Source organism: Copadichromis virginalis, linkage group LG10 (genome assembly GCF_057382275.1).
Source record: "Copadichromis virginalis isolate Kocher_CV1m ecotype Utaka linkage group LG10, C_Virginalis_male_GT1.1, whole genome shotgun sequence".
NCBI classification, from domain to species: Eukaryota; Metazoa; Chordata; class Actinopteri; order Cichliformes; family Cichlidae; genus Copadichromis; species Copadichromis virginalis.
This window is the reverse complement of record NC_140627.1, coordinates 24,456,212-24,744,569: the sequence shown is the minus strand read 5'-3', so window position 1 is coordinate 24,744,569 and position 288,358 is coordinate 24,456,212. Positions and strand designations below refer to the sequence as shown.

Genomic DNA, 288,358 nt, shown 5'->3' with positions numbered 1-288,358 from the left:
CAGGTGACACTGATAATCATAACGAGACAGGGCGGGGTGAACTGAACACTGACGGGAGAGGTGAAACAGGAAGTACAGGAGGAGAGAGAGCACGAGTAGAACACCAACGTAACAGGCAGGGGAGACATGGAATAAACACGAAAGGGGACGAGGGCTCATAAATACATAGAGGGCACACAGGGGGAAGAGAGAGCACGGGGAGAACTTAGACATAATGGGCAGACACAATAACACCATGGACAGACAGAGGGAACACAGAGAAGTGGGAGCAGGCAGGCAAAGAACAGAAACCTAACAAATGGCAAAATCACAACAGAATACACACTCGGAATGAACAAAAGCATAAGGAAACACAAAACACTGAGTCCTCAGACTCAGGACCATGACAGTACCCCCCCCTCAAGGGCTGGCTCCAGACAGCCCAAACACAGAAAAACAAAACCAAACAGAAAACAACCCAGGGTGGGCGGCGGGGGCCCAGGACGGAGGGCTCGGAACAGAAAACAAAGAGCACAGAAAACACCGGAGCCCAAGAAAACAACCCAAAACACAGAGCAGTTCAGGGGGCCGACCGCGCGGAAGGCAACGGCGGCGACGCGGAAACAGTTCAGGAGGCCGGCCGCGCGCAAGGCAACGGCGGCGACGCGGAAACAGTTCAGGAGGCCGGCCGCGCGCAAGGCAACGGCGGCGACGCGGAAACAGTTCAGGAGGCCGGCCGCGCGCAAGGCAACGGCGGCGACGCGGAAACAGTTCAGGAGGCCGGCCGCGCGCAAGGCAACGGCGGCGACGCGGAAACAGTTCAGGAGGCCGGCCGCGCGCAAGGCAACGGCGGCGACGCGGAAACAGTTCAGGAGGCCGGCCGCGCGCAAGGCAACGGCGGCGACGCGGAAACAGTTCAGGAGGCCGGCCGCGCGCAAGGCAACGGCGGCGGCGAAGGAGACGACGGAGCAGTTCAGGAGGCCGACCGCGCGGACGGCAGCGGCGGCCCTCCAGTCCCAGGCGTGCCGGCCATGGCCCGGTGGGCGCAGGGCCAGACGAGGCAGCTGATGAGGAGGCTGCGGCAGACGGAGGCAGCTGATGAGGAGGCTGCGGCAGACGGAGGCTCTGAAGAGGAGGCTGCGGCAGACGAAGGCTCTGAAGAGGAGGCTGCGGCAGACGAAGGCTCTGAAGAGGAGGCTGCGGCAGACGAAGGCTCTGAAGAGGAGGCTGCGGCAGACGAAGGCTCTGAAGAGGAGGCTGCGGCAGACGAAGGCTCTGAAGAGGAGGCTGCGGCAGACGAAGGCTCTGAAGAGGAGGCTGCGGCAGACGAAGGCTCTGAAGAGGAGGCTGCGGCAGACGAAGGCTCTGAAGAGGAGGCTGCGGCAGACGAAGGCTCTGAAGAGGAGGCTGCGGCAGACGAAGGCTCTGAAGAGGAGGCTGCGGCAGACGAAGGCTCTGAAGAGGAGGCTGCGGCAGACGAAGGCTCTGAAGAGGAGGCTGCGGCAGACGAAGGCTCTGAAGAGGAGGCTGCGGCAGACGAAGGCTCTGAAGAGGAGGCTGCGGCAGACGAAGGCTCTGAAGAGGAGGCTGCGGCAGACGAAGGCTCTGAAGAGGAGGCTGCGGCAGACGAAGGCTCTGAAGAGGAGGCTGCGGCAGACGAAGGCTCTGAAGAGGAGGCTGCGGCAGACGAAGGCTCTGAAGAGGAGGCTGCGGCAGACGAAGGCTCTGAAGAGGAGGCTGCGGCAGACGAAGGCTCTGAAGAGGAGGCTGCGGCAGACGAAGGCTCTGAAGAGGAGGCTGCGGCAGACGAAGGCTCTGAAGAGGAGGCTGCGGCAGACGAAGGCTCTGAAGAGGAGGCTGCGGCAGACGAAGGCTCTGAAGAGGAGGCTGCGGCAGACGAAGGCTCTGAAGAGGAGGCTGCGGCAGACGAAGGCTCTGAAGAGGAGGCTGCGGCAGACGAAGGCTCTGAAGAGGAGGCTGCGGCAGACGAAGGCTCTGAAGAGGAGGCTGCGGCAGACGAAGGCTCTGAAGAGGAGGCTGCGGCAGACGAAGGCTCGGAGGCCGGGCCAGGCGAGGTTGCAGAGGCTGAGGCCGGGCCAGGTGATGACGAGGCGGTCGCAGATGGCGGCTGGACAGGCTCCTCGGGCCCTCCAGCTGATGCGGCGTGAGGCTGAACGGGCCCCTCGGACCCTCCAGCGGAGACAGGAGGCTGAACGGGCCCCTCGGACCCTCCAGCGGAGACAGGAGGCTGAACGGGCCCCTCGGACCCTCCAGCGGAGACAGGAGGCTGAACGGGCCCCTCGGACCCTCCAGCGGAGACAGGAGGCTGAACGGGCCCCTCGGACCCTCCAGCGGAGACAGGAGGCTGAACGGGCCCCTCGGACCCTCCAGCGGAGACAGGAGGCTGAACGGGCCCCTCGGACCCTCCAGCGGAGACAGGGAGGTGCTGGCCGGGCTCACTGGAACCCCCAGCGGACGAGGTAGATGGCGGCGTGGGAGCCGCGGAGTCCTGGATGAGCTCATCCGAGCTTCCAGCAGGAGCTGAAGTAGAGCCAGAGAGGATTGGGACCCCGGGCTCAATGTTAAGCTGGCTAGAAAACCGCACTGCTACGGGGAACTGGGCCAAAGGTTCAGGTGCGAGCTGAGCTGCTGGACACACGGGGACCTGAGCTGCTGGACACACGGGGACCTGAGCTGCTGGACACACGGGGACCTGAGCTGCTGGACACACGGGGACCTGAGCTGCTGGACACACGGGGACCTGAGCTGCTGGACACACGGGGACCTGAGCTGCTGGACACACGGGGACCTGAGCTGCTGGACACACGGGGACCTGAGCTGCTAACGGTGGAGAAGTAAGTGACTGCACAGGGGACTGAACTGATGTCTGTAGTAACGGTGGTGGTGAGAGTGGAGTAGGTGGTGGAGTTACTGACTTCACAGGGGAATGAACTAGAGGTAGTGACGGTTGTGGTGCTGGTGGTTGAGTGGGTGACTGTGCTAAAGGAGGCTGCACTGGGGACAGCAGGGCTGCAGGAGACTGCACTGGGGACACTGGAGACTGCACTGGGGACACTGGAGACTGCACTGGGGACACTGGAGACTGCACTGGGGACACTGGAGACTGCACTGGGGACACTGGAGACTGCACTGGGGACACTGGAGACTGCACTGGGGACACTGGAGACTGAGCTGCGGGTGGCGGCGAGGGAGCTAACTGAGCTGCGGGTGGCGGCGAGGGAGCTAACTGAGCTGCGGGTGGCGGCGAGGGAGCTAACTGAGCTGCGGGTGGCGGCGAGGGAGCTAACTGAGCTGCGGGTGGCGGCGAGGGAGCTAACTGAGCTGCGGGTGGCGGCGAGGGAGCTAACTGAGCTGCGGGTGGCGGCGAGGGAGCTAACTGAGCTGCGGGTGGCGGCGAGGGAGCTAACTGAGCTGCGGGTGGCGGCGAGGGAGCTAACTGAGCTGTCGATAAGGCTGATGATTCCTCTACCAACTGAGCTATTGATTGGGCTAAGGATTGAAATAAGGTTTGTAGTAAGTCAGGCTGTGGATGTGACTGTGCTATGGGAAGCGAGGCTGAATGTGGTGGAGGTGGCGACTGAGCTTCGGGCCGGGCGGCTGACAGAGCTTCGGGCCGGGCGGCTGACAGAGCTTCGGGCCGGGCGGCTGACAGAGCTTCGGGCCGGGCGGCTGACAGAGCTTCGGGCCGGGCGGCTGACAGAGCTTCGGGCCGGGCGGCTGACAGAGCTTCGGGCGAAAATGGTGGTGGTGGAGTTGGTGTCTGGGCTACAGGCGGCTTCTGAAAAACAGCGGACTCAGGAGCAGAATATTGTCCGAGTTGGTCCGACTTGGAAGTGGCATGGAAGAAACAGTTAGTGTCACTCACCACCGGAGTTTGCTCAGAAACGTTAGGGCGGCGGCGGCGTGAGCGCCGTTTTCGCCGAGAGGGGGGAGGAGATGAGCCGGGCCGCGAATCCTCCAGCGGACCGGGCTGAACGTCCTCCGACCCCTCACGCTGGAGAGGCAGCTCCGGGCGGACGCCTACGGTGGAAACAAGGAAGTCCCGGATGTGGGGGTGCAGCGCGCCGAACAGCCACGGGAGTCCGGACACCATCCGCTGTAGACGGGCGGCTACGACCTCCCGGTGTTCGTCTCCTGGCAGCGCCTCCCACTCCTGACAGTGGTACTCCACCGTATAGATCAAATCCTCCCGGAGCTCAGCGGAGGGGTTGTGAGTTGCTGGGTCCATTACTGGTGACGTCGTACTGTCAAGGCTCGGCTGTGTGGCAGGCAGGAGGAGGACCCAAAATGCAGGACTCACAGGCACGAGGGAATAAACTCAAAAGGCAGCTTTATTGCGGAACAGAAGATGATAGGCGATACAAAACTAGACTGGGAAAAACTAACATAAGGCTCACTAGGAAACACGGGGGAATCACACACAGCATGAGGGACGACGTCACACTGAACAGAGGGAGACGCAGACAGAAATACACAGAGGGTTAACGAGGGAAGTGGGAACACACGGGGAACACAGGTGACACTGATAATCATAACGAGACAGGGCGGGGTGAACTGAACACTGACGGGAGAGGTGAAACAGGAAGTACAGGAGGAGAGAGAGCACGAGTAGAACACCAACGTAACAGGCAGGGGAGACATGGAATAAACACGAAAGGGGACGAGGGCTCATAAATACATAGAGGGCACACAGGGGGAAGAGAGAGCACGGGGAGAACTTAGACATAATGGGCAGACACAATAACACCATGGACAGACAGAGGGAACACAGAGAAGTGGGAGCAGGCAGGCAAAGAACAGAAACCTAACAAATGGCAAAATCACAACAGAATACACACTCGGAATGAACAAAAGCATAAGGAAACACAAAACACTGAGTCCTCAGACTCAGGACCATGACAAAGGATGCATTATAATTCACCTACTTTTCTGCCTGCTGTGGATGAAGCAGGAGCTAAGACCAAACCAAAACTGTGAAGCTACAGATCAGAAACCCCAAAAAGTGAGCCACAAACATCTGTACCAGCTGAGACACAAAAACAACTAAGAAAGAAAAGAATGACTGCAGGTATTAAATATGTCAAATATCCAGATTAAAAGTAAAATTGTTCACTTACTGCTTAAATAAGCAGTAAGTAAATGCAAACCACATCCTTCTCCCCCCCCCCAGCCGCTTTCTCGAGTAGACTTTAGAGCAAAACAAATAAAACAAAATGCTACATTACAGCTGTCTAATTACTCATTTTAAAAAACACAGCTTCTCAGAATTTACAGGCCACATACAAATAAAATGCAAGTCAAAAATTATTCAGCCAAAAAGGTCAACATCATAGCTATTTTTTAGCCCTATAAAGCCTGTGTGTGTGTGTGTGTGTGTGTGTGTGTGTGTGTGTGTGTGTGTGTGAGAGAGTAGTATAACTAATGCCTGCTGGCACAGGGTAAATCTATGTGGCGGTGATGTTGGTGGTGAGATTGGGGTGTGAGGGATGTAAAGCCACATTTACATCACTTGTAAATGTGGCTGTAAAAATGCACACATTACTTCAGCTCTCTCTTTCTACCACACACACATACACAGTTGAATTTCTATTTTTGTGAGGTCCCTGATCCAAGCCTAATTACTATAGTAAAGGGGAAAAACATTACCGCACATGGAAAAACTTTGAGGCAGTGGTTCTCCAGGGAACACTGTACACAAAATGTCGGTTGGGGAAATTTATTATGAGTGAGTCTGAAAAGCCTGAAATAAGTTAATAAATTAATAAATATGGAGTTGAAAAGAAGTGAGATTATCCAATCTTTCTATCGTGTTCCTCATCCCTGCTTGACTCTAGTGTCTCGAGAGCATAAACACTTCTCAAAGACACCTAAACACATGTTTCTTATTTACCCATTCATGCGTACATACTAGTGGCAGTGAAACTGGTGTGCAACCACTGGGAGGTTCATGGTCTTGCCCAAAGATGCTTCACCACATGCGCTAGCTGAGTATCAGACTGTGATTAGTGGACAACTTTTTGTAACGCTTGAGCTAAGAATTAGAAAGTCATTTGCTGAACTTTGTTGAATTGTACTTTAATCCTTGAAATGGCTGTTACAAAAACCAAAATGATAAGTGGCTAAAAAAATGACTCTTGATAAGATCTTATGGTTGTCATGAAAATGGAAGAGCATAAGCACTCACAGGAAAATGCATAAAGTACACACGCGCACACACAGACACACACACCGTACAGATGGCATTCACTACAAAGGAGTCACATGTGAATCACACACACACACACACACACACACACACACACACACACACACACACACACTGACTGTAGTCTATCCTGTTACTCATTCTAATAGCTTTTCTCTGTTCATTATTCATTATGCTGTCTGCTCAACTGTCTTCAGGCTGCTACCTCTTTCCAAACTCGATGTCACGGCTCCCCTGAGCCTGTTTAAGGATGGACTTTTTATCTAGTGTGCCCAATCAATGCTACTTTCAAGTGATTTGAAATAGGTTATGTAAGGCATTCCAAACTGGCTGATGTTTTGGATGTGGGTGGAATTAAAGCAGAACTGTGAAGAAGAGGCCTCAGTCTTTTTACTGGATGACCCGTGCATGATTTGTCATAAAGATAATGAGCACTGACACATATTTTTACATAATCGCATACTGTAATAACAGTTGTTGTCCTAATTTGTAAATTGATTCATTATTTTTTTATTGCAACTTCGGAGGATTTCATTTTAAAAAACTTTGCACATTTTTAAATTATTTTTTAGAAATAGAGGAAAAAGATACAGGGATAGAAATTGGTGAAAAAGTTTAATTCAAAATCCTATGTAAATACAAAAATTGGGCAAAGGAATAAACAGGAAGCAGCTGCCTGTTATTAGAAAAGTGAGGAGTAAGAGACTGGGGCACATGACAGGAAAGGAAAGAAACTCATCTTTGCCACTGGGTGGCTGCAGCTCAGGTGGTAGAGCCGGTCACCTACTGATTGGAAGGTTAGTGGTTCGATTTCTGGCTCCTCCAGTCTGCAAGAGTGTGGGTGTGAATGTGTATGAATGTAGTTAGGAAGAACTCAGTCTAGAGAAAGTGTGTAAATGTGGAATGTTGTATAGAGTACTTTGTGTAATCCAAGAGAGTAGAAAAGTGCTATATAAGAATCAGTCCATTCACTGTGAACAGAGTTTCGTCATGTTACTTTTGCACTGTTTGTTCCGGCACATGATGTTATTACATGGCTTGATTAAGGTACACATTAGGCTGACATCTGGGCCAGCAGTGTGTCTGCAGCTGCCCCATGGCTGCACACACTTTACATATGGCCCACATACCGCTAGGGATGGGTATCGTTTAGGTTTTATCCGATACCAGTACCAAACCGGTACTTTTGAAACGGTGCCGGTGCTTAAATGGTACTCAAACCGGTGCTTAAAGAATGGAGAACACAAAATTGGTCCAAAAACCTCTCATGTTCAGCTGTTTTTTTGTAAAAAGATAACAATGTTAGCCTTTTCTGCAGCTATAGGGCATATATGGTATCACTCTTGGCTGGAAGCAGTGCTTAAACAATGGAAAAAACACAAAAACCTCTCATGTTTAACTGTTTTCCACTTTTTCTTTGGTTATTTTAGCCTTTTTGGCCAGGGTGAAGGGAGTATCTGCCATCAAACAAGAAGACAGCCGCATGTAACTACAACGGTGTTTGCTAGTTCACCTTACATGCGTTAATCCACTGACCCCCTGGATTGAAACAGGGGTCAAGTGTTTCCTGGTCTTCCTGAAGGAACTGATCATGGACTTCAGGAAGACCAGGAAACACTTGACCCCTGTTTCAATCCAGGGGATCAGTGTTGACATTGTGGAGGACTATAAATACCTTGGAGTACACATTGACAATAAACTGGACTGGGCTAAAAACACCACAGCACTTTACAGGAAGGGCCAGAGTCGTCTCTATTTTTTGAGGCGACTGAGGTCCTTCAACATCTGCCAGAAAATGCTGAGGATTTTCTATGAGTCTGTTGTGGCCAGTGCGATCCTCTATGCTGTTGCATGCTGGGGGAGCAGGCTGAGGGTCGCAGATGCCAACAGACTCAATAAACTGATCCGTAAGGCCAGCAATGTTGTGGGGATGGAGCTGGACTCCCTCAAGGTGGTGTCGGAGAGGCGGATGCTGTCCAAGATAAAGACAATGTTGGATAACACCTCCCACCCACTCCATGACATGTTGGTCAGTCACAGGAGCTCGTTCAGTGAGAGACTGAGATTACCGAAAAGCACCACTGAACGACACAGGAAATCATTCCTGCCTGTGGCCATCTCCCTGTACAACGCATCCACTTAACACACTGTTTGCTGCTACAGCTACACATGTTTCTTTTCCAAATATTTATTTATAAGTGACTTATGTATGTATGTATGTATGTATGTATGTATGTATGTATATATATGTATATATTGTACTATTCTTAGTTAGCGTATTGTCTGTCTTGTCTTAATGTTGGTTTAAAATGGAGCACTGTAACAAAAAATAATTTCCCCCAGGGATCAATAAAGTATTCTGATTCTGATTCTGATTAATTTAATAACGTGGTTAGCCTACTCAACGTAAATTACACACGAACAACATTAAGCTACTCACGCAGAGAAGAACGGGTGCTGCTGCCATCATCATCCGTCATCATTTCTGCTACACTGTGTAACAGCAGTCTGGCGAGGAAGGAGCGGCTAGCAGGTCCAGCGTGCATGTGGTGTGGAGGTTAGCCGGACAACTCGAAGCCAGTCAGTTAAATTAAACAACAGACCTTTATTCATTGTCAGCAACATAAGACCATACAAGCCAGGTCTCCACGGCTCCACTCTGTCCGTACATACATGTGTGGGGATCGGTAGTCGCCGGCGCCAGGCCGTTACAATGGTGAGGTCTGTCCTGAGAACAGAACACGAGCAGCATGTAATGGCTGCCACGCTATACTCACACACCCCCTAGGAGACTTCCCCAACTACTACAAAACTACTACAATAGTAGGGCAACCCCCCTAGTGGTACATAACACAATAAGTGTTGTTACAACTGGCAGGGCAACGGGCCAGGACTCTCCTCTTCGGGTTTTTGGGGGATGTTGCAAACTCCGGGTCCGATAACAGGCACCACACCCGCTTGTAGATGTGCACGGTGTGAGGGCTCGCAGCAAGCTATCAAATACGGCGCATTTCTCAGCTTTTAAAAAAAACGCTATGCGTCGCCAGGTGTTTCATCGGATTCGAGGTGTTACCTCCTTTGACAGTATCACAGTATCAGCTTAAAGCACTTGTTGCAGGCTGCTGAGTTTGCATCTTTTGCTGTGAAGTACAGCCAGACTTTTGACCGCTTTGCCTTGGGCATTTTTAATCTGTAGCTCTGCCCTAAAAGATTGTACGTACCTGGAACCGCCTACTATCCTCAGAAACGTAAAATGATCGGCTAGAATCTAAAGTGTGTCACAGCTCAGGAAAAAAAGCACTGAAATAAAGCACCGAAATGTGCGCTGCTTGTCGGTCTGGTTACTGCCATCATGGCACCGGATACCAGTACCCATCCCTACATACCGCAAAGAATAACAGCCCTTTAGTGGCCTAGATCAGGTTTGCCAGAGGTGGCCCACACAGGACCACCAGTGTGTCTGCCATTTGCCCATGTGTGGGCCACCTCTGGCAAACCTAATTTGGCCACCAAAGGGTCGTCATTCCTTGCGGTATGTGGCCCAGACTGGGGCCATACCAATTTTGCTATGTGGGTGTGTGTTAACTTCCCCTGTGTATTCCCAGTGCTCTTTAGTTTCTTGCTTTGTTACTCTTTGGACTTTTGGATTTTTTTGTTACTATTTATCAGCCACAACAGATTATTTCTGTTTTTTTTTTCAGTGAAAACTGAATAAAAGCTTGAATCTCTTTAATACATTCACAGAATATTGGTAATTTTGGAGAGCACTTACACTGGGTAATACGGATAATGTTGGCCATTACAGTGTGGGGGTTTTTGGATCATAAATGGGAAAAAAGCATTGTGTTTGTACTTTCTTCTTATCTTTTGTTGTAATGTCTTTTTCTCTGCTCTTTTCCTCATAAATGTAGACATGTTCTTACGTGGAATAAATTAATAAACTGAAAATGAACAAACTTCTGCCCTTGTTTGAAATATTCAAAATGAACTGAGCTCACGTTCTCTCTCTTCCTTAACTTTTTCCTGAATATCTTCTTCTCAAACCTTTGCAGTCTTCTAATTTTCTTCTATTATCATTAAGAAATTAGAACATGCAAAGGAGCGTGGTGGCAGCAGAGTAACGATGTGCCACAACTGCACACAGTAGGAATGTTATTCCTCACTGGCATGCTCTGGCTAATTAGCCTGATTTGATTGTTAATGCACTGCCAATTAGAGGTGGCAGGCGTCACTATATGGCTCCGCTTGACAGCCCTCATTTAGAGGTGAACGAACAGCTCGGGCGAAATGAGCTCTGGCTGAGAGCAGGCAGCCTGTTACATAGACTGTCTGAATCAGTTATCACCTAGAGGGTGCCTGTGTATATGTGTGTTTGTGTAGTTTGATTAAATCTCTGACTGTCTTTCCTTTTCTGAACATATATACACTTGTGTCCTGTAATGTGTGTGTGAGATATGGTTTATCCTGCCTATCTGTCACCGTGATTATATTTTGTGTGTGTGTGTGTGTGTGTGTGTGCGCGCAGGAGTTAAAGACATTAGATGCATGTCATTCTCGACTATAATGCACTTACTGTATATGAGACATTCCTCTCCCTCCTCAAGAAACTTTTAGATGCATTTTTGTTTTGCTTGTCCGTCTCGCCCTAAACCAGTGGTACCAAAACTTTTTTCGCTGGGCCCCCCTTTGTTTTACAAGAAAAATATTTCCCCCCCCCCCTCGCGCGCGCGCGCGCACGCACACACACACAAATACATCCTCCAACCACACACACCCATATTTTGCTCCATTGCGGTTTATTTCACACCTCAAACATTTAGTAAACAATTAAGCAAATACAAGTAATCTGCAATAAATTACAGGTAATAAGGGAATAAACTACTAACTCTTTTACGCTACGTCCACACCTACATGGGTGATTTTGAAAACGCAGCTGTTTCGTCCACACGTAAACGGCGTTTCGAATCACCGAAAACAGAGATTTTTTTTAAAACTCCTTTTTTGAGTTTATGTGTGGACGAGGAATACAGAGTTCCTCACGCAACATTAAAGGCATGTGCCTTTTTCCACGTCACGCTATGCGCCACGTTATTGTTTACCTGAGATGAATTGCAGAATGGCAGATAGAGACAAAATACTGTTAATCTGACTATCTTCCGGTTTTACATGCTTACATATACACACAGTTACTGTCCCTCCATTAGAAAGGCAGAGGCGTCACAGTGTAATTATTTTACGTGTAATTGTTTTTTTTTCCTGTGTAATAATATTCAACATTGCTATCAATACATTTTTCAAAAAATGCCTCTCTGTGCAAAATGGAATCAAAAACATAAACAGCTGTGGGAACTTTACTGTATATATTTTTTATTTTTTATTCCTATTTATTCTATTTATCCCCTTTGTATATTTTATTTATATTTGTCTCTGTATTTATATGTGTGTGTGTGTGTGTGTGTGTGTGTGTGTGTGTGTGTGTGTGTGTGTGTGTAGTTTCATGTAATATGCATCAGTGGTATACTTTTAGATTGTGACATTTTAGGGCAGCTTCTCTAAAATATGAGCGCAGATGTGTTAAAGTTCCTCCCTGTGGTTCAATATTATATCATCAGTCTGTGAAACATGACTTCTGGGATTTGTCTGGCTACTCCCTGAAATATTGCACCCCACTTTGCATTGCAGGCATCTTCTGATTTGCATTGTGATTTGCTATACAAGTGATTTTCAGCAACCGTGATTAAAGATGTAGATGTCAATAAACATGCCAGCACACAGCTGAAAACTGGTTTCTGGTGAGTCACCTGCCACTGTGATAATTTTAAACTCCACTGTAGATATACTTCATACCGTACATTTTAAAATACTTTTAATAGAGCCCAACCTAAAAACAAAATCTATCTGCAGAGTAATAGAAAATGATCAAAGACTGAAACTTTTTTTCATGCACAGAAAAACATGCATCATAACTTTAAGTATATTACAGGTTTGCCACCCAGGAGACGGCAGTGTTTTCACTTGCAAATTAATTTCATTTGCTCTCACTTTCACTTGGTGGTTACGCCTAGAAACCCCAAATTACTTGATTAGAGTGATGTAAAAAATTTGTTGTGTGGTTAAAATTATGATCTATTTACAACATTAGGTAACAACTGTTACCCAATGTGTTTAATTCTGACACTAAGGGGTGTTTTACAAGCGAAGAGCTCGGAGTGGGAGATCCTGTCACTACTGGTTTACCCACTGCATTACAGCACTGACACTAAAGGACACCTTGTGCATATCTGTGAGATGCTAGCAGCTTTGTCAGAATTGAAGTGTTTGAAGCTCTGCGAGTAAGAACCAGCTGATGTTTCTACTGTGAGTGCATTGTGCATGCTAATGAGAACTTATTAGTGTGATGTTGGAAAATGTTTTTATTTCCATTTGTCAATGACAAATACCAGTATCTAGATTAGGACACACACCCTACCAGGCACCCATAGCGTAACAAAGCATTTTCATAGTGTGAGCTTGGTATGTGTAAAATGTAACAGGTCGCCTCAATGTGTTTGCATATATGCATATTGGGTTTTTTTTAGCACCAGCTGTTTCATAGAGGAAACAAGGGAAAAGATACACACCATTTCAACCTGTGATTCATGGTGCACAGAAGGCACCACATTTGCATTCTCTTGAGATGGCAGGAAATGGCTTATGGAAGCTTTCAGTGTATATGTTATAATGCTGCCTACATGAATTTGAAAGCTTATGTTGCATGATCTCTTTACAGTGGCTAGATGCCATAATGTAAATATCTCCTGGGAAAGAAGGAAGTCTGAAAAACCTTCAGGAAAAAATACTAACCCTCTCACAAAAGGTGAAAGCCATTTAATGCACTCCTCTCTGGATGTGATGGTTTTCTAGTGTCTAGAGTGTGATAAAGCAAACAAAGAGGCATTTCAGAACTTCATTTTTCACAGACCTTGCAAATTTTAAATGTGAACAGTTTTGGTATTTACATTTGTGTAAAATAAACATTGCGTTTGCACTCCGTGGTTGTTACAAAGAGAGACTTTCTGCACTATTATTACCCTTTGTTCTTTGTGTTAGAGAAAAAAAAGAAAGAAATCCACCTCCTTTTTTATAATATAGTAGTCTCCTTTTCGAGGAATGCTGGCTATAAAAATATTTGGCACATGCAGACATTTCATTTCCTTCTGATGAATATCTGAAACTCTTTCTTTTCATCTTTTTTTCCAGATAACATCACCAAATGCACCCTAATCACAAAATCCACATCTTTTTTTGTCCCTGGAAATATGTTCTATTGTAAAAAGCCATGTAGTGATAAATGATGGAAGTTAGAGAATGCCTGAAGATGCGGTTATATGCACTGCAGAAACCTCCATCTTCACTAAATCGAATATAACCACTTTAAATATACCATTTATTCACGTGAATTATGGCAAAGGCCTCCATGGCTCGTATAACATGGCGGCAAAGCCTCTGTGAATTACAGGTGTCTGCCAAGCTGTCTGTATCTGAACAAAACACAGCTAATCAGAACAAACCTGACTCTGCTTGAAGCCTCACCTTCAGGAGGACACTCACGGAGGTTATATGAGCATGTCAGTTGTGTTCTCGGTCCTTCTTTCTCCTCATTACATGTATCACAAGCCCCATGTTATGCAGTATGGATCACAGCCTGTATTTATTGATATTAACTTGGGTAGAGAACTTAACAAAGATACTGAAGTCTTTTTATAATCAAGGATGACTCAAAAAGTGTGGAGCGAGGGACAGATCTAGGAATTTTTGAAGAACCTGCATCTCTTCCTGAAAAAAATTGTAAAAGTAATGTTAAAAAATAAAGTGATTCAAACTATAATAGACGAGGGGCATTGTGTAATAGTATATGGCTCAAAAGCTTTGAAATATGATCATCTTAGGATTAATTTTAGTGTAACACAATTTGATAAAACATACTTTAATTTACTTGAAACAGAGAATATTGTAGGTGCCGTCAAAAGATGTATAACACTAAATTTTCCAGCCCATTCAGTGCAAACAGTGAGAATTGATGGAGGTATTACACAGCAATTATTTATTACGCTAAGTGTATAATGTGTGCCTCAGTTATATTAAAATGTTAGCATTTTGGCAGACATTATAGCTGACGGGTGACATTTTTCCTCTTATCCCTCATTACTATCTCACCTTTACAATCACCTTGGAAACAGACAGAGGCTAACACGTAGCCTTTCCATCAAATGCTCTGTCTTTGATGACAATTTCTGAATGTTTTCTCATTTTTGCAGCTTTCATTTTTCAATTAGAAGTTTCAAAAAGTTCAAACACTCTGCAGCTACAGCTGCTGTTGCTCTGAATAAACTCTGCCGTTCACTGTGTTTGTATTTTAAGCTAAGGGCTACTGAAAACTGATTTTTTTTCCCCACTTGCAATATGGAAATAAAATTCCATCAAAAAAATTGAGCATTTACAAAACTGTGTACTTTTCAAAGATAGTAATCGTCTTTATCAACTCATTAATATGCACAGAGGTGCAGTGTTGCAGTGTTTATACTACCTTACCATTAACTCATTCACTGCCAGCCATTGGCAGTGAATGAGTTAAACCCATTGACTCATTCACTGCAATTGATGGCTATAGACGTCAATGGCAGTGAATGAGTTAACACTGGAAAGAAGTTCCTAAATATGATATATATCCACACTGTGGGAATCTGTATTTCCGCACTGGTTGGTGTGTGAATACACCAAGTGGTTGCTGGAGGTTGGTGGCTGGTGGTGAATGAGTGTTTGTTAACTACAGGCGACTGTGGCAAACTGTTAGTGATGACAGCAGTTTTAAAGAGGGTTTCATTTTCACTGCATACAACTTTGTGACAAAATTTATCTAACAGCTGCTAGCAACTACTACCCAACCAATGACCAGAGGTTGCCAGGGGCTCATTTACACTGGTGTTACTGAGGTAACTTACTTTTTAAATTCATATGCACAGTAATGTAAAGAACATGAACTTTGACACTGACATTAACTGTCTTTTTTTTCTAATCAGTTCATTCTGTACTTTATTCAGAACCCCAAGCTATAGTGCATACTGGTTTGGTTTCTGTACAGGAACCAAGCTCACTGTGATGCTTTAAAGCTTCTGTGAACAATCTTCTGATGTTTACCAAGAGTTGTGTTTACCTCCTTCTCAGTCCTGAAATGATAAATAGTTTCTCTACATCTCATTTTTCTACAAGTTTTAACTTTATTCCTTTTAAGTATTAGAAAGTGTTGACCACAAATTAGTCTAAGAGTAAAAAAGATGATGCCTCTAACAATATAGACAGAACCCCAGGAACTCTGCCAAAGACAGTGATGTAATATATATAGTAAACTGTCTTTGATAAACCCACAGTGGGGAATATGATTGTAAAGTATGAGAATCGTTTATCCTGCATACCAACTTTTCCTCTGTGTGTGTGTGTGTGTGTGTGTGTGTGTGTGTGTGTGTGTGTGTGTGTGCGTGCGTGCGTGCGTGCTACTGGGTGGCTGTGTAAGCATTAGTCAGACTTGTGTGCACACCTCTGACTAAATTTTGGGTTTGTTCTGCTTGGAGTGGAATCTTTGTTTAACACTGTGTTTGGAGAGGCACTCTAAGAAAGATGAGAAAGAAACTAACAGAGAGAGATAAAAAGAGGCTGGGAGAGAGATAGAATTTAAGAAATATACAAGAGGGGTAGTGAAGCTGGCATCTAATGAGAGTGAGTCAGGGAAGATTCATTTTGCGACGCAGTGGGGGTGGGGGGCAGCCATGGAGAGACAGAGCATGTTGAACAACAGGGGGGCAGAAATAATTAGCTGACACTGGTGGTTGAATGAAACAGTCTCCTCTGTTCCTCTCACCAAGAGACAAGCACAAGGGAAGTTATCATAACACATGTTTACCACTGTGGCTAGAGGCCCTGCATAAGAAGACTACACAGACAGCATCAGGACAACACTAATTGTCATTTAGGCTAACATTTACCAACATGAGTTCAAATCCCTGGTCGGCATCTTTACCAACGCAACAGCAGGAGGATGGCAGTGACAGTAGCAGAGAGACCTGAGGGAGCCGGAAGAGAAGAGCCAGCCAGGGGTTTCCAGCTAAATTAATAATGATCAGATTTGGTTGTAATCACAGGAAGTGATAAAAAGGATTTGACCTCAAGCAAGTGAAGCTGTGCATGTCAATTACCCCACGTGGAGAGATCAATGTAGGCGGGCGAAAAAAGTGAAGATTTTTGAAGCATGTGTGCATATTTATTTTATAAAACTCTAAATCTTTCTTCTCGGCACACCCAGAAAAGCAACAACAACAAAAAAGAAAGTGGCATAAAAAACACACATGGACAAAAAAAAAGAGCTTTCTGAAAGAAGAACCTGTTTTGAGAGATTTATTTTATTGGCATGTGTATGACTGATTTTATGGAGCCATGCATCAAAAAGATGTTCCTAGTTTTTTTCCCTTTCCACTTGAAATCTATAAATTCAAAATACTGTCAGCTAAATGTTTCTGCTCCTTTGTCAAGGTAGGCACAGAATCCCTTTGTGCAAAGCACTGCAAGACATGTAAGAGTTTTCTGTGCATAAAAAAAAGACAACACCACAGAAAAACAAGTCATTCTAATCATTACCCAACATGTCAGAGAGGATAGTGTGTATCCTCTGATAACTGAGAAACTGAGAGAGTCTGGTGTTGTAGGAGGCTCTTAATGATTTACAATGAGACTGTTGAGCTCCGGTTACACAACATAAAATAAGTTATTTTATTTTTAAATGATTATGTTACCTTTGTGGACATATTCACAGCTGCAAGTGTGAAAACGTTTAACTATTTGTGGTCTGGACAGGCAACAGTATAGTTGTGTATTATAGACAGTATAGCAGGTGGGGCTACTCTCTCTTTTTCCTCTAATGCTCAATAATAAGCTGAGTGCTGTTGGGTGTGTGGGCTACTTGGGCCATTATGCAGCACATCAGCAGAGGATGAAAAGAGTTGGCATGTGGCTATGATGGCAGTCGGATGCATCTCAAAGAACGGGAAAAGTAGCAGTGAGGCTGCCATATGTTTTGATGGTGGAGGCGTGACCACCTGCAAATATCAACTATGCATAGTTGACACAGTACATTGCTTCTACTGTGTTAAGAGTAGTATTAAAACTGTGAATGAGAGATGTCCTGAATGGATGACATGTGTACGGTGAGATAATTAAGGCGGGATTAAATCAAAAGTCAAATTGAATACAAACTCCCAAAGCTGATTTTTTTTTTTTTTTTTTTTACAAAAATAAGCAGATTTTTGAATATGGAACAGAAAAAAATCAAGACTGAACAGAAAAATTTGCCTCTCACTTCAAAAGAAGGCACAATATGTGTAAATAAGCCTCAGTCTATAATATAAAAATCTGTAGCAAGGTGTGTGTTTATCACAGCTGGAACCAATTCCTGTCATTTCAGCCTTGCTGTTATCTACAGAGGAATTTGAATGTGCTCTGCCAGACGAAATAATGATCAGCCTGTGATATTTTAAACATCCTTATTTTAGAGGGTGACAAACAGGATACTGCGAAGATTTACAAGTGAGAGAGCTTTAAACTGAGCGTAAATAGCACTTTTCCGAAATAAAGTCATCTCTGACAAATGAATAAGTGAGGGGATTTTCGATTTCGGCATTAATAGCATCAAAATACACAGCCTGAAATGCCAAGAGGGCTAAAGAAGCAAGTTCACACCAGTGACTGATACTCACAGAAGTGCACACACTTGACAGATAATCAAGCACACATATACTGAGATGCTGGTAGTGCAGGTCTTTTTAAGTTAAATTTGTGAGTAACGAATGTCCCACAATGTGTCAAGTATTTACATCCTGCTTATTCTGATGACATGATCTGATGTGAACAAAATAGACACCTCGGAGAAACATGAGATGATATATGTTAAAAAACACTCTATAAACCAGAGATCCACTGAAATTCTTTCCTTAATTTCCATCAACTTAACTGAAGAAGCCATATGATAACTTGTGGTAGGATAGTGCTATTCACCTGGATTGGTACTTATGGTTGCTTCCTTTGTGTGTGTGTGTGTGTCTGACGATGAAACAAACAAGATATTACATGTTAAATTTATAAAATCTTTGGTTAAACCAGCCAATCTAATAACCTAGTGGCTGTAGCCTCATATTTAGCATTCATGCAAACTCCAAATTCTGATTATTTTCAGAGACATTATGGAGGCGATTTTAATCTCAGTGTAACTCTTTTGGAGAATCTGCAACTTTTTTGACAACCCAAAATGTAGTCAATATTTTTGAAAGATGTTCCATAATTTTGTTTTTCACTGCTGCTTTTTTACTGCACTTAAGACTACACTGGGAGTCTCCCATCCTGCATGCCACAGCAGGTAATCATACTGGCTTGACCTCCGTTCATATTGTCTGCTCTCTTAAATAGCAGTAAGATAAAATGGACTAAGAGCTGATATCCATCAGGGAATGGGACCCACAGTGACTTTACTAGACACTGTGGGATCATTAGGGCCTTTAGACTTGATGGGATATTGTGTTTTTATGAGCTCTGTGCAGTAATCCATTAATAGGTCTGACACACCATTAGGCTTTATTGATGTCCAATGCGTGGGCTCACATGAAAACACCATTATTTGTCATGATCAAAGTTTAACGCTGACACACAGTGATTTAATGGCGCTACAGGCTGCTGAGACCCCTGTCTTTAACCTTCAAGGGCATCCAAGTTGATAAGACATGCAAGTTGCACCAGTATACTCATATCTACCAGCTGCTGCCATGGATTATTTAACTTTATATACAACACTTTTTTGGTTTCCTCAAGTGTGGCACTGAAAGTAAATTAGTAATTGTATTTAACAACAGCGAAAATGCATCTGTTGTAGTGAGCAGAGTTACAATGTAGTTCCTCCAGCTGAAGCATTGTCTCTACATTACAGGAGAAATAATTCTCTTCAGGTTTCTCATTGCAGAGGGCCTCATTTATTAAAATGAGCGTACATCTCTTATTTGTTTAGGGTTTTTTTTTGTAATGCTGAGTTTTAACATTTTTTACAACTGTGCAGTATTCTTGCAGAACAACTTGCGTGTGCAGACTTTCTTCACTGCCCTCTAGGGAAATCTAATATGTATTTGCATTCTCTTAGGATTTTGAAAGGGTGTTGTAACATTAATAATTTCTTAAAACATAAAAGAAGAACTGTGGCTGTTTTTGATGTATCATAAGTACTTCTGCCAGATAAGCATTTGAGTGAGTTTAGAAGTGGGTTTGCTGGAAGAGGTTGAAGAAAGGTAATGTATTTGTAGTGATGACATCGTGATGGGTAACCCAGCCAAATAAGAAACACAAAGGACATCAACTCTACATAAATTTGATTACTATTGAAATAAAACTCATCTGTTGATGATGAGGTGTGATACATTTTGGAAAGTAATTTCAAAATATCACCTGTTCCTAAAAAGCTTAAGGTGATTTTTGAGTTGAGTTTGAGAAAACTCAAAAATGCATCTTTCAATATTATATCAGGCAATATTATATTTTTTCTTCTAAGACAACTTATAAACTTCAACATGACTATTGATAAATGTCACCTAAGTGGTTAGGGTCCTTAGGTTATGTATAAAAAAAAATGTGGAACACAAAAGGTGGAAATTAGTTATCCTGGAAGGATAGCCTGGGGGTCCGGTACAGTCTTTATATCTCAGTCCTGTGACTGGCTTATCTAACTACTCAACAGATTCTACTCAGTTTACAAAGGCAAAGGAGATTCATTCATTTGCTTTTTGTTTCTCAAAGCCTTTCGTGTGTAGTCTATGAACAAATTTATAACAATACAAATCATGTATTTGAAGCGGATGTGGATCAAGGGACGGATTTCTTATGAATGTTTTAAACAAGTCTTTAAATGGAACTAATTAACTGCTGCTAATGATTATTATTGTTCTTATTGGATACAGAATATTGATTGAAAAGATTTTTGCGCTTTGCTTACTTTTGATAAACCCCTAACTCGAATTCAACGGCCAAACAGCACAGAGGACATAAAACACTGCAGACACAGAAGATAGATCTTTTTTTTAGGGCCACACTTGCTGGTTGTTATCACTGTTTCTTGTCAAAATTATGATTATGATTTCTTATTTTTTAAAAAGTGCAGTGAGCTCATTTTCTTGGGTTGACAGATCAGGTGACTCTTGTTCTCCACCTGCTACATTTTATTTTATTTTGGTCTTTGTTCAAATACTTTTCTTTTGTTAAGTTTCTGCAATAAATATATTGCAGTCTTGTGTTTTTTATTTTATTTTTTTTTTATTAAACTGTTGTTCCTACCCAAGACGCTCCTTGGACATTATTGTCTCATTTTCTTCACTCAGAAACACTCTGCACTCACGAATTTTACTTTGATGCCAGCATGCACTATTTAATGCTTGCACAATTCAACAGTATTAGTCAATGAACTGGTATCTATTTAGAACACAAACATGACTCACCAATTAATTTTTATCTAACCCTGTGCAATTTTACTCTACTCTATTCATGTCCTCCCAGGATTTTGTGAGGCACGGTTGAATGAAAGATGAGCCTGAAACTTTCAAAAATCTGTTGTCCTCTGCATTTGCAGGTATCTTATAAAGTGAGATACCCACTAACCACCCCTAATCTGTAGAGGAGAGATGTAGTTAGCAGCTTTTCCACATCCCTGTAGCACCTGGCAGCAACCCGTCGGTCTGCTCTCTCTGAGCAGCAGCCCGTGGACAAGAATCGATCAGCTTTCCATCTCCATAGGCTCAACCTCGTTTCCTCATTGTTGCTGTTTCCAGTTTTTTTCTGGAAGCAGCTTAAAAACGTCCCCATGCAGTTGGAATAAGCACACCCTTACTTATGTGTCAGCCCATACTTAAATTACCAAATTACCATTATCAGATCAAAAAAGTGTGACAGCTTATACCAAGCACATGATCACACATATAATTACCTTATAATAATGCAGCAATACTGCTCTGGTGTTGAAGTGGGCTGTTTGTCTTCTGTTAAATCTTTCATGGGTGGGCTTTCTTCTTTCCAAATGGTCTGGGGGAAGGGAAACTGATGGCAGAATCTTCGCAGTGTCTTTGACGTGCACAGTTGTGTCAGGTCGTATTACTGATTAATGCTTTTTTCAAATCAGTCCTGTTTCTTTCTGGGTGCTGAAATAACTTGTGCTCGTCCACAAGGACAAATAAAGGACAGATAAACTAGTTTTATGTAATTTCTTATGAATGACAGGTCATATTTTGCATACATCACCTGCTCGGTTTAATCAGTCACTTAAATTCAGGCAATATGTCTTTCCTATATGATTTTTTTTTCTCGTTATACTGCCCCTGATCTAATCTATTTTGTCACATAAAAAATATAATCATAGAGAAGAAGCTTGATATCAATCACCTGTCTGCAGTCCTGCCAGGTAGTTAAGGGCATCCAAATGACACTGAAGCATGCTGGGACTTGTATGCTCTGTGTGGTTAAGCCCTGTTGCTCAGGGTTAACTTCCAGACACCCCAATGATGAATGACAGTTATCTATTTTTAACGGCTTGATATAGATCCATCAGCTTCCTCTGGAGAGTCCTCCTCAGCATCACTCTCACCTTTGGAGGAGATTTTCCAGGTCGCCAAGCCAAGGTGAAAAACAAAACAATGCACATGAGTGCTCAAATGTAACAGAGAAAACACACTACCGCAGACATGCATGCCTGTGGACGAATTGTGTCATACACAGCTCTACCTCTTTTCTAGTGGACACATGGAAATGTCAGCGCCTCCCACGAGATGTTTGCTAATGTCAGGACATGTGGCTGGCATGGACCTGGGCCACGCATACACTCTGTCCAGCTGTGTTGGGGACTTCTGGCCAACCCTGCATCCCCCCCTGTGTACCCCCCTCTGCCTGCACCCCCAGGAGGGAAACTAATTGTGAGTGTTATTGATTGCCACAGCAGATCTGTGCTGTCCAGCGGGTAAATAAGATGGATGGAGTTGTCAGGTTGTCATCAGGCAAGGTTTTTTGACAGCATGCCTCAGGGCGTGTACAACACAGCCCAGGTTAACTGAGGCATACACAGAGCAGTGAGGCGGTGCAGTGCTGCAGCTTTGACTTTGGATAGAAATATGGGGAATGAAAGCTGTCCTCTTTTATTACACAGTGCAGAAATATTTCACAAATTGTGATTCAAAAACTTGCAATTGAGGACCACTGTGACTGAAGGAACCAGCTCAGATCGCAAAAGGGACAAATGCGAAATTTGCTCTGGTGGCATTTGTGCAGGGATTTCATTTCAAAGATTGAGAGATTCAAAGATTTTTCATTGTCAGTTCTTTACATGTATGGGGCATATAGGAGAATCGTAATACTGGTTTTCACTTGTCTTACTGTAAAAAGTAATGAAGAAAAATAAGAGACACTGGGGAAATATGTAAACGTCACACCTTGTATTAGTGCAAGATATAAATAAAATAAATTAATTAATAAATAGAGCAGTTTGTTAGTGGTAATTGGACAGTAGTGGAATGACCAACAACAGCATTTACGACAGTGGTACATTTTTTATAATGTATATATTGTTTTTAAAGTTTTAATGCAGCTATCTCTGATAGTCTACTTTTTAAACAGATTACATTTTTTTAATGTAGAGGAAAAACATTAATAAATCATTGGGCTTCGCTTATTCTAAAAACATATCCTTGCAGGAATAATGGATCTGTTATTTCAGAGTTCATTTCACAACATTTAACATTTGTTAAGTGTTGTGAAATGAACTTAAAAAAAAAAAAAAGAAATGTACTGTTATTTGCATATTTTGAATACATTTGTGGGTTCTATAATACCCTCACAGATGGTTAATATGTTTTAAATTTTGTCAATAACACAGAAAAGCTGTCTCAAAATCATTCTACTGAAACTTACCGTGAGGCTTCATAGACACTTTCATAGTCTATGAAACCTGTGAACTTTCCCTCTTTCTCTCTTTCTTGTTTGCTTTCTTGATACTTGTCTTTAGAGGGGAAAATGAATTCATAAACATCTGCACCTTCAGTGATTTGCTTACAGGTAAACATTCTGGGATTGAGTAACCAAGAGTAGAACCAAAGGCACGGATTTGACATTACTCGGTCTGTAATCACAGATTTAATGATAAAAGTTGGGTTCATAAACAGGTAAGCAAACAAAGTGATGAAGGTCCAATATCCAAAAACAGTCAAAAACTCCAAAAATGCGCAACCAGATATTTCTACTGTATTGCTAATGATTGAAATATAAGTATGATGACTATGCCTCACCATTTAACACGTTTTTGTGCGTCATTGCAGCAAAATTTAATCGCCTTAATTCTACACTTCAGACTGTAAACCATCAACAAATGTTTTACAGAGCTGTTAACACCATGTATACTTTATTAGCTCATGCACGAATCACCACCACATTACTGATTATACTCCAACAGAATAATGTTACGCACTTTGCATGTGCATCGAGCTTTTAGTGGTATATTAGGATTCATAAGACCTCTCAAAAAGCAAAGAGAACTGAATAAGAATCAGGGCCGTCAGTATTCTTGTGCTGCCTCTCCGCTCACCAGACTTTCCAGATTGTGTGCAAAGTAAACACCGCTCTCGGCGAGGATTGCCTCTAAATGCTGTTGAGGATTTGAGTGATTATAAAGGAAATGAATATAGAGGAAGCAGCGATGCCTTAGTTGACCCTCTCATAATGCAAGCATCCCTTTACCACAAGGCAGTTTTTCTGCTGCATTTAAGCCATTCAGTGGATAATTTTCATTTTTGAGTGATGAAGTAAAGTGGGGGGAGTGACAGAGTGGTGTAGTGGCTAGGAAGAAGGCTCTAGGGTCGAATCTACCCAACGGCCGGGGTTGTCCTACGTGGAGCTTGCATGCTTCCCCCATTCCCACCTGTTCTCCCTCCAGGCAATCCAAAGTCGTGCTTGTTAGGTTAACTGGTGATTCTAAATTGCCTGTAGGTGTGAATGTGAGTGTGAATGGTATTCTGTCTTTTTGTGTTTTCCCTGTAATGGACCAGCAAACTGTCCAGGATGTACCCTTTCACTCACTCCATGACAGCTGGGATAAGCTCCAGCCTGACTGTGACTCTGAACTGGGTAAGCAGTTAAAAAAGTGGATGGCTACATGGAGGTTAGATGGATTAAAGGTGTAGCATGACTTGATCAAGAGGCACAGCAATTAGTGTGTGGGTTTGTGTTGAGAGGCACGTCCAGAAGTTTATATTTTATGGCTCAAATACCAGTGGGAGCAAAGAATGAATGATAATTTTTTTCAAACTTGTCAGTGTACACCTGCCATTTCTCTCTGCATCAAGCTGTCGTCACAACATTTGTTCTGTGTATCAGTCACCTCACTCTTCAACTGCCTGTATACATTGCTCCTAACTACAGTGGTGCCAAAGAACTTCCCTTGCAGTGCAACCTTATTTTTCTGTCATATCATGTATTAAGTGGATGAGCAGAAAAGGATGGATGGATGGATGGATGGATTAAGCATTAAGCCTCATACACATGCTGTTGTGTGCGCCTTGGGGTGAATGTATTTGTTTTCTGGGACTTACTGACAAGGTAAACTCTGTTTTATCCTCCTGACCCTGTCTGTTCAGTCTGTTTCTTGGGGTTTTCCTTGATCTTCATGATGGTCACATAGCCTGGAAAATACCTGACAAAACCACATGACTAGTGGAACTCTGTGAGCTTCCAGCTGAATCTAATTCAACACAGAAAGCACCTGTTTTAGATTATTTTTGACTGGTATTAACATGCTATAATGATACAATAAAATTTTCTCCATTAGCTCTTTCATTACATATTTGTCTAAATACCCTGATATTAGTGTTGTTGGACTTGTTTATGGGTGGTGGCATGGTGGTTCACACCGTTGCCTAACAGAAGAGTTTCGCCATGCATGCTCTCTGCATTCTCTCTGAGTACTCCACCTTCTTCCCAGTCCAACCACATGCTTGTTAGGCTAATTGGCAATGCTGGATTTGGTTAAAATAAACCCAAATCAGACTTCCTTAAGTAGGAAGGATGGCAGGAGTCTGTTGCTCTTTCAAACAGGACTTTTAGCTCTGAGTAGGGATGGGTATTGATAAGATTTTAACGATTCCGATTCCATTTTCGATTCTGTTTAACGATTCGATTCCTTATCGATTCTCTTATCGATTCTTTTTTTTTAAAAAGGAGAACACTAAAGTCGATTAGCTCAGAGCTTTGTTTTATATCTTCTCTTTGAACAAGATAGAAATTTAGGAGTAACATGGCCTTACAAACCCAACAGTGAGATCTTAAGAGATCCAGCCTACGGCTCTTCAATGGGGTGTCACAGGGTCCCCAGGAAAAAAATGTATATGTAAAATAATAAAATAAATATTCTCCTGTAGCAATAACAAAGTTTAACATAAATTATTCTGTAGCAATTACACAAGAATATCCAGTAATGTCCCTGCCTACAATTAAACACATTCACTTACCAAAGTGAAATTGGGGGCATCTGCTGTGGCAAATGGGTGCAAGCCTTTGACCACAAACTTAGACACTGCTGGGTGACATTCGTCTATCCTGGCCTGAAAGGAGACGCTACCGGTAGACTGCAGCGAGAACTGCCAGCATCTGAGCCAGCCAGACTCTGTCTCTCTCATCATGGTTATCTAAATGCAACGCACAGTAATAGCAGGTTTTGTAATAAGGTAAATCGCGCTAACATAATATGCAATGCTAATTGATTAGTTACCTGCAGTATTAACGGGAGAGGACGTGGAAACGCTACCGCTGCTGCTGGGTTGAGCTTCGCTAGTCCGGAGCGGATCAAAAACACGACATTCGTTGAAAGCAATCGCGTGTTTTTTGAGCAAATGCTTTTGCATATTCGTAGTGTTTCCTCCCTTTGATGAAATCTCTACTTTGCAAGTATTGCACGTTGCCCTGTTGTCATCCTTTCTCATAAAGTGTAACCAAACTTTTGAGCGTTTGTGCCGCTCAGGCGCCGTGTTTCCTACTGGGTAAAAGACGCTACTCAACGTGATGACGTCATTCGGGGCGACTGGAATCGATAAGGGAATCGTTTTTAAAAGTGGCAAACGATTCCAAGGAATTGAAACAGTGGGAACCGGTTCTCAACAAGAACCGGTTTTCGATACCCATCCCTAGCTCTGAGCATTCAAAAAATGCTCTTACTAGTACATCAAGGCCCTGGGGCCAAAGGACGCTTCTTGTATATCTCTTTAATCCCAGCAACTTCTGACAAAACAAAGGTATTTGGCAGCCAGGGACGAGAACGTGTTGTGATAACACAAAAGGATATATCAGTTTCTGATATAAACTGACGTGTCCTCCAATAACTGCATTTTGGGACCTTCTTCATGAACAGTATAATGGGCTTTCTTGTTGTTTGGTACCTTTTCCAAACATGAAATTTCCGATGGCATCACAGTAATGCATCATTAATTCACAGGTGTCTGTAAATTCTAGTAAAAAAAATATCGCTGGGCCTGGCTGACGGCATTGTGAGTCACAGTAGCTCAGTGATCAGTGTTAATGGAAAGACTGTGAGACAGCAGGCATTTATGTCACACCAAATGAGAAGCAGCTGTAGACACTTGGGTGAGTTCTTCATCTCGGAAATGTTACACAAGTAAAGGTATTTACATGTTCTCGTCCACCTTCTCTTTTTTGCCTTCTAGAGGGTCTCACATTTCTTTGCTCTGCACGACAGCGGCCCATTTACAGCAGAATGCTTCATTCTGCCTCAACTATCATTGGTGGTGTGACAAAAGAATTGAAAGTCAACAGATTATGTTTACTTCCAGAACAGAGCTTATCAAAGCGTCGTTAGGCTGCTGTGATGCTCCCTTTTTATATTTGCGACTAATGATCCGTGTAATATCTGTCCTCCAACCTCCCCCCCACCCACCCGGATGTGCTGTTTTCCATCAAGGCAAGGCTATTTGGAATACTGTGTGGAGTATAAGTGTGTGTGTGATCTATTTTTCAAACTATATGAATGACCCTTTGAAAGAACTGCACAATTTGGGACACAAGGACGATATCTTTTAAAGCTCAGAAAAGAGCAAAATCCTTACAATGTTGCAGCTTTAAACATTTAGACCCCATTTATACCTACTCTTAACATATGATCTGTACCTAGATTGTCTGATCTATGACATGATAATGAAAAACCTGAAAATATACAAGTATTTACTAATTAAATTGCCTTTAATTTTAAGTTAACCTCTGCAGGTCTGTAACTTTCGACTAATGCTGGATCTGGAAAAGGAACTCTTTTAATCAGATACTCCCATAGCTAAAACATTTCGATGGTGATTTGGTTAAAGTTAAAGAAAATAAAATCACTTAGACTTAGCGCAGCCTAGGCATGCTATAGTATATTATAGCCTTGTATGTTTCTGCTAATAAAAGGGGCTCATGCATATAATAGCCTACAGAAAAATACATCTGACGCGTCTTCCCACACAAATGACACAAAGAAAGATATAAAAAGAGGTGCCAGTCAGTCATCATGAAGATAAAAGTCACATTTTTCCATCTTATACTTTGGATCTTCAGGAAGGTTTGACCTCCTATCTAAATTCTCCTTGACACACTTCCATGCTCTGCATCAACACAGGCTGCTCCTCTGACAGGAGCAGCTGGCCCATGTGAGATGCCGCGTGCTGCGCTCATGTATGTGTGGAGAGGTGGATTAACATGATGGCAGGCTGTACATATGGCAGAGATCAAACAATTAACCTGCTAGTGATTGGCCTTGCCATTAGGGTGCAGTAATTAGAGCTAAGTGGCCCTGAGACCAGACTGGAGTAACAGGAGAGCTTGCTGCAGGGAAGAGTTAGACTCTCAACGTCTGTGCAAGTCTGTGCGACCTCTGGCCTCATGCTTCTTGACACATTTCAGGTTCTGCAGCACTGTTGTTAGGTGCTGGGAATTTCATGTTTTACTCGTGTTTTTCAACACCACTGCACAACTTTTCTTTCTGGACTCATATAAATCCACTATGTAGATATGTTGAGTAAAAATATGTAGATATTGTTTTGCCTGTGATGTATGCTTTGGATCTTTGCACTTAATATCCGAATATACCCTCATACTCTGTTTGTATGTAAGTATTTATCTTACCTTGTAAGTTGTCACTGTGTTCCCGCTCTGATGTTACAGAGACAAATACAACCTGCTTCCCTGCACCGAATAAAGCGATTCTTCATCTGATTCAGGTATCGATTTTGCAGGGCGCTACAAGTGTAGCTATTTTGTTCGAAGTTCTGCATTAGAAAGTCAGTCAATGGGTTGTTTAATCTTATCTAACCCCTGGGACTATAATTGATGGAAGTGTGCTCTTAAACTTAACAGCTTAAAAAGATTTAAGCCCATCCTGTGAAAGGAGCAGGATGTACATAAGTGCAGTGTGTTGCACTGTTTTACTAAATAGATATCGCCTATTTAAAGTGAAACAAGCAGCAAAGTAAGCCTACATCTTCTCAACACACACGATAAGACACTTTGGCATACATGGTCTGGTCGTAGGCATATAACTATTTATGTAAACTCAGGGTATATGCTGTTATCTTTTATCCTCATTTCATTGTTATATCCACATATTTTGATTCGAGTATACTGACAGCTTAAATTCAGTACCAGAGAAAACATGATGTACATTGTTACTTATAATCTACTGACATAAGACAGTCCAAACCACTCATCTCGTTATAAGCAAGATAAATAAGCTATATTATTGCTCACACATTTTGATGTGATTGCTTCAGAGATAAGAAGCTTTAACTGCATCTCAAGGTTTTTACTCAGTGAAAGGAGCAGGTCCAGCTGTCGTGCTTACATCACAAAACATCAAGTGGTCACATTTGGAGATGAATTGTAACCCCCGGTCTACAGAAAAGGTTTCTGGACTTGAATCTAAATGGCCTTCTTGATATTTCTCCAGAGGTCCGCTCACTCCTGGTGGATGACCTTTGAGCTGTTCTCTGTCAATGGTATGATGGGCTTTAGCCTGGCATTCTCTGATAGCTGATTTTGAATGCTTTTAGCCTTCATTCATTCTCATTCCCACTCGTCTTTTTTACAAACACCGTTCTCATTAGAAATGCTGATATCATTTTATATCATGTTACAGAAATTACATGCACGGGTTTCATGACGACAGGGAACATCTTTACAAAACTTTATCTCAGTTTTCACATGAAAAGATTTAGCTCCATTTGTACATGTGAAGTTAGTGCACAGAGGTCCCAAAGGTCAAGAACAAATTATCGTGATCAAATTTAGAAGACATGTTTGGATTAGTTCACTTCGAATCAGCCCATCAGCATGTTAGCTGAAAGTTTCAAACTTCTGATCAAAGCGTCTTTGATGTCTTTTTCCAGCAGCAGCATTCAAAAAGACTTTTGTTATTATGTAAAGTTGGCACAGTTATATAGTCTTTGAAAATGACCCTAAAATACCCCCTCCCCAAAGAAAAATGAGGCTGCACTAAACAAATGCAATGTTTAATAAGGTAGAATGATCAAATTAATATTGACCATACTCCAAAATGCTCACTAATTATAAACATATTAGCAATTGAGGAAAACACATTATACCAAACATCTGATCCACCTACTTCATCTACTAGTAGCAATGAGATTTTTCTTTTCTTTTGAGAAACGTAATCATGGCATGAAAAGGCTCCATAATTTTCCACTTTTGGTAAGCAGATTTCATCCAGCGTGGGTACAACTTGATGAAATATGATGGATTAATCCGAGGCTTCCTCTTGTTGATATTCATATAATTCATTCATATAAAAAGTTTCCCCTTATTGTCAGTTTCATGTCAAAAAGAGAGAAAGCCTGAGGAAATGGAGATAAAATAAATATTACAGGATACATTTTGAAGTATAGCTGTGCAAAGAAGATAAAGAAATCTGAAGTGCTTTATTGCTTTTCTGGCAGATTTGATCCAGTAAGAGGCAACAGAGTTATAATGTACAGATATGACAGGCTCGGTGAAACTGACACTTTAAAGCCTGCATTAAAAAATATCCAGAAATCTGAGTTTTCATTCACTCGACCGTCATGCACGTTACATCCACATAATATTTACATAATTTAAAATTGATAGTAAACAGCTCGTCTCGCTCCCCCATCTGCCAGCACCTTGATAATCCAAGCTGCCTGCTGCCTGTTTGAGGTGTGAGATCCCTGTTTAATCCACAAAGAAAACTCTGTTTACGTTGCTCCTGCGTGTTGAAAGGACACACATTGCCTCTCTCTTTGTTGTTCAATTTTCCAACTGTGTCACTGACCAGCTCTGGAGATTGGATCTCTGTTCTGGTTGTAATTAATTTTTTTTGTGCTTTTGTATGATGTACATCATCTTTGCTAATGCAAATGACAGTGTAGAGGAATAACACATGCAATCAGTCCTCAAGCCTCAAAGTGGAGAAGTTTTGCAGAACAGGAATTGCCAATTAACAAATGCTAAAATTAATATAGTTTATTGGTAAACCCCAGCTAACAGTAGTGGTTTTAAAATTGCGGGGGAGGTGTTGCATTGAGAGCATTAATCGTGGGGGTTTTTTTTGTTTGTTTTTACAATTTTAATATTATTTTTCATCATAAAAATAGCATTCTAGCTTTTACTAATAAGCCCAAGCTGTGGCTCATGGTAAGTAAACTTGGCTATGATGTCTGTTGGTTTAAATCAAAGCAGTGGATCTGCTGCTAGCATGGCTAAAAAGGTTAAATTACGCCCACACTTCCTGTAAACCCAAAATATTCTCCCTTTAACAGGAAGAGTTCTAAAAAAGGATCGATACACATGCAATACAGAGGAAATTGATTTATTGTGTTTGGCCATATTGATGAGATTTAAGAGAAACATCAGCCTGCAGTATGAGAGTTTATTTTTTAAAACTTTTAAATTAGGGAGACAAAATCAAAGAGGAAATGCAAGACTGGGGAGGGAGTGAAATAAATTAAGCCTCTATTGTGGAAAAAATAGCAAACCATACTTTGTGTATATAGACACTGAAAAGCAAGGGGTGAGGTCAGGTGGAAGTATTTCTACGATTGTGATGATTTTCCAGCATCCAAACATATTACCACAGATGATTCCTTCAGCCACAAAATGATGGAATTATATCCTGAGATGGCCGCTGCTCGGCTCTGAAATCACGCCGCACCCCGACTCTCCATGCGACAGAGCATTTCAGATACTGGAAACTGTTTGTGGGAATCACTGTAGCATGGGATGACCTTGGGATGGAAGGTATCGCATCATTTCCTCTACAACAATGAGATGGGATGGTTGCTCACCTAAGCTCAGCTGGTGTCCTTCAGCACTCCCTCCTCTACTAGAAACTCCCCCAACCACTGGATGTTTGGCACTCGGAAGTGACCTTTCATCCTGTTTGCCAGCACAATACGGCTGCGGCCCCCAACACAATCAGTGGGCTGCAGCTGCTACACTACAAACTCCCACACCTAAATGTTAATGGTTTGGTAGTTGGAGCACTTCCTGATGGAAGGTCACAGGGCTCAACTAAATATGACCTGCATTAGTGTAGCTTTTTAAAACTATGTTTTAGCATAGCATGCTATTGTTGATATGTAAGGTTAGTGTTTGTTTTGGCTAGTGACAACACTGACAATTAAACCCCAGTGCAGGCCAAAAAAATATACTTTATATACCCCTGTAGTCTGCCGACTTTTAGAACCACCTTTAATCATCGACATGACTTTATCAGTTTCTCAAACTGGACCTTGACTGGCCATTGAAACATTATGATTCTTTGCATTTCAGCAAATCTACATTCTTTTGTAGATTGGCTGCTGTGCTTGGGATTAAGTAAGTGTTACATAACCCTATTTAATCCAAGCTTTAGCTGTCTGACAGATGGTCGGCCGTTTGACTCTATGAGTCAGCGTACAACTGTGATGGCCCAACCCGGTATCACAGGTATAAACGTGTAATAGACACACCAGTCCACAACGTTCATTTTATGCTTTGCTTCTCCAAAAACATGCAATGGACACGCATGCAGAAGTTTCATTACTGCATGCAGAAATTGCATTACCAGCAGAGGAAGATAATATATTTAAAGCTACAAAGTTGTTAGTGAGCAAAAAAACATTAAGTACATTCAATTAAGCTAGGGTTCCAATATATATGTATATATATATATACGTGTGTGTGTGTGTGTGTGTGTGTGTGTGTGTGTGTGTGTGTGTTAATAATGTCTGCTGAACACTTGTGTATCAGAAAAAATCTCCCTCTGCTGTTACTGCAACTGCAATTTCTGCATGCGTGTACGTTTTAATCTGCATGCGTGTACGTTTCCTTCTTTTCATTTCTGAGAATAATTTGAAAGCCATTGCATTCAAACAGATGATTGTAAATACAGTCAAAGTTACTTGTCAACTAATGATAGTGCAGTTACAGTGATAAACATATTAATATTTTAACTGGTTTTCTTTTTGCCAAACTTGATTTTGTCATTAAAAAAATAATGTCAGTACTTACAAAGAGTAGCAAGATTGTGTGTAAGAGCTGGGAAGTCATAGATTTTTGCAACTGACCATCTTACATCTGTATTTCTGGGAGTCCCTTTCTTAAGGTGCAAAATATAGGAAGGAGAATACACTGAAAAAGAACACATCTCAGATTGAACTGAACTGAATTAAACTTAAATATTTGTATGATTGGTTATTTGGTTGCAGTACTGCCCTCTTTCATGTGAGTACAGATAGATTTGGAAAACTTAGATAATCATTGTTGTGACACCACTTAGCTATATTTGAGCTTTCTTGTTTAATGAAGCAAGAATTCTGAGTTTGCTTTGTAGAACGGGCTTCTGTTCTCACAAGCTCTGCCTCTGTAACACTCTTCTAAAATAGAAATAGAAAAAACAAAACAACTTTTCACTTTCTTTTTTCCTCCTCTCGCTCGTTTTAACCCGCACTTCCCCTCTCACGCTTTGTCTCCCTTCTTTGCACCCACCCCTCCTCTTTTTCCCTCCTTGAGGTCATGAACAGTGGTTTTGTTATCTTTTCTCCTCTCATCCCCTGTGAGTCAGTGTTTACTGGCAGCTAAAAAAAAACTCCCCGAGGATCAGTCTCTCACTGGTAATGTTTCACCTGTTGGACTCGTCTCAGGTTCCTATTACCTCAAGGAGTGGCCACAGAGATTTATGTCGACTCTGCAGCTGACACAGGTTTAGAGCTGTGTCGAGAGCCAGCTGGCTGCTTTACTCTGCAAATAAACCCAACCACTGCGGGGAATCGGCACGAGAGGCATGAGAGCTGGCACGTGAAAGCCTTCCTGAGAGTTCTACTGTCTTGTCATTTATCACAACTAAATGGCTTTAGTTTTAATGTTATTGCTTTCTGGAGATGAGAGTTTCCTCTTTCACTCAAGTTATCCATCAGCAAAGTGACATTGATTGCTGTCATAATTTTGTTTAAAGCAATCATGATTCATGGCTGTCTAAAAGAGAGATTGGTATGAGTGATCTTTTCCCCCCTCTTTTTATATCTTTCAACAAATAGTGTCTAAATAGCAATTACACCAGCTCAGGCTCTCCTTTGAAAGCCCTTTATGTCCATGTGGTTATCTGTTTAAAGTTTTTTTGTTTTTGTTTTTTCAAGTAAAAAGTTCAGATGAATCCACTGTACACTATCTGCCCAGTACCCAATAATCAGTAGATCAAAGTTAGTCACTAGCTTTTAAAGAGTGTTCAGCATGTAAAAGCTTAAGAGCCAGATAATTCTCTCATGTTTAGAAGACCCCGACAAAGCTAAAATGAGGCTTCAATTTCGGACTCATTTGTTAGGTGGTAGAAACACTGACTCCAAACGAAAGCTAATTAGCAGTTTGACTGTGTTAGGCAACTTCTAACTACCGTGTTACATAGCTTTGCAAGTAAATAAGATGAAATTTTGCTTTGTTATGTAGATCCTTTGTCGACAGATGGTTTGAAAATTGAAGCAGATAAGCTTCAGTTCAGATTTAGTTGTGTATCATTCAATTTGCATTGTGTGCTCAAAATGTTCTTTTTAAGAGAAATCAGCAACACACATCATGTATGGGAGCCCACGTGTTGGAGCATCGTCAAGGAAATATAGCTTTATATTTAATAGCTTTTTCTCAGCAAATCAGGAAAAAAAAAAGACAGAGTACATGTGGTACCCTGTCTCCATTGGTACCAACCAAGGTACTTGGTTGGTTGGAAATAAAGTTTCACTGGCACATTATTTCTACTTTTTTTTTTTTTAAAGAATGGTTTGCACACATTTTTCTTCCTTCTCTGTCAGCAGGGAGTAATAAATAACTTTATCACAGTCTCCAAAAATTGCTAAAATTTTAGTTGCACTCAAAAAAGACCACATTTCCCTGCATTTCTCTCTCTCTCTCCAGCCTGCAACTTTATGGATGACAGTGCACAGCATTCTGCAGCATATGGTATAAACCTATAATACAGCACTGCACCGAGGGCAGGACAGGTGGTAGAAAAACCTTTCACACAGGCCTTTGTAAAATCTCCAATAAAACCCAAATAACCTGTGTTAGATTTAAGAGCCGTCTCGCTTCTGCCGCCCTTTGCTCTTCTTTACTCCCCAAAGGAGAGAACTGAGACATGTAGCTGAAAAACAGGCATTGCTGATTCTGTCTTATAAAGCTACACCCCCAAACTTGTCCTGCCCCCTACCTCTTGATAGGATTGTATCGTGTCTTTGATGGAGGAGGACACAATGAAGTGGTTGCATTCTCATCTGTCTCTGTACTATAAATGCACTGCAGTCTGTTCCTTCATGGAGTGTCCCTATGTAATGATTGGTTTCTTTATGTGACCACACATTCTTGACTATATTTAAACCTCACTGTTTTAGAGACCAATTTTATTATATAGACAAATAAAGGCAAATGAAAAAGAATTATTTAAATTCCCAAAACGAACAACATGCTCTTGATAATTGTCCTTCTAATGGAATGTGAATAAATGAGGTCCGTGTCATTTTTAAATCGAATCTCAAGTGGATTTTAATAGGTTTTTTTAATAGAAATCAAATATTATAATGCATATGAAAAAACACAAACAAGGCCACTTTGTTAGGGACACTGGTTGGCTTGCTTGTTAACGCAAACAGTAAGCCAGTAACATGGCAGCGACTTAGTGTAGTTAGGTCGTAGACATAGTATAGATGACCTGTTGCACTTCAAACTGAGCATTAGAACGGAGATTAAAGGTGATTTAAGCGACTTAGTACATGACATTGTTCTTGGTGTCAGATAGGCTGGTCTGAGTATTTCAGAAACTGCTGACTAATTGTGATTTTCCCACACGGCCATCTCTAGGGTTTACAATGAGTGCTCAGAAAAAGAAAAAATATCCAGTGAAGGGCAGTTCTCATGTTGATGCTGGAAGTCAAAGTAGAATGGCTAGTCTTTTTCAAGCTGACTAGAAGGCAACAGTTAGTCAAATTACCACTGATTACAACCGAGGTATGGAGCAGAGCATCTCTGAACTCGCAACACATCGAACCTCGATACAATTGGGCTACAACAGCAGAAAATCACATTCGATGCCACTTTTGTTGACAAAGAACAGGAAACTAAAGCTACAATTCACATGGGCTCACCAAATTTGGACAATAAAATACTAGGAAAACATTTGCTTTTGCTAATGAGTTTCAATTTTTGTTGAAACAATTACATGGCGGGGATATAATTTGGAGCAAAAGACTTGAAAGCATGGATCCATCCTGCTTTATATCAACGATACAGGCTGGTCGCAGTGGTGTATTGTGGGGGATATTTTCTTGATGCACTGCTTAATACCAATGTAAATGATGCATGATACATAATACACAGCCTACCTGAGTATTCTTAGTGCCATGTCCATTTCTTTATGGGGACAGTGTACCTGTGTAAACACTGTAATGCAGATGTCCCACGCCTGTTGGCACACATAGTAGAATACTCAATATGTGATTTGTACTCAAGGGATCTCTGCAACTACAAAGTCTGAAATCCTTCCAGGAACAAAGCCAGGCCTTCCACATAATCCATATAAGGGAATCGGTGCACCTGGTAGCATCATACTGAGCAACTTTTGTGAGTAAGAGATGAAGGTGTCATCTGCTTTTCAGTCCTTCAAAGTGACAGAAGTCTGCCCACCCAGCCATAGAGAGAGGATGGGTCATTTTTCAGGGACAAGCAATCACTGGTATTGTATGAACTCCTTCATTTATAGTATAGTGGACTGACTGCACACCTGCTCCTTCCTTGTAATGGACTGCCATTATAATCTGAGTGACAGTGCTAATCCTTTATTAAATTAACCTATTAAAAGTGATTCATTCATGGAGGGAGGAGGGAGGGAGTGAAAGGTGATTAAGGATGTTTGTTGGGCTGAGTTGACTATGAAATGGCCTTTTTATTTTTTGAAAGATGCAGATCTTGTTCATATTTGCACAAACGTCCCTGTTTTCTGTTTGAAACTGTGAAGCTCAAGGACCTTTTGACAGGACGCCTGCTGCTGAGGGATTGGAGCAGACTGATTACAGCAGGGCCTGGACATGTGATCAGAAAGTTAATAAAAGTGTATCTTAAACTGCTCATCAGTCCTTGGAAAGTATATCTAAAATACTGCATCAGGAGATTATTGCTTATCAAACAGTGGAGGGAAAGGTTATCGTTGTATTGTGGTTTTTCGGTAGTTATCAGCAATGTATCCCAGCATGCTGCAAACATGCAAAGGAGATGGGACAGACATTGTGACATTATACCTAAACATGATGGGTGAAAGCAGCGGAGGCCTTTTCAAGGGGTTTGCAAGTGAGATGGCAGAACTGTGACTAACGTAACCTTGTTCCAAAATTCAAGGCGAGAAAAGAAACAAACAGGAACATGCAAAAGTGGGGACACAAAGGCGTGTTTTATATAAGCATACACTCTCCCTCTCCTTTTTTTTTCTAGTTTTATGTCACTCCCTATTCTACCTCTTTCAAGGAGGTTTGTCTTTGTTCCTGAAATAGCGATAGAGAACAGTGTGGTGCGAAATCTGAGAAACTGACTTTAGACTTGTTTACCTGCATAAAATATGCAGATAAAAACACTTTTCTGTTAAGATGATATTCAAAATGATCTGTTTTTATGCTTTTTCACGTCCTAATCGCAAACAGCACGACTACTTAAGAAGATTATCCATTATTCAGAGTATTAAAAAGACCCCTGCGTCACAAATAAATGCTTGTAGACTTCGACCCAAATTTTACTGGCATTGTTTTACTTTTAAACAAAAAAGCTGTAAGAAATGAAGTAACTTACCTCCTGAAAACCACAAAATAAAATTAGTACTTAAGAAAGATTTGTTCTTTCATGTTCTGTCTCTGTTTCTATTTAGATACGGGCTACAACTGACACATTTCTGTGGTGTCTTTATTACTTGGCAAATATTTCATGTTTTGAAAGTTGCGATATAATATCTTGACTTTTGGGATTAATAAAGTATTTTTTTTATCTTATTGCTTTTGGTGTGTAGCCAACTGCCTTATTCTGATTTAGACGATGTTTTGATGATCCTTAGCGATCCTTACCTTCACGATGCAGACGCTCCCTGTTAGCATCAACAACAATTATGAATGCAACGCTTTTTGACACTGGCATTACAGACAAGAAATTATATTTAATTTGGCTCTTTTGACCGTATCTTATAAATGATATTTAACCTCCTAAGACCAAAACTCTTCCACGGCATGCATTTTTAATTTCTCTTTGATATTTGGGCTGATTGGGACCTGATGAACGTAAAAACAAAGAATTACCAGATTTTTGTTTTAACCTAATTATTGTTTCTAAGAAAAATCAGAGCCACATATGAGGATATTTGTTTAAAATTTCAATAGAACAGTAGCAGTATAATGTCCTCGTAAGTGGATATCAGACCCTTGTAGAGCAAAATTGAGTATTTTGGTCTAAATAACCCAAAATACGATGTCCACATATGTGGACGCCAGGTCCTAGGAGGTTAAAAGATAAGTTAAATCATAATGGCTGCTTCTCATTTTAGAATATGTACGGAGGAAGTGACAACAACTAATGAGGCCTATTGGAGAAACCTATTTCTCTGTGCCGAGCTGGCTTTCATTCAACCATAATGACTAAGATCACATCTACAATATTGATCCAGATTGAGGCTTTAGCAGGACCACCAGTCGTTTATAATCCCTCCCAGACACTGCTGCTGAACTCGCCCTCCTTTCGGTTGAGTCATTTGCCACTCTTGGGATTATATATCCATCAGTAGTATTATGTTGTGATTCTGGTAAAAGGAGTTTTGCGTTCATGTCTATTAAAAATGGTACAAAAAGTAGTGGAACTTCCCAAGTGGATTAAAAATAAAAATATTTAATTGTGTGTAGAACAAAGCATTCACTTCCCTTTTGTTATTTTCTGAGTTTGTAGTATAATGTGCAAATCAAAGCAAAATTGCAATTGGGAAAACATAGTGTACAGCCTTAGTTTTTCCTGCCTAGACAGAGAAAAACGTGTTCTACTATTATTTATCCTAAAAACACAATATTGCCAGACAATAATAACTTTTGTCCTATGACCTTTTGGGGATAACAGTAATTGAATTTTCACATAGTATATTATTTGTTTGAAGCTCTGTATTTTTCTCAGTGATTTCTCTATTGTCTTTAAACAGGATTTATATAATGTATCATTTATTATTATTCAACACCTTCATTTCTGTGCAAAGCAGAGTTCAACCTAAATATTTACTTTTTTAATTAAAGATACAATATTTTGGTTTCTCAAGAGGAAAGATGAAGTGCTGCAGTTTTCTATCCTTTAAAAATACTATTGCATATTAAGTTATTGAACACAAGTTTCTGATTTATTACATTTCTTGCACATATCCACTACTGATCTGTAATTTGTTTTTCCCATTATTAGGTGGTTACTAGGCAACATGATGATGCCGTTATATGGCAAGGTGCTTAAATACTCCAAATATGTTATTTTAGCTTTATTATGTCATAATATGTCAGGTATAATTCAGGTTTAGTGACTATAAAGATGCTGCTGTCATGAAATGAAAATGTATGAGGCTTTTCTAAGCTATCATAAATATAAAAGCTACAACTGGGTCATTTTAGCTTGTTAATGTGTGAAACTGGTCCAAATCATCAAGGACCCGACCTGCCTATGTGCCAGTTTTGGTTGGTCAAATCTTGATCGTACAGAAGTTTTCAGGTAAACAGAGATTTTGTATATCACAGTAAGATATGAAGGCGCACTTTAGTTAAATAAATAAATCACTTGACTGTCACCAAACACATGGCATTAAACAATATTTGGTAACAATGTTCTGATTTTGAATGGACCTGACATTTGTAGCACAACACTGAATAAAGTGACTGGACTTCTCCTCATCCCTTAGTGGACTCGTTGACTATTGCCCTTAATTTTAAACTCTATTATTCCCTTTATCCTTTGCTTTAGCTTGTGGCAGAGATTATCCAAATCTTTTAACGAACTGATCATAACTTTTATTTATTTTTCTAATGCTATTATACTTACACTAGTCCTTAATTTTAAGCTACTTCCCTGTGTGTAATCCACAATTTAGTCATGTCACCACTTAAAAACTCTCCAGTGGCCTCTCTCCTCCCCTTCATTACATGCTGCTGTTATGAATAAAAGCGGATTTGACAAGTGAAATAATTAGGAGATCAGAAGTCACAGTCAGTTACATGGAAAAATCAGGTATTGTGAGTATTTTGTTCCTTTCAACACTGTTTTGTGTTATGGTCAGAGCTCATTAGAGCCAATCTTGATCTCACACAAAACCTGCAAAGCCACCAAGGACAGTAAGTCTTTCATCTCTAGAGCCTTTGTAGCTCTACTGTAAGTTTAGATTTTATGTTAACTCAAAAAAGATATATCTAGAGGAAATACTATTGAAACATCTTTATCTGTGTGGATTACTGCCAAACTGTATTAAATAAATAGATTGAATGAACTGCAAACATTGGTTTTATGTGGTTTAAACCTTTTCTCTGAGCGCTTTTCAACAGTAGAGCAGAAAAGGCATCTAAATGTATATATAATACTTCATAATAACAAGTTATTACTCATATACCAAAGAAATGTGAATTAGTGTCGAGTATAAGCAAGTAATGTCCTATATCAACAATGGCTCTAGTTACATAATGTTATATAGGTATGTAATGTTATACTGAAATTTATGAAATTTATGGTAATAAGTGATCATAAACTGAAAACAAATTTGTTCCTGTAATATCATAATCTCAATAGCAATAAAATTGTAATATCCATGTATTTGTATTTTTATATATATATTTTTTAAAGTGGTAGTAACCTTTTAATAATAAAGGAATATTGGTTGATGCATAGTATTACTTGACTCTAATGCTTGAATTCATTCTACAGTATTGCCAAGTATTCTTACAATGTAAATATGATATTTAATGCTGTGCCTAATTATCTGGAAACAACTGTGCAATAACCAAGAATCATGTATAAACTGTAAAATGCAAAAATGCCTGTTTCTGTCTAATTTCATGTTAATAACCTATTACAAATATTGTCAAGTAATGTGACAACTGCCTGTAAACATTGGTTTGGTACTTTCTTTGCAAATAACCATGAATCAGGCCTGAGAAATGCAAAACTACATGTTTCCACTAAATGTTATTATCCCACAACTGAAAACCAATGACCAGAAAAACATTTCTATTGCTGAATGTAAATAAGAATAAATAATAAATAACAAGACCCATAAAGGGAAACAACAAAATAACCGCACGTTAACCATGTGACCATGTGACAGTTCAGCTTACTTACATACAAAGGCCCTATCATGTCTTAAATGTCATACCAAATTATTATTACCAAATCATTTAAATTTAAAATTTACTCAGATATAGCACTATGAAAACAAGATTGCTTGGATATTTATAATTACATTGTAATCACATTGGCTCTCATGATTAAGGGATAACAAATTGTTGTTTTCATTCCACTACTGAAACATTATTACTGAGCTTTAACAGTAAGTGCTACCCACTGAGATTTCCTATGCTTTCCAACCATCATCCTCTGCTTTTTATGCCTATTATTTGTGTTTTCATCATCTGTCATGCTCTGCCCTTGTTGTCTGGGATTACAATCTAACTTTTTTTCTGTGTGTGTACCAAATCCCATCAGGCAGATCGTCCCTATAAGGGAATTATCTTGGCAAATGACCGGAACAACAGATGCCACTTGGACTATAATCATTATAGTGACCCTGATGTGGCAGCTGCCTATAAGGACTGAAAATGGATTTGAGTGGGAAATTCATATTAATAACTAGAGTGGAGTGGTAGCTCCGCAATAAATTTGACTTTGCCCAATAATAACTGATGTAATATATTACAGGTTGTATTTCAGGGATAATATTTAAGTAAAGAGGCCTAAAATATCAGGGAATGATTTATAATTGAAAAAAAAGATTTTGGATTTTGGATGGTTGTTGATCATGTCATTGAAACACACAAAGTTGAATTTCGCAATAAGGCATCAAAAATGCAAATATATTTCATCTACAAGGATTTTGTGGTTTATTATAGGAGTTATTAGGCTCACATTAATTTTTATTAGTTAAGTAGATGAAAGTGAAAACAATCTGCTAGAGTTTAATTATGTTAATGATTTTATAAATAATACAATGTTCTTTATAATTTACAATTATATAGAAAATCATAATATCAGCTGAATGAATGTCTGATAAGTGTCAAAGGGCTGTATGCACCAAAACAGCTAAAAAGGATTATACATGTGAAATGTGATGCTAAAAAAGTTAAATTTGGTATATTTATAAATTAGGGGTGCAACGATACACAAAATTCACGGTTCGGTTCGGTTCGATACTTTGGTGTCACAGTTCGATATTTTTTCGATACAAAAAATGTTCATGCCTTTTTAATTTGTCATTTATTAAAATTATAAATATATATTTTAACTCAAAAGTACAGTTTTTAAATTTAACCCTAACCCTTGTGCGCGTTTTTTATTTTGACAGCGAATGCGCACCTGCGGACCACTTATGTGCACCCCTGGTTATTTAGCTCGTCATATTGCAGCCACAGAAATTCTTTTGTCCATGAAACCATAAAGCTGCACTTTCTTTTTGCCTTATAGTCTGATTTGTCATAACTTCTCCGTTTTGTGGTAAGCTTTTCTTTGGCTGTCACTTCTTCACCCCGACCTGTCTTATTTGGCTCAGCAGAACTAAAATATATATACTGCTACTTTTACACACGGACTCACATAAGCTCAGCGATTCTCTGCGCGATCAACCTCTCACATGTTTAAGCTTGCTGCGGGAGATTTCACTTGTCATGTTTGCATAGTAAGCTAACGATTAATAAGACGATGTCAGAGGAATTGGTGCACAAATTATCATCACTCACAGATCAGTGCTGTCATTGCAAAGTGAAAGCAAAAAAACAAGCGCAAATTCAAACGCGATTTCAATATGTCACATATTGACAGTGGCTCACCGATGCCAATGACATAATTACCCAGCTACATTTCTGAAAGAATGCAAAAGCATTGACATATATTTTTCCTACAATAGCCCGACGGGCAGGGCAGAGAGATTTTTGTAGCCCGACTGGAAAGATCGCTAGCTCCGGGACGTCGGGCTAGCGATTTTGCAAGCCCTGTATCTGATTGAGGAATCACTCATCTTTGGAAAAGAGAGTTTATTACAGAGAAATGTCTCTTTCCAAAATAAAAGCTATACTATCCGCTTCTTCTGGGCTATATTCTCAGCAGCATAAGGAGAATCACGTGCTAACAGCTGTCTAAATGACTCGGCTAAAGTTAGTAGCATGCTTGTTGTTTTTGTCTTTGCACTAGGATGATGTCGGCGTAAATGTGCAGTCATATTCGTTGTGTTCCCACTAGTGCTTTCAGGTTAATCTCGTTGAAATGACCTTAACGCCACAACACGGCAAATCTCCGTTAACGAGCTACCGCCGATCGCCCCGTGCATGGGGCTAGACAGCTAACACGTTAACGAGCTAACTGCGCTAACACACTAGTTCACACCAATGTAATTAAGCATTGCATGGCACATCCAACATACTGTTTTACTTTAGTCCATGACTCGCTTACCTTCAGGGTCATACATCACATGAAAACCAAAATAATTCCAAACGCCAGATCTGAATGAGGGTGGGGGAGGTCCATCTTGCAAGGAGAGCTTAACTTCTGTCTCGCTAGCTTGCCCTGCGCTCTTCCTCCTGACTATGCTGTCTGTGTTGAGGGCTCAGTGGATCTGCGCTCGACAGTGCAGCCTAGGCGGAGTAGTCAAACGCAGATTCACTGAGCGCTCAACACAGACAGCATCGTCAGAAGGAAAGTTGATAAAATAAATTACAAATGTTGTATTGTTCGATACATATGCGTACCGAACCGAAAGCACTGTATCGAACGGTTCAATATCGATACGAATATCGTTGCACCCCTATTATAAATACATACCCAAACACATACCCAAGAGGGCATAACCCGAAAACGTACAACCCTCAAATTCATGTTTTCAGACAGTGCTGAGGTGGCCAATTACAAGCTAGAAACACTGCAAGCTAGAAGAAAAATCCTTAAAAGAACAAAGTGACTAATGTTGACTCACAGTCACAAAACCTAGAGATAATAATGCATTTTTCATAAGTACTATGTTTATCATTTGTTACTGCAGACTTGTCCTTAAATGGAAGCTCCCATTACTTTAACAGCACAAGCAAGCAGCTTTCTTTAGAAGAGAAACTTATTGAGGAGATGGGGAGGGTGGGGGGTGGGGGGGGGGATGCTTATATTTCACTTTTTTAGAAATAAAAAAATGAGGTTCATCTATAAATAACTTCCCATGAATAACTAAAAGTGTTTATGTTGTTCCTGTCAAAAGCTTAATATATTAATAGACAAAAAAAAAGTTTCACAAAGACACCAAATGGCACAGTAAAAGGGCCAAAAAATGCATGCATATTCAAGAAAATGTGTCCCATTTACTGAAATTACAGCCACTCGGTTTTTTAAACCAAGAGCTACTAAATTAGCAGCTTTTGTCACTGCAGCTGACTAAGCGCTGTCGGCACAACACCACCCCTGTGCCTGCTGAGGTGCTCAAGCCCTGCTGTTTTTGTTGTTCCAAGCAAATATAAACTAAACTTATTTTGGACAATAACATCAGATATTGTATCACGGCCCTTTATCTTTTTGACGCCTTTCACCCTTGCACTTTGAACAGAGTCTGATTAATATCATTATCAGGTGACTGAATATAATCAGTGAAGCTGAAGGTCACTTGAATCGTTTTAAATAATATCCCTGTTACTTGTTTGCAACTTACTATATGCTAAAATCTGTATATGCAATTGCTCGCTTACTGCATGACCATGCGTCATTGCATGAACTAAAAGTACAGCAAGTACTCCAAAGGGTATTGTGGTCACATAGAATAAAATATTGTAAGGAAACGAATGAGGGTATTTGTAAAATAAATTGCTTTGCAAGTGAAAAACTTGTGCATATCTCGGTAAGGATATGTGCAAATGTGTGCTTTAAGCTTGTGTTCCTGCTGCCCTTATACTAACAAGTCTTCCAAGTAGCTCACTCCTGCAGGTGTCAGAAGGAGGCAGGGCAGCACAGCCATCAGTGAGAAATATGGGCTGTAAGCCGGAGCTCTAGCACCATTACCGCCAGCGTCTTACTGCTGCTTTCATCTGTTAGCTCTATCTCAATGGTCATCTGGGGAACCTGGCGGCCGCGCTGCCATCAAATTGGAGCAGGGCAGGAGGAGGAAACAAAGACCATTATACAAGGTGTGTGAATGTGTATGTGTGGGCACAGGCGTGGGACCAAGAGTGAGAAATGTAGTTCTGTGCAAGCGCCGGCGCGTGTTTCTGCGTATGTGGGAGCACAATGCATCTCTGAGCGTGTGCATTAGCACGCACGAGTGCGTGGCAGCATAACAAATCAAAAGCCGTGGTTTGTCCATGAGATGCCTCGTGGCTGGAGGCTACAAAGAGAAGCTAAGGCAGCACTTTGTCTGCTCTGCTTCTCTCTGTCTCTCTCCAGTGGCAAGTTGTTTCATTGAACAATGGTAGTACAGCTGATACACTACAGGTTTGTCTGACCGCTCTATTCAGTAGAATACAGGATGAAGTAAAGTTATTTATGTTTCCGTGTGTTTGTGTAAGATCAGAGGTGTTTCAGCATACACAGAGAGATGTTTTTTTCTCCTTCGGGTACATTAATGTCATTGTTGGTGGAACATGTTGAGTACACAGAGAGCCTCTTCTTGGCTACAAAATGACAACTTAGAAAACAAAATGTTGGAATTTCCTCCCAGTTTCATTTTTCAGAAACTGCAGGGTTCACTTGTTCAGTGTAATTTTTTGTTTGAAGTTGCGACTTGAGACAAGGGCATCATTCACAGTGTTAAAGCGATCTGCTTTTGACATAGTGTTTACACTGCAACGATTTTCTGTCAATGTTTTACCAAAATGTCAACTGAACTGACCAAATAAGCTGATCATATGACGTGATTCAGGCCTTAGTAGGAAATGGTAATTGTGCAGTGACTCAGACATGACAGAATAATGGCAGCCACTGATTTTAAATGGAATGTCTACCTCTCACCCTATGACAGCAGCCCTTAAGTCCAGCACTGAAGCTGTAGTCACAATGCTACTGCTTGTTTTTATTTGGCATCCACATTATCCCAACATCAAATCAAGCCACCGCATCTTTTCGGATTTTCCAGTTGTTAAAAACTGATAATACATGTATTTAGATAAGCAGGGATTACAGTTTAATGAGCAGTTGAATCTGATAGGCTGGTTGGTGCTATTAGTTAATTTTTACATTTTGAGTGATCGTGTGCTGCATGTAGCCTTATGTTGCTCCCAGTGATGGCATGGAAATGTTTCTTCATTAATACAAAAATAATGACATTTGAAGGTGTGAAGCGTTCATAGTGCAGATGTAAATAAAGTTGCGGTACTTTACTATCTATCTAGCACTATGGAAAGCAGTGAGCATTAACAGATTCTTTTTTGTTTTTGTTTTTTGGTTGATTTTTTAAAAAAAGTTGGAGACCACTTCAAAAGCAACTTTTTAAATAGCTCAACAAATATAAGCAAAAAGAAACTGTATCTTCACACAGTGCCACAATATGTGTGTTCTAACTAAATATACAGTTGCTGCTGAGAGAGTGAGAAAAGAAAATGTTAATATAGGACACAAGAAAAAGGTCAGGGGAGGCAGATGAGAGATTGTTTTCAAAGGTAAGGACTGTTCAGTATGTGATATTTGGCGAAGAGTAATTTTAAATCTTACTGTCCTAATTCATTTCAGAATTCTAAAATCAGATATGGGATCTGTACATGACGTGCTGTTTCATCAAATGTCTTTCAAAACAAACTGAAGCGTACTAATTTTGTAGCACTTTTATATAGTTTAGTGCAGACATCAGTTTATATTTAAGGTGATGATTCAGTGAGCTCGGAGATGATCCTGGATGGCCTGCATTTCTCTCCCATGTTTCCTCACTTTTCCACCCTTTGGTAGAATGTCCGTTTCCCCGGCTTTTTCCTCCACCCATGTTTTACTGTATCTCATCAGCTCATGGTATTTAAGGTGTGTTGTACTAATCTCCGCCAAATCCTTGTCACCATCATGGTGGTAATTAGGTCTCTGTTCTTGTGTTTTCCATTCTGTAACCCTGATTTTCCATTTGCTATCCAGTTAATTGCCTGAAACCTGTCGGTTTCTGCAGTGCTCCTAGATTCCTGTTGTCTTGAGAAGCTTGACGGATACTTCCATTTACCCTTAACTTGGCCCTCCAGCCAGTTGCTGAATCAACAAATAAAAGGACTTACCTGAAACACACCTGCCTGCCTCTATATCTTTATATTTAAAATCTAAATTTAAATGTATAAGTAGGTAAGTCTGTGTATTTTTACATTTAGAAATTGGAGGTCTCATCTACTCTAAATGATCTTGACATGTGCTCAGTGTATGTGTACGAATTGCATCAGTACTGGCAGTGGTGAGCTGGAGGAAAAGCACATAAAGAAGAGATATGGCTCTGTCTCCTGCTGTTTCTGTGTCTATGGGAACACCTGGGTGAGAGAGACCTTTTAGTGCTGACACATGCCTCAGTGCCTCTAAGGTTGAGGGGAGAAGATATTATGTTTCTGATGTATGACTACTAGTACAAACACTCCTGTCCTGAACAAACGATGACAGAGATAATGATGACTGCTGTAGCTGCTCAGTACCCACATGTGCATCTGAAAGTTTGTCCAGACATGGGTGTAGCTGTGGGTAAAATGCAAATGATGTTCCATTTGCGATGCCACACACGGGTTCTATATGAGCCCCTCCAGGGTTAATTCATATTTGTACCATTTAGGTGTGATTGATTTGCTGCTCAGGGTACGCTTACAGCAGCCTGAGATCGTCTCTGCAGTGCCCAGAGAGCTGTTGGTTTTATGAATAGATCTGGTGTGCATTTGTCAATAATATAGATCAAAACATTTCCACTTCAGTGGCCCAGAGATGGGTTAAGGAATGTGTGTATGTGTGTACTATATGTGTCTGTCTGTGTCCTCGTGTTTATCATAGAAATGAAGAAGAGGTCCTATATAAAAATGTGTAAACACGTTTTAAATACTTGGAAGTTTATTGTAGGGTCGTTCTTCAGCATTAGAAAGTAGGTGTTTGTGTTTGTCGTGCAGTATTTGAAAAGCAAAATACTCAGAATAGTCTGCTCTACTCTTCATCACAGTGAAGGCAGTATAGAGAGAGCAAGTTATATTTCAAAAATATTGAGATTAGAGTCAGGTTGCTTTAGTGCTCTTGGGATCTCAGCTAAAGTTTACTAATTAGTTTAAAGAAAGGAAAATATGAAAACCAAAACTTTTACAGGCTGAATGCAGTCAGGTAGTGTCTTATGAGTTGAGGCTGTTCCAAAAGATAGAAACTACCCTAAAAACTGAGATATTCAGAAGCTGCAAAGCAACAAACAAGACATCAACATGAATAATTGTTAATCTTTCTCTTTTAAGTCTATGCAGTATGTACATGATTGCTTTCACTGGATGGTGTTGTGTTGTGGATTGCGTGGATTTGAATCTGTATCCAGTTTATTTACATATGTAAGTTTTAAAATTTGAATTCATGTGGCCTGAGTAGGCTCTTTGGTGTGGCCTGACCAATAAATGTATAAAACTTGTGAATAATTATAATAACTGCATTTAAATGACTACATTGAACACCCTCACAATCTGTTAACCAGCATCATCCATCCAATAAGCAACCAGTATAACAACCAAGAAATGGCACTCTTAGTAAACAACCACACACTTAAAGTATATAGCAATGTCTTGTAGGGCAAATAGCTTTACCTTCTAAACCCAGAGCAACATCCTCCCAAAATATAATACAATATTAAGGCCTTTGCATTTGATTATATTGCTTTTCTGAGAATTTTTGTCTTGCATTTAAAAAGTTACTTCAGTGCTCTTTTTATTGCTACACATGCTAAATACTGCTTCAACTAAGACTGCATCTCCATCTCTACTTGGCCCACATAACAGACTTCCCTCTATGTGCCTCCTTGCCAGTCTTTTTCCCAAATGCCATATGAACATTAAAACACCCCTGAATAACACATGAATCCTTTTGTTTTCCACACATTTGTAAAACGTAATTGATGAGATATGTTACCAAAGAGACACCAAAAAAGACAAAAAATAAACACTTTTCAAATTATTTTGATTCATGACCATGAAAAAAGGCAGAAGGTACTTTAGGGTCATGCTGCCAATTGCAACACTGCCATTTTCCATCTTATCAGACATCATCTGTTACTGCAAGTTGGGCTGCTTTATGGACAATATCTGATAGAGTGAATTACAATTTTTCTTTCTTTCTTTCCTTCTTTGTGCACAGCAACTTGATGACTAAAGCGCCTTTCTTCACTTTCCCCCTATTCCCGCTCTCCCCCTTTTCATTTCTTTCTCTTTGATTCTTATTTTTTTCCAGCCTTCTTTTTTTTCGTTGTCTTGATAAATGTTACATTGAGCATTAATGTTTTAGTGCCACATGCAATTTTGATGGTGGTGCCACCATTCTCGTGTCTTTTTAGAATACAGTATGTAGACCTAATTGTGCCACGCGCACTTTAATATTCTTCCATTTTTTTCCATCTCAACAAGTCCTCCACTTACATGAAAATGTGTAAAGGGGACCATAGAGATGATGATTACTTTACTTACAAGTGTTTGTTATACTGTCAGCTATGGCGCCATAAGGCAGCTTTGCAAAAGATGACATTGACACTTAAGACAACATTTGATTTTTATCATGTTCTTCTATCAAGCACCAGCATTCCTATCATGTGTCACTGTATTAAAAAAAAAAAAAAAAAAACTGCAAAGAAGTAGAAGAATGTTGGTTGCTTGCATTTTTTTCTTTGTCATTTTCAACGCCTGAGTTTACACCATAAATTTTAAACAAGATATATTTTAGGTAGTATCTACTTAAGGGTCACCACGGATCGAAAAAGGTAACCGATTCAAGTCCTGTACTTTCATACAAATACAAAAAATCACGGGTATTATTGTACCTGTACACTATGTGAACTTCATAACGTTACCGACATCTTGCATCTAAGGTTGTTTCCAACCCCTGGTTAAAAAAAACAGTACGAATAAAAACTGAAAACAGTCTTTGAATATTTCACACGACGTCTTTCTCCCCTGCAAGGTATGTGGTCCTCGCGAGTGTCTTAGCACGCACGCAAACACGCACACGCATGCACACAGACACACACAGGTGTCGCTTTCCAATGCGATGGATCTGCAGATGTAGCCTCACCGCATTTGGCGTGCAGCGGCTGACGTCAGGAGGAGAGCGGAGTGAGAGGAGTTGAAATAGGGGCAGAGCTGGAGCGTAGCGCTGAGAGGAAACCAGCCAGAGGAGCCGGAGGATGGCAAGCCGCTGCTGAGAGTTGGGACGCTCTACCCGTCGCTACTAACACAGCTGCTGCTACTATTACACTAGCCCATAATTAATTTGAACCCTTTAAACCCTGTCGAGAGGTGGAGAGGAGAGGAGTGGAACTAAGGAGCGCAGACTGGACGAGTCTCTGCGAGGAAATCTGTGGCATATTTGCACGAATTTCCTTTCTTTTATAATCCGTTTGCCTCGGAATACCACAGGTAAGGTGAAAGGTTTATGTACTAAGGCGGGGTGTGGGGTATCAACTCACTAAAAGGCGCATTTATCTGCCGTTTCTTTCTTCTTTTTTACAAGTTTGGCTGTTTTGGGTGCGTGACACCGCTTTATCCGCACTATTTGCATTAGGGTGAGTGTGAATGAACGGAAACTGTAAAGAGGATGGCAGTGGCGTGCTTTAATGTTGAATTAGTTACAGCTGAGGAGAAATGCATCAATAATACAGAGCTCTAGAATTTACAGCCGGGGAGATGTGTGAGAGGTGCAGCTTTATAGCGCAGGGCGATGTCAGTGACAATCTGTGACAGTTTTTAACTACACTGCCTGCTATGTCGCCTTTTGTCTGGCGCAAAACGGCTTGTGATTAATCATTTCACATGACCACATGCCACCTTTGGTAACCCCACATAACCGTGCAGAGGCCCTACCTGCACGAAAATAACAGGGCAATGTTTGATAAATGGGTCCAGGAGGACTCCTTTGCCCGGATGCGCCAGGTTTGCTCAAGCAGCAGAGGGACTGAAATGATAACACTGTGAGACGCGCACACACACCTCACATCGCTGGGCTCTATGGTACTGATTCTTGGTCCCTGAACCCCCTCAACAAACACACACACACACACACACACACACACACACACACACACACACACACACACTCCCCCTTCTTTCGTCGGCCAATTGCTTTCTTCAGGACGCTGGCAAGACTTTATCTATTAACAACCAGGGTCTTATGGAGCACGCAAAAACTCTTATATGAGTGTAAAGGGCACAGCATCTGAAACACGGCGAGCATTTCTTGTCTGATTGCGTTAAATGAGCTGCTTCGGCGCACTCTCATGGGAAAATCCTATCAGTGTCACCAGAGAGTTGGCACGGTGGAAGCAAAGCCTCCGTGACGGCCAGCGGAGTGGGAAATGAGGATTGGTCGGCGCACACGCTGCCGTAGTATAGCGTATATTGCACCGGAGCTCTCCACGGTGCTGAAAATTCTCCCGCCACTTGCTTCCCTTCTCAGTTCCTTCCACTCGTTTTTTTGTTTCTTTTCTTTTCCTTTTTTTTGCAGTCTCTTTTCGGATTTGTTGGATTCGCTCTCTACTTGGAACCAGATATGCAGCCGACATCAAACGGGTGAATTATGCTCATTCATCACTGTGCTATGTGTACAAATAGGTTTAAAGTCCCAGCCTTTCATTCTTATGCCGGCAAACAACCCATAAAACTATAAACTGAGGCAGGTAGTCTCATACAGAAAGGCATGCAAATATATTGCTCAGAGCGACCGTCAGTCCCAACCCCCTGCTCCTAAATGAGGACATTAATAGCAATACTTCTTGCTAGATCTGTTTGCTCTAGAGGCTCCGATCTGTAATTTACTGTTACACATATCGTTTAGGCACAAACCTGTTCATTCTTTGCAGGGATACAAGCAAGCATGTCCCAATGCATACATGCTGACTCCGTGCAGACCTGCTAAAGCTGTAACATATACCACCAAGAAGGCATGAGGACCAGGACGTAACCAGTACTTATCACGGTTATATTAGAACAGCAAGAGTTGGGGGATTAAGGGAGTTAGCTCCGAACTCTGTCAGCGCAATTCTGCAGCTCACCTTGAGGTCAAGTTGAGAAATAATGATGTAGCCAGAATAGTGGCGCAGTCGGGCACATTGTAGTTTGCAATCTGCTATGAAACTTATTAGCTGTCAAACAGAGAGCCATTACAGCGTGGTGTCCAGCAGATTATGGCTGCTTGTTGTTGTTGTTCAGAGACAGCTTTAATAGTCGGATGACTCACGCAGTTACAGTACTGACACTGATGATACACTAGTATACATATGCACATGCACACACAGAATCTGCACTATAACGATTATGTCCTGTGCTCTCCTGCTAACTGCCAGAACCAGCTTAAAGCAGAATGTGTGCATATATACACGTGCTATTATGCAGTGCATGGCAATAGAGGTCAACAATGGCAACAGAGCTCCTACTATGGTTGTGTACCAAGAGCTTTCACACACTTCTACTGGTGTTTTGTATTATATGGTATACAAGGTTTATCCATCCTCTAAGAGTGCATCACAAGCATACAAAATGTAAACTGTAGTCAGCGTCCCGACTCGAAGTTCACACGGCAGGGCTGGATTTGTAGTAATTTTTGTTTTTTTTGCAGTTTCCAGCTTCCGAGCTTGATCGTGGAAAGAAAGAGTTCCAGCAGAGGGAATCCTTGTTGGCAGCAAATACTTTTAAATTGTGAAAATGACCAAAACCTCAGCTTTGTTACTCCAAATGACAATTTTAAGCTGTGCTTAAAAATTACTTTTCCAAATAGAAATCCAGCATATAAATGAGAGATTTGAGTGGTGTGTGATAGTATGCTGATTGGGGACTGTTAAACGGGAAAAAGTCAGTTGGCTTCTCAACAGATTTTGATTATTTAGGTGTGTACAACTGTCTCATAGCAGGCAGCAGCAGACCAAGTAAAAAAAAAAAACAGTTTTACTTTTTGTTTGATAAGTAACTGTGTTTTAAAATTGGACAGCATTTTGTAGATTTCATTGTTTAATTTGCTTTTTTGATTGTTTGACTGATTAACTGATTCTCTGATTTATTTGCACCTTTTTTGCAGTGAGTAGTCATTTTAATTAACACAGTCACTGCAGGCTCTAAACAATCCACAGTTAAAGAGGCCTGGATGACATTTTTGTGTAACATTTAATTAGGGCAAATTAAATTTTCTTATCACTTATAATTTCCCAGTCGTGAACAGTGATGCTTGGCATCACATCACCTGAAACCCATGCAGAGTTCATCTAATCAGGAGCAGGATTTATTATCGCTACAAAGCAGTCCCCTCAGGTAAACCATACCCACTTGACTCCCTCCATTTCTTTACACTTTGAAACTTTGGTCTGCAAATTTCCCAGAGAAATGTAATGAGCCATGCTTCAAAACAAAGGTAAAAATGCATTATATATGGCGAGTTGTACTCTCCTGGGTTGCTCCATCTGCAAAAACACTCACATTTGGATGCTTCTGACAAGATTCAACTTTTTAAACTCTTTCTTGTGGGTCTAACCAGGGCGCTCGAAGTCTCACAGAGAGCTTTAACTGATTAAAATGAGGTCTATGACAGTAAGAATTAATATGAATGACATTGAAACTGAGGTAGGGTTGTAACTTGGTCCATTAGATTCTCTACATTTTTATTTCACATTACTGTGGCCATTGACTCACCTGATAAGTCCACTGTACTCCCCGTAGAGTGCAGGAAATGTGGGCAGCATGGTTCACTTGAAATTCCGATCACTAATGTTGAACTTCTAGAAATGACCTTTACTGCTGCATCCCATATGAACACAGCAGCTGAGCTGAGAGTATCAGCAGCGCAGCTCTGAGCAAATAGTGATTGCCGCCTCCTCTGCTTGAATTGAACTGACCAAAAGAGTCAGAGGAGAGGAAGAAATGCATGGAGGGGTTACAAAAAGGTCACCTAGCATATGTTTTCTGCAGTGAATTTATTCAGCCATCTGCCTGTCCCTTTTATGAAGCCTCACCACCGCCACTATTTAAAACTGTCATATTGAATTTATTTATTTATTTATTTTTACTGAAACTTGATTTGCCATATCACATTTCAACAATGATATGATTCAAGCTGTCTAGGAATTTTACTTCGCTTACTGTAGTAGAGAACTCATTTACTGAATCATTCTGCGTGTCCAGTGGAGTCTGCAGTTTAGCATCATCAACGTCATTAACGATTAGTTATAAATAATAAAACTGCAAAGGGTTCAACATATTGAATGAAGATGTCTAGTACTACAACATGAGTTCTAGTTATTCTTCAATCAGCGATAATTACATACAGAAACCAAAGTGCCTCTAAAGTGCCATTCCTGCAACGGGATGTGCTTTTTTTCTGCTTCCACTGTTTTCTGTCACCTGTTTTTCTCCCTCTTTGCTACTGCTGTATAATTAACAGATGCAGTCCTGTTAGCCCAGCAGACCACCCAGTTATGTCACTGCAGAGCCTCCTGATATCCTTTTTGCCCTTACAGCCATGTCATACATCCTGCAAGGATTTATGGATTCAACAAGTCTCCCTCTGTTTGTGTCTTTCAGACACACATGACAAGCAGGATGTGGGCTTTAACACCCAAGGGCTGTAGATCTGTTCACGGAAACTTGTCTAATAAAAAAGCCAAAAGTCAATATTAGAAAAGCAAAGTGGGACAGGAAGAGAATAGTGTATGGCGCCAAAGAAGGAGCCACTATTCATTCTCTTTCTCTCTCCAGTGTCAAGATGGTCTTATTACTACCTAACAGCCTGAAGCTCTGTCTCTTCTATAGAGAAAGAAAGTAGCAAAGAGAGAGCGTCAGACAATAATTAATTTGGAGGCAATGCAAGAGAAGCTGAGTTGATAAGGATATCTCGCGCTAAAGCACGACAACCTGCGCCGTACTCTCTCAGTGGTCCCTGTGCCTTTTCCGGTTGGCTGAAGCATTATTTTTCTGTCTGAGTGTGCATTTTAACACAATCTGAAAAGGGACATGTGGTGCTGTTTCTCTGCAAAATGAATATATTAACTTTTCTATCACCGCTGCCATATGTTTTTGTTTACGTGTTTTAATTGCTTTAATGGCGTCCTTATTGTTGCTCGTATTATTCGCTCTGCTGTTGGCTGTTTCCACGCTTGTGTTTGTGTCATCTTGTTTGTGCTTGGTGTTAGAGTTTTATTCATCTTTATTTGCCTTCAACAAATTGCTAAGTTTTTAACTTTTACCAGTTTTTAGATTTCACCTTTTATCACACATTCAATGGTTTATACAATCTCCCAAATCGAACAAGCAGCGCTACCTGCTACAGCCTGCAGCTGAATCATAATCAGGCACTCTTGTAAGAACATTGTTTAATAACACCTTGCAATAATAATTGTTGCAATAATAAGTTATTAACTAACTAAACTTTAATCATTTTTCACTGTGTCACACTCCTCCTTCTTTTTCTAAGGTAGTCCTGGAAAACTGGATAACAAAGTAGGGTTTCCAAGTGACGCAGCTCAAACTATAAAAGCTTGCCCAGATAAACTGCTCAGTCTTTCTTGTTCTTTCCACCTGGCAGCAATTGTTTTCTTGACATTATTATTATTTTTGTTGCATTATGTTGAATAATGTCAGATTTTATTCCACTTGCACCCTTTGTTGCATACCTTGAGCTAGTCAATTTGTCACAAATGGGGGGCTTGTCTGCGATATTCAACCCCGTTGGTTAAGGTAGAGAGATGTCATGGTTGGTCAGAGAGGCTGCAATCAAATGATACTTCATCAGTTTCAACTGATTCTTAGAAAGCTTGGTTTGGATTTAGCTGTACAGGGTGGGCCATTTATATGGATACACCGTAATAACATGGGAATGGTTGGTGATATTAATGTCCTGTTTGTGGCACATTAGTATATGTGAGGGGGCAAACTCCTCAAGATGGGTGGTGACTGTGGTGGCCATTTAGAAGTCAGCCATCTTGGATACAGCTTTTGTTTTTTCAATAGGAAGAGGGCCATGTGACACATCAAACGTATTTGTAATGTCACAAGAAAAACAATGGTGTGCTTGGTTTCAACGTAACTTTATTCTTTCATGAGTTATTTACAAGTTTCTCTTTGTTCACAGCCATTGACATGTCGAAGAGGTTAACACGTGAGGAGCGGATCGAAATTGTGTTGATATCTGGTGAACGCAGTAACCGGGTCATTGCAGCAGATTTCAATGCAAGACACCCTAGGTTCTCCAGAGGCCTGGTAATGAACTAATCATTTGATTCAAGTGTATTGACAAAGGGTGATATCTAAAACCTGAAAAATAATCCCTATTAGTGCCACCTACTCCAATCAGAGACATTATCAGATGATGATAAAAATCTATAAAGAACAAGAGCTTAATGCTGCGGAAAATCATTAATCTTGGGATTTAGCACACTGTGGCAAAATAAGCATTTGAATTTGAGTTAATTATTTTAGCTCTCAGTGCACTCTTGGTGCCTGTTTTTTTTCTAGCGTGACAGCCACACAAACTTTAAAATGGATACAAAGAACATTAAATGTTACAGTCTAATAGTCTTAAAAAACATGGAAATCACTTTAGTTTGTCAGCAGATCAAAGTCAAATTCATTTTATTGATTCAATGGGTTTTCTTGGTCTGTATTTTGTGTTCTAGTAGCTGCAATTTCATCAGTGTGAAAGTGACTTAGCAGCAGATTAGAATCAAGTACAAAGACATTTATAGATTTTATGCATCACCGGCTGAATACATGTAAATTCCAGTGAAATCGCAATGCACAGTTTGCGCTATTGCAACTTAATTAATTGGTAACTGGTATTATTGGTAAGTTATGGGTCAATAGTTTGCACATAAACCATGTATTTGCCCTGCAGATAATCTGTATTGCACTTAAACCATGCTGCAAATACAGATAATTAGTAAAAAAAAAAAAAGAAAAAAAATATGGTGCTTTCAGTCAATTTCAGTCAAATCCCTGAACATAACCTGCTCTTGTCCAGGTAATGTGTTCAGCGTATGTTGTGATTTATTCAGGTAAAATGGAAAACTAATTATAAAACAACAACAAAAAATTGTTTAAGTAATAACACTCAAAAATAGTACATGAAATCAAACAGACTGTTACAAAACTATTGAAAATCAACACTTTCAACACAAACCCAAACAGAAACCCAAACGGAAGAGTTTATCACTAACAATCTTACACTCAGATACAGAAAAACCTGGGAGTACAACCATTTGAGCCAATGTAAGTGTAAATAAAAAATATTAATGCATTTTAAAGAGTAGAAGAGTTCAAAGCTGGCAGCATATTTTATAAAGATTTAAATGAGATCAAATTGAGGCAGTTTGATGCAGCTGTAAATTTAGCAGTATGGGCTTGTGACAGAGCCAAAACCTATGGGCCAGCTGTAAGCAGGGAACACCATCATTGCTAAAATAAGCTGAATATTATCAAACAAATAAAAGATTTAATGTTCAAATGTTCCCTTTAGGCCTCCAACTGCTACACTATTAATTAGACCCTTTCTTTCTTAATTAGTTTCACCTTGACTACTGGAGAAGAATTCGTTTTAATTGTGAATCATATGAGCGGATACGACCTGTCAGCTTTTATCTGGTGTGCTGACAACCTCCCATCTTCCTTCCAAAGGGTAGTGTTTCTAACATATTTACATCACAGTCAGTGACTGACCTTACTTTGCATGGCTAGGCTTCTGTATGAATCCATTTTGGGAAACACCACTCAGAGCACCCTGACAGTTATCATATTTCTCATCATCATAAAAAAAGGTGGGGGTGGGGGAGGCTGAAAGTAAGTGTCCCCTGTTCATCTGGAGCGTCTGAAAGATAACTAAGGTTAGAGCGTGTGTGATCCTGATGCATGGCTGCCTGACAGATTGACACGTCTGGTCTCTTCAGAATCTTTTCCAACCGCACAGGAACAAGAATGAAATCTTGACGAGTGAGTCATGTAAACATTTTGGGCAAAGGCGAGTCTCTTGGTAGCTCTATTTCATGCTACATAGACATCTTTCTGAAGAATGGGTTGTTTGAAACCTGAGTGCAGGCAGACAGGCCGGCAGACGCAGGATGATAGCAGAGATTTTACAGAAGAGGAGCTTCAGAGTGAGGCAGCACTCAGAGCATCAGCCTGTGGAGAGGTTTGTTCCAAAATGGGGCATGCATCATGTGGGGGAAAAAATGATTTGTGCTTTCATAACATGATTGACAGGCGATCTTTTTTTTAACATTCTACTTTTGGAGGATAGGCTAGTAGGTTAACCAATATAACTCTTTTCATTAATAATTTCTAAAACTGTATAAATAGAATATCTCAAAATTAAAGCTGTTTAGTGACATGAAACACAAAGAAAGCCAATCCGTCATATGCAAAACATTTTACACGAGGGTGGTGAACTACAGTTTCAGCATGTGCTGTTCAGCATTCGCAGATGTTAATTTTTGTGCCCCTCCCACCCTTTCTTTGTAATCTTTTTTAAATACTCAGCAACTTGCAGGGAGGACTCACGCTGAGTGGGGAATGATTGTCGTTCTGGAACTGCATGTGTCATTTGTAACTGTGACAGCAGACCTACCTGGAGTGGTGCAGAGCTGGGACTGAGAGCAGGAAGGAGAGCTCAGTCTGATCACTTGAATTTGTCTCAGAGCTCAGCTAGGGGCCTTTCCCTGCTGCCATTACAAAGAGCACCAGAGAGACTGCAGGGCTGCATACAATGCTCATTTACATGCCAGTTCTGAATTTGGCTGTGTCTTGGTCTCCTGACAAACATGCCACTTAAGTCATGCTAATTTAGTCAGATTCTAGGGGCATAATAAACCTTTAGCATTGTAAATTTAACTGTACTGAGTACAAAAAAGAGTTTTAAGTTATATCTTTGAATCAGTTTAAATGTCACGGTGAGTTGCTTCTTTTTTCCCGTCATAATAACTAAAGTGGGGTTTGTTATTGCAGCTCATGGAGCAGATCTTTCTGGGAGGATGGTGCTATTGTAGAATATTATAGATTCAAAATCACAAACTCATTGATTGTGCTCAGCAAGTCAGGAGTGTTTGAATGTTCAAATGTGATCAGTTACAGCTGCTGTAGATGACCGAACAATAAAGCCAGCGTTATGAAGATGGTTTCATGTTAGCTACTCTCATTTTTGTCAATACACATATTTTTTTATAGTTTACAATGTCAAATGGATACGAGTGAATTTGATTTTACTGGCTAAGTGGGTAGGAACATACAGCCAATGTGACTGGTTGCCAATATTCGTGCTCAAAATTATTAGTGGGAGTAAAATTAAACATAGTAAAGCACATTGAAATATGAACTGCTGTTAAACAACAATTTTCAAAAATCTAGTAAGAATGAACCACATCTTATTCTTATAAACATTTCTTTTTCTGTCAACACAGATAACTATGATGAGTTTAACTGACTGAATTATTACTTTTTTCTTTGTCTGGCCAAATTCCAAATACATAAATAGGTTATGATGCATTTAGTCAATAGATAATTTGATCCACCGAAAAAAGCTATAAATGACACAAAAGAAACAAGATGCATGATTCAGAACCAGTCTGATAGAACATTATGCTCTCAAAGATTTATACACGATATTGCTGAAAATATCACCATTAGGCCCAGCCTGACAGTTTAGTTGTGCTCCTAGGAGTAAATGTTTTTGTATTTTCTTACACAGAGACAGAGAGAGAAGTGCTTTTCTGTTATATTTTTAGAAGACTAAAAAACAGTCATTTTGCAACAAAATTTGGACCCAGCTCAATTTCAAAGTTATAATCTTTTGATGTCTGTTCTTGACAAGAGAACAGCTTTAAGATTACTTAAGTGTTTATATTCAAATAAATAGACATCATCTCTCAATATCACTGAAAGAAAAACTGCTGGATGGAGATCCTTCTTGTCCGATATAAGTAGAGTGAGTTCAAAAATCAAAAGTTTGATATTTTTTATGTATGTTTTTTTATCATTTACATGAGATTTTTTCCGTATTTAAGTTGTTAAACAAGTGAGTTCTGAGCTTGAAGTGTTGTATTTAGTCACTTGCAAAATTGTAGTAAAACCTACCGAACAAGACCAAAATATTATTTTTTTAAATTTTATGGCACGGCATTTCATTTCTTCATGACCCCGGAGTACTGAGCCTTTCATACTGTAAGCTTGTGTTTGGGCGTCCACACATACATTAAAAAAAATCTTTGCTGCCTCTCAAACATTTTAAAGCTTTGGGTGAAAATGAATATTTGGCCTTAAAATTTGAGTTCCTGACTTGTTGAACTGGCTTTACACTTTACTACACAAAAGTCATATACTTACAAGTAATATACTTTGCTTATGTTTAAATGTGCATTCATTTTAGCTTCATAAACGTTATTAAACTAAACGCATTATAGCAGCATCACGAAGAAGGCATTAACTACCTGACCACAGGTGTTGTTGATGAAGACTGGAACCAAGATGCAATCAAATAATTATGTTTTCATGATTTCAAGAATAGGTCTTACTTTCTAAAGCAAGTAGTAAAGTAAAAGAGCCACTTGTTTGTAGACTTGATCTTGACTGTGATGAAAAATGTCCAGAAAGTAAAGCAGTTTTAATTGTAGAAACCACAGCAACAGGTAGGTCTGCGAGACTCTTTGTGCTATAAACAATATCCCTCTGTCACATAAGTTTAGGAAATCCACAAAAGGAAACAGGAATAATGAGATGGGGAAACACTACAGCTGAGATGTGAATAGATGCATTTAACTTTCAGCACCTTAGGTCTGTTTTTGTTGCAAGTCCCTCAGTAAACCAGTCTGATCTGTGCAAAGCTGCCAAAGGCTGCAGCGACTCTAAAGAATGTGTTCCTCTAAGCTTTTTAATATTCTGGTCAAATAATAGCTTCCGCACAGAGTTTCTCCCTCCTGATGAATTTCAAAATGGACCATTCAGTCCATGAGACCGGGGCTCTGTTTGCGTTTGTGTGTATGTGCCCGTGTGTGCTCATGTATGAATGTGTGTAGCTGTGTGTGGGCCAATGCCAGGGGGAAAGGCAGCACATTAAGACAGTGACTGGCAGATCTCATTTGGTGTTTAATTTCACAAGGGTGAGCTCTCATCCATGTGGGCCCATTAGCCCCCGGCTAGCTAGCTGAATAATGTTGATGGTCCCTTCATGAGTTGTTTACACTGACAGGACTTGTGTGATTTTGTGTCTATGAGGCAGTGAAAAGTAACAGAGTATCTTTACTCAACTGTCACATAAGAAACTGCGGCAAAGTAATCACAAAACCCCAACATTTGCAACATATTTCACAATGTATAAATTCTTCAAGCTCCAGCCATTGAAAGCGATAATGAAATAAACAACATATTGTTGTTATGCGGCAAATTAAATATATCATGATGTGCTGGTGGTTTTAGTGTTTTATTGAAGTTATGCAGGTTTTCTTCTTGCTGTTATATATTGGTAGTTACATGTCTTGTGTGTCTTAGCCGGTTTTACTACCTGTCTATGTCTTGTTTCAGTGATTGTTTCCACCTGTTTCCCATTACCTCCTCATGTGTCTCCCATGTCAGTTACTGTGTTGTCAATTGACTCTCCTTCTTTGAGCTTATTTGAGTTCTCCCAGTTGTTCTGAGAGTATTTGGTGTCTTCATAATCTTCTTTTACATTCTTTTTATTTTGCCTCATCACTGTTGGACTCTTGCTTTGGTTCCTGCTTTCCTTTTGCTGTGCATTCTGTAATTCCCCGTAAATTCTCATTTTTACATTTTCTTACTGCATGTCTACAGTCTGTTTTTTAAAAAATGATATCTATCTTTGCAATACATCAGAGTAAGTTATTTTTGAATAAACTATGCTGTTACTTAAAGTGCACTTTGCAAGTATATTTCCTTAAAGCTCTATTAATCAATTTTTATATTATCAAGGGATCAAATGAATGTGAAAAGCATAACCCATAGCGACAATGTCAAGCCCTGGAAGATTAATTATCTGATGTTACAGGTCCTGTAATTCTGCAGACCCATTTTATCAGTGTGTTATTTTTTTCCTCATAACCTTCCTTTCATTAACTTATTTAAAGACACAAGTCACTCTTATTGGTGCAAAGAAAGACCCATCAGTCTCGACTTATAGCACACCCCTCTTATCAGTTTCATTATATAATACATTAACCATTTTGTGTACACTTTGTTTTGCTGCTTGCAAATAGTAAAAAAAAGAAAAAAAGAAAAGAAAGCAAAAATTAAATGGCCATAAAATTATTACTTTAAAAAGTAAAAGTTAGCTTGGATAAACTTTCAGCCACCATCTCCAGGGCATAACAGGTCAAGGTGAATCACGACTCTCTTCTAAAATTCTGCATTCAAGTCAAGCATCACTGCAGACATTTGACACCATAAACTATTGTACTGCTTGAGATGCATCATGGGTTTTTGTGCCCTTGTTACAGTACAACTGCAAACTTTATGGCCCCCTAAGGGAAATTTGTTTTCACGCTGGTTCAGCAGTAAAACATACAATAAAGCCATATTCTAAAGCATAAGTCCACAATAAAAACAATAAACCTATTACCTAAAAGCACAATTACACACGTAACAAACTGCCATGTCGCACAGTGGAACTATAAAGACACACATCAGCTGATAAGATCCGATGAGAAGTCAATATTTCCCCTCAGGGCAAACGCTACAGGAGGCTGGCACAATACTAAAAACATCAGTGCAGTGCAAGATAAACTCAGTACAATATCTTTGCAATAAATACTCATTGATGAGATAAAAAAGCAGACAGAAAGTCTTTATAAAGCCTGCATTATATTCTATTGTGACTGTGTTGACGATTAGTGTTGTTTATTGAGTCTGGGGTTCACTTTAAGCCAATTGCTATAATATTTTCCCCTCATCTGTAGAATACTGAGTGATTTAATTTGACCTGAAATGCTCTTTAGTTCACTTACTTTTGCAATCAGGGCTAAAGAAGAGGCATAATTTCAAACATAGTTAAATGTTTAAATTATTCAATTCAAATTTTTGTCATTTTTAGATGATTAACAAAAGGAACTACTCATTATTTGAAAGACATTTGAGGCCGTTATGTTTGAATTTGTCAGTACGTATGTGAGTGTGCGCATGTCACAGCAGTGAAACCGATCTTCTGAATTTTTATTTTAAGCTCCCACACCACTCCACCATTTCTTACTTCAGAGGGTTTTCTCTTTGTTGACATCAAAAGATTTTTTATGTACTTTGTAATACACATAATTATTCCCATCAGTGTGGTCTTTGATGTGTACATAGCAGCATTATGCTGTGTGATGTGTGTGCGTGCATGGCGAGTATAATACTTGTACCACTTGGTCTGTGAGCATACATTAACATAATTTCAGGTATTTGTCTCTGCATGTACTAAATCTATTATCAGACATCTGAAAACATTTTGGAAGCACTGCAATATCAGATAAACATTCAATAAAGACAGAGTTATTCAAATAAAAAGTAAGAATTAGGGCTCACATATTTTTTTTCTGTCTTTGTGCTTTTTGCACAGAGAGGAAAGCTGCATAATTGGTACCGTGAGTTCAACTCATGTGTCTTTATCTCCTCTGGGGCAAACAAACTGATATATTATCAAGTAAATAAAGTAATCAAAAATTATTTGCATACAAATTGGATTATGACAGATTAAAATCACAGGTAAGGTGTGAAGATTTGCAGTCAAAGCTACGTAATAAACAGCACAGTTTTGACATTGTTTATTTATTCACGCTGATTAAAGAACATGTTAAAGAGGTTATGTCTCATTTTCACAGTTTTCAACTGCATACTAGACATGTCAACTGTCACGTTCCTGATAAATACAGACACTTGTTAAGAGAACTATTAAACTGTGCTGCACTTATTTCTTGTAACTGCAGTTTGCAGAACAACAGAAAGAGTCTAAGAACTATGTGTGCATTGTACTTTTGCTTTTCACACAGAGAAACACTCATGGGCAGCATGGGTGTTTGGGCTGTGGCTGTGGCCGCTCTGCTGGGAACCTCGGGGTGCTGGCTCGCTGAAGGGCACAAGAGCAGCAGGCGAAGCAGCGGGGATACAGTCAGCGTGTCACGTACCTCCTCCCAGGAACCTCGCGCCATGGTAAATATCCCGTGCATTCTGCACGCACATACACATCAATGCACTAATGTACTGTACTGCGTCCCACTGAGGCCATTACCTTCACTGTCTGACAAGCTAGAAAAACACTTGCAGTGATGAACAGTAAATCAATCGTATCAACCTTAAATCAAATCAAGGTTGTAAAGAAAAATGAAGCGAGCCACACAGTCGAATGATAAAAAAAAAGCATGTTTGTTGTAAATCTGAACAGATTTTAAATCCTGTAAAACATTTATTTTATTGTCACTTTCTATCTCCTGCACTATGACTTGCTGATGCGGTTAACTCATTATATACATATCACTCTGCAGATAAGTATAAGAGCATAAAGGACTGATGCATGTGCATAGGATGACCATGGATGACCTTATTTTATATGTACTTATCTACACTGCTGCTATACATCTATATAATCTAGATTTCAGGTTTTTATTGATTAAAATGAATGAGTATACTCAAAGGTAGAGGAAGCTATTGACAATATGTAGGCCTGATAACAACCGATAAAAGCCATTAATGGAATGTTGACATCCAAACTGTGAGAATCTGTTCTTTGTTGTACAGTTACTATAACAGTTAGTGGTACACTAACCACCATCCTACACCTGCCTGCCATTTTCTGTCTACACTTTATATTTAAACCTAGCAATTGTTCATCTAGCCATTTACAACAAATTGGAGATGATTGCTTTAACACCCATGGGCAAGCACTTGAATGAGGTCACTTGGTTGTATCTATCAGGGCTGGTTGCAAAAGAATCATGAGTTAAAAAGGGAAATAGACACCCTTCAGAAAACTGTCTCCTGCCAGGAAGAATGATCCCTTCGATTGATTTGTTTTTTAGATAATAAACATGAAGCCCAAATAGGTTGTCAAAAAGACCTATGCACAGGCAGACAGATGGCCACCACACAGCCCTGTAGACATCCTGGTTCTTTTCAAAATGAATGATGAACACCCCCTGGTCTGTAAGTCTCACTCACTTCGGGCTATGCCAAGTTGGCACTCTGTTGTGGAATGCCATTTTGCCGTGAGGTTCTGTCTCCCAACATCACTTGATGCAAAAAACAAATTCCCAGGCACAGAATCCATCTATCTGGCCAGAACTGGAACTTAAAACGCTGTCAACTGGTGCCAGAATTGAGAGTTGACCGTGAGGTGAATCATGGAAATCCATGATTTCACAATATGCAAGTCTGCATTCTCAAAGCCTCTGGGAAAGAATAAACAGTGTCAGATTTTCACCATAACTCAAATGCCCCCAAAATAATGTAACACTTGCAATAAAGAAGGAGAAGTATGTTTGCTTTGCACCTGATCAACAAAATAATATAAACTAAAAACTTCAGATTAAGCCTTTTGATTTTTGACTCATTGTCAACTTCCTGGATCCTTACATAATAACCAAAAGACTATGCTGACATGTCCATGCCAGGGTCATAGCAGCTTTGGGACATTTACAGTATATTAGCTGTCACAAATGTGTAAGCATATGGAACTTGAGGCTTCTGCAGGTTTCCTTGGGGAACCTTTCCCTGCCATCAAAACATGCTTGGTTAACTCTCCTGTCATTATGCCCAGATGTAATCCAGTGATAGGCACTGACTGGAGTTGGTCTCCAGGTACTGAACAACAGCTGCCCACTGCTTCTTATATTTGCAATGGTTTAAATGAGGAGAATGAATTTGTCTGTCAGGATCTGACAGACAAACACTACAATGGTTAAAAAAAAACAAAGAACATGTTAGTCTAACTTGTCCATATTGGGGCTCAGATGTGAGGTACTATAGAACAGTCTGACTTTGCAAGCACATTATGTACTGTATATGTTATTTATTATTATAAACAGACTTAAATGTGCTGTTTGTGGGTGAATGTTGCCTTTATTTTGCCGTGTGGCTGAGGCTACATCAGTCTTGGTTCTGGATTCTTGTGTTACTACATACTGAAAGACAACACTCGCCAACATGCAATTTTGTAAGCGCAACACTTAACAGGACGGTTATGATTTGGTTTGGGACTGGCCTCTGTATAAAGACCATAGCTGTTAAGTGATTTTACAGCTACCGCAGAAAAAGAGAACCGTGCTCACTGGATTAAGGTTTAGGAGTAAGAAGGTTAGGCTTTGTATGAACAGGAGAAAGGCTGCAGGAAAAAGCAAAAAAAAAAAGAGAATAAAAATACTCTTCTGCTCACAATGTCAGATTCTCTTTTTGTGTTTTAATTTCCAGTTTTCATTTACATTTTGATGATGAATTGAACCCGTAGAGCTTTACTTTTTATTTTGTTGCGGTCCCCAGAGGGTTAGCTCACATTCTGCTCAGGCTGGTTCCTCATAATTTGTACTCAAAGCTGAAGAAAACCTTTCAGGCAGGCACAACATATGCAATGCTTGCCTTTATATGAAGCAATAATAGTATTCTCTACTACAATTACAGTGGTAGGGGATACTGAATGAGCTCGTGAAGCTCAGCACAACCATCTGGTAAAGAACATCAGTCAGTTTGAATGTGTCTGCCTTCTTTAAGACAGATGTCTAACTTGGAAGTCCATCAAAAAGCATAATTCCAGCTTCAGCTTTTTGAGGTTGTTTCCAGTTTCTTCAATTGAAGTGTGCAGCTGCAAATAATTGGATAAAAAAAAAAAAGCAAATGCTTGCAACTATTAAAATATTTTAGGTCTAAAACTGTGCAATCTAGGTATTGATTGTGTTGGAGCCTACCTGGCCTGCCGTAGCATAGCATGAGAAAAAGTGATTACTTGTTACATATGTACAGTAAAAATTAGTTTCAATATATATCAGCCTACATATACTACAGTCAAATAGGATAAACCACAAGAAATTTATGTTTCAGTCTCTAAATCAGCAGCTACATTTAAAGATCACTTGTGTTAGTTACATGCACTCAGCACCAGTTGCGTTTTCAGCATTGATTTATCGGTTTTAGTTTGGAGGTTATTTGTGAAAGAAATTGTGGTATATGGCAGTGGAAAATCAATTACTGCACCTATTCTCGTGCACCTTCTATAAGGACTTGATTAGCAACCCTTGATTAGCATATTGATTAATGAGTCCTCCCCATAGGGTTTTTCTTGATATATAAAGAAAATCCAACTTCTAGGAAAGCAGTTGTTTATAATTGCTACTTGAAGCTTGGGGAAATTGTAATAAATGGAAGGGTTGAGAGAGTTGTTCTTGCCAGTGAGTATTGCTGGAACATAAAGCTGCTCCATCTCCATCTGATACTGAGACATGTTGGAATTTGTCAGGCTTTTTTTTCCATTTGAAAATAATCAAAGTTATACCTGTGAACGTATCACCGCTTCATAACGTGTATTGCCAGAGTCTGATTCTTTTTTTCCTTTTTCCTTTGGCTGCACTTCATTAAGCCCGTTAAGTGGCTTGTTGCTGCACTGATGAATTGCTGTTAGATAAGACAAGTCTCTTCTTTCCAAGCAACAAACATCAGGGATCATCTATTGAATGTGGATAGATGAACTCTTGTAGGAGAACAGACAGCGATTCAGCTCTCCTTTCCTGCTCCTCTCCTGGTTCTCTTTGTGTCCTCAGGCAGTATCATCGAAATGTCTTCTCATCAAACTGTCTCTGTATATTGAAACCACGATGCTGAGCTGGTCTTCAATAATCACATTCCAGCAAAAAGTTTTGTTGTTGTTTAAAATTAGGAGTTTGAGAGAGATGTATAGAATGAAAGTGGGCGCATTCGTGAAAGATGCCTGGATAGCAACACATTTAAGAGATTGAGGAGAAAGCATATTCAAGTAGACTTCATAACGGGCACTGCTTGGCTTGAATTGCCCTGTTGTTCAAATTGCATTCCCACAAAATGTCAGTTTCTGTGGCGGCAGTGTCAGGTTCTTGTTTCGTGTGGGTGTTTAAATGGCATCCAAGGTGGAAGCATGTGTTTGCACAGGCAAAATCCTTCTTATTCAGTTTGTACATTTAAACTTTGCAACAAAAAGTACTGAGAAATGCAAATATGAAGCCAACTGTGATACCAATACCATAATATTAGAAGCACAGTTTTTATTTTCAGTCTGCTCACAGTGTCGTGACTGCTCATTTAGTACGAAAAGCTATTGCACAGATAAAAATCCAGCCAGGTGATGCTTTATTTATTCAGGTTTGTCAGAGACTCAACACGCCCCCTATTTACTGTAATGTAAATTGAATTCAATTTTATTTATTCACGTCCAAATCACAACATCGGTTTCCTCTTGGTGAATTATACTGTAAAGAGAATAATACAGAGAAAGCAGAGAAACACCAATAATCAGATGACCCTATGAGTAAGCACTTTGGCGACAATAGGAAGGGAAAAATGCCTTTTAACAAGAAGAATGTCCTCCAAGTTTAAATGAGCTTATTTCTGTGTAGCAGAGAGCTGCTGTTAAAAGCATATTAAACGTTCTTTTACATCGCTGGAAAGCAGTTTGTGGAGAAAAGACTGTGTAATTGTGAAAGTGACCGGTGTTATTATTCTTTTTCTAAGTAAACTAGTGCTAGTTTTGTTTTGTTTTCTTAATGAAGAAATCTGTCTCACAGTAAAAGTTTCTGGCCTTTGTGAACAAAGGAGTTGTGTAACATAAAGAAATAAACTTAATCAGTCTTTCTGCACACATACAGCATTTGTTGTTAGAATAATACCCCCTGCTTTTTATTCCTATGGTAGGTTACAATATAAGCTAAGAAGTACTTGAGCTTATATTTTCTCTCACATCAATGCAGCTTGCGTGCTCTCTTTTCCATGGATATGACTTGCTGCTTGGAGGTAGAGATATTAAATCCTCCTCCACCCTCTTCAGATTGTAACAGTGGTGTTTATCATACAGCCATCATTACTGTAACTCTTTTCTCCAGAAAAATGATACTTAGAAAATAATTTGTGTGGCAGTTGCATACTCTGACTCTTTTCTTTCGGGCACTTGGAATTGGTTGAAATTATTTTCTCCAATGGCTAGCATTTATTTAACTAACTGTTTGAGTTCATCACCTGTGAAAACTGCTTTTCTTGGTTATTTGGCTGAGTTTCTTCCCTGGTTTTTCTGCAGTAAACATTTTAGAGGATGCTGCGAACGTGTTACAGAATCCTTTTCTTCATAACAGCACAATGCGTCACTTTTATGAACTTTATCAAGTTACATGGGACTAGCCTAATGAAACATTTTTAGGGGAATGTTGTCTCAAAAGTATCTATAAACTGACCTGGAAGCATATGACAGCAAAGAACTGCTAATGCAAGACTCTACGTGGAATACTCTTAATAATCCCATACTCTAATATTGTCTTATATATGAAAATATTATTTATAGTACATCTTATATAATGCCAGAGACATCTGCGCTATAAGCCATAGGGAATGCAAGTCAAGCAAACAGCCTCAGGCTCGAGATGCTGAAATGTGTTGAATCCTCTGTCTCCCCTATTGTGTGTGTCTTGTGGCATTTTCATAGTCTTATCACATAATCTGCAGGAGCTTCCAGTAAAAATACAGCCATCTAATCAGCCTCTATAACCAAAGGAAAAATGGCAGAGAAAAGCATCAGATCCTCCCTAATTGAAACCCAGTGGGTTTGCCCTATTTGCTCAAATGAAATTCTGGTGGTAGTTATTTACATTTCTCCACCCACTAAAAGCATGCAGTACTCACTATTTATGGCTTTTACTTGGTTTTTACTTTGCACGATCAAATCACAGTAAACGTCATTATCACTAAATTAATTTCCCCCGAAGCTGAATGTATAAAATATGGTGGCAAGCAAGAAGAACCCCGGTGAGCCACTGTAACAAGCGGACAGTATTTTTAGAAAGAAAGACGTAGCCTTTCTTTCACCTCTATGCTTGGTTTGATTCTCTAATCAATTGATCAAACAGCAGCACTCGAGATGATGGAAGGCGGTGCTGATGAGCACACTCAATTTTATCCTGCCATGATGAGGAAGCACGTCTGCAATTAAGATGGACAGATGGCAGAGGGAGGGAAGAGAGAGGGATAGAGATGTAGAGACAGAGGCAGAGGCAATGACAGGAGCTACTAAAACTGCTGCGTTTCTCGTGAGGCTCTCGGTCTCCTGGGAAGCCAAGAAGGCCTCGCAGTTGCACGCAAGTTTTATCACTGAGCCTCATTACCAGTGACATCCACACTGAGGGACGAGAATGCAGAATGTCACAACAATTCAATTGCTGCCTCGTATTGGCTTCTTCAGAAGGGGTTTTTGCATTGGAAGACGTGTTTCCGTTCTATTTTTAAAGCAGCGTGTCGATCTTTTTTTGTTTTACCCACGTACGTGAAATTGCATCTCGAGCCGAGGTACAATTCATGCACCTTGCGCTGTAAACACCAGCGATCGGTTATTAAAAAGCACGAAGCGCACACTATAATGCTGACAACTAAAAGCACGCCCATAGTTTGCACGTACGGGTCAGCTCGATTGCATCTAAAAGCAAAATTTGAAAAAAAGTATGATGTTTTTGAGCTCGACCATTTCACACGCCAAATGGTTTCCATTTATGCCATCATTAATTCATGGTTACCCGCTTTTCTTTTTACTTTTACATATTTCTGTTCTCATTTGTGTTGCATGGCACCTAATGCTTTCATTGCTTTTGACATCCGTTTAAATATTAGGCCGTAATATTGTCACAGATGTTCTTATCTACCACTGCCATTGCTCAGTTATGCTACAGGATAATTTTCCTCTCCTCCAACATGTTCAGCACCTGGTTTGCTTAACTTTGAAATTTGATTTTTATGTACCTCAAAGCTGAACATAATTGCTCCTAATTTCATCATCCAAACGCTAGTTTAGCATATTTGGAATGCCATCAATGAAGGTGATGAGACTAACTTAAAAGTGCATCTAAATATCAGATTCACTGATAGAACTGGGAAATAAATCACAGTTTATCCTGCTGGTATCGACTGTTCAACATCCGGATAAACATTCCACTACAATATGGTGACACCTGCCTTCTAACAGCCTGCTGGCAAGTCTGTTTCCAATTAGGGTGATTAAATTGACTCTGGTACCCAGTTTAGTGAAAGTCCTCTCGTCTTTCTGTTGTCATCTTTCAAGCATTTTCTCTCATTCCCACTCTGACTCTCCTTTCATTCTCTTTCCATCTGTTCACCTTTGTTTTCTGCCCTCATCTTTCACTTAGCCTAGAAAAGAAAAGAAGGCATGGTAACGAATGGTCTGCAAAAAGCTGCAGAAAGGGCTGTTTTTGTCTCACTCCTCCAAGCCTGTAATAACCAGTTTTGTGTGTGTTCTCTGTTTGCAGGAGAAGGGGAAAGCAGACGGGAACATCTATCAATGTGAGTACACTTACTGTGTTCAAACCAAACAGCATTTTTCAAAATATGCCATGTTGTGCTCCATTACAAAATCTTTTTTTTCTTCTTCTTCTGTTATTCTGACATACACTTTAGTTTTCTGATTACTAGGAAATGCTGCTGGAAAGTAATTCAAATCTAAATGCCTCCCATAAAATGAACCATGCAGTCAGTTTTGGGCAAAGCTATGATAATGATGTAACTGTGACATATATTGCTCCACTGTACTATACTGAAGTGTTTGAAAGCATGGCAGATTTGCATTTTTGAAAGCGTTTCAGTTGTTGTGTTTATCAAGAGATTATTTAGCAACTAGCTGAGGGCCTGACAAGCATTAGCTTACAGAATTTGGGGAAAGAAAAGCATAGTTCAAATAAAGGAAGACTTTTAATAATCATAATAATAAACCTGACTGCACTGTGTATTGCCTTCCTTCGTGAACTCTAACAAATAGAAAGTAGAAGCACCTGAAGTCACTCATTCAAAATGACACCCTGTCAGTAAGCTAAAAAATATAGTTGTCAGGTTAATAATTATGGCTGCCAACCCACTTTATTCTCCTGTCAGAAATGAGTAAGTAATGTTTTGTGACTTGTGTGCTGCTTTACAATGAAGTAATTGCTCAGTTAGCCATACAAAGATCATTTACATTTTTGACCTTCCCTGTAAGCTTGGCTGTTGAGTTTTAGTAGAAGTACGGTTGAGATTTTTTCATGGGCATCAGGTCTGGCTAATCTGTTAATCTGCCAAAACCATTATTTTGATCCTAAATCAATATTTGATAGTACTAGTTATCAGCCTGTATGTTTGTGATTAGTGAAGCTTGTCTTTAAGTAACCCTTCGCGTTTACCCGGCAGCAGTTTTTGTTTTTTAACCAGTGGACTAGTTCTGCACAGCTGATCTATCAAACTAATTAAACACAATCAATACATTTTTATGTTTGCAATGCTACTGATGATTAAAGAGTGCCACGAGATAGTTTCATCCCTCGGTACAGGTAGTGAACAAGTTGTTGCAGAGACCTCAGATTTATTTTCTGGCAGTCTGCAGTGTTTATTTTACATTGCCTTTTTTCAGTGCTTTACTCTCTGTTTACTCAGTCCATTTGAGTTGCTGGCTGAGTTGTTGTGAAAGGTGTTGTTTGACACGTAGCTGCAATGCTCATGAAGATGAAGTCTTTTTGTGTGCGTGCGTGCATGCGTGTGTGTGTGTTACAAATGGCCCAAGCATTCACACATGATATTCTGTGCTATTGGAGTCATGGCAGTGAGATTGAGCAGTTTGTATGGAAGTTACTGTAAAGGCAATATTTCCTGGCTGACTGCTTCCTATCTGACAAGCGACTTCATCTGTAAGCATTAGGCCCATTATGATATGCAGTCTGGTTGCTGTCTCAGTTATCTGTGCCTGCTTCTATTCAACCTAAACGTGACCCAGAGGATTTTCTTCGTATTTATCTTCCACCAAAGATGTTTATTAGCTGATTTCTTTTTTTCCCCCTTGAACACTATATTATGTGGCTAAAAATGACAGGCGATTCCATATGCTGTACCTCTCATCACAGATGTTCATGTTGACATATAGAAAGCACATATTGAAAAGCAGAGGCCCACGCTGATGGCTCATTAAAAAACAAACAGTAAGGTGGTTCTAGACAAAGTTAAACATATTTCAAGCTTTAGAAGTTTAGCGTTAATTGAATGAATGTGCAGAATAGTGTATAAACCCATCCATACGTCCATCCATTTCCTTAACTGCTTATCCAGTTCAGGGTCCAAGGGGCGGTGGAGCCTATCCCAGCAGTCATAGGGTAAACAGTGGGGTGTACCCTGGACAGTTGGTTGCAGGGCACATATAAACCCATATTGGCAGAAAACGTATTTGGTATGCAGTGGCAGGAAATTGATGGGAGCACCGGAGGATGAAAGTAATTGATTGAAGATTGTGATAATTTGTTACCAGTGCCCAGTGGTTGACTGCGGTCGCTCTCTCTCCTGAATCAACTAAATTAAATATTTACTCCTCAACAAGGTCACTTTTTAATGCTTCTAAATGAAAAACATACAAATAATTAGGATTGCATTGCATGTATTTGCTCTTGTACATTTGTACATTCAGTTATATTCACTTTTATGTGACTTATCAAAATAAAAATGGAGTTGGAGGGATTAGGGGCCTGTTTTTGACATATGTGATTGAATTAAATAGTGCCGAGAGTCAATTGGAACATTTGTAGTAGAGTGTTAGTTGTGCTCATTGATCTGATGAAGACATTATGCAAATGTATGCATTTTCTTTTCTGGATTGGCCACATCCTAGAACTGCTACTAGGTTTTGAATTAGTATGAGTGCAAGAGGCAAGCTTAAAGACATTCAGTCAGTCAGTCATGATGTACGAAACATCGGTGCCAGTTTTCTGAATGAAAGGGATGAACAGATGTTTTTGCTACAGGCAATATTGCATATGTATTTGTAGGAGTGTGCCTAACACAGTGTCAAATTTTGGGAGGAAAGTATTTAAAAAAATCATACAAGCATGATTTACTAAGGCTTGCAGTAGGTAATTTACTTGCATCATTCATTCAAAGCTGAAAAAAAAGATGTTTTATTTTGCACCTGATGATAGTTGCTGCTGCAAGTGTAAATTTAGTTAGAATGCAGGGAAAGGTGTTGTCACTGTTGGGGATGGATTGCTCAAATCTATGAGCATGATGTGAAAATTTTAGCTCAGTCCAAGCCCTGGGTATATTTCTGGTCCTCTGGAATACTGGTATTTTGATGAAACAGAGCAGAACTCACTTTAACTGAGCGGAGTCGGAATTAGCAAGAGAAAGACGTGCCTTGCGCTGGGTATTACATCCAGCCAAGTTATGTTTTCCTACAACAAGCTGGTGGCTTTGCTGTGTTTTAGTCACATTTCTACACAGAGCTCATTAAACAATGGTAAAAGTCTGCATATCTTCCACAGTCTTGCATGCGGAAAGAATACCATTCATGTTCATTTTCACTTCTCAGAGGTATTGGATCTGTTACATACCATATTGAAATGTCAAAATACAGCAACTAATGGTACTCATAAGAAGTGGGTTAGATTTTTATCTGAATGTTGCAATGTGCAATAAACTTTAATGAATCCCTTCAACATCACATGGAATGCAGGAAAAAAAAATCAAGAATACTGAGTAGATTTACACACGAGGCACAGTAACTTCACTAATATTCATATGGGTCAGCCTTTGAAGGTGAATAATGTGTATTTTCTTCTTCTGCACAGTTCAGATGTCACATAAAGACTTAGTTTGTAATATTTTGTTACCTACCTATCATACCTTCTCTGGATCCATAATGAGGTGTTATATTTATGCAGACACTGACTCTCAGACCCCACACAGTCCTCAGCCTCTTCTTAGTTTGCCTCTTTATAAAAATTTCTCCTTTGGCTGCCTCAGGTTGTTCTAAAAGCACAAACAGAGGGTAATGTTTATTTTTTTTATTTTTTTTGTAGTGCTCTTGTTAGATTGCATTGGTCGTTACTGAAATCAACTGCTGGGTTTTGTTTATAAATTAGTGCACTGTTAGTAGATTACCGGAAAACTTTAAATGCATTAGCAGATTTCTGCATTTATGGCCTCGTGTTAGTTTGCCCATCTTTGTAAATTAGGCCTATGTTGCTTAATTGGAGTTTTTGTGGGCAGGAGATTAGATTTTAGCTCTTTTCTGGTTGGTCAGTTTTTACTTTTTGGCTCATTGTAGTAGGAATACTCCCTTGTAGGACAAAATTGTTGTCTTCTGATACATTCTAATTCTTCTTCAGTTTGTTTGCAAGATAACCAGTTATTTAGCTGAATACATTAACATCCAGACACTTAATTTGTTATACCAACTTTTCACAATGACACAGGTTGTCAACCCTCTGTGTATAAACCTACCTGATACTGTAAATACTGTAAACTTTTATTATATCTGTTTTAAGATGTTGTGGTAACCTTAACAAAACATTACTGGCTTGTCACTACTGGTCTGACTAAAGTGACCCTATCCATGACTCACACTAGCTAGGTAGTTAGCTCACAGTAGCTACAGTAGTTAGCAAAACCCTTTGCTTGATGATAAAGAATTGGTAAATTAATGTCCGCCAGAGCAGATTATACTTAGTGACTAGGGGCAGTGTTTACTTTAAATTGATTTATTGTCGAGGCCCAACACAGTCAGCACTGGCCACCACCATCAGATTGATTGTTTGTTTTCAATGTAGCTCAGTAATTCCTGGTCTTTCCTTTCTATATCTCACTCTGTTTCTCTCCCCCCCTGCAAAGAAAAAAAAAACATGCCAAATTCTTAAGAATCGCTCTAAAGTTCACTAATTGTTAGTAGGGATAAATTGGTCTTTGTACCTAACACAATGTTGTCAAGGTTAGAGATTCTTCAAATAAGCTGACAATAGGAGTAGGGATGGGTATCGTTTAGGTTTTATCCGATACTGGTGCCAAAACGGTACTTTTGAAATGGTGCCGGTGCTTAAACGGTGCTCGAGCCGGTGCTTAAAGAATAAAAAACACAAACTTCGTGGAAAAACCTCTTGTGTTTTTATTTTTCCCAGTAATTTATTTTAAGCAAAATTATAACAAAGTTAGCCTTTTCTGTCAATAAAACATAACATCTTTGGTTGGAACCAGTGCTTAAACAATTGAAAACACAAACTTTGTCATGAAACCTGTGATGTTTAGCAGTTTGTTTTGCAAGAAGATAATCATATTAGCCTTTTATGGAGCTATACGGCATCGCGCTTGGCTGATGGCATGCCCAGCACAAGAGAAAACTCTTTCAGAAGGCGTTGATGAGGCTGGGACACAAGTATTTTTCTGATAGGGCAGATAAATTGGGGAGTGTATCCCTCTTACCCCACTACCAGGCCACAGGGTCTTGTCCAGAGGTAATTCCTGGCAGTCTTTTGTATATTTGAAACTCCTTCTGTACCTGCTCTGTGACTGAGGGGACTCTACCCGCTTGAGAAGCAGCCTGTTGAAGCTCTGTCTTCATCCTCAAACAGCTTTTCTAAGGGTGACTTCTGGACTTTACTTAGCTGAAAAACAACAAAAAAAGATGTGTGAGGTTTGCAAAATAAATAAAGATCACTTTTAGAATGTAGTGGTTGTGTTAGAAAAAAATCTGAAATTACATATTTTTCTGGTTTGTCCATGTCAGCATCATCCACCTCGCTGTGTGCTTTGGGGTCCTCAGTGGGAGGCTATGGACACACAGATAGTAAAAGAGCATTCCTTCAACATAGAAACTACATCATGATGCAGAAGGACAAGATTGTACACACACAATGAAAATACCTGCGCAACTGCTGCTGTGGCATTTGCAACTGCTGCCTTCTCCAACCTGTCCCAGATGTCAGTAGCTGCCTCACCACCTAGCCTGCCTTTAAAACGTGGGTCCATCATTGTGGCCTCCTTCAGAAATTTCTGAAGGTTTTCATCCTTTAAGTAAAACAAGATATAACATAGGAGCTGATAATGAAAAAAGGTAACCCTATTTTTCATGCGCATTGACGTTGTCTGCAAATACAGTATATGATATCTTTTCTGCAGACTACCCCAGAATTTCTTTTATTGAAGAGGTGAAAACACTGTCTTCATCACATCGTCTGAAATGTGCCTCCAGCTTGGCCAGGATGGGGATGATTTGGCTGCATGTGGGTGACTTGTCACTTGAGACACACATGGTTGACGTGTACAGGACTTGCATGCACTTAATAAACTCCTCTGCCTTGATTAAATCAGTGTGCGTGAACCTTTCTAGCCTGTTGAAAAATATTCACAATGTTAAAGGTAACTGACGTAATTTAGCTCTTGCAAGTGATGCTCATGTCATTCACTTACTTGTCCTTCTCAATAGGCTTCCTCAGCTGTTGATCCAGAGCAGCTGCCTGGATTGCATCAAACTGCTCCATAAATCTCTCCACCATTAGGAAAAGAGAATTCCAGCGCGTCTTAACGTCAAGAATTACATTATGTTCTGGCAAATCTAAAGCACAGATAGACACAAACATATTTTAAATTACTATAACAAAGGTAATATGAATAACAATACTTCTTAATATGTAACTTCATGTGCTACTTACTCAGGATTCGCTGCTTTTCTCTGAGCACAGTTTTGCTCAAGAATGAACGTTTGAGCCACACCACAACTGAACGGATTTTGGCACACCAGGTGGAAACTGCAGGAATGTCATACACCTTTTGTGCGGCCAGGTTGAGGGCATGAGCAAAGCATCTCACTTTTAAAAAGTCCAATTTTTTTCAAAGCAACATCCATGTTGCAGGCATTGTCTACAGTGGCAGCAATTATTTTCCCTCCCAAGTGAAATTGCTCCACAACGCTTGATATTTCTTTAGCGACAACTGGACCAGTTTGTGACTCATAAACTGCTTCAGTGCTAAGCACATTCTGCTTCATTTTGCCTTTGTAGATGTAGTGAACAGTCACTGTGAGGAAATGGTAAAATAAAATAAAATAAATAAAACATATAAACCAGCTCCCAGAATAAACAGAAAATGCATTTGAATTTTCGTTAATTTTTTTTCTTCCAGATAAAAAATAAAAACATATAGCTCACCTTTTTATTCAAATATAGTTTACTTATAATATTTAGAGAAGACTTACAAAGCTAAGCAGCTATGAACATATTAACCTTTACAGTATTATAAAGTCTATTTTTTATGTCAGAGTAATACATCATTTTTCACCTGAATGATGGTGACTCCACCGTTGAAAATGGATGGAGATCTTTGACTATAAATTTTGTCACTGCCCTATGAATTTTGTCCACTTTTTCTTTCGTCATTTTAGCCTTTTTGGCCAGGGTGAAGGGAGTATCTGCCATCAAACAAGAAGACAGCCACATGTAACTATGAGGCTAAGATACTCACCCAGAGAAGAACAGGCGCTGCTGCCATCATCAGTTATCATTTCTGCTACACTGGCAGGGCTAGGGGCCAGACTCTCTTCGGGTTCTTGGATGTTACTAACTCAGAGAACAGGCACAAAACCCGCAGTAGATGTGCTCGGTGTGATGTCTTGCTGCAAGTTATCAAATTCGGGGCATTTCTCGGCTTTTAAAAAAACGCTATGCGACGCCATGTGTTTCATTAGATTTGAGATGTTACCTCCTTTGCACATTATTACCTTTAAGCACTTGTTGCAGGCTGCTGAGTTTATATCTTTTGCTGTGAAGTACAGCCACACTCTCGAGCACTTCGCCTTCGCCATTTTAGCTCTGCTCTAAAAAAAACCCGTACGTACCTGGGCCCGCCTACTATCCTTGGAAAGGAAGTGATTGGCTAGATTTTTCAGGGGAAAAAAGCACCGAAATGAAGCACCGAATTGTGCGCTGCTTTTCGGTCTGGTTACTACCGCTTATGTCAGAACCGGTTCCACAATGGCACCGGACACCGGTACCAATCCCTAAATAGGAGGCATTCAAGGAACCTGCGCAGTAAGGACAATGATAAGTTAATGCTATGATATTGCTGGGTTAACAAAGCTGCAAGTTAATATTGAGTGTTTGGGTGATCCTCATTCATTTTAATTGTCACTGAAAGTTTGTTCAGTTAGTCCAGATTAGTACTGGAATACACTAAATTACACAAGTTATTAAGACTATGGATGTATGGACAGCAGAATTTCAAGCAAGGAATAAAAAGCCAAACAAATAAACTACATTATCAGCTTAGTTTTGGGGAAAATGCAATGCAATTTAACATTTAGTAAAATTGCATTTTTCAGTTTAGTTGTGCGGGAACATAATTTTCGAGGTGTAAAAAGTCATAAAATAGTCACCTGAGGAAGCAGTAAAAAACTCAAAGAAGTCAGCAGACATATTGTGGCTTTTTTCTGCACAGGGTGTGCTGATTTTCCTCTTGAGACTAATTATCTTCTGCACTTCTGTTTGCTAAACTAGATCAGCTGTCGAAATCAGGCAATTACATTTAATTTTCTTTTTTTGCTCTCCTTTTCTTTGGATGATGATCAACAGAGCTCCTTGGGATTGCCTTCTTTTCACTATTGACAGGTTGTTTCTTTCATTTTTGATTTTTCATTATATAAGTTTACCCCCACCCCCAACACTACTACCTGCCCCCCCTTGTCTACTTCACATCATTTGATGTAATCTTCGGCCCTCTTTTTCCATCCATATACCCCTACACTTGCAAACCTGTTTGTTTGGAGTCTACATACCTCATGTTCAGACAGTGGCATTAATCAAATTGGCCCAGTTGTACAGCTGAAACACAGATGTTACTAGCTTTTGTGCAAAGCTTTTGTATGTGAAGAATTTCACAAAGTTTAGACACAAATTCTCAGTAAATTCCATTTTTACTGGTTGGTGATGCAGAAACCATCCCTGGTCAAAATGTCACTGCCTGGGAAATATGTTATTCTGTGTTCTTTTCACCGAATGTTGTTTTTGCCAGTGGGATCCATATGGGGGAAAAATTGAATATTGCCCATTTATCTTCCCAGGGAATGGTGATTAATTTGGTCTTGAGTGCTTAATTTATGAACCTTTCCAAAGGCCTAATCAGAGTTTGTTACCGTCACAAATTAAACAATGGGAAGAGGCAAAGTAAGTTAAGCAGTCCTGTGGTTCATTTAGATTGTAATTGGGTGAGAATTAGATGGGACAAGGTTGACAGAGAGACTCCCTAATAAGCAGCAAATGACTGGGGAGGAAGTTGGGAGGAGAAAAAGTGAAAAGGGAGTGGAGGAAGCCCAGAGAAGGAGAAATGTGGGAGGGGTGGTAAAGCAAAATATGTGTTCAAAGTCATCTTCTACGTTAACAGAGTCAAGTAATCTGTAGCTTTTGGTTTAATACAACAAAACGACATGAGAGGATTTTAGCTTTGTGTTATAATTAAAACAACAGATGTGCCATTAATTCCTTGAATACCTTGAAACAATAAGATGATCAGATTTTGAGTCTGTGTTGGTGAGAGGAAAAAAAGAGTGGTTTAAAAAAAAAAGGCCTAGGAGATTTTTTTTTTTCTTACTGTTAAAAAAATTGTTGGAATGTCTGATTTAAAATTTAAGCAAATTCTTTCATCATTGTGGTCTCAAAAAGCTGTAATAGAAGTTTTTTTTTTTTCGTATACGTCATACACACATTGCTTGAGACTTGTTCACCAATCACCAGTCGTAGGGGAAAAATGTGTATTTCCTTATTCCCTGGCTGGTTGGTGCGGTTCCTAGAGGTTTCTGGCTGTCTCTTGTTAAAATGGGTTGCAAAGAAGGTGCTGTACCCAAAACCTCTTTATTATTGCTTTAGTTGCTAGCAGAGCAGTAGTAAGACATAAAAGACATAAAGGTGCCAGATATTCACCTTCAAAGTAAACACTGTACTTCAGCACTGCAGCCAACACTTTTCAAAAGGTGTAACTTTCATTTTGAACCCAAAGCGTCTCCATTTCAGGGCTGTTTTCACAGTCTTAATATACCACTAAGAGAGTAGCTGCTTGCTTGCGGATAAGTCTGGTTGCTAATTAAATGCTCTTTAGTAGAGGTTCCCTAGTGCATTACTAAAGATGTATTTATGAGGACATGAGCTTAAGCACTTGTTAACAGACATGTTTGATATTTAATATATAGAGTCAGCAATCAATTAGTGCCTATGTCTTGTGAAGAAGGTAAATCTAACTGATGTAATTAAAGACTGCTGTTGATGAGGTTAGATATGACTGTTGTCCAGTTATTAACAGAATATCTAGTATATTTAAAAGCAGAATGGACGATATAAGCCTTATTGTCATGTGTTTTGCACTGTTGAACTAATTAATAGAAGTTACAGGTGGCAATACCCGGCAAAGTGAGTAGGAGTAGTGATAGAATTTGGTTAGCCATGAAGTATAATGCATGAGGAGGGCAGAATAAATGACAACGTTATATTCAAAGTTGACAAGAAAACCATTAAATCGCTGGAAAAACAAACCCTGCCCTCACAGAGTCTATGTAAAACTCAGAGCATTATTTTCACACAAACCTTCACATGATAACTAATATGAAACAAATAGTAATTTAACCTGTGATTGTACTGGGAAATTGTATGTGTGATGAGTTGGGTATGCAGGTGGTCAGTGCTAACAAAGATAGGACACGCAAACCAATACCAGCATGTATACAGAAACCAGTTTGGTTTAAGCTTTAAAAAAAAAAATTTATATGTCTAATATTTAAAAGTTTTAAAAAATGTTGTGTCACACCAAAAATGGTTTTATATTTTTCAGGCCTTGTTGGACATTAAGAAAGTATTTACTTCTTTAATATTGTCTTTTCTATGAATTAACCCTAAGAAAAATATTGCCCTACCATATGTTGTTTGACACAAGAAATCATTTAAAATGCATTGAAATGCTATCCTCAGGTAGACTACACTCAGTGAGCGTTCCTACCTAATGAGAATATCCAAAAAGAATAATTTAATGTTGTAAGTTCACTGAGTTACATCGTAAATCTCTGTGAAATATGATTTCATTAAGCTGTAGAAGCAATAAAGATTACCGTGCGAAGAGTTCACTTTGTCATTGAAGGCTTAATCAAATCAATCAAACGAAACAGGCTTTGCTAAAATCACACCCACCTTTATAGACTTCGATACAAATTTAGAATATCTTCAAGTAACGTTATGAGTCATAAATCTCACAATTTTTGAATGGTCATGAGTTTAAATTTGATTGGTTAGGAATCTACTTTCCGATACGATTAGCAGCTGACCAAAGTTTCACACTGTGATAATTTTTACCAAAAAGATTTAAAGCCAAAGACAAAAGGTGGATTGTAGTGCCATGTTGAGCGCCTGCAGATACTGCTGAAGGGCTTACGGAGGGCACACAGCCTCTCCAGAGGCTAAGACGGACTGACAGTGGCACTCTGAATAACACTTACTATGACTAGGGCATGCAGGCTGCTTGGATACATGCATGCACACATACACAAGCCAGATTGCAGACAGAGCCTAAAAACTGTCATGTGGAAAAAGATGTACCAGGAGAATTGGCAGGCATAGGTTTTTGTTTAGGGGCTTTTCTCTGACTTCCTTTAATCTTAAATGAGCTTGAGTTGTATTATTGTAATGTTTTCCTATTTAGTAAAATACACATCCAGCTTGATACCTTTTTGCTTGCTCTAACGTTAGAATAAACAGCTATTTATTTATTATTTCAGCAGAAATTTGGTTTTACTCATTCAATTTTTGTGTAACACTAAAGTGTCCCAGCATAGTTACTGTTTTTTTTTTTTTCTCCAGTTGCTTGTTTTATCCTATGCATTAATTATCAGTTGATCAATCACTAATTGTTTGTGGACAACACATTTCACTTGCAAAAGTATCTGTTAAACAAATAGTTTATTTCTTCTGGTTAAGAGTTATCCTCACTGGGTCCACAATTAGTGCATTTAGTATTATGTGTAATCGAATACTGTCTTTCTCATACTGTTTGTGCTCTACATTTTTCTCAGTGGAGGTCTACTCCTGGATGATACTTGCTGCTGCTGTGTGATTGTAAGCATCACTGCAAAAACTTCACATCTATTCTTTACCTTCATCCGTCTGATTTTTACTGCCTTACACATCAACCACGGACGGCTTTATGAGCTGAGAACAAAAATGATTGCTTTTGAATTCAGATTATATGCCTCTGTGAGTAGCTCTCTTTTCCTGTCTTTCTCCTTCTGTCTTCCTTACCTCCAAAGCACGCACACACACACATTTGTGTTATAATACTGTTTGTTTTTTTTTTATATTTTTAATGTAAAAACTATACACACATCTGCATATATTCTCTTAACTTGGATCTCAATGAGCAAGCTATTCAGAAAGACTTTGGTGAGGACAAGGTGTATTTGCATACCCCTAGGGAAGTAGAAATATTAATAAGACTCTGTCAGGTCACATTTCTCTGACTGAGTAAACACATTAATGCTTAAATAGTTTCATATCCCAACATCATTCCCAGATGTACACTGTGTGTCAATTAGAGATTATTCATTTGTGAGAGATACTATTGATTTGTTAGAATCTACCTTATGAAGTTGTTTCAGACTGGTAATTTTAGGGATAATTAGTCAAGTCAGTCTTATTTATATAGCAAATTTAAAGCAACAACCAAAAGTAGCTGAAATAAATACAGTAGAGACGAAAAGCAAAGCAAAAATTACAGTAATGATTAAAAAATGTGATAAATGAATAAAATAGTGTAAAACCCTGGGATAAAATTACAAAGAGAATCAAATAAAGTAAGTACATAAATAAAATGTAGCAATAGAAACAACACTCAAAATAAAAGAGTGGTAAGAAAATCTGTCCTTGACAAAACCACGAGGCATCACAGACTTCACTAAAAGTCAATGAAAAATATGCAGGTCTTTAAAATTGATTTGAAATTGTCAGTTGTTGGGCAGGTTTTTATGTGGCATGGCAGACTATTCCAGAGTCGAACATGGTAACAGCAAAGGCCCAGTCACCTTTCGTTTGTAGGTGAGAAGTTGGCTTTGAGAGAAGTTGTTGGGAGGATTAACTCGGTGACCTGGAGGCAAAAAATTGAGTTACATTTTGGAGTTTATTCACAGAGGGCTTTGAAAACAAATAATACATTTTTAAACTCAGTTCTGTATTGCACAGGTGGACTGTGCGCTTGATCTAAAACAGGAATGATGTGTTGCTTTTTCTTCTTTGTTAGACGTCTTGCTTCTGGGTTTTGAACCATCTGCAATCGAAAATCAAAGAAGTATAATTGGATTTAATGTCATTATTTTCTAGCACGAGTCCAATTCTCACTGCACCAAAACTGTAGAATCAAATCTCTACTAAGGTATCATAAAGACTTTAAGGAAATCTTTTCAAAACAATACTATGATTACTGCAGGACAATGTTATTACTGCCAGTAACCTTGGCATTTCAAAAGATACAAAGTTGTTCAAGTTGGACTTACATCTGGTGACAAAGAGGGTATTTACTCATTTTGTGTGGTTGTTTCTGACACAACAGAGTTTGCACGAATCCCTCAGTGGAAAAAGTAACACTGAGTTCATTACCCCACTGCTGCATTACTGTCAGATTGGTGAATATGAGTCAGGATGATAAATGAGTGCTATGATAGCTCCAGCAAAGACTGCATGTCATTGTGGTGACCATGTTGTTGACAGTAAAATGTGCAGTCAATGAGTCATGAGGACAGTTGCTACTAGGGAGAAAGTATCATTTGTTCAATCAACAGGCTCAGGGGAAGGCCAACACCACCTTGAAAACCTTCTGCTCTCTGTGAAGTCATAGATTTCAATAAGTTTTCTGTAAATAATCTGCAGATGCTTTTTTTTATAAGTATTTGGTTCTGCAACTTGCTTGCATAAAGGCACTTTCCATGGTGAAGGGGGATGGAGTTGGGGAGGGTGCCACAAAAAACAAAATTAGGTGCCAGGTATCAACACCACTGGGATACAATAGTTTTCTAATGATGATGAGCATCTGATATGCACTATAGCGTTGTTACTACAACATAGCATAAGAAAGACAGTACACATTTTCAAAGCGCTGGTGAAATCCTTAGAAAAGTCTATGATCTGAGACTTTTGGCATTTTGGGTTGTCTATAGAAAGTCTCCACACAATTCAGGCCATTTGCTGCACCGATCGTTGTCGCCACTATTTGTCACGGCGGGGTGCGCCGATGTGTATGGAAACAGGACCCAAAAGCAGATGATGATGAGGAGTAGTAAGTTTAAACAGAAAAGTGATCCTTTATTGAGATGACGGCAGGGAAAACCAAGAAACCAAAGCAAACTGTCAAAACACTACGAAACAAAACACTAAGAGGTACTAAGACCAAAAACTATAACTATAACTGTGGAGAACATAAACAGGCAAAGACGAAAACTAAGGCTAAGGTCAAAATAACAGACGACCCGACAATAGCATGCAGAAAACAAAGGGCTTAAATACATACAAGAGGTGATCAGGGGAAGTGGAGACACATGGGGGAACAGCTGACTGACATAAACCTAAATGACAGGACCAGGAGAGGAAAGCTAAATACAATGAACAAAGAACACATGACACTGTCAGAATAAAACAGGAAACACTAAAACTAAACATGACAACACAAACTTAACAGACCTAATACGTGATGAATAATACAAAACCCCAAAACATCGAAAACCCAGGAACAATAACCAATAACTGCCCAAACTAAAGGCAAATAGGAAATAACACAAAACCTAATCACATATCAAAAATGAGAAAAATACAAAAAGAACTCAGAGCGCTGGGTCGGAGACCCAGCCTGTGACACTATTTCACATCTGAGAGATCATTATTTGAGAACTCTTATATATCCTTAAACGAACAACATATCTATTTTTTTCCCTCTGCTGTCTCGATTAATATACCTTCAAACTCACTGACTGTCTGGAAAACTGGCATAAGGCATGTGGTATGATTCACTTCACTGTGTTCATGCTTATGCAGTTAACTGCTCTCAAGTGTGCCAGCAGAGGACAACCTCATCTGATGAGGAAGGCCACAAGATGTGACTGAAAACTTTCAAACTGCTAAGTGGATCTTGTGACTATGTCAAACTGCTATTTCAAGGTCTAGAATGAATCTTCAAGCTCAGAGAAAATGACAGCGTGAAGTGGCGACATTTCCTGGCCACCTTTCAAGCCTACGCTAAAGGACAGAAATGCCACTCCAACACTGGATGGTGTGTTACTACCCTCCTGGCAGATTTGTCTCTACAAGACTGCTTTAACACATATAGGCATATGTTGTACAGAGGCTACAGGAGCAGCCAAAAGAGCTAAATGTACCTGAAAAACCTGGGCTTGGCAGATTTATCTAATAACTTATTGTCGTACAGTATCATAGCACCCTTTATGCCTCATTTGCAAGCTTGAATCCCATCTGTGAGATGTATTTTCACACTCAGTTTTCAGAAGTCTCCTACCTTTGGTTTCATTGTTGTTGTTAAAAGATGATTTGTCACTTTGGAAGAAAGCTCTTCAAATTACAGAAAAACAAATTTCAGGCAAAGGTTGGAAAGCTCGGGGCACAGATGAAATAAATGAGACAACATTAAAATACTGAGTCTATAAGGAATCAAGGTGGCAATCACATCAGTGCACTTTGCCAGGGTACAATGAGATGAAAATGAATCAAATTGGCTTGAATCGAATTTAGAAAACGTTTTAATAAGGCATTTGTATTTCCTACATAATTTTCTAGATATGACAAGCAATTACCATTGTCCGGGTTTTGGCAGCGTGAGCGAGTGGGCTCTGCCAGGATTCTGCCTTTGAGGGTGTGCTTTTAGAATTCAATATGCAATTTGAGATTTCTCTGAAGCTCTTTGTCCACATCCACTCCTTTTTTGTTAGCGACAAGAAAGCACATAAAAGCGCTGCAGCTGCTGTGACAGACATTGTGATCTCAACAAACTGCTATATAGCCATGTCCCAGTGAGAAAAGTCTCCAGAAATAACCTCATAGACTCACCAAATCATCTGATCATTGTCATAGTGACTGTATATATACAGAAATCTATTTTTAAAACTTGTTGTGATCTCAGGAGCCTTTGGAAATGCATGAAGATTAATACGAATCCTGTCATCGATGTGATTTTAAAAAAACAAGTCAGCGAGGGGAATGGCACCCATGGCTCGGCAGGTGGGTTGTTCTCAGGAATATTTGCTCCTTACTTTGAAGTTAAGTCAGTGAATAATTTATTATTCAACAAATTTAAATGTAAAACGGTTTGGCAAGCCAGTTATCAAGAGAGAGCAGTACAACAGCTGCAATAATGGTAAACCTAACAATCGGTTTCCTTTTTTTCTATTTATAAGACCTGAAGGTTAAGGTGGGGTCAAAGGGGGACTAGAATCATGCATATGTAATGCAATAAGGTCATGGGTTCTGATAGAATGGCAGAGAGAGGTCATTTTTTGGTATATTGTTAGCATTGATTAATTACTTGAGATACTATCAAGGTTTCCTTCATAATTACAACTCTCGGCCTATCAGGTGGGTAGACTCGAATCATTAGTCTTCCAGGGAATCCTCATTTCAACTTTTATACCAAAGTTCAGATTTATCATTCACAGTCATGTTTTGAAGGCTGGACATTAATAACAGTCCGTGTACAGCTGCTTCTTCCTCCATCTCACATGCCCCATTAAAGTTATATAAATTTACATTTTCTGCCATCACAATAATTTCCTGCAGATTTTCCCTGTAGCTGCTGTGCAAGACAGCCAGTTTCTTTGTTGGTGAGTGCAGTCCAGGTATTGCGTGTAATTAACACATTTAGGTTTTGCTTCCCTTGCTCTGTATCCATAATCCTATAGCTGCAGATGCTGCACTCTTATCTATTTTTTCTGCCACCATTGTGACAGGGGCTTGCTGTAATACCTTGCAATACCATGAGTGATTGTTAATCTGGCTGAATTTCTTTTATGTTTTGTGTTGCAGTGCACTTTTTGATAGATTGAGGAGCCCCATCTTTTGCATATTATGTATTTTCCCCTACAAGTTTCAGTGCTATAACAACACCCTGGAAATATAAGCATGTCTACTGCGGCTCCAAAAGTAAGCTCAAAACATACTCAAAAATATAGGAATTTAATAGCTTTAATAAAAGGAAAAAAGGGGTTTATATTCTGAGGAAATGCAAACAAAATCAAACTTGGAAACAGTATATTTAAAAAAAAAAATAAAAAAAACACATGAAGAAAGACTGTTTGGACACCCAGCAGTGGCTTCACTAAATATCACATTCACATGTTTATTATTTAGCTTGCTGAACTGGGAAATGTCTGGGCGTGAAATCAATCAGTTACTGTAATAGCTGTGGTGAAGGTTCCCTCCATGTTTCAGCCAGCAAAGCTTTTAATTCATCCACAGAACAGTCTGACATTTTTTTTTCCCCTCCATGGCATCCCATATGTGCACTTTGGGATTTAGGTCAGAGCTCTGGGACGACACTTTTGATTTTCTATGATAAAAATATTCTTTCAGTGGGCATCTGGCAATCTTTTTTTTTTTTTCGTTGATTACTTTAATTTCCTATGTCCACTTGACATTAACAAATTTTACCATTTTACCAAGTTTACCATCATTACTGTAAGAAAAATTCCAAACATTCCTATGTAGTGTAGGTCGTCCTGCTGTCTGGTTGAAATTCTCTCCCTTTTCTTTTTTTCTTTGACTTTCACAAACTTTCTATCATCAGAGTCATGTAGGTTTATTTTGGCCTCATCTGAAAAAAAGCTCTTCTCCTGTGCATGTTCTTTTGCAAATTTAATCGCATCTGCCTCTTTGAGCTTGTAAATGTTTTCTGCTGTATCATTCCCCCTCCCTGCCCATACGAGCTGTTCCTATTTCAAATGGTTTGAACTCATTTGTATATTTTAGTCTTTGCTGAACTTAGGAGGGAACTCTGCAGCTGTGTTTTGTTTTTTCCAGGAGTTTACTTATGGACTTCACTTTGATGGATGATCTTCCTGGTCTGTGTGCTGTTTCCATGTTTGAACGGCAGACATGTTTTTGAAAGTATGCTCAGCTGCAGTAGATGAAGAATTTATTTTCTAGTGAGAAAAAAGCTGATATATTGCATAGTTGCTTTGTGTCATTATCAGAGTTATATGGATGTCGCTTGAGATTAATATTGTCACATTGATGATCCAGCTAATATTATTGACTGACTAGTGGTACACAAATGTGCAAAGTGTTCATTAGTAAGAATAATGTCATTAGTGCTTGTATCCTGGGATTGAGCATTGACTGAGGCATTTTGTTTTTGTATGTACATACTATATTTCTGTGTGTGTGTGGGGGGGCAGACAAAGGTTTTAGTCTCATTGCCACAGTGTATAAAATCAAGCTGCTATGCAGTCTCTCCTGCTGTCATTTCAAACTTCATACTTTCCCACTGCTGTAGGACAGGTTTGTCAGCCCCTAGCATTCCCCCGCTGGCCTGGGGCCCCACTTGGCCTTTCTTGCCTGGTGGCAGGGGGCGCCTCTGGTTACTGATGCTATGCTATTTCTGATCTACTGTAAATACACATTATATTGTTAATATAACAAAAATCACATAACGACTGTAACTGGTGTTACAGTAAGTGCATGACCTGGGTTCCACATATAAAAGGCACGGAGTTTCACTTAACTCATTCATCGTTGCGAATTGATAACAAGGTAAGATCACATAATCGGTACATTTGTCTTCTAATCTGTAAACCTAAAATTACCCTGTCCCATATTTTAGCAATTCAGAGAACGTTTTTGTCTAATTTGGAATAAGGAAACATTATAAATAAATGTGAAAAGTTAAAATTAATGATCGTTTTCATCTGCTTTCTCAAGATTATAGACAAGAGCCATTTCTATTCAAGACAAAAAAATATAAAGAGGACTGATTCATCTGTTTTGTTTTCAAAAGGAGTTTAGGATTATTCCAGTAGCCAGTCACATATTGGTGTGCTGTTGCTCATTCATGGCATTTAGGGATTTTTTTTTTTTTTTTTTTTTTTTTTTTTTTTTTAACTTGAGTAAGAACAAGGGAATTCAACTGAGAAATAACAATCTGGCACCACCGTGTGTGTGTGTGTGTGTGTGTGTATGACCTGTAAAATTCTTACAATTTTCTTTACAGCTATCAACAAGAGGGAGAGAAAGAAGCAATCTCACTTAAGAATAAGATATCTCTCACATCTCAGATGTTCTCTCAGGGAATAGGTATGGTCTCCACTCATATTCAGGAAAGGCATTTCATATTCAAACACAAATGGAGCAATTTGTGCAAATAGCATGCGTAATACTGGGGCAGACTCCAAGGTATGTGAGCGATGGCTCGGCCCTGGAGAAGAGGCTCTTCACCCTAAATGCATCAGTGACGAAACCCCGGGCCCATGGAAATAGGGCAGAGAATGAATTAGGGTGTCATTGGTTAAGGACATCAGTGAGAAGAAAGAGATAAAGACAGAGCGAGAGCTTCGTAATGAAATTGCTACTTGCCATACTAAGTAGGAGCACCAAGTATACTGTGAAATCAGATCGAGCCGGCTGCGGCTAACATGGTTGTTTTGACGTGTTGGAATGAGCTGTCTCTCAGTGAGCGAAGTGATAATTCAGCTGTCATTCTGAGGGGGAAGCAATGATAAATTTCTCAGATGGTTGAAAGAGGGCAGGGATCAGAGTAATCGACTAACTATGCTTTCTTCTTACGCTAATTAAAGAGGAATTAATGACAGACTCACACCTTCCAGCCATCTACCCGCAGTTTATGTTAACTTTTTTTCTTTTTTAAAGGAGCAGTGGCTTATTAAAAATCTTTTGTTGGCTTGAAAGGTTTTGTTTAAAATAAAGATTTTTTTTTAAATTAATTAATTCAGTAAATGTTCAAACTGTGTCCAGGAAATTTCTTTAAAGTTACACTGTAAACTAGTGCAAATCGCACACTTACATTTTCCAAGTCTCTGAAGATATACCCAGTCAGATATTTCAGCCGCACTGTTTTCTGATTATTAATGGACAAAAGATTCTTCATTCGCATAATGTTTGAATAATTGACTTTCGCATGCATTTATGGTATTCAAATTAATGGTAATCAAAGTGGGGATTTTCTTCTGGCACTTAATGTTGTGAGAACCTCCGATTTATCAGATTCTAGCAGAACATTTTTAACGATGTTCCTTGATGATTGTGTAGTTCAGCTCTTGTGTGTTGCATCAGTAATGTAATGAAAACCGGCAAGGGTACAGAGGCATAGTGTAATTTGCACCTACAAGAAATGGACAGTGTAATGACGACTGTGGAAATCAAACTCATACAAGGTTTTGCCCACGCAAGAAAATCCTGATTATATAAACTTTCATTATTCAGAGTAAGTTTTGCAGAACTCTGACCTTAATCAAAGTTTATCATCATTTTCAATTACCTTCAATGATAAGATATGCATTCATGGTAGTGTCAGCAAATGTAGAAAATCAACTTCTCGCGTTGCTATTGCAGCCTTTTTTTTTTTTTTCTACTTTCAGCTCTTTCCCTATGATTTGCCTTTCTCTCTCCATCTTTTGAACTGTCAGGGTTTTTAAAATGATTTTTTTAGGGACTTATTGTGAAGATCTGTGCTGATATCACTTCCAGATTGTCTGGTTGCTGATATTTCTTTTGTTGATTGTGCTGGTTTCATTTTGTGCCACTGGAAACAAAGAGGTCTTTTTTTTATGAAACAAAATTAAAAATAGCAGTTTTAGCTTTCAGCTCTGTAGCAAACAGGACAGAAATTATGTGGCACAACAGAAAAACACTGGCTACTTCCATTAATTAGATTTTATTGGCTGGATATGCACTCACCAAACACTTTATTAGCTACACTTTGCTCATATCGGGTTGGACCTTCAGAACTGCTTTCGTTATTTGTAACACTGATTTAATGAGGTGCCAAAAACCTATCTCAGTGATTTTGGTCCATATTGACATGATGGTGTCACAAAGTTGCTGCAGATTTCCTCACTGCATATCTGTGACGTGAGTCTCCCATTCCATCACCCTCCAAAGGCGCTCTTTTGGACCGAGATTTGGTGACTATGGAGGCCATTTGAGTCATGTTCAAGGCAATTATCTGATGTTGTTTGATATGATTTGAGGTTTGTGACATGATAAATTATCCTGCAGCCATCAGAGGATTGTTACACTTTGGTTATAAAAGGATGGCTATGACAGCACCAATACTCAGATAAGCTATGGCTTTGAAATTATACTTACTCAGTACTAAGAGGTCCAAAGTGTCCCAAGAAAATATCCCTCACATCATTAAACCACAATCACTATTGTGAAACAGTGCTACAAGGTCAGAAATAGCCATGCTTTCATGTTGTTTACCCAAAATCAGGTTTTTTCCAATCCTCTGTTGGCCAATTTTGGTGAATCCTTGTAAATAGTAGCCTCAGTTTCCTGTTCTTTGCTGACAGGAGTGGAAAACTGTGATGCTGCTATTGTAACCCATCTACTACTTGTTTTAATGTGTTATGTGTTCAGAGATGTTCTTCTGCAGACCTTGACTTTTAATTAATTCTTATTTGAATTACTGTCACCTTTCTATAAGCTCGAAGCAGTTTGGCCATTCTTGACTGACCTCTGGCATCAACAAGGCATTTTCAGAGACCTGCTGCTCACTGGATTTTTCCCACCCCATTCTTTACAAACCGTAGAAATGGAAAATCCCGGTAGCAGCCCCACAGTCGCACATTCAGAGTCACTTGAATTACCTTTCCTCCTCCTTCCTTGACTTTTTGTTTCTTTTTCAGATGCTCAGTTTGACCTTTAACATTTCACCTTGACCATGTTTACATGCCTAAACATTAGGTTCCTGTTATCTGACTGGATGACTTGCGTTAACAAGTGATGAACAGCTGTACATAATAAAGTGACCATATCGAGGTATCCTGAGTGTGTACATACATTACAACTAGATGATCATTCTGAAGGTATTTAATTCAAAATGACTACCCCTGTTTTTTTTCCTAACATCAACAGTAACAGCTCAGCTTTACACATAGTTTAGCATGAAATCCTTTATGTACTCAGCATGTGTCGGCCTTGTTATTTCACTCTTTATTTTATGGTATTTGATAATTGCGAATGCCCCCATTGAGAAATTGAAGCGATCTTTGGGGAAGCGCTGATGACACTTTTTGTCAATCAAAAGTACAAATTTTTAAATTTGGGTACCTGTCGATAATACTGATTAGTGAAGAAAATACATTCCCAGAAAACTCTGAAAATGTCATCTCATTTTTTGTCAAATGTAGTTCACTTGGGGACAGTGACAAAATAACAGTATAACAATATTTGTTGCTGCTCCTGATCTGTTATGCAGCTTAGGTGGATGAGGTTTCATTAGTTTTGGTGGCGTGGCTCTGGTATGCTGAGGAGATGCAGGCAAAAGCTTCCCTGCTTCTGTAATTTTACAATCCATGTTTTGTCTCTGGACATTTACTCTTGTTTCTTCAATGCTGGCTGCAAACTTGATCCATTATATTTCTTGTTGCCAGCATTAGTGAACTTCTTTTAAAAGTTTAGCAGACCATAGTTTTTATTATTAATTCTCTAATAAGAGAAGTATACTGCAGACATTGCTTGTTATTCACCTATCAGCTGAAACAGTAGGAGGTAGGCTTAAGGCAAATACTGGTGTTGGTAGTCATGCATCCCTAATAACCCTTTTTTTTTTTTAACATCTGGAATTGACACTTCCACAAATAAAATATAAAAATAAAACTATAATGGTGATGAAAACAACATGAAACATTAAAAATTGTTACCTAAAATCTATTGTCGAATACCTCCCACTCAAAGTCTGACACATTTGATGCAGTTGTTTGTTCCCCCTCAGTCATTTTCAAGCTTACAAAGGTTCATCTCAAAAGACTACTGTAACTGACTGTTTGCAATGATTTTTAAAATACGCTGATATGAAACACCGAGACTACAAATCCATGCTTTAAATGTGAGTATAACAGATATTCAAAACACTCAGCATTTATTCACAGATATCAAAGAATGAGAGAGAGGGTTTGCAGGGTCAGGTCACACACCTGGCATGCTTCCTCATCCTGATAACGTTCAGCCTTTTTAATCCTGATTAGCGCTCCCTTTGAGGATCACAACGGCTGTTTGGCTTCTATACGTGTCATGTCTCTGCCTTTAGGTGCTTGAAACACCTTTTATTTTATTTTTATTTTTTTTACTTATCAAAATTTGAACAACAGCAGGAAAAAGACACACCAGGACTTTGTTACAGCTCTTATTAGATAAAAGCAAAAGATTATAAAATGTCCTGTATGCCTGAACTTTGCTTAGATGCTTTAGATGAAGACTTTCTCACACTCAAAAAACACTTTGTCTTAAACTGTTTACCCTCTTTTTGTCTCAGACTTTGACTAATGTTTTGTTTCATTATTTAGCCTGTTTTTAGAAATGTTAACCTGTATAAAGCTACGATGTTTAGCCTCATGACAATAAATTACTTTTAGGAAATATGAAATATTTAAACTCCTGACTGATTAGACTTTGGGTTGCAGTCTTTTTGCTCTTTGTAAAAGGTTTAAGGATCCTGGAAAATTTGATTTCTTTTTACCATCCGCATGTGTACGCGAGTGTGCATGCTTGTGTACGTGTCTGTGTGTGTCCTTTGCCCAGCTGTTTGGAAAATGATGTCAACAGACATTACTGATGAATGGAAAACCATGCTGGAGAACTGCAATGTGTCTCTTACTTAGTTTTATAGACTACTGGTTTCTGTTTTATTTGTCTTTAACAGGCTTGTGCAGTCATCACTAGTAGTCAAAGTAGAAACTAGAAACAAATATAATTTATCCTCTGCTGTACTGCAGTTAAGGAGGTAACCACACTCACTTAAGCCATAGATCATTGCTCTAATTTCTGATCCATGTGCACTATGGCGTCTTTCTTCAGGAAATGAAGATTTTATTGGCAGCCTTTCACTAAGTGTGGCAGCTAAGTGAAAAGCACATCAAATACAACAATTTATAAAAGATCTTAAATGCAAAAAGGCAAAAACAAAAAACTGGAATTATTTCAACCCTAGAATCTAAGTAATTTGTCAATGTGCTTTGGTCGCAGCAGATGGCCATGGTAGCCCATAGTTTGCATATAACTGCGGACTTGTCTAAAAACCCTCACTTACTCTATATCTTACTTACTCTGAATCAAATGATTAGTTCATTTCCAGGCCTCTGGAGAGCTTCAAGACAAGGTGAGGAGGTAATTTAGCCATTTAAATCAGCTGTGTTTAAGGATGCATCTAAAACCTTCAGGAAACTGGTCGTTGAGGCCTGGAGTTCCCCCACACCTGATTTACATCATCCGCACAAACTGGTGACACCGACCAAAGCAATCACAAAGAGTTTTATTGCAGTGTATATACCTTTTTTTTCTCTTTTTTTTCTTCTTAGCTACTTCAGCAACCTCAAGCAACCAGTGGTCCACTGCAATTGTCCCTCATGATCAGTGGTTGCCAGACATATGCTGATAAATCTCCAAGCCTGTGTAACTTGGGCCTAATTATTTGGAATTTTGATATATTTTTTTCAACTCATGTAGATCTTATCAGGGCTGGTGATGAGATCAGATCATGAAAGCAGTCAGCAGTTTCAGCATCTTATGTTGGGACTCGGGGCACAAATGCACTGATTGTATATTGATAGACTATTTACACGTTCCTTTCAGAGCAAGTGTGCCTTTCTGGTTATTGTCCAGCCTTTGTAGAACAATCTCCACAACTTAACAGGATTAGTTTGTTTTTTGACATTCATTGATGATGGCTTTCTGTCACCACAGACTCACAAAAACCCTTCAGTTCAAAAGAAATACTGGTTTCTACAGGCTATGTTCCATCCAACGTGTGAGAGAGTCAAATTACTTAATAATCCCTCCTTTTTCCTGCACTGGGAAAACACATTAAATTTTGTCCTATTAAATCAGACAGCCAAAATGCATTTGAAGTAATTCATTTGCATCAATCTGAACTTGTATCAACTTGAAGCAATAACACTGCCGCTCTGCAAAATAGAAGCTCTTTTGCTCATGGATGAGACTAATTAATGCCTGCTGTGTTCTCATCATTCTCCTTCCCCATTCATTTGGCATATTAGGCAAAATGCTCTGAGAAATGTAATTACATTCATGTATCATTAATAGCGTATCTCAGTGTTATTTCGGAGAACAGAGAATTATGGAGTTGTGCCCCACTGCATGTTTCACAAAAAGGATTGCAGAAAAGTAACATTATCTTTCAATAAAGTTATAAATACTTCAAATATTTGCCTATAGAAATACGATAGTAGTGTACTAAGCCCTGGAAGATTATGGAATAAAATTTGTCATCTTCTATTATTTGCATTTAGTAAAAAGAAAACCTTTTTTATTATAGGAAAGCCATTCTTATCAAGGATTACCGGATATGTCTACATTCAGATCTGTGCTGTCGTCATACTTGGTATTCATGAGGCTTTTTAGCCTCACTATACAAACAGTAACCTGTGGTCGCTAGTATGGAATTGCATGTCTTCCATCTGAGTCGTGGCAATTCATTATTTTTGAAAGGAATACCAATGTAGAAACACATTTGAATACAGTTCTTTCTTTCTCTTTGCAACAGCACACTTTTTAAGTGTGAGGTTTTCTCAAGGTGGATCTTGAAATTAAATAATTACCAAGTTTTGAATAAAGAACAGCATATCTAACCCTGAAAAATAAATAAATAAAGGATTATAAGGCTGCCAGAGAAAACTATATCAAGTTGACTTTTCTAACAGCTACTTAAATCACATAAGTCGCAAACTACAGCAAACAAATTCAACTTATTGTTTGAGTGCCTTCAAACAGCTTGGTTCTCCTTCTAGCATAAGTTAAGGGAGTTCCAGTGAAATGCTGATGCGTGATGTTATGTGATCTGTCCGGTGGATACATCAGAAATGTCAATACAAAACTTCAATATGTAAATATTGTGCCAGCTGAAAATCTCCAGTTTCACACACAATTGTAAAAATGCTATTGAAACAGAAGAACAGAGCAGTAATGGGGACATATAGTGATGCACGTTCCAAGTTATTCCAAAGGTGTTACACTGATGTTTAGAAATCAATGTGGTTTGCCTTCTTCTTTTGAAATGCATTAAACTAATCTATTTATATAAAGATCTGGGATTCCACTGTTAAACTCTCTTACTAAAGTTAAAGGCCTGCACTTGCTGTTGTTCAAAGGTGAACGTACACTCAAAATCTCCCTCAAGAACAATTAAGGCTATCAACACTTGGTTAAAAAAATCTGTTAATGACTCTTTTAATTTAGTTAAATTATGTAATTAAAAAACACAGAGGGTCAGCACATTTGAATCCATGACATGACTCCATTAGCTTAAGTGCACTTTTAAAAACCCGTTGCTTGGTTTAGTGTTGATTGTGGCGGCCTGGCTGCAGATGAGAAAAAAGAATAGCTCACTGCTTGCTTCAGCTCTATCGCTAAGCTGTATTGATCTCTATTGGATTTGGTCCATAACATACTCTCACCTAACTCTGAGGTTAACCCCCAAAGGCGCCTTAAAGACTCTCTAAAGTTTATAGTGACTCTTCCAGGCGAGGAGAATGAATGAAGTATGGTTCCTTCAGCGCCCAAAGGTAACTTCAGCCTAGCTCGATCACAGTGCACTACTTCCAAAGCACTGACTCCCATTTTTTTTCATTACTCTTCATAAGGCTTATGTGGGGGGTTTAGAGGTAATCAAACTGATAGAGGAGAGATAGGGGATAAGTGTAATTTTTAAAATTTTAATATATTTTTTTCCCCCCCGTCAGCCGTACACACACTCACTGTCGCCATACACACTCTATACCCCCTGGCCCAGACAACAATAACCCCAGATGGGCAATCAGCCCCCAGACCCAACTAAATGAAGTTGTGGAGAGAAAATGGTAACAAACGGCCTAAAATCTTGGAAGAAAGTTTTGTGTGTGTGTGTGTGTGTGTGTGTGTGTGTGTGTGTGTGTGTGTGACTAATTCTGAATGAAGCTACGTCAGACTAGGAACAGGTCCTTGCATCACTCTACGATCTCTTTGGGGAACTGCTGCATGATTTTCTACTATGGGGCGACCGTGGCTCAGGGGGTTGGGAAGCGTATCTGTAACCAGAAGGTGGCCGGTTTGATCCCCGGGCTCTCTGTCCTGGTCGTTGTGTCCTTGGGCAAGACACTTTACCCTACCGCCTACTGGCATTGGCCAGAGGGGCCGATGGCGCGATATGGCAGCCTCGCTTCTGTCAGTCTGCCCCAGGGCAGCTGTGGCTACAACCGTAGCTTGCCTCCACCAGTGTGTGAATGCGAGAGTGAATGAATAGTGGCATTGTAAAGCGCTTTGGGTGCCTTGAAAAGCGCTATATAAATCCAATCCATTATTATTATTATTATTATTATTATTATTATTATTATTACTATATTTGAGCATTGAACGCATTTTCTTACTATAGGTCTTATTCTGTAGTGCCGTGTAGCCCTTGTGTGACAAGATTCACACAAGGGCTTTTTCTGTCACTAACATTCATGCACACTCAGTCAGAAAGGTGTCAGGGGCGATGTTGGTTTCAGCATCTTGCCCAAGGATACTTTGACATGCAGACCAGGAGAGCCAGGGATTAAACCTTCAAGCTTTGGATTCATAGACAATCCGATTAATACTACTAAAACCCACTCTATCTCCAACTTCAACAACTCCCTACCATAGTAGTGGAAGAAAGGTGGCACTCCTTGCGGTACTTACAGAAGTCTGTTTATTCAAACATATATATATACAAATGGGAGCCAGTCCAGACCAAGGCAAAAATCTGTTACAATGCCCTTTTATGAGGTTTGTGAACCATTACAGCTCCCAGACAGATATACCTGACACCCCACTGCTCTTAATTCATTCCTTCATCCCTTAAGAATTTAGTGTGTAGAGAATACAAGCATAATTTCCATTCCTTCAATTCCCTCCCAGTGTTTGTTTTTCCCTCTTCATGATCAGAATGGTAGTTCCTGATTAAGCCATAAAAACTGGCAACCACTTTGATAACCAGGTGGAAGTGGGGTCCTTGCTAAATTTCTGGTATCTATGCACCTTACTTGTGCTTCTTTATAGAAATGTTACTGTGGCTTTCACATGAACTTTGGTAGGTGACCTAAATTAAATTTATATGCATTCATACAAAGACAATCTCGTTTTTTGCCCATTTCCTTACTGGGATCAGTGCCCTGAGAGCTCAGTCATCACAGGGACCACTGTTGCTGTCACCCTCAACATCTTCACTCACCCTTCTCTTGAGCTTGTGTTCCTTCTTCCTGATGTTGCTATCACTCTATATAGTTAGATGTATCTATGCAGCCATTTTGCTCTGGTCGATCACCACTACTATAACCAGTTGATTGGCCAACACCAGTTTGTTTATCTGTATCTGGATGTTGCACATATATGCCCATATAAAGACAGAGAGAAAGAGACAGCTACAAAAGGTCAACCATGGGCACCGATGATTTAGAGGCTGAAGCCAGACTTGCAGCTGGATTTCTCGCTGGATTCTTGCACAAGTATGCTTACCTTTGAGGCCCTGCAGTGTTGCTAAGTCCTGCTGTGCCATGCTGAGCTATGATGGGTAGAGCAGGGAGATGCCTGTGCAGTCAGACTACTCACGCCTGGAGAGGAGCCAGAGACCAGTCACTGCTCTGCAGCTACAGTTAATGGAGTGGCACGCAGCACAGAAAGAGACGTATGCCGCAAAGTGTTTGTTTGCACGCTCATGCTGCCTCCATGTGCCTGTTGTAACACACATACCTATGCACACACACGCTATGCCTCAGGCTCTCACCACTGGCATTGATCAGCGCAGCAAGAGTTCTGTTAGACTGCGGAGTCATCAATGTTAATTTAACTTTTGAGTGTGTTAAAATCAAGAGCCTGCTAGTGTTTATATAATTCCACATCTGTCAGAGATATGCAAATGCTCCAATAAAGGTTCCAATAAAAATAACAGCTTCAGAACCAAATGAGCTTCATGAACAAAAAGACAAACTTCCACTGAATCTGCAACAATTATGAGTGATTGCGACAATAGAATCAGCACTGAATAATGTGCAAAATACAATGTTTTATATTATCACAGATGGTGGATGGAGGAGAACACATGACAACAAGCGCAGCTATCGTCTCCCTTTCCTCCTCTGTATATGCATGGCTGGAATCCAACTGTGAATGAACACTGAACTCAGCTAGAGTTGATAGATGCCATTTTTCTTGGCAAGCAATCGTACCTGTGCCAGTATTTCTTGTCCCTTTTATTCTTGCTCTCTCTCACTACCTCTCGAGAGAAATCAGTTAGCTTGATAAGTGATATATATTTAGCCTTGATAGCAGCTGGAGAGCGCATGCACAGCATAGAAATGCAGGTAAGTATCAGGAGAGTGGACAATTTAAGCGTATCAGGGAATTCAGGCATTGTTTTCATTAATTGCTTTTGTTGTCACTGTCACTGTCCCTCGCCCACTCTTTCAGAGTTACTCTTATTCTGTCTGCCACTAACTCACTCTCATCCAAGTTCCTCTCCTCAGTTCTGGCATGAAGGACATATATGAGGCTGACTGCTGTTACCACTTCTCTGAAACATCCCCTGTGTGGAAAATATGAGTGGAAACGTGTTTTCACTCCCAGTATGTTTCCCCCCCCCCCCTTCCTGCGTTAAGAGGGAGAATATGTTTGAGGTCAAGGAAGGCATCTCGGCTACCTTGATTTCTGAGTGGAGCTGATTGGCTAGCTTCACCTCTAATCAGCGGCAATCATAAGGTTTGATTAAAGATGTTGGATTGCCTGTAATGACGGTAAAATCTTGATGACAGAGGGTCTGATAATAATAATAACCAGGGTACTGGTGATGATGCACAACTGGTGGCTCACCTCTGATCATCTGAAATGCTTGGTGGTACCAAACTGTTGCAGAAGGTTTTTATTTGCTTCAGTGCAGCCAATTGAACTTGAAGCCACAGTGAATCACCATTTTCCAAAGAAAGCGGTACTTTACAATAGCATCAAGTCCCTGAATCAAAAGTAAAAGAATGAGAGAAATTGAAGGGGTTTGTGTGAACTACTTGCAGTGTAATGCACTGGATTCACATTGAATGATTCAAATTCAATCTGTTGTCATATCATGTATTGATGTTTTCACAAAAATATGCATAAGAATGTTCTCACTTTGCAAAGAAAATAAGTTTGCAAGAAAAATTACTGTCAGATTTATGAAATGTGCAATTTGGGCAATTTTGCTCTTGCCATGTAGCTGGCAGTAAATCACACATTCTAAATTGATAGGTGTATACCAAGTATTTGCAATCAGCATATTGTAGCTCTCTTGCTTCCACTTGTACAGAATAATGTTTTCCTTCAGGAGTATCAAGAAAAAACACTGAAGTTGTCATAAGAGAAAGAGAGAGGGAGGAAAATGCTGAACATTAACAATAAAATGTCCAGTAAACTCTCAGAAAGTAAAAAGTAAAAAAGCAGCCAAACAATATCCTTTCCCTTGTTTGTATCAGTAAGGCCTAACAATTTTCAGTTTGATCAACAGTACAAGGACTGATATGTTGCATGCAGAACTGCCTATCAACACTGCTTATATATAAAAAAAAAAAAACACCCAGCACGCCCCTGCGGGCGGTTTATCCTTCAAGCTCGGGTCCTCTACCAGAGGCCTGGGAGCTTGAGGGTCCTGCGCAGTATCTTAGCTGTTCCCAGGACTGCGCTCTTCTGGACAGAGATCTCCGGTGTTGTTCCCGGGATCTGCTGGAGCCACTCGCCTAGCTTGGGAGTCACCGCACCTAGTGCTCCGATTACCACGGGGACCACCGTTACCTTCACCCTCCACATCCTCTCGAGCTCTTCTCTGAGCCCTTGGTATTTCTCCAGCTTCTCGTGTTCCTTCTTCCTGATATTGCTGTCATTCGGAACTGCTACATCGATCACTACGGCCGTCTTCTTCTGTTTGTCTACCACCACTATGTCCGGTTGGTTAGCCACCACCATTTTGTCCGTCTGTATCTGGAAGTCCCACAGGATCTTAGCTCGGTCATTCTCCACCACCCTTGGGGGCATCTCCCATTTTGACCTCGGGACTTCCAGGTTGTACTCAGCACAGATGTTCCTGTACACTATGCCGGCCACTTGGTTATGGCGTTCCATGTATGCCTTGCCTGCTAGCATCTTGCACCCTGCTGTTATGTGCTGGATTGTCTCTGGGGCATCTTTACACAGCCTGCACCTGGGGTCTTGCCTGGTGTGATAGACCCCAGCCTCTATGGATCTTGTGCTCAGAGCTTGTTCTTGTGCTGCCATGATTAGTGCCTCTGTGCTGTCTTTCAGTCCAGCTTTGTCCAGCCACTGGTAGGATTTCTGGATATCAGCCACCTCCTCTATCTGCCGGTGGTACATACCGTGCAGGGGCCTGTCCTTCCATGATGGTTCCTCGTCTCCATCCTCTTTCTTGGGTTTCTGCTGCCTGAGGTATTCACTGAGCACTCGGTCAGTTGGGGCCATCTTCCCAATGTATTCTTGGATGTTCCTTGTCTCATCCTGGACTGTGGTGCTGACACTCACCAGTCCCCGGCCCCCTTCCTTCCGCTTAGCGTACAGCCTCAGGGTGCTGGACTTGGGGTGAAACCCTCCATGCATGGTAAGGAGCTTTCTTGTCTTTATGTCAGTGGCTTCTATCTCCTCCTTTGGCCAGCTTATTACCCCAGCAGGGTACCTGATCACGGGCAGGGCGTACGTGTTGATGGCCCGGATCTTGTTCTTACCATTCAGCTGACTCCTCAGGACTTGCCTGACCCTCTGCAGGTACTTGGTGGTTGCAGCCTTTCTAGCGGCCTCTTCATGGTTCCCATTTGCCTGCGGGATCCCCAAGTACTTGTAACTGTCCTCTATGTCTGCAATGTTGCCTTCTGGTAGTTCAATCCCCTCAGTTCTGACTACCTTCCCTCTCTTTGTTACCATCCGACTACACTTCTCCAGTCCAAACGACATTCCAATGTCATTGCTGTATAGCCTGGTAGTGTGGATCAGTGAATCGATGTCTCGTTCACTCTTGGCATACAGCTTGATGTCATCCATGTACAGGAGGTGGCTGACAACTGCTCCGTTCCGTAGTCGGTATCCGTAGCCAGTCTTGTTAATGATCTCACTGAGGGGGTTCAGGCCTATGCAGAACAGCAGTGGGGACAGAGCATCTCCTTGGTAGATCCCGCACTTGATGGTAACTTGTGCTATGGGCTTGGAGTTGGCCTCTAGTGTTGTACGCCACATCCCCATTGAGTTCCTGATGAAGGCTCTTAGGGTCCCATTGATCTTGTACAATTCTAGGCATTCCAGTATCCAGCTGTGGGGCATTGAGTCATAGGCCTTCTTGTAATCAATCCAGGCAGTGCACAGGTTGGTCAGTCTGGTCTTGCAGTCTCGGCTGATTGTTCTGTCTACCAGTAGCTGGTGTTTTGCACCTCTGGTATTCTTGCCAATTCCTTTCTGTGTCCCGCTCATGTATTGACCCATGTGCCTGTTCATCTTAGCCGATATGATGCCTGACAGGAGCTTCCATGTAGTACTGAGGCAGGTTATTGGTCGGTAGTTGGAGGGGACCGGTCCCTTCTTGGGGTCCTTGGGGATCAGGACCGTCCGGCCTTCAGTTAGCCATTCCGGGTGTCTCTCGTTAACTAGCAGCTGGTTCATTTGTGCTGCCAGACGCTCGTGGAGTGCGGTCAGCTTCTTTAGCCAGTAGGCGTGAACCATGTCGGGCCCTGGTGCTGTCCAACTCTTCATACTGGAGACCCTTTCTTGGATATCTGCCACTGTGATGGTTACTGGAACCCTGTTCAGGGAGGTCGCTGAGCTACTGTCATTGTGGATGCTGGGTATCGAAGAATCCATAGGTCCGTCATCCTATTCATGTAGCCCCTTCCGCCGGGGTTACTTGCGGACCTTGGTGATCCGGGCGACGTCCGAGCCGGCATGCCTTCATATTTATCTGTCTCGCTCATGTCTGCGGTAGGCTCGCTTAGCATAGGGGGTCTAGCCTTAGGACCCTTACTGGATACAGACGCCAGGCAGGAATCGAACTTTTAGGGGGGATATCTGTGTGTGCAGGTGACTATTACTGTGCATAATTATTAGGCAACTTAACAAAAAACAAATATATACCCAATTATTTATTTTTACCAGTGAAACCAATATAACATCTCCACATTCACAAATATACATTTCTGACATTCAAAAACAAAACAAAAACAAATCAGCGACCAATATAGCCACCTTTCTTTGCAAGGACACTCAAAAGCCTGCCATCCATGGATTCTGTCAGTGTTTTGATCTGTTCACCATCAACATTGCGTGCAGCAGCAACCACAGCCTCCCAGACACTGTTCAGAGAGGTGTACTGTTTTCCCTCCTTGTAAATCTCACATTTGATGATGGACCACAGGTTCTCAATGGGGTTCAGATCAGGTGAACAAGGTGGCCATGTCATTAGTTTTTCTTCATTTATACCCTTTCTTGCCAGCCATGCTGTGGAGTACTTGGACGCGTGTGATGGAGCATTGTCCTGCATGAAAATCATGTTTTTCTTGAAGGATGCAGACTTCTTCCTGTACCACTGCTTGAAGAAGGTGTCTTCCAGAAACTGGCAGTAGGACTGGGAGTTGAGCTTGACTCCATCCTCAACCCGAAAAGGCCCCACAAGCTCATCTTTGATGATACCAGCCCAAACCAGTACTCCACCTCCACCTTGCTGGCGTCTGAGTCGGACTGGAGCTCTCTGCCCTTTACCAATCCAGCCACGGGCCCATCCATCTGGCCCACCAAGACTCACTCTCATTTCATCAGTCCATAAAACCTTAGAAAAACCAGTCTTGAGATATTTCTTGGCCCAGTCTTGACGTTTCAGCTTGTGTGTCTTGTTCAGTGGTGGTCGTCTTTCAGCCTTTCTTACCTTGGCCATGTCTCTGAGTATTGCACACCTTGTGCTTTTGGGCACTCCAGTGATGTTGCAGCTCTGAAATATGGCCAAACTGGTGGCAAGTGGCATCTTGGCAGCTGCACGCTTGACTTTTCTCAGTTCATGGGCAGTTATTTTGCGCCTTGGTTTTTCAGAATCAGAATCAGAATCAGAAAGGGTTTTATTGCCAAATGTTGAGCAGGTTTACAACATTAGGAAATTGCTGCGGTGCTTCAGTGCAAACATAGTGTCATAAAAATATAAAAATAAGAATAAGAATTAAAAGTGCTAAGTGGATAGATATATACATGATATATACATGAGTGCAGGTGGTGATCAGTGCCAAACATGGAATGATGCAGTGACACAGCGTAGGGTCATGTGTTAGTGATGGGAACAGTCATATGGTTATTGTTCATGTGTCCGACAGCAGAGGGGAAGAAACTGTTCTTATGGCGAGAGGTTCTGGTGCGAATGGACCGGAGCCTCCTGCCTGAGGGGAGCAGGTCAAACAGACTGTATCCAGGGTGAGAAGGGTCAGCTGAGATCCGAGCTGCACGCCCCAGTGTCCTGGAGGTGTACAGGTCCTGCAGAGATGGGAGTCTGCAACCAATCACCTTCTCAGCAGAGCGCACGACACGCTGCAGTCTCTGTTTGTCCCTGATAGTGGCTCCAGCGTACCACACGGTGATGGAGGAGGTGAGGATGGACTCGATGATTGCAGTGTAAAATTGCATCATCGTCCGTGTTGGCAGGTTGAATTTCTTCAGCTGCCTCAGGAAGTACATCCTCTGCTGGGCTTTCTTAATGACGGAGGTGATGGTGGGCTCCCACTTCAGGTCCTGGGTGATGGTGGTACCCAGGAAGCGGAACGAGTCCACAGAGGTGATGGGGGTGTCAGACAGGATGATGGGGGGGAGTGGAGCTGTGTGCTTCCTGAAGTCCACAATAATCTCCACTGTCTTCTGGGCATTCAGCACCAGGTTGTTGTGGCTGCACCACACGCTTCTTGCGACCCTGTTGACTATTTTGAATGAAACGCTTGATTGTTCAATGATCACGCTTCAGAAGCTTTGCAATTTTGAGACTGCTGCATCCCTCTGTAAGATATCTCACTATTTTTGACTTTTCTGAGCCAGTCAAGTCCTTCTTTTGACCCATTTTGCCAAAGGAAAGGACGTTGCCTAATAATTCTGCACACCTGATATAGGGTGTTGATGTCATTAGACCACACCCCTTCTCATTACAGAGATGCACATCACCTAATATGCTTAATTGGTAGTAGGCTTTCGAGCCTATACAGCTTGGAGTAAGACAACATGCATGAAGAGGATGATGTGGACAAAATACTCATTTGCCTAATAATTCTGCACTCCGTGTGTGTGTGTGTGTGTGTGTGTGTGTGTGTGTGTGTGTGTGTGTGTGTGTGTGTGTGTGTGTGTGTGTGTGTGTGTGTGTGTGTGTGTGTACAGTGGGGCAAAAAAGTATTTAGTCAGCCACCGATTGTGCAAGTTCCCCCACCTAAAATGATGACAGAGGTCAGTAATTTGCACCAGAGGTACACTTCAACTGTGAGCGACAGAATGTGAAAAAAAAAATCCATGAATCCACATGGTAGGATTTGTAAAGAATTTATTCGTAAATCAGGGTGGAAAATAAGTATTTGGTCAATAACAAAAATACAACTCAATACTTTGTAACATAACCTTTGTTGGCAATAACAGAGGTCAAACGTTTACTATAGGTCTTTACCAGGTTTCCACACACAGTAGCTGGTATTTTGGCCCATTCCTCCATGCAGATCTTCTCGAGAGCAGTGATGTTTTGGGGCTGTCGCCGAGCAACACGGACTTTCAACTCCCGCCACAGATTTTCTATGGGGTTGAGGTCTGGAGACTGGCTAGGCCACTCCAGGACTTTCAAATGCTTCTTACGGAGCCACTCTTTTGTTGCCCGGGCGGTGTGTTTTGGATCATTGTCATGTTGGAAGACCCAGCCTCGTTTCATCTTCAAAGTTCTCACTGATGGAAGGAGGTTTTGGCTCAAAATCTCACGATACATGGCCCCATTCTAGAGATGGCACGATACCACTTTTTTATGTCCGATACCGATACCGATATCATAAATTTGGATATCTGCCGATACCGATATGAATCCGATATAGTGTTTTTTAATCAACAAAACTGTTTTTTAAAATATCTTGCTGCATTTTGCAAGTCTGCAAGTTCATACTCAAGTTTAAAACAACAACTACACTAAAGCTATTCTGTTATACCTGTATACAAAAAAAATATTTCATAGTTCAGCAATACTGATCAATCTAATAAACTTAGACCTACACCATCCTCCCTATTCTGGTATTTTAAAGAGTACTTAGCGTAAATATTAAACAACCTAACTAATAGGGTTCCAACTCCCAGCAACAACAAAAAGAAATAAATAAAAAATAAGGAACCACCCCTCACGCGCCACCTCATGATGCTTAATCGACGTAATCAACCTTAATTTGATGCAGTGTGAAAAAAAATGCACAGAAATCAATTATTTTTCAAGAAATATTAAATAGATTCAACATCTTTCTTCAACAAAATTGCAGACTGCACAGATGGTACCTTCCCAAAGGAAAAAGTACTATAGCTTACTAGGGTATATATATTAGACTTAATAGTCACTATATACAGTAATTGACTTCTATTCATTTTACATCAAATTAAAACTTTGGGTGTCAGATAATTATTTATTAAAAGCTCGACATTTTAAATGAGAATAAGAAAGAAAAGTATGTCTTTGTGCCCCCTTTTCCCTGTTAATGCCCTATCGGCCCCCCTGGCTAAACTTTGCTAGATCCGCCCCTGCACAGTTACCAGCCGTCAGCTACATAAAAAAAGATCCTGGTGTAGAAAGTAATATTAAATAAATTCTAACAACAGCTTATCAAGCTTAAACGTTCTGCTGTTGTTCAGCCGCTGGTTTCCTCTTTCTGGTGCAAAGTGGGCCAAAAACAAACAAGAGAGACGGACTCGCGACAGAAAAGCCGATCAGCTGATCATTTAAGCAGTTTCATGATTGAAGTAGCAGCCGGAGAGCGAGAGGCAGTCGCTTGTTAAGCTTAACGTGGGAATGCTTTACAAACATTCAGAGATGGACTTACACACTTGCTTTACTTCTCTCGGGGATAACTTTGTCGGAGATGAAATGCCAGGTTGCTAGCGAAGCTCCACATGCTATCCAGACCACCGACAGGTCCCGCATGCCACAGCCGCTCTATCACGTGACGCATACTGCTCCGACTGCTAACGTTCTGAGGTGAGTTACGGCGTGTTGCAAGTTTTGTGAGGTGCTTTCGTGATATTTAATGGATCGGATTACATTTTTTATTTTTCTCCGATATCCGATCCAGTAATTTAGGTCAGTATCGGACCGATACCGATACGTAATATCGGATCGGTCCATCTCTACCCCATTCATTCTGTCCTTAACACGGATCAGTCGTCCTGTCCCCTTGGCAGAAAAACAGCCCCATAGCATGATGTTTCCACCCCCATGCTTCACAGTAGGTATGGTGTTCTTGGGATGCAACTCAGTATTCTTCTTCCTCCAAACACGACGAGTTGAGTTTATACCAAAAAGTTCTACTTTGGCTTCATCTGACCACATGACATTCTCCCAATCCTCTGCTGTATCATCCATGTGCTCTCTGGCAAACTTCAGACGGGCCTGGACATGCACTGGCTTCAGCAGCGGAACACGTCTGGCACTGCGGGATTTGATTCCCTGCCGTTGTAGTGTGTTACTGATGGTGACCTTTGTTACTTTGGTCCCAGCTCTCTGCAGGTCATTCACCAGGTCCCCCCGTGTGGTTCTGGGATCTTTGCTCACCGTTCTCATGATCATTTTGACCCCACGGGATGAGATCTTGCGTGGAGCCCCAGATCGAGGGAGATTATCAGTGGTCCTGTATGTCTTCCATTTTCTGATGATTGCTCCCACAGTTGATTTTTTCACACCAAGCTGCTTGCCTATTGTAGATTCACTCTTCCCAGTCTGATGCAGGTCTACAATACTTTTCCTGGTGTCCTTCGAAAGCTCTTTGGTCTTGGCCATGGCGGAGTTTGGAGTCTGACTGTTTGAGGCTGTGGACAGGTGTCTTTTATACAGATGATGAGTTCAAACAAGTGCCATTCATACAGGTAACGAGTAGGGGACAGAAAAGCTTCTTACAGAAGACGTTACAGGTCTGTGAGAGCCAGAGATTTTCCTTGTTTGAGGTGACCAAATACTTATTTTCCACCCTAATTTACGAATAAATTCTTTACAAATCCTACCATGAGAATTCATGGATTTTTTTTTCCACATTCTGTCTCTCACAGTTGAAGTGTACCTCTGGTGCAAATTACTGACCTCTGTCATCATTTTAGGTGGGGGAACTTGCACAATCGGTGGCTGACTAAATACTTTTTTGCCCCACTGTATATATGTGTGTGTGTGTGTGTGTATGTGTGTGTATATATATATATATATATATATATATATATATATATATATATATATATATATATATATATATATATATATATATATATATATATATATATATATATATATATATAATGAAAAGTTTACTGTAAGTCAATCAGTGTTTTCTTTGCCTCGGCTGCAGTATTTCTTGTGCTTTACACTACTAAACTTCTTTTTACACAGCCCCAGTGTGGTTCAGTCAGTAATTTAAATTGATAATGTTGACAATGTTTGGCTTCACTGGTGCTTCAGACTGGCCTGTTTCTTTGTCTATAATCAATTATACTGCTGATCATACTTGTATTTCCAGCTCTTCTGTATGTGTTTGCACAGCATTTTTTTACTATTGGGTTTCAGATCAGGTGTGCAGCTAGCCATGGCGTGTAATGAAAAAAGAATTTGCTAAAACAAGCACTCGAAATGAACACTCCGAATACTGACTATACCCGACCATATAATGTATCAGTTGTTGAATAAAATGTCATTCCATATTGGTACATTAAAATATCAAGGAAAAGGGAGATGCGCTGTATTCATTTCCCTTGTATTGTGTTACAGTCGGCTACCTCATACCTAGTTATCAGTTGGATGCTCTTTCATATTTCACACAGTTTAGGAATGCCAAACATCCCATTTTTCAGAGATGTGGTTGTAATAACAGAGCACACTTCATTGTTTTAATATGTTGCTCACTATTAAATGCACTATATGTTAGGAGTAAAAGGGTTAAAACAGCTGAGCTCAAAGAGTCGAGGAAGCAAACATACTCCCTACTGTGTTGTGCTGTGCAGTTTAATTGGCTACATCAATAGATATGGAAAGATGTGCTTTCACTCTATGGGGCCAAACCTGGCCTTGGTTTTTGAAGTCAGTGCACAAGAGACATTGGCTGTAATGCCACCTCATAGGATAACACAAAGTGAATTTGTTTGTTTTCTAACAACAGTGAATTGCAAAGATCTAATGTACATATGACTGTATATTCAAGTACATATTGCAAGTACATATTGCAATATTTATGGATTGCAATTGTTTTATAAACACAAGAGGGTCTCATCTTTACATCCCTGCCACTCCTGGAACTAGCTTGCTAATAGAGGTGTCAATAGGAGATTTTAGAGAACAGACATGCAGCAAATGTAAACACGAGTACACAAGGGCGATTATATGAAGGAGACACATAATGAGAGCCGTGAAATCGAAGGATTGCATCATCACTTTATCTGAAAGCAGCGACACCACTGGTATGTGAGCCACAGTTACAAGTTCTGTGGTGAAATACAGTTTGACTCTGTAGGCATTGTGCAAACAGAGGCAGAGAGGGCATGAACAGAAACTAAGAATAACCTTTACTGGGAAAACTAGCAAAACAGACCTGAGACCTGAAGACAGGAAGGGAGAAACACAGGGCTTATATACACAGTGGAGTAATCGAATAGGAGACGGGAGGGAAACACAGCTGGGAGAAATCAGGGCTAACGAGACTAGGGAAGCAAAACTAGACACATTCACATAAGACATGGACCTTCAAAGTAAAACTGGAAATACACGACAGAGACTCGGACTAGACACTGAACTTAACAGACAGACACTATGACATCATGGACAGACAGAGGGAACACAGAGAAGTGAGACCAGGGCAGGCAGAGAACAGAAACCTAACAAATGGCAGATCTTAACGAAAGACATAACCAGAATAAACCAGAACATAGAATATTACAAGGAAATACAAAACACTGAGTCATCAGACTCAGGACCATGACAGTTTCAGTTGATAAGTTTATATTTAAAATGGGAACAAAAAAAAAATACCCAGCAACAAAATATCATAATCAAATATAATCAAACTGTCTATAGTAGTTTGTCTTTAATCTGCCTCTAACTCTTTCTTGCAGGATGTGAAAATGGCTATTCAAAGCATGTCATCACTCACAGGTGTCCTTGAGCAACACATTGCAGTCTGCCGGCCTCAGGCTTACTGCTCCCAGATGCCCTTGCTATCTTTTACTCCTGCAGTAAGAAATGTGAATTTAACCTTCCCACGGGGGTAAAAATCACATATCCCTCTGAAAATCTGATTACATAGAGTTTAATATGGTAATTTATGTGCAACGCCAATACTCCAGCACCGACCTTATTCGTTAGTGTTTATCTCACATATGGCACCAAATGGACCACTCGTCTACAAAGTATAAGACTGATTTAAAAGAGAAATTGGGCTTAAAGCAATCCAAGTGTAGTATGTTAAATAGGTGTGCGGTGATCAGACTGATTAGACACATCAAGACACACTCACTGATCTTTCCCCCTGGTGGTTTTAAAGAATAATCACAGCTAATCAGTACAAGTGATTATTCCTCCTAATTAAAAAGTAATCTCGATGTTCTTCTTAGGCTATTTGATCAAATTTTGTAAAGGGACTCTTTTACTGGGCCTATGAGCCATGTACACCATTTTTCATTACTACACAGTCACACCGAACGAACCATTTCCACAGTTTCAACTTTACTCCTTAAAAACTGTTTGCTGGTACTAGTAAATAAAATAGGTATACTTACCTAGAATTACAAAGCAGAATTGATATATAGAAGCAAACAATACTTAAATAGAATATACAAAAACTTAAAAATAACATTTGTAAATTCCAGAAAATATAGAAGGCAAAATATAATATGGAGCTATGGCTCTACTGTCTTGTTGTTATTCATAAGCCAGTCCTCACAATATTACAGGCAAGTGCAAATATTGCTTCAGGAAAGTGCAACTCTGTTTTTCAGATTCATGTGAATGCATGTTCATGCAAGACATGGTTACCTTTTTTGCACTTCACTGATAAATTCATTTGTCCATTAGTGTTTATGAAATCTTAATTACTAGATAAGCAAGCAATGCATTTCAAGACACTAAATTACCTGAACATTGCTATCATGTAAAATCCTGTGTTTACAGCATCAATGTATCTGAGCTGTGTTTTGAGGATTTAAAAGGTGTAAAAACCCAAATCAATGTGATGTATGTGTGTCAGTTTCTTCAGTGTGTGGTTCAACGGACTGCTTTACCTGGCATTTAGAAATTGACAAACACCCTTTGACATTTTGCCCCTGTCATCATCATCAAGACAAAGTTTATGGGTAGAGGGTTGTTTTTGTTTTTTACAGAGTATATGAGGTGCAAAAGCATATTGAGGTGGTCTTAGATGTGAAAAGGCAGCAGCACTGCAAAGCTTCACCCAGGGGAAAAAGCCCTGAGGGTGATAACATCGACTTTTATCACTAGTTGTATGGTTGACTGCATCTTATATTGTTCAGGGACAAGCAGACCCATCCATCTCCATTGGCTTTCATACAGTAGGCAGCTCTATGGATCAGGGAAAGAGTATCAGCGTGAAATGTCAGGGTGATTTGGTTGGCCATTTACCTTTTTTGAGAACTGCTGTTGTTATTGTAGGCTCTCTCTTGCTGCCCCCTTTCTCTATAATTATATTGTTAAAATACCTCGGGCGAGAATGTTGTATTCTACAGACAGAAAAACACATGGTGGAGAGGAAGAAAAACTGCATTGAAAAGATCATTTATGAGCTTCTTTGGTTGATATTTTTGGGTAATACTGTTCTTAAGGTGTACACTTATAAGCAACTTAAAGATTTCTGTGTTCCTCACCTTTGCTATTTTTGAGAAGTTTTTGAAGGTCCACTGTTAGTTTTGATAAGACGTAGTGTCAATCACTAATATTAGGTGTTAATGTTAATAATATTAATCAGTAATAAAAAGACAAAAGGCATATTTTGTAGTCCACTCCAGCTTCTAATTTTCTGATCGACTTCTGTCTTACTAATGTATAGATAAATATGCAAATTAATAAGTGGTAAATAAAACTTTCTTTAAGGAAGCACTGCCATTTCACTGCTGTCCTTATATATTTCCTACACATACCATCATTTTTAAATTAGTTCAACTTGACTTGGAGTCACACACTAGACAACACAAAACTGGTTATTTCCCTGGAACAAGACACTGTATAAATTAAATTTGTTTAGGCGATGCTCAACGCTAAATTGGCAGTGGGAAACGAGAGCACAAATATCTGTTATTTTTATGCTACTTAACATACCTCTTTTATTCAAATCAGCATTTGGCAGCTCCACATAATTCTCACAGAACAATGAAGTCTTAATAATCATAGCATGTGCTATAATGAGTAATGGAACAGTCATGTTTGTCACATAGCTACAACTGCAGAGAATAACAGTGTGATATTTGAAAGGCTTCCTATTCCTGCCAGTTACTTTGATACACTACACACAACACGAAAAAATCTTTGGCACATATTTCAGAAACATTTTAAATGGATTGTCAAAAAGTGGAACGGAATAGGTCGGTGAAGAAATTTAGTGATGGAAACGTGTAGCACAGAGGGCACAATTTAAACATTTTTAGGGGCGATTAATGTTTCCAAAAGGTAGCATGTTCAGCCAGCTGTAGGAACCTGCCCCCACCGTGGCAAAGAAAAGTTGTTTTTACCTTATTGCAATTGAAAGTCAATTTTGATGTTTCGTAATTAGCCGGTGACTTCAGCATTAAAGCAATTTCATCCGCGAGTAAGATCCTTGACTGGTGGAAATCGCACATGCATTAGTTAACAGCGAGCCTGCTTGGACACATGCATGCATGGAGGCCCTATTGCATCAATCACATTCTAGCCAAAGTTTTTAATAGGAAGCAGAATGGCTTAATAAATAACACAAGTCAAGCGTATACTGTTACTAATGATCTTTAGATTAGCCATTATGAGGTGCAGAAGTGCTGGCAGTCACATAATTATTCTCTGTGGATGTCTGCACCATTGTACCACAAAGAAACAAGTCAGTTAGCAAAAGAAATGATACTGTTGGAGAGAGGAGTTATCAGCATGTGTGTGTGTGTGTGTGTGTGTGTGTGTGTGTGTGTGTGTGTGTACACTCCATGTTCAGTAATCAAACATGTTCAGTTATATGTTCCTGCATGTGCATGGCGTTGTAGGTTAATATAAAGCTGCAGAGAAAGATTTATGTGTAGGTGTTTTGATGCAATTAGGTAATAGAATTTTGTGTATCTGCAAGGGGCTCCTTTAAATAAAACAGGCATAATTATGCATGTGTAGTTTATGAATTTTCTGCAGTGTTACAATAACATTGTGTAGCTTTGCTGAGGAGAATGACACAGGAGCAAACAGTAGCTATGGATCTGTTTATGGTCTGTTTCTTTTGTGTATAGCAAACTGCTCCCTGTGTGGTCCCACAGCACAGGCTTACAGCGGAGTGGGTGATTCATTAATTTAACAACATGAAATATGCTTAAATTACAAGTCAATACTTGCGCTTCCTTTATCGCTTTATGTCTAAAACAACACAAGCACTATCAGTATGAAACACTTCTTTCTGATGATGATGAAATAAGAGAGATAAAAGGTAGTCTGCAGTGATATGGAAATAGTTTGGGTTTTACAAAGTCTTGGATTAAAGAGACTGCTGGGCTGTGTATAATTCATGAAAAATTTGTTCCAACTAAAAACCAGAGACGCATGTGTTTAGTGCAGGGAGCTCAGATGCTACCTCCAAGCTCACTGAGCAAAGTCACAATAAATAAGCAGCTGTGTTATTTATTAGTGGTGTCACTGTTCATGTCCTTTTCAATAAGACAAGGTATTTTTAAGTAAGCCTACAAGCTCATACAGGTGAGCTTGAAGAAAATACTATAAATGTCTGTGAAGGTTCTCAGTCATTCAGGTCATCGTAGTCAAAGGAGCTTGCAAAGAAAAGCGTCTGGACTTCTTTAAGTTACTTGAAGACGTTTCACCTCTCATCCGAGAAGCTTCTTCAGTTCTAAGGTCAAATGGTGGAGAGTCCCAGATATAAACCTAGTGGGAGTATCCCACTAGGTTAAGAAGTGGGATACTAGCTGAAGAAGCTTCTCGGATGAGAGGTGAAACGTCTTCAAGTAACTTAAAGAAGTCCAGACGCTTTTCTTTGCAAGCTCCTTTAAAATACTATAAAGACATTTGCTTAAGTCTTCATTTTGGTCACTAATATGACTTCAGAAGATGCCATTTTTAACATTTGAATTGCCATTACTGTGCACTTAGCTTTACCAATGTAGAACAGTGAAAATGGTCCTGCACCTCTACCACAGATCCTGCTACCTTTAGAACTCCCAGGAAAAAATTCTCTAATACATAGTTTCCCAACCTTTTGGCGCCACAGCACATATTTCACATTAGAAAAATCAGCACACCACCAAACAAAAACGTTACAAAAAGCATATAGATAATTTTTTTCCTGCACATCAGGTATAGTGGAATTGGCTCAGTTTGTCCCCATTGTACCATTTTTGCTTTCTTCTGACCACTACTCATGCTAGGGCCTTCATCTGGGTCAGAATTTTCTCCAGGACCCAGGTGACATTGACTACTTTTTCTTTTTAAATATTTATCTATTGCTATTATGCATTGCGTTCTCGCAATGCACTGTGATGACTGTGTAATGACTCTGTGTTTTCTTCTTTGTCTTTTTCTGTTTTACTTGGAGTTGGCAACCGATTTAAATGGAGCAAGAAGTTGTACTTCCCTCTAGTGGAAGAGAATGTAAATATTCTGCCCGTTACTCACGCCGGTCACTTAGAGTACTAATCAGGTTGAACCAAATAATCTTCCATGGCACACCTGATCATTTCTCATAGCACATACAGTGATTGGGAAACACTGCTCTAATATACCTAAAGTATATTTATGGCAAACACTGAAATGTTAAAAACAGGTACCGCTTTGGAGGTCTGAAACTGTAAATGAATTTTCATGTGAACTGTGCACACCATTAGCAGTTTCATTCTGATTAAACTGATCGGACAGAAGAATGACCGCTTCTAGTAGCAGCTAGCACAACATATTTGTTGATTGATTGAAAAATACATAGACTAAAGGGACATATCACAAAAATAATGATATAATTGGAAGTTGAACATGATTTCTGCTGCCATTGTGGGTAATCCCCCAAAAATCTATGCTCAGTTTAGCTCCACAGTAAGATGGATGATACTGAACAAACTGTTTTTATGTTTACATAGTTCAACACATTTTTCTTCTTCTTCTTCTTCTTCTTCTTCTTCTTCTTCTTCTTCTTCTTCTTCTTCTTCTTCTTCCATCATAGAGGATATAATAACATTAACAATATTGCTCACCTTTCTGAAGTTCTTGTGGTCTGATAAGTTAAAACAAAATTACAGTAACTATTTTTCCTTTTAGTCTTGCTGCAGTAGATTGTTTTAATTGTCAGCTCCACCCGCTTTAAAATGAAAACTGTAACAATCAATTAACAGCTATAATTCTTTTAACTCCGCATTTCAATTGATTATCTTGTCGCTGATTTTATTTAAAGCACTGAGTCATTTCTCATCTCCAGGAGTGATCTCTCTATCATGCTGCTAGTGTTGTCAAGTGATGATGAAGAGAGAGAAAATAATTAAAGTCTTTTTGCATGCACATGTGCATTTCAGTGCATTTTTGTTGGAGTAGAGAAAGGTGGAAAATGAATGGGGGAAAACAGTGACAATTGTTTGTTTGTTTGTTTGTTGACAAGAAAGGAGACGTTGTGTAAAGCTGCAGAAATAATAGCAAAGGGTCATATGAATTGCGAATGAGACTCTAGACAGTGAAGGGGAGGAATAGAGAAAAAGGACATTATTAAACATGAGATTGTTTTGTTTATTCCAGTTTTCCATTTCTTTAACCCGTCTACTCTCCTCTGAGAGTCCTGTCCCAGAGACTCGTGCTATCTTTCTGTGTGTTTCTGCATTCCTTTTGTTTATCAGTACCTGTGTATCTGGCTACATCTATGTTTTTGGGCAGATTGTATACTGTCAGCAGGCTGCTAACAAAAACCGACGGTTACATATTACACTTATCCTTGTATCACTTCACTAGCTTCCAGTGAATTTTAGCATCCACTTTAAAATTCTGTTAACATATAAACCTGTACATAAACAGACCCCTACTTATACAGTAGAGCTTCCAAGACCTTATCAATGGAGCCAGCTTCCCTGATCGGCCAACCAGGGTTTCCTAACACTCCCTCGCTCTGATTTTAAAACCATAGGTCATCGTGCTTTTGAAGTTTTTGCACCCAAACTGAGGAGCAGCATTCCTCTGTGAATTAATTGTTAATAATTTTTATATGTTAGGGTTTCCTTAATCTTTTCTCCTTCATTTTTGGCCATACTGTAGTTTGTAACCATTTGCATGTACATGTGTATGTTGCAATGAATGTCTGAATGTATTAACATGTACTCTTAACTCTGTGTTTGAAAGAAGTGCTATACAAATAAAGTTAGTATTTGTAGCAGTATTATTATCATTATTATTATTATTTCTTTATATTTGATTTGTAAGAGAATTCCAAAATTCATATCATCTGACTTTCAGTTAAACTTCGTTTCCCAGATATCCTTTGATCACCAAAAAGAAGACCTCTTAAGCTGAAAGCATTGAAAGAAACACAAGTAGGGAAATTCATCTACTGCTTTCAGTTGTAAATGGTTTCTAAAAGTTCCATCAGTGTTGAGTTTTTGCAACATTATTTAATATGACTAAATAGTTAAAGTTAAGCTAATAGAATATTTTTTTGTTTGTTTATAATGTTGTTTTTAGAGCCACTTTCTAACGTTGGACTGCATTTCGCTCATGATTTGAGATTGCATTATGATGCTAAGAAATACTGATAACCTTGAATACTGGAAACCCAATTGTATCCCGCTGAGAAACCAACTGCACATGAATCAGACTAGATTGCAGTGTTCTGAACAGAAAGTGGACTTTTCATTAATATAACTGATTGGGTAAATTAGATTTATTTTTTTCGTGTTCAGCATTCCCCTCCACTCCAGTTCCCACCATCATGTTCCATAATTCAATTAAAAACCTGTCTGGGATAACACAATAAAACCATTGAGATCATTCCCATTGTGGTCCTTGTGGTCCATAATTAACATCCCTATCTCCTGCCTGGTCTGTTCAAAGGGAGTTAAGGGCAAAAGAAGGCCACGGGAACTCCATAAAAATGCAAATCTCAGTCACCTGCTTAATGCAAATCACTACATGGGGAACTTAAATCTGCTTTGATTTAAACGTCCTCATGCAAAATCATATTCTTTATTACAAGTGATATAGTTTGGCTTATTAAGAGAAAAAAATGCCCTTTTTTGTTACAGAGATGACACGTCTTCTGTTATTGAAGGTGTATTTCATTTCCAGTACTGATGCTTTCTTTTTAATGCAGACAAGACCAAAGAAGGCTGGCTGTAATGAACAGATAAGCACTGTACCAAATACCATCACCACAACAAGAAGATTTGTTAGTTTTGTTTATTCAAATGATACCAGAAATAATGGAAACAATCTCAGTTTCCCTTAAAAGTTTGGATTTGGATTCAAGGATTGCATTTAACCCTTGTGTGGTGTTCATGTTCTTGTGATTCTGTCATTGTTTAATTTTAAATGTTTCAAGCGTTAAAAATTCATGCAAAAGGACTTAATATTTGTTTGCTTTCCTGATTCAAAACAATTCAGCCCACATGCATTGGTGGTATTTGGTATTTACCTTCATGTGTGTGTGTGTGTGTGTGTGTGTTTCTCATTGAATTGATGTTAAACTTCGCTAAACTTCATTAGAAACTGAACAGATTCATGTATTGTTCAGCCCTGTTGAAAAAATGCAGGGCAGCACAGCAAGAAGGTCCTAGGTTATTTGCATTAAATTTAATGGTATTTCTAAACTGACTTTAGGTCTGAATGACTGTCTGTATCGGTGTAGCACCCCTTGCACAAATATAGGCGGGTCTATATTTGTCCCCACACGTGAAGGGAGAGTTTTACTGTATGTGCTGCGTATACGTGTATACTGTATACTGTAACTTTGTGCCTGAATTTGAATCCGTCCCAGACTTTTTCCCGTGTCATTTCCCTGTACTCTCTTCCCACCTTCCCGTCTGCACTGTCCGATCAAATAAAGAAAGAAAGACTCATATTCTGAAAATTCTTCCTTTTCATCATCTTCCAAATCTTCTCTCTCATCTAAAGTCAGTATGTTTCTCTGAGCAGTGAATATTCTTGCCATCTTAATCGATAAGCAGCCACAAAGGCAAAGCTATTTATTTGCTGTGTCCCACCCTGTAATTGCAGCTGGGACAGAATGTGTGTAAAGTCGTTGAAAAGATATGTTATGTGTTCTTCACAAAAAATGAGACAAACTAAAAGAGTGAGGTTGCTGGGGGTTTTTTTCTTTGTTTAAACTCATTTGGAAAACATGATTTAGCATTTCAATATTTGTCTGGTGACAGTTTTGTAGAGTCGAAGATGTCTTGGGTGTAAATAAAGTCCTTGTAGTGGATTGTGTTGGTCTGCGAACTCAAAGCACATACATATAGAGGATTTCCTTCTTTTTATTCTGCACCATAGTCTTTATCGGCCTCGTACACTTCTTACACACTTATTACTCTCAGACTCATCTGCCAAGTTTGGCTCTATACTATGATGGCTGACTGTATTCCCAGTAGGCTAGTCACCCAGCTGGGCTGCCAATATACACTATGGCAGCATCCAGCTGTCCAGCTTTTCTCCATGCCAGTTGGGTCTCAGTTGAGACCTAGAATGGTTGATGACTCACCACCACTTTCTTTCCGATTTTCCACCCGTCAATCCTTTTTTTCAGCGTAATGGAGCTAATGTCCAACCTCCCAGACAGCCAGCGGAGAGACTCGGGCCTTATGCAAACTTTATGATTGCGGAGACTGTTGTCTCCTCTGCACGTTGTAGAAATGATGCGTCGTTTGGCGCTGCACTTATTCTAACCCTGATTTCTACTGAATTATTGATAACCAACAAGGTCAGGGTTGGCTTTTAGTGCTCCCCTGTGGGGCAGCGTTGGGCTTAACACTGCATCTGCCCTCATCACCAACCCAGACGGTCTGGAGCACACTCTCAAAAGCAGTTAGACCTCCACGTTACATAGTACTAGGATTCCAAATAAATTATTTCAGTAATTTTAACAAAAATTTAGTTCTTGAGATCTTTCGGTAGTGATGAGAAAGTCTTCAGCTCATGTGTTTCAGAAAATGTAGAAAAAGGACACAATCGAGAGGATAAATAGAGGGACAGATTAGAACCCAACCAAATGCAAAGATGCAAGCATGAAGTCGAACTGATCAGATGATTCCCAACTGCATGAAACTTTTGTTTAAGCCATAAGACATCCTTACAAGCGCATCTTTGTTTTTCCTGTGCGATTGCTTATATTATTGCCACTTTAGCTGATACAAAGCATTAATTTAAATAGACTTTTTTTTTTAAACTGAATTTGACTTATAGCATCTTTACCACTTTGGATTTTACCTTGATGCTTCATTTGAGGTTTCCAGTAGGTGCGGGTTTTTTTTTTTTTTACTTCACAGTTTAGAATCACTGTTTTGTCAAGTATGAAGGAATGATTTGTTGACTTGAGAGATTAACGAGAGTATTTGTGTGGGCGTACATTTGTGAATTCATCTATTTGCGCTAACATTCTGTTAAGTTCCAGCTTTATTGCAAAAATATTTTCTTTTTCTTGCCTTGTACTTTTTAATACTGAAGTATGAGCCGAGTAACATTTGTTATATGTGCATTTTTTAAGTGGAAATTCACATTCAGAAGCATACACAGGTCTTTTACAGCCCAATTTGTGTTATGCATGCACTCAGACAACAGCACAAACAAGAAAGCATTCGCACAAAAGATCCATTAAGATTGTGCATGAATTTTAAATAAACACACTCTATTACACTTTTTGCATGACTGTACAGGATGTCTTTGTGGTTCTTTTGTCTGAACTTGCGTTTTTCTGAGTGTGTGTGTGTGTGTTCCTGCATACGAGTCATTTTCTCCATTGCTCTCCTCATAAGATATTTACATGGCCATCTATTATGGATTGTGATCTGATTGAAGCTGAGTGTTCCCATCTTGGCCTCTCTGTGAACTCACCAGCAAGCGCCGGGTTTTATTTATTTTATTTTTTTAAACTGTGTTCATTCTAATTTTGGTCTCCAAAGAATAACAAAGCACGAGTTAAGGACATTTGGTTTTATAATTATTTCAGATGTAAACTTTCAGGGCTACTTTGTTCATCTTGTGGTGAACTTGACACACACTGTGCAGTGCTCTGGTGAGAAGACCTTGGGTCTTGGCAATCATGTAAGTGCTACTTCAGTACTAACCAATTTGAGGGCGGTTGAGGGATATCAAGCGCAGGACAATCACCCAGCTCCTTAATACTTCAGATCCCAATCCAGCTGAGCGACAAGCCACAACACGTCTGGTTCATGGAAGCTCCTTCCAGCAACCACCGGGACCCAAAGGATCTACTGCTAGTGTCCCACAACCAGGGCTCATGTTCATGTACCAACAAGTTAGATTTGCTTTGGCAGACAGAAGGGGACCTACATAATATTAGGCAACTGGTTTTAATTTTCTTGTCTGCACAATTTGGCACAAGCACAACTGAAAACAACTGCTATATTTTTAATTTTATAGTGCACAATGCATGAACTCAGTTCCACTCTTGAGAGCAGATGTTTAAATCGGCACAAACAATGCCTACAGCATTCTTACTAAGAACAAGTGACAGGGAGCGTTCTTCTTGTTTTAACGGTGTTCTCTGTTTCAAATTTAACATCTAAATCTAAATGCAACTTGGAACCGAATATCCACATCTCCAGGTTAGAGACACATTTGTGGCCTCGTGTAAACACGCTGGCAGCTCCAACAAGCACTAAATCACTAATCCTGTCCACACTGGTCTAGATCCACCTCTCTTCCTTTTCAAAATTTCTGTCTCTCTTACTCTTAATTCTGCTGTCCCCACTCGCTGTTTCTTTTTGTCACCGCATTGTGCCTCATAAATCTCACACAGAAACACACGCTGACTGCTCAGTGGTGGTCCCTCAGATGCTTGGACTCCATTCATTTTACCAGCTGCCCTCCAGCCACCCCTCCCCTATGCCGCTTTCTCCTTGTCCGATTTCCTCAGCTCTCGCTATGCTTTCTCCGTATTTACTTCGCCCTCTCCTCTGTTCCTCCCACCTTCACACCTCGCCTGCTCATGTCTGTCACCCTCTTGCATTATCTTTCGTTCCTCCTACTCTCAACTTTTGGGTCTATTTAATGATTTGTAATTCACCTCAGCCTCACTCTTCTCCGGTTTCCTTCCACTTTTCATTATCTTTTATCTGCGCTGCAGATTGTTCCAAAAATATGTCTTCTCTCTCTGTCCTCATCATTTTGCTCCACCCAATTTACTTCTTCTCAGTTATATGTATATGCAGAATGCTGTTGTGTTTTTAATACATCAAATAAAGTTTACAGTAAAGTATCTGGAACGAGAGACCATTGTGATACTGCTGAACCAATTGTTCCTTATAAATATATATTAGTGCTGTCAGCGTTAATCTCGTTAAAATGACGTTAACGCCATAACCGCATTAACACGGCGCATCTCAGTTAGCGAGATCTGCCCATGTGTGGGGCTAATGCATTAATGAGCTACGCACGGTGCGATCCGCGCTAACTCGTAATGGAGATTTGCCGCACCATAATATTTTTTTTCTAGGGCTCATAATCCATGTAGGTACAGTTGTGCCAAAGATGTGTAGTTAAGAAGTAAAATGAATACATAATAATAACTTAAGCAATGAGCTGTCGAGCAGTTTGTGAAAGGTGAGTAAAAAATATTCTTCTTCTTTTAAATTCCAGTCCAGTAATGATGAGAAAATTAAGATTGCATGTAAAATACCATATCAGACAATGTTCTGATCTGATCTGCACCTCCAAAAGTTAATTTGATTAAATTCTGTCAAGTTTTGAGATAACCAAGTGAACTCATAATGGAACAAAGTATTAATTCCTAAATTAGGAACAGTAATAACCAAAGCATACATCACATATTTTAATTTAGAAAGAAGTAAAAAGGTCTGCTGAGAATATGAAGCTAACTTGATTCAAGTTGCAGGTAACTGGTCCAAATCAATGAGTCTAGGAGTCACTTTACATCTCTCGGTAATCAACCGTTTTCCCTTTTTTTTCCGTTCCATTTCTCAGCGTACTCTTTCTCTGGCCCTTGCTCTCCTCCCACCTCCCGGCTCACCTTCTTTGTTCACTGCTCCTTTTTTTTTTTTTTTGTTCTCCTGTCCTGCTGTCTACCTTCCATTTTGGAGTGATGACAGCCAGCTGTCACTACCACACCAGCTCTTCTGACCACAGAGCAAACCCGACAGCAGCACTGATGACATTGCCCACTGAACGTCTCTCTCTGGGCAGTGCTTGGACCTATTTTAGATGCCAATTTCTTTTTGTTTTCTTTTATTTATTCATTAGATTCCTGTTCTTGCTTTTTTTTTTCTGTTTATTCATCTCAGTGCCAGACTTGTCCTTTGCTTCTTTTTTTTCTTACATATATTTTTTATTCCCTCTTGATTCAATCCCAAATATCAGACTGTTTTCTCCATGATGCCTCTTGGGTACCTTGAGGCAAACCATCATTTAAACATTAGACCTGTCAGTTGTATAAGAAGGAATAAGTGTTGATGTATTATTCAATACTTCTAATTCTGGTCTGTTCCGTTTGTGGTTCTGTTTTTACCTGCATGGCTCAGCAGTTATTTCAGCAGGTGTGTACTGAGGTTACTGGTGGTCATGAATGCGAATGCACTCCTCAAAAACATCACCTGTGAATATCACTGTAATCGCGCATTTTAATGTTTAGACTCTAATGGCATAATAGTTCTCAAAATTCTCTGAAAAAAATCAATTACATTATTTTTTTAACAAATGGAAAACATCCAAAAATGTCCAACTGGCTCTAATTACTGTATATTTATATAATATAAAACATTCACATGATACATTTATGCTTTGAAATCCATTTCATTGTTTATATATTCCAATGTTAAAAAATGTTCTAGTCTATCCTTACATGCTGAAGAAGAAGAAAAGAAGAAGAGTCCACACAAGCACAGAAAACATTACACATGGCACAAAGGAAGAAGATCGCAGCTCGTGTAGCTGTTGCGATAGCTCAGCCCCGATAAGAAAGGCAGTACATGTCAGGTGATAACCAATTCACAAAAGGCTGTACACAAAAGATGCTATCGTGCTTTTCAAACCACGGGAGGAAATGCTTCCAATTTAGCAAAGCACCTAAAAGACTGGCATCCAGATCTGTTCAAAGAACTGAAGGTGAACAACATACAAGAAATTATACATGTTAGGTTATCCTAAACTCCACATTGCCAATTTGTTTAACCTCCTAGGACCTGGCGTCCACATATGTGGACATCACATTTTGGGTTATTTATTCTAAAATAATAAATTTTGCTCTACAAGGGCCTGATATCCACTTACGAGGACATTATACTGCTACTCTTCTATCGAAATTTTAAACAAATATCCTCATATGTGGCTCTCATTTTTCTTAAAAAAAAATCAGGTAAAAAAAAAAAATCAGGTGATTCTTTGTTTTTACATTCGTCGGGTCCCAATATGCCCAAATATCAAAGAGAAATTAAAAATGCATGTCGTGGAAGAGTGTTCGGAGGTTAAGACAGCTGGCAATCTTCATTTAGCTGCTCCTTATAGGGGTCACCACAGCCGATCACCCGCTTCCATCTCCCTATCCCCATTACTGTACGTCCTGCTTCACTACTATGAATCTACCCTGAGGTCTTCCTCTTTGTCTCCTGCCTGGCATTTCCATATTCTGCATCCTTTGTCCAGCATAAACACTGTCTATCCTGCATATGTCCAACTCTTTCAGCCTTGCCTCTCTAACTTTGGTTTCAAACCACTCAACCTGAGCTGTCTCTCTGATGTAGTCATTTCAGATGCTGTCCTAGCTTTTTGCTAGTGTCACCATCTCCACGCTATACATCATAGCAGGTCTCGCTACCATCTTGTAAACCCTCCCTTTCACTCTTGCTGCTATACTTCAGTCACACATCACGCCTGACACTCCACCCACTCCAATCTGCCTGCACTCTCTTTTTCACGCACTTTCAGTTGCTTTGGATGTATTTGAGGTATTTCAACTTATCTACCTTCACTATCTCTACTCCTTGCATCTTTGTTTGAGGCAGTAGGTACCTTCACACCCACCTTCAATTTATAAAAGAATACAGATACATTTCTTTGTAGTTCTCTGTGTTCTTCACTTTCCACAATGCTCACATTATTATTGGACTTTTTTTTTTTGTTACTTCGCAAATGCTGTTTCATAGTTTTACTTTAAGTGAATGGCTTTTTGACATACTCGGCTTTTTTTCTTCTGTTTTTTAGCTTTTGGTGGTAATTTACCTTAAATCTACTTGCCCAGCAAGAGCTGCTTTTATAAAGTGAGTTTTTTCCATAACAAACACCATGACTCAGTTGGCAGAAGCAAGTGCCCTCGCATGGCCCTTACTGTCGAAAGGCTTTGAGAGCTCTGCTTTTAAAACTTTAGCTTTCCACTCTGACGTTGCAGTGCACTTTTTAAACCATATTTTATGTTTCATAGTGAGACTTTAAAGCCTGTATACCGTTACAGATCCCCCGAGCATTTGGAAAGGCTTTTATCTTTATGTTGATTCCTCGATTTTAGTCTTGTAGGTTTGTCTTTAGCATCTTCCAACTTCTGTATCTCTCCCTCTCTTCTCGTTCTCATTCTTCTCCATTTGTGTATCAACTTCATTGTTGGAACTACAAAAACACATCTCTGTGATTTTTGTTTTATTCACATTTGAAGAAACCTTCTCTGTGAGCTCTTTTATAATCTAACAACATTAAATTATATATATATATATATATATATATGACTAGTTGAATAAATTCTTGAAAAGCAAATGGATCGCTCTCTCTCTCTGACAGTTAAACATTCATACATACGTATCATATTAGTGTATACACAATGCAATCACAACACATTCTTGAAGAGTGTTTAAGAGTGTAAAGCTGCAGGTAATTGAATGTTCATTGTGTCAATTCAGTAAACATATTTTCAACGAATTACAATTGCAAGGTAACTGCAAACAAGCAAGCCCTGCTTGTTCATATGCTGTCAGGTATATTGTAACTACAGCCCAATACCATTAACATCAGATTAATGCTGCCTCTGTAAATGTGTGGGAAAGCCTGCCACGCTTCCCAGCCACTAGTTTCCTCTTGTCATTTTTATTATGTTGCCTTTACTCGTCAGTGCACTCTAGCTGCATCTGCACTATGGTAACTTTGATGTAAACTGCAATTTCTTCATTGCATTACAATCTTGTTGTCAGGAGTACAACTGTATCTCCAGCCTCAGTGATAAACACTTCAACTTTTTTGTGCGTTTGAGTGAGAAACACATTTGGAAATAAATGAAAAAGAAACACCGGAGCCAGTTGGTAGTGTTAGCTGAAAATAATTTTTTTATTCTATTTATGTAAATAAAAAGGCTTGAGAAAGTCAATAGAGAACATATTGGATCTGTACCTGCACATATGTTTTACACTGATTCTACATGCGTATATCCTGCACTCCATCTGTAGCCATATTTAAGTGCAGAGCTTGAGATAACGTGAAGAGAAAGCTCCTGTCAAGCAGGACTTTCATTACCTGGGGGACGCTCGGTGATTTGTAATAATATTGTAGCCCTTTTGAGTCTTTCTTGTATGCCAAGCCAAAAGTCCCCTTGATAAGATTAATTTTATTCAAATGCTGGTTGTGCATTGCACAGTTTCTGTAGCGTAGTGGTTATCGCATTTGAATCACATGTGAAAGGTCCCTGGTTTGAAACACATGGCTTTTGTCTGGGGAAAAAACACATGGTTTTATCTATATCCTTTGTATTCTTTTGTACATATTATATTTTGTATCATTTCTTAAGATGCTTTTTTAAAATATATACACAAATCAACAGCGTAATTTCCCAGCCCAATGTTCATGTGAAAAATATTTTAGTTGGCACTTCTAAAGTTGAGTTGCATTTGAAATGCTTCGAGCTTGTTAAGCGTCACATAAGTAAAGCTGCTGCGTACTACTTCAAATTCAAAGAATTTTGCATTATTAAATGGTAAATGGCCTGTATTTATATAGCGCTTTACTAGTCCCTAAGGACCCCAAAGCGCTTTACATATCCAGTCATCCACCCATTCACACACACATTCACACACTGGTGATGGCAAGCTACATTGTAGCCACAGCCACCCTGGGGCGCACTGACAGAGGCGAGGCTGCCGGACACTGGCGCCACCGGGCCCTCTGACCACCACCAGTAGGCAACGGGTGAAGTGTCTTGCCCAAGGACACAACGACCGAGACTGTCCAAGCCGGGGCTCGAACCGGCAACCTTCCGATTACAAGGTGAACTCCTAACTCTTGAGCCACGATCGCCCCAATTATTAGTATTTCACTTATTTATGACTCAAATAACTTGAAATCTAGAAATGCTTTTGAATGCTGATACATTTCTACTGCTGTGCAGTAATGCTTGCAGGAATATCACTGACTTTTATTAAAAAAGTATAATTATTAATGACTTCGCTACAATTTCAACATAAGGAAAGCCACCCAGGGGCCAGACTGGAGCCTTTGGCGAAACAGTTCTGTCCCGTATGCTTAAAAACAATAATAGTTTTAATCTCCAAGCATCATCTATGTACCCACAATGTCACTCATTTTATTCCTCTGTGCTTTGAATTGTTTTCAGAAATTTTCTGTTAAAAATAGATCTGTCGCCCTGGCTCTTTTCTTCAGTATAATCAACACAAATATATTACTTTTATATTACTTCCATCCCACATAGACTGTAAATGCACAATAGGGCACAGGATTTGTATTATAAACTACAGGCTCTATATAAATGCTTTGGTAAATACTTTCTTTAAAGAGATATACAGTATGTGACTGTAAACATCAGATATTATTGTTGGTACATTGTTGGTTAGATTTGGAGTTTTTGTTTGATGTGGTCTTAAATGAAAGCCATGTTTAACATCCATCCATCCATCCATCCTGCCTTCCTTCCTTCCTTCCTTCCTTCCTCTGTCACTTATTCAGGTCTGGGTCACAGGGATAGTAGTCTAAGCAGCAAGCTGAGACTCAGTCACACCCCCCCTAGCTACCTCTTTCAAGGGACACTGAGCCATATCCAGTGTGTCCTAGGGCTGCCCTGGGGTCTCCCTGCAGGACATACCTGAAACCCTTCACTAGGTTGAACAAAGTCAGCATCCTAGTAAGATGCCCTAACCACCTCACCTGGTTCTTTTTTCCCTTTTACACTTTAAAGAATTTTGCAATAAATTACTTCTTTGCAATGTGGTTTTATGCCTTTTTACCTGTGGAAAGCCAGGGTGAAATACCAAATTTAAAGACGGTAATTACAAACCTCATTAGTACATCTTTAATGCTCAACTGAATTATCTACTGAACTATGCTGCAGTGCTTTATAACACCGAATAAAAAGAATGAATTCTTTATAAGCCCAGCCCGCTGATATTTCATTGTTCTTCGTTAAGAATCTTGCTCTGGCCAGAAATGTTCTACCTTCAACACAGCGGATTTAATGACAACAGTGTAACTGTATAAAAAGAGCATTAAGCAGGGAAAGCCCAATACACAGTGCACCTTTGTGCCTCAACTTTGCTACTATAGCCAAGATGACTAATAACCCCTGCAGGGCAAGAGGCTGCAAAGCCGTCGTGGGTGCTGGGTCTCTGTGCTCCCGGAGCCCTGCAGTGAGGGAGGTGCAGGTGTGGTGTCAGCAGAAAATACAGTATTTATTGTAGAGAGATGTATAAATAGAGAGATAAATGCTGAGAGGTGAGAGTGAGATGAGGCTGAAGATGGATCAAAGGGATTAAGATGCTGATGATGATAAAAGGATGGAGTGTACATGGGAAAGCTATACAGCTATAACTAACTGTATTTTTAATAATGGACATATATTTAAATACAATGTGAGGGCACAGCAAATTTCACACATACGTGTACATGTGCTGGCACACAAACTCTGCCTTTTTTTTACTAGAAGACTGAGATTATTCTCCCCACACTTACATGCCTGCTCAGACCAACTGCAGAAAAAAAACCTGCATTTGAGAGCTTATTTCATCCTTGGCCATGTTGGCATTAATGTGGAAATATAAGTGTGGCAGCTGAAGAGGACTGATGCGCAAGACCTATATTGCTGTAGTTGTAGGTGCAGCAGTGGGAGTGCTGCTGTAAATAATATAGCAGACTGTGTGAATCTGCTTCACTGAGTCTCAGATCAATCAATGAGAACTCTTTGGACCTTTTGGTGTACTTTTTTTTTTAACAACAGACACATGCAGACATGTAAAACACTCACATATCCTTATATCAGCCCTCGGGATGTTGGAACAGATGGTGTGCAGGTAGTAGTTGTTGTCAGTTGTTTTCATGAACAAAGCGTGACACTCGGCTAGTTTGTATTCAATGTAGATTGCTGCTGTGTGAATTTTTTAAAACTATATGAATATGGATGCAAAACCAGATTTTTACATACAACCTAACACATAATTTAATGAGGTTCTGAATTCAGTTAAGGCATTTCATTACAACAGGGCAATATTTGTCAGTAGAATTGGAAAAAGATATAGTCGCTCTCATTGTAAGTGTAATTAGCGTTTATAACCCAGTATGTAGAATTGTAGTGATGCTGAATATATGAATTAAAATAAATTGATATCCCAAACAATCATTCTAATTGGTATTTTCTAGATATCTTTAGAATTAATTATTAAGGGATGGCCACTGGGTGCATCAGAAACTTATCCCTTCACAAAAAAGTCTTTCCTCACTCATAAAAGTTTTTTTTATATCCCATGGGAAGGCAGCCCACAGGGTGGGAAAGAGATACCTGCCATACCATAACGAATGTGACAATGAGATTGACGGCTACCTAGCGTGAATTCCTGCTCACTCTGGTCTCACAGTAGTTTTCCTGTGCTGTAAGACATTCTCTCACATGGCTCACTAGCTATTTATGTCCTTATGCATTTGTCAGTTACTTTGTGTTTATTTTTCTGCATTCATTTTCATGCACTGTGGGTAGTCACTATCCATTTCTCCCAGACAAAACATGTGCCGGCCTTAGTTGAAAACTGGCTATTTTATCATATATGCGCTGTTTGATGAATTTGTTTAAGAGTATGTGTGGAAACTGTGGCTTCAGCCCCCACTGTGATGCTGAAAATGGCTCAATGAATACAAAAAAACCCCCATGAATTATCCAGGAGTAAAAGAAAAAAAAGTTTCAGACAGAAGAGCAGAAAAGCTAATCAAGTTTTAACATCAGCTGCATAAGAATGCAAGCAAATTGTCACTCAAATGGGTAATTTTTTCACCTGCCCCCCAAACTACCCACAATTATCTAAAAAAGAAGAATATTTCTCAACTACCTGATATGTTGAGGATCATGTACGACCAAATGTACAAGCAGCAGCAGGCGCCTGGCTCTTGAAGGTCTCTCTTTCAAGAGATCTGAGGTCCTTAATGGAGCAGGTGCACGTACAAGGGAATTACAAGATCAATAAAGACCTATCAGCTGAACTAGCCACACAAGTCTTGTGACATTTCCTCCCAGGATCATATTGAATATACTTGTCTGTGGAGGGCAAGTCAGCCTGCTCCCTGTGCTGTTATTGTCTGTCATAAAAACATATCACTCAATTATAATATCACTTTGCTTTATTTCCCTGAAACATACCTATGCAGTCTACTAATATGAGAGACAGACAATTATTGGAGCTTATTTCCATCACTGAAAAAAAATGTTGTTGTTGTTTTTGTTTTGTTTTTTTTAATTCAATTAATATCAACAGTTGCCTCAAAGTGCTCTCTATTGCAGCGGTCCCCAACCTTTTTTGTGCCACGGACTGGTTTATTTCCGACAATATTTTCACGGACCGGCCTTTAAGGTGTCGCGGATAAATATAACAAAATAAAACTATTACCGGTACCGAGAAAAATAAAATTTATTCATAACACACATGAAAAGACCAAGGAAAACAGAGTTAACGATAAAAACGATAACAAAATAACGCTGAAAACCGATAAAAACCCTGAAAACCATACATTTCACACCTGAGCCTCAACTCTCGCGGCCCGGTACCAAACGACTCACAGGCCGGTACCGGTCCGAGGCCCGGGGGTTGGGGACCGCTGCTCTATTGTAAAGTAAAGACCCTAAAATAATATAGAGAGTGGGAAGGAAAAACTCCCTTTTAACAGGAAGAAAATCTCCAAATTCCGAGAAAATAACTTGAAATTTAAAGTTAGCACTGCCAATCATTAAACTCTGTGAAGGTATGTAATTTCTGGTAGCATCAGCATCAGCTGCTGGTTTTAGAAATGATGAAATCCTTGTGTCACTAGCTGAAAATAACTCAAAATTGTGACATAATAACTTTTTTCTCCCAGTGGTATAAATAAGCTCAAATACAAGAAATGTAGTCCTGTACTGCTGAAGTAATAGCCCACTAGCAGTTTCTCATCTATGTTGTCACTGTAGAAATGTCTTCTATATGCTTAGCCACCTTATACATGTAGTATATTTCAATTTTCCAAAAAGAAATGTCATTCGGCAGAGGAGGATGTCCACACTCTCCACAAGATAGCAACTTGTCAATCACACGGTAGCCACGTCCTAAAGTATACCATGCATTATTCAGTGTTACTCTAATTAGGACCATCATTTTTTTTAACTGTAATAACTGGCTAATTAGAAAAGTGATTAATTAGGTATTAAATTAAGTGAGAGTCAGTCCCATTTTCTGCAGTCAATGGAACTGCCCCCTGCTGGAAAACAAAACAAAACACAGGTTTAAGACATATCTAGGCTCGTTTCAGTTTTCTACCCCTCCGGTTATGGTCATCTTTTATATTCTGTCTATGACTAAAGAAGCTACTTACATGTCTCCCAGCATATCATAAGCGACCTCAAAAGAATTGACCAGAACATCTTTTTGCGTAATTAGTTTTAAATCTTGCAGCAATCTCTAAAAATAAACTAAAAATAGGGGACGAACAAGAGAAACACTGAGTCGGGGTGTGATAAGTAAGCACCCTTAATCACGGCATCCTTTAGTTTCATCATCAGCCATGCCTCTTCAGAAATCACAGGAAGTTTCTCCTCCATTAGTGTTTTGGGATGCCACAGATGTATTCAGGGTTCATTTTTTAATCTTGGATGACCTTGTCTAAGGAGCTTGGAAAGAAAAGTGTCTGGACTTCTTTGAGTTGCTTGAAGACGTTTAACCTCTCATCCAAGAAGCTTCTTCAGTTCTAAGGTCAAAAGGTGGAGAGTCTTTTGAGAGTTTTAGACTACGATGACGTGGATGACTGAGAACCTTCACAGACATCTTGGATGACCTTGTAAAAAAATATGCTATCAAAGTTTCCTGATACAAGTTTATGAACACGGAAAAGCCTATAACTCTTAGCCTCTACTTTTATGTAACTGCAGTTTAAAGCAGGCTGCTGTGCGCTGCATCATGGATAGCAGATTTGATTTATGCTGAGGGTTGTTAACTCCTCTTAAAAGTTTGTTGGAAAAGGTCTTTATGCTTACGTTTGTTGGAACCGGTCTTTAAAGAAGCCTTTTAATGAACGTCCACTTCTAGCTTCATAGATTTAGATTTATAGTTTTAGCACTCAAATAGCAACCACATGATATTGTTTAACTGGCACATTAGTCATAATTGTAGCCTCTAGTTTTCTTTGTGTTCATATGGTGATGCTGTCTTTGCGTTTGGGAGGTGGCTACATGCATTTAAGCCTCATTTTGTTGCTGTGTAACATTTAAGTTCAAGTGCCATACCTCTCTTTCAAATGTGGAGATCGCCAAGGTAATGACTAACCTGCCATTTAGAAAGAGGTCATGGAGGTAATGGAAGATTTGTACCATTTAATAGAGAACAATGGCTTTGACAGTGAGTGTAAATTAACTGTAATTATTATCGAAAGTTACTTCGATTAGAGGTTTTTACTGCAGTTGTTTCATTGTCAGTCTCAGACACGAGGGTTTTTCAGTCTGTGTCAGTCTTTGGTCCTTTCTGAATTATCTCAACAGCTTTTAGAAGGATTACCATGAAAATGATCCATGTTTGCCTAACGTGAAATGGAATTACAACATTAATAACAACATAGATTTAAACGATTCCCATCACTAGGGCAAATTTGTCCTTTGTCTATTCTTCTTCTCTGTGAGAAAGATAGAGAAGCAAAAGCTGATATTCAGCCTAGACAGGAAGGCTTGATCCTTTAATTAGCTTGTCGCATGTGAATTGAAACTGGGTTATTTGAACTTTTAGTTATATGAAACGAGACAATATGAAATAAAATGTCAAAAGATTAATCAATACTGAAGTCAGTCGCTTGTTGCAACCATGTAATGTCATTCTTGTAGTAAAACAAACCAAAAAAAAAAGCTTTTATCTAAAAATATGTCTCAAGATTTAGACATTTGCAGTTAGATAAAAAATATCTGCCATATTGTTTACAAACTACAGCAATAATTATTGGTAATAATCTGTCTTTGAATTTACATAGTTGTTACTGTTTAATGTCAGCATTTGTTAGAGTTTTATCGAGATTTAGTCCTGATTGTCTGAAGAGATGATTAACATGTTATATCATTACCTGAGAGCAAGTCTGCCAATTTCTGTGCTATTAAAGGCTGTTTCCTCAAAACATGTTTGGGAAAATGGGGCTTAGTCTAATTTTGGATGCTCTCTTGCTGCTGAGTTTTGGGGGCAATATTTAAATCCAGCCTGAATATTGAGGCATCAAAGTGCTGTTGCTGACATTTGGTGTCATTAACAGTTTTGTTCCTGGATGACTTTATGCTTATTATAAATAAATAAGACATAATAATACAATATGGATTACTTAAAGCAGACAGTGGTCATTTAGATTAATTATTCTTTTTAGACATTTGTCCTTGTTATTCTGTTTATTTATTTGATTTTCAGTGTATTTATTTATATATTTTTTTTCTTGACCTCATTGTTTGTTGATGTCTCCTTTTGATATGAAACAGTTTTTGTTCTGATAAAAACACCACAAGGTTTAAATGAAACTGTCGATCAACCTCATCTACACTGTGTTGCTGCCACAGGCTAAAGACGGACGAGTCGCTAACATATCTAAGGGGACAAATTTCCCTGGCTGATCGACCAGATCTCAACCCCAGGCTTGTGTGGCTGTGCAGAGTGGAGGCGAAATTTATTTTCAGTTAATGCGCAAGAACCTGTTCAAAAACTACACTTTTCAGACACAGTTCTGGGAGATGCTTCACCTGAGATTCTCAGTCTGTGTCTGTGGTTGGTTTTTCATGTGCTGTGTCTAATATTTAAAATTATCAATACTGAAGGTGGGACAGTAAAGACAACACCCAATCGCAGGAAACACTTCATATCTTAAAAATAGGTTGTTTTTAACCTTTTGACAGTCTATTTTTTTTTTTTTTTCATTTCTGTTTTACCATAAGATTTGTGATCTTGTAGAATTTTATGGAGTCTGATGTGGAAGCTGGATGAATCAGTCCTCTTGTCAAGTGTAGTATTACCCCTAGGCCAAAGGACAAATTTAGAGCTTAATGGGGGAGGAAGGCAACAAAAGATGCGCCTTGAATATCCATGTAATCTAAACAAAATTTCCCTCTGCTTGTTTGCATTCTACTTTCTGTACTAAAACAAGAAACATCATTTTTGGTACAGTGCAGTTAAACTGACAGGTTTGTGCTTATCTGTGAGTATCTCACCTAACACCGAGGGCCGCTGCTGTCCATTGATATTCCAGCTTGGTGTGCATGTCAGAATAGCTTTGTCCAACTGTGCAGAACAGGGGAGACAGTGTTTGACGGCGCGTCTCAATATTTAATTATCTACAGCTGCTTCAGAGCAAACAGATTGATCTGTAGGATCAGCAGATGTGACTGTACATTTCCTGGACGGCACAACTCAAATAAACAAGTGCTCCATCCACATGCCCTTTACATGCTACACTCATGTAACACTTGAATTAAAAAGACGGCGGCACTTTAGTGGCTCGATCACAAAACGGAAGCTGTCTGCTGGCAGGGAAAAAAGAGAAAACTCTTTGTGTCTGTATGGGTTTGTGACTGCAGCATATTTCCATGGATCAAGGTGGTTTATGACATTGTAGTGCTGCAGGCAGTGAGTCCCACATCAGCAGGGCAAATATTCTTCTAGTCTAATTACTAAGAAGCTCTTACAGTGTCCCTCTGTCTCTCCAAGGAGAAAGTATCAAAAAACAACAAACTAGCCTCTGTGGAGCTGGATTAAATACAAAATAAAGTTTGTTGTGATTGCCTTTAAATGTTAAAGGAATTTAAAGAGCTTGAGAGTCTAGCCTCAGGTATAAATAAATTGAGGCATATTTTAGTTGCTAAATAGAGCGAGGGCTTAGACAGAAGTACTTTGCTTCCAGAGTGAAGTGACATATTCTGACTTTCTCTGTGTGTGTGTGTGTGTGTGTGTGTGTGTGTGTGTGTGTGTGTGTGCGCACTCGCTGTGTTCTTTATGCTAGTGCGCTCTGCACACACATTATATACCTCACTGTGGATTCAAATTACCAATAGCTTTTTCAAAATGATTCAGTAAGGGCTGAGACTGACAAGATTGTAGCTTTTCCCGACAAATGAAAAGGCAGTCAGTCATGCTGTGCTTCCAGTTATGCTCTCATCCACTTAGGCTTGCATAAAAGGGGAATAAAGGAGGAAACTTATGTTGGATTATCATAAAATGTCAGGGAGATAAGCCAAAATAGTCTTACCACCGCATCCCAGTCGCTTATGTTCCTATGTAATTATCAGCAGTGCTTCTCGTAAAACATGCACAGGAAATCTGTAATTATAGTGGACAATGTCTGGTTTCAGTTTCTCTGAGGCCCAGTTTAGAAAGATATTGACAAAGAGAAAGTGAGGAAACAAAGACAGAGACACATACACATGCAGTGAAATAGAGGGGGGGAGGGAAAGGAGGATGAAGAATAATCAACAAAAAACTGCAGTGACAGGATAGAAAGGCTTGACGCAGTATGGTCAGCATGGTATTGTCTTGGCACCATAAAAAAGCTTCGTCTTGTAAGAGCCATTTATATGTACTGTGCCAGCGGCTTAAACAGGAAGGATTATCAAATGACATTTTTAGCCTCTTAAGCAAGCCACAATTGCAACCAGCGTGGTCCAAAAGAGAGTGAGACAAAAGAACTTATGGTGAGGATGAATGCGAGTGCTACGAATTAGCTAAATGTCAGACAGCTTGCGTATTGTAAATGTAACTTTTGGGCACTATTGTTTCTGTTGTTTGAACGGCAGCTGTTCATGTACTCTGTTCTCTGAACAAAATGGGAAAAGAAGAAAGAGGACGGAAGGGGAGAGAGCTAGGGGAAGATGAAGAAGGAAGAACCAGCGCCAGTGGATAACAGCCACTGGATGTTTGTTGCTAAGCATTTAATCTCTCATGCTTGGAGAATACAAACGATCTTGTAATCGTCCCCGACCTTGATATGAACAGCAAGGTCGCAGGGGAGCTGGGATATTTTGCATTTCCCACAGATGCTTTGCCGAGACACGCAGAACAATTAGTAAACTGGATATTGAGTCTCTCTTCACTCTCTCCATCCCCCTCACACTCCCATCGGGGTAGTTACCTGGCACGCCCCCAAGCCGCGACTTAGTTTGATTCCCAATACTTAATTATGATAAAGAAGTAGTCAAAGTAATGTCAGGTCAGGCTGCACCTACCTGTGGGCTGTGCTTAACTGCCAATATCGAATATGCTTATTACTGATTACTCCACCAGTTATTTTCTATTAATTGATTCCAGGTTTAGACAAGAATATGTCAAATGGACAGAAAAAGGTGGTCACACATTTCAAAATCCTAAACTGCTACTATCACAGTAGTTACTGTGATTTATTTGTTCTGTTAATCATTATTTTTGTTCACATAAGGTTTAGTAATTTCAGCAGCATTTGTGTGTGTTCGTATTTGACCATGTTCCAGTGTTTGCAAGCACAGAAGCTGGATATTAGACAGTGACTATAGAGTGTATGTTTGTTTACATACTAACACCTAAAAGTGAGTAGGAGGGTGCCGGTGTGTTAATGTATGTGTTTGTGTGTGTGTGTGAGCTTGTGTTCCTCTGTGCATTGGCCCCCAAATCTCCTTAATGCAATTAAGGGACTTTTGTCCTCCGACAACAGCGTATTACCTCTATTATTGAATATGCTGAGAGTTGAGATATGATTATACTGGAGGCAAATTCAATTTCTCTTTTCAGCAGTTTGAATATAAGAGCGTGGACTGGGTTCTTTTAAGTTAAGCCAGTATGGTTTTTAGCCTTATTCAAGAGAGGGATAATAAAGTTGACCCCTTCTCAGCATCCCTGACTCAACCTCAAAACTGCATGAACACATGTCGTTTATTGTTTGCCCTGGTTTCCATGGCAAATAAGAGAGCTTGTTGACTTCAAAGGTAAACAAGAGGCACAAAATACTTGCAATTTTAATAGGAGAAACAGCAGGATCAATTAGGGCTTTTAAAGCTTTGCTTTAATGCCAAAACTTCATTTTTGTGAGCGCTTAGAACAGTGATTTAACTGATAAAAACGCCCGCCGTAGGCCTGTAATGGCTGCGGGACTCCTCAATCTCTGTCTTTTGATGCTCATATCAAGTCTCTGACCCGCTCCTGCTTTTTTCATTTAAGAAATATTGCTAAACTTAGGACTATTGTCACCAAAGGTGAAATGGAGATGCTTGTCCATGCCTTCATCTCCTCCTAGTTATTGTAACACACTCTTTTCCTGTCTGTCTAAGGCTTCCTTAAATTGCTTTCAAGCGGTCCAAGTAATAAATTCTCCCATATCTCTCTCATGTTAAAATCCTTGCAGTGGCTTCCGGTTGGGTACAGATATCAGTTTAAAATCCTCACTTTTACATTTATGTCTTTACGAGGAGAGGCCCCCACCTATATCACTGAGCTTCTTCAGCCCTACTCTCCAAACCGAATCCTTAGATCCACTGATAGTGGTCTTCTGACTATTCCACGGACCCATTTGAAAATGAAAGGGGATCACGCTTTTCAAACCCTAGCTCCAATACGGTGGAACAGTTTACTTCCCCCGCTACACACCATTGACTCTGTGGCTTCTTTTAAAACATGGCTTAAAACACATCTGTTTAGAAAGGCATTTGGGTAATGTTCATGTGTAATATGTTGTTTTGTTTGTTTTATATTCCCATGTGAAGCACTTTTTAATAGCTTCTTGTTTTAAAAAGTGGTTTATAAATAAATTTTATTTATTTACTTAATTACTCAAAAAATCAAGTCTCATCTATATCAAATGTTTTACTCATTTTTGTTGTAAAATGCTTTTATTTTCAAATAAAACTACAGAATGAATTTTTATCATCTTGCAGATAAACCCTAAAGTTAAGCCTCTGCCAATGAATTCAACACTGTGGGTGCTTGCGTAGGAGAGTTTCATGTTTGCCTATAATTGGGCGCTCTCACGACCGCATGAAAAAACATGTAAACTCTAGGAGGGATCTGGCATTTTTATGTTTAATATATTCCCCTGGCATTTACCAGATGAGGTTGTGAGGCAGCAAATTCCTTGCTTGTACCTTTTAGAGAATCTCGTTTTCACTGTAATAACCCCACGGAGCATGGGCCAGAGGTCAGGCTCACAGAGTCAGGAAACATCAATCCAAGGTGGAGCATCTGGCTGAATCAGCAGCTTTTTGACTTCCTTTAAGTGCAGATAGATTAAATCAGTGAGAAGAAGAAGAAGCAAGGTGCCCTGAGTGGTTACAGTGGTGATGGCTGTGTGCATTTGTCCCTGCACATGTGTGTAGGTCAGGAGATGACACAAGGAGTTGTTATAATGAAGAGGGTGAGTAGTGAGTGCATTTGTGTTAATAGGCAACAAAATAGCTAAGGCAGAATGTGGAAACTCTACTTACATTTTCAGTGCCCTTATATGCTCAAACACACCTTGGTATGTTTGTATGCACATGTGCTCGTGTATGTGCAAATGATTACTGAGAGGTGTTAATAAGGGCAGCCTGCAGTTTGAGCTGTAGAGAGTTAGACTGGGTTTAAAAAAAGGTTTATCCTCGTTAGCACCGTGTGATAATTGCCATCACGTTTGGAGGTGTTTGTCATTGGTTTACGGTTTTTCTAATTTTGGTGCCTACTGTATGATTCATGCAAATGTGTTTTCCTTAATACATATTTGATTAGTTTTATTCTGCACCACATATGTAATAATTTTTTTTAAATGAGAATTAATGTCTTTTTTTTTTTATTTTGTTTTGATTCATTTATTTGAAAACATATTTGATTATCTAAGTTCCTCAGAATCTCACACTACATGAGAACTGTCCTTGAATTTTGGCCATGTTATTTTTAAGCAGCAAAAATCTATGAGAAAGCAATACTCATGTCTTTGTCTGTCTGTGCTGGAGAGACAAATCTATTTCATTTTTGCTTTTTGTAAATTCAGCTGATCTCTATCTCTGCCCTTGTAACTCTTTCCGATTTATATACGCAAGTAAAAATTGCCTAAGTTTCCCCCTCTCATACGATTTTATGAAGGCATACACTCTGGCTTTCTTTCTTGATATAAAAGCCCTTTTCTCTCTTGCTCTTCCAGCCCTATCTGATCCGGATGGAGACCCCTGTCGGAGGACCTACTGTGGACGGGGTCGACAATGTGTGCTAATGGCAGAAACTGGCCGCGCAGAGTGCGTTTGCCAGGAAAAATGCCGGCCCTCCTTTGTGCCGGTGTGCGGCTCAGACGGCAGATTCTATGAGAACCACTGTGAGGTTTACCGCACTGCCTGCCTGGAAAGAAGACGGATCTACGTGGTACACAGCAAGGACTGTTTCTTTAAAGGTACAGATTTAGTGCTACACTGCTACACTGACACTGCAGAGGGCTGCCACACACTGTTAAAAAAATGACTGAAGTTATATATTTGAAGTTATATTTATAAAAAAAAAAAGTCTATTTAACTTGGATATTCTATTATAATTAATCAAAATAAATTACAAAGGCATTTAGGATGAAGAAGATATAGAGGACATATGTGTGCCCATGCTGTGATACTGCAGCTGTTTGTCAAAATTATTTTCCCCCCAAAGTTTGATAACAAACAAACTAACAGCTTGCTGCATGTATTTGTTTTTCAGGGATATTTCAATTTTACGTCAGTCTTTTTCACATATTTCACCATCTGTTGTTGCTTAAAAAGTCTTAAAGTATTAGGTTTTGTGTGTACCTTTGGAACAATTTTATTTTAGTTTTAAAGATCATTATTAGAACACATCAAAAACAAAAATCTGGTATCTCAAATTATTAGAATATTTTATTTTCAGTTTCAGTAAATGAGTTAAATGTAATCTATAGGGTTAAATACCATGGTATTGTCGACTTGTTCAGTACACGCAACAACAATGACAACTGATTTGGGTCCAGATGACGATACCCTCCACAAGCCACAGAAGGTCACTGCTGAAAAGGCTGGCTCTTTGCAGAGCGCTGGATCGAAGCATATTAAATGAAAGTTGAGAGCAAGGATAAATTGTGATAGGAAAAGGTGCCCAAGCAGCAGAGATGGCTTTCCAAGAAGATTCAAATTAAGAACATGTGGCGCTTCACAAGGACTGGACCGAGGTGCACTAACATCATCAGGAAAGTGGCCTCAACTGTCCCTAATATTACGACACTAATCCATAGAGAAGGAGGAAAAGGGAGGAAAAGAACTTTTGATCAATGGTCCAAAGTCCTCTTATCGCATGAAAGTAAATTCTGTCTTTCTAGGTCCTAGAGTCAGCAGAGGCACAGAATCGAAGTCCAGGCTGAATTTCCCACAGTCTGTGGTGATTTGGTTTGCCATGTCATCAGCTAGTGTTGGTCCGCTGTGTTTTATCAAGTCCAAAGTCAACGCGGAAATCTACCAGGATATTTTAGACTACTTCATGCTTCCATCTGCTGCAGATTTCCCTTTTCCAGGATGACTTAAGGCCTGCTCACAGTGCTGAAACTGCTACCAAGTTACCTGACCAGAGCCTCTTTTGATTAATTTTAGGAAATACCCTAATGATGAGAGATACTAGATTTCTGATTTTCATTAGCTGCCATAAACATCAAAATTAAATATTACACCTTACGCAATGAATAGAGAATATAAGTTGTTGGTTTTTTTTTTAATTTTAATTAACTCTCTCCAGGCACACCCACTTCCCCATATTCAGTGGTTATTTTGCTCAAAGTCCTTTCTGTGGTCTCTGGTTGCCACAACACTTCCAGTGTGAAAACTCTGGTCTACGTTATCATCATCAACAAAGTCTCACAATAATACAGACTCAGAGACTTGGACTGGAATATACATTTATAACTGAAAGCCTCTGTTTTAGATATATATATATATAGAGAGAGAGAGAGATATACATGTATGAATAATACATTTTCCTGCTGACCCCATCCTCACCAGTGCATTGCTTAGCTTTCACGGCAATTCATTAAATGACGGTCGGCACTTCAGCTGCCATTTATTGAAGGTAATACGCCGATAAAGAATAAGTACTTTGGACGACCCCACTTTAAAAGCTGAATTAACCCTTAAAGACGCTTGTGTTCATTATTGCTGCCAACAACTGAACATTTGTCGTACTTTGCTTTCTTGTCCCTTCACACTTAAATTGGAAGAAGCAAGCAATTATGATGATTTTAGCTCCACTGCTGTTGGCTTTTAAAGTCTGTTGAGATTAAGTGAAATCAAGTGAAATTATTACATGGGCATATTATTTTTTTCTTTTCACCTGGCTTTTTTGTGTAATTTCCATTGTTTTCCACTGCTTACACAACAACAAAAACACTGTTTCACAGCCTCTGTATCTTTGATGTCTCACTACATCACTGTGTATGGCACATGTTTGATCCCTTTTGCAAGTGAAAATTGCCCTCAAATGATATTCTAATACCCGTGAGGGGTACATATGAACAGTCTGAAGGCTACGCTTAGGTTTTAACTTTGGTTTGATGTTGAAACATTTAAACAAAAATCGTCGCATTGACAAGCAAAGCAACTGTTTTGTAGCATGTTGCCAGCTGTCAAGTTCCAGTCACAAACATCAATCACTGTGAAAATTGTGCCGGTTTCTGTCAGCCACCGATTCAGTTGAGATGAAAGGACGAAATCATCTGTAGTTTGGCGCTGAAGGCTGTGGCTCGGGGTCGAGTTTTTCTGGGAAACAATAGCAATGCACTTACACTGGGACAAGCACAGTAGGCATTTTCATCAGGTGCTTATTCATCTCTTCTGTCTGGTCGACTTGGTTAATCATGCTCCTTTCACTACAAGTCAGCTTACTTATTAGGCAGTTGGCCCTAATCACAAAGACTGGCCTCTAAATCATTTATAATTGCACCCTAAAAACTAATTTGATGATCAATCTAATTGTGGAACTTTAACTGAGTTTTGAGTCAGAAGGAAACCAGTGTTGAGCAGTGCAAACATATCATTAACAGGTTTATTTTGCAGCAAATCCTTTCATAATTCAAAATTTTATATGCATTCAATTAGATTATGAAAATGGCCATCCAAACATTTTTCCATAGACGTTTATGCATTATGTGCACATGCACTGACTCAGTCTGTTCCTTCTTTCTCCTCACTACATATCCATGCACTCACAAATCACCACAAGGTTACCTGGGATCACTGGTTCCCTATTGTAAATCGTTTAAATCTTCACTCTTGACTATCTCTCATTAGCAAAATCGCACTCTCAGCATGAACAGTCTGTATTATTATCCAAAGGCAGCCCTCTCACTTTATTATGACTTCGATTTAAAGGTAACGGGGCTGCAAACCTGGTGGCATAGCCTCTTTTTTCCCAGTTTTCCAGGTCAGACTAGTATTAAGCATGTTTTATACTCCCTCGGGGCGCTAATGTTAAAATAGAAAGCAAAGCTATAGTTATTTTTGAGCGCATGATTTCATGTCAACGCAGCACAGAAACACAGACGCACAATAACTCACACAAACATGGCAGCACTTTCAGGAATATCACATTAGGGAGGCAAGGATTCCTTCCAGACATTACCATGCATAGCTAATCCACATTAGGGGCGTTCAGTTGGCACATTAAGCTTAAACTTGATGTCTGAATGCAACCCAGCAGGAGATGGAAAATTGTGGAAATCGGTCAGATGTTATGGGAATCATGTGTTTGTCTGTACATGTGAAGTCAATATTGCACATGACATACAAAGAAAACATTAGAAGGCACGTCTCTCAGTGGTGTGCTACAGCCATTATTCATAATCACTATTTGTACAGAGCACTGGAAAGAAGCATCCCTGGCGTTGATCAATAACGCTTGAAAACAGCAACACATCCTGTTCTGGTTTGAAGCTCTGCGTCGCATCTCCAGCTGCAGAATGAGACACAATTGACCATTTTCCTCCATTTCTGTCAGGATTTCACTCGGCAACTACCCCAGTCCTCAACGGTTAATGACAATAGGATAAGACAACCATATTATACAGAAGTACGATAATAGTAATATGTGTCTTTCAAATAAAAATGAATAGAGAAAAAAAAAAAGATGAAGCTGCAAATGTGCTCATACGCCCCCCCCCCCCCACTACTCAGAGAGTGAGTAAGACACAAATGGATCTCTGGGGACCCCAGAGCAATGTTTTAAGCCACTGACTTTTTTTTTTTCACAGAATAGGGTGGGGGTATGGGGGGTGGGGGGGGGGGGGTGAATTTGCTTTCAAATATGATAAACCTAAAAGCTCAGCTGTGAAAGCCTATTTCTTTCAGCCCAGGGCTAGGGTCAAAGTCACAGTGTCAAATATAGCAAGTAGTTATGCCAGCTTTCGTCTCGTCATATTTGCATGACTGTGATTTTCTCCGCAGAGCTGGTCCAAAGCTCTTCACTTTGGAAAGGGAAAAAATAACTGACCTTTCCTTACTGCCTTCCACTTACAGAGCTCATTTTGTTTATGCATTAAGCTTTTAATAGGTCTGCATGCATAACCAATGGCATCCGCTGCTACAATTACACATGTTACTTTAAGCTAAAGTGGAGAAAAACACACGCAAACACACACTGACACACACACACACACACACACACACACAAAAGAAACCAAATAATTAAACAGATTTTTTTTTTCATTTTATTTATGAGACTTTTACTAGAGTTTCCCAGTTCATCTGCAGTTGCCTGTTTCAGTCACTTACCTGAAATTTGTCATGACTTTAATGAGATTTTACCTTTGTACTCTTTAAAAAGTTTTGTTGTTTTATGTTTGGGGGTACAATTGTATCTTGTAACATCAGAGGTTTCTATGAGCTTCAGAGAAAAAGTTGACTTTTTTCAAGGAGAGAGGTCAACTCTCAACTCTCCTTTGGTTTTATGTTTTTAATTAAATTTTTATCTTATTTTTTCCTCGGGCAGTGGGGAAAATCAAGGGAGAATGTTTAATGGCTCAAACTACTGTATACCTGTTGTGGCAAACAGAGTTGCACAGGTGAAGGAGTTTACCACTCGGCTATCTGAGGGTACCCATGATATTCTCTTTGATGCAGCTTGAAGGAGGCTGCAGCTTGCTTCTGGCTTGATACTCAAAAGTGTGTGGTAAAGGATTTGACTTTTTTGACAGACGGCAAAGGTGATTTCAGGGCAGGAAAAAAAAGGATAATAAATGTCTGGATGGGGTTTTTTGTTCTCCCCACTTCTTTCTTTCTTCTCAGCTGAAGATTTAATACATATTGGCTAAAAAAAATGTGTATTTGTATAATAACATTAGAATAACAATGGGATTATAAAATGCCACACTCTGAAGTGAATTGATAACTGTTACATACCAGTAAAAGGGACACAACAATGTTTAAACCAAAACCCTATAAAGAGATTTTCATTCTTTCACCTTTTTTATGATAACTTTAATTCTGTTTTCACTGCAGCATTTCTAAGATTAGTCTGAGCTCACTTCAGCTATCCATTTCACAAAGACCCCGCTATAAAATTACCACGGAAACCACAAATGTCTAACGTACACAAGGGAAAGTCAGTTTGTCTGCTCAAGTACGGCAAATAGATAATCGGCTTCAAAGTCAAAACTTGCTTGACGCCAAATGGCTTTAGAAAGGGCAAACTGTCAATTAAAAAGATTGATGTACCTGAATCACTCAAACTTAATAACCTATTTAGATTCAAATTACTAAAAGTACCGGAAGTCATAAAACAGGTTTTCAGTCTGTCATCTGTTTTTTTTTACTTTTTTTTTTACTTTTTCTTTTTATAACCATGTGATAAATTACACTCTTGTCAAGTGATTGATCTAATAAAAATGATAACACCTTTTAATAGAGTGGCAGTGCCACTCTTTCGCTGATTTTATTTTCAGAATGAACTACATATAGTAGTGCATCAGAGACAGCTCACCTTAGTTTTCCCTGTGTTTTAGATATCTGTTTATTTATTTTTGGCTAATTTGGAAAAAGGAGATTACTTTGAGACAGAAATGTTGAAATCTGGAAGTGATTATTAAAATAAAATTACACTTGGCATTCACTTAATTCTTTTATTAAGTGCATGATGTATAAATTCAATTACATTTAAAGATTTTTAAAATCTCATTAGCTTTAGAAATCCCTGAATTTCTGAAACAGGCACCAGAAGCACAACATGTTTTCTCTTTCTTCTCCTGTGATGAGTGCTGGACAGAGAGTCGGCTCTTTTCTGACCTTGCCTTTGATTATGGCCCTTTCCCTCTGAAATGATCCGAAAAAGAACTAACACACTTGATTCATCGCTTTCATCTTCCTGATGAGTAGGAAGCTTCTAGAAAAGGCAGTCCAAAGAGACATCTGTTTTCACCAGGTTGTGTATGCCACTCCACAGGGAGGTCTTTAATGTACCTGGTTTGACCACTCTATTATGGAAAAGTGTCATTCTGGTGATTCTAAGTTGTGATCCCGCTGACTCTTAGATCAGACGAGCAATGTGGTAGCTTTCAGACTGAAATTAGTGTTGAGTCTCCACTGGGTCTTAGTCTCCACTGGGTCCACTAAGCCAGGCGGTTCATAACATTAGTTGCCAGCCCTCACTTGAAATTCCTTGTGGGGAGCCCTGACCCCCCCCCCCCCCCCCCACCCCATCCTCTCCAGACTGGACACCAGCCAGGTTAAAGTTGATTGCAGAGCTGCAATGATTAATTGATTGGCTGACTGGTCAAAAATTAATTTGCAGCCATTGTGATAATAAACTGCTAGTTTGAGTCACTTATCAAGCAGAGGGGGAAAAAAAGGCAGACATCCTCATTTCACCTTTTGAAGACATCAGTACTGAAAATAGTTCTTCAGTTGCTTTAACTAGCCACTTAAATAAAGATTCTCATAAGGGTGCTGATTGATTGATATTTTAGCAATCATCAGTCTTCTTGAGATTCACAAGCTGTTGCCAAATCTCACAAAAAAATGACAGCTACAGTGTTCTTGATATAATGAATTGCTTTGTCTTTTCCTCTCTCCAACCTCCCTTTTAGCCATCTATCAACTACCCGTGTTTGCGGTGTCTCTAACTTTTAGAGCTGCCTCAACCACTCTGATTACTCTTCATCATTCGGGCTCATTCAGTGGCAGCTGTGGTTATTGCATTAGCCATCAAAAGCTTCCCCCGTTTGTCTTTGTACTCCCTCTCTCTCCCTGCAGCCCATGGCAGCACCCTGCCTCCACCGTCCATCTTATTGCTTGCTAACCCTCTACCCCTTCCTGTGACTGCTGCTATCAACTTAGTCACGCACACACACAGTAGTTTGATCATTCTCACAAGAAGGATCAACTTAACTTGAGCTCCAGGGCTGCGTCTTTAGTTTTATACATTAATCAAGATTATATAGGGTTAAAATTTAATGCCATTAAAGATGAAAAACCAAGTGTAATTGCGGGATGTTCATGACATCTTGTTTTTGTCTTGCTTTCTTTCTGCAAACTCTTTGTTGGATTTAAATTAATATAATTTTCTTTGGTTTATTAAAAAATGGCCAAACAATTGCTGTATAGTAATATCCCATAATGAAATGTACTTATGAGCAATTTGTTGCTATGTCACTAAAGCAGGCTGGAATCTAGAAATTATGTATTGCTGATTCTGATACTAACTCTCCAAGGTTTGTTTTTCTTTGTACATCCATACACTGTTTAAACTGCTTATCCAATTCAGTCCCTGTGTGGGTGTGGAGCTGGCCTTCCTTATCATCACAGGTAGAGCGCACTCCACGCAGAACACCAGCAGGTTCGAGCAATGAACCTTTGTGCTGGGAGGCAACAGTACTGACCACTGTCCCACTTTTCCTCCAACAGTATGTTTGTACTGTCATTAATGACTGACCTACTTGGGTGGTGTGAGCTAATCAGTTCATTGAATACATTTTATATTCATTCCACTGAACCCTATCAACCTACATCGATCAATTCTACATTACAAGGGCACATTTTAGAAACCCAAACTCTTTAACTGAACTGCTCCAGCAGGGATGTAAAATTGTCCATGTCACATAACAAAAGCTAGTCTGGGCTATGTGTAAAACATCCATTCACATACACAAAAACACAAACTATCACCAGCAGGGGTTGCTTTGGCAGGACTTTATTTTAGTTATGGTTTGCTTTTACATGTATATCAGCCAAATTATATCAGCCTTATGTCATCTTGTGCAAACACTTTTTCGTCATTTTGTCTTTTCGCTGCTGCATTCATTCACCTCATTTAGTTGGTCAACAGTCTCCCCTGCGAACAAAGGAGGTGTCTTTTGACCACTGGTTTACCCCAATGTACTGGTGTAGGGGTAATACCATCGACACTCAACCAATGCTGTCTGATATTCCATAAAACCTTCATGGTGAATCAGGCTACACCTGCTGTGGTTAATTGGGTATCTTCCTGTAATTCAAGAGATTTCTGTCTGTCTGTGCTTTTGTTGCTTTGTCCGCCAACACCTGTGACATGATCAAGAGTTTAGCAACCAAATTTGGCACACAGATCTTAGGCACCTGAAGGTTCTTATCTATATCAGGATATCAACAGGTTGCCAAGCAACCACCTGTTAAGCATCTTTTTTTGTTAAGCAACTTTTAAGCATCTGTGACATCATATCCTGCATCCTGTCTTTTTCATTTCACAGCTCCAACATCCGCTTTATAGCCACAAAAGTGTAATTTTGAGTGATATTACATATAGGGGATATTATATTGTCTTCACGATGTCTAGCAACAGACTAAAAAACATGAATGGTACCATTTTCATTTCATGGCTATTAGCTCCAATAGGCCAAATAATACTGTAGTGTAGGTATGTATTAGTACTAGTAAATAATTGTAGTAAATAATGGCTTTTCATATTATATATGCCAATTTAAAAACTAAACCCAAAACTATCATTGTTTTGTTTCATTAGTTAACAAACATAATGACAAACTCAAAGAAAATTCTTTATCTGATATTCCAATAATTTTCTGTTGCAAGTTACAATTATTTTTGCCTAAACAGTCGTTTGGATGAATATATGTCTTGTTTTTGTTCCTGTATTTTGTGTTAATTTTGCATTTGTTTTAATGGCAAAATCAGCTAAATTAGTACTAAATGTTCATTATAACATTATAACATTCTTTCATTAGTTTTAATCATTATTGATTTTTTTTTATTATTTTTGCTTTATTACAAGCTTCATCTTTAATGTTTAGTAGATGCTCAGGTTTTTTTTGTTTGTTTGTTTGTTTGCTTGGTGGATTGTTTTTTGGTTTTGGCTTTTTATTTTTCACCTCTCTTATGTAGATGCCTACTCATCCTTTTACGTGGACTCTCTCTCTCTCTGAAACACACACACACACACACACACACACGAAAATGACGGTACACGCTTCTGTCATGACAAAAAAAAAAGCAAAAAGCAAAATAATCTCTTATGAAAGAGAATGTTTATCCATGCCTAAGAGATTTTGACATGCTTGTCACAACACTGCCATTGCCTCTCACTTTGCCTTTTCTGTGGTGCGCTATACTCCACAGCACCACAATGGACCTCTTAAATCACTTGCCTGGCTTTAGCTGCAGACGTGTGCTGCTCAGCCTGGCACATGCAGTATGGATATATTGATAATTTAAATCCGAGTTGGGAGTAAACAAATTGTGATGGGCATCACAATTTGAAATTCTTTTTTTTTTTCTTTTTTACTGCTTCTCACCATAGATGTATAACACACACACACACACACACACACGCACACAGCTTTTCCCTCATTTTGCCTTGTTGAAGTAATTAAAAAATCCCTAATGTGGGTTTTGTTCAGGGAAAGCCATTTTGGCATTCTGTCTACATCTTGTAGCATTAACAGGTGGCACTGCATCATTTTTGGAGCTCATCATCGACATGGTCTGTTTTTATTACTGTTCCTAACACAACTTTTTAAGAGCTGTTGGCAAATGGCTCTGAACAACTGAGAAATTAGAAAGTGACAAATGAATTCATTTGGCCCATCCCCTTCAATTCAGCAATCCTTTCATCAGTTTAATGGCTGTATAAATGGAAAACACATATGGCTGCCAGTGTTTCTAGCCCCAAACTTTGAAACTTGTCTGATCTGTTTTTGATGAAGTCTCGTTTCATTTACTAACAAGTGAGATGAATATCTTTTGCTCCAGTTTAGACATCATTTTAATGTCTGTATGATAATTAAATATCAGTTTAATTCAAATAACTCTTCCTAGCAATATAGTGCCATTCATAGTACACACACACTGCTCTCTTTCTGTGTCCATGCAGATCTATTTCATTCCCCCTTAAACAGCCTGCCCTCCCCACTCTTCCTCATAGACCACTTTCCTCTTCTCTATCGTTCACCCTCGTTTTTTTTTTCTTGTCATGCCCCCAATATAGTGCAGATGGGGATTTGAGTGACTCTGTCAAGCTTTTAACTGCGTTCCCGGTCTGTGTTAAATTGGTTCAGAGCTTAAGTAGAGTGTGAGCCTGGAAAATAAAAAAATAAAAATACAAGAATCACCTCGAGGCAAAGTGACCCTGGGAAGAAAAAAAAATCATATACACTCTTCATTCTTGACAAACACAAACACTCGCACACACAAACACAAACACATACAGAGACATAAACTAGGAGTGTAAAATGGATGTGTGGCTTGGTTCACTCCTAATCCATTGCAGTGAGTGCAAAGATCTTTACCTTCACGTGGAAGTATTTGTAGCTGCTTCACACAATAGGACAAGGTCGTCGGCGTGCCATAAAATTAATCTGGTGGGCGCAATGCTATCACGTGATGGATAATCTGATTAGACTTAAAGTATTTGATCACTTCTGTGGACAAGTTAGCTCAGATAACTGTCTGGGGACTGAACTATAATGGTTCTTAACTCGATTAAGATATATTGTTACATGAATTTATATAAATTTCAGTATTATTGGTGGTTAACACATTCACTTTACACGCACAAGAGCTCTAATTTGAAACCATGAGGACACAAACATAAACACAGAGAGTCACAAGTGTACTTCGATTGCCGGTCCCAAGCCCAGATAAACGTGAGGATTGCATGAGGAAGAGCATTCAGTGTCAAATCGAACATGCGGCTCTATCGCTGTGGTGATCCACTGGGAAATAAGGGCGCAGACAAAAGTGCGCCAATTATCACCAGACTACTTACGTTTGTGCACAAGAAAATTGCAAGCTTTTGTTTTTTTACAGAACCACTTCAGGCAAAGAGACCCTAGAAAATTTATAATGTTAAAAATAAGAGTATCATGTAATGAGAGCAGCAGTTTCATAATCAATGCAATCCCAAAGATAAAACTTCATCCAGTCTCACAATTTTTTTATGCACTTTGTAATCATTTCCTGATTTGGACTGTAATAATGACAACTTACAATCAGCATTTTTAGTGCAGCGTGTGACTCATTTTCCTACTTGCTCCTGTGCTCAGATGTAGGTTATCACATATTTACGGTTACGTTTTCTCAAGTTCACATCAGTTCTTTCTACTTGAATGATGCACACAAATGCACAAAAAGTGTTAATGAATTATTTTTTGTTTACTACTTTCTAAATCTAAAAGAATACAGGTGCACATTTCATCCTTTTTTGGAGGATGCACTTGCTTTTAACAGAGTTTTTACAGGAGGTCCTGTTACAGATTTTTAAGCATCTGGACAGCGATCTTGCTGGAAAGAGATGACTGAACAGTGCCTCCACTGCCTTGTAACACGAGTTGTCAGATTATATACTTCCACCCTGCCAGTTGAACAGTTTGACCAGAGGGCAAAGAACGAGCCCAGATTGACAACTAGCGCAGCTCAGTGTGCTGCACCAACTGATTTGCCAGCTCTCGAGATGACTGAATGATCAACTGAATGACTGCCCAGCTTCTAGCACAGCCCTCTATTTCACCAAGACACTCAAGCTACTTGCCCTTTGAGTACTATTCTCAATGCAAAGACTGAAAATGTGCTCCCTTAAAAAAGGAAGAAGTTATATCTCAGAATCGTTCCTTTAAAAACAAAAAAAGAGTTCTGCAACGCACGTAATCCCAAAATATTTGAATAGTTAAGATTTCATTGATTTGTTCATTTAGTTTGAAATAAAAGTAAATCAAATATTTCAAGTGGACTTAACCTGGTACATGTAATATATAATATTACTGGTATTTTCAGTGTTTGAGCCAGTTGTTAATTTAAATATAATGTGTAATATAGGTGACGCTTAATAGTAAACAACTGCATTTAATTTGTAGTGATCCATCTACATGCAAGCCTTCCACCGAAACAACCTAAGAGATTATATTTAACAAAAGCCTCTTTTTTTGGATTTTGCTGCATTGAATAAACATCTGTTCTGTTTTGCTGACACCCAAATTTGTGATAAAAATAAATAAATAAACATACTGTTTTGAAAGCAAGGTGGCCTCGCATGCCGTTCTCCTTTGGGAGCAGCAAGCTTTCCACCCGTACATTTTTCATGGTCATTTCATCCGATCAACAAAAGTAGCTTGTGTTACCCTGATTTATTGAGTGACACTGTGCCCTTGGTGCTCATTATTAGCATCTCAGTACCACGGGGCCTATTTGCATCATTGACTCACCATTCTACCATAAGTCGCTGACTATGGAGAGTGCTCTAATTCTAAGATCCAAAGGGAGTAACAACCCCAGCAGCTGCCTCGGGAAAGTTATCAGTCCGTGTTATTGTTTTCAAGCTCATCCCACAAGATTTCCTCAGAGAACCGGAGCAGCATGGATGGATGCTGCTGACCTTTTTGTTTTAGTGCCTATGTTACAGGTGTCACTGCTGCTGGCAGGGAATAATAGTATTCTTTTGAGGTGATACTCCATCTGGTTACAGTCCCACTGCTGTGTCAATACCTGATGGGATGATGAATAGCCCTTCTGCTGATAAAGAGGTTGTTAATTCATATCCGATGTAGGCTTGGTTAGCACGGGGGGTCTAGCCTAGGGACCCTTACTGGATACAGAAGCTCTGATCAGCCGTCGAACCCCCAACCTGAAGTTCCAAAGGTGTGTGATTGCATCCCATTTTAAATCATCTTTCACATCTCTTTAATTCCTTTTAGATATATAATTTGTTTTGTGAATCGCCCAGCATGTCTTGCAGCAGATATACTGGGTAATTGTGTTTCCCTTTAAGTTATAAATCTGACTTTTATCAATCAAGAATGTTGCAAAAATTTTAAATTTGTTTGTTTTTTAGTGTGTTAATTGAGATAAAAGACAAAACATGCAGGTCTGGCAGCGAGGGCCGGAATATTTCAGTTGCATATTACTTGTGCACAATGCTGGTGGCTTTGTGGATGCAGCATTTGTGAAAAATGTCTGTGCAGAGTGAAAGAAAACTCTGATGAGCTTCAAGATGCTTCTACTATTTGCTGCAAGCTCTTGAATCCTGATGCGCAGCAGATTATATACCAGATAATGAATGTAAGAACAAAAATACATAATTGGAGTATAAATACTGTATATTTTGTAGTTATTTGTAAGTTCAGTGTTTCTTTCTTGGTTTAGCAAGCTTTTAAACCTTAACTTGGAACGAATAAATACATAAACAAATAAATAAATACATAGTTTTGCTTTTATAAAAATCCTAAAAGGATAAAATTCAAGCTCCTAGAACTAATGATTATACTGACCTTTATGTTCAAATGTCTTTGCGCGTTTCCAGTATGTTGTCCAGGTGCAACCTAATTTGGAAGAAAAAAAACTGCAAACCTCATCTCCTACTCAGGTTTTCCATTTTGTTTAGTAGGAACACATCATGCCTAAAACCTGTGCTGTGATTTAAATAGAGAGTATTCCACTGGTATAAATAAAATACACAACCCCTGAAATTCTCGATGCACTCCCAAATCCACAGATTTCCTCACAGCTTTCTCTTATTATTTCAAGTCAGCACAGTTCACAGTTGATTATCTATTTTGCTGAGTGTCAACAACAGCAGCACTTCATTTAAAGTCTAAGGGATAGAGAGAATTTATCTTCCAAATCAAATCAATTATGCAAACTGAAAGAATACATTCTTGAATAAAATAGTGTTACTACAAAAAGTGGGGGAGGATTAAAAACATGTATTTTTGCTGAGAAGGCCTGCTTCAGACATGACTCTGCTGCTTCTTCATTCACCGTGAAGAATCTAGATCTTTCATATTCTTTATATGACATTAGATATTTAGTCTGTGGGTGATTGAATTGTCAGAGCCTCATTCATTATCATGCAAAACAGTTGCATTATTCAATTGTACTGCGTGGTAATGTGAGATCTTCTCAGTGATGGCTATCAGTTCATATCAATTAGTCACTGCACTTCAATGGAATTACTTACAGCTGGGTGGAAGAGGAGGACTGCTTATTACTCATGACACTAATTCTGCAGTTTGTTTGTTTCCCTCCTTTCACCGCTCGCTCACTCGCAGTCATTTTCTACATTTTAAACATTTGTCTGAGCTCCTGATTAGAAGGTCCATGTCACGCTAAAGGCCACTTCATAAAACATTTGTCTGCTCAAGTGGTCCACACGTGACGCTAGTGTGACAAATGACTGTCTAATCACTGAACTCCTATTCCACATAGTTCACTGCTAAATAATTTGTTTGCGCAGACCCTTGTTTAGGATTTAACACAGCTCCACTTGCTTATCCCTTCAGAGTGTGCGTGTATGTGTGGAATTAATAGCTAAATTAACATTATTTCCCTTCCTCGAAGACAGGGCCTACTTCTAGTGCTGCAAGCTAGTTGCGATCCTCAGTTTTAATGAAGAACACCTCTAGTGTTCCATTTCAATTCAATTCAAAACAAGGAGGTCCTGTTACAGATTAAACAGAAATGCAATGTATTGACTAGAACATAATATAGAGTTAAGTTCATGAGTTATGAATGTATGAGTTACAAATATTTGCAGTGCTTCCCCTTATGCCATATTTTGTTTCCCATCATGCTGTTTAATTTTTTCCATTGTTTGTTGTTACCTCATGCAATGATGGCAGTTCCCCTGGCAGACGATAACAGCGACTCTACGGGAACACTTCAGATGTTTTAATGGTCCTGTTATCTTGTTAGATGTAGTTATTTGGATTGTGGCCGAACCTGGCGCCTGCTACCTTATCTGTGCAAAAACGCAGGGTGTTATTGTTCTGTGTGTAAGCTTAGGTTCACAGGCAGAGAGGCTGATAATTGAAATCCTGAGTGGCAGGTCACTTTCATGGTAAACAAACACTTCATACTTGAGCTTCAGTAATTGCTTTTGAAGAGTGGCTCCCGTGTTATGCTGGAGAAAAATATATATATTCACGACTTGCAAAATTACACACACGCTGAACACACATAGAAAACAAATCCACACGCAGCTCTTTCCTGCAGGATCATTTGCCATGGAACAATGCACTAGTGGTTGGCCTGGGCGCTTCAATGACAGGGCAAATACACTCTTCCTTCCCTAACTAACATGCACACTGGATTCTGGGCCCCAGAGCTCAAAAAGTGACTTCCATCTCTGCCCTCTTTTCTAGCGCAACCTGCGCAATGGAGCAACCACCCCTGCAGCTACACCCGTGTCTCTCTCAGCTTCTTCATTCACGTGTCCCCAGAGCTGCAACCTAGCTCTCCAAGCCCTCCACTCATTCCTCTTCTTTTCCCCCTGCTCTTCTCCTTTATACTCCTCTCTTTCCACTCTTTCCTCCTTCTGTCCTCACCAGTTATTCGCTCATCCACTTCACTCTCCATCCCCAAGGCTCCATTCTGCTCATCCATGTCCTTCTCTTTGCTTTTCTATAAATTTGCTCAACTCTTCTTCTCTCTTTTATACCCATCCATCCAATCTCCCTGTTTTCTCTCTGTGCTTTTGGTTTTATTTTAATAGACCAAACCTCAGTGGATAGTGTTCTGAATCACATTTTCAGCCTGTCTTCAACCTGTGCCTTTTTAATCAGGCCTTGATCTAACATTACTGATTCTGAGCTTTTCCTTCAAGAAATGTTTGTATTACTAAAATTTAATTCTGCCTCAAGTGATGTCTATTCCTCTGACTTTTCCTCTTGTGTAGGTCTCTAGTCTACTGATGATATTCTTTTATACTTTTTATATGATTTCTGCTCTGTACTTTCATGCACAGTCCTTCTCCTTTCCTCATCCTTCCTATTTCCTTTCTTCATTTTGTATTCTTAAACCTCTTAAACCTTAAATTCTTAAACATCCTGTTTTGTATTTTTAAGCTAAACAGTGATACATAATGTGTTCTATGATATAAGTTACATGTTACATTGGACATCTTTTATTTGTGACTTAAAGTGAGCAGAATGAGAGCAAAATCTAGTATTGTACTTTCTCAGTGTTTTTCACAAATCCATCCCTAAAATATCGCTCTTTCTATCACTGCTTTCACAAGAACCTGTGTGTGTGTGTGTGTGTGTGTGTGTGTGTGTGTGTGTGTGTGTGTGTGTGTGTGTGTGTGTGTGGCGGGGGGGGGCTGGTTTGCAGGCTTTGATGGAGTTCTATTAGGGTAGATATGGCAGCTTTCTGGAAGAAAATAGTGTATATTTAATTCAACATTCAAATAAAGAAACACATTATTTATCCCCAAGGGGGCAATTAAAAGGACGGAGAGCATCAAACATGCACAAAAATAAAAATAAAGTCAATATACTGTAAATATATGCTGTAAATGTAAACCAATTTAACCATTTTATATTGACATATCAAAATATATTGATATAAACAGGAAACTATTCAATTCAGCTTTTAAAAAAGGCTGATTTACTACCCAGCACTAACCTCAGCTTGCATTTACTTATGTATTTATTTTTTGTTACTGACACCTTGAAGGGAAGCCCACTTAATGGCTGTCCTCTGTTAAATCCCAATCCGTCCTCCAACCAGCCTGCAATAATCTGTCTAACACAAAGAGACACTCCATCCTTTGGGGTAGTGTTTCAGGCCACTGCGCTGCTTCTCCAAATAGTCACAGCTGCAGAGAAGTATAGTATTGACATTAACCTGAAATATCATTGTTTGAGTAGTGAATTGAGTTAATATACTGTGAATGAGTACGGCTAAGATGTCTTATTGAACATGAGCAGATTTGGACTAGCGCGCACTGACTAGAACTAAGCATTTGCTGCAGGGCCTCGAGAGACTACATAATGCATGGATAATAATATACGTTACAAAACCATTTTTATGGGTTTAAACGGAATCATTTTTTATATGGATTAAAGTGCACTAGGTTTTAAAAAGTACATAAACCACCACATCTGCAGAAGTGAACATATGCTGTGATGCAGTAGATAACATTTCAGCCACTCCTCAAAAAGTATAATTTTACTGAGCTGCTGCCAGATAGTGGATAGGGTATCATTAGCCCTAGTTATGGATTCAGTGTCACACATTTGAACCTGCCAATGTCAACAATGCCAAATGGGTGCAAGATGACCTAAATAAGATAGCTATATCGTTAATTAGCTGTTTTTACCCAGCGTGGTTTCTTTTTTCCTCTTTCTTTTTTGCGTACACACTACTTATTTAATCTTACTGGACTTATTTTAAGGTGTAGTAATTAAACCTTTAAGACCTACCATAGAACCAAGTCCGCCAGAGCTTATATTTTTACATGCTGTAGTGCCATTTTTGGGAGCATTTCAACTTGCTATACATCAATACAACCATTATAGCCGAAATTTTAATAATATGTATGCATTAAGTGCATAGTAATTACATTAATTGCAAAAAGAGTGCAATAAACTACAAGAAAATTTAAAATCGTTTTTGTTTTTTTAACATATATTTCTTGTCAGAGAAATTAAAGAGGCTTATCCCTCAAAACTGTAAATACAAAAAAGTTGCACAAAATAGTTTCCCACCACAGGAAATTTATTTTGAATGTCTTCATAGTTTTATTTTTGAAATACATTAATTTTTATATACTGCAGGAAAAACAAAAATAAATATTATAGTGCAAATTTGCAAATAAACAGCATGCGCATCAAAATAAACTATTTCCAGCAGTGCAATTTGACTTCTAAGCATCCCAGAAACGACACAGAAAGTCATAAAGTCAAACATAACTTTTAAAAACATTAGTATAGGCTTACAAAGCCCTGATGGTAAAAAAAAACTACATTTCCGCGAATATGACGTCACTTCCGGTTTCAGGCAGGCAATGGCGGATGTGCGATAATTGATCTATTCCAGCATAGGAAGTGTTACGAACAGCTGATCGGATCGGCAAAGCATGTTTCTGGAATATTATGTTTTTGTTGCTGCAAGTGCTTTTTATGCAATTTTTGCAAAGCTATATGTGGAAGGAAACCGTGACCTAGGGCAAGCTGATGGCATAAGATGTAAGTACAACTCCTCCGGTTTCATATGCAAAAGAAATTATTGCGCTAGCTTATGTGGTTGCAGTGCTACCGGGATTTAAAAATAGTTATGCAAAACAGAGCATGCCGGCTCTGACCGGCTTTAAAGGGTTAATACCCCTAAATAAGTTCAGTAATTATTACACCCCAAGTAGCATAATGTGTTTTTTTTTTTTTTTTTTTAAGTTTCTTTGACAGCGCTGGGGCTTCATACTCTCAGTATGATCTTTTAAGGCAATAATCCGGCCTGCACGCCCCACAGTAGTTCTTTGAAGCAGTCAGCAGGGAAGATGTGCCCCTGACTGAATGCACAAGGTGCTTAATTACTCAAACAGGTGCTTGCTACTCAGGCAGGGTTGATGCTTCAGGAGCACTCAATTAATTGAAGCCCATTATCAATAACAGGTTGTGAATCATCCCTTAGATCTTCTGATTTAATTTTTGCAACACACTGGGATCAACAGTGTTAATTAGAGATTTACAGGAAAGTAGGGACATCAGAAATAAATGTGAGTATCTGGTGCGATTAATTTATCACATATTCTCAAAACAACGACTCGGTGCACTTTTCCTTGTCCCTGGTTGAAGCTTAAATGAGCAATTCATATCATATTAAGAGGTACTAAACTCCATGGCTCTCTTGAGATGGTATACACATGACAGACAATAGCAGATATTAGCAGGTATGAAAAAAATGAGGTGATAATGTCCTTTGTTTTAAAGCTAATTACGTGTTTACACTGACCTTCTGTGGGATAGGTTAATATAAAATGATGTGCACACACAGGAACTTGGAGCCAGCATAGACAGCCTTGTATTTGCATTCACAAATTTGCACAAAAACACACAACTACACACATTTTTCTAATGCGATTACCTCAGCAGACGTTTATAGACTCAGTTAATCTAACAGCAGGAGCGGTTCACCTTTCCATATATTTGTGTTTAATTCCAATTAAACCTGGGCTGTGGACAAACTAATTTTCTAAACCAATTACTCTGGAAGCAGATAAAATACATACGCAACCTTTGGACATTTTCACCGAGAAATTCTTTAACAAAAATAAAACCCAGATATAAAAATCTCCTGGTAAACCAAACCTCCTGGTAACATGTCTGCAATAAACAACTGCTGACAGTTGTCAGATTTATATGTGTAGGAGGTGCAGCTCTGCCTGACAGCCTGCAAGTCAGTCTTTCTTAGGCTAAACAGATAACAGAGGTAAAACGAAATGCCCTCCGGGCCCCATATCAGTAACTATTCAATATGGCTTAGTAGATACAGCTGTTGCAGGAGAGCCTTTGCAGCTGTTCTAACAGGTTCTGTTGGGTTCCTCCAGTTTGAATCTGGTGAAATCTACACAAGAGTGCTTCTAGACATAGTGTGTATAGTTGTGTGAAAAAGTCTTGAGTCAGCCCTCATTTCTTTCTATTTTGCTTGTAAAATGGGGAAATAGGTGCAGCATTTTATTGAAAAGTGCAAACATACATGGAAATACAGCATAGTGTGGAGGATGTCATAAGGCCTTGAGGCAATCAGATGTAAAACACAATATTTATGAGTGTTTTAATTTGTAAATTGGTCATATTTGACCCGAACACGACAGAAAGGTTAAGACAAAAAATGAGCTTTTACAAAGTGAATATTCCATATGTCCATCTGTATTCTGCATCACAGACTGGACTTTCTTAGACACGCGTTCTTGCAGTTTTTCTATCCAGGTGTGCTTTTACTGCAATGGGAGTGTGTTTGTTGTCAGTATTGTAATACTGAAACATGCCATTCGGACACTTTCCAGATGGTAACGCTTTATGGGTCAGTATCTCGTGCTACTTTTCCGAATTCATAATTCCATCAGATTGGAAATGATCCCCAACATCACTGACTAAAATACAGCCCCGGCCCACGACCTCTCCCCTACATACAGTATAGGTGACAATTTGAATGAAAGAAATCAAATTTGGATTCGTCACTCATGAGACAAGTTGCCACTGATTTGCAGACCAGTTTTAATGTATTTTTGGCATACTGTACCTCAGCCTTTTTCCCCCTTTCCTTTCCTTAAGAATGGCTTCTCGACACCACGCTTCCACTAAGAAGATTTCTGATGAGATTTCAGCGAACAGTAGATGGATCCATTGAAGCGTCAGATACATCTCTCAGGTCTTGTGTCAGGATGAATTCATACTGTAGATTCAGTGACAAGTAGATTAACAAGCTAAACAAAATTTCTCTTAAAAAATACAAGGACTGAATTGGAAATTAGTGGAAAAGTAGCCAATGGCCAAAGAAAAAACTTTGAAATGCCTTCAGAAATCGTACAGAGGTGACTCAAGACGTTTGCACTTTACTGCATTTAAATTTAAATTTCTTTTGATTTACATAGATTTCTCACTATTTTGTCATATAATCAACTTAAAATACGGACAAAAGCTTTAATATAAAGATGGTTTTGTATATAAGATTCTCACTTTGCTTTACTTTTGGAATGCATTCAGTGTTAAGATTTAGTTCTGCAGTCACTTCAGTCAACAATGTTTAATCCTCTACACACAACCACTCTGAAACATGGCTAACATGAGAAAATATTGTAGCATAAATTACTTTTAATGCCATTCTAAAACCTGGCAGTATCACATGAAAACAATTTTACCTCATATGCTGATTGTACCGGAGCCCTGGATCAACTCACATTTGTTATCAAGACTTGTTTAAAATTTCAATGAATTCACTGAACATACTATTTGTACACAATTCAGTATTTTGGGGTCTTTACAGTTTTATTAACCAATTTATTTGGGGAAAGGCTATGACTTTTTTCAGATTTCAAGACACTGATTTTTTTTTTTAAGTGATTAAGACACACCTTCAAAATCCTAACTCCTAACCTATCACCACCCCTGGAGAGGACCCGCAGAGCCCCTTTAGCTACAATCCTTTGATCTACAAAGCCAAGAGCATCCTGAAGCAGTGCCTTTCCCTGCCATTGGACTCCTTCTGGAGAAGCCTAACCTCATGGTGCAGCTCCCCTGCTGGTGTGAACCATAGATCTGCTGGATGGTAGATCCAGGGCTTTCACCTCAAGGGATAAAGGCGGATATTAATGTGGACACAAGTCCTCACATGTGGGTTTTTATGTTTTTCAGTGTTCTAATATTTTGTGTTAAGGAAAGGACTATTGCAAAATGTATGTGGCCTTTTTGAAAAAAAAAATGCTGTATTTAACCTTTAAGCGAAGTGCAGTTTAACAGAAATGTGTGCCAGAGAGTAAGCTCGCTCACAGTGTCTGACAAATTTATAACAATAGATCCTTCAAATAAACACAGACTCTATCAAGCTCATATCCTAGCTGAGTCAAAATAATAACTCTCTGTAATTACTACATCTGGTTTTGTAGATACCTTTTAATAGAAGCAATAAAATTGACCTCTCCTTGTGAATATATAACAAAGTGGTAATGTTCTTTTTTTTACTATGTTTTTTTTTTTTTTTTTTTTTTTTGCTGTGGGAACAGCTGTAAATGAGAAGAAAGAAACACTTTCTGGAGTGCATAAGAGAAACTATCTGGTGTAGAGTTGAAAGAATGACAGCAAACCCCATTTATCCTATAAACACATAAAAATATGTATTCCTATATCTGTGTTGTGAGATATATTTATTTGTCTTTTCTAATGGAGCCATTGCTATGTTCAGAGACTGGTGCACTGCAGTCACAAAAAACCTTTGTGTTTACATGGTTGCTTACAGTATCAGGGGCAATGACTCTTCCATGACTATCCATTTAAAAACAACAACAAAAGAAACAAACAAATAAACAAAAACTACATGAAGAATAAAGGTTTTGTCCTTTTCCACCTTCAGGCTACAAGACTGGTATTGGGTGTCTGAGTCTTGAAGTACGGAAAGATCGACATGAGAATTTAATCCCTTCAACAGAGAAAATTTCACGGCCTTTGCTGGTGCAGTGCTATGTTTCTTCCATGTAGATCAATACAATTATAAATAATCTCTGACAGGAATGTGAAATATGAAATAATGTTCAAGATAGGCCAAATGTTCCTGAATTATTGTATTCTGGCTTTTACTTTTGAAACGAAACCATCTGCCTGAAGTTGTATTTATATTATTAATCTAAAAGAATACATTATTGTCCATTCATGTGTGCTTAAAGTCACACTAGCCAGTAGATAACAGAATCCTAGCAGGCACTACACTTATTTTGTAGTCATGTGAAAAAGTTTTAACATATTTGTATTCAGTCGTGTAAAAAGCAGTAAATACATTCTTACTGCTTCAACAGAATTATCATTCTGTTATGTCACTGTCACAGCTAAACAAATGCACTTGATTAAATGATCGTCAGCAGGAGCAGAAGTTTTGCCCATTTGCTAGTCTGGAGCATTTAGTGCCAAAATCGTCCCAGGAGTGGACGTCCACCTTATAGCATTCAGCTGAAAAAGAAAAGAATCAGGTGTTGAAATGGCCCAGTCATAGCCCAGACCTCTACCTGATTGAAATGCTGTGGTAGGGCCTTAAGGGAGCTATGCATAAATGAAATCCTGCAATTCTCAGATATGTTAATATCATTTTATGTGAAGTTAATAACCTTACAAAAATATGGTCACAAAACAACAAACAAGTTGTAATGACAATATATATATATTTTTTTTACAATTCATAAAAAAAAACAAGCACGAATGCTCTTATGTCAGTGGGGACGTCCTCGCATTTCTTTACTCCATTACCCTCCCCAAAGCCTCAATTACCGCAAAAGGTCAAACTTGTCATTATGTAAAGAATGTTAATTTCCCCTCTGAAATGGCAAATTATTGTATGAAACAACGTCTTTAAAATACCAGTTTACTAAGGTCACAAGAGGAAGGGAAAGAAAGATAACATAGCAAGAGAGTAACTGTGCAGAGCATTTATGACACGTCAGAGAAATCTACCCCATTTCTGCAGTATAGATCAAATAGACTATATTCAGACTCTGGAACTTAAAGAATTTCGTGGTACGCCAAATACAAAATGGAAAAGAAAAAATGGGTGATGGGTGAAAGAAAAATAAAGAACGGGTCACATTACATCGACAACGGTGCACTTTGCAGCGCTCTGTTTTCCCACGACTTTGTGGTTCTCAAATTAGGGCAACACTTTTTCGTATGTGGAATCAGCAATCCTCTCTCTCCAGGAGTCCAGTGATTTGAGTTTTATCTGTCAGTCAGCCACTTTGTAGCCTGTCATTAAAAACTGCTTTGGAGGATTTGTGAGTGATCAGTGAGTGTTAAATATAGAAAAGAAAAAAAGGTAACCATTTGCAAGTCTTTGTCATGCAGTGTCTTTGGATCACTTTAAAATATTTGGTACATTTTTTAAAATTAAGTTCAAACGCTCATGAATAACCACTCATCAGCCATTCTTTACTACTGTATCTGTCTGTTCTTCACTCTGGAAAGGGCACTGTGAACCCACATTGCAATGGTCCACTTCATAAATACTCTCAGGGCCACCAATGAAATGCTTCTTGTCACACAAAACCTGTGAGAGAATAGTAAGCTCACCACAGAGGTAGCCTTACAATAATGTTGAGACCAAATAATGTGTAGTCTCTGGGTGTCTATTATCTTAACCTAAGTTAACCTTTAACCCAGGCCTCTGTTTTAATGACAGCTCTACCAACCAATCAGATGGCATTTTATTTCAGCTAGTTTCATTCAGGCATTGGGAGAAACCAGCTCTGCTAGACCGTCACCACATGAACACACCATGTTTGTGGCTCTAGCCATGTCCTGCATGAAATTGTACCCTTAACTACCTACACCCATGTGGTTGTGTGTGTGTGTGTGTGTGTGCATGTGCATGCATGTATGTGTGCATGCAACAATTTACATGTACAGCCTCATTATAGCAGTTGATGAATAGATTTCCGCTTGGTCGGAGGAGGAGGCTGTGGAGGTTCCCGCCTGAGGATTTTAGACACAGTCTCTCAGAGCTCCAGATACTTCCTAAGGTATCTGGTGATGGTCTCTGACTATGCAAACACTGTTCATCATGATATGCCTGCTGGCAAGCTGATAGAGCACTGGGGTAATATTTGGAAAGAGGTATTCTGGACAGTCTTTGCTTTGTATAAGTGTGTGTGTGTGTGTGTGTGTGCGTGCGTGCGTGCGTGCGTGCGTCCTAGAGGGCTGCTGTATTGGTTGCATTGCTGTGTTGTTTAGCCAATACTTACCCTCAAGATGCATCATATATAAACTCATACTTACAGTGTAACAAAGTACCTTGAAGCAACTGTCGGTGTAATTTTGTGCTTTATAGGTAAAACTGAATTCAATTATTTTAGTATGTTGATTAGCACCAATGCAATCGTTGTAATTTAAATTATAAAAGTTTCCTTCCTCTATATTTATGACAAGAAACCAAACAGTAAGCTGTCAGGTAAACATGAGTGACATCAAATTACAAATCGCAATGTGGATCCTGCAAGTAATAACGAAGGTTTATATAGCAAAGTCATTATGGAATAAGAATGCAGCTTAATTAATAAATTGTAACAAAGACATAATGAGGTATAATAAAAATCTCAACATTTTTTATTTTAATTTTAGGCTTTAGAAACAAACACCCATCTGAGTTGGCTATCCTGTTTTTCATGCTAATTCTCCACATTCACAATCTGAATTTTAAATATTTGAAACTGGGGCTCACAGAATAACCAATTCTCCACATAATGTTATTTCTTCAGGTCATAGTTCTGATATTCAGGACAACTAAATTATTTAGTTTCTTATAAATTAATGCTGAAAATCTGCCAAACATGTTAATTTTTTTCACAGTTTTTAAGGCCTATTATTATTTGAATTTTAAGGATATTGTTACGGTTGGAAGGAGGACTCAAGCACAGGACTCCGGTACTGATGCTTACAAGAAGAGTTTATTTACAAGTCACCAGGTGTATATACAAGAATGTGCAGGGGGGTGTTATATACAGCTGAGTGGGGGAAGAAGGGGTCTCCAGGGAAGTCCAAGGGAAAGCATACGTTCTTCAGAATATCCACTCACACGATCACAGGTTCACACTCCAACACTGCCACACGGGAAACACACGGGGAAAAATCCAAGAGGTTCTGTAGACAGGGAGACAGGGTTAAGGACGATGCACAGAGGAAAACACTCTTCACTAAACTTGCTGTAGCTTTGACTTTACTAACGCGTGGTAGACAACGATCCAGCGACGAACAGCAGTCACCTCCTGGCTTAAATGCTGCTCCCCTTAATGAGACACCTGGGTCTCATCTCCCGAGGGCGTGGGCCAAGGGCATGAACCCACAGTGAGTTCCGCCCCGGCGAGAGAGAAGAGGAAGAGAAACAGAGAGGGCTGATCAGCGTGCAGCTGATCCGCCTGGCCGTGACAGTACCCCCCCCCTGACGGGAGCCTCCCGGCGACCCCCAGGCTTGTCAGGGTGAGCCGCATGGAACGCCCGCACCATACCCCGATCCAAGAGGGCCGCCCGCGGGATCCAAGAACGCTCCTCCATCCCGTAGCCCTCCCAATCCACGAGATACTGCAGACCGCGCCCCCGGCGCCGGACATCCATGATCCGCGAAACGGTGAAAGCCGGGTGGCCATCAATGACCCGGGCGGGTGGAGGGGGTCCGGAAGGAGGGCACAGAGGACTAGAGAGACACGGCTTCACTTGCGACACGTGGAAGGAGTTATGGATCCTCATATTCCGGGGCAGGCGAAGGCGGACAGAGACAGGGTTAATCACAGAGTCGACCTCAAAGGGACCGATGAAAGTGGGAGACAGTTTCTTGGACTCAGACCTGAGGGGGATGAATCTGGTAGACAGCCAAACCTTTTGTCCAGGTGTGTAGGTGGGAGCAGGGGTCCGGTGGCGATCCGCCAGGCGCTTATTGCGTTCCACCGTGCAGAGAAGGGAGGCCCGAGTCGCTCTCCAGGCGCGCCGACACCTCCGAAGATGCTGTTGGACAGAGGGAACAAAGTGCTCACCCTCGACGGCTGGGAAGAGTGGCGGTTGATAGCCCAAGGACGCCTCGAAAGGGGACACACCGGTGGCAGAGGAGGTAAGGCTGTTATGAGCATACTCAATCCATTACAGTTGCTCGCTCCAAGTTGACTGGTTAGTGGAGACCAGGCACCGGAGAGCTGCTTCGAGCTCCTGGTTGGCACGCTCCGTTTGGCCATTCGTCTGCGGGTGGAAACCAGAGGAGAGACTGACCTGAGCTCCGAGGGCACTGCAGAACTCCTTCCATACACGCGACGTGAACTGCGGTCCTCTGTCTGACACAATGTCCGTGGGGATGCCATGGAGGCGAAACACGTGGTCAGCTAGCAGCCGGGCGGTCTCTAGAGCAGTGGGGAGCTTAGGGAGGGCGACAAAATGAGCAGCTTTGGAGAAGCGGTCCACAATGGTGAGAATCACAGAGTCAACAGCGATGTGCGACCAAGGGCGGCTCGGAGTCGGCAGAGGGTAAAGGAGGCCAGAGGGTGGTTGATGGACACTCTTGTTTTGAGCGCAGGTCGAGCATGCGGAAATATACTCGCGGACGTCTTTGGCAAGGGAAGGCCACCAGGCGAAACGTTGGAGGAACTGAGGGGGGGACGAAGAGCAACCCTGGAGGGCCCGTTCCGGGGTCCGGTTCTGTCCGCTGAGCCTCTCGAATAGCCGACTCGATCTCCCAGGTCAGGGCCCCGACTACACAGGTGGGCGGTAGAATGGGAGAGTCCCGAGTTGCGTCTTCGGAGGCGGCGAATTGGCGTGAGAGGGCGTCTGGCTTGACATTACGGGAACCGGGTCTGTAAGTGATCGTAAACTGGAATCTAGTGAAAAACAGGGCCCACCTGGCTTGCCTGGCGTTGAGGCGTTTTGCCGATCGAATGTACTCCAAGTTCTTGTGATCGGTCCAGACCACAAACGGCTGGGCAGCACCCTCTAACCAATGGCGCCACTCCTCCAGGGCTAGCTTGATGGCTAGTAGCTCTCGATCTCCCACATCATAGTTGCTCTCTGCAGAGGTGAGACGGCGTGAAAAGTAGGCACAGGGATGCAGCTTACCTCCTTGCTGCTGGGAAAGCACCGCCCCCACTCCAGCGTCCGAGGCATCCACCTCCACAACGAACTGCCGGTCGAGATCGGGTTGGACGAGAATGGGCGCCGAGGCAAAGCGGTCCTTCAGATGGGCAAACGCACGTTGAGCCAGCCCATCCCAGCAGAAGGGAACCTTGGGAGAAGTAAGACGGGTCAGAGGCAGGACCAGTTTACTATAGTTGCGAACAAAGCGCCGATAAAAGTTCGCGAACCCCAGAAAGCTTTGAAGCTGTTTACGGTTAGAGGGGGTCGGCCAGTCAACAACGGCTTGAACCTTTGCGGGATCAGTCTTGAGGTTACCCCGATCGATGACGTGGCCCAGGAAGGAAACAGTTGAGACATGAAACTCACACTTCTCCCCTTTAACAAAGAGACGATTTTCGTGGAGACGCTGAAGCACTTGCCTGACATGGCGTCGGTGGTCGGCGACAGACTGGGAGAAGATGAGGATGTCATCCAAGTAAATGAAAACGAAATGGTCGATGAAATCTCGGAGCACGTCATTCACGAGAGCCTGAAACACAGCTGGAGCATTGGTGAGACCAAAAGGCATCACAAGATATTCGAAATGGCCCAGGTGAGTATTGAAAGCCGTCTTCCACTCGTCTCCCTCCCTAATCCTCACCAGATGGTAGGCGTTGCGCAGGTCCAACTTTGTGAAGATGGTGGCACCCTGAAGCAGCTCGAACGCGGAACTCAGCAGAGGGAGGGGATACTTGTTTTTAACTGTGATGGCGTTGAGGCCGCGATAGTCAATACAGGGCCGTAAACTTTTATCTTTTTTGGTGACAAAAAAGAAACCAGCAGCAACAGGTGAGGACGAGGGGCGAATGAGACCAGCGGCAAGTGACTCATTGATGTAATTTTCCATGCTTTCCCGCTCCGGTCGAGACAGGCTATACAACCTACTGGTCGGAAGCGGCGCGCCTGGGAGGAGGTCAATCCCACAATCGTACGGCCGGTGAGGGGGAAGAGAGCGTGCCTTATCTTTACAAAACACTTGCGCCAGGTCGTGATAGTCAGACGGTATGGAGGACAGATCAGGCGGTTCTGAAATAGTTTTATTGGGTGGTAGGTTCATGGCGGGGGTGGCGGCTTTTAAACAGGACATGTGACACTCCTCCCCCCACCCCGAAATACTCTTTTTCCTCCAATCAATCACAGGGTTATGTTGACACAGCCAGGGATAGCCCAAGACTAGTGGAGTGAGTGGGGCCTTAAAGACGTACAACTGTATGGTTTCAACATGATTGCCGGAAAGAGACAGGGAAATCGGTTCTGTGACATGAGTAATGTCTGGAAGACGCTGGCCACTAAGGGCTGTGACTTGGAGTGAATGAGACAGAGGCTCCGTGCTAAAACCTAACTTCAGTGCCAGCGAGGCATCAATAAAATTCTGTTCTGCCCCGGAATCAATCAGAGCGTCGAGAGAATGAGTCCTGAGACGAACCGTTAGCTTAGCCGCAATCATGAGACGAGGAGGAGACTGAGAACATGAGACCTCGCCCACCCGTACACTCCTCACTACCGGCGGGCGCTGTCTTTTAGCCGCGCCTGGCAATCCATGGCAATATGGCCCTTGCGGCCACAATAATAGCACTCACCGGCCCTCCAGCGACGATACCGCTCCTCGGGCGACAGACTGGAGCGGCCCAGTTGCATGGGCTGTTCACTTTCTTCCGTGCTGTCCAACGAGTGACTGCCGCTAGGCGCGCCCCCACCTGACGTCTCCATGCGCCCCGGGGGCCTCTGGGAAATGTAGTTTCCGATTCCCCGACGCGCCCGTAGGTGCTCATCCAACTTCACACACAGCGTAATCACATCAGACAAGGTCTTAGGAACATCTCTCATCATCAGTTCTCTCTTTAACTCATCACAAACATTATTCAGGAGAGTACTTATCAATGCCGACTGCCACCAGCCAGTCTCTTCGGCCAAGGTCCAGAATTCGACCGAAAAATCCGCCATACTCCGCCTCCCCTGCTTCAAATTTAACAGTCTGTGGGCAGCCGCCTCCGCTCCGGTGCTGTCAAGGCTCGGCTGTGTGGCAGGCAGGAGGAGGACCCAAAATGCAGGACTCACAGGCACGAGGGAATGAACTCAAAAAGGCAGCTTTATTGCTGAAGAGGCAGGACATAGGAAATACAAAACTAAACTGGGAAAAGTAAACTAACACTCGGAGAGAGAGACACAGGGAAATCCACGCAGCATGAGGGACGACGTCACGCTGAACAGAGGGAGACGCAGACAGAAATACACAGAGGGTTAACGAGGGAAGTGGGAACACACGGGGAACACAGGTGACACTGATAATCATAACGAGACAGGGCGGGGTGAACTGAACACTGACGGGAGAGGTGAAACAGGAAGTACAGAGGTTCAGACAGGAGGAGAGAGAGCACGAGTAGAACACCAACGTAACAGGCAGGGGAGACACGGAATAAACACGAAAGGGGACGAGGGCTCATAAATACATAGAGGGCACACAGGGGGAAGAGAGAGCACGGGGAGAACTTAGACATAATGGGCAGGGGAAGCATGGAATAAAACATAAGGAGAGACGAGGGCTCACAGATACACAGAGGGGCACACAGGGGGTAAGAGCCATGAAGGGAGAACACTTAGGGAACAACACAACAGGGCAACTCAGAAAACATGGCCTAAGCAAGGAACAAAATACAAACATACAAGGAAACTAAGAACACTGGGCCAACATGGCCCAGGACCATGACAGTACCCCCCCCCCTCAAGGGCTGGCTCCAGACAGCCCAAACACAGAAAAACAAAACCAAACAGAAAACAACCCAGGGCGGGCGGCGGGGGCCCAGGACGGAGGGCCCGGAACAGAAAACAAAAGAAGAGCACAGCAAACACCGGAGCCCAAGAAAATAACCCAAACACAGAGCAGTTCAGGGGGCCGACCATGCGGAAGGCAACGGCGGAGACGTGGAAACAGTTCAGGAGGCCGACCGTGCGGAAGGCAACGGCGGAGACGTGGAAACAGTTCAGGAGGCCGGCCGTGCGCAAGGCAACGGCGGCGACGTGGAAACAGTTCAGGAGGCCGGCCGTGCGCAAGGCAACGGCGGCGATGCGGAAACAGTTCAGGAGGCCGGCCGTGCGCAAGGCAACGGCGGCGGTGAAGGAGACGACGGAGCAGTTCAGGAGGCCGACCGCGCGGGAGGCGGCGGCGACGATGACAGCGCTGGTCCGGGGGCCGACCGTGCGGAAGGCGACGGCGGCCACCCAGGAGAAGAGGGTCCGGGGGCCGGCCGTGCGGAAGGCGACGGCGGCCACCCAGGCGAAGGCGGTCCGGGGGCCGGCCGTGCGGAAGGCGACGGCGGCCACCCAGGCGAAGGCGGTCCGGGGGCCGGCCGTGCGGAAGGCGACGGCGGCCACTCAGGCGAAGGCGGTCCGGGGGCTGGCTGTGCGGAAGGCGACGGCGGCCACTCAGGCGATGACGGTGCAGTACAGGGGGCCGGCCGCGCGGAAGGCAGCGGCGGCGGCTCTCCAGTGTCAGGCGTACTGGCCGAGGCCCGGTGGGCACAGGACCAGTCGAGACGGGACCAGTCAAGGCGGGACCAGGCGAAGCACAGGCTGAGGCTGCAGCAGACGAAGGCTCTGAGGAGGCTGCAGCAGACGAAGGCTCTGAGGAGGCCGCAGCAGACGAAGGCTCTGAGGAGGCCGCAGCAGACGAAGGCTCTGAGGAGGCCGCAGCAGACGCAGACGAAGGCTCTGAGGCCGGGCCAGACGAGGACGAAGACTCTGAGGCCGGGCCAGACGAGGACGAAGACTCTGAGGCCGGACCAGGCGGAGCTGCAGAGGCTGAGGCCGGACCAGGCGTAGCAGAAGCACAGGCAGAGGCTGGCCCAGGCGATGACGAAGCGGTCGCAGATGGCGGCTGGACAGGCTCCTCGGGCCCTCCAGCTGATGCGGCGTGAGGCTGGACAGGCCCCTCGGACCCTCCAGCGGAGACAGGAGGCTGAACGGGCCCCTCGGACCCTCCAGCGGAGACAGGAGGCTGAACGGGCCCCTCGGACCCTCCAGCGGAGACAGGAGGCTGAACGGGCCCCTCGGACCCTCCAGCGGAGACGAGGAGGTGCTGGCCGGGCTCACTGGAACCCCCAGCGGACGAGGTAGATGGCGGCGTGGGAGCCACGGAGTCCTGGATGAGCTCATCCGAGCTTCCAGCAGGAGCTGATGTAGAGCCAGAGAGGTTTGGGACCCCTGGCTGAATGTTAAGCCGAACAGAAGACCGTATTGCTATCGGGGACTGGGCCAATGGTTCAGGTGCGAGCTGAGCTACTGGAGAGGCGGATGAGAGTGGGAGCTGAGCTACTGATGGTGGTGAAGTAGATAACTGCACGGGGGACTGAACTGAGGGCGTCTGCACTGGCACAGGGGACTGAACTGATGTCTGTTGTAACGGAGGTGGTGAGAGTGGAGTAGGCAGTGGAGTAGATGACTTCACAGGAGAATGAACCAGAGGTGAGTGCACAGGAGATTGAGCTAGAGGTGGTAGTGATAGTTGAGGGGAAAGTGGAGCTGGTGATTGAGTGGATGACTGTGCTAAGGGATGCTGCACTGGGGACACTGGAGACTGCACTGGGGACACTGGAGACTGCACTGGGGACACTGGAGACTGCAGTGATGGTTGTAGTGGAGGTGTAACGGGTGAAGGAGTGGCTGAAGTGGCTGTGGGTCGGACGGCTAGTGGCTCAGCTACAGGGTATGGTAACGGCAGGGCTATGGGTTGAATGACTGACTGAGTAGCAGCCTGAGTGGCTGGGTGTAGTGACGGTTGTGGTGGAAGAGAAACAGGTGGTAGTGTGGATGATGGAGCTAAGGGCGACTGAGTGGCAGACCGAACTGATGACTGAAGCGATGGTAGAGGTGAAAATGGAGCTTGTGGTGGAGTTAATGGCTGAGCTAGCGGGGACACAGGAGACTGAACTGAGGGTGGCTGCGAGGGAGCTAACTGAACTGAGGGTGGCTGCGAGGGAGCTAACTGAACTGAGGGTGGCGGCGAGGGAGCTAACTGAACTGAGGGTGGCGGCGAGGGAGCTAACTGAGCTGTGAAGGGCTGCGAGGGAGCTAACGGAGCTGTGAAGGGCTGCGAGGGAGCTAACGGAGCTGTGAAGGGCTGCGAGGGAGCTAACGGAGCTGTGAAGGGCTGCGAGGGAGCTAACGGAGCTGTGAAGGGCTGCGAGGGAGCTAACGGAGCTGTGAAGGGCTGCGCAGGCGATAAGCAGCTCGCATTGACTTCCGCCACACAAAACACAGCCCCTGAATGAACAGTCATAATGTCTGGAAAAGACACAGAGTTCTCACTCACCACAGCAGGTGAATTAGAAGGCCGAATGTCCGGCTGTGGGGTGGCGCGTCGGCGGCGTGAATGCCGTTTTCTTCGGGAAGCCGGAGGTGCGGTGATGGAGGAAACTGGCAACGACGGAGAGATCGCGGCCGGCTCCTCATCCTCCGACCACATTGCTGCGAGAAAAGCAGCGGGTGAGTGACAGTCAGAGTGGAGGATGGATGGAGAGGAGTCCAGTGGCAGCAGCGTGGAAACGTTTCCCGATTGTGGCGGTCGCTGTTGCGGTATGACGAGCTCGCGAATTTGTACTGTCTCCTTGGCTTTCTGCAGATTGGACAGTAGGCCCGAAAATCCTGAGAGCTCGTGGAGATGGGGATTCCCTTTGAGAATAGCCTCGATGGCGTTTATCCCAATGGACACGGCTTTAATGTCCGAGGCGTGGGAAACTCGCTCCCACAGGCCGAAGATGCGGGCCAAATCGCTTTCCCGGGAGGAGCCTGCTGGGTCCATGTCTGGTGACGTCGTACTGTCAAGGCTCGGCTGTGTGGCAGGCAGGAGGAGGACCCAAAATGCAGGACTCACAGGCACGAGGGAATGAACTCAAAAAGGCAGCTTTATTGCTGAAGAGGCAGGACATAGGAAATACAAAACTAAACTGGGAAAAGTAAACTAACACTCGGAGAGAGAGACACAGGGAAATCCACGCAGCATGAGGGACGACGTCACGCTGAACAGAGGGAGACGCAGACAGAAATACACAGAGGGTTAACGAGGGAAGTGGGAACACACGGGGAACACAGGTGACACTGATAATCATAACGAGACAGGGCGGGGTGAACTGAACACTGACGGGAGAGGTGAAACAGGAAGTACAGAGGTTCAGACAGGAGGAGAGAGAGCACGAGTAGAACACCAACGTAACAGGCAGGGGAGACACGGAATAAACACGAAAGGGGACGAGGGCTCATAAATACATAGAGGGCACACAGGGGGAAGAGAGAGCACGGGGAGAACTTAGACATAATGGGCAGGGGAAGCATGGAATAAAACATAAGGAGAGACGAGGGCTCACAGATACACAGAGGGGCACACAGGGGGTAAGAGCCATGAAGGGAGAACACTTAGGGAACAACACAACAGGGCAACTCAGAAAACATGGCCTAAGCAAGGAACAAAATACAAACATACAAGGAAACTAAGAACACTGGGCCAACATGGCCCAGGACCATGACAGGTGCCTCTTTCAAAAACACTCTTAAATTTGGTGAGGAAGTCCTCATAAGAAATGTCCGGGGCTGTTCTCAAAACAGCTTGCGCCCAGTTTAATGCGTGCCCGCGTAATAGTTGAACCATAAAGGCGATTTTGGCCCCATCTGTCTCATATGTTCTTCGTAACTGACGGAATTGTAGTGTGATCTGAGTCAAAAATCCACCACATTTATCGAACTCACCCGAGAAAGGCTCCGGCGCTGGTAACGATCGCTCCGGTGGTTCTGTGGGGGCCGGCGTGGGGGAAACAGGCGGAGCGGCTGCAGAGGGACTGGGAGCCGATAGCTGAGGAGAAACAGACAGAGGGGGTGAGGGTGGGCTTACCGACGGTAGACGTTGAGCGAGGGCTTGAGTGAGTGCGGCCAGTTGTTGATTTATGTGCCGAAGCATGTGTTCGTGGCGTTCCAGAATTGCCTCCGGGGTGAGGACGGGTTGCTGGGTGGGGTTTGAGTCCGCTGAGTCCATGATGGCTGGATCGTTATTGTTACGGTTGGAAGGAGGACTCAAGCGCAGGACTCCGGTACTGATGCTTACAAGAAGAGTTTATTTACAAGTCACCAGGTGTATATACAAGAATGTGCAGGGGGGTGTTATATACAGCTGAGTGGGGGAAGAAGGGGTCTCCAGGGAAGTCCAAGGGAAAGCATACGTTCTTCAGAATATCCACTCACACGATCACAGGTTCACACTCCAACACTGCCACACGGGAAACACACGGGGAAAAATCCAAGAGGTTCTGTAGACAGGGAGACAGGGTTAAGGACGATGCACAGAGGAAAACACTCTTCACTAAACTTGCTGTAGCTTTGACTTTACTAACGCGTGGTAGACAACGATCCAGCGACGAACAGCAGTCACCTCCTGGCTTAAATGCTGCTCCCCTTAATGAGACACCTGGGTCTCATCTCCCGAGGGCGTGGGCCAAGGGCATGAACCCACAGTGAGTTCCGCCCCGGCGAGAGAGAAGAGGAAGAGAAACAGAGAGGGCTGATCAGCGTGCAGCTGATCCGCCTGGCCGTGACAGATATTCTTATTCAGACACTGAGACCATTGAAACAAAGATGTTAGAGGGTTTTTTCCTCTTTTTTTTCTCCAGAGGAGGGCTCTCAACCTCTCAATTCTCTCTGGACATTGCATCAAAAACACCTTGTTCAGGTGGATACTTTTTGAAGGTTGCTGTATCTTAATATTCCCCCCATTATTCCCCTATCTAAAGTCTGTGCTTTCAATGAACAGCACAACAGTGGTTGTGTTATAGGATAGCAGCTGGCTCTCCACATGATGAAAACACTGAGACATGGCTTTGATGTGCTAAACCTCTGTTTCTTTGTGTTTCAGGTGGGTCGTGAGTTGGTGTGTGTTTGTGTGTTCACTAGCTACTGAAATCCCAGTGCTCCATTTTGTTGGTATTGTTATGTCTGGGATTGAATCATATTATTTCTTATTAATGCAAATGACTTTCTTTTGTATGAGAGACATGTCTCTTCCTTCCAGTCTCACTTTCTGCAGTTTTGATTTCCACATTATAGCCAATGTGATATTTAAAAGACTTATAATTAGTGCCTGAGGAAAATTCATTATGTAGTTACAGGGTACAGTAATCAGTTTGCTTTTAGAGTCATATTTCTTCTCGTGAGTGATGTTTTGAAATATAACATACTTTTATACATCAAATAATAATTTTAAGGAATGTCAGCTCTGAATAATCCAGTTGTCCTCCTTAAACTACATGTATTTGTCCTGACTGTAAGAAGTTAGTCATAAGCAAAAATGTTTCTGCTGTAATAGTTAAACTCTAGAATTCTCTATATGTTAATATTGTCCTCAGTTTTTGGTGTTTTGCAAGCCTTGTCAGCTAGTTGTGCTCGAGATTTATTGCCTGTATTTGGTTTAGATTGAAACAAGAAAAAAGCCTGCAGTTCACAGTGATTCACTACCATCATTGGGTGTCAACCCAATTTCAAATGGCAATGACTTTACCTCTCTAAACTTACCAAAATAAAGAAAATCACCCAATTAAATATGCTCTTAAGTTAGTCTGAAAAGCAAATAATGCTGCTTGTTGATGGTTATGGTTATTGTGTTGAACCAATTCCAGGACTCGGGAGAAAAAAGTTGAACAAAAGACAAGCATTTTTTTAGTGCTAAGTTCAAAGAAAACAATGTTCCAAGATCCAGGAATAAGCAGAGAACAAAGCCAGGGAATGAAACAATCTAGGAAACACTTACAAAGAACTTGGAAACATGCAATTCAGAAAGTACAGGGAAGCCAGAGCTAGGGAACACACAGCTATGTAAACCTGACATGCAAAATAAAGAGGAAGAGGAAACCGATGAGAACCAAAATACAGCTAAAGACAATCAGGAAATTAGTGAGAGCAAGGGCAGGAAGAAAAGCTGCACCATGATATAAAGGGAATCTAAACCTATTAAAAGAAAGAAAGTGGACAGAGAAGAAGGTAGACGAAGATGAGAGATGTGGAGACAAAAATGAGGAAATACTAAAAAGACACGCGGAGATGACACAGAAGGAGGAAGCAAAAGTCATCATTAACTAAAGCTGAGAATTGAAGGCATAAATAACAAGGATAATGAATTAACTTAAAGAACCTTTTCAAAGCATCAAAGAATAAACAAGACTTGTTAGAACTTGTTGAAGAATTAACCAGAAACTGAATCCAAAGTTTATCTGAAATTCAAAAGTAGAAAGAGTCCTGAACACAAAACCTCAAAACCAAAAAGTCCTGGCTGTCACATCACTCACGTCTGAAAAGATCTTTAAACTCCATTAAAAGTGTAGACTCGTGTTCACCTTCTCCACTGCACACTCAAAAAGCAGCTCACCTCTCCATCACATCCTTGAGCTACATTGTATCTTTTGGTCCCTTTGAACTCAAGTCATTCTTTTACATTACCATTTTTTTTTCTTTTATTAGTTGATCATTATGTGGTCAGATAAATTAAGTCAGGTTAAGTTTTTCAGTTAAAGGTTGTCTGCACTTTCAGTGAACTAAATAAAAAAGCTTGATGTACTGAATGCTTCACTCGGTATAAAGTCTGTAGGTAAATGCGAATAGCAGAGAGACATAGCAAACTCCAATCTAAAAGAAGACTGACACAGAACTCACAAAGTAATGTGTAATTAAACGAAAATAATGAAATGAAAAACCTACTTTCAGCTGCTTCTTTGTCTCAAGGGGTCACCACTGCGGGTGGGGTTGCATGTTTGATTTATCAGAGTTTTATGCTCAATGTCCTTCCTGAACAAGCCCAAAGGGAATTTGTGCAAAACAAAACTGTAATAATATAATATGTAAAGTGGTACTTTTTAATCTTTCACTCAATATGGTTCATAGTCTATTGGTTTAATAGAGGTTACTTTCCCAGAATCACTTATGAACGGACAGTTACTGTGTTCTGCAGATGCCAATTGCACAATAGTGTTAACTGTCAAAAAGGTGTCTATTTGTCTCCTTTATTCGTAGAATTATTGCTACCTGAAAGTTTTTCCTTGGCTAACAGATTCCCTTTTTTTTCTTTAATAGCTGACAGTCTTGAATTTGAAATGTGAAAGGAAAATAAGCTTGAAAGCACTATCTTAGATCTGTGATTCCTAGACAGATCAATCTGCATATATTCATTGCAATTATATGGTAATTTCAGAGGGAAGCCTTGCATTCATAAATACCGCTCATCAATCATACAGAGACATTTAAATTTTAGATACTAGCACTGTTGAAGAACATGCGGCTTAGTTATAAAGTGCATTTCTTTCTACACATGCATGGATTAAACTGAGAAGTCACAAGCAGTAGGCTATAGAGACTTTTGTTGAAAAAACATATTTACTAGTCTAGATTGTTTTATCTGACACATTCAATTTTCAGTCCAAAGACTGACCCAAGAAAAAAGCTATTTCCCTGTACTTTGTTTAGACTGATACAATCGCTACAGTCATTTGGTGTCACCAACTTCAAATGGCATGCTTTTACTTTCCTTGTTGTGTTGGCACCATCTAATTTTAGTTCTGGCAATGCTAGCATCAGTACAAAGGCCTGCTGTCACACCACCCAGTCCCCAGTTGTGAAATGAACTTGAAACTCAGGCAAAACTGCAGAGTCACACTCAATCCTCCAATATAAGCAAAAAAAAACTTTTGCAAATTCTATTTCAGAAGAAGTATCTGCACCTAAACACACAATTATTAATTTCCTGTCAGTGACTTTCCTTCTCATTGTTTTCTTAACTCTTTTCATTGGCTAGGTGAGGGGAAAGGGTTCTTAAATAACGAAACATTAACTGAAGAAATAGAAACGGTGGTCAATAGAGGTTCAAGGAAGATATTTTTTCTTAGCATGAGGTTAAGTACCAGTTTTTCCTGAAGTTGACTTGATTTTTGAAGTTGTGTTGGTTGACCTTTTTATCACTCAGCATAATTTACTTTAAAATATTTGGGTATTTAATTAGGTATAGATATGTTCTCAGAACCAGAAGTACAAGCAATGCCTGAATAGAGTCATCAATCAATCAGAAAGAAACAAAGTGAAATCACTTTCAGAACAACACTCTGTTGTTTAATAACATGACAAAGACTTTGAAAGACAGCTTTGAAAAACCAGGCAAGTTCAACAAGTGCAGCTTCCCTCAGACATTTTCATATTAGGATATATGAGAAATTAGCAGGCTGTGCTAAGCTAAAAGAATAATTGGATCACTTTTTTTATATATATGAATTTATATGTGGATATTGGCAGTGAATACACAACATTACTTATAATGATACCGCAAATAAATTTGTTAATACCACAAAGTTTTATTTTTCGTAGTGGGCTTTTATTAGCTAAATTAGCTAAGCTAAGCTCAACAAACACTTTGCCGATATCTCTCTAGAGTTTTTTGTTTGTTTGTTTTTTATTAATGAAGTCTGAGCATTGTATTTTAGTGGTTTGTACTTCAACTGTGGTTCTTAAGCTCAAGACACAATAAGCCTCTAAACATGTAGCTGGACTTCTTGAGGAAAGAGCAAACAATTAACCCAAGATTGATGTCAGTTTCCCTAACAAAGTGGCATTGAAACTGTTTACCTGGGCTGCAAATTAAATCTTGTGCATGCAAACTTGAAGCATTTAGAATGGATCACCAGGTGCCCAGACATCTGTGAGATTCCCTTAAGGGTTAGAGTTAGTGTGCATGAGACTCCATTTGTGTGTTGGTTTATTTGCATGCAAGCTGAACACACATATAAATTTGAATGTGTGACTCTGTGTAGAGTGATTTGTGTGTGAGTGAGTAACTTGCATTATTTACAAGGAGCCGCAGAGAACGGTTCTGTCATCAGCCTCCCAGCACTAAAGCACACGTGGAATGTCGACAAAGAGCAACAGGATGAAGAAATAGGGCTGGAGGCAGGGAGGTGTTGTTTGAGATGCAGGAAGTAAGTGAGGACTGAACAGAAAAAAGACATATTCAGAGTGTCTCTCCTCCTGATTAAATCATGAAGTGGCAGCTCAGGAGTTGCAGGCAAATGCCCAATCACAGACAAGCACTGCAGCACTCGAAGGAGAAAGAAATCACATGCGCTTTAGCAGGGGAAATTACAAGTGGGTGGGAGACAGATAAATAGAAAGATGCTGTGAAAGGAATGTGTGTGTTTTTATTGGTCTGATTTCCAACAGTCTCTCATCTAGTAAAGTGCCACTCTATCAAAAGCAAACAAACAAAAGCTAATTTATTTTCTCTCGTCTCGCACACATCCCAAAAACTGTAAACACTGTCGTACATTTGCATTTTGACTACACATTTATTAAAAGTCAATTTATTCTGGTTTTTATTGTCTTGCACTGAAGTCATTGGAGGCGATCTTTACTTTTTCTTGTGATAATTAAACTGTGGCGAAGTGGGGAAAAAAAGATTGTGTATCTATTTTATTATTGGGAGACATCCAAAATAATGTTTATCAAGCAAACTGGTATAGCAGAAGATGATGCTGAAAAGGGGTGAATGCACAGTTAATGTAATGTCTGTATTTCTGCATGTGTAATGCATGGTCAATTTTTCTTTTTAACCTTTATTTAGCATTACACTCTCCCTTGGGAACTGTTTGGTGCAATCTCAGTTGAATCCACTAAATAGCTCCAGTGGAACAGGTGGATGGATAAATGCCTTACTCAAGGACACCTTGAAAGCATTGGTTAAAGATAGTGTGACTATTACACTTTATGTCCTGCTTCTGGACAATGTTTCCTGCTCTGCCCAGGGAATTTAAACTGAAAAACATTCTTGTGACAATCTTGTACTCTCTTCTACTCTCTGTATCTTACGCGTAACACACATGAACCAAACAAGTTTATCCTCCCTTTGTAACTTTTGTTTGGAGCTAAAAAATTACAGCAGTGCTTGATCCCCCTAAAAGCAAACTGCCCTTGTTGATGCCTTCAAGGACACTATAGAATCAGAGAGTTGTATTTCTGCTGCAGAACAGCAAACTGTGTTGCAGTTTGTCATTGTATTTGATTCTTCAGCTTTTAGTTTGTCAAGTGTCCTTGAACATTTCAACAGTGATTTCAAAAAGATGAAGCTGAAAAAAAGAGTAAAGGCAATATGCTGTTATTAGAGTTGTCTGTATGAATGTGCTGTTTACACCAGTCTGCACTGCAATGAACTAAAATGGAGTGGTTGTGTGGAAGATAAGGCACTAAAAACTTTATTGAAACTAAGATTTTTGATGGGAGCTACATAAAAAACACATGAATTGTAGCCTGTTGTGTTTTTACAGATGTTTTCATAAGGCCACATTGTATCACACATCAGAGTCATTTAGGCTGTTTCAGATTGTTGCCTCGGGCCTTGGTCTGGAAACTCATTAAGTGTCGTCACAGACTAGCCAATCGCTGGCATTCAGTCTGGTGTTGCATTTTCGATACCTCAGATTGCTTGGAACCCTGGCCAAGTAGGCACTAAAAAAGTACCTGGTACCAGCTGCTACCACCTACAGCACTGCTCGACTGCTAAAAATCTAGTCGAGCCATGCCAAGTCGACCCAAGTAGACACTAGTCGAAAAGGGCTATAAAATTCTCCACTCCTCATGGTGTCCGCAGCTAAGATGAGATAAAGACCGTACCCTAGTATAGGCTAATAAGAATCCACCAGTCTTCTAAGAGGAGTTTGTACATCAGTCAGCACAGTTTCCTCAGTCCTGTTTCCAACTCTCTCAGCTTTACATGTTCCACCGTGTTCACTTTTGTTCATATTTATTGAATGTTGGTGTGGAGGATACAGCACTATTTAACCCTGAACTGGCAGAATATTGCTTAAAATTCTGGACATGCTATGTTTCAACAATGTTTTGTTTTTTTCTTTCTTCTGTTCATAAAGCTTGTCCCTCTTAATCATAATCTTTTTAGCCATGATAGCTGTCTCTACTTGTACTGTCCACCAGTCTATCATGGATTCTTCCAAATAAAATGTAGTCTAATAAGCCACTTGTGGTAGTTCTCATGCAAGTATTCAGAAATGAGAGATTATCACCTGAATCAGAGAGAAAATGCCATTTATTGATCTGAAAATGTTAAAGAGTAAGGCCTTGTTTTTACACAAGTCCTGTGTATTTATGCATCAGTAAACCTATTATAAGATAGTGCTAACCCTGATTGTTCTACATGCTACACGACTTAACTGAAGCAGCGCAGACTCTAATAAGTTTGTGATAGTGGGTGTTTTTACAGTGCTTTCCTTTATGTACAACTGTTAACACGTGCACTTATCAGAGAGGCTTCTCAGCAGGAACCAAAATTGATATGCAACAAAATTACACATCTGACTTCCCATCTCCAGTGAAACGTGGTTCACAAGGCAGAGTACTGCCAATTAAGTTTTAACTGGTGTCAGCAAGATTTCCAGTGATCTTGGGCAATAAGATTTTCTTACTTTGTTGAACTCAGAAACTTTTTTTTCCACTTTCATTGCCACATATTGCAAGTTCTTACTCTTATTTCTTTAAGTATTAAGTCCTTCCAACTGTGAACTCCACTGCTTTGATTTATCTAGCATACTAAAATATCTTTCCTCTTTCTAAAGCACCTTAAATCTGTTTGAAGAGGCAGGAATAATTTCCTAAATCTGACACAACATTAATATCATTAACCAAAGATTAGATACACAGCAGAAAAAAATATCCTGTGTTATCGTGCCATTTGGTTCAACCTAATTAAGTGAAGGAATGAACATTTATTTTTGAGCAAATGCCAAGATAATTTGATTAGAGCTGCAGAGAACACTGTGAGTACTGAGTGTAAGATAATCTATAAATGTCTGTCTGTGCAGGATATGAAATTAGATCAAATTGGCAGCATTATTTTTAGGTATCTAATTAAAGCGTATCAAGATAGCTGTTGATTAATTATAAGGGAAACAAAATGCATCGACATTTTTCATTCTAATAACTTCAGATAACAATGCCATGAGAGGTAGAAGTATATTCACATGATAAAATGTGAGAAAAATGCCTTTATGTAAGAGTTGTGCGCAAAAGATCCAAGTATACATCCTACACAGATATAATATATTAGTCAAAAAACAAATACAAATAAGGCACAAAGCGTTTCATGCCTTAAAATGCAGCTAATGTGTGACTCGTTAAAGCTTTTGGTTAGATAATTATTAATATGCACTTCTGTCTCCCACCCCTAAAGACAATGGCAGTTAATCCATTGTTTGGTCTTGTAATTGCTTGGATTTTCTTGCTTCATTATTCTTTAATTGTTCCCTGTCAGTTGATTATTCTACATGATGAGAAAGCTCCAGATACCAAAGAGTTTGCCGTAACCGCCCATCATGCCTTGGTACACTGGCACCAAAGCAACTCCTTAGAGCAATGCAATGGCAGATCTAGAAAATTTTTACATGAGGGTAGGGCTGTTCGATATCGGATGACGATATAAAAACGTCTATCGTTTCATTTTATGCTATCGTTTGTTTCGTGGTATCGCAAAATAAACTGTTTACGGCAATATTTTTTTTATCCTTTTGATGGTCACTATATTAATTTCTTCTTTCTCTCTTTCTCTTATATTTTATATAACCACACTACCCCTGTTTTATGCGTTGTTGTTAGCAACAACGACGGTAACACCATCGCGTGTCCGCTTGTTTATGTTCCACATAAACCTTTCACAATAAAGCTCAAGATCCTGTTGAGACTTTTCAAAATAAACTTAATCACGTGAAAGAGCAGGTTATTTACAGATGAGAAGTAAAAAAGAGCTGCCCGAGATTCACATAATTTCCAGAAAATGTGACATTTTCATCGGGATGATAGAATTCTTATATCGGGATATGAGATTTTGTTCATATCGCACAGCCCTACATGAGGGGGCAAAGGAGGGGGACGAAGTCTAGGCAGGGTGAAACATAACTCCTCAGTATGTGAAAATCCCCTATATGTAAATGGAGTCAACGAAATATCCACCATAACACTGTAACCTGGATTGCATTCAGCGGTTGAGAGGAGGCGGCAGAAACACTCAGCAGGACAGTCAAAAACTCACGACCACACTTGTACTGGGAATTCCACAGTGCTTGTCCTTTAATAAACACGCTCTTCACCAACCTTACAAGGCTCGATTGAACGGCTGCTGTCTTATCATACATGAAGCAAGCAGTGTTCATACAATCTGCAACATTACTTTGAGTTAGGGAGGTAAAGATATGAGGTCAATCGCAGTCCATCTGTCCATGTGCAAGCACGTTTCTCTCACACTCAGAGAACAGTGGCACATACATTAACTTAGGTTGTCTTAAAGAGACACCACATAACCGTGACTTTTACAACACTTTAAAACTAACGATTATATCATTATCTCTTCTAAGAAAACAAAGGCAAGGTGATTTTTTACAAGCTTTCAAGTAAAAATCTTTGCTCACACATTTAAAGTACAATATACCTGAAATTAACATGAACTTAAGGCAACTAATGTATATCACATTAATAAATCAGAAATAAATCACACTGTGCACTTATTATTTATAATTAAATTATAACAAATTTTAGTTGTAGTATTAAATCAATGTAGCTGATTCATGTGCAATGATTATTTTTATAATCATTTTCAGTTAAACTAGCAATCTAAATTAATTGAATCTCCGTGGATTAATTGCTTCATCAGCATTACACGTTTTAAAAAAACTGTGAACCTGAGTTCAAGGATACATCCTTGGTTAATTCCGCTTTAGTAACATACCATCCACCTATCCTTTCTCGTCCGCCTATCCTTATCAGGGTCATGGGGAGACTGGAGCCTATCCCAGCTACCACCAAGTGAGAGGCAGGGTGCACCCTGGACAGGTCGCTAGTCTGACACAGGGCTATATTATCTTAAAACTCATACTCATATTCTAATTAATTATGTGAGTTATTTATTACTTAAGTATCACGGTACATGAATCTCAATAAAATAGATTTTTGACATTTTGCATTTTTTGTATGGATTAAACAAACAAGTTGTAACAAGGGAATTGGTAAGTTTTAGTGGCACTGGCAAACAAATGTTGAGACACAAGCTGATTCCTTATTTTTCAGGTCTCTGTGTAAAGTTAGTCAGTTGCTGCTAGAAGCTACACATCCTGTATACAGATATTATCTATTTATTATTTTATTATCAGTTTTCTCATCCGTTGATGGCCAGACAATGTAAATATTTATGTACTTAAGACATAGCTTAACAAATCAAGAAAATTTGAACATTTGGAACATGTACTCATCTAATGTCAGAATATAAAAATTATTTACACCTTTTAAATCGCAGCAGTCTTGATATGACTGAATTTAATTACTTTCTTTTTGCTGGTGTTTTTTAAAGAGACTGAGCTTAACCACCATAAATCATTGTGCACTGGGGCTTTGGTAATTAAAGAAAGCACAGTGATGAACTGTGTTTCTCTTATGCTCTCAAATTCGTCATTGCTACACGTGGGAGTAGTCCAGGGTACACTGAGACACAGAGTACTGTACTATGCAGTACTGTACATGTGACCAACTGGCCTAAATGTGCTTCATATTCATATATGAATAGGTTCTCCCAGTTAATACTCCCATGCTTTTTTGTGTGTTTCTTGTCAGTAGCTCAAAATGACTCAAGTCTCTTTTATGCAAGAAACACATTCTTAACATAATTCCTTCACATATACATTTATTAATTCAGTCACTCCCACACTGAAAGTTTAGGTGGCTCTTATACTGTTTGGAGCTCGTTTCTAACTTTCACTTGCTGGTTTACTTACTTACTTGTCTTCCTCAAACCCATTTGCCTTTTTTATATTCAGTGTGAAAGCAAACTATTGAGTTTTTATGGTTACTTTATTTAAATAGTCAGTCTTATCCCACTAAACATTGAATGTCGAATAGACACAAAGGTCATGTATATATTGGGTCTGTCGGTCCATGGCCAATGGACAAAGTAGGTCCACAATTTGGACGTCCAACTATGACCCAGCCTGGACGTCAATATGACGTGACTTTACGCAGTGGGATATGACTAATAACTTCCAGTATGACTGCCTACAAAGGCCAATTTCGTAAACAGATCTTAACCACGTAGCTCTTTGCCTCTCATTCACTCCTTAAATATATTATAATGTATTCTGTGAAGGGGAGGGAAAAAAATCACATGACTTGAGTAGAGCAGAAATGTATTTGAGAGCTGCAAGACGTGACATAAAGTAAATCAACACATGGGAGCTCAGAGGCAGCTCATTCTGTTGTGGATATGGCGCCTTGGCCCAGCATCTAGAGGGCCAAAAAGCCAATGGGTATTTAAATAGCTGTGGATCACAGGCTTTGAAACATATCATTCCAGCTGACAATCTGCCGGCTGAAAGACCAGCTGCCCACCGTTTTCATGTCATGTCACAAAGCCGTTCATCTCCGTTCATCTCTTTTATACTCCATGGATCCATGAGGAGCACAGTTAAGAAATTTAAGAAAACTAAAAGTCACCATTTTAGCTGCTATTCTCTAAGGAGACAGAGTTGAAACAGGCTACATGTTTCTAACTGCCCTGTCCAGTAATAAATTTACTCTTTGGTCATTTCCATAAATAGTTTGGTGTCCAAAAGGTCTGAATAACTCTCAGTCCATCTAGGTCACCTCATTGTTATTGGTTAACTACATAAAACATGTTTCTTTTTTCCCCTGTTTGGTTTTGAAAGCTTCTCCCCAATGGTAGCAGATGAGTGTAACCCAGATATCCTTACATAATGAACCAAGGAGGCAGTGTGCAAACAGGAAACCCAAATCAACAGACCCATAGAGGGAAATACAGTATATGTGTTATTTGTTTGTGTTTTGTTAATTTCCTCCTTCATTAGTTCTGTTTTGTGCTTAATGGCCTACTGTGCCACTATTTCAACCTGCTAGCAGAGAAGAGAACACCAGTTGTAAACCTCTAATGAGTCTGTATCGGTCCACTTCCACTGCCAGTGTACCTTGGGGCAAACAGCTTTGTCAAATGCATCGACCTCTTGTTCTGTTTGATGTATTTCATCGCCTTCTAAAACATAGAATATTACGGTCAAAACAATATGTCATTACCCAGAAATTTCCCAGAATATGATTAAAATGATTTGAAGAAACTCAATTTCCTAATGTTCCAGTAGGCATGGTTACTAAATTCATAAATACAAGGCATCTTAACAAGCAAAACCTTACCCAAATGATAGGCAGTATGCTCTGTTGCTAAACATTTCCTAGTGTTCAGCTCTTTGTACTGTTTTTGTACAAATGTACAATCCAAACCGTTTCTACTCTTGGTGCTTCAGATTAAAAACTTAAATATACCTACAAGTTCCTCTATTGTAACGGACTTGTAGGTAATCCAATACACTACTCACGTCTTTGTTAGCGATTCTGTTTTTCAATAAAACAAATCAATTTAACAGGATTTGGGAATTTTTGGTTAAATATGACATGCAAGGACTGTCCCACAGTGCACTGTAAACCCGAATAAGTTACCAGAACTCAAAAAAATTGAGGCAATCGATTGCCTCAATTTTTTTGAGTTGATCAACTCAAAAGCCAAATTTTTCCAGAACATAAAAGTTTGGATTACATGGTACTTGTATCTTTTGAGAACGGTCAACTCAAATATTTGCAGTTAATATGACTTAAAGTTTCAAGTTTACAAATTCAAAGAAATAAGTTCACAGAACTTATAAAAAATAAGTACACAACTACAACATTTTTATGTTAACAAAACTCAAATGTTTATTAGTTTGTGTTGTCATTATTTTAAGTACACGTTAGTCAAATATGTTGACTACTTGATACTTAAAAACATGTGACCCAAAACTTAAAATTTTTGAGGCAATTGATTGCCTCAATTACACTGAGTATCGGTAACTTAATATGCAAAAGTCATAAACATCTGCCATTGAACAGTATCTTGCCTGCTCCCTTTTAGCACTATGTTGAAATTAAATACATTTTAAAAAAAAAAATTACATAAATTAAAAATAATTAACAAAAACATTTATAAATTAAAATAAGTAGACCAAAAATTGTTTAGTCAGGAAAACTGTCAGAGTAATGAAACATAATGCCAAATAATAATATCAAAATGTGCTTTTGGCTCTCTGGCTAATATCTGAATAAGACAACAAGGCAGCAATTTGAGTGAATTACAATGCTATTTGTTTTACATTAACCAGTATCAAACAGTGAAATTTAGGTCATCTTGCGCAGCCCACAATGTTTTGGAAATAGTATTACGAAAAACATTAAAACATACAAAACATTAGTGTTGCTTTGCATTATGTTAATGAGAACAAAGGCACGTTGTATAGTTTGGACCTATTGGCTGAACACCTGTAGAGTAATGCAATAATGTTTTGAGGCATTATTTAGATGAAAGGAGAGAACTTTGAACTAGCCTTTTATAATGCTTCACCCTGCATCCTTCTTTCAGATGAGTTCCTACATAACCAAGTCATTCTTGAGGGTCTGTAACCTGGGTGACAGTTTACCACTTTCTAGACCAAATAAAATCTTTTGAGTAAATTCTAAAGTGTTGGTCAGGGCTTTGGGGTAGCTGAGGGGAAGTGCATAGATCAGTCCAAACATTACTAGGAAGGCTTCACCAAATCTGGGGAGACTGAACACGGCATCACTTACAATGACGACAGAGATTTTCACAGGTTGGTAGTGAACTGGACTTGTTGTGTCATGGTCACTGATGACAGTGAAGAGGGCCACTTCAACACCATCAAGCTCCAACTCATCAGATTCGTCCTGAATTAATGAAAAAGAGATACTAATCACAATCTAACCCAAGAAATACAACAGACGACATATAATTTCTCATTTTACCAACTCCCATTGAGATCCAATACCTCTTTTACAAGGGAGACCTGAGTCTCACTGTAAGAGGTGAAAAACAGAAGATCCATGTTCTGCACACATAAATCAGCTAATTCACCAGAGAATCAAGTGGTGTGAGATAGACTGAAACTAAGCTAAAGGAAATACACAGGAGTAGACTAAACAAAGGTAAGTCCAAACAGTGCATCAAAATACATGTTTGTACTTTGATGCACTGTTTATATACACAGTAGTATCTGTTAGATACTTAAGGACACTCACAGTGCAGGTTCTGAAAAATCCAGAGACATCCTCATGCAGATAGACAGGAAGGGCAGGGAGAACGGTAGTGCACTTGGTGTGGATATCATGGATTTCCTATTTCCAGATAAAAACAGAATTTTATATACTGGTGAGTTTACTGAACAACAACAAAAACAACAGTCAAATCAGAACATATGTCCACAAATAACCTGTTCACATCTTTAATACAGTCAGACAAATAGCAAACACAAAGTGGAGTAATAGCAAAATTCAAAAAGCTCATTTAAATCATTGAACCTGTCCAATGTTCCACTGGTTCAACCTATGAAATGTGTAACAATCTATTATTACCTGTTCATTGTGAATTCTTAGAATTTCAACCAGGGCATCTGCTGTCTTCCCAGTTTTTGATGCCTTCTGTCTGAATAAGGTCATCAGTCGAGGAAGATGGCGGTCAAGTTCAGCGTAGAATGTATTGGACAGGTTCTGATTTGTAATCCGCTGAAACTCTGCATACAACTACAGCAGAAGAACAATACAGTTCAATTTGAAGAATCTCGCACATCTTTATAAAGCAGCAAAAAGCTGCCACATGAGTAAGAATTACAATTTTCATTTTAAACAGAGCTGATCCATATTACCTCAGACTCCATTTTTAGAGCAGGCCAGAGGTCCAAGAGCTCCTTCACAACCCTAACCCTGCACATATAGTTTAAAATATAGCGTTTCTAACAAGAAAACTGCTTGAAAGCACTCTCACTGCAGACAGGCATCTCCGTTGTGTAACTGCAGGGACAACGGGCTTGTTTGGACCCAACTATTCTGAGTCATGAGAGGGGGTTTAAAAATTTAGAGAGATTAAAATACTTTGTTTCATACTAGGCGACCGGGCGCCACCTCTAGAGCAAGTAGTATCTAACTTTTTAAACAGCCTGCGACCCTCATTACAACAACTTAATGCTAGCTCTGCAAGCGCAAAGTTTCCTTCGGGGAGAGCAGCAAAGCACATAAAAAACACGGACCGACATTTCTGCTATTCTTTTCGACACACACCCAAAATACAACTAAATATTGGTATTTTAACAATAAACTAATATCAACATTGAAAACTTACTGTAAGTCCAGTGATGCTAGTTGCTGCCGTTAGGTCCAACTTTCTCCAGTCGTCCGTGTTGCCTCTTTGGTGCTGTTCCCGCCCATATACCTTTACTTCTTCTGTGTTTCGTATTAATGCTCATTAGCGCCGCCTTCCGCTTCGGAGGGTGAATCAGAGATTAACTCGGAATAAAAATTGATTCCTGCAGCTGCTCAACACTTACGGAAAAAATTAAAAATATATATGTAGGACACAGTGATAAAACAATGAATATTAAAATAAATACATTTTGTCTTCCACTAATGCATTTAAGACAATTTGATTTTACTTATTTGGTGAAACACTTTGAGATTTTATTGTATTTTAGCATGTGCTACATAAATTAAGTTTATTATTAAATCCTACCTACTTGAAACAACAAAAATAACAGGACTTTACCATTCTTATATGTCCTAACTTAACTGTGTTACGTTGTGCTTAAGTTATTATTTTAAGTGATGCTTACTTAATATAGAAATAGTTCAATTCAATCAAATATTATTAGTTTCATTTACTCAAAAAGAAGAACATGTTATACGAACTTGACATATTTAAGTTAACAGAACTTTTTAAAGACTTTGAGTGTACACTACTTAATCTGTTTAATTACTTTGAACATTCGGGTTTACAGTGTGAGCTGAAAGAACTGAAGGTGACAAACTCTCGACTGTGTATAGTAACACCTCCAAATAGCATATCTGTGAAGTGCAGCATGGCTCAGCAACTTGCAGCCTTTTGTCCCATGATCATCACTTTTATATGTTCAAGTGCATAGTGTGAAGGATGTCATAAGGCCTTGATGCAATCAGATGTAAAACACAATATTTATGAGTATTTTAAGTTCTGAATCAGTCAGATTTGACCCGACAAGACAGGAAGGTTGTTGCCAGTTCTTAATTGTTGCCATTTATTTTGAGTTCTTAAAACATCATCAAACATTAATTTCCAAAAGTGGATATTTTAGGGAGAAAGATGAAATGTGAAATGATGAACATTTTGTTGGTATAAACTATAAATCATGATTTTATTAAATGATTGGACAGGATTGGAGTCAGGATTGGATTCAGGGCAAATATCACACCGAATTGTTTTATTATAGTACTTATTAGTACTATGGCAAGGTAAAGGTATATTTGCTGGGATTAGCCAAAAAAACAAAAGTCTTCTGAAGTTAAAAAAAAAAGTGGCTACAGTCTTTTTTTCTGTGACTTTTATTGTGGAAGCCAGTCACTGAAATGCTGAACAATATCTAACCTACAGCATTTGTTTTTCAGTGGAGTATGCAATCAGCTGTGCCCAATGACCCAGCAACGAACTTAAAGACTGAAAAGAGGGGACAAAATATCTTTATGTACCAAATTACTGTATAGTAATTATTGAGAGGAAAATAAATGCCCATGTTATGAACTGATTGCACTGTCTCTCATTAGCTCAGGGGAAAACATACTCATTATAATTGAGGGCTGTCATAAAAGTTGAAATGAGCTCTCCATGTTTGCTTCATTTGATGGTAATGAAAATGCTATAGCTATTGCATGACTGTAGAGGCTCAAATATTGCTAACCAATTCATCTAGCCTCTTGGGAAAACAATGCTTATACAATGACTTTTTATTAAAATTAAAGGCACATATTTCCTTTTTTTGTTCGAAATGTCTAAAGCAATTAATTCAAAATAATAACCTTAAATAGTCCGTATTTTAAACAAAGAGCTAGGTTTAAAAAGAAAAAGTCTGATAAAGTACAACTATACACTGTTTTATAGTTCGTTGTCATGATTGCACTTTTAGCAGCAGTTGATGTCTAGCGCTGAAGCTGCTACGTTTACACGGAAAAAGAAAAGACAGAATCTCCTGTCAAGAGACTCCCACACGAAATACTTCAACCTTTACCACTGCAGGAAAGTTATGACCTAAAGAGGAAAAAAAGAAGAACGAAAGATGAAGTCTTCTCAAGGCATATACATGCACAGACAGAAATTAGATGAAAGGAAAACTTAGATAAAAGGGATGAACCTTTTTTCTCGTTCACTGAAGCAAAAGAATAAAAGAAGTGTTCTCACTGTACATCCGTGTCTCACTCTTGTTCTTTCCTGTTGTTTTTTAAATGTCAGTATAATCCGGCATTGATCTACACATGCATGTGGAAAATTACTCACACCTGCCAACTACATAGTTGATGAAACTTAGAAGGCACGATACATCCTCATTGCCATTAGACATTTGAAGTCTTTTTTCATACTCAGTGCTACTTCTGAGTGTTGAGTTGGCCTTGAAAGTTGTAAGTTTCCTATAGTTTTATCTGCATGCACCACTCACTTTGCTTTATGTAGTGCGTTTCTTTCTTACCTGCTAACTAAGTATTCTTAACTGTGCAAGAAATGCTTTGCAATCTTTAATTTTAATGACTTGGTAAAGACATCCAGTGATGTTATGGTGCTTGGTAGCATTAATAAAATCAGACCTGCTTGCTTTGTCTGTAAAGATCGAAAAAGACGGCCCAGTGTTATTACTGCCACAAAACTTAGGCCATGTCCACACTAATACGTTTTTGTTTTGTAACTTTGTAATTTTGCGTTATTCGCAGCAACAACTCCACCTCATTGTTAGTCCATCCACTCAGTGCTTTTCCTCAACCTTTCGCCGCGATATTTCAACGAGCCGGAAAGTTAGAAAACAGCTGACAGAAATGAGGCAGGTCAAATCGTCTTGCCTTTCACGCATGCACAGTACTGGATCGTAAGCGTTTTCGGCCGTTTCAATGTGGACGCACAACTCTGTGAAAACGACTGAAAGCGATAGTGTGGACGTGGAGCGTTTTCAGACGAAAACGCAGTTTTCAAATTTGTGTGGACGTAGCCTTAGAGAGCCTTAAGATTAAAAATCAAGATTCTAATCATTAGCATGTATAGAGGACATACACACAGGAACTACTTTCACTTTCTTCTCTACAACTTAAATGTAGTCATAAAACAGTAATGGAGATCTTGAGAACCAAGAGTTTGTTTACTTAGCAGCTTTCAACTTTCTACCTCCCACTTTTTCTTTCATTCAGTCTCGTAAAAACTCTCGCCTCAAGGTCACTGCAGTATTTGGGGAGGGTAATGTTAGTTCAGGGTTGTCTGTTGTCAGTGGGGTTCACTTCGGCCACATATACCCACAGGCAGCCATTTCCTCCGGTCCCCCCCTCATTCAGGCAATTTAAAATCTGTATACTCATGGGATCATCAGGCAGCAGCTTGCAGGCCTCAGCAAGGGCTATGAAAGGGCTTGAGATTACTGTAACTTACACTGCAGGTGTGGGTGATAGAGGAGGATGGATGGTAAAAATGTAATCAACGCCTAAGCTTGTTCCTAGTCGCAGTCTATTAGCATGAGCAAGGGCTTAGTAATTATTTTCGTGGACTAAATCCGCCCCGCTAGGACTGAGGGTGTAAGTGCAACTGTATTTATAGTCTCTTTGTGCCATTGAGGATGTGAATATTCTTTGTGCTGTTGCTGTTCTCTATGTGTTACATGATAATTATGTATAGAAATATTCTTGTCAGATAAGTTATAGGCAGCTTATAGCCAATCTCCAAAGCAGGAAAACATACAGTAAAGTACTTATTGAGCACGCCAACATGTCTAATTGTTACCTGTTATTAATTCTGAAAAGTTACCATTACAAATGCAATTTTGCAAATCCAAAGGTATCCAGCTGCCTCACACCTATCTGAGTGTTTCCGTAGAGAAACCTGTGACTATAATGACTTGTTTTTATTAGTAGATTACAGACTTGCTCATTAAATCTCTTTACTTGTGATCAGATAATTAACACTGCTCTTGATAAATTGTGTTCATCATTATTGACTGGCTTCACCAGTAGTTACTGTATATTGTTAGTAGAGTGCCAAAATAAATCTTCCACTCACTTTGCTGCCTTTTTGCAAAAGAGGCATTTGCATTTTCAACATTGTCCCTGCTTAGTAAATCTGACCCCAAATTGGGTCTAAGTTGATCAGGAAATCACAGTGGAAACTGTGATGACAGTTTTGGTGTTTATCCAACCATTTGCTCAGGTGGCACCTAAAAAACAAAACACATATCGTTACAGCGACATTATCTCACACACACACACACACACACACACACACACACACACACACACACACACACACACACACACACACACACACACACACACACACACACAAATAATAAAAGGAAAACTGTTAACTGAGTCTGCTTGGGGTGGAAAATCATCACTAACGTTGTTGCTTATTCAAATACATCCATGTCAAGCAACTTCCTGCAAGGAGTGACTCATTTAAAAGAAAATGAAATCCTACCACTTGTAGACTATGAAGACACTAAATGATCTCTGAGTTTCCAGTCTTACCCAAGGCACAGAATGGATGAAAGTCATGAAAGAAGAGTCAGAGTTATCATAATAAGAGTTGTTCTATTATTTCACTCATGATGATTCAGCTGTTAGCTCTCTGCTGCTTTAAAACGAACTCTCCCAGCAGCTGCTGCCATTGTGAACAATATGCAGCATTCAGTATGAAGCCTTATGAATTCCACACTATCTAACAAAACAACCAAAGTCATTAGTAAAGAATTTGTGTATCCACATTAATATTTCCATCGACACAATAACTGAAAAATCATCAAAACAAACAACCTGCATATCTGAATAAAAAAAGCACCTCTATGCATTTCACTTTGTTAATTGACTAATTAGTACAGATCAAGAATTGTCTCACAACCTTGATTTCAGAAAGAAAATAACAATAAAGCCGTACCTGCTGCTGCACTTTAACGGGGACTCAGCGGGCTTTTTCTAAACACTAATTATTAAAATAAAAGCAGCAAGAAAAGCAATAATGAGAACAATTACTTTCCTACGCTTTTACGTGTTTCGCAACAAAAACAAAGCCAACGGGGAGACGGTTGTTGGACCCGTATACTGAACTTTGCATGTGCCTGTTAGTCATACTGTGGTGGTGGGGGCTGGGTGGTGTTTGGTAAGTGATATAGAGCTGGTGTGCATAATGCTGATGTGCAGTTTGAGAAGCCAGTTCCTGATGACAGGCTTGCAGACAGGCAGGCAGGGACTGAATGCTACTGTACTATTTCTCCTTTACCGCTTCGCCAATAACTTTGGTGTTGCAATGGGTTTCTCATTTAGTAGGTGCCAAGCTGCACAGGCTCTGATAAGACTTCCTGAGCACACACTGATCCACTCTGCTAAATGTATGGTGAGGCAAACTGACAGCTTCCCCGTACTCAGGAAATCTAGAAGCATCATTTTAAATCACTGCAAGTTATGTATTAGCTAAGAAATGTAGGAAGGACTTTAAATGTTAAATCATCGCTTTTTACTGATTTGATACTGGATTATTGCTCACGCTGTCAATAACTTCTCAAGAACAGTCCCATATGGGTTATTAATTCTCAAATCAACAAGATCCGTGGTATGTGATTCATGGTGAGCTGTGACAGCCTACAGCTGATGCTATCAGCTCACTCCTCCAGTCCCTAATCGTATTCAAACAGACAGTGAGGTCTTCATAACTTGACAGCTCACACTCTTACTCTGCTGATCATTCATGCTGCTGTGTTGCTATTGACCCAGGTTGCTGCAAATTCCCTGCACCTCCTGTAACTCCTCCTGCTGCTGTGTCTAGATAGATGCAGAGGGAGCTGCTGCCGAATAATTACTGGTGTTGTGCCATGATTTCATACTGAAGGAGTTTTATTTTAAAATGGGATCCATGGGAGGGTTTCAGGGTGACCAAAAAGAACACAAAGGCTTGTCTCAGATTTGCCAAAAAAACATCTTGATGATTCCCAAACTTTTGGGAAAATAATTTGTGGACTAAAGAGATAAACCTTTTTAGAACGTTTGAGTCCCATTGCATCTTGGATGACACTAACAAAGCATTTCATAAAAAGAGCATCATACAAGTTAAATATGGTGTTGGTAGTGATGGCCTGTGTCCGCCATCAGTTCATATCCTGAAGCTCAAGCACCTCTGAATGTGTCAAAAAAATACACATATGAATAAATAATCCAGACATAAATCGAAATGAGATGCTTTGACATGACCTTAAATAGGCTGTTCGTTCTCGAAAACCCTCCAATTTGGCTTAATTAAAACAGTTCTGCAAAAAAGACTGGGCCAAAATTCCTCCACAGTGATGTGAAAGCCAGTTTTCACAAATGCCTGATTGAAATTCTTGCTGCCAAGAGTGTCACAACGAGTTATTAGGTTTTGGAGTACTTTTTTGAATATGGCCAAGTAGGTTTTGTACTTACACAAGTTATCTTCATCTAATATTGAGTTTGTTTTAATGATCTGAATCAGCGGTCCCCAACCCCTGGGTCATGGACTGATACCGGTCCTTGAGCTGTTTGGTACCAGGCTGCAAGAGTTGAGGCTCGAGTGACATTTATGGTTTTCAGGGTTTTTAGCGTTATTTTTTAAATCGTTTTTAGCGTTAACTCTGGTTTTACTGGGTCTTTTTCCGTGTGTTATGAATAAATCTTCTTTTTTGGCACCGGTACTGGTTTTATTTTGGTATATTTATCCACGACACCGTAAAGTCCAGTCCATGAAAATGTTGTCAGACATAAAACAGTCTGTAGGTTGGGGACCACTGATCTGAAGCATCTAAGTATGATAGATATGGAAAAAAAAAACAAAAAAAAAACTAAGAAAGCAAGAAGGAAGAAAATATTTTTTCACAGTATTGGTGACCACAGTGTTGGTCATAAAAAAGAGGAAAAATAGAGTACGTTTAAATTAAAAAATAAATAAATATTAAAAATACTGTTTGATGCTCATTAAAATGGAGAATGTTAAAGGTTTAAGAGTTTAAGTGTAGAACTGCCACAGAAGAAATTCTAGACAGACTAGCTCACACTAAGCCGATTTAAACAGCTGCCAATAGCGATTATGCAATATGAGACTCTCCTATGACTTGTGTCACCCCCTCTGAGATTGGCTCTGCTCTTGTAGACCTTTCTGCCCTCAGGAGCAAAGAGTGTCCATCATACCCGTGATTATCTGGAAGGGAGGTCCATCACTATTGCATATTAGCAGCACACAGACGGCATGGCAGTAAATAATCCCATCATTTCACCCAGAGGAGGTCAGGCAGACATAAATTTAACACAGAGCAGTTTTACATCCTGGAGGGCATTGTAGGGAGGTTTCATCATCAGAAGGATTGATGTCTTGGATTTCCCCTCCCTCCCTCCCGCTGCCTTTCAGCCAAAGCCAAGAACTCATCCAATGAGTACAGGAGTAATTTTTTGGTTTCTTTGATTAATGTACATCTGAATTGCACTCAGTTTTAGGACTGCTTTGGACCATTTTAATTTCTCAACTGGAATTCTACACAAAATGTTTTGTCAAGCAACTCTTGACAGCAGACCAGCAATGACTCAGTTCTTATGCCTGAGATGCTCAGCACTTAAGAATTGTATAAGCTTTCATGGCATTTATGGGCTCAATTTGTATTTCAAGAGTTTTCTTCTTTTTATAAAATGAAGACAGCAAGAAAGCTTGATTCTTCTAATTGTAATTCCTTCAAACGTGATATACTGTTGTATTGTGTTTGTGTAATTACAAGCAAAGTGCTTCTACAAAGCTTCTGAAATACTTAAGTAATTGAAAATTAAGAGAAAAATGCAGAAGACCAACAAATGCAGTTGCAAAATATATAGTGACTTTTCTGAGAAAGTCATTGAGTTTCCTTAGGAAACCTATACAATGAAAAGCATTGTACTGAAACGTTGTACTGAAATGCAGTACTGTACAAAAGTCTTGAAATGAGCCACACCTTGTTTCTTTATTTTGCATTTAAGGTGCCAGATTGGGTTTTGTTTGTTTGTTTTAAGTGCTTTTGAGCAATAGTTCTCCAGGCTCTCTCAAGTTTTTCTTTGGACTCTGGCTGCCTTTTCACAAATTTTCAGTCCAGTCCTTGTACATGATCATTTTCAGAACAATGTTTAGTTTATTTTAGTTTCCTTGTTCTTAGCAAAGGACCAGTTTTAAACTGTATCTTTAGTCACTTTGTTACTAGCAGCTTCTCTTAAAAAACTGAACAAAAAAACCCCCAACATTTTTATCCTAATTTCTTTAATTGAATCGATGAAAAATGCCAACGTTTGACAGGGATAAAATAGTTGAAAAACACATTTTTCCACCACTGTCCACAAGGTGTATAGAGTGTCATTTAAAAAATGAGGAAGCTGGAAGTGGGCAACGAAACAGGAAGAGATGCAGCTGGCCATATGACTTGGTCTGTCTGGTGGAACCTCATCAGAAATGGTCTAAGTTGAAGCGTGACTGCCACCAAGCCATTTTTAAGAAAGGAAAACAACAATACAACAACTGGACCGGAAATCAGTGACAACAAGTTTTATGGAGGGATTAATCCAAATTTGAGGTTTTTTGGTTCAAATATTCAATATGTACGGCGGAGGTCAGAAAAGAGGTACAACAGTATCTACAGTATCATCATATCAGTATCTACTGTAAAACACAGTGGAGGCCATGTCATGGATTGGTGCTGAATTTCAGCCTTTGGCGTTGGGATCTTGTCAAAACTAATGGAAATATAAATCCTGAAAACTATTCAGATTTTGATCCATCTACAACACTGGAAAATATATGATTGGGAACAGCTTCATATTTCACTATGTCGAGGATTTCAAACACACTGCCAGAGCAGTAATAGCATGCTTGGATAGAAAGAGACACTGTGGGACACTGTCATTCATGGATTGGCCTCCCCAGAGCCCAGACCTGAACGTTCATCTTACGAATCATCTTAAGAGAGCAGAACTAAAGGCAGCTAACATCCAACAAGGAGCTCTGAATGTCCTTCATGAAGTCTGAAGAACTATTCCTGAAGACTATTTAATGAAACTAAAGGACAGCTTGCCTATGAGAATTTAGGCTGTGTTAAAGAATAAAGGTGATGATGGCTGTGGTCATATTGACGTTCCAGTTTCTTCTTACTGTATTTCCATGTTTCCATATTTCAGTAAATCATTGAACCTATTTCCAATTTTCCTTACAAAAGGAAATAAGTGGTGACTCAAGATTTCTTTTAACAATACTGTATTTTGTTACACTCTCTTGCTGCCCCCTTCCATCACATTTTTTTTGTGCCTTTTAGAGTTATCACATCTTTAAATATCCATGACATTTTGTCCTCTAATGCAGCGCTTTCAAATTCCCTTTTGAAAGAGAATTTCTTCCTTGGCTCTTTGTCTCTCTGTTTGTTTTCCCCTGCTTGACATTTATAAAGTAAGCGCTTGGAGGATGCTGTGAACAGTAGAGAGTAGCTCCGTCTCCGGGACATTGAGCGTCCATGGTGCGAGCAGCTTCGGATCACTCACTTAAGCAGCTAACATTTCAAATGGACAATAAAGAGAGTCCTGGTCCCTCTAGAACAATAAAACAGTGTTAGAGTCAGGGGTGGATGCACTGTAATACAGACAGATATTTCTCTGCCACAGCTGCAGCTGCTGTGCTCAGCAGAAGGGGAAAGGCTGAATCAAAGGACGCTCACTACACCAAAGAAAGGGAGCACGATTCACTCCAGCATTCAAGTTTACTTCAGGTGTAACATTAATTTTCTCTCCATGTATCAAAGGTGTATTTATACAGGGAGTGCAGAATTATTAGGCAAATGAGTATTTTGTCCACATCATCCTCTTCATGCATGTTGTCTTACTCCAAGCTGTATAGGCTCGAAAGCCTACTACCAATTAAGCATATTAGGTGATGTGCATCTCTGTAATGAGAAGGGGTGTGGTCTAATGACATCAACACCCTATATCAGGTGTGCAGAATTATTAGGCAACGTCCTTTCCTTTGGCAAAATGGGTCAAAAGAAGGACTTGACAGGCTCAGAAAAGTCAAAAAATAGTGAGATATCTTGCAGAGGGATGCAGCAGTCTCAAAATTGCAAAGCTTCTGAAGCGTGATCATCGAACAATCAAGCGTTTCATTCAAAATAGTCAACAGGGTCGCAAGAAGCGTGTGGAAAAACCAAGGCGCAAAATAACTGCCCATGAAGTGAGAAAAGTCAAGCGTGCAGCTGCCAAGATGCCACTTGCCACCAGTTTGGCCATATTTCAGAGCTGCAACATCACTGGAGTGCCCAAGAGCACAAGGTGTGCAATACTCAGAGACATGGCCAAGGTAAGAAAGGCTGAAAGACGACCACCACTGAACAAGACACACAAGCTGAAACGTCAAGACTGGGCCAAGAAATATCTCAAGACTGGTTTTTCTAAGGTTTTATGGACTGATGAAATGAGAGTGAGTCTTGATGGGCCAGATGGATGGGCCCGTGGCTGGATTGGTAAAGGGCAAAGAGCTCCAGTCCGACTCAGACGCCAGCAAGGTGGAGGTGGAGTACTGGTTTGGGCTGGTATCATCAAAGATGAGCTTGTGGGGCCTTTTCGGGTTGAGGATGGAGTCAAGCTCAACTCCCAGTCCTACTGCCAGTTTCTGGAAGACACCTTCTTCAAGCAGTGGTACAGGAAGAAGTCTGCATCCTTCAAGAAAAACATGATTTTCATGCAGGACAATGCTCCATCACACGCGTCCAATTACTCCACAGCGTGGCTGGCAAGAAAGGGTATAAAAGAAGAAACACTAATGACATGGCCTCCTTGTTCACCTGATCTGAACCCCATTGAGAACCTGTGGTCCATCATCAAATGTGAGATTTACAAGGAGGGAAAACAGTACACCTCTCTGAACAGTGTCTGGGAGGCTGTGGTTGCTGCTGCACGCAATGTTGATGGTGAACAGATCAAAAAACTGACAGAATCCATGGATGGCAGGCTTTTGAGTGTCCTTGCAAAGAAAGGTGGCTATATTGGTCGCTGATTTGTTTTTGTTTTGTTTTTGAATGTCAGAAATGTATATTTGTGAATGTGGAGATGTTATATTGGTTTCACTGGTAAAAATAAATAATTGAAATGGGTATATATTTGTTTTTTGTTAAGTTGCCTAATAATTGTGCACAGTAATAGTCACCTGCACACACAGATATCCCCCTAAAATAGCTAAAACTAAAAACAAACAAAAAACTACTTCCAAAAACATTCAGCTTTGATATTAATGCGTTTTTTGAGTTCATTGAGAACATGGTTGTTGTTCAATAATAAAATTATTCCTCAAAAATACAACTTGCCTAATAATTCTGCACTCCCTGTAGTGGGAAAGAGCTCATTAGTTCTTTAAAATAATCAGAATTTAATTATCATCTTTCAGTTAAGAAGCACTGGCACAAAATCTAATATAACACTCAATCTTTTTAACATGTGCAGCAGCAGAAATAACATTGTTTAATACTTTTGTTTCTCCCTGTATATGTACTCAGGGGACCACAGTAAGTCTGAGCAAAGATAGGATTGTTCTTACTGTATATGACAAGATGTAAATCAGCTTGGTGGGGGATGTGTGTGTTAATTTATTTCTGTCCTTCCAGCACAGGGATAAGAATGACAGTTAGGTGATGATCCCTCATGTCTGAGCCATCTCACGCCTCATTCCCCTTGAAGGAATAACATTGAACAGGGATTTACCCAAGACCTTGACTTGACTGCCTGCATGCAGAGAAGAGTGTGCATTGTCTTTCTTTTTTTGTACAGCTGTGCGAGTCTTTGGTTTGTAATAAGTAGGAGGGTCACCAGCCTTAAGGGTGTGCGTGTGTTTCTCTGGCTTCATCTTTGCCAGTTTTATGTGCGACGCATGACGCGGTCCTTCCAATAAAATGAACAGGAGATAACTGAGATTTATTGGTTTGATTATTTTCTATAACTTACTGTTTTTCAAACTGACCTCTTCCACCAAGCGTGACTGCTTGATAGATGTGCTTGATTAACAGAATTGAGTACTACAAATTAGAGGCCACAGTAACCTCAAGTTCCAGTTTCATAACTTCATATGTTATCACTAGCTCCGGTACGCAATTCATCAAAGCAGGAATGACCCCCAAACTGTTGTTCCAACAAGCTCCAAATTATCTTTTAAATTTTTTTTTTATGATGCACTGGACATCAAGAGCCACAAGAGCAAACATTCCCAAATGTATACTCAAGCTTGACTGAGGTTTATTTACTACCATGTTTAGTCATGTGTTGCGGTCATTCATCCTTAATCAGTTTTCAGGTTCAGGTATTATATTATGTTATGTTAAGCTTTTTTCTGTTTTTCTTCACTAAACAAAAAAGAAAGCCTTTCTCTTTCTCTTGCGGAAGAGACTTCATTGACAACAGAAACCTTCATTTTGTATTCATACAAATAGAAATATGCTCTTCTTTAATATGCACCTTAACACTGCAGAACACTGTGCTTTTCCTGCAGCCCAGTCGAACCTGTGTTAACTTTGCTGCAGTGACTGCTGGGCTAACAAATGTAGACATGCTTTGGCAGTGCTATGCCCTGCTGTGGGTTTGACATCAAAAGGAGACGCTGGGAATAAACTTCTGAGTCTATTAAGCCCATCATGTCCCTTAATTTTGCATTTGTTAGCATTCGTGGCTGTTGAGTTGTCGGAGGACATTAGGCGGTGAGATCCATCTCTATATACTCTCAGAGGGGGATCTCCTGCTCTGCAATAACTGGGGATGGATGTCATATTCAGATTTAGTTATATAAAAATTTTAAAACATTTTTTACTGTGCTTCTGACTTGCAAGTAGCCCTTACTTGACCTTACCTTCTCATAGCATACTGCCAACAGATAAAGTCACGTGATACACAACCAAAGGAGGGTCACAAAAATAGCAAAATAACAACATGATCTTATTTTTTGTCTGTTCTTTACTCCAAACGTTTCTCACAGCAGACGAATAAACACAGGTTGCATGATTTCTTTGTGGTTTCTAAGTTTTTGTTGCACATAATTAAACAGAACCTTGCTGAGAATTAAAAAAGGCCTGGTTTAAAGCATGAGCTTTAATCCCTTAGAAAAGCAGTACAAGAAGCTTGAGAGGGTCTAAATGCGAATGTGTACCTATTGTTTTCACTTGGATTCAAGGATTACTTGTAATTAGTTGGACCCCTGCACAGAAAAGCTGTCAGACAAATTATGCAAACAAAAAACGAATATTTTTTTAAATGAGTGAACACTCAAGGACACATGTACGGATGTACGAACAGACACATTATCTGTCCCATTTGCCTTCCTTTCCTCTCCTCCCACTCGGAAACACGCAAACACATTAAATCCAATTTGAAGCTACAATCCAAAGGCTTCGGCTTGTGCAATTGAGGTTAATCAAATGTCTTTTTTCCCCCCCCATATTTGTGTTCGTTCTTCTAGGTAATGCATGCACCATGTCAGAGTACAACAAGCTGAAGAGCATGCTGCTGGATATGCAACCAAAAGCGCTTAAGGCTGGGGAGCAAAATCAGAAGAGAGACATGGAGGAGAAGAGAGCGCTGGTGGACACCATGTTTAAATACCTGGATGCGAACCAGGATGGCCGACTGATCAGTGATGAACTGGAAAAGGTGAGTGTCAAATGAATCAACACAGCTGTGTGAAAGAAGAGATAAATGGCTGGGAGTGTTTTGTTTGCCATAAGTGTTTGTAACAGTTTTTGTTTGTGGACTTGTCTCCAACAAGTATTTCCAGTTTAAATGTATCACTGTGCAAATTTACAAAAAGAAAAAGAAAATGCTGGCAGATTTTTTTTAAATAACGTTTGTTTGTTTTTTTAATTCTATTAAATTATATATAATGTGATCCTTTAAATAGAAGCCTGTATTGCTTACAGTGGGTAATTAGTCAACCACATTTTTATCTTCATCTACACCAATGATCAAGACAGTGTGATCAAGTTATAAGTGAGAGTGGCTGGAACATTTAGTCATCTTGCTTAACAATAAGAAAAGCTGTCTTCCCACCCGGGGCTGATGGGAAAAATTTGGCATTGATATTTGACTCAATTAAATTACCGTGAGTGTCATCTGGTATCTTGAATTGGGCATCAGAGATGTGTGTTAATTAGACTCCACCTAGCCAGTTCTATGATATCAGTGACTGCCATTGTGCTAATATGCAGTAAACCATGTTAGCCATAGTTGACATCAGACTGGAGCAGGAACAGATGTTTATATGTGCATTTTAAATTTGCTGTTGCTCTTTATTATTATGTGGGCATCCAAAGACAAAGGTTGCATGATGCCAAAGGAATATAAACTCAGTACGGGTTAAAATGAATTCTCAAAAGTGCTTCAGCTCTTTCCAAGCTCTTTAGACTTCAGTAATTATTCTCATGTTATCTCACTGTGGCTTTATATTGCAACCAGAGTGTTGTCCAAGTTTAGAATTTCAGTGACTTCTGCCTTTTGTGACAGATCTGTATTGAGGGAATTATTAATGCTGATATATGTCCACATGAAATCTTTAGATTGGACACTCACATCCTGAGGAATTCATAAATTCAGTTTCGCAGAGATAATGCTTTTAAGAATCAAAGATGAATCCCAGTCATCCCTCCAGACTGTCTCCAGTTTTGGATCTGTCTATTGTCACAGATGGTCTTGGAGGGTAAAATCCTGTCCTTAGGTTTGAAATATTTAATTCAAATGCCTAAGGACAGAGTTATCTGTGACAGGAAAAACATGGCTGCAGTCAGCTGCAGGCTGGCTCATGAAAAAAAAAAAGTTTGGTATATCCATTATTATGCCATGTGACATGTCCAGAACCATATAAAATCAGCTGGAGATAAATGCTAAGCTGGAATAGCTTGGAATGGCAGTTTACTTTTTTCCATTAGATCTTGACCTAAAAACATATTTTACAGGAAATTTATTATTATTATTATTATTATTATTATTATTATTATTATTATTATTATTATTGTATCGAACTGTACCTTGATATATTAAAGCAAATATTGACTTGCTCTTCTCTTACAAGGGTCTCAGCTCACAGATTTTAGAAAAATAAAGCCAAAATAACTAAATAAATAAATAGAATAACCACATAAGGATTCAATTTCCAGAATTTACTGTCCAGGCGTTTTTGTTGTTGCTGTTATAATAAATTCTAAGCACATAAATATTGGCACTAACTAAAAAGATTAGGTGAGGTGTCCTACATAAATGCTACATAAGCAGTCTAGCTTTCTAGCATGGGCCAGCATCTGATAAATATAGAGTTACACTGAGAAGCATTTTTATTCTCTTATTTCTAGAGAAGAAACAACTTTTACAGAATAAGCGAGGCTGAGTTTTTTGTTTAACTTCCTAAAAACTGCTAAACATCACCCACTCAAAGATGGTTCCCCTGAGAGTGAAGTACTGCTACTACTGCAAAAGAGGACTCATAAATGACAGCGAATGGATGTGAGAGTGGTGAGTCTTCCCAGGGGAACATCTTTGAATTAACTCAGGTGCAGCATGCAAGAGTAGCAGGACCAGATACTCTTAAAAAGGAAAGACAATCAGTATAGCACTAACATGACGGATTACATATTTAATCCACTACCTTTAATGAGAATGGAAGTACACTCAGGAGTTGTGAGTCTGATTCTCTTGTATATAGTACATTTGGTATTTAATTATGATGAGAGACAGCTGAACAGTGCTGTTTTGTTTTGTTTTAAATATGGAAAAAGTGGCAATTTCTCTCCTCATAGCACAGCAAAGTCAAAATAAAATCTTCATTAAAAAAGGCTCTATTAGAGGTTTAATCACTAATATATCACTTTTATAAAAGTAATAACCAGTGACTGTAAAAAGTATTGTTTTAATTAAATAGAGGATTCTGTGATTTTCCCCTTCAGTATTTGAAACTAGGCTATTAAAGTGATACAGAAAAGTTCAATTTGTACAGTATCTTTCCTTCTGAGTATGAATAATGTGGTTCTTTCTTACTACACATAGCTTAGGATCATAAAAAGATGGAGGCAAGAGAGAAACAATGAATAAAGCCTATAATAAGATATAGGACTATGGCACCTGTGTATAGATGTTTCCTTTTGATGACTGAATGGATGTATTCTGTGTTGTGTGTGTGTATATGTGTTAGATCTCCATGAAAGAGCACCTGGAGGACAGCCTGCTGGAGTGCACCATGCAAGACCTGCTACGCTATGACGACTACAACAACGATGGCCATCTCAGCCTCCACGAGTTCTACACAGCTTTCCGTAAATATTTTTCTATCCTTTTTTTTCCCCTTACAAAAAATGCACAGTTAATCTGTTAAAATATGTACGTATAATACTAACATATAGCGACATAAGCCATTTATTTGTTAAAAAAGATGGCACAAAAAATATGTGTAAGGTACGGGTGACGTACTTACTGTTGGTACATTTTAGAATTTCACAACATCACAATTCAATCAGCCTCTCCACAGCAGTTCTGAGGATAAAAGATTTCCTGGAACAGATAAATTGATAATTGCATCTGGAATCATCTGGAAGAGCTATAATAGCTTTTGGGGTTTAGGCTGAGTGGCAGCTGAGAGCATGCAGGTTCCACTTTATTAGGACCAAAAATCACAACTCCGTCACTAATGTTGCTATAGCACCGGCATGAAAATTGCTAGACACAGAGGCAACCTGCTGCAAATCTTGTTCTCAAACTCGCTATCTAATTTGATCATTGTCTTATCTTGCGTGTAAGTTCAAACTGTATTGAACTATGCTGCAAAATGGTAATAAAGTTGATGAATCCAGCAGCTAGTTATGGCAGGTGGCCATTTCCAAAGCTTTACCTTTGGCTTGTGCGGGTCCATTAAGCTCCACCATTAATTTAGCCCCTTAATGACTGGGCCCCCTGTTGTATTTTCTGTACTTGCTCCCTCTGGGCGATGTGCTCCGTAAACATAATGTGTCCTTCCACATCTTTGCCGATGATATTCAGATCTACCTCCCTCTGAGGTTGAACTGCAATGTTTCTTTGCAGCCGCTACTCTCCTGCTTGTCTGACATTAAGACTTGGATGACTCTTAACTTCTTACACCTTAATGAAAGCAAAACTGAAGTCATTGTGTTTGGGCTTCCTAAAGATCCCAACTTCTCTCTTGACTTTTTGGGACCCCTAACCTCCGATTGCACTTCTTCCATTAAGAGTCTTGGTGTTATTTTTGACAATGCTTTTAAACTTGATAAACAAATCAGCTCTGTAGTTAAGGGATCTTTTTATCATTTGCGGATTTTAGCCAAAGTCAAGTCTTACCTTTGCAGGAACGATCTAGAAAGAGTGGTCCATGCTTTTATTACTTCACGGCTAGACTACTGCAATTCCCTCTATGCTGGCCTAGATCGTTCCTGTCTACATCGCCTTCAACTGGTGCAGAACGCTGCCGCTCGCCTGTTGACCGGTTCAAAAAAAAGAGACCACATCACTCCGGTTCTCTGCTCTCTCCACTGGCTCCCAGTTGCCTTTAGGATTGATTTTAAAATCTTATTGCTGGCTTTTAAGGTTTTAAATGGCACTGCACCTTCTTACCTGTCAGAACTCCTTAGTACTTATCGCCCCAGGAGATCTTTGAGGTCAGCCGACCTGATGCTTTTAGATGTTCCCAGGTATAAATTAAAGACAAAGGGAGAGAGGGCGTTTGCTGTGGCTGCACCCAGACTGTGGAACAGTTTACCTCCTCACGTCAGACTCTCCAAAAGCCTAGAAACTTTTAAAACCGCTCTTAAAACTCACCTCTTTTCATTGGCTTTTAGAAAGGTTTAATTTATTTGTTTTATATATTTTTATTTTATTTTTATCAGCGAGGTGTTATTACGAAATTGTGTTCTATTGTATTTTTATCTGTATTTACTGTACAGCACTTTGGTCAGCCTTGGTTGTTTTTAAATGTGCTCTATAAATAAACTTGACTTGACTTGACTTGACTTGGTTTAAGTGGAAGTCATCCTGCTATTATTTGGTTACAGTCCTTTCACCTTCCAGATGGGCAGTGAAAAGCCATTGCATGGTATTTATCTACCTACAGGTTTGCCTGCAGCATTTTAGGCCAGGTTAGTCAATGCATTTTATGTTTGACAAGCGGCTGAAGAAGTGGGCAGGGACCAATAACACAAGCTATTGATCAGATGACACTCAAGGTTAAGTGTTGGGCTGCAGAAAGGCAACACCGAGGGGGAGCAATTATGTTTGAGTGGCACATCTGGTGTTCTGGATAATGTTGATGGTGTTAAATTGTGTGTGTTTGCATGTTTGTGTATGCGTGTGTTTCTGCGATGCAGTCCGAGGTCTCATTAGTGTGGGTAGTGTGGGAAACCAAAAAGCCAGGAATCACAGGTGTGTTTAACAGGGTGGGCATTTACAATATGGACGCAAGTTTGGAAAAATGAAAAATTAACCTAAATGATGTGAGAAGGATTTTTTCCCCGCATTGATTTTCTTCCATGCAGCCAAATGCTTGATCTCAGGGCGAACATTTTAAATACAAGCCTTAGTCATGTTTTGGGGATCATATACCTCAAAGCACTAGGTTAGAAGGCATATTCAGGAGTCTTTCTTTGGTTTTCATGGTTCTCTCTGTTGGTGCTTTTCTTCTATTCTGTAGCTTTGATGTAAAAATCACAACCCTTTGGCCATTTTCCAAGAAGCCAACTCGAGCTTCACTATTATTCCCACAGTCTCTGAACTTGTTCTGTTATGAAACACAGTGTGTTTTTCTATTATTTTTATTATTTTGCCCCTCCATGTTGCCTTTGCCTTATTTAATGTATAAACCAAGCAAGTAAACCACCATTCAAAGCTCTGTCCTGCTGTCAGATATTTTTTTTTTCCACCACAAATTGAATAGAGGGCAATATGTGCTTTGCTAATACTCCTTAGATGATTACATTCTTATTGATTTTACCCTTGTACTCGACCTTTTTACAATCCCAGCAAGGTTCTTTGTGACCTATTTTTTACTTTTCTTAACTGTCATTGCGTCCTGTGTTAAGTGGATCCCACTTAAACACCTATTTTTGTCTCCAAGGGCATAGATTTAGAATTAAAATCAAAGAATAACACTGATTAGATTTACTGATGCGTTGTCAGAAATGAGAAGCAGCAATCACATCTATATTTGTATCATAGATAGTGCTCTTATCCAAACAGCACAAACATGGTGCAAAACCTACTGAGGTGCATCATATGAAAAGGCAGCAAAAGATACAAACCAAGAACTCAGGTAGGCAGAAAACGCAATTAGGGACAACCGCACTTTCCAGTATTTCCAGTATTTCCAGTGGTTGTCACCTGCACAGATTTAACATAGGTCATTTAACAGTTTTGAATACAAAAATGATGAATAGCTTATATTTTGCCCCAAATAAGCAGTCAGCCTGTGACATTTGTGGATTTTTGGTCTTTGGTCTGTTGAGATAGACACTGCGACTGATCAGCAGTTTCTTGTAAACCAGGTGTTTAATCATTCACGAACATACTACAGTTGACTATTTATTAATTTTACATTAATGCTGAACCACAATAACTCAGTTTGATTCGTAAAGTTAACAAAGATAGATAAACGAAAAATGTTTTTTGTATCTGCAAGTTGTGAAATTTTAAGAGCAAGCAGTGAAATCCAAAACTAGATATATATTAAAACATACCGAAGTGAAAGTGGTCTGTCTCATAAGCACTTCATCTTTGAATCTATCCTGTAATTTACTGCATTGTGTGGAAGCTAGCTTTACTCTGTGTCACTAGAATCTGCAGTTTTTGTCTTCTTGATTATTGTGTCCATGTCCCATTAATTTCAGTTGCCTGTGCATGGACATTTGACAGAACAATGTCCAGCACTGGTCAAGATACCCATTGCTTTTCTCTGAAATCACTTACAATTTGCATATTATTACTCATGGTACCTTCAAACACATTTTGAAGGTACCAAAAAAAAAAAGTTAAGTAACCAAATAGCTAGAGGTATATCGTTATAGAAGGAACCTCTAATGTGTTTAATAAAAAGAAATGCTTTAAAAAATATAAGATTGATGTTTTTGCCATTTTATGGTAAAAAGCTACTCAAGTTGGTATTTCAGTGCAAAGTTGTTGTTGTTTTTTTCTCTTTTATTGCTTATTTTGCAGTTCACACCATTAATTCAGAGGTTTTGCTCAGAAGAGCCAGAAAAAGAATGACCTCTTGTTCTGCTTTACTGAATAATCAACATTCTCTTTCCCATAGAGCATATTGCGGGACAGAGATAACAGCATAATGGCTTTAAATTAGCTCTGTAGCCTCCTAATGGTTTAGGGTTTCAACAGGGTTCTGTTTCCCAACATTTATTACAGTGTCAACATTCTGTAGGAGTCGGTTGCTTGTACACGTGACCTTTGTGTCCAAATTAAAACCACTGTAATTACACAATAATAAATGTGCAGGAACGTGCCTCGTGGACTGTGTCAGTGATGCGCGTGCCAAGGTGATTCACATTACCTAAATGTTCGGTAAAAGACAACACAGTGCATTAGAATTGAAACTGCTAAGTGAGCAGGCTTATTGAGAGATATCTGTAGCCTGCAGATGTAATATATGTGGACGCACAAGGTCAGAGCTCCTGTGAGGATACATGTGTAGTATATAGAGCTGCCCTGGGGTGAGACGTGGACTGCATGCGCATTATGGCCAGTAACCTTTTGCAAATGTGGAGACTGGGATATCTATGCTGCAATTTTAATTGTGCCATTTCAAGCTATTGTGGTTTTCAGTATAGGTTATGTCGTACATGGAGTCAGTAAACTGCATGCTTTTTAACTGAAAGGTAGAACACACTAGTGTGATATGATAACGTGTGGATTCTCTACGTTCCTATTCATTTTAGAAATTTACAATATAGTGCAACCTTTGTGAATTGCGTAATAATAATTATTAATAATAAATATATCTAGTATTTTTTCATCAAAGGCTGTGTTATTTAAAGCTGAAATATCATGACAATCCTCCAATTTGAATTTGCGTTAATAGATGAAAACTTAAAAAGCAGGAATTTTGGAGGTCCTTCAGTCTGTGCACAGAAGAGCATTCAAACAGCAGAGAAAGATAAACAGTAATGGACAGGAACATGCCTCTGCTCCTTTTTCAGCTGTTTGTTTATTTTAAGTCTTCATGACTGACTCTCAGTCATCAAAACAACAGGAGTGGACCAGAGGACTGATAGGAAAGTGATGCAATGTGTGAAGGAAACAGCAATGCAGCAGCTGAAAGACAGCAAGATGTTTTAAAAGAAAAGATGAGAAGTGCTGACACTGATATCTCAGAGGTTTGTGACTATATTGTACCTGATCAGAGGAGTAGCCTAAACTTCATCTTGCTTTTTCTGTTTGTTTGGTTGGGGTTTTTTTTTTTTTGGTTTTCTTTACAATAGAAAATGCTGGAGGCATGTTGGTATGTAGTGCATGCCAAGGTTGCCGAAGCTGAAGGTCATGTAACTGTATATTTACAGAGCCATTAGTCATTGAGGGACAGTGCAACGAACCACTGGTTCCTTTTTTTTTTTTTTTTTTTTTTTTTGCGAAAGTACACAGCTGGAAAGCTTCTAATTAGGTCCAGGTTGGTTTTCTGTGGTTCATATTGCTTCACCATGTTTCTCCCACATGCAGTTCTTTCCCTTTAAGCATTTACTCAACTGTGAGTATTTGTTTTCCGTGACGCCAACTAAGAGTGGAATTATGCTGTGATGCTGGGCTGCACTGGCAGGGCCACTCAGCGGCTCTGACTAATTAATCAAAGGAGAGAAGTTGAGACAGAGAGGTAAAAAGAGAGTGAGAAAGAGGAGGATGGCATAAAAAAGAAGGGAGGGGAGAGAGCATCATATGGGGAATTGGCTATTCTGAGAAGGCTAGTGGAGGAACGATAGTGGAAAGTGGTACTGGTGAAAAAAGAGAGACAAAGGGGGAGAAAGCTCCTCTTTGTCGCCGCTGGGACAAATAAGAGAAAGTGAAAACAGAGGTAAGAAAATGATTTGGTTGCAATTGAATATGTAAGAGACTTAGAACAGCCTTGCTAAATAAATGCAGGTTAATAGGTTGAAGAAGGAACTTTGTACAACCTTAGCAGGTGTATTTTGGTGAATTGCACATGTGAAATATGTGTGACCCCATTAAGGGTGATGTATGAATTTATCTGTATTCATTTATAAAATGGCAAAGCCCTGAAAAATGACCCATGGAATTGTGTTTGTATCCCACTTTGTGTGAAGCTTGCATTAGATAGATAGATAACGAAAAAAAATGATTTAATGTTAGCGCAGCAAATGTGAAAGGGAGGTTAACCCCAAGAGTTTAATTAAACCTAACACATCTCAACGCGGCTGAATAAGAACAGAGTTTCATGTATCTCAAGGTTATCAGATTCTTTATTTAATCTGTTCATTTTCAGCTGAATCAATACATTTTGCAGTCAGTAAAATGTTATAATAATGACATATGATAATTATCAAGGAGCAAAGGTGGTCATCGAGACAGTGGCCAAAGCACCAAGGAAAACCAGACTGTAAACACATGATTTTCATTCACACATATGTAGGTATTCAAAGACCAAAATTAACATAGACTATAATTTGCATTTCATCATCCCTGAGTAGGGAGTTTGTTTCTATATCATGTGTATTATCCACGCCTCTGGGTAGATGCTTTCAAATGTTTCCTGCTGAGCTTGGGTTCCATGCTATCACGCTTACAGATTACATGGACAAAAAAAGCTTTAAGGGATGTCCGTGTTGCAAGATAAAATCTTTGTGTAGCTCCTGTCAAGGTTTGATCTTTTGTGCTACTCGAGTTTGCTCTTAATCTGCACAAATGATCTCGCTGAGATCGGATGTCAGTTTTACACGTTGAGCCTGTTGTTCTCTGACAGCCGTGTGAGTGAGCGACCTCCAGCTAAGCTGTCAACAGCAAAGTGACTTTGAAGTGAAGGTCTTGGAATAGTCTTCAGCACCCACACACTCAAAATTACATCAGTCTTTCTTCTGCATTTTATTGTGTTTTTGGCCATTTTGTTTGCACCATGTCCTTCTCCACTTCAGTTCTACTTACAAATTCCTCTTACCTAGTTCACATTGCAGCCTTGTAGCAGTTAGTGAAATAATCGTGAAATGTAATCTATTGATTCGTGTTCCTGGACATGATTTTCCCCTTTTTTGTGCACAACATCTGTCATGGAGTCTGAGGGAAGTTCGATTCGTGTCCATGGACACAAGGTTAAGTGTTTCCAATTTTAAAAAGCTAAAACATTCACATTAGGACTTTAGGGGCCTGGTGGAGGCGTAAGTCAGTCACCACTTGCACAAGAGACTGCAGATCAAATCCCACACAGGATTTTTTTTTTACACTTTCTTTTGGTGCATTTACACTTTAACTGCATTTTCCATCCCCGTTTTCTGTTCACTTATTTTTTGGATAGATTTTGGCAACAGACGTGTGCAGTTAGGCTTAGTGAAAGATCAAGGTTCAAATGCAATGTTAAGTTTTACTTTTTTACTTGCCTGGGTTACACATTCTCTCAAAGGGGTCTTAAAGGATACCTACACTTTTGTTATTTCCTTTCCTTTCATTTCCTTTCATTTCTCCTGGCCAGTGTCTGATACCTCGTTACTGCTCACTGAACCTTTAAAGCTAATTGCCAGTGTGTATAAGGGCCTTTTTGGTGACTTCCAAGTGCCGTTTCTATTTCTGGGTAATTACCCAGTGTCAGGTAGCTGCAGTAACAGGTAAGAGACAGTTGAGATCTTGGTTCTACTTTTTATGTGTTGCACTGAGAGAGATCTGTTTTGAAGATTGCTGTGGCTTAACTTTGCATCAGTAGCAGCTTGCATCTTAATTAGATCCAAGATAGTCCAAAAGTGAAATGCTAAAAGACACACAAAGTATGACTAGACGGGGTGGAGGTGTGTGCATGTGTTTGGGTGTGGGTGGCTGGCTGAGTGGGTGTTTGTGGGGGATAGCATCTTGTGGGCCTTAGTTGTAGCATGTTACTTGGTGCTTTCAAATCACTGTTGCTGCACATGTTAAAATACATTTATCCTAGTTATATTTAATAGTATATTTATATAAAACTATATTACTATAATAACACTATATTTAATACTGCTAACCCATAACCATAGGCATTCACATAACCACATGTAAATATGCATTTCATATACACCGAGAGACCCACAGTCTTTACAGCCAGTGGTCATCCAGCAGTGTTCCGAATACAATAGCGAGAGATGCCCAGTTAGTTGCCATGGCAACTGTGGTTGTCTGTTTAATCTCCAAGTCATTTATTTAGTGCAACACTTACCCACTGCAGCTAATTCCCAGGAGGAGAGGAGGAGAGAGGAGGGGAAACATAAAGTCAAAGAGGAAACAAGCAGAGAGAAACATAAAGCCAGAGGAAGGTAGAGTAAAGTAAGCAATTTGAACCCTGCGCACGATCAACAATTAAGGATTAAACGTGTGCGGTGTGAGATACAGGACTGCATTATCCCCAGGTGCAAACGCTGCACACAGGTGGACATCTTAAGCACATACCAGAGACGAATAGATGAGCCGAGGAAAAGGCAATAGTGAAACAAAAAAGAATATTCTGATGGAGTCTGTTGAGGCTCCTTTATACAAAAACAGCACACTGTGTGCATCTAAACACAAAAATAATAATACGTGAGTGATGTCCCCCATGGATAACTAGAGGCAGTGGGCCATCAGTTTATTTTATGGTATTATAAATACACTTAATGTGCACAGCATCTGAGGCACTGTGAAGCACTCTTCAGTGAAATTCTCAACTGAGACATTCATGCTTTGTAAACATCTGCCAGACTTGACATAAATACTGTCTGTGCAGTGCTTTGATAGAAACACTGATTGTTGTACCTGTAAGTAAAATGTAACTTTGACTTTGATGGAGTGGTTTTAGAGTTACTGGAGGGTTGTTTACCTGCAGTTGATGAAGTGTGATGGACTTGTCTTTTACTCCTGGTGATATTCACGTTCTCTTGTTTTCCTATCCCAATCGCCAAATAATGAAATAAATTAGCAAGCAAGCGGTATATTACACATCATCCAGGTAGGATCTGTTATTTGCCATCATCTCTCTACTCTTTAAATACAGCTTTATTGGAGAAGGTCAATACTATTGTTGTGTCACAGTGTTCAATATGGAGTTGGAGCCACGAGTTTACCATAAGGAATAGCAGCACTAAAATGGATTATCTGGATCATTTTAGTTTACAAAATATATAGAAAAGCTATGCAGGAATTATTGTCATTATTGACTGAGAACCTTCACAGACATGCAGGAATTATATAAAACAAGTACATAAAGCAACAGGAATACTGAAAAAATAAGTAAATAAAACTTCACAGCACTCACACTTTTTAAATTAACTTTTATTGCTGCACTACTAACTAGCTGACTGGAATGATTAGGCTTGAGTTGAATAACAAGAATGAAGGAAATCCAGTACTCTGCAGGGGCTTGGAATGGAAATGTTTCATACACTGATATTTACATTTGTACAATTTGGCTGATCTTATTTTAATATGCTTGGTTATTTTGTAGGTTGATTTTTAAATCTTGATCAGCAAATGGGAGCTGTGACCAAAGGCTGCTGACCTTTAGCCCCATCCCCCCCCCAAAATCAAAAATCCATATTAAGTCACTTTAAAGCCTAAACCATGAAATTAATTTTTTTGAAAATGGATATGTGAAGTCGTTATTATATAGATGAATGTATAAAACAGGAATGAATATTTGCATATATGAGTTTCAGTTTGGATCATAGCAAATATGTAGCAATTTATTAAATGTATTGTGCCATTTATTTTGGTTTTTCATCAACGCAGTCAGGCTTATAAGCAGCAAACATAGTCATTTCAGATTAAGCAAACTTTAGTGTGACATAATATTGCTGCTGTTATTGTGGTTAATCTGGTAGAGTTCATCTGAAAATTACTGGTGTATAGCCGAAGACTGCAGAGTCCATCACTTACAAGCAAAAGGAAACATGTCAAGTCAGGAGTGGCACCAGGATTACACTTGTCAATTCTTTCTAGATTCATGAGGTTGTACACCAAAGCTTTGTCCCCTAAAGTGTGGGGTAGAGTTCTGCTGTAAGAAACTGATAGTATTTGTCATCATTCTTGACGTATGTACCAAAACAACATTTACTCGCTGTTTGCTCCATTCACCAGATTTGCTTCATCCATTTTCACAAAACAAAATCCATGTTGAAGGATCATCTTTGTGGTGCACTGGAGATCCAGCACACATCACAGAACTGCAAGGAAACAGAATGAGATATAACATTCTATATAAAACCTGTTGTGCATGAAGAGATGATCCTGAAAGGGCAGAACAGATACATTTAAATAAGGTGAGTTTTTATAGCAACTGTTATTATTATAATTATTTTCTTTCTTATTGACCAGATTCCAGAATCTTATGAATCGAGATGTGGCAGCATCTCCAACCAAATTTAATTAGTTGGTTTCAGCCAATTAAAAGTGAATATAAGAAGTGTTTATAGCTTAATAGTTGCTAAACTGGAATAACCTGCAGTAGCACTCTTACATCTACATTGCATTTGTCTGTTCCACATAGATTATAAAAACTGGATGTTCTCTGAGAGATATTGACATTTACAGATATGTAGCGAATTAATAACTTAAAAAGATGAAGCAAGTTGAAAGAAAGTCAGTGTGCCCAACAGTGATTGCAGTAAAAATTAAGTTACCATGACACATGGATGATGTATAAATTTGTAATATTAGCAGATACGTTTTCCCATTTTAAAAACACTAACCGAAAATCAAAAGCTGAGGTTAGTGCCTCGTCTACTCATTAAGATAACGCAAAAATTCATCCACAAGCAGCTGAATTTTAATCTTCATATGAACTATTATATGCTATAACTGTATAGTTCAGGTATATGTTTTTTTTTACTAATTGTACATGTCAATTTTAATCCAAGCTACTAAACTTACCAAACAGGATGTCTTTGATGAGAGAGCGAAACCAAATGTTTGCTTTGAGTCTGTTAAACATGCTGCAGTTGTCACGGTGAAGAACAAATTGCACGTCTACTTGTCAATCGCTTGTTTCTTTGACTCTGAGTAGTTGAGTAATCTGGGTCTTCTAAGTGTAGCTAATGTTTTTACTCAAGGCTAAATTTGCAAGCAAAAATCCCACAGTACATGTAGAACATCATATAAGAATTATTAAGATGTGACTTCCTATTGGTGACACACTCGCTGTTCTACCAGACATCTAATATCTCTCATAATTACACATGCTGAATAATCCCATCCGACACTGCCTATGTCCCTGCTTCTCAATTTCCCTCATCCGTCTATCCTTCTTTCATTTCCACCACTTTAATTTCATCGTTATGACTCTAATTAGCCATAGAGATGTAAATCCACGCTTCGCAGGGCCTTGAGGGGTTTCGGTTTGACCTATTACCCTTCCCGACATTTCTTTTCTGCCCCCTCCCCATCCCCATTTCTTATTCCTATTTTTTTCTCCTTTCTCTTTCTTTTTGCAACCAATGGGTCCCGAGGGCAGCAAGTGTGTTTCAGCGCACCGTAATTCACAGGCAGCCGCCCCCTAGGCTGTTAGTGGCACAGCATGTGGTCTGCTTTTATCTCTCTCCTCTAACTCCCACTCGGGCGAGGAAATAATTCATTATCATGCCTCCATTGATTTGGTATTTCTCTAGTTTCTTTAGTGGAACAATCCCCCTTTTCTTCCTCTTCTTTTTTTCTTATTTTAACACCCTTCTTCAATTTCAAACAAGTGTGCATCTTCACCAGTGTTTGTTTAACTCTCTGTAAGTGTGGGTCTGCATGGAAGTGATGATTTTTCTGTTTTTTCTCATCTCTTCAACAATATCCCCTCAAGCATCCACCTTCATCAGCTTTGAAAATCTTCTCTCAGAACAAAGGAGGTAAACACGGCAGAAAAGGGAAAAAACTAGGGGGAATTTTTTTTTTTTTTGCATAAAAAAAGAATATGGTAGCAGAAAACAAGACAACCCAACAAGGTAAGAATAGGACCATATAATCCGTCGTGGTTGGATAACTTTAGCTTATGGCTACACTGCTTCTGTGTAAGAAAGCAAGAAATATTTCCCGTAGAGAGAGCATTCTTCTCTTTGGGTTAACATCTGCTCCGTGTAAATCATCAGCAAGTTGGTCCAGATGGTGTGGTCATAATGTTAAGGTTATGTTTTGATAAAAGAGTTTTCTCCTCTTTATGTATATGATGGGGATGAACACAGGCCAGCGCTGAGTGACGTCACTAAGCTGAACCCAACAAACAAGACAACAAACACTCTGATCTTATAAGGGGATGAAAGAAAGTGGAACGGAATAAAGTGGGAAAAGAATTAAAGTACAAGTGACTAGATGTGGTTGCCTCAAGCTGAAAGCTTATTTCCAAACAACTGAATCACATTCACACACACATCCGAAGCCCAAACAAACACCTAAGGGGTTATTGGTTATAGTACCCCCATATTCAGAAGGATGAAATTGTGTTTGGATCAACCTAAGGACTACAGCTTTAGATAAGTTACAAAAACAAGATGCAAATGTTAACCTGGTGATTCTGCCTGCCTACATGTGTTTACCTGGGAGGAAGGAGAAAATAGGATTTGGGAAGAGGCCAGGAGTGTCAAGAAAAGAGAAGGACAGCTAAGATTGGGAGGATTTAGAAGAGCAGGTGATGTGTAATTGCATGTTTGCACATGTTTATCAAGGCTTAGAGGAGCACAGAGGTGGGCTGAGAGAGGTGCATCGTGAGGAGCAATCAGGGAGTTGAATGGGGGTGCAGACAAAACAAGTAGGTAATACAATTTTGTGTTTATAAGAGTTTGGGCCAGACTGGAGGAAAGATTAGGAGGGTATAAGAGTTTCGAAATTGAAATATAAAGTAAAAGAGCAGCAGAAGTGAAAGGCTAAAGCAGAAGCACAACGGACTACCTGGGTGTAAATCTATGTTAACTTTTGAGACCATGTGCTCTTTATACACATTCCTACTATATCACTGACATTTGAGAGACACCCGCCAGAGAGGACAGATGCTTCTCAGTGCTGGAAGCTGAACTATGACAAGCACACAAGTACAGTAAATACACTTACAGGGACAACAACCGTCAAAAATTTTTTAAAAACTTCCGTTATACACATCATCTTTCTTATCAAGACAAATGAGTTGCAAAGTGCTGTGTGTACAATTCTGTGCTTGTATAGAAGGCGATTTGATAGAAACACCAACTAAACCTGGCAGATCAGTTTCTTGTTTTACAGAGAAGTTTCGATTAGTTTTCTTGCAGTTTTCATAAAGCCACACTGAGGTTTCCTGAGCCGTTAAAAAGAATTACAGTTCTCCTGCATGGCACTCAAGCCAGCAGCCAATATAATTTAGTAGCCTTCAAAGTATTTCTAAAGCCAGAGTTTTCATTCAGTACGGCTTGAAAGAGCTGCTTTGGCAGCTTCAGAACGGTTATATAGTCAAACTTTTTAAAGTGCAAGAGCGAGGTTGATAATAGGGGAGCAGGTATTCCCAAATCTCCAGAGTCTTTATTCTCAAGAGTGCGGTCTGATTCTCCGGTTTAGTTCAATGCTGCACACTCCCAGCTGAGTGTTAGTACACAGTATCTCCTGTGGCAACAAGCTCCTGTTCAACCCAGTCTTCTAAAACAACATGCGCTGAGCTACCTTGAGGGTTAAAGCTCGGAGGCTTTTTCATACCGAGATGATGCAGTGGGTTTTTTTCTCTTTTTTTTGGTGTGCCAGGCTTAATCCAAGTTACAAGCAACACGCAGATGGAACACCTTGAAGTGTAGATAAACTACACATCAGGCATCCAGAAAGAAATTCTGAAGCTTTTGAGTTTGATGCCTTGATGTCATGGAACAGAACCGTGACATTCAGGATTGCAGGAGGCTGCAGAAAAGTATCTGAGGATTTGGAAGGCCCACACCAGCTGGGAGGTAGAAACATAAAGAGATCAGAATGTAATCTATAATTCACAAAACATTGGGCAAATTAGACCCCACTTCAGCCATGACATAATTGTTTGTTTACACGAATTCTCTCCAGTCGAAAGCTTTTATCTTAAGACGGGTATGTAGGAGAAAGTTATCTAATGATAGTGGACTGCCTGAGATAATGATCTCAATTGTTTATCTCTTTTACATGAGAGCTTTTTGAGGTTTGACACCTTTTGTGGCTCATTTTTGTACCCTGCATCGGAACCTTTTAAAAAATATGCTGACTGCATTGTTTATTGCCAGATGAAGGTCTGGGACAGATTTGCCTCATTGTCTGCAACTCATAATGGACTGCAAATGCAAAATTGCCATTGTGACAAAGATCTGAGTCTGCTGGCAAAGCCTTTGTGCTGACACCCATTCTGTATGATGTGCATTTGGTTACCTGTATTCTTAATGTGACAAGCAGTGGAAACATTAATATACTATCTCTTGAAGCAGAAAGGTCAGCTGATATCAAATTTTTACAGGAGATGGTTGGAAATGGTACCCATGTCACTTTAATCAGGCAATTCCAACCCCCAGCCTTTGTGCTGCCCACATACAATCTAACCATTAAAGATGCAAAAATTTAGCCTGAAACTTTCGTAGTGATTTCCAAAGCTCCTGTCATGCTTGGAGGATCCATAATAATTTTGAAGTTCAGCATACGCATGCTGTAGACAAAATTTATTCGCCCATAATTCATTACACGGTAGAAGGAGAGAGAAAGACGGAGGGGGAGTTCTCCAGGGGAAAATATGGAGCAATTAATCAACTTCATCAGCTCATCAGCAGCTTTTTAAAAACACCGTTAGTGGTTATAATGGAGCCATGTTGCGCTACCTATTTAGTTCAATTTTCTGCTAATTAATCAGCCTATATTACTAAGGTATAAAGGAGGAAAATATAGTCAGGTACAAACCACCTGCAATCTCCTTCTTGGTTCATATATCAAAGGATCAGCACATGAATGAAGACATTTCCATAAAGTAAGTGTGTGTGTGTGTGTGTGTGTGTGTGTGTGTGTGTGTGTGTGTGTGTGTGTGTGTGTGTGTGTGTGTGTGTGGTTAATTTGCAAAAATGCATTAAATTCTAGTGAATCCCTTTTTCTTTTTTCTTTTTTTTTTTTACAATCAGCTGGTCTGTTGAGTGGTCCCCAAGTTGCAAAGACAAGGGACCATTAAGTTTTAATGAATGTTTATGTAATGAGAGCATTATTTTTATTGAATCATCAACACTAGTTCAGAGACTTATAATAAATGTACTGATATATGTATATACAGCCTTTAGCATAGGCTGTAATCATTTAGCCCAAACAAATCTAATCGTGTTATGTTACTACCATAAAATAAAATGAGCGTGGTTTCCTGGAACTGGAAGAAATGTGAAAGGAGTGTCCTGACGGTAAATGTGATACTTAAGCCAATGCTGAGCTACATTAATCTACAAATATGGAGTCATAATTCTGAAAAGTCATGCTCTTGTCTGTAGATAATAAAGAAACCTTAAACCAAAGCCAAAACCGTTTCCATTAGTATTCATAACAGAGGCAACTCTGAAGGCTATTGCTAATGTGTAGTTTTATTCTTCAGAGGCTCTTGATTCTGTGTATGGAGTTGCTAAATTGGAGGAGAACTATGATAAAATATTTAAAGTGACAAGACTTGTACCCTGCTTCTATGGAAGGAATGGGATAGGCTCCAGCCCTTTCATGACCCTGATATGGATATTTGGAAGAGGATGCATGGATGGATGGATGGATGGATGTTTTACTGAAGATGCAAATGAGATTGTATTGGGAAATTCAATACTGGTGTATTACCCTTAAATGCCACATATAACGAAATTACAGTATGCAGTATGGGAGTGATATTTCAGACTCTACAGGCCTCAGTTTGCATGTAAAATGTTAAAGTTGATGACAGTGCAATTAGAAAAAGACTGGACAAGTATGGCTTGTTTGGAAGGGTTGCCAGGAGAAAGCCTTTCCTTTCTTAAAAGAACATGGGCAGCACACTTTCAGTTTGCAAACTTACAAACCACAAAATCTCTGGAACAAGTCCTTTGGACAGATAAAACCAAAGTGGACATGTCAGGCCATAAAGCACAGTACCAGTGGGTGAAAACCAAACACAGCATATCAGCACAAACACCTCATACCAGCTGTAAAGCATTTCTCTGTAAACAAAAGGTTTGTAGAGACATGTGTAAGGTAATCTGTCCAACAGCTAAAGCCTGGCCTAAATTGGGTCATTCAACAGGATAATGATTCGAAGCACAGCAGCAAATCTACAACAGAATGGCTGAAAAAGAAACGAATCAAAGTGTTACAAAGTACTGAGTTCTGACTGCAACCTGAGTCAAATTGTGGATGTTGTTTTTGAGAACACCTAACTTACACCAATCATTCTTGTGATAGTTTTACTCACGAAGTGTTACCGTTAATCACAAAGACCACTATGTGACTTGAATATGTGATGAAGTAATATAAAGTATGGATTTTGTATGTGAAGTGAGTGTTGCTGCAATTCTAAGTAAATTTGTGGAAGCAATTATGCTTTTTTGTGATGTGAGAAATGATACAAAGGTTGGTTGATGTCCTAAAGTGGATATTTTACCATGATGCAGGATGCACCCATATTTTAGACTAATTGGTAACCTCAGGGGTGTCAGTTAAGCAATTCAGCTACAATTAAAACAGTACGCCATTTCAAATCATTATACCGTATCGGTTTTTAAAATGCATTCAACTATATGAATAATTCCAATACTATAATACTATTTGAATATTTCCAAGTAAAAATAGAATTACTGGAATTCACAGAAATGCATATAGACTTCATGTACATAGCCGACTTTCTGTATTTGATATGCTCAGTGATTTATATTAAAAAGTGTAGTAAGTGCAGCAGCATAATGCCAGATAAGTGTTTCCAATTTGTCACACTGCAAAACACCATTAATTTAAAATGAACAATGAGGAGAATATAAATGAGCTCTACCTCTTCATTTGACAAAGGGTAGTGACAAATAAAAGAGATACAGTGTTTTTTCCTGATTATTTTCTTTGTCTTGTTAGATGCAAATTCTGTTTTTTTTGTTTCACTTTTTTTAAAAGAACAAAAAAACTACATATAAGAAAAAAAATGCATCTTTTTTTTAGAATGTAAAAAAAAAATTAAAATATAGTGTTCAGTATGCTCTCTTTACTTCAGTCTTAATCAAAGAGTCCATTGACCTATGTGGAGTGGTTTGTATGAAAAGATGCCTTCATGGGAGCTTTATGAAAACTGATGATTGGGCTTTCTTTCCTCCAGCCTGCAGCTCTAATCACAAATAATACTGGTTAATGTTTGCATTTGTATAAAATGCATAGACTCTGTAATTCCGTGCATGCACATTTAAAAACATACTTTTCAGTGTTCTTGTGTATACCCAGATTCACACAGTGTATCTCATTCTGCATTCTGTAACTGTTGAGGTGGACCTCCAGGTCAGGTCAAGCTGTGGCTCCTGCAGTGCAGAGTTCTGCTGCAGGCCACTAATCTCGCTCACCCTCCTCCTTCACAAGGCTGAAAAGGCTTTAAAACGAGAAAGACCACTTAGCCAGCTCTGTCAGAAAACTGCCAGTGGTTTACAGTAAGAGGCATAGCTGGGGAGGGGAGAGAGAGTGGGTTGAGAGGACTTTCCTTCTTCCATAAAGATGAAAGATTATCCAGATTGTCAGAGATTGTATGCCACTATCAGATGAGGGTATAGCTTTAATGAATGGGGTCTCATCCGACCAAATGAAGTATGGGAGATTAGCTCAAGACTGTCAGCTTGTTTCCATTAAGCCTTTCCGAGCAGGATGGATTTTTTTGGACTTTGAAAGTTAAAATGCCCTCGGTTTTATTAAACGAACGTAAAATTTCTTTCCGAGTTGTGTCTTAAGACTTTTAATTCTTCGTACATTTTCTTCTTGAAGTTATGCAAGCCACTTCATGCTGTTTGCCTAAAAGCAAAAATAACAGATGTAAATATGTAATAAAAATGTGATGGATAAATAAAACCTGCACATACAACAGTTGTATTAGTATTAGTTTGGCTTATAGAAAGCTTTGACTCCTCAAGCTCATAGTTATAGTTGAAATTCAATTACAACATACAATACAGTATTTTTGAAATATGAACTTTTTTCTCTCTGTTTAGACTGGAAAGCAATGTCCTCAGTTTTATTAAATTTTATTATGCAAATGTTTTTCAACACAATTTAGTGATGTCAAAAAGTGATGATATCCTCGACCTTCAGGGGTGATATCATAGAAAATATCTGATTCACTGTGGCGACGACCTTTACCTGCCCTAACAAGGACAACCTTGTGTGGATGTGGTTCTGGTAGTGGAATGAGCTTTCCAGATATTACGTGATTGGTTATTTAAATCCCAGCCCGTCCATGAGCTCAAGTGCCCACAAACCAGACACTGAAACCTAAGTTTCTTTCACTGGCAGGCGAGCACGTTGCATGGTGTGCCAGTGTGAAAATGCAAAGTGTTTCACAGAATGTCTCTTGGGTTAAAAGCTGCTACGTCATGGCAGATCATAAGCACTTACATTACCTCACTGGTGTAACCTTAGCATCCCGAATGAAGAATCCCCCCACAAGCAACAGAATGTATAGTATATATTAAAAAGTAGGGATTTGTGGTGTGGGCAGGCCAAGCCTTAGTAAAAAAAAAATGTCCATGAAGCCTCCAGACAGGCAATTAATCTGTTTATATTCCTGACAGGTTACTCCTGTCCTTAGGGGTTGAACAACACAGTAAAGAGAGTTCTGTCCTTCATTAGCAAACTGATGGCAGTTCATTATTGAGTTTTGTCCTTTGAATATCACCACCACCTTGCAATGCACACAGGTCCTCTATAGCTATGCTCACCTTATGTATGGACTCTGTAGTTGGCAGCCTGTTCCTGCAAAGCTGTCCATTAAAGAATGTGGGGGAGACAATGGTTTCCCTTTAAATGGTCTTGGAAACATGCTGTTCCAGAAGGATTTTGGAATTTCTCTTATATAACACTAAAAAATTTGACTTTTTTGTTAATATAAGTATGCAGACACATTTCTAAAGTATTCTAAAAGTATTTCATTATGCACTCCACACTGTATATAAATGCCACTTGTTTTGCACATGTCCAACTACTAACCTCTGTGTATTTTATATATTTTATTTTATTGTTTATTTAATTTGTAAAATAGGTATATATATATACACACACACACATGTAGAAAAACATATTTAGTATACACATCCAGTAATGCATACACTCTTATATTGTACATATATTTATTACTCTCATATTTAGCCATTGTTATATTTTGCTTGTTTTATGTTATTGTATTTTTGCACACCTCTGTTGCTTGTGAAGCTCGCACACAAGAATTTCACTCGCATGTACTGTACTAGTGTACCTGCACATGTGATGTGACAATAAAAGTGATTTGATTTGATTTTTGTTCAACCCACCGTTCCTTTTTATTTATTTTTAAAGAGATTTGACTGACCCGTTTCTGTTCTTGAACCCTCAGAGGTTTTTTTTTCTTCAATAAACTTAGAGGTAGTAATTTTGACAAACAGCACAGCTTCCAAGCAGCACATACCTCCCATTACTAAGAGTCCTGCTGCTGTGAAGTATCCTCAGCTCTATTTTTTAAATGGTTATGCAGATGCAGAAGGAAAATTGGCACAGCCAGATCTCCTACCCAACTAGCTCTAAACATATTGTTTTTAAATGCTAATTCCAACTTAGATTTCTACTATGCTTTTTTTGTTCTGTTTTTTCTTTCTTTCTTTGATCCTAACAAGGCTAGTTTTTTGCATAGTTAATGGGTCCTGTTGGAAAAGAAGCACTACTGTTGCTTTGCTAGTAAGTTGAGAGACAAGGAAGCACTTTAACTGGAAAGACAGGGAAGACAAAAAGACAAATTAAAACCTCTGAGAAGAGGAAGAAGTGATACGGAAAGGAAGAATGACAGGCAGCCGTAGAGTCACAAAGACATCAGGTAGGTGAGGCGCTCTGAAAAAGACAAAGACGGATAGAAATAGCCAAAGATGCAAAGACAGCATCACAGAGAAAATGAGGCGGTGGGTGGAAGAGAGAGAGCGAGAGAGATGGGAGAATTTAGAGAAGCAATGAGGAGTGGCTGCGGAGGATTCCTCTATACCTGTGGAGGAGATTAAGGGTCTACATCCAGCGTGATTAATGAGCTGGCCACTGATTGCTCATCCCCAGTCTCCCTCCCATGAATAATCACCACGCCAGCACTCCCAAAGAGAAAGCATGAATTTCTGCATGTGTATATGAGAGAGAGGAAGACAAAGTGCTTGTGTGTACATTAGATATGCAGCACATCAAGAGTATGCATATATGAGAGACATTAAATGAGCAGTATGCATGTACAATATGTGGAAGAGATGTGATATACACAGAATTAACTGAGCGTGCATAGTTATGTCTATATATACACAACATAACTCAGTGTGTCATTGTGCTTTATATGATGTATTTACTAATAGCTGCAGCCCACCTGCAGAGAGCAGCCCTCATATTGAATGCACAGTAAAGCACCAAGATCATTTGTACGCACCGTGGGCTCCCAGTGGGAGATCTGGCTCCCTACTTGCACTGTATAAACCCACTGGTGTCATTATGTTTGGAAGACATTATTACAGTTGATATTGAGGTAGCTCCCCTTATTATTTGTGGTGTATTGTGTGGGGGATGCTGCAAATGAGTGAGGACTGATTAATTGTAATATATATATATATATATAGTGTGTGTGTGAGTGAATTTAATTTACAATAATGCACATTTAACTGCTATTCTTGTCACTGAACCTTATTACCTACCTGTGTTTTATAAGTGGAGCTTAAAAGTTTTCATTGTTATAAAGATTTACTTAACAGCTCTACTTACCTGTATTTGTCTTAGTTTGTGTAGTTTAATTATACAGTGTATTTTTAATGCTTACATTTAAAATAGATAAATAATTTTTTCCCATATTTGGGAAATTATTTTGTTATAGTGGTATATGATACTACTAGCACTACTAACAATAATAATTATTTCAGAGTCAACTAAGCAAAATAGAATTTAAGTTGATCATTTTCTGCTAGACTGATATTGTATTACAGAGTTATTGCAAAAAGTATGAATTTATTTATTGCTAAAGGTGTCAAGGCCTTTTTCTCAATCATGCTGCAGATGTTAACAGGTGGCAGCATGTGTCACTCTGATTGGAAGTGCACTTTGCGGGAGGAAACCTGTGTTTATAAACAGTTTGACACACAAAAAAATGATTGTGCTTTCTTGCCCGATGGTCTAAGATTGCCTGTTGTCATGATTTATGATTGTTGCCTGGCAACAATCACTAAGAAAATCCATGTTGTTGTCTCTAAAAAAAAAAGAAAGAAAGAAAAAAATAATAACCTTAGTGCTTAGTTGCTTTGAATCCTTCAAGTTTCTGTGCCTAGTTTGGCAACTTTGCAAGAACATGTAGGAAGTGTGAAGGCTGGCAAATCAAGCCCACTTACTGTAGCAGCTGCTTTTCACTAAGCGATGAGCCTAATGATTAATGCCTGAATCTTAATTTACCAAATGAGTTCGAATGAGGATATTTTTTTTCAAGAGGGTCAAATATGAATAATCAAGTGTGTCGTGCATGTATTTGCATATATAACTCACGACAAGAGCACGATATAGTTGTCATGAGTGACACGTTACCCTGCTCCAAGGCAAGTAAACAATGACTGACACAGAGAGAGAGAGAGAGAGAGCACTTTGCTTTTTAAGGTATGAAGAGGCTCTGTGAGTGAAAATAAATACATTTATGTTTCTACGATGTGAACAATGCAAAACTGTTTGATTAACACACATTCTTAAAATAAAGTGAGTGTAAAAAAACATATATCATCACATTTGTTGCTAAGTTGGTTGTGGTAGTGTGATGGTCTGGGACGGCTTTACTGCTTCAGGATCTAGGGAACTTGCTTTAATTCTTGGAGCCATCAGTTCTTCTCTGTACCACAAAATAATGAATGAGAATGTCCGGTCATCAGTTCATGCAATGAAAGTCAAGCACACTTCCACTGCAGGACGGTGATCCAAAACACCACCAACACCAGCAAGTCCACCTTTGAACGGCTGAAAACAAGAATAATTAAATAAAACAACAAAGGTTATGGAGTTTCCTAGTCAAAGTCCAGACTTGAATCCAGTTGAAATACTTTAACATGAGCTTAAACAGGCCGCTCATGCCCTAAAACCCTCCAGTCTGGCTGACAAATGCAAAAAACGAAGGAATCAAGAAGGGGGTAGATAATTTTTTACGGTATTCTCTGCACTCATCGGTGGCCACTTCAGTCGTTTGCCTTCAAGTGGAGAAAAATTTAACTTGTGGGACCCTTGTGTTTAGTGTCATCAGCTGTTCTTATGGCCGTTGAAGTTGCCAGATGTAATGGACTTTATATGGCCTTTGGTCGTTATGTCAGTTTGAACTGCTTCCTTTGTGGACTGATATTGTAAATTCCTCTCCTCTTCTTTTGGTGCAGCCTTTTAGATGTTGAGCTATTTTTAATTCCAAGCTCTTTTGGTGCAGCAGTGTACTGTGGCCATTTATGTACCAAAAGTTCTGCTGATTTTCAAGGGATTTGTTTAGAAAATAGATGCTACCAGTGCACATAGATAAATAAATAAATAAATGGACAGACACGAACGCTTACTCAAGGAATACACCTGGTGCAAATCGATCAGGTCACTCCTGTGATGTCTTTTGCACAGCACCATGTATTATATATGGACTCTTTTATTTCAAAAGCTCACACTACTGGATACTCACTGCTGCTCTGGTTTCTGACTTCGTACCCTCTTTACATGTTCCGTGCAACTTAACATGGCTTCCATAAAAATATCAAATGCTATTTTAAGCAATGCAATGTTTCAGAAAAGCACTGTGGTGCATCTGGTATACACTGAGTTGAGCTAGTTGTGGAATTGGATCCAGTGTCCGGATCAGAGTTGGAAGATGACGTAACCACAAAGATTATAAAGTTAATTTCATAGAGATTTTTTATGAAACTGTTTGCCTTCCTTCCCATCCATCCATCCGTCCGTCTATCCATCCATCCAATTTCTGTTTTCTGTTTTCCTCCAGTGAGCCGCTCTGTGCACTTCTTTTCAACAGTAGCCTTTCGATCACCAGCCCACAATAATTTCTACCTCCCACTTCTGTAGATATCATCGTTCTCAAGCTTGTGAAATACTGACTCTTTTGCCTTCTGTCATTTGATGAGGTATTGTTGAAGTCTGTATTAAAATTTCACTCGGATTGTGCTTTGGGCAAAGTCTAAAACTGGGTGCACTCTTTTTAAAGTCAGTGAAGAGACTAAATTTTAGAATGGTGCATCAAATTAAGGAGATTCAGTTAAGATAATCGCATTACAGAATATTCTGTTTTCTAATAAAACACTGTTGAGAATTTCATGTCACAATAATTCAAAACGTTTCATCATTTGATTCTACTCTAATTTTAATAGTGCTCCCTTTTACTTGTGTGAATGGTGTCTAGGTCAAAACAATGAGGAAATAAAACTGAAATGTAAAAGGACTTTCTGATGTTTGGTGGGCTATCTTGTTAGCAAGTCATTTCAAACTAGAATGCGTCATAACATGATTACAGTTTGTGGGACACTGAAATTTTGAGGCTGTTCAAACAGTGGTTTGGTACAGACGGGTGGTGGAAAAAAAATCAAACCCTTGACCTCTAAAGTGATGGCGTTATGCTCTCTGTGTACCATTGGCCCACTCACTCGCAGAGACTCATGGAATCATGGCACACAGACACGTGGTATGTCATGGTTCAGCGTCTCATTTCACACTTTAAATTAGCTGGAGGAATGTGGAATATTTTCTCTTCTTACCTACACTTAGCTACGTAGACATTGTTTGAAACACAAATTAAGTAATCTAAACAAAACTTTGCATAATGTGTGTCTGTCAGCTTATTTTGTGTTTCCTGGCCTACTCGCATGGCTTCTCATGTCCCACTCCTTCCCCTATAACCCTGATTCGATATGTCTTTATCTTCTTGCTGTGCACCTCACCACCTCCACTGTTCCATCTTCGGACTTATCCTCTAAGAAAGACATTCGACTTCTCTGCTTTGTGGCCTGATATCTTAGTGGTCTCATAGAAGTAGGTTGAGCTTGCCCTAGGAGCTCTTCTACGTGCTCAGCATCAAATTGTTCTCACACACACGCACAATGTACAGTTTTACATCTTTAAATTCATTGCCGTCTTTCATCGTAGATTTTTTTTACTTGGTTTTCTATTGGCATTTCATCTCAAGTTCCCTTGTTTCTTTTCACATTTGTTTTATTTTCTGGTTTAAACCCTTGTTTCTGTATTTGTTTCTTGCAGTATTTGGCCTCACTCCTTCTCTGTTCTCTCACTCCTTTTATTTTTTTTATTCATGTATATCCCTCCTGAGCTTGATACAGGAAACTTCCCTGTCAGCTGATCCATAGCTCGGTTAGCAGGGATGATCGATCAGAGGAGCTCCTGAATTCCCCAGAGTGTCAATTACTAACTTACATATACGTTAGGAGCTATTTTGGTAAAAAGGAAGGGAGTGTAGGAATCATTAACTAGCTAATGTCATGACAACCTTTCCCAGTCAGCCGGGGCAGAGTGGGCACTGCCTGTGGATATGCAATTTGTCTGGGTCATTTGAGAACAGGACAGAGCATGGGAGGCGTTTTTTAAAACTGATTTTTATAGGGTCCCACAAAAGGCAGAAATAATGTTCATAGTTAAAATAAACATGGGTGTAATTCATTATCCTGGGACTGGATGTTTTTAAAGTGCACTTTGAAGTGGCAACTGAGGCTTAATCGTTGGCTAGATTTTTAGCTCTTTTTACTTCAAGCACAAATAAATAGTTATATATTTTCCTCCCCAAGGTCAAAATTGACATTGTTCTGAAATTACAAAATAAATGAAAAAACAAAGAAAAAAAAGCTTATACATTGTCAAACTCACCAAAATTTAAACTATAAAAATAGTAGAAACACAAAGTTTTCTCGCTTTGTTCCACATTTTTCCATTAAATTCAGGGATTGATTGCCTGTTTGAGTTTTATGCAGGTAAAGATGAACATGTGATGACATAGTTAAGGTTTTTAAACGAAATATAGATGTTGCATTAAGCAACAGTAAGCAACCAACAGCAAACTGTGCTAATATGTATTTTTTCTAAGGCACAGCCCATATTATTTCTGTATTTTTGTTGGAAAAGTTTAAAAACTATTTACAATCTCAGTGCATGCAAGCAAAATGATTCACTTCTGGCTACCTTACCCAGAATAAGGGCATGTCCCAGATATCTGCGCTGGAGTAAAACTATTAGTTTTATACATGTATACTGATGATAGTACAGAGATGTACTGGGCCATATTTCACAAAGCAGGTGTAATGTAAACTCTGAGTTTGTTAACCTTGAAATTAGGGAACCTCTGGGTTTCTGGATTAATCAGTCGCCAGTGTAAGAACAGAGACTGTGATTACATCACAGATTTATTATCAGCTCAGAATCAAATCAATAGGCTGCATCTTTCTAACTCTGTAACTCTGTGGACAGAGCAGCTAAGTTGTAAGCCAATTCCCTAGCACTGAAACATGTAGTGTCAATCACTGTTTAAATAAAGCTTATATATATGAAGCTTTAGACATATAACATACTAATCAACTACCAACCACTCGTCATGTTGGAATGATTGACACTGATGGAAAAATGTCTGTCACAGTTGGCGATTGGAGATTATGTGAACATTTGAGGGAATATTTGTCTGAAATGACTAAAACTGGACTAAATGTAGTTTAAAGTGGTTTTTAAAAGCAGGCTGCAGACAGTTTGATTGTATTCTGACTGGATTTCATGTTGAAATATGCTGGCATGTTGTAATACACTTATTAAATCAAGCAACATTTTAAAAGGTCCGATGTCTGAAAATTCAAAGTGAAAACCTCAGCATATTTTCCACTGAAAATCCCCGAAATGAGTCTTGCTGGGTTTAAATAATATGGCAGGCCAACAGAAAACACATCTTTTCTGTTCGATCGATATTTCTCTTTGGTTTCTATTGATACACATTCATGTTCATTAGTCAACTGTATTAAAATGGAGGCTCTTCTCTCTTTTGTTGTCACGGTGAGTCGTGTTATCGGAGCTCCATTAATAATGGCTTTCTTTCTCTACTCACGGATGAGTTTAAGTCAGGGTCAACATACTTAGAATTGATTGAAACAACTCTGTTGAGTCTTTCTGTTTATAGCTAGGCTCTGAGTTTGTTCAGAGTGTGTTCTGTAATAGGTCCATGGTCTGATTCAACTCCATAAACAGGCTTAGGTCTTGGAACAATACACCTCACCTAATATGATCTAAGATGTATTCTACATGCAGGTCAAAAAAGAAAACAGAAATCATAAAACACAAAATGTAAAACACTGACCTTTTCAGCTATCAGAACTTAGTGACTCTGATATTCAGATTTATCTTTCTTAATCCTTTCTTAATTTAGCAACTGGTGAAAGAAAAAATGTTTTCTTTTTTTAAATTTATATGCATGCATGTTTGCAGTACCTATCCATCCTAAATTATGAATTTTGTCACGGAAACTCAACACAAACTCCATTTGCCTTACTCACACGTGCACATTGGATGCCTGTGTTGAATGTAGTGCGTTGTCCTCCTGTAGACTAGTCCACAAATTTAAGAAGGCTCACTAAGGGTATTGTCTTCACTTCACTTCACTTCATTTTAAGCATATGTTGTATTGGAGAAAATGATGTTTAAATATACTGCTTTATCCGTATCATTACCTGCTCAGTCTTAGGGAGTTTGGGGGCCTTGATACATGAATTTGGGTCCAGTTTAAATCAGATTTTCCAGCAGATGTTGTGCCTGAGTATCACATTTCAGTTCTAATGTTGCTTTAGTTTTTACCTCTCAGGAAGAAAAGGCTGATGGGATATTGTCGTCACCCCAGCATGCAGGCTTGGCATAGACACCCAAGTTTGTTCAGGCCATAACTTGAGAAAGAAGCACCCTAGGATTTTCAAACTGATATCATGGGTGCAAGTTCAGGTGTTAATGGCCTCCAACTCAAGGTCAGAGGTCAGGTTTTCTAAAAATCTTGTGAATGCAATAAATCAAGAACAAGGTGACGTAGGGTTTTGAAATTGATACCTTAGGTGCATCTAGTATTTTATTATTATTATTATTATTATGTTTTGGTACTTCATTACCTTTTTTTATGTACAGTGGTCCATCGCTATAACGTGGTTCTCTCGGCCCCGCTGTTTCGCAGATCTATTTTGGTGCAATTTTGCTCTTCCTCTTACAGCGCACATTGTGTTGTGCGTCCTGATTGGCTGTAGACCACTGTCAATCAATCTCATGCCGTGTCTCCTGCACGAATGCATTCAGCTTGTCAAATTTACATAAATCTTCTATCGCTAGCAGTGTGACTCTGAAGTGCTGTACGGTATGTTTGTAAGTTTTTTCCCCAACAAACACAATAATGTCGACGAAACAGGTGCCTTTGGTTTCTATAATACTGGACTTATTTTTCTACAAAGGTTTGAACTTTGAGAGTGTTTAAACAAGAGAACAGTGTGAAAATGTTCTAGCCTGTCTGAGAAAAGTGTATGAAGTGTGTAGCGAGGGGTTTTACAGCCTTAAAGCATCTATAATAATTGTAAAAATTAAAGCTGGCTACTTCGCAGATTTCACCTATCGCGGGTTATTTTTAGAACGTAACTACCGCAATAAACAATAGAACAATGTATAGACTTATTTTGTGTGCATCACTGTATGTATCGTTTGTACTGAGTGATCTTGGGCAAAAGAGATTTAAAGTCTCTAGAGTGCTGTGTGGGTTTTTTTTCTGGTTAAATTACAGTCAAATTAAAAAACAAAAGTAATTCTGGGGTCTTATAATGTGAAACCGTGGCTCTGATCCTGATCTGATAAATTAATTCAGCTCTGCCTTTTAACAAGTCCCTGTTAGTCGATGTGCAAAAGTGACCATAGTAACACCTCATGCCAAATGGTCTGTCAACACAGGGGGGACCTGTCTGATCAAGCAGCTTCACAAGTTGCTGAAGGTGTTGTGAATGAGGAACAGCATTGCTTTTCAAAGCAAGAGTGCTGAAAAGTGGGGTCTGCCTGTGAACATAAAACCAAAGTTGCAATGTGTGACTGTCATCTAAAGCTCATTAAAGGTGTCTATTTCCTGTAACTCTTCAGAAGCCAACTTTCAAGTATCTAAAGACTTTAATTACAGCTTAAAACATTTAAAAAAAATTCATTAATGACTCATTTCCATTGGAAAATGACATTAAAGCAATCATTATGATTTGTAATTATTATTATACACCAATTTTTCCCCTTGCACACAAAGGCAGAGGTTTTTCTGTCTCTTCTTGGTCTCTTGACTGTAATCTCAGCAGGTTGAGTAAGGATGGGCTCAGAATTAATTTCACGGTGTCACGATTAATTTCACAACTAGTCCGTCTTTCATAGGTCTTTTTTTTTACCATGGTGTTTCTGACAGACATTAAAAGTGATGACTAATATATCAGCCGCAATGTTAAAAGTTTAGATTGACCTCATATGATGATGTTTGGCAGAAACATCTAAACACAGCCGCCGATGGATTGACGGTGCATTTTCTATTTGATTTGGTTTGCAAACAGCAAGGTAACTGCCTTGCTTTAGGGCTTCGAAGGTTATCTTTTCACCGCTGCCATATTGCTTTCTGACAGGATGGATTGAAGGTATTCATTCCAAAACGAGATAAAAACAGTGCTATCTAAAATTCACCAACCTATACCTGATGTAGTCCTCAAACAGAGATTTAAGTACACAAACACAGCATACTAGTGCAACCAGTTTTCTTATTTTCCCCTTTTCCTCAGTACGCAGTTAGTTCTTATAGCAAGAATTTGTCTGTGGAATTAAACTGATTACAAACTTGGAGTTAACAGCCTCAATATGCAGTTATGCTGAAAAGAAAGAACATCCTAATCCATTTTCTGGTTTTATCTATTAGGACATATCACGTCATCTGGTCTTTATTAAATTTCAAATTATTTAAAACCAAACTCTAGTGGACAACAACTCGTGACAAATAACAAAAACTGCCAAAATGAAGAAATAGAGTCTGAAAAACTAATACACACCGTGATTTAGGAGCTTGTGGAGACGCCTTTGGCAGCAACAAGTTGCAGCAATTGTTTTTCGTATGATTTTATCAGTACCTCGCATTGATTTGGAGGAAAATTTGCACACTTTTGTTGTGCACAGCTCTCTTAAGGCTACAGGACGTCAGCCAGGTTAAGGTTTGGACTTTGGCTCGGCACTTGCATCACCTTGATTATTTTTTGTTTTTAGCTGATTTGCTGCTGTGTTTGAGGACCAGATCTTTGATATTATATCTTGATAAGGAAATCTACGAGTGTGTGTTAAGTCAGTTACTAGACTACAGTTTATTGCTTGTATAAACTGTAGCTGTTCTGCACATAATTCATATTAATTACATTTCATAAATGAACATGGAGACTTTTTAACTCTACCCTTAAATAATGTATTGATGGTTGCGTCTGTCTTAAGAGTGAGCATTCATTGCATAAACACACAGCAAGCTACACAGGTCTTGCTTCCAATGCACTGTATTAAATTCAGTGTGAGCAGTGGTCTACTTGAAATTCACTGTACCACCTGAAATCACCCCTCCAAGCCATGTCAGATCAATGCATTTCATCCCTCATCTGTCCACATGGCACTCAAAGCCTGTTCTGCCACCCAAATTACTGATCTGCTGAATTATAACTTTGTTGGACCTGGCAGTGTACTGTACCCAAGGCATTCTGAAATATCACTGACAGACCGAGCTGTCAGCATGGATATATCTATCATCTGGAGAGCTATGTGAAACAGACAGCTAATATCCCGGGGTCTTTTACAACAGGGTTTGTCACAGTCGGATTCCAGACAAGCAAGTTCCCCAAGAAACATTTCAAAGTCTCTTAGCCATCTCGTTGAAGTCTGTTTGGACAATGAAATATTGTTCCTGGTGGATGTCAAAATGGCGATTTGTTGTGATGCTGGCCTCACCACTGTTATTCAGTCAGGAATTTAGGAGTGTTCTAGTCTTTTTCTTCATGTAGGTCTATGTGTTATGATGCTGCATGTTATGATAGATTGAATACATGGAGAGGAAGCTGAAGTTAGGAAACTTTAATCATTTTTTTTCTCTACAAGCATTCGGATAGCTGTGATAGCAAAATGTCAGGTGTGTAAAAATATGTCATCACACTAAGTTTAGTTTATTCTTAATCAGTTCCTCAACATTTTTTTGGATCTAAAAGAAGCTCCATGGCAGGCAGATACTTTCAAGTTTGTAATGCTTCACTAATTTTAGCAGCTGCAATAAATAAATGACACTACTGTCAAAGTCGGGCAGTAACGCGCTGAATAACAATTACACTAGAAACCACTGTTAGATGCCACAGAACATGAAAGAGAATATCCATAAATCTATTGTTCGCTAATATTGGTAGAAAAAGTAAATGAATTGCAATGGTGTCTAAATAAATGTTGCTTTTACATAGGTCAGGAAGTCTAATGGACTCAAATTATTCCTTATATTTAACTATATTAACTACCTTATATTTAGCAATGTTTAACAATTAAAATATGCTAATTAGTCTGTAATATTATGTGATTGCATTTGGTCTTTAGCGTCATCAGGGATTCCAGTAATAGTATTTTTTGTGTGTTTTCGCATCAGTGTATCCTCAGTGTGATACCCTTTCTATAACTATTTCAGTGCTGCAAAGTCATGTAACAGGATCAGTTGATAAAATCGTGTGTGTGTGTGTTACACATGAGGTGATTAGCTGATTGTTGCTCTCAGTTGGCTCCACTGAGATTTTTGTCAGGTATCTGTGTTACTTACATTTATTGAATTGTTTCCTGAGCCAGTATTGACGTGGGATCACGTATCATGTCAGTTGTGACTCAAATGAATTGCAGATACACATAATATCTTTTGGCAGCAGGCATACATGCATCAACTTTAAACCGATACAAAAACTGGAAAGCAAATGATGAGGTGGTGTGGTGCAATACAGGCCACACAATATATTTAATAGTTTAAAATACATGTTTCGTGTTATAACATATCCCATGACCCAGACTACATTTAAGACAGTACAAAGTATATGATGAAGCTTTTGGATTCAAAGTCTTACTGGGACCATGTAGATTTGGTGCCTGGCCACACATCTTGGCGACAGATACTATTTATAGCGCCAGCGGGAACAGAGAAGAATAATTCTTAATTTGCCGTAAAGGTGAATTGAATTGGACGGCCATTTCAATGAACATAAATTTCCCTTAATGAGAAGAATGATATTTGGCTGGCTGCGTGTCCTCTGATATGTGGCCTTTCTTCATACTGCATATCCTTCACAGCCGGACAGCTGTTTATCCTCCTCGGTCCACTTGTAATGAGATGAATGCTTAGAAATGTGTTCAGCTTGGCTATAGTTCCAATTCATCAGCACTCATTCAGATTTGTGATTTTTCTCGTTATTTCTCCATCTTCCCCTTTTTCTCAATCCTTTCTTCTTACTGTTGTCTCTTTCTCTGCCAACCGCAAATTATTTTCCTTCATGCTCTCATTTGAACAGAGGTTGTCCAGCTGAGCCTGGCCGAGGACCAGCGAATCAGCGTCTCCACAGTAACAGTGGGCCTAAGTGCAGTCCTCACCTGCGCCATCCAGGGGACGCTGCGCCCACCAGTCATCTGGAAGAGGAATGGCATCATCTTAAACTTCTTGGACCTGGAGGACATCAATGTGAGTTCATGTCTTTTTCCTTGGCTGATGTAATTATTTGTGGTTGTTGGTGCGCAACTGCAAACTACACAACTACAAAGTCAAGTTGCTGGTTCTTTATGGCTATAAGCAGTTAAAAACTGAGGTTGTTTGATTTTTATTGGCGGATAAGGTTTTGTACATAAACTGCTTGTGTAAGTCAGGTATTATATATGGAAGCCGTTTCCACCACTAAAAAAAAAAGAATCCATAAGTCAAAATTTTGAGTTGTTTTCTTGAAATTTTGATTTATTAACTCGAAATTTCGAGTTAGCGCTGCCAATCAGTAATCTATGTGAATGACGTCATTTCCTTGTTACCCGGAAGCTGCAGCCCTCAGCTACAAATGCTACAGCTAAGCTACCAGTATTATAGCCAATCATGAATGCACAGATTGCTGAGTATTTTCAGCGTTGCTTCACAAATGATGAAATCCTTGTGTCATTAGCTGAATCACATGGAGTTGCTATCAGCAAACGTACTCTCAAAAGTGCCAATTTGTTACAATCTGGTTTTGAGTGCGCATTCCTTTGTGCCATATCCTTCCGGGTAACAAGAAAATGACGTTATTCACGTAGATTACTGATTGGCAGAGCTAACTCAAAATTTTGAGAAAATAACTCAAAATTTTGAGAAAATAACTTGAAATTTTGAGTTATGGATACTTTTTTGTTTCTTTTTTAGTGGTGGAAACGGGCTTCCATAATTATAAGCTGTTGTAGTAGAAGCAAGCAAAAATTTACCACCTACTTTTCATCTGCTTTGTTTCTTCTGACCATAGATACAAATATTTGATTCTTCAACTGCCAGTTAATTAAATGTCTTTACCATCTATAGTTGCCAACTTTCTGTTTGCTGTGTATCTACTGTTGAAAATGAGGTTGAGAGTTCTATGAGCGATCTGTGTAAATATAAAAACATATTAGTAAAACTGTGCTGGTTAAAATTCCCAGGCACTCATGAGGAAACTCTCTACAATTACATAAGTCCTGTAGTTACTTTATAAAACATATTTATCAGTCTTGACATCGACTTAAATAGAATGCACACGCACAACCTTAAAGCATGTGAGCGTGTTTGTCTGCCAAAGGTTCTTCTGAGTGGACCGCCTAATTAATATTTGGTAAACTTCAGCAGCATGGGGGCACAGTCGGGGGGCTCTTCACATGGATTGAAACCAGAAAGTCTATTAACACTATTTAAAATTAGAAAATCACATCGCTGCTGTAAAAGCGTTAAGAGTTCTGGGAGTTTTTCAGTTAGTCTCTAATCACTAGCATATTGTTTTCTTTTTGTATTCACACACTGCTTGTGATACTTATAAAATGCTCATCGGGGATCTGAAATGATGGAAGGTGTGCAGAGAATCCCGTGCTCTTCATTTAACGGAACCTCTTATCACGCGACCCCACCTAATAATCCACCAGCATCTGAGAAACCAAAACAGGGCAGGACGGGGACAAAAATCAAGGAGAGGAATTAAATAAAGAAAACAACGATTCCCTCGCACCCTCCATGAAATGGTGCAATTATACCTCGCTCAGTGCTTAATGAACTATGTCGCCATGCTCCTGTTTAGACACATCTGCACAGGTGACAGCGCAGTGCCGGCCTTGCTTTATCCACAACCGGATCACAATTCACTAATTGCATGTTAATGAGCAGCCTTGTTGGTCCGCTGTGATGATGAGCGGATAAACAATGTCAAGTGTTGAGGTGGAGACTGGAGGAGAGGTGATGGCAACAGAGGTCCCTTGGGGTTTTTGACCGGGCATAATGAATTTTCACAGAGCACAGTGATCTAAATGGTGGGAGAGGAAGCTTGAGTTTGTTTGGCTTCCTTTTTAGTCACTCAAATCAAACTTGAAGCTTAAAAACTAAATCCCAGAATTAATGAAAGGGATAACCTCTGCGTGTGGAGCTTCTTAATATTTTGTGTTATTCTGCACACACTGGATGTCGGTGCCAGAAAGAACAAGAGAAATTGCATACTTAATGCAACGTGCCAAGTTTTTGTGGCCAACTGGTCAATTAAGCTAGTTTGGACAGCCATCTCTGGAGATTAAGTGACTTCCTGGCTAAACGAAAGATAAAGAAGCCATTAAGTAATGAAAATGTAGGCATCCAAATAAATTAGTTCATAAAGGGCTAAAGGTAAATATTCAAGTTTATGCTAGGATTTTGTATCTCATTGATGCAGGGTATATTTCATCTCAACATGTGCACATGTTCTTGCAATTTATACAGGACTATAATAGAAATCTATGCATTTAATATCCATATGCAGGGCAGCTTTGAATAGATTTTCCAAGGCAAACTTCCCTTTAAACCTCATATGTAAGAACAGTTAAATTGCATCAAAAAAGGGCAGGGTGTTAGAAACAAACACAGATCTATTGTCTTTTTGAGACTTTTTATTTTTATTGTGTAGCATTTTGTACAAGTTGATTTGGACCACAGTGGTTCTGTGAGGTGACCAGCGAAAGGAGGGACGGGACATTACTCTCCTGTCGAAGTCCTTTCAGCACACCTTTCTCTCCTGTTGAGCTGTGCAGAATGGAAACAGGATTGTTTTCAGAAGTTTTATTTGATAGTTTTTGAAGTAGTCCTGCTCTCTGGCATATATAACCTCATTGAAACCAGAAAGCTGAGCCTCTATCACAGTCAGTCTATTCTTCTTCTTTTTTTTTTAGCTTTGCCCATATTTTTCTCTTTCAGTTGAGCTTCTTTCTCAGTGTTTTCACCAGCGATCACAAAAAAGGCATTTCACATTTTGTGCCCCCAAAAAGTAACGCACTGTGTATATGGGTGGATTCAGTTTTCAGTTCATATGAAGTGCTGCGATAGGAAACTGATTATTGGGAAATGAAATTAGCTATATTTCATCAAAAAAAAGTTAATAGAGAGCTTCCATATGCATATGCATTGCTAACATGTATTAAACAGATATAGAAGCAGATACTTACTTCTACTACTACTATAGTACTACTCGGCTCTATTCTGTATATCAAGGTAAATTAATGATGATTATCATTAGAGAACAAACCAAAGGAGACTCTGATTTAGTTTTGCATGTGAAAGGAATAATTTCCGCGAGTGATTTAAGATCTATTAATTTGAATGTGGCCACTGACCATCTTTCTGTGTAACTCTGGGACTGCTCTTATTATTCAAGTGTGTAATTTTCCTTGAATAGTAATAAAACCCTGTAATTTTTCTCCAACACCTTTTTTTAATTCTGTGTCCATGTGTCATCAGCACATTTCACAAACTCAAAGATTAACGGCTAATACAATTACGTTATGATGAGGTTTGCAGGCCAGGTCTCTCCCATTTATTCTTAGGCAGTAATAGCACCAGCTACCCAGAGACAATGCAGGCTTGGTCATCACCATGTAAATGTTTTAGTCAAAGATGAAAAACGGGGTTTTAATTTATTTTACCTTGGACTTGAATTGTTTCCTCTAAAAGAAAATCTTATATTTAACCATTACGATGTCTGCCCAGTTGCACTACAGTCAAGTGGACCTGCAGAGCATTGCATCAACACATGTTAAGCCTTATGGTTTACATTTTAGTGCCTAAGATCACTCATCTGTGATATGACCCGTATCACAGATAAATGTGACTTACTTTGAAGTTTACAGCCAACCAAAACATAATTTCAGCTGACAAACTGAAGATAAAATCCAAGGTACTGAGTCAGTTTTAGGAGACCGCCATCCTCAGTCCCTTGTTTTTTTTTTTTACTGTACTACAGTCCTACTTTGCAGTCTGAGTGGCCCATTCAGTTTTAATTGTCCTTGCCAGTGTAGCGCTGTCTCTTCTCTTAATTGTAAATCCTGAACTTGAAAGGCTGCCTAAGTTCCTCCATCTATCTTACGGGAAAATCATTTCACATTTTTCCTGTCACAACGCCGCCCCCTTGTCAGGTCACATTAATTTCTAGAGCCCTCAAAAAAGGAAAAGAGAAAAGGAAGAGCTGCCATTTGTGGTTTCCATGTCATGACAGAGCTGCATCAGGACATCTGCTCTGCCACTTGGTGGGACAGCAAACTATTTAATGCCTTAATCCACCCTAAGCTGTGGCTGGAAACCCCCTGGTGACTGTCGCATGCTGCACCAACAACAACCCGCTCCATTCATCAACCTAATGGGCTTTATATTTTTAACCCTTGCCATTTATCAGGCTGAGGCAGTGTGATGAGGGAGAGAGGAGGATCAAATTCCCTGTTGCCTGCTTCAGCTCAACAGGGAAACCGTTGATTCATGGTCTCTCGTCCTTTTCGCATCACTCTTTTTCTCTGCTGTCTTTTCCCATCACTCCCTGCTGTTGTGTGCCTGCTTTCTCTGTTCCCTTCAAGCATCCCTATTTATTCTATCAAGATACCTTCATTTTTCCACCTCACTCCCCGTGGATGTTTTCTGCACCCCATTCTTCACCGGTATTCCCTCTCCAACACCTCCCACTCTTCTTTTTCCATCTTTAATTTTCCTCCCGCTTCTTCCTTACTTTTCACGCCCTCTCACCGCATTTGCCTTTTTGCCTCTTTTCTCACTTAATTTTACTCATCCATCTCTTCCCTCTATCTCAGGACTTTGGGGACGATGGCTCCCTGTACATCACTAAGGTGACAACCATCCACATGGGAAACTACAGTTGCCATGCCTACGGCTATGAAGACCTCTATCAGACACATGTGCTCCAGGTGAATGGTCAGTAGTAGCTCATTTCTTACTTACAGTGGTGATGTGGACAAAATTCTGGGAAAAAAATTGATGGCATTTAGTGTTTGGATATCATCAGGAAGTTGTCTTGCTGGTCTCACATCAATTTAGTAGCATAACAATGATTCCAAAAGTACAGCAAAGGTTGTAATGAACTGAAAAAACTTTGTGTGTTGCATCATTTTTTGTCTGTCTTGTTAGTCTGTTTATCTGGAGCTAGGGCTCACCATCAAATAATGTTCCCAATAACTAATCATTCTGTTCAGGAAGCTATTTAATGAAGATTTATCTATTCCAGTGTTTGTCTAGCAAACGTCAAACAAATAAAAGTGTTTGCCGGACGAAGAACAAAAAGCAAAAGATATCAAATTTAATTTCATATATGACAAAAAAAGGCAAAACGCAAAGATGAAGTGTCTTTTAAGTAGCATGGTTCATACAAGAGCTTCGGGAGACAAGGGCACACGGAGCATTGCATCAAAGTAACTCTTGCCAAAGAGCAAAACATAATTTCATATTAGGCTGCAAATGAAATGTGAGTGCATGCAGCCTATTCAGCTGATTCTGTGCAGTGGATAAAAGCTACTTACGTTGGTATTCATATTCATATCAAAGCGCTGCCTCACTCATTATAATTACCGAAATTAGAGTATTCGTCTCTGCTACTGTTATACTTTACTCAACATCTCTCGAAAGAAAAACCTGCGAGAAAGTTTAAAGCTCCACACCTGTAGCACAACAAAGGTGACCCCCTTAAACTGTGCTTTTGTTTTTGAATCTGAATGTATTCAGCCTCAAACGCGGAATACAAATGATTAAACTAAGCCTCTTCCGATGGAGGGATCACAATGGGTCCTTTTTTTGTCTTGTTTTTGTTTTGGTATTTTTTGTGGAATCGTCGGAAAAAAGGAGGGAGGGGGAGTGATGTGAAGGGAGTCATGGAGACAGACAGGGGGACTGAAGGGCGAGTGATCAGGAAAGAGCAATTACCAAATGTTTGTGTTAGGGATTCAAGGTATTTCAAATAAGATATGACAAGGTGAGATAAGGTGCATTGGAAATGAGCCAAGTGCCACATTATACTAAGTGGGCGGTTTGTATCCTGTTGTGCTTTCTTTTCTTTGGTGAGAGGAATGATGATATTGCAGCTTTAGTATTGGTGAAGTAGCCGTGGCCGTACCCTGTAGTATGACAGTATAAGAGAAGTATATATGAAATCTTTGACATTAATAATGTCAAAAAGTTAAAAACATTAGTAATGTTGAAAGAAGAGAAAGGGTTGGTTTAGTTAAGTGCTGTTTTGGTAATGAAACAGAACAGTTAACGTCACATACAGACTATATTATAGATACTTTTGGCAAGAAGGAGTTCATCATATGTTTGTTTTGTAGGATGATAAGGCAGGTCATTACAATGTTGGATTTGAGGTAGACAAACAATACTGTGCAAAAGTCTCAAGAAACTCTTTTTAACCTTTATACTTTGTGAGGAAAACAACACAGAGATTCGGTGATTTATTCAAACGTCTGCAAACATACATGGAAACACAGTATATAAGGCAAAAAACAGAGTTTGGACAATTGTAAAGAGCGTGGAAGTCAATACCAAAACTTGGAGGTCTTTAGGAATTGTTCTCCAGGCTTCTTAAAAGACATTCAAAGCTCCTCTTTGGAAATTGGTTCTTTTGTGTCAATCTATGACTTGTATTGTTCCACTGTGTGTTTCCCTATCCAGGTATGCTTTTACTGCATTGCCAGTGTGTTTGGAATCACTGTCATGCTTAAAAACAGAAGCTATTGCTAATCAGATGCTTTCCAGATGCCATTGTATGGTGGATCAAAATCTGATGCAGATTTTCTATATTCGTAACTCCATTAACCTTGACAAGGTCACCAACACCACTGCCTGAAACACAGCACTGAGACCATTTCTAGGTTCTAGAGGCATGGGCGACCAGTAAAGAGATCAAGTGAAGGGCCAGATGCATCTGTCGGGTCCTTTGTGAGGTCTTTGCTAAAAAATTTTCATGTTTCTTAAGAACATGACTTTCAGATACTGATCATCTACTGAAGATAATTCTTCAATGCGTTGTGAGGACACACTACACGCCATGCCAAAATATGCCAAATATTTAGATATTTGAATTACCTTATTGGCCAAAAACACTATTTTTTTCCTGTCAGACTGCTTTGTCATTTTTCATAGATTCAACAAAAGAAATTATGTTCTTTTACAACAGGCTGCAAAATAACAAGAGTGCCTAAAGATATCATTTAAAACTGGTTCTTGGCTACATTTTCTGGATGCGTAGACACAACACTGATTCATCCCTCGAGTTACTTGCCTTTTTTGAAAGATTACAAGAACGTCTGGCTCTTTGAAAATGAAAAGAACCAAAGGGTGGCTCAAGACTTTTGCACAGCACTTTAAACACAGGAACAGGAGAGAAAAAGAGCTATAAGGGGTAACATTTAAAAAATGAGGAAAGCTGAATGGGAGAGGTGAGTAAGCTCCTGGAGGAAGGGTCTGTCAGAATTTGACAGCTGGCCCACGGTGCAAAATGTGCAAAGCACAATAATCCGAAAACAGCATCTTACCTGTTCATGTAAACTGTTACTTCATATTTCATTTTTCCTCCTCAATTTCTCCACATCTATTTACGGCTCTTTCTCCAAAGGAGGTGGTAAGTGACACATATGTCCGACATCTATTTCTTGCAGGATTCAAGCTGTAATAAAGCAGCCCCAGAGCTCTTGGATTCTTGTTATTTGTGAATATATTCCATGCTGTGGTGAGACAAATTCCTCTCTGCCCACTGTGTGTGTGGGTGTTTGTGTTATATTCCCCCAGGAGTTACGGTCTACCAATGAAACAGTGTGTAATTATGTTTTCACTTGCCGCTTTACTATTTCCATTTGTATTTTTGGTTTTGTGTATATGCGTCCAGTCCCTCCAGTGATCCTGGTCTATCCAGAGACACAGGCTCAGGAGCCCGGCGTATCTGCCAGCCTCCACTGCCACGCCGACGGCATCCCAAATCCCAAACTCCTTTGGCTGAAGAATGGCATGGATCTGCAGCCGAGATCCTCCAAACAGCTCTCTCTCATAGGTGAGTTTTGCAGTGTTTTGCTATCAGCATATTTTTTGCTTTAGCGGACTCTGTGTGTCACAGCTCGGTGGTAAAGTGATTTCTTCCAAGTGCACAATACGCAGCAACAACAGTGTACAATGGAAAAAGCATAAATCTTTATAAACCACCACAATGTATAAGACTAATGAAAACAAATCTTGAAACTCAAGCTGCTATTTCATTTAAGCAACTTTTTTTTATTGAAAAGCCAGTGGTTCCACTTGTCCACAGTAATAATTTCTCATACACTTTCAGTTTATTTGCATTCTGTACCACTGTGATGAAACCATGATTGAAAAGAAATTCAGCTGCCCTCTTTCACTACATCCTTTTGCTCCTCTGACAATGTAAACATACTTATTATTAGATGGTGAATGAGATGGGAGATTGAAGATAAAAAGAAATACACTGTGTGACAGAAGACGGCAACAACTTATTTGGGCAAGAAGGCTTTTTTGTTTTATGATACACTCTCAATATCAGAGAGAGGAAGCACAACTTCCCTTTTTACGGCCTAGTTCTCATTAAAGGAAAGTTTATTGGCTGTGTGTGGGTCATTACCTATGGTAATAGCCTGTTATCAACCCTTAGACACTCAAACAAGGAGGTTCTGCAAGGTTCACCACCGTATAAACACTGCAGTAGCTGCTGTTTCAGATTTACCAACTAATATGGGCAGCAGAAAGGGGCAGCAGCCCTATTTAAAGTGATCATTTGTACTTATTCAATAAACAACATCTAGGTAAGTGAAAAGAATAGCATGGAAAAGCAAATTATGTAGCGCAGAGTTCCTTTTTTTAATCTGGCCGTGGTTGGGGAGAAAGTGATCAAAGCACAGGAAGAGTAATTCACCATTTTATTTCCACAACGCACTTGTATTGATGGGAGTTTAATAAAGATAATATAAAGTGTTGCCCCTATCCTCATTTTTTTCATAGGTTTCTGTAAAATTTGAACAACGCACTGACAGCTGATAGTAAGAAGTATTGATTGCGAGCCACAGTTGAACTGTAAAGGAAGTACTGCAGTGCTGAAAACACTGTTAGAACACTGCCTCATATTTTCTGTCATTTAGTTTGTTGTCAAACAGGAAACGCAGGGAAATCTCAACATGTGAGATTACAGATAATTCCTCTGACCCAGAAGAGTCAGTGGATTGTTTTTTCTCTTTTTTTGGAGTGTGTGTGTGTGTGCGTGTGTGTGTGTGTGTGTTGGGGGGGGGGCAATATATTTCTGTACCACCTACCTTGTTGGTCAAGGGTAGCTTACTTAAGCTGCATTAATTGAAGAATATATCTGAATTGTTTAGCAGCATTTATAAGGCTACAGAGCATCACGATGGAAGCCGATAACACATTAAGTGAGACCACTGATGAATTACTATCACTGTGTGTGTGTGTGTCTGTGCAGCCTCTCTCGTGTCATGTAACCTTTTTTTAACCCTTTAAAGTCGGTCGGAGCGGGCACGCTCTGTTTTGCGTAACTATTTTTAAATCCCGGTAGCTCTGCAACCATGTAAGCTAGCGCAATAAATTTTTTGCATATGAAACCGGAGGAGTTGTACTTACATCTTATGCCATCAGCTTGTCCTAAGTCACGGTTTCCTTCCACATATACTTTTGCAAAAACTGCATAAAAAGCACTTGCAGCAACAAAAATATAATATTCCAGAAACACGCTTTGACGATCCGATCAGCTGTTCGTAACACTTCCTACGTTGGAATAGACGTCAGCGCGAACTTTTGCATGTCCGCCATTACCTGCCCAAAACCGGAAGTGACGTCATTTTCGCGGAAATGTAGTTTGTTTGTTTTTTTACCATCAGGGCCTCATGAGCTTTTACTGGTGTTTTTAAAAGTTATCTTTGACTTTATGACTTTCTGTGTCGTTTCTGGGATGCTTAGGACTCATATTGCACTGCTGGAAATAGTTTATTTTGATGCAAATGCTGCTTTTTTGCAAATTTGCACTATAATATTTATTTTAGTTTTTCCTGCAGTATATAAAAATTGGTGTATTTCAAAAATATAATTATGAAGACACTCAAAATAAATTTCCTGTGGTGGGAAACTATTTTGTGCAACTTTTTTGTATTTACAGTTTTGAGGGATAAGCCTCTTAAATTTCTCTAACTAGAAATATATGTTAAAAAAGCAAAAACGATTTTCAATTTTTTTGTAGTTTATTGCACTTTTTTGCAATTTATGTAATTACTATGCACTTAATGCCGACATATTATTAAAATTTAGGCTGTAATGGTTGTATTGATGTATAGCAACTTGAAATGCTCCCAAAAATGGCTCTACAGCATGTAAAAATATAATATAAGCTCTGGCGGACTTGGTTCTATGGTAGATCTTAAAGGGTTAATTTACTCTTTCTTACTTGAGGTCAAGCAGTTCACTTGTGGTGTGCAAAAATGTAATACAACAGTGAGTTAAAAGGTGCTTTAAAGCCCAATAAAGCTAACAGGAGCTGCTGAATCAGGTGACATGTCCTGTTCACCTATGCAGTAATCCTGCGGGGAGCCGTTTAAGAAAATGAGATCGCTTCAGCTTAAGACAAAACCAGTCACATCATCACAGGTGCTGCAAACATGCAGAGGATATAAACACTCATTTAAGTGCTTGATTCAGTGGTTTTTAATAAGAATTGATCAGAACATCAGTATGAATTAGAAGTAATTAAAGTGCTGTCTCATTCCATGAGACGTTAGAAGTGCTTTAAGGCACTGTCACTTCAAAGCATTGCACGCATTTCCTCCGATAAAAGAGAATTATTATCAGAATCCAAAAGACATTTCACTAATGTGAAAAGCTTTGCATCAATGTCTGTGTTGTTTTTTTTCCCTAACCCACTGGCCATGAATTAGAAGGTTAAGATGAAGAACAGTTGTTGTTTTTTTCTCTTTTTTTTAACAAGCTGTGTGCGGCATTGTTGTTTATGGATTCTATAGAAAGACCTCCATTAAAAATGCTTTAAGTTTTAGCAGGTGGAACACATGGTATCCTGTATATGTGAGGGAAAAGGATGGTACCTATGTTTGATGTTATCTAAATGTTATGTCAGGTGATGTATAGAAAGGGGTGAAAATGAAAGCTTGCTTTAATGTTTTTATACATCCTGGATTGTAAGAGCTCCACTGTGACAAATCCCCCTTGTGTGATCAACGAAGTACTACAGGAAGGATCAGAGTGCAGCTCTAGATCACAAAGCTACAGCATGCCGCAGGAAACATCAGAGAGCTCACCTCTGATGTTGACTTTTGTCTCTAAACGTCACCAGCATCACCTGTTGCTATCGATTCAGAATATGATTCTGAAACTTGAGAGCAACAGTGTTGTGCTGCACGTATGTACGGGAAAAAACTGTAACTCATGTATGTGCAGCAGCATACAACCAGTAAAACTATTATAGTAAATAAGTAATTAGGTATCTTAATTAAAATAAATAGCAATGTGCTTTACTTTTTTAAAACTTTTTTTAAACAATAAATTTGAAAATTTAACAATAATTATATATTAGCAATATAAAATATAGTGCATACTGGTTAATTTACCACTACAGAAATGTAAAAAAAAATTTTTTGGTTGTTACTAGTACTAGAGCTGGGCCATATCACACCGTTCACGGTAATACCGGTATAATGTTGGGCAACGATTAGAAAATGAAATATTGCGATAGAATATGGGTAAAACCCGCATGCGCAGTGCCTTTGTTTTCATACGCACATGGCGGAAAAAGCATGGCGGCGACGGAGAATGAGAAGAGCGAAAGCAGATCGTTGAATGAAACGGATGAACCAGAACTGGTTTGTAAAAATGCTGCAACTTCAGTGGTGTGGAACTGGTTTGGCTTTCATCCGTCAGATACACAACAAAGCACTATTTTTGGTAGAGCATGCTAGCGGGCCGTCGTTATTACCGTGTTTTTTTGAAAATATGGCACACTTAAAATCAATCCTTTGATTTTTCTGAAAATCGACAGATTATAATCCCGTGTGTATGTATGAATTCTGGTTGTGTTTACTGACCTCGAAACGATTTTATGTGGTGCATGGCGCTCGAAAATCTGTCAAATGTTTTAGTACGACTTTGCTAAGCTACGAACCCGCAGCACTTTGATGGATTGTCGGAGCATTACGGCTATCGTAGGCAGGAGCCTCGCGGAGTGATACGTACTGCGCTTCAACATAATATTACTGTATTGTGTGTGTATAACCTCTTTTTAAGTTTTGTGGATATTAAACATGGTTATGCTGAGGATATGCCGGCCAGTTTCCACTGGAAATGCCTTTTGGTTAAACTGTCAGCAAGGAATTTGCATTTGCACTGTTAAACTTTTATATAACTTTAATGCACATAAAAAACAGCTGCTTGGTTAAGTAAAATACATTGATGTTTGTTTGTTTTTTGCACTAATAAAGTTGAGGAGTTGTAAAGTATTTTGTCTAGTGTCAATTATATCGTCAGTTATATCGTTATCGCAAATTTTCAAATGTATATCGTGATAAATATTTTTGGTCATATCATATTTTTGGTCAAATTAACCAGTACTGTTAATTTAGGACACCTGTTGTTGGATAGTGGGATAATAAATGTATATTATTTTGATTGAATACTATTAAATGTATTCATCAACCACAGCGACCAGATATAGACCAGAAGAGAGTCTGACCAAGTTGTACATGCTGCTACAATGTAGCTACAATGTCTCTGATTTCATTGAGATAAAAAATGCCTGTGGACACAAGAATATTGATCAAACTCTGTGGGGGGGGGGTTTATAGCTCCCAGGTGTCTTTAGTCTCTTTTCCCCTGCACCTTTGATGACACATTACTTGCATTATTATTGTATTTGGTTCATTGTGCTTCTGTTAGATGCACGACCACACATATATTCATGATTCGATCACAGAATTTTAACACAGTGAAGATGTCGAATTTGTTGAATAAATTTAAAAGTTTGTTTTTAAAAAAATAAACACTCTGAATATGGTTGTAGTGTATAGTAGCTTTGCATCAGTAATGTGTATACCTGTTTGATTTTGTTTCCTCTCCTCTTTAGCGAACGGTAGTGAACTCTTTATTGGCAGCGTCCGCTACGAGGACACAGGAGCTTACACGTGCATTGCCAAGAATGAAGTGGGAGTGGATGAGGACATCTCGTCTCTGTTTGTTGAAGATTCGGCTAAGAAGACTCGTAAGTCCTACAGAGTCACAGTTCACTATTTATGTAAGAAGTCAATATTTGAATTGATAAGAGTTACTCTAAAAGAAAAGCTTAGAAAATAATATTTTGGAAAAAATCACTCCCGACATGAAAGTATTGTGAAGGGTGAACTGAGGTACTGATGACACTGAGATCAGAAACAACACTGGTCAATTTGCCTGTTCGCCTCCCACTGCTGCTCATGTGGATCCACTACCTGCAAGGTTACTGTAAAAGAAAAGGACTCTGCTGTTTAAGCCAGCAGCCAAGTATATTTTGATTTTAAGCTTTTCTACTTGTTTAAGCCTTGGACAGGTGGTGTGATAAGAACTCTTATTGTCTTTGTGCTCACAAAGCGTTTTGATTGTGCTTACAGTTACAAGCCTGCCTTCACCTGGATGCACTGTCTATACTGCTGCCTCTTTGAATGTTCAATAGGAAGGAAAGGCAGGAGCTTGATTTTGACGAGAGCAAAATGCTAATTTTGAACAGTTTTGGGTTTTTTTTTTGATGGTGCACTTACTAATTGTTGAGAAATCTAAGCAAAGTTAGCACAGCGATACCTATTTATACAGACTAGGCTAGAACAAGACTAACATCATCCACAATAAACGATTGTCAGATTATCATGTATAATGAAATAAAATTCAGACATGTAATAAAGACATAGCACAAACAAATTACAGTCATTTACCAACATGTGGACAGCTCTATTATTTAAAAAAAAATAAGCTTGCTCAAATTTGTCCTGTGCAGACAAGCGTCAGCAAATGCTCCATGCATCTCCTAAATTTTTAATGCAGTAAGTGGTGAACCTAATAAGCACCAAAACTGCTTTATGTCAGCTGACAGTGAGCCAATTCCCTATGCCTTCAGATGGTAGAAAAATAAAGAAGGAATCACCATATTCATATTAGACCAACAGTGAAGCAGCATTTCAGCAGCTGCACTTTAAAGCCACATTTCTTTTGCAGTAGTATTAAGATCAAACCACAACACTATATAGCTATCGTATCGTATCCACACCAAAGCCACACATGGCTGAAACCCCAACATCACCTCCATGGTCAAAACTGATTGTGAACAACAGTAAAAACTGAATCATAGACAAACGGGTGTTGACTTTGTTTCCACATAGAGAAGAGGTTGCATCAGAGCATCATTAAAGTGAGAAGTACAGTAAAGACTAGATTACTGCAAACCATATGTAATTATTCAGTGACATATGGATTGTCGATGGCCCTGAACAGATGTCCACAGAACACCTGTCCAAATACAAGAGACAGACTAGTATTACTAAGCCCTGTTTTTAATAAACACCACTTTTAAGCTTAAGTTTATGGTTTTGTGCATCTAATTTTAATTGGTGGCATCATATCCTTACAATTATCCCTTCCCTGTCCATGATTTCAATATCATAGACTTATGAATGCTCTTATTTTTTTAACAAGAAGTTGATTACCTCAGTGGGGTAACTAGACGAATGAAACTCAAAAGGCTGTGGTTTTGAGTCATATTCAAGGTGAGATGTTTCATCTCTTCTAACTGTTCATATAACGTGATTTTGTTTTCTCATTTTATTCTAATCAATAAAAAAGATAAGAAGGTAGAAAATAATAAGTAAACTCAAACCTTCTCTAACTCGAAAAGCTAACAACAATGTCTAAGCTTAAAATTGAAGACATAACTCAAACTGACGTTGTGGTAACGTTTTTGCAAACTTTTATTTTGAAGCTATTTTTCAGCAATGACTAGACACTGTGAAAACATCGCCAACGATGTTTGCTGAGACAGGGTGGCACGGATAAAAGATGAATGTCAGGCACAATAATCTTCTATTTGACCCCATTCTTTTTTATAGTAGGAAACAACAGATTTTATGGGCGACATCAAAAACTCCACGCCAGAAGAATACAGTAGCATGTAGGTTTGTGTCTGTCTGTAATGTGTTTTCCTGAGGTTGATTCACTGAAGTAAAGAGCTGCTCGTGGGGAATAGTTCAGTCAGCCTATCCGGGAACAGGAACAATATACCAGAAGTATTAGCAAAATAATCATGTCTGCAGTTAAGAGATCCCCCTCTGTGAACACACACAGCAAAGCAGTCACTGTGAGATTTTCAGACCACTTTTGCTTTTCAAGCACTTTAAAGAGTTTTATTTTTGTTCCTAATAAACAAAATTGCTGTTTTCTCCTATTAATCTGTACTTGAAATACCATCATGACAAACTGAGAACATTTTGCAAATGTATTAAAAATTAAAAACTAAATTCTACAGAATAAAGTATTCAGACTCTTAAATATAAGAGTTGTGGGAGGCTGCTTCAGTAGCCGTTACCGCTTTGTGCCTTCTTGGCTAAGTCTATGGACGTTTGCAGTTCGCTTAGTCCTTCCTTCCTTATCACAACCTCTCAATCTCTATCAAGTTAGATGGGTGGCGTCTGTGAACTGCCACCTTTAGGTCTTCCCTCAAATATCTTATGGTGTCTTTGAGTTTTGACCAGGGCACTTAAGGAATGTCAGGTGTTTCACTCAGACTGGTATCTATCAATCTTGCCTTTACAGCAGAGCTGCAACATGAAGTGCTTCTGAGACTGCCATCCCTTAGGCAAGATCATTTATCTCTGTGAACACTTCTGAAACACTTAAGACTGACCTTTTTGTTAGTCCATAAAATTGAGTTTAAATCAATTTAAACATTTCAGTTGGTACTGTCAAGGGAAATAGTGAGGTCAGTGACAAATGAAAGGCAGCAGATTAACTGTTAGGGTCCAAATATACTTTATCTAGGACAATTAACTTGTCCAAAATTAGCTCTTTGTAATATGAACTCAGTGGGGGTTTTATGGCTTTGAATGGGTCTTGAGAGACTGACAATATCATAAGTCCTTTGACAGAAATCTGTGCATTTTCTTGTTATTTATGACAATTTCATGCATAAATATGCAAGCTGATCATATTTCTTTGCCTAAAATCTCTTTGGGGTCATCTAAAATGTTTCAATAAAGGGAAAAGCAGGTTTTATGAGGTACTACATTTTTTTATGGAGTAATCTCAGTTTTAAGCAGGTTTAACCTATCAAATTAAATACTTTAGCTCTCTGTAAAATTTTAGTCTTTCATTATGTTGCATCATTTGACATGTTAGCAATACCTAAAAAGAGCTCCTGGTTCAGAGAAAATTAAACAGAATAATTGATACCACGTCTTCTCTGAAGACAAGAGTTATGTCTTGATCTAAGAGGAAGCATGACCTGTCAACAGTAGTGAGGAACATTTTGTATCTGTCAAACATAGTATTTTGGATCGACATGGCATGACAGAACTTATCTCCTGTTTCTGAAGGCATTTTGCTGGGTTGGAATAATATTTTTCTCTCCTTTTTTTCTCCATTTCCTTTTGCTCAATGGCTGATTGTGCAGTTGCAAACATTCTGTGGAGAGAAGAAGGTAATACATAACACTTCTCAAAACACTTTTGCATTCTTGTGAATAGGAAAATGTGATGTGCATGTTTGTAGCTCTGCAGGGCCTGCAGCTGGCTAGCTATGACTTACCAAGATGTTTGCCCTCCTGTCCAGAAGATTCAGAGTTGTTTTGTTTCCAGCAAAACTTTTCTTTAAGTTTTCCTCCCTTGCATGCTCAAAGTGTTTCATCCTTTTCTTAGTGTGCTTTCTAACATTTTTTTTCAGGACACCTAAGGGGAACATTTGCACAGAAGCAGGGATTTTATGTATTTTACAAATAATACCACAGACCCAGCATGGTCGCTGCAAGAAAAACAGCCTTGTGATTTTCAGCAGTATATAAATCCATCCTGTATTTATGGAATAAATATTATTACCACATCAGCATTACCACAAGTACGTGCATTCTAGTAGCAGCGCATTGAAAAACTTACTGTGGTTTAGAATAGAATACGAATCAAATCTGGGTTTTTTGTATACATTGCTACAAAGTATGTTCACCACAGGACTTAAAGAGTCAGAGTGGTTTAGAATACAGAGTAAGGTCTTGAACTGAAGTATTTGTATCTTGTTAACAGTGGGGGTTGTAAGTGAGCAGATATTTTTTTCCGCTTTAATGACTCATGTTGCATGTTTATGCTTCATTTTTTAAATTGCTTGGCAATAAAAATGGTGTGATACCTCACAGTACTTTTGTGCAAAAAGCAATATCCTAATAGTCTAACAAATCAATATCAACCACTAGTTTTTGTCTTTGCATACAGCTTGCATTTATATATGAATGCAATGTGTTTAACACATTTATTAGACCACCACCCACTGAAACGTTTATGCCACAGTTTCTTTCTTTATCTTTAAGTTTATGTAATGGTTAAAAAAGTGATCAAATTGACAGATTTATTGCTAAACTATAATTATTTTGGGGCTCTATAATTTTTCATAATTGCTGTTTTTACAAAAAGCAGACAGAATAGTAAAGCACATTATTTTTTGATTAAGATGCGACTTTAATATTTTAGTGATTTCTTTATGCTTGATTAATTTCTTCTAATTTATTAGGTGGTCTAATAAATTTGTTAAGCACTGTATATATGTGTGAATAATGATATGTGAAGGACTAATAATTTGTTAGGGTTAGGGAACATAGGATTGCTGAGTCCTTGCTATGTTTTTAGCTGCTGTTTAGACTTAGCAGAATACATGTGAAAAATTGTGTTTTTAATTTATGTCTCTTGCTGTATTAGACTGTGAACAAATTGCCTTTGTAAGCGCTGTCAAACAGCTGGCAGTCACATACTGCCCATCCATGCTAACATGCTAACTGGCGTCTTGCTGTGTCTCCTCTGGCAGGAAAATTTAAATGCCAATCACAAATGACAGAAAAGATGGGAGCTGGATTTTTTAAATTTGTATTTCTTCCCTTTTTTTTATAAAAATTGACAATATGTTTTCCTGTCCGCTTGTTTTGACTTTTAGGGCTAAGTGTGGGAAACATGTTCTACGTGTTTTCTGATGAGGGCATCACTCTTCTTCAGCCTAGTGAATGTGAAATACGGAGACATTTGAAGCGGACAGAGAGGATTGTCGCTACCTATGTAAGTGCATGTGAATTTAATAATGAAATAAATTAAATAAGAAGAAAATACACAAAAAGTGCCCATTAGCTAATGAGTGACCTATAGGTGAGTTTCAGGCTTCCTCTATATTTTACTAAATAGATTTCAGGATGGTGGTGTTTGTCACTGCTGAGCAGATGTGTTTTAAAATCAAATTACGTGTGAGGTAGAAGAATGCCACTCAGTGTATTCTCCATCACTTTTTTATAGTAGGTGTGGCATGCATTCATCATGCCATGGTAGAACATAAAAGTATCTCGCAGTCAGTAAAAAGTATTAGTTTCTTACACCATAATACAAAGAATGACTATGAGGTACCAGGTGTTTATATAAGGGAAACATGCAATTATCTTTTAAAATCTCGGGCATTTTGTCCTTTAACTTCAAGATCTTTGAGTATAGGGAGTAAATCAGGACACCCTTTCATTGTTCTGAAACCAGAAAAAACATCAAACAGAACAAACAAACTAAACATCTCTGTAACTGCCGTCAAAATAAAAACATAATGCAGCAGTGACTTTTTTTTTTTTTTTTACTTGACCACTGAAGAGAGAGGACCCCACACACTGTAAAAGGGTCCCGCCGTCTCCACATGTCTAACCCTTTGCAAATTTGGTGAGAAAGAACATTAATTCTGTGGATTTGTTAGCTTAAAGGCCAGTATGCAGGTCTTAGTAACCCATCTGTACTCGATAGCACTCCACTAGAAACTCAGGGCAGGGTTAGGTTTGGATTAACAGCCTTGCCTTTTTTTTATTACAGACTTTCATGTGTGATACTTCAATAAGATATTTAATATTATATTTTTCTAAAAATGTGTTGGATTTACATGTAGCTAATAAGCATTTACTTATTTACTTACACAACAGCATTGTGCAGTTGCTGCAGATGTATCCTCTAGAGGTGGGTTTTGATTATCGATTTATCGCTTGGATAATGTGATATTGATTCATTAAAATCCTGAATCAATTTTTAAATATAAATGTATTTTGCCCGAAACGCCAGAATGTCAGGTTAAACCTCCCAAAATTTCAACAACTGTGTTTACGTCTTTTTTTTGCGCAGGATTCTGAAGCTGCAGGTTTTATCTCTCTCCAAACGATATTGACTGAACCAGCAGCAAAAGAAGATCCAAACTATGCTTCACATTTCACTTCACATAAGCATCGTCATGAATTCCGTCTTACTTTTGCTGTTTTATTCCACAATAAAATCACACTTCCTGCAGAGCTCTCCGTCTCTCTCTCTCAGGAATAGTTTCCCATCTAAAAATCTCTGTTTTCTGCATTATTCACTTGCTTATTATTACACACCAGTCTACCGTTGTGTGCAGCGCTGTCGGCCACTGTTTTTCTTTTTTTTTAACTTTTTAAAATTACGCAAAATTGCAAAATGCTTAGCTGTGTCTTTAATAAAACCTCTGTAACTTTGCTCTGCTTCACTTCAGCAGCATCAGGTAATGTTCAGATGTTGATTAATGCTTTTCTTTCGTTTTTGTTCTACTGCAGAATATTTTTAAGGCAGTTATCAAATCTCCTTCATGTTTTTCTGTGTTTTATTCTCTGTTACTTTGACACAAAGACATCTGCTGTAATGCGTACACATCTGATGAAGTCTCACAAGTGTCAGCTTTCTTTTTATAGATATAAAAATATGGATATGTACTGATAAGTGATCAGAATTACAATATTTCTGACTGTCTGAGGCAAAATTTCCCCGAATCGATTAGATTCTAGAAATCAGTGATGATACCCAGCCTTAGTATCCTCCTGCTTGTCTGGCACAAGCAATCATGTCACATTCAGAATCTGTTAAATCCTCTTTCATTCCCATTCTAATGCTCAGTTTAAACTTCAGCATGTCATCTTGGCAATAACGACATACCGGTACCTACCTACACTGACTTACTGTCATGTGATTGGCTGATTCAGTATTTGTATTATTGAGTAGTTGAACAAGTGTAACTAACAAAGTGGCCAGCCAGTCTACATCCTATTCCCAAACAGCTCACCAGAAATCTCATCATCATCATCATCATCAACTTTATTTATAAAGCACTTTAAAACAACCACAGCTGACACAAAGTGCTGTACATTGGAACTGTAAAATAAAATTACATGAGATATAAATAAAAAACAAATAAAAGAAGAGTGAAATCATTAATTAAATAACTACTGCATTAAAAAAGAAACTAAGTCTCACTGAGGTTAAAAGCCAAGGAATAAAAGTGGGTTTTAAGACGTGATTTAAAAGTGGACAGTGAAGGGGCCTCTCTAACATGCATGGGCAAATTATTCCATAATTTTGGAGCCACAATAGAGAAGGCCCTGTCCCCTCTGAGCTTCCTCCTGGATCTCGGTACCTCCAGGAGCAGCTGGTCAGCTGACCTGAGAGACCGACAGGGTATGTGGGGATGAAGAAGCTCAGAGAGGTAAGGTGGGGCAAGACTGTGTAGGCATTTAAAAACAAACATAAGAATTTTAAAATTAACTCTAAAAGACACAGGCAGCCAGTGCAGAGAGGCCAGCACAGGGGTTATATGCTCTCTTTTTCGAGTTCCTGTTAGGAGTCGTGCAGCCGCATTTTGAACCAGCTGCAGACGTGAGAGCAATGACTGACTGACCCCCACATAAAGTGAGTTACAGTAGTCCAGGCGGGAAGAAATAAAAGCATGGATCACTGTTTCAAGGTGCTGCCTCGAAAGAAAAGATTTTAGTCTTGCCAGTCGCCTTAAATGATAAAAACTGGACTTCACCACTGCTCTGATTTGGTTGTCCAATTTAAAATCACTGTCCAACTTAAAACCAAGGTCAGTAACAACAGATTTAAAATAGACTTCCAGGGATCCTAAAACAACAGAGGAGGACTCACAGGGACCACTGGGTCCAAACACCAACACTTCTGTTTTCTTTTTATTAAAATTTAAAAAGTTTCGAGCCAACCAAGCTTTAATGTCATCTAGACATGTCAAGAGAGGTTTTATGGAGATGGCATCCTTGCGTTTTAGTGTCAAATAAATTTGGCAGTCATCGGCATAACAGTGAAATGAGATCCCATGCCTTCTAAGGATAGAACCCAGAGGCAGTAGATACAGAGAAAAGAGCAGTGGCCCTAAAATTGAGCCCTGTGGGACACCACATGACAGAGGAGCAGAAGACGATTCGTAACCGAGAAGGCTGACAGAGAAAGTTCTATCTGACAAATAAGACCTAAACCAATTGAGTGCAGTGCCACCAATACCCACTACATCATGTAATCGAGAAATTAAAATATTGTGGTCTACTGTGTCAAAGGCAGCAGTTAGGTCAAGCAAGACAAGAACAACATGGTTACCAGAATCACATGCCAGAAGGATGTCATTAAAAACCCTTAGTAATGCAGATTCTGTGCTGTGAAGGGTTTTAAAACCTGACTGAAAAACCTCAAAGATGCCATTTTCATCTAGAAAATCTTTCAGTTGACTAAAAACAATTTTTTCTAAAACCTTGGAGACTAAAGGCAGCTTGGAAATAGGCCTATAGTTCGCTAAAACTGTGTGATCAAGGCCAGGTTTCTTAAGCAGTGGCTGTACTACTGCATGTTTGAAATTTGCAGGAACCACACCAGAAGACAGACTGCTGTTAATAATGTCAAGGACATACTGTTGTATACTAGGAAAAATTTCTTTAAAGAATTGTGGAGGGACAGGATCCCGTGGGGAACCTGTGGGCTTAATATGGCGAACCACATCCTCTAAAGAGGAGAGCGTCACAAGCTCAAACTGAGTGAAAACAGCAGCGCAAGGGACAGAGACAGAGGGGTCAGAGTCAGGAGCTGTGATAAGAGCCCTGATGGTGACAACCTTTTCAATAAAAAAGTTCAGAAAATCATTGCAAATCTCAGGAGAAACTTCCAAACAGACATTCAAAGGAGTATTAAGAACAGTGTCAATGGTCCTAAATAACACACGTGGGTTATGACAGTTGGAAGAAATAATATTTGCAAAATATTCCCTTTTTGCCTCTTTAACAGTGTTCTGGTAGCGATGCCAGCAGTCTTTGAGAATTTGAAATGATACATGCAGTTTATCCTTTTTCCACCTCCGTTCTGCTCGACGACATTCCCTCTTAACAGCACGACTGCTCTCATTAAACCAAGGCTCAGGTTTAGCCTTAAGCTGCCTGGTTTTTAAAGGAGCCACAGAGTCCAGGATTTTTTGACAGCAAGAATTAAACCAGGAATGTAGATCTTCTGTGTCAGAGGAAACAAAGTCAGAAGGCCCGCCGAGCTGATTAAAAGCAGCAGAAAACTGCGCAGCAGTGGCGGGGTTAATAACCCGACAGCACCGAGTAGCAGCGCCAGGTTTAACTGCGGTATATGTCAAACCAACGTTGAATAACACAGGCATATGATCTGAGAGTGCACAGTCACAAATCTCCAAGTCAGTGACAGGCAGACCATATGACAGAACAAGGTCCAGTGTGTGTCCGTGCTCATGTGTAGGGCCACGTACGGACTGTACCAGGCTAAAAGAGTCAATAAGGCTTAAAAAGTCCTTTACCAGTGGCTTATCAGGACAGCATACATGTATATTAAAATCTCCAACAATAAGAACACTATCATAGTTGGGCATAATCCCAGCTAAAAAATCAGAAAAGTCGTTTATGAAGTTCTTATTGTATTTCGGGGGGCGATAGATGACAGCGCAGAAAATCGGGTTTGTACGACTCACCTCAAATGAGGTAAGTTCAAAGCTGGAGAACGAAGGCTGTAGAAAACACTGCTTACATTTAAAATCCTTTTTGTAAACAGTCACTGTGCCTCCACCTCTGCCTGACGTCCGTGGCGAGTTAAAATAGCAACAATCCACAGGTAAAAGTTCAGATAGAACACTGGACTCACCAACACTCAGCCACGTCTCAGTCACACACAGAAAATCCAGATCACGGGAACTGAAGAAGTCCCGAAGAATAAAAGTTTTGTTTAAAAGTGATCTGGCGTTCACCAGGCCAATCCTAGCGGGAGCTGGAGTTGGCGCTCGGGGTTCAGGGGGTCCAGAAACCCGCCGCAGCGATCTCAGATTCCGATAATGTTGACAGTGGAGGTTTAGCCTGGGAGGGCATGGGCAGCGAGGCCGAGGAGCATGATCATCAAAGCCGACCACAGGCACCAAACAGGCATCAACAGGATCCAGAAAACGCCGAGACGCAAACAGCCTTGGCAAGAATCCATGCACTGGTCGGAAAACAGCAGAATAATTCTTTAGGTAAACCTTTAGCTTTACCAAGCGACCACTTCGTTTACCCCGGCGACGAGGACGCTTTCGCCGGGAAGGTAGCGTGGGAACCCGGTACAGGTAACCCGGGGTTTCCGATGCAAATGGGGGCAGGGGTTGCTGCCCACCAGCTCCAAAGGACACAATATTTTGGACCACAGGTTTGAGGTCCAATAGTGTCTGGCGATCATACCTCAGCAGAGACTTTGTTTCATGGATGACACAAATTAAAAATAACATAAACAGGAACAAACTTGGCAGTGACAGACGAGCAGCCACACACACCGGCGCCATCTTGCCACGTGTGAACACAAAGTTCAAATGTTGGATAAAACCTTGAATTGCATAATTTAAAATGACAAGCAGTGGATTAACACTAATCATCGATTCTAAATTCAAAATGCCATTTAGCTTTTCATGCTGTTTAATATAGATGCTCATCTTTTAGTAAACAATGTCAGTAAGTATATAGTCAAGCCAAATTATAAAAAGTAAGTTTTATTTAATTAATTTATTCCATTTTTTTAAGTCCATTCTATAGTTCTTCATTTCAGTCCAGTATGAAATTGCCACCTAGATCGAGGCCATCCTTCCTCCTCCTCCCTCTCTGATGTCATTGGATGACTCCTCAACTGACTAAACGTAATAGGATTACTCATGTCCATTAGTCAACAGCTCACAACTACAGAGCATATAGACTATATACCTGGGGTTTTTAATCCACTAGAGAACATCCTTTTCCTCGAGCAGGGCGCTTTAGATGGTAAAAGTTCTTGTTCTTTTGAGGGATTTGGGTTTTACAGTAGCCTGTAATTGTATTAGAGATCAATACAAACTCAATAGGCCATGTGTTAGCCAGTTCCTGCTATAAACAGCAGTTTCTCCACTTTGGTGAGGTGGAGAGGAGGTGGCAACTCTGGGAACACAACCTCTGTGTGTGCATTAATGATTACATCAGTATAATGTAAGTGAGGGAGTGTGTGCATAGTTGTCTCGTCAGCAAAGACGGTGGACTACAGGGCCTGCAGGGGACATATGTTGAGTCAGTCGATATTTGAGTGAAATTACTGCAAAGTCTGCCCTCTAAATGTTAAGGATGCAAACACTAGTTTTCTAAGAGAAACATCCAGAATGACTAATAGTTATTACAGATGCCATTTAGACAATCATTAAAAGTATAACTGAAATAAAGCAAGCAGTAGTAAAGATATGCACCTTAATATGCTAAATAATGTGCTTTGTATTTTTTAATTTAAATAATATTGTTGTTATTGGTATAGTCAAGACTTAATTGTCAGTTGTCAGAGTAAATAAAAGCAAAAAAATGCAGTTGCCAGCTCCTTATAGGTGTAGATTTTCAGATCTTTCTTATGTTTTTGGACTTTTCATTTAGAATTGTCAGCTGTATTTCAGAAGGTTTGGCTTCTGAAAATTAGATTCTTTTTTAACCATTTTCTATTATTTCATAAAAGGGACATGGTGACATTAAAGGGGAAAAAGAAAGTTGTTTTTTTAACCTAGCGGTAACCATGGATGAATAGTACAAAAGCATCACAGTGCCGATCTTAAACACACCAGTAAATCCTCCCAACCTTTTCCCTCCTCTCTTGCTCTTCTCCTCCTCTCCTCTGTTGGCTCTTCCCAGGAGGAGATGTGCCCTAAAGGTGAGGGGGTGTCACCTCAACACTGTGTGTGGTCCTCAGCAGTCAACATCAGAGATAAGTACATCTATGTGACCCAGCCCCTCCAGAGCCGAGTGCTGGTGGTCGATATTCAAGCACAGAAGGTGGTGCAGGTGGGTGGAGCAGGTTATAAGACAGGCCTGTCACAACACACCAAAGACAAATATCCAACATGCTAAAGGGTCATTTTAATTTGCTCCATGCTGCTAACTGCTACAGATACTAGTGCTGATGTAAGCTTGGTAATGTAAGGAAAATAAGGCCTGCACAGTTTCTCTAAGCCTGGGCTCTGGTATGTTTGATTACAGTCCAATCCCCTTAGTTAGCTCAGCATAACTGATCCGATCATTAAAATCACCAAAAACTGTTTATGTACTATTTAAATGGAATTAAAACAAAATGTAAGTCTAATATTTTTTTCCTGTAATACAGAGTCCTACATGAGAAGGTCTAACTTCACTGCTATACAACAACATGTCACTTTTATTTTCGTTTTTTACATTGTGTTCTGCGTGGCTGTAGACCATTGTCAGTCAATCTCGTGCCGTGTCTCCTGTACAGTACAGAATGCGTTCAGCTTGTCAAATTTTTCTACAAAGATTTGAACTTTGAGAGTGTTTAAAAAAGAGAGAAAAGTGTGAAAATGTTCATGCCTGTCTGAGAAAAGTGCATAAAGTTTGTATTGGGGGGTTTTACAGCCTTAAAACATCTATGATAATTGTAAAAAAATAAAGTTGCGTACTTCACGGATTTCACCTATCGCGGGTTATTTTTGGATCGTAACTCCCGTGATAAACGTGGGACCACTGTACAAGTATTTGCACACAAGTCATCAGTAACAGTTATCGTGGATTATCTACTTACTGTACATATAGAGCTGGCAAATCATAATGTGATGGGCATTTATTCAGTCAACACAGTTGACATTCACTTGTTAAAAATGTGTCAAAACCTTTTGTCTGCCTGTCTTGAATTATACTATATTTCAAGGAAAAATAAGAAAAAAATTAACACCTTTAAAATTAGCAGGGATACATTCAAGCAGAGTTACACTATATGTCAAACATCAAACTGTGAGACAAACCGAGTTCAGACTTGACACACTACTGAACTTCAACCAATGTAAGAAGCTACATGCAAGGTAAAATAAATCAAATGCACTTCAAGGAACAATATGGTGCCCAGGTGGGTGCTAGCTGCCTTACCATTTATCTTGCCTGTAACGGCTGTTTAGAGATTAAATCCCTCAGGGGTCCTTCCCAGGGTGAGCATCATTTATACTGAGGTGCAGGATGAGAGGAAATAGGCCTAACTCAAGAGGAAAGAGGTGAAAGAAGAAAGGGAAATGAACTAAAGTCTGGGATAAGAAAATGAGGGAACCAAAGATCCAAAACTGTTATCTGTCTTATCTGTTCTCAGTAGTCACTTGATTGAGTCTGGATATGTTTTTATTTCGTATTAAGATGTTATTTTAAACCAGATCAAATATAAAAGCATATTACTGTTTTGAGCATTCTGACACACATCTACAGTAAGTGGTTCTTGAAGCTGTGATCAGCTGCCTGCTTTCCTTGTCTTTTTTTTTTTTTTTTTAACTTCATCCAATACTGTAAAACTGCTTTTTTGTCCTTTGCTCCCAATACCCTGCCTCTTCCACTCCCCCCTCTCTTTCTTGAAGATCCTCTTTGGCCTCTGGGTGCAGGCGGTTAATGCATCCTCCTTTTCTTTTTTTCTTTTTGCTTTGTTATCTCAAGACATCCTTTGTCACAAGACACATTTGTCATTTCTTTTAAGACAGGAGAGATGGTGGCAGGCTGCAAAGCACAGGCAGAGGGATACGGATGAACGATGTGTGTGTGTGTGTGTGTGTGTGTGTGTGTGTGTGTGTGTGTGTGTGTGTGTGTGTGTGTGTGTGTGTGTGTGTGTGTTAATCAAATAGGAAATTTAGAATGATCGATTCATTCTAATCTTAGAAAGGTGTCCTAACAATGTCTCACCTTTCAGAAACATCCCAAAAAGCATAAGTGAAGGAAGTCTTCTGTGCTCTGCAACAAAATCCTCAAACCTGTCTCTAGGATCTGTTTATATTGTCTGTAGCCGACAGTCAGACAGCTGAGCTGTAGGCAAAAGATTGGAAAGGACTTTATCTAAAAGAAGGAGTGAAGAAAATAAATATCTGAAGTATAAACATGCTCTCAGTGGAAGAATAACTGTATGAAATGGGTGATAATATGACCTGTTTTCTTTGATACCAAGTAACCGCTGCCAATGATTTGATCTGAGTCTCCTCAAGATTTACATGAGATGGTATGTATATGTCTAAATGGCATGGTATTTAAATGGTATTTATAAAGCTTATAGGTAAGAAACAATAGAGGTGTTCTAAATATTAGGTGTGATCAAAAGGTTTTGCACACAATTCAGGAAGGCCATGTAAATGCTGCAGCAGTAATTTTTGTAATTCAGGATTGTGTGTTTACACCCACACAGCCTAACTAAAATAAGAGACCAGATCATTAAAACAAATGTGTATGCTTTCCTTTAAAAGTCCCCGTGCAAACACAGACTGGCGTTGTTAGTTCAGGGACTTCACACACACATAAACGCACACTACTCTTTTCCCCTCGATATTTCCTTTTGTGCACGCTGTCGGCTGCTTGCCTCCTCATTTCAGCTTGCCAGATTCATCACAGCATGCTGTGGTCAAACTTGTCATGTCCTGTCTGTAAGGTCTTTAGACATGCTCTTGTGACCACTTCAAGGTGCACATTTGTGATTTGCACCATGGAGTAGAAGCAGTACCTTATAAAAGAATCTCCATCAGCACAGACTGGGTGATATGCTGTGGTCATACTCGTAATGCGTCAAAAGGAAAACATTCAGCACAAATTACAAAGACATCTGGGTGCATTACAATGTGCCTGCTTACAGGCATTTAAAATATTTGTTTTTAACAAAAAAGTCTTTGCCTGATACCTAAATTTCAATTATTACCCCATGAAATGATAAACCATTTCAACAGCTTCACTTCTGAGTCAGTGGAGATGCACTAGATCCTTCAAATGTGGTAACTTTTAAAGAAACTTTAATGGGAATCACAGTGAAATTTCAATCAACTATGGGTCTTGCTTTTTTTAAAGATGATATCTGTCTGAAGTTTTCAATGGTATAGCCTCAGAGCATTACCATCCACAGGAAAAAAAAGAAAAAGAAAAATATTTCAAAGCAGAAATAAAGGAAATGCCCAAACTGCTGATTTTATTTTTGGGTGCTTTATCATTTGCTTATTATAGTGAAAAGTTGTGCACTTTTTAGAAAGCCTTCATATGTTTCTGAACCCTCCCATCCAAAAATTCCCAAAAGACACCAGGATGAAGGTTGTAAACATGTGGAGAAGCTACAACGACAGAGGCTAGCGTGGTTTTCATGCTGTTCCAAGCAAGAAAATGGCACATTTGTTATCTTTCCCAACAAAGGGATCTAACCTTGACTATGATGTGTCAGACCTGTGTCAGCTAAGCCTCCCATTGGGTCCAAAGACAAACAGCACATCCGCTAATTAAAAAGAACGCCAGATGGCAAAAACCTCTGTGTAGTTACTTAAATAGTAAGTTTAAATTCATTTTGAGGCTGCAGTAAATCAGTTGCACAGAGTTGTCGTTTAAGATTTTTGATTTTCTAAACCCGATCGATCATCTTTGCTCAAGGAGCTGAACAATATTCTAGTTTCCTGAATGATAGAAGTGGTCCTCTATGGCATCCATATGCTTTTGTACTTCTGTTTTAGTGATGGATGCTGTCAAGTGACCTACAGGAGATCATCTACAGCACAGATTCTATCTAGAATTAAAAATTTACTTTGTTTCAAGTTTTTTGCTGCTACAGCTCTTTGACATCTAGCCAGCTTAGATTGTTATCACTGTGTTTGGGGTTTTCTTGGAAAGACATGCAGAAAAACTGTAAAATGTGTCAACCTTTACTATATCTTTTTCTTTTGTCATCTGCCAGTGGAGCCACTGAAAGGCAGCCCTATGAAGTGTTTTGGAATCAGTTCAGATTGCAGTCCACATCTCTAACCATGCAACTCTACTAATAGGTCAAAAATTGGACACATATATTCTGAACAATAACTACTGAACAATATGCCTGATTTTTTTTTTAAAATTGATTTCATGGAATTTTTAATTGTGATTCATGGAATTTAACCGCTGCCACACACATTTTGAATAATAATATTTAGTGTGCTTGCCTGAAACAAATACTTACTGTGTTTGTTGGTCTTATGATATATCTACTTGTAATGTTCACTTAATCATCTATTTTTATTTTATTTCTTTAGACCAAAGTTCTCTTAACCAAAATTGGGGCAGACCAAACCACAGAAAAATTACAAAATCAGCATGTATTATTGATATTTCATTTCCTGTGGAGTAAAGTTCAAAACACCTAAAAAATCAAACATCAAAATCCCATTTTGATTGAGAAAAAGAATGTCAAAATAAAAAACAAAATGCTAAGAAAACAAAAATAGGACGCTTAAATGTATAGCTGAGATTTACCATCGTAACCTTTTCGTCTTATCTTTTGTTGGAATCAGAGCACAGCAGCGTTGGATGGTTTTGGCTCTCAAAATCAATCCCTTTTCTTTAAGTCAAAACAAGCATACCCCAAGTTCTTTATCCTTAAGAAAATAGTGTGATTACTTCATAAACAAAGAAGTTTTTTTTATATATATATCTTGTTGTAAAAACAATCATTTAAACAAGTCAGACCTTAAGACCACCGTTAAATAACACTTAAGTATGTTGGGCTTTTAAATGACTGCCTTCCAGGTTGCTGCATTTAGGCCTTACCCCATCTTTACCTCTGCTTCTATTATGTAGAAACCAACACACACATACATCTGCTCATACTATACATAGGCACATGCTGAGTTGACACTTGGCTGACCAGTGCAGAACAGAGGGCTGGACCTCCCATTACTGAACAAAAAGCTTGTGGTCTCGCTCCACTGGTGAGGGTGTCAGCAGCTCCCTGTCCACCCAGCCAGAAGCAGGGTAATGGATTGTGTTACTCCTCATTGTTGACATTGCAACAGATCTGAGGTTTAGTATAGGGCTGAACGATATATCGCATTTGCGATAATATCGCGACATGATCAAGTGCAATTTTCTAACCGCAAAGGCTGCGATTATACTGCGATTATAAGGCTGTCCAAATTACTACCATATCCCAGAATTCATAGCGCGGCCCAGCCAAACTCCAGTTTCCAGCAATGGCGGCCGCTACTAAGTTTTAAAATTACTCATACTAATCTTTCTGGGTCACAAAATAAACTTTTAACATATTTTCAGGCGAGAAAGTAGTTGTGTAAACATCAAATATCTGCTCGGTTTATCAAGATATCCCATATTTGCAAAAGTGCTTCGACGTTTTCAGAGGCGTCTGCTACCCACCAGCTCGACAGCTAGCCGGGAGCTCGAGGGTTACTGATGCGGCCGAGAACGGCACAACTCCCGGCACATCATTTTCAGATCACCGCGGAGTTTCGCTGCTCGGGTTAAACGTAATATATAAGTCACTTAGACAACCTAAAAATGTTATTGTTGGGCTTTTTTCAGTGTTTTGTTTGTTCGTGAGTAAATCGGTTTGGCTGAGATTAAAGTTATTAGATTAGATAAAATAAAACTTTATTAATCCCTCCTTGGTTTTCACACAGCTGACTAAACGTCAAACAGAAAACTTATTAAACAGAAGTATGAGACAGTCGAGAATTTACACCAGTGTCTGGTTATATTTTAGATAGCAAGAAGCAGATGGCCGAGTTTATTAAACTCCACCGAGACAGCGGTGACGCTAATCAGAAGGCTAGACCGTCCAATTTCACGCCTTTAAACTTTAAAGGCGTGTTTGTGTGTGTGTTTATACAATTGCTATTATGTTTGCACTTTATGTGTAATGTTACTGACTGCAGAGATCAGTAAGATGTGTGTATTTTTTATTTATTAGTTTTATTTATTTAATATTATTTTTTAATTGAATGACTGTCTAGTAGTTCACAGATGTCGAAAAACTGAGTGTGGTAAAGCCACTGATTTTTTTTATGTATATTTCTGCAATCTGCACATTGTACTGACTTTCATTTTAATGTTTACACCAGGGTTCCTTGCCAGCACTTTATGCTCAGATGTTTGTAAGCTAAAAATAAACTATTGTGTATGTTCAAATATACTGTTGTGATTGAAGAAGTTAAATAAAAATGTCAGTCATCAATTCATGCATCACCTCATGTCATCATAACAGAGGTCTGTCTTCCAGGAAAGAACAGTTTAAAATTAATGTAATATAGTATTGGCCATACTATATGATGTATTGCTTGTCTTTGTTTAATAATACAGAAGACAAAGACCTTAAAAAATAATCGCATATCGCATCGCAATCGCAATATTGGGGCAAAAAATCGCAATTAGATTATTTTCCATAATCGTTCAGCCCTAGTTTAGTATATTCCCATCCTCTCCCTTCTCTCTCGTTTCAATTCTTCTTTTACTGCTTCCCCTTTCTGCTTTCGTCACCTGATGTGTGTCAGATACCTTAACCAAAATCTCTTCAGCAGTGACATTATACAGGTTTTGTTTACATCTGTATATCCTATCTCCTTTGCACTCCGTCAGTGGCCTGACGTGATAAGAGTTTTCTGTTGACTCTATGTGTTACAGAGTGGATTTTCTGGTCAGCAAGTATACTGCTCTGTCACAAATCCACGCATCATGTGTACTGTATAGCTGTTACGTGGATTCAGTTAGTTTTGATCAGATTATACTGCTTCTAAAAAATCTGACCTGTTTTATCTCCATTGTATTCAAGCAAAACGTTTAGCATGTTGCTAAAAGCTTCTTAAAGGTTTGGCAGTTAGCAGGATTTAAGTGTTAAACAAGTTTTTCTTCTTTTTAGTATATTTGCAAAGCCAATTTTTAAGGGTTTTTTAAATCCTACTTTGTTCACATCTGTGTTTGCCATCATAGTATGTCTACTATCCACACCCCTTTTTGCTGGAACAGCACTCTATCATTATAATCTCAGTGAAACATTGTAAAGCCATTTGAAACACATTACATCCATAATATGATAAAACATTTTGGTTGTGAAAACAGCGATCAAAAAAGTGCGCAGGATACCTTTTATCACACAGACTGCCTTGTAAAACATTTGCTGGGAATGAAATGAAAGGATCAGGATGTTCTCTAAATTGTCTTTAATCTGATAATTAATAGTTTGTTTGTTTTTGTTATATTTGTTTTGCCCCTTCTGCATTTTCTACCACCATGAGCTATTCTCCTTTCCAGTAAAGAGGACTAATTTCCCACAATTATTTCTTTGTCCCACACTCTCTTTATGTCCTGCAGGCTGTTGCAACAGACCCTTTTCCAGTAAAGATGCTTTATGACAAATCACATGACCAGGTGTGGGTCCTAACCTGGGGGGACATGGACAAAACCCACCCAACACTTCAGGTAAGTGTGAAGTACTTTGCAGCAGTTACTTTTGATAGACAAGCTAAATGGTTCAACTTAAATTACAGCTCTGGGAATGAGAGGGAACTGGATATTAACTATTAAAGGGACACTTAAGCATTTTGTGCTTTGTTTTGTCTCCTGTCTGCAAAAAAAGACAGGCTATTATTTTGGATATCTTTCTTTAATAAGGAACAGGGAGCTCATCGGTGTCGCAGGCTCGCTTGTTAATCAGTGAACTGTAATCATCGAACATAAAACAAAGCTTAGAGCAGCTATAAAATTACAAAACAGACCTGCTTTTTATCATCCGTCTACACTTGCTTTTTGGTGGTGTGTATTTCTCAACTCTTGATTCGTTCCCTGGGAGAGTATAATCTGCGTTAGCTGTAAAAAGTTTACCAAGCGAGGAAAAACCTGGCTTATAACTAATTGAGCACACTTGTGTGCCAGCGTCCTTTGTTTATGTGATAAGTATTTGTGTGACAAAAACTAATCTATGTATGTTTTAGAGCATTTACCAAGCCAGCAAAACAGCAATTCACAGCTGTGGTGTTGTCGGCTTGTGCCGAGCGTCCCTTTGGGCTGCTGGTGCTGGAGGCTTCACAATTGAGAAATGATCACAGGTGTGGTTGTATTTAATCCACCTCAGGGGATGGGTTGTGACAAGGGAATAGGGAGGAAGATGCAGAGAGGGTCGAGAAGGTGGAGGGAAGAGGGAAGAGACCAGAACTGGCACCGATGGAGGATGATGCTGTTTTTAAAGGGCTGGTATTTTTAGGTCTGCCTGTTTTGCATGTGCATCGGTGGAAGATAGTGTCATGAGTAAAGCTACCAAGGGATCGCACTGTAATCTCTGTAAATGACAATAACATGTTTATTGTTCTGCTTTGTCTCTTTGGGTGAAGGGACCGCATTGTAATTAAGTGCGGCCCTGTTTTCTGTCTTTATGATTTGGAGACGTTTATAAGGATTGTGCAATAATGATACAGTCAAATTTACGTGTGTTTCACTTATTTTCAGTATAGATTTTTTCCCCTACTCCAGTTATTTCTTAAGCTCTCAATTTTTTGTGAAATGGTTCTATGAATAACACTTCTCCAGGATACTGTAATGGGTCCATTTTACATCATTATTTTTAGTTTTAATGTTAGATTCTTTCGGATCACAAGGTGCCACTACGCTTTGGCATCAAAAAGTAGTGAAAAGGATAACTGCCTGTACGTGGGTTTTAACAGTTTTCCACTGATTTATAATCTACATGGCCAGACTCCATATGTGTGCATAGATTTCCAATTTCTTCAGGCTTGCACTTCTTCACAGAGTGTAGGTGCATAAGCTGGAGATGTGTTTTTGTGTAGTTATTCCGTTTTAAGGGGAGCACTCAGTGGTTTTGAACTTCTATCAGAGTTGTAATCTTAAAAACAGCAGAAAATTCTATCAAACAATGTTTTTCATCACAGAAGAAAACATGGTTCTCCCTATTTTAATTTTGAAACAAATACAAAGAGCAGCTTTGCATAACAGCTGTGCAGAAAATGCATTTTTGTTATTTTCATTTTGTTCATTTCCCCCTCTTCCTGCCATGGTTCAGAAGTAATGAATAATTAGTGAACAGGGTAGGAATCAATCAAAAAAATGCAATTGCAGACAAACTGCATAATGGATTGGAGGCCACATGGATCACACCACAAATAAATGGTCTGATAATGTCATTATCATTTGGACTGAATGTAATTGACCTGTTCAGCAGCAGCCTGTCGCTACCAGAGGCACCGCTTCGCTTCAGCAGATCATACATGTGTATGAGTGCGTGTCTCTGCTCGTGCATGTTAATTTGAGCACTCGAGATGTGCGGCTGCACGCAGGTGTGCATTCATCTCAGTGTGTGTGGCATTTTTAAGAAGCCAAGTTTGAGGATGGCTCAGTAATTCTGCAGAAGCACTGAAGAGAACGTGATTGTCAATTCATTAGGGAAGACAAATGGAGGAATCTCTGCCGGGCATAGACAGTCATAGCCTTCCAGACTGTCAGTTCATTCTGTGTTAATGTGCTAAGAAGATATTTAAAACACAAATAGATTTTGTTTTGTTATTTTTGGTTTTGTTGCTTTTTGTTTGTGTTTTCACACACAGCAAAATAGCAACTTTTTAGCCTGGGCTGGCCAAATCAAATGAGTTTTTTTATGCTCTTAATAAAAGGTATTTTAATCCCCCATCCACCAAACTTTACACTTTGCACAATGCAGTCAGTTCTCCTGGCAATTGCCAGACTCATCCATTGGATTGCCAGATGAAGAAGCTTGATTTGTCACTCCATTAAACTTGTTGTTTTTAATTTTCCAACCTTAACCAAGCTGCTATTTTAAAGTCTCTCACATATAGGTTGCTTGCTGTCGACCCAGACCATGACTTTCCCCAAAACTTTACATACACCCACTACCTCTGAAATAGATCCGCCACCCTTGCCACTAACCATAATGAAGCTATTTTGAGTCTGACTGGAGGCTTGAGCTTCTTTGCCCTCTCCATACTTGCTTCCTGTCATCTCTTTAGAAGTACTGTCAATTAAAGTAATAAAAGAGGATTTTAATTATTGCAGCAGTGATTCATTACTGTCGCGCCCATAGGGGCATCAGTTCAGAACATTCTGACATATCTTTCTGGAAGGCAAGTCTAAACATATTTTGCTCTTTAATTTGATGGTTCTTTTATTAAAATGTATATGTTTTTTAATTTTCTCAATGCTCATTTTCGCTAAATTTGTATCATGTTTGTAAGAGAATCTCAAGCAACTGTTTCATATTAAAAGAAGTTGACATAAACAATTGTTTGTGTCTTACAAATGTATGATATAAAACACAGAGTCAAAAAATGCAAATCATTAACTTTAGCTGTTCTTGCATGAAGCATTAATCATGATCTTCTTAGTTTCATTGGACCCGGGGTGTGCTTTATTGCTCTCCAGGAACAACTAGTAACTCTAAAAGAGTGTATTAGCAAAGCACAATGAATGCAGTTGCATGGGGTAATATTAAAATGCCTCATAAAATTTATTTAATTAGCGGAAAAATAATGGAGTATTTGAAGAATGCCATCTAATTTAGACATCACGTAGCTGGAAAAAGAATGAAAAAGAAAAAAACTACACATGGCATCTGCAGAGTGAATGTTGTAGAGAGTCAGAAGCTAACCAAGAAGCTACTTGGTTAGTAGCTTCAAAAATCCCCCTTAGGTGTCAGATAAGCCAGCAAGGCAGTGGCCGAGAAAAACTCAACTGGGCCTTAGTCTTGGTCTTGAGTACATGAATATGAAATCGAGGGATGAAGAATAACAAAAGGAAAGCCACTGGCATTAAGTTGTAAACACCTGCAGCCCACAAACCACCAGAGTTGCCTAATAATACATGAGTAATAGTACACTGAACCTCATTAACTCCCATCATTGTATTCTGCAACTGTTGTAATGACTTTTTGTTAATGAGGACTTGTTTCATGTCTCGCAAGCAATGAGAAACAGGCTGATCTGTTTTGTTAAAAATGGATGAGATATTCAGCAGAGTGGGGGAAAAGAGATCACTTCTGAGGGGTATTTCTGTAGTGTAGCAAAAGAAACTTAAACTGCTATTTTTATTTCCTTAGATTTTATAGCTCTGACGAAGAAATGCAGTCTTCCCCCCCACCGGGCATCAGGTAGAGGTTTAGCTTCGGAGTTCAAGGCGTAGACATTTCGATTTAACACTTAGCTCTTTCTAGTTTAAAAAATATTCTGTATGCTCTCCAGCAACATTTTCCTAGGTGTCTAAAGAGGAGTTTGCAAACTGAGAAGGAAAACAAGCAGATTTGACCTGATCATGGCAGCATACATGATGAAGCATGTCTCAAAAGTGGAGGCGCTCTCCGAGCACCTTAGAAGCATGCTGATTCAGTGCCAGCTGTATGACATGAGAGATGGGGCTTTTATTGTGGTGTGTGCTTCTTAGACAACCATCACTAATCAAGATGCTTTACGGAGAACTGAGATAGGGCCGTGCTTCACCAGCTCAAGTCTTATAATGTAGATGTTTATCTGTTTCACAATATATGAGGCTGTCACCCGAACAAGCTCTGATTCTTAAGACCTGACATATGAGCCTTACAGTAATTCCTCTTACAGAAGATAGAAGCAGTGCATTCTGACAAAGCTTCACAGTTTGGCTAAAAGCTGCAAACTAAAGTAAGCATCTGTGTTCAGACATACGGACACGTAACCAGAAACATACATACAACCCTACAGTCAGACATTCATTCTAAGGTGCACACTTCCATACATACAAATCGTTGCCCACTATGGCCCAAAATAAAGGGGAAACGATTAAGGGAAAGCTAACTTATACAATGTGATTGTATAAGTTAGTCGTGCAAAACAAATCAGAGACTGAGCTAACCTGATAGGCTGAGGAAGACTGTGGTTGTGATGATTACCTTTGGTTTTAAAATTAGAGTGTGCTACAGTGAGGAGACCCTGGTTACAGGGTAAGAGAGGCTGGCTGCAGTGATAAGGACTAAGATGCTCTGCTATGTAAGCAGGGACCTGTCCATGCTGAGCTTTATATGTTAATAACAGGATTTTAAAGTGGATTCTGAATTTTATTGCCAGAGAAGATTAGCAAGAATAGGTGTGAAGCAAGTATACGGTTACTTTAACAGTTGTTATGGTACAATAATCACACATCGGAATCCTAAACAACTCGTTAGAATGTTGTTTCTCTTGGTTACAATAATCTGGTTTAAGATCATGTCAGCCTACATAATTCCCATTACGTTTAGTGAGGCATATCTTGTTATAGTGCAGTGCTCTTTTGGGAAACCATGGCTTCTGGAATCCATGTGGATATTGCTCTGAAATTACAACCCAACCTATTTCCAATTGTATGCTCAACAGCAGCAGCAAAGACAGTGAAATGTAACACACCATTCTAAACTCTAATTAGATTTGTATGGTTGCATGGAAAACAGTTTTCTAGCAAGTGTTGTTTTAAACTGTGAATTGTATAGCTAAAAGGTGAATAGTGTATATTTCCAAAATCTTAGAAATGTTTAATATCAGTGAGTGAATAAAATTTAAAAAAATCTCAAATAGTCCTTAATTAGGAAAATTCCGATTGAAGACCGTGTGAAGTTCGGCTTTTGAAGGATTACGCTGAAAACATTCAAGGGTTTAAACCACAAAAATAATGTATTTGCATTGGTGTTAGATAGTAAATACTGTATTCATTTTACATTTTTCTGGAACTGTCTACAGGTTATTCCTCAAGCCAGTGTGGGTGAAGTACATCATGCCATACGTACAACTTTTCAGAGGGTGAACGACTTCTTCATTCCTCCAACTAACCTCATCATCACTCACGTGAGGTAAATCCGTACCCATTTAGCAGCCTTTCACCTTAAAACAGGTGACCTTATTGCTCTCGCTCATCGTAGCTGTCCCACTAAAGCAAAGGAGAAAAGAGCAAATGAGAATTATAATGAGAACCTCGATGTGTATTAATCACTGCACAAAAATTCTAGAAAGGCTATTAACCTCTTCTGTGAACTTTGCCAATTTAGGTTTGCCTTTGTCTTTCTCACAAATGAGCCCGCGGTTCACAAGATTGATCTGGAGACCCTTCACCGTGTCAAGACCATCAGCCTAAAGAACAACAGCTGCATCCCAGTGAGCATGGCCTACACACACCTGAGTGGCTTCTACTTCATCCAGTGCCAGACCAAGAGCCTTCTCGCCCCACAACAGCTTCTGATCGACAGTGTGACAGACGCCGTGATTGGGCCAAACCTCAATGTCACAGGCCAGGCTTTTGTGTCACCAGACGGGCGCTACATTGTGACACCTGACCCACAGAACTCAAAGCTGATAGTACAGACAGTGTCATTCCAAGGGGAGCTGAGTCTGAACCAGGAAATAGACGAGCCTGTGGCGGTCTCTGATCTTGTTTTTCAACCTTCTTTCACGGAGTCCAACCAGCATGTGGCCGTTGCCACCTCGGGCTCAGGAACGGACCTGCTCTTTGCCGATCTGTCCTCAGGCCACATCGAGGTTCTCCGGAGCCTCAAGCAGCCCCTGGCCCCCCAAGCCTGGCCCTGGGGAGGCCCTAACAGAGTGGTTGTCTCCAGTGGGTTGTTTGGACAATATCTGGTGACACCATCAGCTGAGTCCCTCTTTGTTCTTAATGGCAAACAGAGAACGCCGCACTGCGAGGTGTCAGACATCAAGAGAGGCAACACAGTTGTCTGGGTTGGAGAGGTATGAGTGACAAGGAAAAACAAAAGTGAACAAGATTTAGAATTAGGGGGAAAATGGAAAGATCAGGCCAAATTACCTATTATTAAGATTTATGTGAACATAAGTTGTGGACTCAACCCTGGGACTGAGCAAGAGAGAAACCTGCCTGGGTTTGTTGTAACAAAAGTACACGTAAAAATAGAGTAATTGAGAAAATATTCCGAAAATCTGTTGTGATATTTATATTGGGAGAAAGTGTCAATGCCGTTCAGTGCAACAGTGATCTATGTGCACTTAACTATACAGAATTGTACATTATTGCACTTCCTTCCATGTTATCACAGCAAATAGATACCTGAAGAGGGGTTATAACAAACTATGAACTATGCACAATGCTCACTTTTTTTAGACTAAAAAGCTTTCCAGTTTTTGTTTATCTCAACAATGTTTGTCGTTTTCACCAGTGCCGCATATAATCACCACAAACTGTCTGTCCCGTCTGCCTTTAGTGTCCTGAGTGCGTGTCCTGAGTCCTTTTAAAAGCTACCACCACCATCTGTTTACTCGCCTTTGTCATGGTATTGTACTGTATTCTCCCTCTGAAAGCTTTCATTCTCCTAATGCTGGCAGAGGTTGGCTTTATACACGTGTAATACCCTTATTTACATTGTCTGTCCAAAGAGCTCAATTGGTCCGTTAGCCGTCGACAATGGATGTTGCAGTGGAAGCCTAGCCTGAAATGAAAAGTAGATCTTTTGGTCTCTTGCAATGTTATAATCTGTCCCCTGCTGTTTCACATTTATTCTGAACCTGCAGTACAGCTCTGAGCTGTGAAGCCTGAAAATGCCACTTATACCACTTAGCAGATTCCCTCAGGGTAATGACTCCAGTTTACACTGACCCATATGCTGAGGCCAAGCCAAAGTAGCATCAGTGCTGCTATCTGACAGGCTGTGAGCATTTGTAGATCTCCTAAGAGAGCCGTGCATCAAGATCAAACAAGTCAGGTAGACTAGACACTTCTCACTTGGTAATTAGTGAGAGAAAAAAACTTTCTGGAAAGAAGTCACGCATGTACACAAAAATAAATTCTATATTTCAAAGTCTTGCAACCTGTTTCAAAAGTGGGGATACATTTTGACAGCAATATGTACTGTATTAAACAGTTTTCCTTTTTTTCAGGAATATTAATTGTCAAATTGCAAAAAGTACTAAGTGTGTTTATTACTTAAACACTGTATTCCTACTTTTGAACTAAAAAAGGCTAGAGTGTCTGTCTGAGAGCAGCAAGTGAATAAACACCAGCAAATCTCCATCTGTCAAAATAGCAGATATTTCCTATCTGTGGTTGAACTGCATCATCTTCTGTGTAACTACATTTTCCACTTGCACTAATCATCATAATGATGATCCATTAGCAGCAATATAGCGCTGCGGCTTCTCTGCAGATGTAATAATGCCATCAAAAATTACTGGAACCATAAAGTCTCTTATCATTCCTGGCTTTTCATATTAGTGCCAGTCTATATATGAATGCAGAGCTTGGACAGCACTTTTGATGGTTTTTACATAGTAGATGAAAATTGGCTACAGTTTGGGGGTAATTACTTTTTTTTTTTTTGCCTTTTTGTCTTTGTGAGACTTTTAGTAAGCTACTTTAGGAAAAGCACTTATGTGATGTTATGTGGAATATACAGAACATAAAGTTTAAAAAAAAATTAAATCAAAAGTTTTTCAGATCTGCCAATTATGTAAGGACAGTCTGACTTGCCACAGAAGAAAAAAATAAAAATCATTTATTTGACCTAGTCGCACAATGCTTCTACATTTGATACTGAATGTAACTAAAATAAGTATCAAACATGAGCTTGGTGTGAAACAGTTGTTCATTCATCGAGTCACCATGACAAGCAGTTCTATTACATTTCAGGCATATTTTCATACAGTGAGTTTCAAGTGGTACAAGTTCAGTTTTGTCTCACGTCAACAGCTGCCTCAGGGTCTTTGTGCCAGTTTTTATAATCAGTTATAAAAACACCTGAAATTGTAACGTTCTCCCACAGTTGGCCTGCTTGTCTCACATATTTAACAGGTGTTTAACATGACCCTCTTCTTTTTTAGAGACCTTTTTTGGCAACTATTCAATTAATTTGCTCTGCATTTCTCTCACAGTATGCTGTTCTTAACATTTGATTAATTCAGACGCTGCTAATACAAAATCAGGACTTGAAGCTGTGTTCTGAAGATCTTTGTGACAGCGTAGATTTTACATTTGTGTAGGTAAAAGCATTATTCTTTGCACGAAGCCCAGCGTGGAGTTGCTGGTAATTAAATCACGTTTAAAAAAAAACAAACAAAAACCAGTACTTTACAAAACAGTAGGATCAATGCTTAATCACGTGGCAAGAGGGATATTTTTGTTAATTTTTTGTGAATTTAAATCTTGTACATGTTGTCATCACAGCACAAATGCTCACAGCCTTTGAGATCCAACAGTTCCTGACCTTTTAATGGCAGGCCGTGAATATTAAAGACATAATTAAACGTCATTTACCAAGATGTCAAAGACCAGCTTGAGTGTGAAAAAACTACTGTAAATCCAAATGGAGTCTTGTGGTGTATCTGCAACCTAAATGAAATAATAATCATTTTTCCTAATACGTAGTTGTGCCTGTTACTCCAGTCCCCAATGCGATGTAATGTGTAGGGTAGAACACAGGAGCGAAGCAGATTCGTCCTTCTTGTTTGTGACTTCGGTATTTGCTGCTAATCTGCCATGAAAACCGTTCCGGCATGAAAGTATGACTGAATTAACTTTCTGAAGGCAAAGATTCAATGATGTTTCCTAGACCACTGTTGCACTGAGGAGAGAAAAATATACGTATATATATATAAATATATATCTGACATACATTTATGCTATCATGCTTTTAATGGAAATTTCTTAAATTTTTAATCCAGTTTTCTGTCTCAAAAAAAAAGAATAAATCTGGCTCTGATGCTTCCTAAAGTCACTATCCCATCCAAAGTCACTTCCCAATGGCTCTAATCAAGTAATAAACAGTATTTGACAACTCTTAACACATGCATGTAATGAAAATAGGCCTCCAGTATGATCACGGACCTCTTGGTGATCTCTCACAGTCACATACAGTTCACAGTTGCTTGTATAAAAGTCACTTTTATGTCTTCTCATTGTCACGTCTTTCAGCTTTTCTCTTAAGGTCGATTGAGCAGTAAAACATTGCTACTAGAGTCAAGGAGAGCAAGAACAAAGAGACTGCACCTGCGCTTGCTGATATAACTACATAACTGGCTCACTTATGTTGTTTGTTTGGATCTACCTTCAGTGTCACATGACTATTTCTGTACCTCTCCTTTAACCCTAAAGTAAGGGGCTGAAGAGCTGAACCGCTTGGTGTGATAGACATTGATAGGAACCACTGTTGTAGATATCATTGTTCATGTTTAGAACACGTTCAGACATGACAAAACTGACTGTACAGTTTTCTTTATGCATTTTGTGTGTTCTGGTTTATGAGGGAATTGTTTTGTAAGAAAAAAATCGAAATAAATATATTGTAAAAATCATTCAAGTGTGTTTTCACTTCATTACTGTTAGAAACTGGGATAAGCTAGCTAATTAATTTGTCTATTGCACTAATTTGATTATTTATAGCGCTTCACAATTCCCCCTTTTTTAAATCTTTGTCAATATCAATTTGGGGTTTTTTTTTAGTTTTGTTTTTTTTTTTGCATCTAACCTGGTTTGCATGTGAACATGGCCACAAATTTGCTGGTAATTAGAACTATATTCTATATTATTCTGTCCAAGTGCCAAGTATAAAAAATGAATTACATTACAAATAGACTCAAGCATTCTGAAATCCCATTTGATACCCATTTTGGGTGTTTTCTGGTCATTCAATGGTTATCAAATCAGATTATTTGTAATCACACATTGCCAGCAGCTGCTAGTAGGCTCAGTACGTTGCTGTCATCTCATTCAACAGTGGTCACTTCATATTGCTTAACAAATGTGATCACTGAGTGTTTTCACTTTAAAGTCTGTATAAGGCGGTGGTTGCATGAACTATGAGACATAAGTTCAAGATCCCCTTTTTTCCTTCTTTTTGACCTTCTGTTTCCATGATTGCTGAAGATTTTAAGTGTGCTGCTTAACACGTGCTGAGGCTGGTAGTAGTCACGGAAATATTCATGCCAATTCACACATCCAAATCAGCTGATTCAGTCACATATATTAGTTCACACATATGAATGTCGTATATTATGGTTCTAGTTAGCTGGTTGAACATAAACAAGACAGTGAATCCATTGTAATCTGTGGATTTTGCAGGTATCACATTAGCAGTGCTAATGATATAAGTGTTCATGCACTCAAAACAATACACAGTGAGATAACAAATCTGAACAGTATGAACAATGCACTTGTTCTTCCTTGTTTTCATGTCCAATGTGTTGAACTTCAAATGTTATAATCATTGAGGCCTTTGATCATCTCAAAGCTGGTCATAGGTAGTGTTACAATCTTACGTACAGTACAGGTTCATGGGTAAACGCCATGTTATTCAGTCTTCAAATAAGACCACCAAAACACACACCTATTGTTTATCTGTCTACCTTGAAAACTTTGTAGCTAACAAGGTTAGACAGACTTTAGCACTGCCTGTGACATTCACCCCGTCCCTGCCCATTTCACAGCCTTTTTATGGCTCTGCCTGTTGATGAGGTGGCATCGAGCTGGCCTTCACTCTTGCATAAGATCATGAAATCTATTGTCTTTCTGTGCTCAACCCGCTCCAACAATCTATGGCCATTACTTGCTACACGGTTTTACAGAGAGACGTTGTCAATATGCTTTTCATCAGTGTTAAGAGTGACAGAAAGGGAGGAAAGACAGAATAAAAGACTTCCTGGAGCCAAACAACAGTGAGTTAAGTGAATCTGATCACACAGACAATTACCATCCTGTTCACACCTGCTTCAATTTCCTATGAATCAGAAAAGAAAGGAAGACACCATCGTTTATCCGACTAAGACCACAAGAGGATTATAGCTCGCAAACACATCTGCAAATAATGAGGATATGAGGGAATTTTCTTGATATTTATAATCTGATTCCAATATTGTCTGATTTCTAAAATGCATTTTTAAAAATATTTTAGCTGCATTTAAATATCAGCAAAAGTATAAGACCACACAAATCTAATTAGTAGCTGCTTTTGATTTCACTGAAACAGCAACAATAAACTCTCAGTTGCCATTTCAAGTGACTTGTATCTGAAAAAAGTCCAGATAAGACTTTGTCTTTGGACAAACATACGTGTGTCTCTGTTGTCTTCCAAGCTGATTATAATCTGTTTGCAAAAGACATGAATATCAAAACAAATGACCCTCCTGCAGTCCAGAGGTTGAGGTTAATGCACCTGGATCTGAATCTGACGTGTGCAAAAAAAAGAAAGAAAAGAAACCAGGAGAGTAGGTTACAGTGCTAATCAATTTTGTTACAGGAATAACAGTTATACAAACAAAAAGCCACTACTTCATTATCCAGTATATTAAAATTTAAAAGTATAAATTGGTTTAGGTACATTGAAACTTCAAGACCTTTTGCTCTATAGCAGGTTTCAATGCTTGTTCTGTATCATTTCAGATGCCTCATCACATGGACCCATGTTTACAGCGGTATTAACAACAAAGAAAATAGACTGACAGAGCTTACACGTTTACAATGAATTTCAAGGCCCAGAGGGACACTTGGAGCTCAGTTGAGTCAATACATACACTATTACTAAATGCACAACGTCATGATAAAATTTGTTAAATAAGCAGAAGACTGAAAAGATGACATAGCAGACTGGTGCAAAAAAGTAAACTGTGTGTAAACTGGAATGACACTTCAGTGTGGATTGATCTATATTTGATCAAATGGAAAAATCTGTTCAGTGAGCTGGATGACTGACAGAGGAAAAATTGTGGGTTGCCCTTTAGGTTGAGTAAAGGTTCTAAAAACGTCTTGGAAAGATGGATGCATTTTACACCTTTCAACATCTGGTTAGGTTCTGGTCAAGCCACCTCCGTTGGTGGTAGGAGATACAGTCTCACTGAGGAAAGATATCTCAGTCTGTCCTAAATGCTTTTTGAGGCAATTCAAATAAACTAAGTGAAAATTATAGAAGTTACAAATACTTCTACTTAAAATAATCTGTTTTTAAGCAGGATTGAGTTTATAAGAAAAATTAACTGGCGTCATAGATGTGCACTGCATATTTTGCACATTTTTTGCACTTAAATGTTTCAAATCAAACAAATTTTTAATATTAGACAATGACAACCCAAGTAAATAAAAAATGCAGTTTTCACATGATGATTCCATCTAATATGCGAAAAGGGTATCCAAACTTACTTGGCCCTATGTAAAAAAGTCATTCCCCCTAATCACAAACTAAGTGGGATTAACCAAATTTTTGGAAGGCTGAGTTCAATTTTACCAGCCACACCCAGGTCTGATTACTGACAGACCTGTTAAATCAAGAAATCACTTCAGCAGAGCCTGTCTGAAAAAGTGAAGGAGGGTAAAAAGATGTCAAAAAGCAATGAAACGGGCTACAGTCTAAAGAAAAACATGAAAAACAAAGTCATTGACATTACTCTGGAAAGGGTTAAAAAAAAAAAAAGCAATTTCTAAGGCTTCGGGATGCAAACAACTCACAGTTAGAGCCAATTGCCACAAACTGAGAAAACCTAGAGCAGTGAGGAACGCTCCCAGGAGCCAGCCTACCAAAATTGCATCAACCACTCATCCAGGAGGTCACAAAAGAAACCAGAACAACATCTAAAGAACTGCAGGCCTCACTTTTCTTGGTTAAGGTCAGTGTTCATGGTTCAACAATTGGAGAGAGACTGAGCAAAAATGGCATTCAGTGGAAGAGTTACAAGGCAAAAAACACTGCAAAAGAACACAAAGACTCATCTTCCATTTGCCAAAAAACATCTTGATGAAGACTTGAGGGAAAATATTATGTGGACTGATGAGACAAAGGTTTCTGAAACTTTTTTACTCTGGTTAACTTTTTCTAACATTTAAATTTGTTTGGTGATCTGAAACATAACGTGTGACAAATATGCTAAAAAAATAAAAACTCTGAAAGGCGTCATGCTTTTTCACTGCACTACACACAAAACTTGCCACTCTGGTGTGTCAGTAATATAACAGATTTGACATATACCTACCATTACCTCTGGCAGTAACTTAAAACTCAGTTCAAGTAAGTTGTGGTACCATAACTTAATCTGTCTTGTATAACTAAACCCAACTATTATCCCAATTTTAGGATCAAATTTAAAATTTGGCCTTATGGTGGTGCTGGATGAACTGTTAGGAGATGACAACAGCTATGAAAATTTTTCCAAGAGCAGACATAAAGCAGCCCTACTGGGATTTGCAGGTCAGTTCAAGTTCCCAAAACATTGGCATGTAATGGAAACTTCTTTGAGTCCAGATGTGGTGCTTACATCAGTCTTCTCCAAGCAGGTCCTCATCTTAGAGCTGATGGTCCTCTCTGGGAGGACCAGAGGAGGTGAATGAAAGAAAACATTTTAAAAACATGCAGTGGAGTTCTGTAAGAGGAGAGATTGGAAGGCAAGCTGTAAGTTCACAAATATTTGGGTACAGAGGTTTCAGTGTGGAACATCTTGATGGTACTCGACATGACAGGGACTGCAAAAAAGAAAGCATTCAAGTCCACCATGCAGGCACAAAAGGACAAAGGATTTCTAGATGGCTTTAGATCAGGATAAATGGTCCATGTGCCAAAGCTGTTGGTGAACAAGTCAAGGCCTGATCAACCAAAGGTTCCTGAGTGTATGGTGTATGATGTATGTATGTATGACGTTGCAAGTCCCTAAATATCTAAAGACCTTAAGTACATCAGTCAAGATGTGTCTGGTCACAGCCTAGGATTTATCTTTGTCTTGACTACGTTCAAAACTTTCTGGCAGCAAACAAACCCTGGAGATATGCCCCCACTGTCACATGCACAGGACTCAAGAGATCAGAGTTCACAGCAAGTATTATACAGTAAAGTAATACATATATACAACAATCACAAGGTAACAAGGGAAATTGTGCTCCAGGGAGGAAGGAAATCTACACATGCGATCCATGGAATCCAGGATTCTGTGCTCAGGAAACAGATGGTAAAAATCTATAGATGCAGAAGCAGAGAAAAAACACACAAAGAAGCAGGAGCCGGGGTTTTAACTAACTGAGTAGCTCAACGAAGACTGATCCTCAGCCAATACCTTAAGTAGTGACTTCTTGGCAAGGTCATCAGAAAGCACAGGTGTGTTCGGCCTGAGGCGGGATTCGGTGAAGAGTCCCGCCCTCAAACACAGACACAAACAAACGAGTACAGAGAGACAAGAACGGAGAAAGACAGAAAGAAAGAAAGAAAAACAAAACCTGGAGCTGACAGCCAAGGACAACTGAGGGACTACGACACCTACATGTACACTGAAACAATGAAACAATGTATGATAGAAATCTAGTTGAATGAATATGGTTAATTTGATATAAATTAACTGGGCTCATATTTCAGACATTTGGGATTTTTGCAATATAAACATTGCCTGAGAGTCTTTCTAATCACCCTAAGGAATAGGGAAAAGATGACTTAAATAGTCTGGGAAACTGTCCATCTTGCTAGAGTATGGGAAAGATCCTGATCACATCACAAAGTCTACATCTGTTACAGTGTTACACTGTTTCACATGAGCCTCGGGAAAAAAGTAATAAAATCATTTTACTCCTGTTTATGTGCCATGCACAAGGCTAAACTAAAATCAGCATTTAAACTGTGCATGCCTCCTCAGGATTAACCGGGGCTTGATATGGAAACAGTTTAAGTATATAGTTAATATTTGCAAACAAAGAAAAGCAAATTAAAAATTTAGTTGCCAAAGCTACAAATCACTATAACATGGTGAAATAACTGTAGTGCAGATATTTACAATCATGATTTTCGATAAAGATATTTAACTTCTTTATTCTTCGTTTTAGTTGTTTTATATTAAAGTCTTGGATGTCTCTTCCTATGTGGCAAAGTCATAATCATCAATGTGCCTTCATGAGCTCATGAGGGCCAGCAAACCTTAAATTGCCTCAGCAGACTCATCTGGATGAATTTCATTCACACTAACAAGATTGCAAACACCCCACAGCAATCCCACAGGAAAACAGGCCTGGATCAAATATCACTCAAATATCACCCCACTGCATGGGATCAGACATATTTGTTTGCCAGTGAATGGTGGAATGTGGTAGATGTGACTTAGAACAATCAGATTTTTAATTACATAGTAATGCAACTCATGTTCATTTTACGTGCAGTGAAGTTTGTCAGTAATGTCTCCATGATCCTGCCCCCATGCTCCACAAGGATCCAGTACTCATCATCTCTTCCTCCACTTGGTCCATACAACAAAATACCAATGAAAGTTCTGTCTTCCTCAAACAACAAGTGTAACTTGAATAAATAGATCTAGTGATTATTACAGCTTTCGAGAGAGTCCACAGTCTGAGGTTTATTTAAGCTTTTTATTTTATTTTTTTATTTTTTATTTTTTATTTTTTCTCCCCTGTCCCATTTGGTTCTTTAGCCATCAGAATTGTTGTCTGAAGACCAACAAGGATACCCAATGGATTTACTTTGCCAAATGGATCATCGTGGCATTGCCGTATTGGTCCATTTGGTCGATCTTTGTTTTTATTATTTATTATATTTTATTTTCAGATGTTACAGACGGGACAGACATGAGTGAGGGATAGGAAAGGGAGAAAGAAAGAGGAAGGAAAGGAAAAACAGAAGGGGAGAGGGACAGTGAGAAAGGGGGGGAGAAAAAAAATAAAAATCTCCTGGATCACCTGTTGAGAGAAGAATAGAAAACAAGCAAAAAAAAAGACAAAAAAAAAACAAAGCAACATACTAAACACAACACCATCGCATTAATCTAGCTAAGTGTAAACAGCAGTAAATACTAAATATTCAATGTTGTTGTGCAGCACGCAGGACAGATGTGCTTCGAAGTAGCAGCCAAGAAAGGTGTAATTTGGGTCTACGAGCAGTGAACACCCGTGTGCATACCTGTGTGGATCAGCGCGCTTGTATTCCAAAGGTTTCTCCATGTAACGATCTGCTAGGGAGTGTGGGGGGGCCACAGCCCCGTCCTCCAGGGTGTGAAGCAGGTATGGAGGAGATCAAAACTCCAGACATCCAGAGGTCCCCAGAACACAAGAGACCAAGGAAGACCAACAGAGGGGCAGCCGCGCCACTGTTCCAGTAAGAGCTGAGGAGAGTCCCAGATGAGGGTTCACTCAGCAGCCGCGGAGCAGAAGCCAGGGAGAGTTGCAGTGACGCGTCCATGAGCTCCGCCGGCCGCCAGCTGTGCCTGAGTGACCCCACCCCCGAAGGTACCCTTGCCCCTGGAGGGGGGAACCGCACCCAGACCCAGGTGGTGTTACCCTTTTCCCTGCGGTGGGGAGAGGCAGACCACTCCGACTCCGTAGCAGCAGGGAGGCCCCACACTCCAGACCGCAGTCGGACGGCCAACTCCACCTAGCCCTCCCGCTCCAGCAGGCCGCAGAGAATGGGGGTGGGAGAAGACTCCAAACCTCCCTCCACCCGCTCATTGTAGTGTTGATGCATGTGTGTTCTAAGGTGCAATTAAAACCCAGGAGGGCATGGAGCTACCTGCCAAGGAGCAGCAGGTAAGCACATAGTCCCTCCTGCTAGCCCTCAATGTCTAAGTGTATTTAAAATTGAGAGGTGGGCAACGACGCCAGGGGTGAGGTGTACACCCTGATGGTAATTTGGACTCCGTGATTGTGCCCACCCCCAAGATCCTATATGTATGTGTAATGAGAGTGTGAATAATGTGAATGTCTAAGTTGTGGGATAAAATTGAGGCAGAGGCAGCCAGAAGGGGACAGAGGGGGGGTAGCCTCCTCTGCACCCTGGTGACATACCCCTACTCCAAGGCCCTGCATGTGTGGGTGGTTGTGGT

General features: G+C 39.6%; 2 protein-coding genes and 1 pseudogene across 3 annotated transcripts; 1 reads left to right on the top strand and 2 right to left on the bottom strand.

Annotated features, from left to right (window-relative positions):
- The first annotated feature begins 50,389 nt into the window (after positions 1-50,389).
- On the top strand, positions 50,390-280,864 carry fstl4 (follistatin-like 4). Its single transcript, XM_085470780.1, has 16 exons — positions 50,390-50,649; positions 64,230-64,389; positions 71,715-71,748; positions 140,686-140,928; positions 203,768-203,958; positions 206,486-206,606; positions 238,230-238,396; positions 243,010-243,130; positions 246,090-246,251; positions 251,340-251,474; positions 254,904-254,930; positions 256,424-256,542; positions 263,463-263,612; positions 270,906-271,013; positions 276,296-276,405; positions 276,601-280,864. The coding sequence occupies exons 2-16, from the start codon at positions 64,240-64,242 to the stop codon at positions 277,298-277,300; spliced, it is 2,538 nt and encodes an 845-aa protein (XP_085326906.1). The 5' UTR covers positions 50,390-50,649; positions 64,230-64,239; the 3' UTR covers positions 277,301-280,864.
- On the bottom strand, positions 76,673-80,019 carry LOC146700532 (uncharacterized; annotated as a pseudogene).
- Positions 187,783-190,628, bottom strand: LOC146700531 (uncharacterized). 2 transcript variants are annotated; one of them, XM_085470782.1, is made up of 5 exons: positions 190,403-190,628; positions 189,930-189,987; positions 189,640-189,807; positions 189,307-189,402; positions 187,783-188,955 (listed from the first exon to the last, which is right to left on the bottom strand). In XM_085470782.1, exons 2-5 carry the CDS (start codon positions 189,939-189,941, stop codon positions 188,641-188,643), a joined length of 591 nt encoding a protein of 196 aa, XP_085326908.1. In that variant the 5' UTR covers positions 189,942-189,987; positions 190,403-190,628; the 3' UTR covers positions 187,783-188,640. The 2 variants fall into 2 exon arrangements, with proteins under 2 accessions (XP_085326908.1, XP_085326907.1); XM_085470781.1 differs by lacking the exon at positions 190,403-190,628 and having other exon boundaries at positions 189,930-190,353.
- Positions 280,865-288,358: the final 7,494 nt, after the last annotated feature.

Bases quoted from the DNA above. Each gene is read 5' to 3' on its own strand.
- fstl4 (XM_085470780.1), top strand. From the start codon at position 64,240: ATGGGCAGCATGGGTGTTTGGGCTGTGGCTGTGGCCGCTCTGCTGGGA. The intron at 64,390-71,714 runs GTAAATATCCCG...CTCTGTTTGCAG, and splicing joins CCCAGGAACCTCGCGCCATG to GAGAAGGGGAAAGCAGACGG. The intron at 271,014-276,295 runs GTAAGTGTGAAG...AACTGTCTACAG, and splicing joins AAACCCACCCAACACTTCAG to GTTATTCCTCAAGCCAGTGT.
- LOC146700531 (XM_085470781.1), bottom strand. From the start codon at position 189,995: ATGTGCAGGGTTAGGGTTGTGAAGGAGCTCTTGGACCTCTGGCCTGCT. The intron at 189,808-189,929 runs GTAATATGGATC...CTTCTGCTGTAG, and splicing joins CTCTAAAAATGGAGTCTGAG to TTGTATGCAGAGTTTCAGCG. The intron at 189,403-189,639 runs GTAATAATAGAT...ATCTGGAAATAG, and splicing joins TAAGAATTCACAATGAACAG to GAAATCCATGATATCCACAC.